Raw genomic sequence first — 257112 nt, forward strand, 5'->3', positions numbered from 1 at the left:
TTGAACCATATGAGTTCTCCATATTAATTCTGCTTTGGTAAGCACAGTTTTGGGGGATGAGCAGTCTGAAGAATCAAGTACTTCACTGAGTTTTGGTTGGCAGTAACACTGGCTTAAAAGTTAGAGAAAAAACATAGAAAATCTCGATAAATACTTTCATGGGAGACAAGTGGCATCATTCTTATTTTGTTAATTCCCCACTGGGGACTAGCAATCTTACTTACTATCTGTTGGTACCAGTATCAAAGTGTATTGTGTAACCTCATTCCTCCCTGATGCAGTTTGGTTTCGGCATTACGTTAATATAGTCTGCACTCACTATGAAGGAGCCTGTTTGTGTATAACATCATATTGTATATAAAGCCATGTAGTTACTGCCATCAACCTGACACGTACCCAACTCCACTTGTTGGCATCTCCAGCAAGGAAGATTTTGTGTGGGCAATTTTGTCCCTAGGCAGCAAATCAGGAGTTCATGTGTGATGTCGCCAGACCACTACAAGTTATTATAGCTACAAGCCTGTCTGGCCTATGATTAAAATTATGGAGTTCAACCAACGCTCCCACTGGGCTGCGTTGTTTCATTGCTTGGCTCCTTGCACTGCAGTGGCTAGCACGGATCCTCACCCTCCAAAGTCCCGTGCCCACAGCATCCTCCTGGGGAAGCCGCACTTAAGGGCGAAGCGATGCCCTGCACAAGCGCAGCCCGTCCCGCCTCGGCCCGCTCCCCTCAAGGCTGTCCCTTGCCAGAAGTTGAGGGGCGCAACGGGGAACCCGTGAGGCGAGGCGGCGAGGCCGTGAGGCGCCGTTAACGGCCGCGGCCCTCGCCCCCCCCGCGCCGCGGGAGCCGCTTAACGGCCGCCGCGAGCCCGTCGGCACGCGCACTCCCGGGCTCGCTACGGCGCTCGCTCCGCGGACCCCGCGCCTGCGGGTGGCGGCGCTGCAGCCCCCGAGCCTACAGCTCCCGGCATGCAGCGCGCGGCCGCGGCGCGCGCTCGCCGCGGGCCCTGAGGGCGAGGCGCGCCCGGCGGGGCGCGGGGCATGCTGGGCGTCGTTGTTCTCTGCCCGGTGTGGCTCGCGCTGGAGAGAAGCTCGGTGTTATGCCGCCAGCGGCTGCCTCCGCCGCTTCAGGATCCCTCCCCGCGTGATTTTCTTCTACGTTGCTCCTCGCGAAGGGGCAAACGAGCGAGGCGCTACAGGCGGAGCACATCGGGGTCCTGTCACCTACAAGCCTTCGTGTCCTTCCGCGCTTCCCGTGAGTTCCTGCGCGCCTCGCTGCGCCTTGGGGGTGGTTGGAGCCTCGGCGGCCGCCGTAGGCTGCTGCCTGTCAGCTGCCGCCGCCTTTGTGGAGCGGCGGAAGCGGCGAGAGGGGCGGTTGGGCGCGGAGCTGCGCCGCTCCCAGGTGGGCGCGGGTCCCGCGGCGGCGGCGGCGGCCCGCCCGGCACGGGGGCTGCGCTTCGTCTCGGCGTCGCCCCGGAGAGCGAGGGGCGCGGTGGGGCCGGGCCGGGGCGGGCCGCGTCCGGCGGGGGCGGCAGCCGGCGCGGCCAGGGGCGCCCCGCCGCGCCCCGCCGCCGGGTGGTGGCGTCCCGGGGCCGGCAGCCTCCCCCGCGGCAGTGCCCGCCGCGCGGCGCCCGGCGCGCCGGGACCTGCCGCTGTCCGCGGCTGCGGCGGGCGGCGCCGGGCGCGCGGCGCGCCCTGCAGCGGCCGGTTTGTGCCGCGCAGCTCCATTTTGCGCTGACAGCAGGCGCTCCTAGTGCTGCCTGGGAGCTGAACGGAAATACTCTCTTAAAATGCCGGCAGGAGATTCCTTTTCCCAGTGGTAGTGCCTAAATGTTCGCAGTCAAAGTGGGTGAAAAACATACCGATGCATAAATCGGGATAAATGTATGAATAATGTATAGTATGATGTGTGGGTAAGTGTATTGCTTTATATTGATTTTGCTTCATTTTCTGTGCTAGACAAACACTTGCAGGTGTTCTTAATTTTAATTTAGTGAACAGTGTATTACTAATGTTCAGTTTACATCATTGTTTGCAAGCTTAGTGTAGAAGCATTTGTAGATCCCTCAGCTGTTGCAGAACTGTAAGTTTTCAATGCTGGATATATTTGCCTTTGCTTAAAAGCAGAAAAAATAACTCAGCCCATTCACGCAGTTTTTCATACTCGTGTTTTAAATCTCTGTGAAGCTGTGAAATGGTGTTTTTTTGGTTTTGTTTATTGATGGCTTTTGTACCTGGAGTTAATAGGATTAATTAAATAGCAAAACAACTTTTTTTTTTTTTTTTTTTTGCTGTGAAAAGTCTACTGATACCTTAGCTGGCAGTATGCAAAAAGCTCTAAAAAGTGAGCATCCATATGTTTCATGCACTTCTTTGCCATGACATTCAAACCTACTTTGCTTTGCAATTTCTATTAATCATGCTAAATCTTTTATTAAAATCTCTCTTTTGAATCCTACAGCTGTTTGTGGCAGGATATATTAGCTTACTGCTAATTTATAGCATGCCAATATTTAAGGTACTAAAATGAAAAGTAGAGATAGATACTGCAAAAATATTCTCCTTGCATTTTTTTTATTTATCAGTTTTATAGTTGGCTCTGTAGCTGTACAGGATCTTATGGCAAGATCAGATAGTACCATCTTTGGTGCTTAATTTATTTCTTTCAAAATGGTTCTTTGAAACAGCTTCAGAAGTGCATTACGAATGGATGCTGTCACCATACCATAGTTCTCTTTGTTTTAAAACAACAATCTTTTCAATAGTTAGATTGTGTTAAGAGAGGGAAATGTGGAAATAAGAACGTGATTTTAATTACAATTTTAAGACCTTTCACTATTTCAGCTTTTGTAAGCTCGTTCAGATCCATTAATGGCTGCTTACTTAAAGAAAGTTTGCTATCCTTAAAAATATACAAATAACCACAGTATGGTTTCTGTGTCGATCAGTGTTTCAACCATGTCTGACAAAAGTGAACTGAAGGCGGAGTTGGAGCGCAAGAAGCAACGATTGGCTCAAATTAGGGAGGAGAAAAAAAGAAAGGAGGAAGAAAGGAAGAAAAAAGAGGTAAGAAATAATTTTATTCTTAAAATTTGACTGTTTCCATATGTAACTTGTCTAAAATTTAAAGGTAGGTTTACTTAAACATATTTGCTATATGTTATTTAAGGAGAGTCTTTTCAATGATCTGTTGCTGGTGCAAATGTAGCAGTTTCCTGTGAAGACCAAATGCTGCTGCTTTTCTTTAGAATTATTGATATAGTAAGTTAAATTAAAAAAAAAATCCTACACTTGTGTTAGTAGAAATCCAAACTTGATGCTTCTGTGCATGGGACATCATTAATCAAAGTATTGCACAAAAGCTGTGTTTAATAATTTCTGGTGATATTATTTAGAGAATACATTTCTAAAATGCGGTTCTCAGAATGCCTATGTGAATTCTCTAAGTGCTAGTGTTATATTGTGTACAGTGTATATAATGTAGATAGTGTAATATAACATGCTATATTTTTCTGTTCTTTGCCCTAATTTTTGAAATCTGAGCAGCACCCAGGACACACGCTACTTGTGTGTTAGACTGAGTTTGTTAACAGTCTTCTGCATTTTTTCTTGATTACATATGTCAGTGATGTCTCACCACTTCTCTGCTGAAAGCAGATTATATAACCTAAGTAAAACTTACCTGAATGTTTTGATCTGTTAGGCATTTTTTCTTGACACTTTTGTATTTTGATTATGATCTTGTAGAAGACTTGCATTAGTTTATGACCCAAGACTGGGCAGCTGCCAGCAACACGATGTAGACAGAAAGCAAATACCACAGAATACATTCTGATGATCTTATGAACAATATATTGTCTGTATTTGAGGTTCCACAATGTGATACAATGCCCGTCAGTTGGGAACTCTGAAGTTTGGTAGTGGCTTTTTCTTTAAAAGGAATTGTAGATTAGAAGTATAACATGCAGCCATGCAAAGAGTAATTGATCTTTAATCATTACATTGTGATAGAATAGGTTGATCTAGATTTTGCAGCTTCTTTTAAAGCCTTGTATTTATATAATTAAATTACATTTACAAAAACGTTCGCTTGCCAGTGACTGAGTTGTGGATACCTTAAACTATGAATCGTATTTCCAGAATTGAAATAAGGTGTGGAAAAACATGGAGAAGTGCTCATTATCTTTTTAAAGAGGATGGGAGTATGATTTTGTTCTTTTGTGTGAAATTTAGCAGACGATAAAACAGCTTAAAGAAAAATATTTAAATCCACTGTGAACTTTTGGACTTCAGTTGTTACAAAGGGTTTTTTTTTTTAGATTTTTTTGTGTTGGTTTTGTGAAACCTCTGAGCTTCAAAAGAAAGCGTTCTCACTAAGCAGCCTTTCGATGTTTTTGTTTTAAACAAAAATAACTAAAATGGCAATCATCACCCTTATATATTTTTATTCTTAGTTGCTGTGCAATTTAGCATGTACTATATCCAGCCTACCTATCATCCTAATAATTTTACATTGGTTGGCATTAGTGTAAGGGGAGAAAAGTGTTCTTATGAACACATACTCTTATGAAGAGTCAGTCGTTTTGATGAATGGGAAGATACTTTCAAATATTGTATGTGCCATTGTGTATTGAAGACACTACCAAAGCTTCCAAATTTGGTGATTCCTGATTGTTGTTTACTTGATCTACAGAAAGGATCATCAGAATTACTGGACTCAAAATTATCATCTGTATGATAATAGGTTTTAGTAGCACAGAAAACCTAGTGAGATCTCAGAAATGAAATTACATAGTTCTCAGTACCACTCAAATGTTGTAACTTCTTTATTTATTTTTAGACTGATCAGAAGAAAGAAGTTCTTCCTGTACAAGAAGAATCTGATCTTGAAAAGAAGAGAAGAGAAGCTGAAGCATTACTTCAGAGCATGGGGTTAACACCTGACTCTCCTATTGGTAAGAATATTAATATTAGTTTATGAAATAAACATTTTGCCCTTCATATTTTGTTATTAGGATTGTGATAGTTATATAAATATATTGAAAATTCCATGACTGCTTTATGGGTATGCTTGTCTGGTTTTGGTACTTTTTTTTCCTGCATGGTTGTCATTTGTTGTGATGTCCAGTGATGTGTCTCAGTAGTAATGTTTGTAAAAGATATATTTTGTACTTGATAGATTCATTACCATCTTTTAGTTGAAATATGTGAATATGGTGTATTGTTGTTTTTGGTTTTTTTTCTGTTTTCCCTGCATATTATTATTCTGTATTTCTTCTCTCTGTTTCATAAGGTCAAATCTAAATTTTGATGTTTTCATGTAGTGTTGGCTTGTTTCTGCCTATTTACTCCTTAATTCTTCTCATCTCAAATATCTGATGGACTTTGATGGAGTAATAGCAAGGCTAAGTATAAAACTTAACTCTCTAGGAAGATAATTCATGTCTATGCCATTCTTGGATGGATGTGCTGGTATGGTATATTGGTTGTTGCTCTTTGTCTTTGTCTCTCTGGAAGACAAAAGCAGAGAGGGCAGTATTGGACTCTGCTTCTTCTCCAGGTTTTAAATTCAAGAATTGGAAAAGTGAGCTTTTCAGATTTGATTTAATGATGATGCGAGTTTATTTCAACTGGGTTGGCAAATGTTTTTAAAAATCATTCATAATTGGGATGGTCTGTGTGTGACTACATCTTCATAATTGCTTTTGGACAGTCCTGAAGTGTTTAAAAATGAGCATGGAATACTATTCAAGCCATTCTGATTAGAGCAGCTGCAGCAGAAATTTCTAAATAGCTTGGACTGTTTTTTTCTGACAGTTGTAGAGATTGTGTTTGGGCTGTGTTAACACTAGAGTATATTGTAAGTAATCAGTTCTTATCTGCTAGAGATTTTATTTGATTTGGTTGAATGCTTTCTTTTATGAAGTCTTTCATGAACAAGCAGTTGACATGAGACTCTTACAGAAATACCTAAGATGTGTGTGTGTGTGTATATATATATTTTTATTTATTTATTTCAAATCTATGTGAGCAAATCTAAAAATCACATGATAGCTAGTCCTCAAAGGAAATCATCACATGAACTTAGAGTAGTAGTTGTGTGGTTTTAAAAAACAAAGGAAAGCAAAACACCCCGCTGAATTGTGGGCATGTGAGACCAGGGCACACTCCTGTCAGTGCTGTGTTTAATTCCATTGAGCCCCCCTTAACCACACCCAGCTGCATACGTAGATTCTCAGACTCCTCCTGTTCCCTTGCAACATACCCAGATGCCAAACTAAGTTAAAATTCCCTACCCCCTGCTTTGCAATGGTGTGCCTGAAGCACAAGCTCAGTCTGCTGACTAGGTACTGACAAAATACATACTAGTGCAGTGCCAAAGAAAGGTGGCTCTTACAGAAGATGGCAGTGTAATAGTATGAAGTATGGTATGAATAGTAGAAGTGTATAGTTTTGATGCTTTGCATATAAGACGGTATTAGTTAGTGAAACAAAATAACTTTTGAGAAGTTACTATAGTTTCATTCTCTGTTGAGGTAGGTAGACTGATACTTGGTCTTTTCGTAAGAGGTACGCATTAAATAGGTGCCATCTAACTAATGGGAAGAGTTCCTTGAAAACAGCTCCCTCCACAAGAGGGCAATGTAGCATCAAATACTAAGCCCCTTAACTATGACATAAATTGTAGTTCAGCTCTTGAAGCAGTGTATTTTTTGGTGTCCACAGTCTGCTCTCTCTTATTAACTGTGATCTTACTATTTTTTTTATTATTAGATTAACTTATTAACTTGCTAACTGAAGAGTGTGCAAATAGATAAAATGGTTATAGTTTAAGTATTTACTTTGAATAAAATATTGTAGAAAGTTTGAAGAGTTTTTGCTGAAGAAACTGTAGTAGTATTTGTCTTTGAATTTTTAGGTGATAGTAAACCTGATTCTGTTTGTGTCTATTCCTCTTTCACTTTATGGAGAGCTGAATGGAGTTTGAACGGCAGTTTTTTTTCTGAGAGGAAAAACTTGGATTTGTGTTCTGTGGGAAGAAATTTGAGAATTAGATTTTTTTTTTTTTTTTGCTTTTCTTATACAAGTCTGCAAAGATTGAATTCATTTGTGTAGGACTTCTGCATTTTAAAATTGCTGTAATTCTTGTGTGCATTACAGGAATGTCTTGCATTTGCATAATGTAATTCTTTTTTGGAGTTTTACAAAATTAAATTAGCCTTGGTTTCATTTATTAATTACTCTTGTAGTGATGATGCAATATAGTTTAGCTTGTTTTGATTGCCATGGTTATGTTTTAGACTCTGTCACAATATCACAGGGTCATGAAAGAGAGGTGGCAGCTACTTTAGAGGCCTTAAACCCTGGGAGGTTGTTATTTGCTTTCATTTCTTGCTAAATGATTAGAATGGGTAGGATGAAAGAGTAGTAGCATACCAAATATTTTTAGATCTGTTGTTTTGATGTCCTAATTCATTATCTATGTTTTGACCATGTAACTGTTATGTGTTTATTTCTAGTTTGAATTTTTTGGCCATGCTTATTTCTAGAGCTAAGTGGCTATTTAAAATGGTGACAAAATCTCACCTTGTTCAATTAAGGAATGAATGAGTGGACTGAATGTTTTCCATGTTACTGAAAATGAAGCATATAAGAAACTTTGAAACACATCTGATTCTTAAGCATAAATTTATATTACCATTTTTAAAGAGAACATTTGAAAGAAATATTGGAATAGTTTTGTGTTGTTCAAATGGCATGATATCACTCATTGTTAGGTATTGCTTCCAAACATCATGTTGCTTTTTAAACTGTATTTGCAGTCTTAATCTAAATGCTGGAAACTTCGTCTGACTTTCATATTGAAACTTTTTCTTAACTATACTAGTTTGTCTAATAAAAAGAAAAAAACAAAAACTCCAACACCTGACACTTTAGTGTGTTTGGGGTAGATAGGAAGATATGGGAATATTTATTTTTGACTGAAACGAAAGCAAAAATGTATGTACGTATGTTCCATGACAAGGCCACTCTTTTAGTCTACACTTTTGTGATTATGTTTTGAAACAGAATCATCGGCTAAATACTTTTAAGAAAACTGTTGTCGAACTACATTAGCAAATATTTCTTTTATTTTTAAGCAACATGATTTAGTGGAAATTATCTTTTGCAAAATGATGCCACCATTTGTTAGAAGTTCAGTTTTAAAAATATATTTTCAGATCACTTTCTCTTAAATGTCTTTCCTTCCATGTCTTTTTGTATGTCCCAGGTGCATAAATGCCAAACAATTGCATGAATGTCCAGCATGAAATGTTAACATTGTCTTTTCCCCTCTCTTTCTACTGTTCATTCTCATCCATGTATTTTTTTTGTTTGCCATCTTTTTTTTTTAATACTTCATGTTAAATTAATTTGGAAACATCCTAAGCTGTGCAACCTCTCCGAGTAGTAACAGCGGATACCTGTCTGTTTCACTATCTAGTCCCTCCTCCTACCTCTCCGTCTTCCAAATCTGTGAGTACGCCAAGTGAGGCTGGAAGCCAGGACTCTGGTGATGGTGCTGTTGGATCTAGGTATGTCACTTTCTTTGATGTATTCCCTTGTTTAACACTTGTATTTTGAGTAGTCTATAAGAAATCAAGGTTAATAACTTGAATATGAGATTGCAGTAATATTGAATCTGTAAACAGTGACAGTTTTATCCAAATGCTTTACCTTATAATTTGAAATACAGCTACATTTACTAATTCGAAATTGCTGACATGAATTCAGAGTTGTTTACACTTGCAAGTTTAAAGGAAAATGAATCTGAATGTCTTGTGGTAATATTATTTTAAGTTTGCATATGTAAAGACAGTAGAACAATTTGGAAAGTCAAACTTTTGGGCTCTTCCCAGCTTTTTAAAGGATGGTATATCATAAGCTATTTCCTTTTTCCAACTGTTCTAATAAAAGATATTATCTACAAGCCTTGCCTTACTTCTGAATTTTTCCTACTCAAAATAGTATTTCTCAAGTTACTTTACCTTGTAGCTATCCTATCCCCTGCCACAAAACTGTACCATTTATGATTTCCTTCATTTGGCCAAACCATGAGACCATGTTGATACAGCTGCGTTTTTTTTTCAGCTCCAGTATTTGCTACATTCCTTTGAGCAATTTTTCGTGTATGTGACAGTTTGAGAAATATAGCTTTAAAGACAATAAAAAATTTCTGTTAAACCAGGAATTCAAAGTGGAGATTTATGAGCGATAAGATGGGAAACAGTAGCTCCAAAGAGTTTCCACTGTTTGTCATATCCCATGCACAGTCTGTAAACAAGAACAGTATTTGCCTATTGATAAATTATATTTTCACAGCAAATAATTACTCATATACTTAGTTTACTGTATATATTTCATGGATGAGGTCTAGTTAAAGCAGAGATATCCTCAGTTACTTTTGTGCCTGTGTGAGTCATCATTTTGGAGAATGTTTATACCACTTCCACATATGTTTAAAAAAGACTAGATTAACGTTTGTATGCATGTGCAGGATGCATGCCTAACTACACAATCTTAATCTAAAAGATTTTAATGGTCTAAACAAAAGCTGTGAGTTGTTTTTCAAGTAGCAACTGCTAAGTTAAAACCAGGAGAATACAATGGTCAACAGATATGAACGCAAACTCTTTTTTGACAGTGTCTACGTGCTGTCTTGAGGATATACTTTCTTCATTATGAAGTTCACTTGTCATGTAACTGAAGAACCAATATCATTGTTCTTTAATTTAGTAAAAGCAAATTTTAAGTAGTAATCACAAATTCCAAATAACTTATTGAATTATCATTTGTTGTTTAAATTCACTCTCTAGAAGAAAAAGCATGAAATGTTTGATAAATAGAATTTTTCTTTTCGTATAGAACTTAAATTCAGTATGAGAATATGCGTAGGTTACATACCTGTCTAGTCAGACTCCACATTCATGTTGTGTACTGAATTTATCTCCACTATATGAGCATTCTGTGTTCTGAGAATGTATTTTCTATATATGTAGTTACATAATGCTGTTCTATGCATATTTGTTTTTTAGGAAGATTTGAGGAGGCTTATATTCTAAAACCCCATAGTTTCAGGCATTTGCGAAACTTAAAACTAAATGTAGGTCTTGACAACTTCTAAGACACAGAAGTGTAAAAAAATGATGCTGCCCTGGAAATACAGATCAGAGGTATAACTGTATAGATAGATTTAAGGCAATATAGCATTGCTGTTAGAGAGACTGTCCTTGTTTAGTCTCTGACCACTGGATAATGTCATTCCCCTTTGCCGGTAAACAGATGTCTATATCCTACTATATTAATAAAAATGTGTACAACATGCCTAATGTACACACCCACTTGAATCTGAAAAACTATGGAAGAAGTTGTACTATGTGATAATTCCCTAGCATTATACCTGGCAGTTCACAGATGACTTCTGTTTCAGTATGAGATATATTAGCAAGATCAAGTTATTCCAATATTCTTGATAGTCTTAAAACAAGCCCTTTTGTATCAGTGTATTATTTCAGTTCTTCGATGGTGTATGGCCAGTCTACAGTTCTCTGTGCTGGAACAGTGCTTTACAGAGATGATCTCCTTTGTTAATATAGTCCTTTTTGCTCTACGGTGCTGAATCTTCCCAGTAACTTTACTTATATAGTAATTAGTAAAACAGTGTTTAGACTTTCTTCCTACTGTTACCTCCATCTGACTTGATTTATTTTCAACAGTAAACAGGTTTTGTCTTCCATTTTGTTGCTGTTCTTTTGCATTCTTACTGTTCCTTCTCTCTTTTCCTCAGTTAAGAGTAAGAATTCAAGACTGAAGATTAATATAGTTGGTTTATATTTAGATTAGGTGGATGCTTCAAAGATTTAGTTTAAATGCCTGAAGTACTTAGAGATACGTAGAGCATTAGGAGTAAGACTGGATGCGTAGAAGTTCAAGCGTGTGTGGAAGAATCCATTCTGTTCTGTTCCCTGAAGCTTATAGATAAATAACAACAACTTAAGGCGTAATAAGTTTCTGCAAAACAAAAAGAATGGTATTTTATATTGTTGTGGTACACATATAACATATGAATTTCATTTCAGAATCTTGCCTTTATTTTAAAAGAAAATTTCAGAGAAAGATTAAATTGTTTTGGTGGATGCAGTAGACAGTGGTTTTGTAATTCTTAATTTAGCTATAATCAATTACTCTTCTGACACACTTTCTACAAGAACAAGATAACTCATGATACACCAGTACAAGTGTTTTTTTGGAATTGCCTATAAGCTTTTGAGATCAACCTTACCTTTAGGAATTCCGCACTTACTTTAAAAGAACATTAAAATGATAGTAGGAAAAATGTACCTTTTATTGACTTCTTATAGTAAAATATTACATTCTTTATTTTTCATTTTGTTTAAAAAAAACATTCTAAAAATACAATGACATGTGGAAGTATAAGACAAAAATATGTTCACTTGTTAATAGTTCCTATATGTCTGTTTTAAGCATAAAAAAACTGCTTTAAAACTCCACCTAAGTGTTATGGTAGGCAGTAACACTAAAGGAAACTTTGTGGTGAAGGCTGAGAATGAAGGGAAAGAAACAAGATTTAGGGCTAACTTCATATTTCTTTTGCTATAAAAAGTGATTTACAGTGGAAGCATTCTGTTGTTATTCTGATGAGATACCCACAGTACTTTGAAATGTGTTATTAATACAAAGTCCATATATCTAAGAGATTTATGTACCTTAAAGGGAATTGTCTCTAAATCAGATGACACTTACAAGCCCAAGGCAGTGCTTAACCCATAATTACTGCAGTGTCACATCTTGGAAACTCTAGCAGTTCTCTTTCCCAGTGGAAATGCATTTTTGCCTCTCTACCGAAAGGTTTGTGTTGACTCATTTCCTTTACCAATATGACGATTTCCTCCACATATTTAATGCTCTGGGCAAGACTGCATAGTATGAACAAATCTGTCTTCATATGACATGACCAGATCTGTATAGATTTAAAAAGGAGCTTGAAGTCTGTAATAGTTCCTGTCAGAAGTTAATATATTAATGTTAACATACATTAATATAAAAATATTTTCATTTGTCTCTCATAAAGGCTATGTTTGTTAGCAAATCTTTAACTTTCAATCTTTAAAATAATTTAATTCTTTTCTATGTTTGCTTTTTAACTTTTGTATTTGCTGCGCATATTATTGCACTGAATTTTTGGTGAATTTCCCTTAACTGACGCTACATTGCTTTGTTTTTTGTGAAGAATGAAATAACTGTAAGCTTACTATAACTCTAGCATTTCATAGTGTGTATGTGCTTCACTAATCTCTGGCCTTTTTTGCTAATGCTGCACTTGTGGTATCAGGACGCTGCATTGGGATACTGATCCATCAGTTCTTCAGCTTCACTCTGATTCCGATCTGGGGTATTGCATAGATTTATTATATTCCCTCTTTAATATATTTATGAATAATGAGTATTAGAGCTTATTTTTTAAGACTTCAAGTAATTGTTAAGAGAATATTCTAATGAATACAAATGAAGGTTCACATTGTCCCGAGAGTTGGTGCTGTTGGTTCATAATAGGAAATTTTGACCTTATTAGAAATAAGCACCTTTACATATATTTAATACCAAAACTCATTAGTTAATGTTTTTCTTTGAATCTTTCTTTTGGCAAGATAAGATTTTAAAATAATATATTTCACGTAAAAAGCTTAGAATAACTATCTATTTAAAATGGACAGAATGACTCCCATATTTTCATATAACATCCACATTAATATGTTAAGTATGCTTCTAAAAATATAGCTCATTATAAGTGCTTGATAAAACCTGCAACATGCTATGAGAGCTAGATCCAGCCCACCAAAATCTTAAAAAAAAAAAAAAAGAAAGAAAGAAAGAAAAAAGAAAGAAAAGAAAGAAAGGAAGAAAACGAGCTTCTTTTCTTTTTATATTGGGAGAGGTGTGGATAATGAGAAACTAAATTTCATATAGATAATTTGCTTTTAATTGTTGGATCATTGCTATATTGACTACAAAACATAATTACCTTTTAGAGGAAATCAGTGACTGAGGTGGGTCTGATTACATTGTGCATTGTAGTTAGGTGATACTGGCTGCATCTGCATTTGTAAGATCGTATTTCGTAAGCTAAAGTGAGAATGAAAGCACTGAGAGGTTTTTGGTATTCTGCAGTAGTGCATTATAGATAACTGACTTGTCAATGTGTGGACTTCAGATTCAAGACTCACAGTTCTGAGTTCTAAATAACATCTTAGAGATGGATCAAAAAATGGGCAGCACAGTTGAATGGATTAGGAAATGCTTTTTTATTCAGAATAATTAAGCCATTTTTTTTCAAGCTTTGAAATCCTAGAACCCTAACCTTGCAAATGTGACTCATGCAAGCAGGTCTCTTCCACTGAAAATAGGGTATTTCATATACATAGTTCACAGCAGTACCCTGGTCAATAGCAAAAGAGCAAAACTTTAAAATGCTGTCTTATATTTCAGATAGCTGTATATGTTTGCATATCTTTCTTCTTGTCTTAGATGTATAAATAGCTGCTGAATTTTAAATAAAATTAAGTGACTTCTTCAGGAGTTAGTTTCCATGGGATTTGACTAGGCTGTACTGTTTGATTTGATGACTTGGGTGTTGTTCTAGGCTGAATATGAAATAATTGGTAAAGTTAAATACTTTTTTTTTTCCTGATGTTTCTATTCATTTTATTTAGACGTGGGCCTGTTAAACTTGGAATGGCCAAAATTACACAAGTTGACTTTCCTCCTCGAGAAATTGTTACGTATACAAAGGAGACGCAAACACCTGTTATGACTCAACCAAAGGAAGGTGAATGATTAACTTATGACTTCTTTTATTCTTCTATTCTTTCTTCTATTATAATAATGATGACTGCATAAATTAAAACTAACACTGTGGTTTTGAAACTTAATAAGTTTGGTAAGTGAGATAATTGATATAAATTCTGTTATTAAGTTCATACAGGTTTTACTCAAGAATGTTATTGTCAATCTACATCTTGTTTAACATTTCTCTTATTACTGTACTTGTTTTTTCTCACCCCTAGTAAACATGCAGATTAGACATATTGAGTTGCTTAACGAGCTGAAAGCTCACAAATAAAAATGGGATACATTTTGCCTTCATGAGACCTAAGAAAATCCATACAACTTATTTTAAGGCTGTGTCCATAGGCAGTTGTGACAGTAAACAACAAAGTTGGCTAATGAAAAAATACCACTTTTTTAACAACTTCTATATTTATATAGAGAGTTTTAAAAGTAAGAACAGATTTCCTATTTAACCTGTGGAATTTCTCTTTTGGCAGTTGAGCATACGCATTGTTTAAGGCATGACTTGCTTGTTTTTGAAGAAAGATACCTTTCCAAAGAAAATACAGTTGGTTAATAAATTTGCTTTTCAGTGTCGAGGGACTTGAATTGCTAATGAAAATGTTAATCTTAGTCTAATTTGTGTATAATTTTACAACAAAATCTCTTAGTTATTCATTATGACTGCCCTTGAGCATGTGTGTCTTTGCTAGCAATTCTGGAACAGAATTCTAACCCGTGAATTTCTTGGTGTTCATGCAAGCAGATAAAAGCACATCTTAAAGCATGACAGTAATATACTGAACTTAAATATTAGGATGATATTTCCACAATTGTACAGTTTACCTGAAAATGTTTGTTGCAGAGTTGTTGTTCTAATCTGCATCAATATGCTGCTTTTGTTAAATGGCTAGAGTTGATGCTGAAGGCACTTTGGTAAGTTTAACTAGATGCAAATAATACTGTGAATGGATTTAGGTAGAGGTGAAAGAGAAGGGAGAACTAAGGTAATACATAGCAGCAGTACTTCTGTGTTGGAAAGCTTTTTTTTTTTCTCTTATCTCTGAATATCTAATAAAAGGAGTTGTTTTGTCTTCAGGATACTAACCAGATGCACTTTCAAACTTTGTTTCTCAGCAAGCCAGAGGATATACCTTTTCTCTATTTTTTTTTTTTTTTTACACAATTATGTACTGCATTTCAGATTAGATGTGCTTTTTTGCTTTTTAAAAACTGGAATACATGTTACTATATTTTAATGCATGTATTATATATTTGACCTACAGACTGTGATGCAAGCTTTCTTTTTTTTCCCCCTCCCTTCAGTGATTTCTCTTTGCAGCTCTTTAGCATTTTATCTTTGTTCTTGTGTGTTGACTACAATTTAAAGTGCTAGCCAGCGAGCTGTCATTTTGCTAGTTTGTCAAGCATCTCTGCCAATGTAAGTTGCCTCAGTCAGCAGAGATTTACATTTTCCTTCAAAAACTTGGCACCTCTGGAGAGGAGTATGCTTTATTATCTGAAGAATCTTGGCAGTGCTTTTTTTCTGAAGCGACAATGAAGTAACAAGCATTGCTGTTGGATGTTGTATAGCCTGTGCTGTCAATAACTTTTCTTCCACTGATCCTTAGGAGTTCTGTATAGTTAAGTGATTGTTTTGTGCGATTTCTTAAAATGTTTTGGCAAAAGAACAGCTTTTGCTTAAAAAAAACATACTTACTCTAGTAGATGCCAAAAGCAGAGAGTTTATGGGGTATTTTTTGAGGCATGCAGAGGCTGTTAACTGAGATGTTTCTCTCTAGTGAAGTGGTACTGCAAACTTGGAATAAGGCAAGTATAAATCAGTAGAAAGTAATAAAATTTACTGTCACTATTTTTTTAATATAAAAGTTATTCTAAATAGTTATATATAAATACAATTCTAAATATAGTCTAAATAGTAATGTAAATAGTTAGGTCTGTCACATTTTATGTTTTAGGTTGTATCAGTTCTTTTTGAAATTAATTAAGTTAATCTCTTAAGTTAGAAAATCCATTTGAAGTCTAGTTGTTTGAAGTTTAGTTTAAAACAGTTTCAGAGGCCATAGCTATTCCTGAATTACCTGTCTTTACAGGTTTTCATGTCTCATTTTCCACATGGATTTTCTTTTCTTTATTGTCCCCATATTAAAAAAAAAAAGAGGAAAACTTTTTTTCTGCTTACTTTATATGGTTAAATAATTTAAGAAATGGCATACTAATCTTTATATTGCATAAAAAAAAGCAGGTAAGACAGAACATGAAAGCATTTTAGCTGACAGTATTCTTTTAAAGTATACTGAAAAAGAAAATAAATTGTAAGGTGACGTGTCCCGTAGGACTTACTGCATGAGAATCCTAACTGCTGATAAAGTGTGGGCATCCTACGATCATGTGAAGGGATTTTTAGCTACTTAATTTCATTATTATTAAAAAAATTGGCCGTCATTTAGCAGAAAGGAGAAAACAAACATATTGGTCATAGGGAATAAAATGACCCGTAATTTCTACCATAAGAAATTCAGTAGCTTACCTGTGAGCTAACTGTAGTAACACACAATTCAAAATCCAAATAGGCTACTGAAACTGTTTTTCTTTTCCATTCTTTATTTTCTTTTTATCCCTGCATACCTACACATCTGGGGATTTTCTGCTTTTTTTTTCTCCTTGCCTTCTCCCTTTTCTTTCTGTAATCTCTCAGGGTTTTTTCTTCCCTCTTTCAGGTTCACCATGGAATCTGGAGACTTAGTACATAGTTTCTGTTCTTGGAGAGTTTTACTTATGCTGCCTGCTGTGAGTGGAAATTGGGATTGTATGGTCAGTTTTACACTCTGTGAATAGACTGTAGTTGAGACTTACTGTAGTGGAGTTGAAAAGATAGATTGTCTGTATCTCTGTGTTTACCAAGAAGGTGCTCTCAGTGCAGATACCATCTCCTGATCCATTCCACCTTAAAATAAGGTTATTTTCTGTCCGCTTGAGAGCCATCATTGTAAATTTTATGTATGTTTCACAAAAGTGACTTAAATTAATGCTTTTTCATAATTTCAGCATCAAGGATTTTTAAAGACCTGTCTTAAGATTGTCTAAATACATTCATACGTTTGCAATTTAATATAAGATATGAAATAGGACACAGGTTTAAAAAAAATCATGCTGTCTCAAAAATTGGAGTCACCAGATGAGAAATTTTGATCATGAGAGGAAAAACTTGAAGTTTTAAAAAATGTTAGGCAAAAGTGATTATTCTTAGTTGTCAGAATGCAGTTAAATAAATTGTATCTTAAGAGCATCTCTAATTTTATTTTACTTCATTGATTCCTCTTTCTTCTCACAATCTGAGTATAAACTCATTTCATTTTAATTAACCACCCTGTAAAGTAAAGGTAATCCTGCAAAGGACACTTGAGCTTGCAACCTGAATTTACACAAAAAAAAGACTTTATTTTTCAGTAGTTCATATACCTGCAAGTTGCAGCTCAGCTAGGTTAGATCCATAGAATCATAGAATCAGTAAGGTTGGAAGGGACCTCTGGAGATCATCTAGTCCAGCCTCCCTCAGCAGGGTCATCTAGAGAATGTTAGACAGGATTGCATCCAGGCGGGCCTTGAATACCTCCAGTGTTAACATTTTTTTTAATGTAAGTGAACTGCACAGAGCCTATCTTAATTATGCTAGTTTGAGATGTTAAAGCGCTATTGGAGCTGTGCTTTAGAAGCAGAGACAGTTTTATTAGATATGCTGCAGTCTTTCACACGTACTTGGCTTTGGCAGAATGTTCTCAAACCTGTGCAAGTCCAAATGAGGCGCACGTGCTCTGCAGCTTTGGGTCCGCTTGTTCTGTAAGCCCAGTTGTGCTAACTCCGATGGTGGAAAAAACACAGTCCTCTCTATTCCACCTCTATGCACCACAGTTATACTGTGACCTGATTTGGAAAACAAAGTCAAGATAAAACTAATCTTGTAGGAAGTAGAGTTAGAAAGTAGGGGAAAGTTTAATTTTAAACCAAAATATTTCCCTAAATGGCGTAGAAATCTTTTTGGCAATACAAATGCAATGACAGTTACGTAGCAGAGATTCACATCCTCAACTTAGTTAGCTTTTGAAGATTCCTCTTTTGGATTAAGTATAACAAGGAGTTAAATTTAAATACCGAGCACCCTTTACCTGAAGAGTTCTGATTTTAAGATGTGAAAGTCACTCATTGTAGGGGTTGACAGAAGGGCTGCATTCAGTTGTTTCGAAATCTAAACCAGGAAAACTCCATTTGCTTCTAACGAGAGAGAGTAGGTGGATTAAGTTTAGGTGATCATGTGTGTTGCACCAGCCTAGATAATATGAAATACGAGGCAACTCCCTTGCTTCATTGAAGACAAGAGGCTCCTCAGGTGCAACTGTTTTGAACCAGTGATTGTCTCCATTCGACCAGACAGTGACCAGTTTGTGTGCAGCCCTAGATGGCTTAGTTAAGAGTACTTCAGTGTTGGCACTTTTGGCCTCTTCTGCTGAGACAAATAAGTGCTATCGCAAGCATTATGACTTTTTCCACATCTCTTCCTCTTCTCCCATTGAAAGACACGTATCCAACTTACTAGATGGACTTGTCTTTCTCTTACACCAAGCCCAGCTCCTGATTTTGAAAAGTGACCCCACTGTGTTCCTGTAGACATTTAGCACGCTAACAGTTCTCACAACTTCCATTATTTTATTTAAGTACTAATATGTTGCTTTATTATGACCTCAAAGTATTAAAAAAAAACCCCTGCTTATCTTTGAGAGAGTGATACTTTTTATAGCATTGTTGAAGAATAAACTCAAGATCTCTCCTAGAAATCAGTTCCATTTTGTAATTAGAGATTGCGTCATCTTTAGAGCAATAAATATTTTGTTACAGGAAGTCATTTAGTGTATTCTGAATAATACAGAAGGTTAAGTTTACCCAAACTGAAGTTAACAAACATGTTTCACAGTACTTCTAGGAATATGTTCAAATCCAAAGTAGACTTAGAAAATAGATCTGTAACATTTATTTTATGGACTTCTCATATGATGATTGCAACCCAAGGCTGCCTCTTCCTCAGGGTCCTGCGGATACAAGTTAGTGACTGAGGATATAGATGGAGAGGCACAGTAAGAAATGGTTTCACTGGTGGAGGTCGTGCTGCTCTGCAAACTTCTTTCTTTGGCAGAAATGTGCATGTATATCTTACTGCAGTATTTCTTTTTTCTTTTTTTCTCCACATTTTTGGTCTTTTTTCCAAATTTTTCAATAATCTCACTCTTTAAATCCTATAGCAGCTGTATTTATTATGTAAATAGGAAATGGAATAACCTCATGAAATGCTTCATTGTTCTGAGGAATATAGCAGAGACAATACATGCACCTCTCCTCCTCCTCCTGTCATGTCATGTTTTGTTTGTTATTCTGTAATACAGCAATAATGACCAGCTTTTTGGTTTGGGGACCAAATACGTTTGTTTTGACTTGATAATGTTGTGCCATAGTCAGTGCCATTCTTCCTTATTTCATAACTGGTGAGCCTAAACGGCCCAGGCATCTACACAATTGCTACCACTTCAGTAATCTTTGCCACCATCGTGACACAAACATTGTGTATTTAGGCTGTTCTGTTCCCCTCAGTATTTTTGTTCTATGATCCTCTTCTCTGTTATCGAAATCTGTTTCCCATGAGGCCATATGCAACACTGTCTGCTTCGTTAATTGTCCAGTTTTGGACATGCTTTTTAGTTAGTGTGGTCAACTAGTCATTAGGGTTGTTATTTAGCCTCCCTTTTGCATGCTCTACCAGGCAGCAGTTTTTCAGAACTAGTTTCTGAAAATACATTTGAAATTGTGATCCCTTCATACTCTCATTTTTTCTCTAGTAGGCGGCAGTAGTGACAGTTTCAGCAGTGGAGAGATATAATTCAAGTGTGAACTCTGGAATTTGTCTTAATATTCTGCATGCTCCATGCTGACCACCACTGATGCAGAGTACTATAATATTAGTGCTAAATTCTTCTTATCTGCAGTTCTTGCTGTACTACTTTCTGTTAAACTATCTGATCTCTTCTGCTGTGATTTGCTAACGTATTTTTGAAATCTGTTTAGGAAGAAATTATAGTCACCAGTGCACCCAAAAAACACGCGTTATGAGTTCTTCATGAGGTTAATCCAAAGATAGACATATAGGTGAATACAGTTTTGTTCAAAGGCTATTGCAGTTAAGTCATTTCCTGAGTTGATGAAATAACTGTATCAGTGCTGCTGTACAATACAGTGCATACTCAGTCACAGCTAACTGCAGACATTAGCTCGACTCTTTGAGGGTAAAGTCTCCAAGACACAGAATGAAAATATTAAACATGTTTTGTCTTTTTAACTCTGATTTGTAGAGTATAACAACTTGTTGCAGAGAATTGAGCCTCTGCATGCTGCTAGAATTAATGTAGTGTTTTTATATAAAAACTAAATTTCTTCTTAAAATATGATAATGGAGCTTTATATTCATGTATTTTCCTGTGCATTCTTTAAATGTACAGTGAAATATAGATGGGAAAACTTGATCCGAAGACACATTGAACTTAACAAAAGCCACCCATTTCACAGATGATTTAACTTTGATTAATCTACTCTGCAGCAACAGATTACTTGGACAACTGGAACTTTACTCTATAGTGTTATTGCTAGGTGCAGCCTAATTTACAGCACTGCTTTTGTTTCCATCTCGCCAAAATACATCACAATTTTGATGTTAACTCAAAGTAACAATTCAATGGTTCATTAAACCTGTGTTTAGCATTCATTGACAAGAAATTTGTCACTTCTAAAGTAACTGCTATTTTTATGCAGTCTTTACTGCTCAGTTTATAACCTTAGATTCCCTGTTCCCCTGTCAGAAAAAAATATGGAGTTAACCACTTAGCATATTTAAATGAACATTCATCCATATGTTGATGTGACATAGTGCTGTTTCCCATCTTCATGGCCCTAAGGCTTTTCTAAGTCTTAGCAGCCTTTCTTCTAAATGAGCAATTGTATTTTGTATACTGACAGTTGAACTGGCATAAACATAGTAGGTAAAGTCAATAATGAATAAGGAGGAGGAGGAAGTGAGACTGTACCTCTGAGATTTCCAGATTCATATGGCTGACTCTAAATAAATGCAGCACACCACTACTTCATGGGGATTTTTGACTTTAGGTGTGAAACTTTCAGAAATAAAATGTTTGATCTTCCAGTGTTTGCTTGCTAGTATATTATTGCCAACTCCCTGCAAATACCAGCCCTTGAACTGTTATTAAATAAAATCAAGATAAATAAGAAGGGGAAGTAATTAAAATAAAAAATTTGGATCTCTATGCTGTCCCATGGCTTCTTGCTGTCTCTTTAGATTGTAAAGTTCTCTGAAAAAGCATCCTACTTATGAATAATGAAATCAGGAAATTGTGTATATTGTGACTTCTTGTTTTTCCTTCAGGTTCTTAATGAGAAAGTCAGTTTTGCCTATGACTTTTCTTACTTTAGAGAGAAGGTTTAGGATTTACGTAGGTACAGATAAATCACAGTGAGATGACATGTTCAATTTCATGTCTGATACTTCGAGGAAATCAAAATAAGTGCTGTAACCTGCATTTAAATGCAGTAATATCAGCTGCCTATGTGCAGTGAAAGTACTATGAAGGAATTTAGATCACTGTATATTATATGCCATTTATGTCTCAAACATCATAAAGCAGGAGCAATCAACTATATGATTTTTTTTGAATAAAATATGTAGATTAGAAGGTCACTTAGCATTAAAGGGTTGACCATCTGCATTTGACAAGAATTTGACTCCAGTCACTGAAAATGGTACTTAGCTGTGCGGGGTTGGGACTGAAATTTCTGATTTGGGACATTCAAAGCTAGGACAGTGTATCTGGGGTGACCCAAAACTAAACTCTTGTATTTGGGGCATCATTTACATCTGCACTGTTGATTGAGTGAGAGAGAGATGGCGCAAGAGGGGGATTTTTACCCAGGTGGCTGTAGCATGAATATATTGTCCTGTAATTTGTTGTTCTCAAAATCATGTCTGTTAACTCGTATTACATTTTTTTAATTAACCAATGTTCACAGCTATAGTGATTTGACATTAGGATTTCAGTTGCTTTAAAATGGCTACAAGTTGCACACTTTTCAGATTACTAGTCTGCTCTACATGTGAATCCATCTAAAAAGGAGCAGTGTCTTTCTGTTTCTCTGCGTGATTATTTTGCCCAAAAAAAGCTTTCATTTTTTTTTAAGGAGCACAAAAGCTGTAATTGGCATGCTTTGTAAGGAAGTGTCAATGTGCAAGAGAGTGGAGATCACTAAGAATTCTTTTACGCGTTCTTTCCCCTTTGCACCACCGCCTCCTCAGCAGGGTCACTGAGATCACTAGCTTTTCTTGAAATGGCCATTTTCACTGGCAGGTGCATTATACCCTGTATTTTCAGATTGTTTTTCCATTCTGAATGTTTGGCAGGTTGATTGCTCTGGCTGCATTGACGGAGAAAGGGCTGACAAATGCGGTTGGGCTGGCTGAAAAGACAGTGATTACTGTTTTCCTTTGTGGCTGATTGAGGCCCTTGAAAGGAAAGATTTTAACCTTCACCATTTGGTTCAAAAGTATGAGCATATATTGAAATCATTCATGCCATTTATCCTAGTTCTGTAAACTTGTCAGAACGTAAAAATCGCTCAATTTCAAGTAATGTGGGATTGGCATACGTCATTATCATTTTGATTAAGTTGGAGTTTGTATTATTGTGTGCATTATACAGTGTCATTTAAAGCTTGCTTTCCTGCAGGTACAGTTATATTTTTATTGCCTATACTATGGAGTTAGAAAGATTTTCAGACCTCTTTAAACCTATCACTATGTGTGTGGTTTGGCAGCTGGTATGGCCTACAAGCTGTATTTTGTTTGCAGGGTAAAGGCTTGTCTGTAGACCTCCTGGAGTGCTGGTAATTGCACAGGCTTGCCATCGGGGAAAGACATGATTGGAAGCAGTCAGGCAGAAAAATGTTGTGCCATCCCATTGCCACCTCGCAGCAGAGAGACAATCCTAGCAGTACCATCTGGTTGTTGCTGCCTAGTCAGCTGGCCTGGCTGCTGGGACCATGGCTTGGCAGCTGGTTCCCATCCCCTGACCACCCTCTTTTTGTGCGTGCCTGTGTGTGTGTGTGTGTGTGTGTGCAGATTTTTTTGTTGCTGTTGTTAGGTAACTTTGAACATGGGTTAGGGAGATGGCTGCAGCAAACAAGCCTAGTCCCTGTTGAATACTGTCTCATTACTTGTGATGAGGCACACAGCAGACTCCTGCTGCCATTCCCTTATAGACAGATGACATAGCTGTTTAACCAATAAAAATAGTCTTTTTCAGAAGTTTATTCTAGCAAGTGGATGAAGAAAAGCCAGGAAACGCGTATTCCACAACACTAAGCAATTTAAAGTTATTTTCTGGTTTACAGTATTCAAAGAGTAAAATGTAGAAATGCAAAATGTGCTGTAAACCTTGTCAGTATTCCTGAACATTAACATTCGATGTTATTCATTGCAATTAGGGAAAACACATTTGCTGTAAAGTTCTCTTTGCCAAACATGATACAGATAATGAGACTTGCATTTAGAATGACAGAAAAAAATGTAATTTCCCTGCTATTATCTTTAGCAAAATTTGCCTCAGAATAGCAACCTGAAAGCTAATGTAAGCCATCTTCATGCCATATGAAGACCCATTAGACTCTGATGGTTTCAGATCACAAGTAAGCAGCTGCTCTGTAGGCTATTTTAGACATTTGATTTTTTTTATTCTACAGTGTTAATGTGTCAGTATGTTACACAGAACATGCATCCACTGCATGTTCTTTTCTTTCTTTTCTTTCTTTTCTTTCTTTTTTTTTCCTTTTTTTTTGGTGGAATCATTCACTGCTTCTGAAAGATTTCCACTTCAGCTTTTTTAGTTTTTTATATGCTCTATTTCCATTTATAGAGCTACTTAATTTAGTGCAAAAACTAAATCCAGGTATAGGGTTCTGAAGATTGTTTAGTTCAAGATAATGTTATTCTTCCTGGGGACTACGTTTTAAAAACACAATCATTTTGAGTTAAATCATACCATTTTTTTATTAACTTACCTGAGATTCATATAAAATGTTACTGTTTCTCTTTAAAAACTTTGACAATCTGACAGTCTTGTTTCTCCTTAGATGAGGAAGATGAAGATGATGTGGTTGTACCAAAGCCATCAGTTGAACCTGAGGAAGAAAAAACATTAAAAAAAGAGGAGGAGGAGGAAGGTACAGTTCACTTCAGGACATTCTTACTGTGCGGTAAAGAAAGGCATCTAGCTATTTTTAATTAAATTCTTTTCATTAAATTGACGTGAATTTGACTTATATTTTAATACTCATTATGCAAATATAACATGTAAAATGTATGGATGTTACGAAACAAGTCTTCCAATGTAGTGGTAAGTACTCTGTTTTTCTTTCTCAAAAACAATTTGTGAAAATACGTATTCTAGAAAATCTATATGTAATTCTTTTCCAGCTGCCCCTCATGAACTTACAGAAGAGGAAAAACAACAAATTTTGCATTCTGAAGAATTTTTAAGTTTCTTCGACCATTCCACAAGGATAGTTGAAAGAGCCCTTTCTGAGCAGATTAACATTTTCTTTGACTACAGTGGAAGAGACTTAGAAGACAAAGAAGGGTAACATGGGAGCACTGAATACTGTACTGTGAACATGCAAAACTTGTAACTGGGAAGTGATCTAAGATTAATATTTTCTAATTAACTTTACAGAGAAATTCAAGCAGGAGCAAAACTGTCCTTAAATAGGCAGTTTTTTGATGAACGTTGGTCAAAGCATCGCGTTGTCAGTTGTTTGGACTGGTCATCTCAGGTAAACAACGCTTACACTACATAAAGCAGTCATCTTTGTAAATTCTTGTTCTTTGCAGGTGACTCTTCCATAGGTACTATTGATTGTTGAATGTGTTATGTAGAACAATTCTTACATTTGCCATAGCTTGTAAATGGAACTGTTAATCTTTTGAGAAAAGTAGCAAATCTCTTGTAATATTCAGAAAGTCTTCAGCATATTTGTTTCTGTTTATGGGTTACATTGTAGAAGTATTACCCTTAGAATGCCAAGTGCATGTTAAGTGTAATGGTGTTTACATTTTAAAACAAGTTATGATGACTGACAGAACAAGACGTTGGTGTGTGAGTTAGTGATGCTTTATGAGCTAAGCTTTGTAAAAGTTGTTATCTTACCTGACATTGTTTAGTTTCTCATTTGTAAGGATGATGGAAGTTTTCTTTTAAACCTATTTTGGTAACTTAAAGAAAAAGTATGGTAGGATTGTCTGGACCATTAGCTGATTGTCTTTCTTTGACTCTTTTTCACTTATTTTACAGTACCCAGAATTACTTGTAGCCTCTTACAACAACAATGAAGATGCGCCTCATGAGCCTGATGGGGTAGCCCTTGTCTGGAACATGAAGTACAAGAAAACTACCCCAGAGTATGTCTTTCACTGCCAGGTATGATATGTTTCTCGATCTCTGCAGGCTAAAGGTTTGATGAACTTGGATGAGTGCCTGTGTTATAGTTGTCAGCATAATGATTTCTTTGGGCTGGCATTCACTTTAACCACATGTATTTGCAAAACAGATGTTGATAGCTGAAGACTTCAATTTAGAAACATTCTTCTATTCCAGAGTTTCTGACATCATTTAATATTCATTATTGTTTGAAAATCCACTTTCTTATTTTGAATTATTTTTAAAAACAGAAACCCTCCTGTATAATGGTCAAAACCACAAAGAGGGTTTGTGTGTAAGGGGGCTGAGAGGAACTGTGTACTTACTGGAAGTTAGTTTACAGAATAAAATGAAGATGCCCTGAGGAGATGAAAGGAATATATGCTAGGAGAAATAAGTGTGTGTGTGTGTGTGTGTGCGCGCGCGCACACCCTTCTGTATATATCTCTCTCTATATATGTATGGGAGAAAAAAGGGAAACTTTATTTTATGAATACAAGCTAGAACTAAGACTGTTGTAGTTTCACAGCAAGGGTTTGTGAATCCTCGTGTAATTGGACAGTGAAATACCATATTGAATAAATCTAGGCAGAAAACTTAACTGGTCAGATTTTCTTTAGTTTTAAACAGCATTGCTGAATGATAGAGGGGTGGGTTTTTTGTCTTTTTTCCCTTTCAGTCAGCAGTGATGTCAGCTACATTTGCAAAATTTCATCCCAATCTGGTGGTTGGTGGCACGTACTCAGGCCAAATTGTGCTATGGGATAATCGCAGCAATAAGAGAACCCCAGTGCAGAGAACTCCACTTTCAGCTGCTGCTCACACGGTAGGGGGTGAAATATCTACAAGAACTGTTTTTCCTGTTGAGATGTATTTAACCTCTAGGAAACTCTGTCCAGTGCACTTGATTGATGATGCTTAAATGTTTACATCCATATTTTTCTAATGCTATCACTGAGAACCAATTTTTGAATGAGACAAGCATCAGTTTTGTAGGGGACTATTCTTCATAGTGTACTGTGATTGATCTTACATGCTTATGAAATGGTGATGTTTTATATTTTATAGTGTGTTAACTATACCAGTATTTGTTACTTGGAAATTCCTTTTTCTGAAAATATTTTATATTTCTTAGCACCCTGTGTACTGCGTAAATGTTGTTGGAACCCAGAATGCTCACAATCTGATTAGTATCTCGACTGACGGGAAGATATGCTCTTGGAGTCTGGACATGCTTTCCCAACCGCAGGTATAACTTTGAATATATGTAGTATCTATTCCAGATAAATATTTTGTAAAAGTTGATCTAAAAAGCATTAATAAACACTTTTACAAAACACAGAAGTATACTTACAGTGGCTTTATGAGCATTTGATAAAATATTTTTTCCTTCTGTGGAATTGTTAATTTTGTTAAAGTTGTGTTCACTACTAAAGGAAGAAAGAACTTTCTTACTCTTCCCCAGTTCTATACAAGTAAAACATGTAACACCTAGTCTGCAGAAATGTTAATATCAGCAAGTTATTTTTTAAAAAATTTGGACTATTGTCATTACAGGACAGTATGGAGCTTGTTCACAAACAGTCCAAGGCTGTGGCAGTTACATGCATGTCCTTCCCTGTTGGAGATGTCAACAACTTCGTTGTTGGAAGCGAGGAAGGCTCGGTGTATACTGCATGTCGCCATGGCAGGTGAATAAAAACCTTCATTTCTCTGAAGGGAATAAAAATAGTGAAAGTGTGAGTCCCTATATGCTTTACACTGCTAAATATATTTATAGTGCATGGTTAGTCCTCAGTCTTGAAGCAGTTGAAAATAATTGTATGTGAATTCCATTGCACACTTTTTCCTGAGTAAGAGCTTCATTTAAAGCAGAAAGAGTTAGAATATTGAATTGCTACTACGCTGTCTTCATTGGCTAGGAATTGTTTGCAGTGATGAGGGCAACCTTGGGTCACTTTAGTTTTATTCATTTGAATTGTAGCAGAACATTCCAAACTTTGTATCGGTTCTATAGCTAATTGTACAGTAACGTCACGCACAAATCTTAAATTGGCTAGCCTTTCTCCTGCTGTTCAATCTATTTCGAAATTGTCTGACTGTATCTTATCAATTGCTTTCTTAAATATAATTGAGAGTCCATGTTTCATCTCAAATACACATCAACCTTGCTGCACAGCTCTTTGGTTCCAAAATAGCCAAAATTGTATCACTTCTGTGTAACATCCTTCTCCTCTCTCCCCCCACCTTTTTTTTCCCCCTTCCTTTTCATTGCTCCTGATAGGAGACTATTGGGGATATATTGTTACTGTTTCATCTCTGAACTGTGTCTCAACAAGGTACATGTGACTTGTGTTTTAAAATTGAGGGAGTTTCCTGCTCATTTCTGAGGACTGGATTTTGTTCTTTGTATGAATTGAAGTTCTACCTATTACTTGAAGAGCTATGTAGTTAAACTTGTATGGACTGGTACCTGCTAAATGAGACTTTGCTCCCTGTGGTATATTTTGGCACTTAAGGATAACAGAAAAGAGATACTGAAGTTAAGGTCCACATTCAAACCTTGTCTTCCACGTGCCTGTTGTGATGAAACCTTTTGCAATGGCGTAGCACCTATACCAAGGAGCAAAATCTTGTGATTATATTTAAATAAACCAGTTGTATGATTTTTCTGAGAAATTAACCTTAATTGTATATTCTAAAACAGCAAAGCAGGAATCAGTGAGATGTTTGAAGGACACCAGGGACCAATCACAGGTATCCACTGCCATGCAGCAGTTGGACCTGTAGACTTCTCACATCTTTTTGTCACCTCTTCTTTTGACTGGACGGTAAAGCTTTGGACAACTAAGGTAACAAAAATAATTCAGTAGTTTTCTTCGTAGTTCTTGACACAAGATGGTGCTATAACGTAACTTCAGTTTACTGATGTGAACTTGCAGTTCTCTAGGTCCCTAGTACAAGCCTCATTGATCCACAGTGTTTGTTTTAGTCTCCTACGAAAAGGAGACAGATGATGAACAAAACTGTAGCTAACAACATAAAGACAGCTTTGCTTTCAGATCCATTCTGTTCATCCTTTTGCCCTTTGTTTTCAACTATTAAACTGTAAGCAAGTTTAAATTATGTTGTAAAATCAGTCAAATATCTTTCAGAGGTATTGAGCAATGCCAGCTACCTCATAATGTGCATAAAGCGAATGTTTTGCTTCGATTTTGTGAAGGACTAGGGGACAGCCACCAAAACTCGTGTCAATTAAGCTCCATGAAGGGGCTTGCTATTAAAATATGTATCATTCACGTTGCCAGTGTTGTCACTTATTCTGTCATCAGTGTGTGTTGCTGCCCTGAGGAATGCAAAGCAGAGGAAGTGCAATCTCCCAGTAATAGTGTGGAGCTCTGTCATTGACTTGGCGCTGGCTTGGTTTCTGAGACTTCTGATGTGTTACATTTGTAGTCTGTTATGATGTTGACTTCCCAACTATTGTTTTATAGTAGCAGGCAACAAAAAGGCTGTATGCTTAGAAAAGCATGTCTGATTGATATCCACTTTTTTTCAGAATAATAAGCCTCTGTACTCATTTGAAGACAACTCAGACTATGTTTATGATGTTATGTGGTCTCCAACTCACCCTGCCTTGTTTGCGTGTGTGGATGGGATGGGGAGACTTGACCTGTGGAACCTCAACAATGATACTGAGGTGAGGCAGAGTCAGGTTAACGGTCAAACGTGGTTGGAACAGTGTTTGCACAATTTGGAGAAGATGTTGAAGTTTTACCGTAGTATTTTGGTGGAGTTTTTTGGGGAGGGAGGTTTGTTTTAGAGTTCGGTTGTTTTTAATATTTTGTAGGTCCAGTAGGTTCTATTCCAGTAGAACAATAGATACTATTCTTTGATTAGTAATTTCATTTGCTTCTCATAATGAATATCAGTGGTAATTAAATTGTTGTCTTATCATGGAAAAATCCATATTGTGAAAGTGTTTTTAGACCTCTGCCAGTATGGCCTTGGCAGCCTGCAGCTTAACATTATGAACAAACCTGTTTCCCATGCACCACTGATGTTCTTATTTGCTATAGTAACTCTGTGACAAAATTGTAATTTATTTTTAAATTTAAAAGGTTTAAGGTTTGGGTTCTCTAGAGTGGGTATAAATTCACCCATAGTATAAAAAGCTTTTTCTAGTCTTAAACTGGTAGGTGAGAGGAGTCTCCAGTCTCTACTTCTTTATATATACATATCTGGACTGCATTTGACCCACCAAACGAGCTGATTTCATCCCTGCCCTCTGTGATCATCTTTCTTGATGACCCCAGGACTCCCCCTCCATCTTGACTGAACGCTATCTATCGCACACCCAAAAGGCGTGTGCCTTCCATCTCGTGACAGGAGCTTTCTGGGTAGAGGATGTCAGTATTTGGCTGAGGGACAGAGGACATGTTGCTTTGGTCATGACACCAAATGGTGATATGCTTTGGTGATGGCTCTTGGCCACTGAGAGCCTTTGTACGATCTACTTATCCTGCCTGAACTGAAATGATGGGCACTTCTTTCTGATATAATACTGAGGGACTAGGTGTGTTATGCAATCTATAGCCGTGAAATCCTCATGCAGTTTTAGCAATATGTTTTAAATGGAAATTTGTTTTAAATGGATGCAGGTACCAACTGCAAGCATTTCTGTGGAGGGCAATCCTGCTTTGAACCGTGTGAGATGGACACATTCTGGGAGAGAGATTGCTGTCGGTGATTCAGAGGGACAAATAGTTATATATGATGTGGGAGAGGTATGTATACCATATATTGTGCAAAGTACATGACAGAACACTTCAGTTTATTTGCCTTTTACTCTTATCTCGCAACATATTTTTAACTGTTTTCCCCCAAGGAATAAAGCTGTAGTTTCTTAAGGATGAATGTTAATTTCAAATTAATCTTTTCCTTTTGTTTCAATATCAAGGAATTTAGCCTAACTTTTTGGCATTCAGTATGGCAGTCATGTAGTCAAGAGATTTAAAAAAAAATAAAATAAAATATACAGTTGGTGAAATAAGATGAAACAATCAAAGATTTTTGTTTGTAGAGATTTTGTCATCTTTGTAACTGGCAGGAGAAATGTTGAAAAAAAATTTTTTTTGAAATGAAGCAGACTTGGCTTAGTTCCTGCTGGGAAGCTAGTGCTATTGTTAAAATGATAGTACGTGAAGAATTGGTTGGACAGGGACATTTCATTACTATTTCATTACCATTTGGAGACAATCTCTCGGATTAAAAGCGTACTAATAAGCTTGTGATAGTATTATTTCTGTGCTTAAATACAGGACTCTCTAATTCTGTCTCTTTATTAGTTAGAGCTTTTGACCTTTAGACTATATTTAAAAGGTATATTAAATAAAGCTAAGCTGTTTTATGAGAGCCTCTTCTGAGCATTACTTACAAATGTTGCTGCTCAAAATGATTTGAGTTTGTATTTTCAGGAGGCACAAATAACATTTTCTTTGTCAACAGCAAATTGCCGTTCCTCGCAGTGATGAGTGGACTCGATTTGGTCGAACGCTGGCAGAAATAAATGCCAACAGAGCTGATGCTGAAGAGGAAGCTGCAACCCGAATACCAGCGTAGATATTAAAAAAAATAGGTAGCAGTGGTAGATTTGAAAATGATTTGATGCAAGTCTTCAAAGTGTAAGCATGTGTCAGTTTAATAGCTTGAGGGAAGAATATATGGATTAAACTAAGGACTTTGGTAATGTATTAAGATCACTGAAAAAATGAAATCTTGCATTGTCACTTTTTAATATGTAAATTACAAGCACATTCTTGGATTTGTGTAACTTTTAATACAGTTGACTTTGACTTTGCAAGGAACTTATTTTGGTGAAACACTAACCTGGTGTAAATTTGCTGTTAGACTTCTGGAATTTCCACTTTATAACAGTGTATCTATTTCTGAAAAGTAGACAGTGTTTCTAAACTAAACTTTCTGTATTACACTGACTGACCTTCATTACATAGTTAATCTCTGAAGGGTCCTATAAATTGAACTATTCAAACCACCCATGGAAATGCATGCATATGTTCCAAGTAAGTTTCACTGTTTATATACAGATAAGCCTCAGACTTTGGTAGTGGGTAAAATATGTGAATAAAAACTTGTCTGTAGTTACAAACTTATTTGATAATTGGACCTGAATTAATGAAACACATATTTAATACTAAGTCTTTTTTTCTTTGAATTGGTGCATTAAAAGGTGAGACTGATTTATAAATAAATATTACATGAGCACATGTCAGCTGCCCTGACCCTTGATCTGTCTCCCTTCAGCAGTTTCAGAGTAGAAAGTTGCTGGGGGCTGCTGCTTTCATTCTACAAAGCAAATCACAGGGTTGATTTCCACCCCAACCTCCACTTCCTACCACAGCAATCAGTCAAAAGGAAAAAGGCTACTGTTATCAGATATTTCTTTTCCAATGCCTAAGAGCTAGATTTTGGCTTAACTGCTATTGTGATTATTTGCATTTTTGTAACTACAGACTTGCTACTATTCTTAAAAAAAAAAACAAAAAAACAAAAAAAAAACTATTGAAACTACATCTTGCAGGAGTTTGAAACAAGGGCTGAAATTCCTGGTACAGGTTGAATATTTTGAGTAAATTTGTTTTTAGGACATTCAGAAGCTTTCCATCAAACTTGAATGAAAAAAACACTTAAAGGCTTTTTAGTTGAAGCTAACTTTTTCTCACAATTTTAAATAAATATTCTGACTTATACTGATTATGCAGTAAACCAGTACTTAGGACTGACAACTTTAGGCCAAAAGTAATCATGTTTAGTTTCTCTTATTATCAGCTACAAATTGCTGAAAGAGACATTTTATTGGCTTAAAAGTAAGAAACAGGTTTATATTGTTACTTAACTGGCACCAGGGCCAGGAGTGTTTTTTGTGGTTCTTTATTTTCCTTTTTTGTTTCATTCCATTACTGCAGCCAGCATCTGTATGAATTACTTGTAGTAGCAGTTTTGTCTCCAGGAGGTTTGCTTTTCAGGGGGTTTGAAAGGAAATGTCTTCAGATTTCCATCCGTGTTGCCTTGTCAAAAGTACCTCTTCTCCTCTACTTTTTCAGTCCAAAGTCATGCTGTTCAGTATGACATTTGCCTTGTACGATTTCTTCAACCTTAGGACAGCAGCTGTCCGTTCAGTTGCGAAACATGTGAACTATATAAAGAGCAGGCACATCATGTGATGATTTCTACCCTTTAGGCACAGGAATCCTTAATGAACAGAACGTTCTGGTATCTTGCTGGAGTTTTTTTGAGACTTTCCCATTTCATAAGTAAGTCTTCCTTCAGATTTGCATTTTCAGAAATCTGTAGATAAGACTTTCTTTTTGGTGGGCATAAACATATAGGTCATATGTAAGATAAGACTATAGCTCAATTTTAGTATTTTTGTAATTTTCATGAAAACTACATATTTTGTATTGATTCTCCCTTGTCCTCCTATCTCACAAAATAGGTAGGCAGAGTTTTTTGTTTTTTTAAAACAAAAGTTGTAAAAATTGCATCTGCAAAGTTAAGACCAATACTGAAGCTGGATACTGTGAATAACCATCCCAGGGGCCATACTATCCAATTGCTGCTTTGGAGCTGTAAAAAATATAAATGTCATCTCCCATTGTAAAGTCTCTTAAGGCCTTGATCAAGTCAGTCAACAAGCTGTGACAAAGATTAAATGCCAGTGGGTACCTCGCATTTCTGTATCTCCTTAGAAGAGAGCAGAACAAAATACGCAGATATGGGAGTGAGTGTTCCTTGGAAGCCTGTATCTAGGCAAACTGTGTGAAACAGCTAATTTTTGTAACAGAACAAGAATGAGGACAAGAAGCCTTGTAATGGAGTTAAATGCACGTAACAGACTAGTGATCAAAGACCTGAGTTTAATGTAATGTAATCTCTCAGTCATTAAATACTGCACAGCAGCAAAAGATTCTTCATCTTACCCAGAGGCTATAGCTGAAGGAAGGCTTGGTTATGTTTATATTACTCAGTTTTTCAAAAACCTATATTTTCATAACTACCTAGAACTCCGATCTGCTGTCCTGAGCAGAAGAATAATCACCACAAAACAGTTTATACTGCTGAGGTACACTGAGCTTCAGGATGTTTGACACTGAAAGAAAGAAGTGTGTTAAACTAAAGATTGGAGATTATCATCCTTCAGTAAACAAGGATGGAAACTCACCTATCGCCTTTCTGGCTCTACAGATAGTATGAATTTCTCTTGCTGTAGGACTGTAGAAATCTAGACGTCTCAATTTCCTCTGACATACTGGATTTAAAAACTACATCCAATAAAGAGATAAAATGTCTGTTAAAACTTAAAATAAGCCTTTCTCTCCTCTTTCTACTTAGCATTAGATTATACCACTCAATTCAAATTTATGCTCTATCTAGGAATTCTCGTTTGCATCTGAGTTTTCCAGAATAACCTTGTCTCTCTATGGTAAAACAATCTAAAGAGAATGCTTTCAACTTTTCTTTCAGAAGGGAAAGCTTCTTGTAGTGCCCCATTTTCCTTATATGGATTCCTCTGCATTTGTTTCCAGATCGCTCAGTTCTTATGTATTTCAAGACCAAAACCAGGCAGGATTATAATTCCATTGGAGGTCATTTTACTACAGTTATAGAGGCAGAATGGTTTTCTGGATTATGCAGGAGACCAAATGCATCTCCAGGCAGATCCACCTCAACAGCAAGACTTGTCCGCTGTTTGATCACTCGATTTTCATATAATATTTACTAGTCCTCTTGATTTTAATACCTTTGCTGTAAAAAGCTGAGTGGAATGCATTCCTCCAAAGGCTACATAATGTAGGCTAGTCTTAACCTTTGATCTGTGATCCTTAATCTGCAAAAAGAAAATCATACGAGACAAGATTTCTATAAATACTAAGTAGTGAATTGACTTAAATGTTTTTAAATATTTTATTGTCACATGATTCTTAACAAAACACTTTCAAAACATTCTGTACATTTCAAACTATTTAGAACTGCAATACTCATTATATAAATGTATGTATATTGATGCCATGATGTCTCTGTACAGAGATGTACAATATGTACAGTTACATTAAAAGTAGGATGTGCAAGGCAAAGTCTAGGCTATAGATTCATGCCACTCATTGAAAACAAGGCATAGAACCAAAGCATCAGTTTCTTGTGTGCAAATGACTAGTTTATAAACAAATAAATGCATTTATATATACTTATTAGAAAGGAGTAATTTGATTTGCAAGCTCAGTTCAGCTAGGTTAACATACAGCTGACTGGAGAAATACAGTCCTACTCTTGTGATTTTTTTCCACTGCATCACTGTGTTAGACTGAAACATCCCTTCAGGATTCAGCTGCTAATTTTTTGTTGAAGTGGTGCAATCCCAGGAGACCGAAATTTTGGAAGATATAAACCAAATTTATTTTCTATACCAGCAAAAGTAGCTGTAGCAAGTCTGTATCCACCTATGTGCTCTGGGTTAATAGGAGGAAGTTCTGAAATTCGAGTTCTTGGTGTAGGTTCTGATCCAGAAGGTTTACTGTTTGAAGAAAGAAGAAAAACCTTGCTGTATTTACAGTGTTTTTAAGCCTTAAATACAAAATCTAGAGTAAGCCACTTAAAGTCAAGTTTAGTGATACTGCATATTCAGACGAAAGCTTTAAGTCAGTCAGTCGTTCATTTCTGTCATCAAGTAAGGTTGGTTAATAGCACTACTTAACAGGAAATTGAGGCCTAAATTGAAATTACACTTTTACTGTTGGCTTTGTAAATTATTTTACAGAACTATTCTTTTTCTAAGTTCCAGTAACACAGATGAGAGGGACAATATACCTTCCAACACTGGAAACACAAATTTTATGTAGTGTATTAAAATATGAAAGCAACTTCTAGTTCTTATTTTATAGAGGTAGCATGCAAGTAAGTTTCCTTTTCATTAATGATAGGAAGATGGGGGAAGTTGTTTTTTGCATAGTGTGATGTAATTTTAAATACCACTGCTCAGAGCCACCACGTTTAAATGGTCCCATGCATGGAAAAACCAAAGTTTTTGTACTTGAGAAGTTTTGTTAACTTAAAAAGCAAACATTTGACTTACAGTCCTCCAAAATCAACATAAAACCATCTCTGCAGAAGTTCATAGGTGACTAACGTAACGCCAAACTGGGGTGAAGATCTGAACACGCGAGCTGTTAAATATTACAAATCATGTCAACCACAGAAGATTCTCAGGAAAAGCTAAACATTTGCAACAAAATATTAAGCTACAGTTTTCAGTATGAGAACTTTTAAATATTGCTGTAATTTGAGTTCTTAGCAAAGCAAGCATTAATTCATAGATTTGGGGTCAGTCTTAATATTTAGAGTGCATTTCTCACCTCCAGCTCCCTTCCAAAAAGCAGAAGGGCCTTCTTCCCTAAGAATCTTTCCAAAACAGTCAATAACTCCACTGTATGTTGTTTGACCAGCGCGAGCTGCCACTTGCAGTCTTGTCTTGATGACATCAGCAGGGGTTACCAAAGAAGCAGCAGGCACACCTTTTAGAAGAAAAACACATTTAATTTGCACAAAGAATCTCGTAAAAGATTTTTTTTAAAAAAAAATTAACACTGAAAAATACAACTGCAAGCTTCAATCTTTTTTGTAAGAATTAGAGATCACTAAAACCAAAGTTCTTATGCTTGACACTAATATAAACTACTCTTAGCCTTTAAATTTAGAAGACATTCAAAAGGATTATACTATAGCTCTTGGCAAGTAAAATAATAAAAACTATTACCAGAATCATTCTTTCTACAGCTAGTGGTGTGTCATTAACAATAGTTTCAAATATGTAAAAGAGGCATTTTTAAACCCACGTATAAACTGTATATATAATAAAAATGAAATCCATGATAGAAGTGAGTGGTACAACTTTACTGTATTTTTTTAATATCCTACAAAATATTTTGAAAAATTTACAGATGATTGATTTTGGAACCTGAGAACCTGTTCTACAGAAATGTTTCTGTACTACTGTTTGTGCTGTTCCGTAGAACAGATGCTGCTTGCTTCAAAAGGCAAGGCATAAAAAAGACTGAGAAGACTGATGGTGTTTTGCAAGTTTGCTTAGTACCAATGGCCCGATACTAGACAACAGTGAGGAAAGAACACAGCTCCACTTCCTGGGCACTACTGTTGGCTTTCTATTCAAAGGACTGGGGAAAGTTTGCAGAAATGTACTCCACAGTATGTAACTGTGGGTGTCATTCAAGATATTTCTGAATACTCCCAGAGTTCAGCTATAAAAATTCCAATCTCTTAAAAAGAGAAACCATCTTCTGACATAGAATTTCAAAATTAATTTAGAACTTTGTTGAACTTTCAATTAACGTTGACTGAAAAGTTTAAAAAGCCAGTGATTTGCTTAGGTGATCATAAGCTCTTACAAGTGTTGCTGATCAATTCAGACGGTTTTAAAGCAGAACAGGAGCAATGTAGTTAAGCCTAAAAACCATACACTAACAGCAACCATATGCAGACAGATACGTGCATACTGTAGTCTTCCCTGCTGCGCATACATAACAGGAATAGATCATGCAATCAGGAATTTGAAATTTGCAGTTTAGAAAGGCAAATTTCTGTACAAAGTATAAAACTGGGCCTACAAGATACAGAGACATTTTTAATAGGGTTCCTCACATAATATTTGACTGAGAAACATTAATCAAACAAATTTTAAAGAGTTGTTTGCAGACCAAAAAAAGTCTTTACTATGAGAACCAAGTTAAACAGTAATATTTATATGTAGTTCCATGAGTGCAGTGAGCTAAATTCTCTCTCATTCCTAGCAGATTTGTATTACTGGAGACTAAACAGGGCTATAAAAATCTGTTAGTGGTTTCCCAGTTGGTTTCTCCCTTTCCCTCTGACACAAGGAAAGTATCCAACTGGCAAAGAGCAGGAGCAAACAAGCTCTGTTTTAGGTCCCAGATGAGATACTGCTTTTTACATACAGGGTGCTCATGATCCACAGATACACCGTGATTCCCTCCAACTGTAACTAGTAGCAAAAGGTCTGTTTAGCCCAGTGGTCTATCTAAACCACACAGAAGCCAGCACAGAATGGCTCAGGATTGAGAGGTTTCAGCTAACTATTTTTTAATCATAGTGTACTTACACTTAGCAGCCTATAATCTGGTTCTCTGCCTCCACATTTTTAAATATCCATCAGGACAATTCCTACCACTCACTGCTCAGTAAAAACAACTTTTTATCACAGCTATATATTATGTTAATACTAAGTATTTTTGAGAAGTCTTTAAAATCCTTTAAATTTCATAGCGTGGTATTTTAACCTCAGCTTCTTTGCAAGTGGATGCTCTATTTTTGAAATTACCTTTGAACTAAGTTTCTTCCCAGTTATTCAGGAACGCTAAACTAGATAAGTCATTTTCTTCTTAGCTCTTACTGTACCTCATTTTACGTTCGTCAAAGATTCAAATTAGCCTTTAAGTCAGAGAGTACAGTAACAAGTAAAACCCCATTGAGACAGATCAAATTCGACTACAAGTTGCTGATGTGCATTATGCTGTTTATCCACATTATGCAAATGTAATTAGCTTTCTTCAAAATTACATCGCCTCCCACTAAGGATAACAGTGATCAAATTTAGATTAAATCAGATACAATGGTACACTACCCTTCCTATATATGAGGCTACCAAATGAATATTAAATATTACTTACTAAAATAAAAAAAAATACTTCTAGAAAACATTCTGCAATATTACCTGCAATGGCACCAGCTGCAAGGAGATTAAGCCCTCCCACATGGCCATTTTCATCAGCAAGCATCAGTTTGCTATGAGCATAAACAGGAAAGTAGATTGCAGAAAAGGGAATGTCTCTGAGGAAACATGCTTTGGCACCCTGTCACACAGAAAAGAGATATAATACAAATAAATGATGTAAATAAGGTTAAAGCAAGCAGCCTAAGCCCACAGAGAGCCAACTCTCTTGATCTGTTGGGTAAACGACAGAAAAAAAAGTCTTACGAAAAAGATGTAGAGTTTAACTTTGAAAAAATAAAGCACATTAATATAATAGTTTATAGAATAAGGAAGATTCAAGGTTCATTTCTAAGTTTGTTAAACAACACCTGACATCAATTCTGAAACTAGTACCTAAGGTAAGTATTTTTTACACATGGCATGTCCACATACGTCTTGTAGAAAACAGCAAAGGGCAAAGGTCTGTCCTTAAGTCTTGGTGACAACAACCCACAGCCACAGAAGCAGCAAAACAGCAAGTCCTTGCATGTCATTTTTTCCATCAAGCCCAAAAGCATTTTGGAGATACCAGTTAGCCTGTAACACTTCATTCTGATTTCCACTGATCTTCATCGGATTGACTGAAGAAGCTGTACTGAAAGGCTAGCAACAAGAGGGAAACAGCTGCAAACTCAGGGTCTCTAAACAAGGGAAACATGGAGACAAAACCAGAGGCCTATGATAAAACTGTAAGTAGCAGCTCCTGGCCAAAACTTGGCATTAAAAAGTTCCTCAACAGAACTTCACATGTGATAAAATAAGTGGAAGTACTCTTAATAACACATATCTAATATTCTTCTAGTAATTCCAGGCATGAATCTGTAAAAAACTAAGTTGTTCTGTACAAAGCTCAGATAAGTGATTATGTGTCAAAAAGATCTCATCTGCATTCCCTGCGGACATACGTGTTACAAAAAAAGCACCCTTTACCCAAACTCCAAACAGTAGCCTCCACATAATGGACGCATCTGAGGCCCATCACACTTTCAAGTTACGTTAAGAGGAATAGATAGTAAATGTTATGAAACCTGTGTGAAGCTAAACAAGAAGACCTGGTAAAAGAGGTAGAAGACCTGTTTGGGGGGAAAAAAAAAAAAAAAAAAAAAAACTCCTTCCTTTGATGATTTTCAGTGAGTTATTTTATACTGTAAAATTAATTCTTACAGTTATTCAGAAACACTAATACAATTTTAAAAATCACAATTCTTAGTAAGCTCAGTTGTTTAATTACTGCACACAAAAATGATACTTTTGTCCCATGTACTAAAACATCCATAGTCTTCAGGAAATACAGTGGTTATGAATCCAATCTACAGAATTCGAAAGAAAAAAAAATAAGCTGCAGCTCTAGAGATAAATTTGCACACTTTTATATTATTGCAGACCTATGGACAAATCAGGTAAAACACTTTTGTAAGCGCACAGCTGATCTGACTACCGAATTTAACACATTATGCCTTGCACTGGCAAAAGGTAAGAAACAGTAAGAAATACTTTTCCTTCTTTAAGGAAGCTAATAGCTTCTGCTCCATTACATCTGATCTGTAATGATGGTAGTAAGTATACCTGCAGGGAAAGAATGTGTTGACTGGCATTCTGCTATAGTACTGTGCAGTGTGGGTTTTTTTTAGTGGAATTTGTTATTGACAAATCCCACCACTTAACTTCTTAAATATCAGAATCCTACTAAACTCCACTAGTGTTTCACTGCCGTCAAATTATTAAGACAAAGAGAATATCCTACTGCAAAGATAACAACAGAAATAACAGAGATTCAAAATAAATATAAGAAAAACACAAGGAAAGCTAAAGAAACTTTTCACAAAACCCCACCAAATTAAATGATCTGTGCTAGAAGCCAGCAGGTCTGCAATACAGGACTCCCTGTAGCTTGGTATAAAAGCCCAAAGGATAGAATAGGAAAGTGTTTTTATGTATCCCACTGCCATTAATATAAAAGTGGGTTTTGTTCAGTTTTCCACTGAGGGGTTGCCCTGCAGGAAGAGATTGTTTTCAAATTCAAAAGGTTTCTTTGTTTTTAAAGTAGTTTTCTTTCCAACAATTTTAAGTTTAGCATAAAACGAATTAACAGAGTTGTGACGAAGCCACTCAAAGCAAGAATACATACCTTATAAAGACCAAGAAGGCCTAAATCTTTCATAACAGAGAGGGCACTGACTCTAGGTCCTGTAGTAATTTCTCCTGCTACCTGCAACCGAATCTTTACAATCTCCAATGGATTAGTGAAGATGACCTGGGAAGCTCCTGCCTGCAAGCCCAAAGAAAAAAAATAAGTAAATTTTGTTACTAGAGCACATAGTGACAGGTTGGCTCTTGAAAAGTGCCTTTATTTCTCACTGCATTGGCTGATATTCTCATATAAAAATATGTGAGAGATATTTAATAAAGTCCTTGTCCCAAGGCATGGAAATTTAAAAGCCCCAAATGAGAATTCATGGTTTTGTATGAAATTCTGATCTGCATAAATGTTTACATTTACATATTTATATTCCACAGAGATGGATTAGCTCTGTTTGTCTCCTTTTCCTTGACATCACTTTCTAAAAATCATAAGGCTATGTAAAAATCCATCAGATATTACACTAAATATTAAACCAAAATAATCATTAGACTTGTATTACTAGAACATCAAATGCATATAAAAGAGACCTTATGTTTATTCAATAATAATTCATCACCAATGTGTAGACATGTTATTTGCATTTAGTGGTGATGTTGTTTGAAAGATAAATTTGCATTTAATGGTGTAATTTTAAATTACTAGAAAAGGTGTTTGGAGATTTGTAGAGCAGCCTTTAATCGTTCTAATTGGAAATAAAATATAAAATCTAAACAGGTAGAGCAGCATTTCAAAATATGATACTAGATACAAACAGGAGTCACATATTCCTGAACTGGCCATGACAAGTTTTACATACAGGAAATTTTCTGTTAGCAGAGTTGAAGGACTATCCTGCACACTTCTCCCTAGTAATAGTGTTGCAGAGCTGCTTCAGATTCTGTACTTTAATGAAAGACTTCCAAAGAATTACATTTCAGATTTGAGAGAGATTTAGACCGACAGTTTAGTTTCAGAAGCATGTAAAGCTATTAGAATGACATGTTTAGGTTTATCTTTGGTATGCCACAGGTATTACCATTCACATCTGGAAAAATGCATAGTTCATCACAAAAGAGCTAAATTTTACTTCATTTCCAAACTGCCCTTTTCCTCTCTTCCAAGACCATCTGTGTTCATTTAAAAATTAAAGCCATTTACTTAAAACCTGTGGCATATAGCCACTTGAATATAGCCAGCTTTAAATTAAAATGCATTTCACATTCTAAAAATCTCTGGACCTCTTCCTCTTAAACCTGACCTATGCCTCAGACCCATCAAATTTAGTGAAGGAAAAAGACACAGAACATCTGCAATTAAAGCTTTCTTCCACTTCTAAATTGCTCGGGAAATAAACTCTCTCTGTGATGGTGTGTAGATAGGTGTCCTCCGTACCATCTCCTGGCCAGCACACGTGGTTTTCTCTGCCAATTGATTTAGAGCTAATAAACACTAATCCTTTCTGTCATGTCTCAGCCTACAACACAGTCTTCATCTCTCCAAACAGAGGCAGAATAAACTGAGATTAGCCCTGAAGCATGCCTTGGAAGTTGGCAGCTTGAATTATTTTAGACTTTAGAAAAGAGCATTGCAAAGCTCTTGCAGAGAATGACGGAGCACTCAGGTAGTTTCTGCTGGATGGGGGATGTGAAGCATCAAATTTTCCCTGACCAAGCAGCAGATATTTCACTGAACCTTCGCTAAACATACTGCCATCCTTTTTTTTGCAAACCCTGTTTATTATTTCGCTTCCACTCAATATTGAAATTTAAAATCATCATTGCTATGATTTTAGTATTAAAGCAGCTTGACCCAAACAGTGGCAGATCAAACCCTGCTTTCAGTTAATTATCTATTTCTCTAAGGCTTTCTGCTCAAATAATCAATCTAGATAGTTAATCTGCCCTGTATTCCTTCACTTCTTTCTTCCTCTGAAAAAATCAAAGCCTAGATCTTGCAGACGTGTATTGCAACTGTCGGGAAGATCCCTGCAAGTCACAGACCAGCGAGCTGATCCCACCTGCTCTGCTCCTGGCGCTTAGAGCACTGCGTTTGCTCAGTCCCCTGACACCACCTGTGTCCAAAGGCATTCTTCAGACTCCGTTTGCTTTTCATCTCACCCATTTCTTTTCAGTTCATCCACACCCATGCATGCAAGATGAAATGACAGTCCTGCCAGGCAAAGTTTCAATCTAAATAAAACTTATACAACTCTCATCTGGTAAGTTCTGTTAAACAATAACAAATTTTTGTTCATATTGCATTAAATGCAAAAATCATTTCAAATTTTTATCATCTCCCTATGTAAGTTTTTTTAACAATTGTGGTAGAAATAATATTAAGCAGAATACTATTACTATACAATACAATGCATTATAAAAAGTAACTCTCAAATAACTTCAAATTTAGACACTAAAATAGAAATTCACTCCTTCTAGACAACTATTATGACATTAAATATGCATTTTTGTCTGCATATATGTGAAACTCATTTTTTAAATTTTTAATCTGTTATAAACTACCACATCCTGCAGAGCAGCCAAAATAACTCTTCATATTCGCCTAACACTCAGAGAAACAAAAATAGGCCAATTTGTAAACATTTATATTTTCTACCATGAATTCAATCGTCCTACAATTAACATTCTCCTCTCCTAGGTGCACAATTGCCTACCTTTCTGTTAAAACCAGCAACAGCTTTCTTCTGAAGCAGAAATTAACAGATATGACTTTAAACACAACATATGTTAATGATTTAATAATAATAATAATACATTCTAATGTATTTATACATGTAATAGCAAGTACTGTGTATTATTAATCTAGAATTATATATTACTACAATATTAATGTTTAAATATGACTTGATAAACAAGTTACTGAATAAAATAAACCATTGGGAAAATTCTAACATATGCTTATAAAAATCAACAGAAAAGCATTTGAAAAGCTCTAATTATATTAACATTTTGAACATTGAATAATCATGGTGTTGACAATCTTAACATGCAGATTTTTTAAAAAGGAGCTATAATTGTCAAGATACCCCATTAAATATGGCATATTAGCAATACATGCTTCTATCCAAATCTTGACTTTTCATACAGCAATGCTTGGAGTTGTGCAAACTCTTCTGCACAGAGGTAATGCAGCTACAGTTTGATTCACATGAAGAGCTGTGCTGAATTCGGTGGATCTGCTTGAACACAAGTGAGCTCCTTAAATATACCGCAAGTACAGGTAAGAGGAAGAAGGAAAGACCAAGTATTGACTTTTACACAGGACACGTAACACAAGAAAATGTACTTTTTCATTGTGTACTTTTTTAAATAAATGTGTGTTTGTTTGTTCTTACAATGGTCATTCTTAAAATGGCCACCTCTCTGATGAAGAATGTTTGAGGCAGAGGATGGAGGTGCTGCCTGGACTCCCCAGCGGCACAGGAGGTGCCCCAGAACAGGGTGCAGGACAGTGACACAAAGCAACACCAAATGAAAATGAAGCGGTGGTATGCAGGATTGCAATGCAAAGCTCCATGCTTCTGTGCAAATCATCTGTAATCATCATCATTCTTTTTCAAAATAACTTACCTCAGCTGTCAACTATGTATTTTAAATGCACATGCACGTGTATACACATGCTCGCATATATACTGCAGTCCTTCAAATTTCTTTTGGAGAAAGTGCACTAAATCTAGATTTTCTCCCCATAGAAACTTTCCTTCACTCATAAATTACAATGGACACTTTAAAAAAGGTTGACAAATTTGTTTCTGAATGGAGGTTATTCATACACATCACAAATACCAGTAATAAAAGCTTCTACTTAACCTTAATGTCATGTAAAATAACTCTGCAAGGAGCAAATAAAGGAACTAAATTTGACAGCAAAGGTTATAAGAGAAAAGATGTAGTTTCAGATCCTACAGCAAACACCTCATGACATGCCAAAGGCTGAAGGAAATACACAAATGACCCTGCAACATGAGACCTCTTGCCCTTTCCAATTCCACCCAAGAGGCATATGCTACAAAAGAGGAGAGGCCTGTTTCAAGCCCTTCCTTCCTTCCTTTTTGAAAACACCACATCCTGGACCAAAACTATCTCCCATAAGCAGCTAAAATGTTACTTAAAAGATGTTACTTAAGATGTTACTTAAAACAGTCCTTAACACATCAAAGAACTTGTACTTCTTTCCCAAGGCAAAGCTTTTATCGTTCACGCACTCACGCTAAGCACTATTACTAAACAGTAAGTTTGTCCCTAACTTTAAGTATTTCTGCAACAGAGGTTAAAATAAAGCAGCTGAAAGTTTAATTTTGCTTCTAATTTTATCTGTTTAAAGCATATGGAGAAAAGTAGAGTAAGTTCAAGATTTTGAAACAAAAGTAGTCTGCAGCTATAATTCTGTATTTTTCTGTCTCTCAAATAAAATGCATCTTCTTTAATTCTTTTTCAAAAAGAAATATTTAACGTGTTTATATTTGCCTGATAAACTATAATGAAATCTCATATACATATGCACATATATATAATGCATATATATACACACATACTATGTATAAATATATATGAAAATTATTTTTATAAATATCAAAATATTTATATTAGATATTAGATTTAATGATTCAATATAGAAAGGTTTTTAATATTCAGTGGTAAACTTGGACCGCTATGTGTATGTATATGCAAACACATACACACAGACTCATATCCCACCTATAATCATCAACAGATGCACTGCCTATACCTCCAAGGTTTCTCAGACCAAGTTTTTCCTCAAATCCTCTTCCTCCATACTGTAGAAATCAGAAACATCTTTCAGATGAAACTGGATTCATCCATTCAAAAAGCTAAGCATCCCATACATTTTCTTGTTGGGAGCAATCCATCTTTTCCTATGTAACTCATAGGAATTACAGCTTAAAATCACAGCATCTTTCTATCTATTGTAAAGATTCTTGTGAATCATTTACATATTATTAGATGGGTATATTTCAATACCTCTTCTCAAATGAGGAAGAAGTTACCCTATAGCACCTTGCTCTTCATGATGTAGTCACGTGCCTCATGCATTTAAGCTCCTCCAAGCAGTATGGTCTGTATCTGACAAGTTCGCTGCCTCCTCAGGTGTTGTCAGGTTACAGGAAAGCATTGCCAAAGCCTTGCTCCGTCTCCCCACAACTCAGAGCTAACAGTAGCTGAGAACTCCAAAGGCAGGAATGCAGGCTAATCACTCAATTACAATTCACTGTAATTCAATTAATTACAGTAATAGTAGGGGAAACAACGTTTTCTCTGAACTTACGTGTAAGTGTGAATAATGCTGTTGATCACTAACACACAGGCGTACTGTCAGGAGGGTAGGAAGATGGGGATATCAGCTTCATCCATCAGAGACAAGAGCCCTTTAATTGACAGATATGACCTCACAGAGTCAACTGAACTGCCCCACATAGCTCTCCACCAGATCTCAAATACAGCAACAAGTTGGGAGCAGCTGGGAATATTTGGGCTCTGACAGTGTGGACATTTACATCGCCCAGGGGGTAGCAGGTAGGTTTCAAGGAACACAGGACATGGGCTGACTGCAGGAGATCCCTGACTTGCAGTGAGGAAGGAAGGACAACAGACAGGCAACTGGCAGTGTAAATGGACCACTGCTTGGGTGGATGCCTTTGTTCACAATATAAGAATAAGAGATGTTGCTTCTAACTGGGAATGTGATCAGTATGGCCTATTAGTAGCACATTCTAAAATCTTACAGGAGTTGAGACAGAAATAACACTCTCTAGAAGTTCACTGAGAAGAATGGAAGAGAGTCTGAGAAACAAGATTTTGGAGAAATAGATCCAGTCTCTGAGTTGTTGTTTCTGGAAGCGGCACATGGTCCTTCTGAGGTGTTATACCACCCCTCTGCTGGATAGTACACCACTTCCTGCAAACACCGCAGAGCTCAGGATACTGAATAGCTCATGTAGGTTCTCTTGAATTCCTACTGCCTTAATTCAAAGGTTTCACCTGTCCTCAAGTGTGGACTGTAACACCATACATATAATTTGATGGGGCAGTGCCATCCAAAGAGGAGGAGAATTTGTTAGGTCTGTTGGAATACTTCCCAAGCTGCCTCTACTTCCTCACAAATGTGGGGGTTTTTTGTTTGTTTGTTTGGGATTTTTTTGGATTGAGGACAGTTGCATGCACAAGGCACTTTGTTACTGTTTGCAAGAGGGTGAGCCTTAAAAGGTCAGTAAGGCCTCTGCTGTAAACTGTACAAAACTGCCAAGAATACAGCTAGCTCATCCACTACAGTTCCATACCAGAAATGATGGAAAAGAGCATTATTCATACTAAGCAGGAGAAGTTTCAATGCGACACAGGCAACCAAGGGACAGAGGCAGTAAGTATATCTCTGAGAACTGCATATAGGTGTAATGCTGCTTCTTCTGGCGCTATGACAAGATGAAAAGAATGTTTTTAATTTAGCCTATTTATAGTGTACTATTAGCGAAACATTAACATGTCAAATAGGGAGAAAAAAAGCCACAAAAACAAGCACCCAAATCCAGATGCTGACATTAATTTTGGCTTAGATAAAAGTGAAACAGTCCCATAGTAACTTACCATTTTGTTCTAACTGAGAGAAAGGGGGAATGCAATCAAGGGGAGATAAAAAAGGAAGGTAGTATCCTTCAAAGAGAAAATCTTGCATGCATATAGAAACAGACTAAGCCTACTTGTGACAATTCTCTAGTTGTAACTGGTTATGTCTCATAATATTTTGTGGAAAAATTATATACAATGACCACCAGAAATAACAAGATTATGACAATTTTCAAGCAAGTCAACATAGACAAAAACTGTCAGAAAATAAGCTTCACAGTGACAACAATACAGAAAGGGATTTATGGAAGGTCATCAACACTATTCCAAAAACAGCCCAGCAAGTCCAATATGGTTATGCAGCTGCTATCCTGTTTTACTCCGAATAGAATCTACACAGAGAAAGGACAGAGCATGACAAGAAATACTAACATATTAACCAGCCGCTGCTTTAGTCAACCGATCCTTTCACGTTTTTTTAAATAAACTTTGTAGACTTGTTAATAAAGATTTTGTTATCTAGGAAGAAGTGAAATAGCTGAAACAAAACTCAGCAACAGTGCAGACAGAAAAGTCATCAATTGGTAAGATATTAGATGATATTAGAAGGCTACAAAGAAATGAAGAATTCCTGAAGCTGCTAAACTGTGGCCAACTCCTCTCCTAAAAATGGCGACATCCTCTAGAATTCTCCCAAATGGAATGAAACAAGTATTACCTTGAAACATGAGATGAGAACATGAGCTAAGAGAGTCAGCTAAAAGAAAGGGTTGCGTTTGGACAGACTATAAATCCGCTCAGCTTCACAGAAGCATCCACTTTTCTGAAAGCTTATCCAAAACTAAAATTTCCCTCCAGTTATCATGTTTACTATAGTAAGAAAATAAAAAGTTGTTTTGAAAAGGGGCTACCTACTAAGACGCGGAAGATCTTATTGAATATTATACATTTTTGTACAAAATAATATAAAATAATAAAACTAATTATCAGATGTTTGATTTAAATTTTAAATTTAATGACAGCACAGAAAAAACACTAACGAATTATAGTCATTTCTGTTATAAATAATCCATTATGTGCTTTCTGTCTTATTGAGCTTTCCAGAAAAAGGTTAATCTTTTGCTAGCTATACATCACAGCTGCTTTCTCACATTTCTCAGAAAATAAACTTTGTATACTGACAGGTGAAGACTCAAGCATGTACCAGGCTGCCAAATTCAATCAGGCAGAACTATAAGCAGCCTCCCTCCAGGGCTGCTTCTTTGAATTAAAAGTTTGCAGAGGTCAACAACCTTTCTGCCCCAGGTTTTGTTGTAAGCTGAGGAGGTTTTATACCAGCCTGTCAGCCTACTCAACTGGAAGTTATTAGTATCCTCTACTACAAAAGAAACCTAACTCAAGTCTTAGACATTTTATAGGGTTAACAACTGTTGGGGAATCCCACAAATGAAATCAGTCAATGTGCAAACACATTAAAAAATTCTATCAATATAAATTCAAATAGCTTAGAGATCTACTGAATTATAGCCCTCATTCTCAATAAGAACTCAAGCTTTTGTACCGTATTTACATATAGGATGTGGTTGGCATCTGCAGTAAAGTAGCTAAATTTTATACAAAGCAATTAAACAGAAATTTCACTTAGACTTTTAGCTGAAAGACAAGAGTACATTATTTAACTTTTCCACATTTTCATGAAGAAGTAATTTTTACATATAGCAAGTTAAAGAGCATATTTCTTTCCTTTTCAAAACCTTCAGCAAGGAATAGTTTCTAAAAAACATTCCAGCTTTTTGACAGGAGAGGGGGAAGAACTTCAAACATAATTTCTGTAATGTGTAAAAGACTATCTATATATTCCCACACTAACCATTAACACCATTCAAGCATAAATGTGGAAAGGGAAAAGAGGCACCCCCTCTTCAGTCATGCTGAAGCTCCTTTTGTGAATCCAACCACTGCTGATACTACAGGTTAGAAACTGTGCCAAAAAAAGTGAACTCAACTCAGATGTATACAAAGTTTTCTAAATATAGAAATAACTTTTTCAGCTCTTGTGAATTTGAACAAAACAGCAGCTTTGTTCACAGAGCACACACATTAACTGTTATTCCAACTGTACTGCATATGACTGAGAATCAATCTTTCCTAGGAACACAGTAGAGAACTGATACTTACACAACCTCCAGCAAGGATTTCTGCAGGCAGTGGAATGGAACCATCTCTCTTAGTAAACTTGTCTCTGACAAAATCATTAACCTAATAAAGATACAATACATTACAAAGTTTTTTGTTATTTTTCCTCCTTATTAACCTATATAAAGTATATTTGTAACCATATTTATTAGAGTATTTGTAAGTGGTCATCTTTCACACATTTTAGAAAATAAATCCTGTGTATGTTAACAAACAAAAGGATGCCAGAAAACAAAAAGAAAGATACGTACAGTTAGCTTAATAGCCTTTTCTGGAGCAACACCTATCAGCTGTGGTAACAAGCCTATAGAAACAAAGACATCATAAGGCAACATTATCTTCCTAATACAGGAACTAGTATTTATTAGAGTTCTACAGAAATGCCTTTCTGCACATGGGATATCCTTTGAAGTAGCTTGAAGTTATGCTTGTGAGGCTGCTAGAGCACTGTGTGTTAAATACATACCTATACACTTTTATAATAAGATTTTTGTTGAAATAGCAATGAAAAGGGTGACCAGAGCTGCCTTCCACAACCATGTCAAGACTGATACTGTTGCTATCCAGAAAAAAAAAGGAGTAATAAGGACTGAATATACACTTTGGATATGTCTATTCAGATATAAGGTGACTTGATTGGAGTTTTTCAGCCTCTTAATATATTTTTCCCATAATTCTTGCAATGAATTTTAATAGGAGAGTAATTCTAAGATATATAAAAATATCAAACAATTTTTATTATTGTAACACATTAAAAATAGTGACTTTTATTTTGAAAAGCATGTCTTACATGTCACAAAAGAATAATCTCTAAATGGTGGGATTCCTTCCCATTAAACACATAACTGAGTTACTTGACTACTTAACTGAGTTTGAAAACAGACTTAATTTCAAAAAAGATTAGAATTATAATACTCTGTCAAATATTTAAGCAAAATGACCTTTACACAAACAAGCACTGTTCTTTCCAGTCCTAGTTAAACAGAATATAGCTGTTTTCTTTTGTTAACTCACACGCTAATATTATTTCACTAAATAATAACATATTCCAGCATGTTCATTTATATGTTGTTACATAAGCAATTAAAATAGAGATATAGGAATCTAGAACTAGAGGAAAAAAATGGACTGAAGAAATATTCAGTATACATTCATTCGTTCTGTAAGTACAACACTACATTACTTCAACTATATAGATGTTCTTCCATGTTTATGAGACCAGTTTGGGGCATGCAGAAGGTGACCATGGTAAATTACCAAATTACTTTTATTTGATTCACTAACCTGAATCTTCTAGAGGTTACAGTCAACTAAGTATATAGCAGAATTTCACTTGTTCAGTACAACATGGTAACATGAACTTTTTAAAACTCTATTACTACTAAGTATATTTTATCCCACAAAGAGGAAGCATTACTGGATGGAATGATTTTGAAAAGGCTCTTGCCTCTGGAAAATAGGCTACTATCAGAATGAACTGCCATTTGACAAAAGCACATAAACCTTTCTAGGAACTAATAGGTTTAAGAGAAAAATCAGTAGATGGCAGTCTTAACTTCCTAACATACAAGATTATAGCAGCATCTATTATTTTAAAATATATTTTCTTCACAGTCATTTTGGCTCATTTTGGCAAATGCAAAGATTATAAAACTTAAAGACTTTAATTTTCATAGAAGTGTTAATTTCTTAATGTTATTCCATGGCCAAGGAATATGGGTTCGTTGAAGTGTTTGCCAATTAACTATCAAAAAACTGCATGCTAATTATATCCAATAATGTCACTAAAGCTGTTATAGTGCAGCTTTCCACTCTTCTTTAAGTGATAATAGTTAAAAATTCATAAAGGATGTTCAGAATTTCCCAAACTATTCAGTCTATATAATTTCTATATTACTTCCTTACAAGGAAGCTTAGAGTAAATGTACCTAAATAGACGGAGCACTGGTTAATATATGCAGTGTAGTGTTTTCTTCCAACACAGTTCTTTCTGTGCGGTTTACAGACTTACTATGCTGAGGAAAGGTAGTTATTAAATACAAAGAAAGGTTGACAATAACAAAAAGAAACGCTGCCCTCCCAGCCTGAATCTCTGATCTAGCTTGAAAAGAAAAATCAAGCTCTGCAGCACCTACACTTAAAAAACCCCAAACTACTAGACAAAACATGACCAGACAATCCCCCCCCACCTCTGCCTTTTATGCACTGCTAAACACACTGCATACACACACTGTGCAATCCAAAGAACTTGGAATTCTGCATGTTCTAGTAAGGGAGCTTAGAAAATACTTCATAATTAATTCAGGAATTGGATGCCAGAATCTAAGAGTGTCATGATCTTCTTGACCAAAAAATATTTTTCCTTAAAAAAATCTGAAGGACTTTTTCCATACGTATGCAAATCTGCTTTCATAACTGTGTGGTAAACAACTACATTGTACTGTTATATTAGAATACAATTAAAATAATCCAACAATGGCATATAAGAACCAACGTACAGATCCACAGTCAACTCCTTCCTTACAATGTAAACGTTTCTATACTCACAGTTTAATATACTTTTGGAGACAATCTAATTCTATGAGTCCAAGTCCTTAGTAATATGGTGACCATTAAGTGTAATATTTTCAAAAAAGCCACATGAACCTATTACACTAAACATTCTTAAAGACAATTATTAAAACATTTAAAAGTTTGCACTTTCTGACATTCTTTAAAACAAGTACATTTTTTCCTCAAATACAAAGCATTGTTTTTAACTCATCAGTGGAATCATCTTTGATTTCACAGTGTTAGAAAACAAAACTTAGAAAACAAGAATAAAAATCACAGATGATCAGTTCCAGAAGCTGCTATGCAAAATCATGTGGTTGGGGAAACAAAAGGAGAAAAGATCTCAATGATTAAGGTGTGAATCATGAATTCTGAAATGCAGTCATAAATGTAACTCAAGGAGTATATGTTTTTTGAAAAATACAGCAACAAAAAAGGAAATTGATTTATCAATGACATAACTCTCACAGGCTGCATGTATTTCACCAGCACTTTTACCAACATATTCCTCCCTCTATTCACTTGTATTGCAAAGTCTGGTGAGATTACTGAAAGCTCTTAGTCAGAATACACAGAACTTTAAGTGCAGGAAGCTCTCAGATATTATCCTTTTAAGTAAATTGATGCTAACCAATGTCTTCATGAGCAGAACACATTATAATGCAGAAAGAACAAGTTGTGACCATCACAGAAATGAATGACTTTGCTCCAATAAAGAAAAAGAAAATGTATGCAGGTTAACAAACATCTTACTGTTCCTTATGAAAATTGTGAGCTTCATCAAGTTATGTTAAAAGAGAATGAAAAAAAGAAAATTCGATTAAATAGCATTTTCAGAAGTGTGGCTAGCATGTAGCTATTATGTATGTCATCTTACTGATGTGATAAAAGCTCTTTCACACCATTAAGCTAAAACAAGAGCTAAGATAACTTTTTATTTAACTGATAAAATTGATAAAAAATTGCTTCAACTTTTTAACCTGTAGTATAGAGGAGTTCTTTTCTTTTTTTAAATTACTACTTTTGTAAGTTCCATTTTGTATCTTTTAAAGTAAAACAGAACAACATAATACAGTAATAGGCTGCAATTGCTTATTCACAGGATAAACTCGTAAGTCCCACTGCTTGCAGAAGTACAAGGCACAAAATTTTGCATCCTGTTTAACAGTCACATTTCAAAACGACTGTCTCATAGTTTTGTCCTCTCTTCAATAAACATTTTTTTCATTAAGATGGATCTTCATTCCTTAAAATCTAATCTGCTCCTGATGTTTGCCTTCAGTTTAAAGTCATAATCCTTGATTTGTGAGATAACAATCATGGCCACAACAGTCATATCACAGAATTTAGGACTTTAAACAATATAAGAAGCAGGGAACAAATCAGTAACAAAGCAAAAAAAGGTCTAGTTCATCCCAGCATTTTTTTTCCCAATGAATAACACTCAAGGGAAAATAATTATTCAGCTATGTGAAACAGAAGCAAAATTCTACATAGCATCAAGTTTCCTAGTTTTCCCATGAGAGACTAGCTTTTGAAGTACTAAAAAAAAAAAAAAAAAAAAAAAAAAAAAAAAAAAGAGGAAAGAAGAAGAAGAAAGAGAATTTCTGACTTATGTATTTTATATGTATTTTATTCACTACTTACCTCTGTAAAGACCAAAAAAGCCTTCAAAACGCAAAACCTTTTTAAAGCAGTCAAAGCTGTTTTTATACATCAACTCTCCTACAACTGCACCAGAGGAGCGTTGATTCTGCATACGAGTCTTCACCAGGTCTATGGGGTATACTGCAGTAGCACCAACAGCTATAAGAAAGCACTTGGACTATTAGTTCTGCAATATCTTTGATGGTCTACTATATAATTATTATTACGATTTTCTACAACATTTACTTAAGCACACCTTAGAATACATAAGATAAAATCTCTCATGGGTTGGAAGTAAGAAGTCTAGAAAAAAGTCTCAAGGAAAATGGATTAGTCTATTACATAAACTATGGTGAGTAGATCAAAGAAAACCAATCAGAAAAACAAACAATCAGAATTACCAGTAAGGAAATTTATTACTGCAGTGAGCAGAGTTTCAGAGGAAGGGGAGTGATACTAGAACAAAAGGGGTAAAGGAAGACAGGGAATGGAATCACCAAAAGTGATACCACCCAACAGTTCTTCACATGTATGAGTAAGAAATGCACCTCACATGATCACAAGTGGTCTAGCAAAGTACTGTTACACTAACCCAGGCTTGAAAACAAAACCCAGATATATCACTCACCTCCAGCAATTGAGCCCAAAGTGAACCTGTAAGCTGACTCAGCTACCTGGAGCCAGATAGGCCTGCCTAGCTCTCCAAAAGATTGCTGTGTGGGAAAAAGGAAAAAAAAAAATGCTTGGAAAACTGCATGGGGAAAATGATAGATGCCTATGAATTGGCTTTTTTAAAGTTACAGAAAAATCTGATAAAAATGGGTTGCTTTATGTTAAGGTAGAAAAATTGAAAAGAATGTATAAACTAACAGATGAAGCATATTTTTCAAATATACTTCTCATAAAATATTCTTCCTTCCACATTCCTTGTTTAACCAAAACAATCGTGTTCAAGATAAAACACACACACAAAAATCCAGATCAACTTTGCTGCTTTCCATTTTGTTGCCTTTAACTTGTAAGGCACAATAACCCCTTTTGAATCTCTTTTGGCTCTAACAAAATTTTATAGCTGAAGCGGATTCAGAAACTCACTGGTAGCCTCTGTCAACACACTGTATATTTTAAGATCACATACATATTAATATATAACATAAACGTGACATTTAATACCTTTAAAACAAGGAAAAATGTCAATTACCCCTGAAACTATTCTCCACAAAACCTTTGCAGAAGGCTGGTAATTTATGGGCCCAGTGATGACCTCACTCACTTCCATCACATATTCTAATAAATAAATACAAGCCTGGATGGAAAATGTTTACAGAGACTCATAATCATATTATTAATGAGGTTATTAGAAACAAGGTGACTGATAAAAAGATGCAAGTATTCACAAACTTGCATTGAAAAGTATGCAAAATGGGCCAAATTCTCCTCCAAACATAAATAAGGGGACTAGAGAACTTATATTGTACACAACAGCTTGTCTGTGGTTATATAAATGGCCAAGTATTAATTGCTAAAGTCCATATTGAAGTAGATACTAAAGCAGCTCTCCTAACCAGGAACACCTTTTTTTTCTTAAAAGCAACCTATATCATTAGCAGATGCAATCCTAACAGCACAGCTGGAATTTACACAGACCTCATAATGTTACAGAAAAGCTGTGCTCTGCTGCATATTACAAATATCCCACAAAGATTATTACAGCTAACTCACTAAGGCTACTTAAGTTATGTTAATTTTATTGAGGTTGTCAAAAGTGAAATATTCATAGTAACACAGCACGTACCTCAGCATAAGCTACTCTATTTGTATGAACATTATACTGGATATGCACAAACTGGCTACTACTGTACACTGTCACATAGTATGTACACAATCCAGGACAAAGACCTAAGAGAATAAGATGTGATCACTACTTCGAAATACACAAATTATATTTTTACACAGTTTTTCCACAGCATAAAAAGATTAGGACACAGCTACCATCCTTCTCTTCCACAAGACGTTTTCCTTCCACAGCAATACAGCTTACCAGACAAGAACAGAAAAATTCTCAGTAGAACCAAAATCGTAAACTGTGCATATGCAGCAGTTTCTCTAAAGAAGCATAGGTCAAATGAATTACCCTTATAAGCAAAGACAAACACTTAATTTTCCCACCATTTTCAAAACATTAGGTATTTCAGATTAAAAAAGAACATACACAATAAAAACAAGAGACAAAAATAAATTCCAAAACGCAAAGGTATCTCTCTTGATTCATATAAATAAAAGACATAGGTAATAATAATGCCCCAAAAGACTTAGAAGCAGAACTGATTCTTCACAAAAATTTTATCCTATTTTAGCACACCTGTTTCCTTTAGCTTTTTAAGTTATTCATTTTCTTCTAAGCTCCACAGAGTTCTCATTAGAATCAAAGCATTACATTCAGACGTAAATCTTAGTTAAGTACGTCACTGGATGTTAGAACTCAAATTCCTTGTGAAAGAAATGTCACTTTTATATTATTAAGTAAGTGTTCACAAAGTTTGCAGTTTACTTGCGTGTTCAGACAGATATGTAAATGAATATAATTAACGCTATAGCTTTCAAATCATGAATATTTATAAACAGAAAATTATTGCAGCTGTCATCTCCATGGTATACTCAGCTGCTAGGCTTTAAGAAAATCTTACACAATGAAAAAATTGACAATAAAGTAAGCATGGCTGAAAGCTAATTTCCATTTCTACTAAATCTACAAAGACAGTCTGAGTTTATGTTAAAATTTAGATTTTCCTTTAAGAAGGGATTTTAAAATTATACAAAAGTGTTTGCAGAGTTGTTTTCATTTTCCAGGGACAGCTGGACCTCACAGGAATGGTATTCTCTCAGTTACAATTGTATATCTTTCATTGCATCAATACAGTTAGTGTATTGTATTGTATTGCTTTGTAAACAATGCAAGTTTCACTTAGGATAAGCAAGGTCTAGCACAGGACTGTTCCTTATAAAACACAGGAAATGAAATTACTTTTCTTTCTGATGTGCATTTTTAACACAGAACATAGAATTGGCTGAGAGAAGAAAGTATTACTCTAAGAGTGTGAAGACTATATGGTCTAATTTAACGATGAGTGAAAAATTTTAAATGAGCTCACTTATAACAGTGTCAAGCTACAAAAGTAACCCTGAAATGTAAAACAAAACAAATCAGCGTTTTGTTTCCTAATGGTCTGCTTAGAAAGGTGAGAGAGAGCTCACCTAATTAAGACACTAATTAAAACCAAAGTTGGTGCTTAGGAATGCAATTAAGAAATGTTGTCAGAAATATTTCTCATTAATCTGGATAAACGCTGTATCTGCATTTCTGCACTAATCCATGCCATCCTTCTTATCTTCTGGAATCTTTAGAAAGACTGTTACCACCAAGTAGGTTTTGGATGTGTATTTCATTAGCTGAGCACTACCTGTCACTGCCATCACCAGAGTACAGAACCTCAATTTCACCTTCCCAGATGAAGACTTTGGGCATTGCCTAGTGAAGGGAGACTCTAGCTTGCAGTGGCTGACCAAGTTCCCACTGCCAGGTGTCTGTCCTGCCCCAACAAGCCAGGATGGCTAAGCCACTTGGGAATCAGTTGCTGAATGACTGCCATATGCCAGCTGCATGTTCATGCAAGTCATCACCAACTTCTGTTTGCCATAAACGCTGAACTACCAGATGTGGCAGTTTAGCAGTTGATTCATAAGAAGTTCAACTATCTTTGTACCCAAGGCAGTGGGGGCAGCTGGGAGCAGTAGCCAGCCTAAACTAGGCTATGCCCACTTGGGAATCAAAGCCCTTAGATGACCTGATAGAGACCCCGTAAGTTCCTGAAAAATATATATATAGAGAGAGAGAGAATTGGAATAACTTAGACATTATAAGAAAATGTGAACCTTCAGAAAGAAAAATTATACTTCTCTACCGAGTACACAGAGATATATTTAGAACTATCGACCATGGATAGGATATGCTCGTACAAGAGCTTAAGAATTAGGCATCCTACTTCTTCTCTTCATATATCATGGAGAAAGGGGATATGGAGACATCTTTGGAGCAAAAATCCCTGGTTTAGATGAACATTAGTTTTACTATACTTTCTCGTAAAGTTTACTTGAGAATGTACAGCTCTACGTGGAACTGCACTTTCTTATAAAGCTCTAACAGAGTAAAAATAGATAAAAGATTGTGCAACCATAACATTTAAGATCAGATCCTATATTTTTTTCCTTTGTTTTTCATAATATATACCAATGTGCAACTGGTCCATATATATTAATTATGCATCCGTGTAATTCACCTAGTAAATATGCCTTCCGTTCTGAATCTGCTATGTAATGGTTTCAAGCATTGTCTTGACTGCATTATCAGCTTTACATTATTAACACTTAAGTTAATCCCCCGTGAGTTACTCTAGTGACAGCAGTCATCTACAAAATGCTCCAGAAAAGACTATTTCCATAGAATACATCCAGAATAGAGTAGAACAGAATTATTTCTATTAGCAGCCTAGCGTAAGAGATTTCCCATTATGTTGCTACTGTCAATATCATCACTACTTGAGGTTGAACTTTAGATCAAGTTTAAGGTAAAACGTAAATTATAACTTAACTAGCATTAGACAGATCTGCTGGTAAAAGTAAAACTCTCAAATTATATGTTGAACTAAAAATACAGTGAAGATGCTTAAAACTTAGATTTATTTTTAATACAAACTTGCAAATTATACTGCTAAAAAGCGGGTAGTACAGCACTGGGTAACTGGGCTGGAAAGTCTAAACAGAAGCTGAATCTTTGTATAAAGTTTGGTCCTACAACTTTAGTTCCAATAGTTGTAAAAATAACTAAAGCGTGAAAACAAATCTGCATTCAAAAGTCTACTGGACAGCATGGGCTATTATGCTATATTATACATCTGTACATTTAATAAGAAAATTGTGATAAAGGCAAAGCTAGCAAATCTAAATATAAAGGTCTGGTGAAACAAAGGGTTAAAAATGTACTCCTGTATTTTCCATCCTCTAATTCTATTTTTTTATTAATCACAATAAAACTGAATTCTCTTGCTAATGTGTAGGTCACATAGGCAAGAAGCACAGTAAAATTAAATGATATTTTAGATAAACGGTTAAGTCAATCATTTCACCACATTTTTTTTCAAGAAAGAATGCATTTATAAGCCTTGTATTTAATATTTCTACTTTTACTACCTAAAATTAATTTTATTATTACGGGGTTAGCTTATTTAGCGAAGTGAAAGGCTTTTCATGAACAAACAAAAGTGCTGACAGTAAGAGAATCAAGTACTTATACATTCTTTTATGTGAGCATGCCATTCTTCAGTATGGCACCTAATATCCTAGTTAGAAACATACTCAGTACAGTGCTTTAATTCTATCCTTATTGCAACACATAAAACCTACATAGAATTCTGCTAGGATGCACATGCTATGATTCTGTTTGAAGTCTATTGTTTTACTTTTCATATGTAAGTACACAAAAGCATTCACTTAACTTCAGCAATTTTATTGTATATATCACTCCTACCTACCTGCCTCTGGAGTTCTGCCAAGTTGTAAGGTAATGCACCTTCAGCCAGTGGTGCTATTCTCTCAATATCTGCCAAAGTTAAGCGCCTTCATACAAGATCACAGAAAACAAATGACTGTTAGATAAAATATCAAGCATATTCAATAAAGTATTCCTGGCCATACCCTACAGAATACATCCTAAGTTAAAAAAAAAAATCTGTCATATTTAAAAGTATTTCTAAGAATTCTGCTGTACTGCAATAAAGAATCCTTAGAAGTATGCTGTCTTCTAGTTGTTCTCAAAATTGTTCTCAAATGAAGGCAAAGGGAGTTTGGATTATTCAGAAGGAAATTCTTGTTTAGCAGTAATAAATTACATAATTCACAAATGAAACAACTTTTAGGTATTTCCCACCCCCAGCCCAGCATTTCACATGCAAATGTCCACTCAGAATGTCATCAATATTTAAAGCTAATAATACCAATGTATTCTAGCCTTTTGGGACTACTGTAATGTATATTGCTGTTTTATATGCTATACTTACAGCTAATAAATATGCTTCATGTATAAAATTCACTGACAAAATACACACATATACCAAACTCAGTTTATATTAGATAAATTATTGTAATAAAACAGAATGCAAAACTTTTTTTTTAAAAAAGATAAAAATTAATGGCTTCCACACTTAAAACATCAATATAATGACTACAAAATGATAGAATTAATGATTATAAATTACCCAGTAACACTGTACAAATCTGCAAGTTGGTAGAGAATATCTATTTCCAGTGGTGTAACTTGTCCAAATCGAATTGCAGAATGGGTAAATTCCTCTGGATTTGAAAGGGAAAGAGAAATAAAGCAATTGGGTTTAATGCTTACACGTAATTTTAGTATCATAAAAATGAAATCTATCACCACAAAGCAAAATCCAGAAGGCAAAGGAAAAAGACGTATTTAGGAGAAAATCCTTCTTGGAACCAGCTCTTGAAACTTGAGCAAGTTTGATTCCACAACTCTCAATTACAGTAAGAAGTCATTATCAAAGTCAACAAAAATCCTTATATTAGCAAGATTAATAGAATCACACCCACAATTTGTGATTCTTGTTTCTGAAGTTCTGTAAAACAAATGGATCATTATTTACAGCTTTAAGGGCAACTGACTCATCTACAGCCATCATGTCTGTGTTTCTTTCTCCCCTAGTTCTCAGTGACTCCAAGCTTAGCTGTTCATCTAGGCAAACTACTGCCACGTTCCTGACATAAACAGCAAGCTACAGTAAAAAAGTTTGAACAGTGAATATGTAGTAGCTTTTTCACAACGTAACTCCAAGCAAGATCTATTTATGCATCCACACCAAAGAGGGCAAAAAAAAAAAAAAAAAAAAAAAAAAAAAAAAAAAAGTTAGGCAATATTAGGCAATATGTTAGCACAATTTGAAGGATCAGGACAGGCATTTTATGCTTTCCTTTAGGATTCCTTTAGAGGCAAAAGATATGCAGAGCATATAAACATAAACCAAAGAAGAAAAAGGAGGGGGGGGGGGGGAAGAAGGAACTCAGCATGCTTGGCATGCTTTTTACCCACACTCGGCCTTGGCTTGTCCCATCTATCCAGGTAATAAAATTTGTCATAAAATGGCTACAAAAGCAAATTGCTCATGCCTGTGGCCAGACTGAACTATGGCCACCTTTCATATGTACAGGAATTAACTATGTCCTATAAAAAGGCATAAATTTTATGTAAAACTAGTCATGTCAGTAAACTATAACAAGTTAGAAATTATTACTTTTCTTTGAAAAAAAATCATGGATAAAAGTAACTAGAGCTAAAACATCATGGAGATTACTGACAATCGGTTTTCAAACTTAACCCACTATCACATTCCTCAGCTACTATTTCTCTCCAAGTAACCATGAATCCTCTTCAAGGAGTGGTAAAATTCTGAATAAGACACTATTTTGTAGACATCCATTCAAACTAATAAGGACAACAAGGCTCCTGCCAGAATTCCAATTCTCCTCCTCAATGAGTTAACTAAAAATCACTACTAGCCTGTGAGGATGGAAATCACCCTTTAAACACTTCCATAATAGTGCTAGCCTTGCATATTACAGCTCCTGATTTGCCTTAACCCATAAGCAACATCAGATTACAAACTGGACAAAACTAAAAGAATCAGTAAAATGTAGGAAATATGCTTTACCTTTTGTAACTTCAACATCCTTCCTTGTACCTGCTATAGTACTGTATATCTTCCTAACAAGATCCATGTTATTCAACAAGGCATTGAAAGCATTGAAATAGGAGAAGCTGACCTGATGTGAAACAGTTCCACCAGCCACCTTAAAAAATTAAATGAATGAAGGTAAGTGCCTTAAGCCCTTCTACAACAGCTTATTACAAATTGCAGGAATATCCATTTGGGCAAATTATGAAAGAATTAAAGACATACCTCTAGTCTAGTAATTTTAAGCTATTTCCAAGCTATTTTTAATAGAAACTTGAGGGAAGGATTATTAGAAAGGATACTGTTTCCTTGAGGGTAAAAATTCAACTTTAGGAAACAATCAGGAAATCGTGTAATTTGGTTATATTTCAGTTTATCTAACACACACTAAATGTGCCACTGAGTCTTTTGATAATAGAGAAATGCATGTAAACACTACTTTAGATAAAGACACTGACTCACTCCATTGCATATAACAAGAAATATTTATTTCAAAGTCTAAAGTTAATAGTTGATGGAAATCTTAGACAAGATACCAGTTAGGCAAGGCAAGATCTGTAGGTAAAGTAATAACATAAAAGTTATAAAGTATATAGTATAAAATAGTATATAAAAAGTAAAAGTTTACAAAAGTATAAAGTAATAATTTTGTTATTACTTTACCTACAGATCTTGTCAGGCTATCACAGCTGTGACTATAGTACCTCTAAAATCTACATTCTGATTTTCTACACTCTCATTCCAAATAAAAATGAGTATAAGTGCATACACAAGAACAAAATTGTAACAAGTCTCCTCCTCCTGAGATTTGTCATATATCAAAATCTAAAAATCAGACACTTTTGACCAAATTAAGTCTTCTTTCTGTGCAAAGTATAGTTTTTGCCTTGCTTTAGTGCAAATTATGGCAGATAAACTTAGACTGCTTCCAGTGGTACTTCAAGCATGTAAAAAAGGCTGCCAAACTTTTCCACTACCGCAGCTAAGGAGTGCTGCCATGTTTCACCCTGCCCACTCTACTACAAAAGTGGTAACCTCTAGCGCAAAGGCAGTAATAAACAGGTGGAAGAAGACAAAGTGGGAGAGAAGTAGTAACAACTTTAAAAATTACAGCTTTTAAACACATTTGGTTTTAAGCCCTTAACTTAAGGTACTTTCTTCACACTTACTGGAACTAAGTTTTCTTCCACAAATGGAGTTAGCATATGTGAGCGAAGGGTAACCATGATGTCACTGAAGTCCAGCCCAGTAATCATACCACTTTTACTTTTATCCTTCAATGCAAAGGCTTGTCTTGCATGTTCTGACTGCAGCTCCTAGAAAGAAATATTCAGAAACAGCAGATTAGAGCCAAACTCTCTAACCTACTTTTCACAAAACTTCCACTAATTTCATATTCTTAAAGCATGCCTAAATATGTCTGTTGGAACACCAAAACACAACTGTAGTTTAAACAACCAAATAAGACAAGAAGGCTGCATTCTAATTCCATCCATAGATTCACTCCACTGTAAAAGAAAAGCCCCTATTCAACCGTAAGCAAATACTATCTTTCACAAACTGGTCTGAGAAATAAACTTAATATATCAGGATTCTATGTCCTGCCTATTATAATTAAATATATTGAACTGCTAGGGAAACTTCTGATATTAATCCTAAAGACCAAAAGTGATGCGGTTTCTTACACATCCAAATTAAACATTATTAGCACAATATAAATTCACTCATTAAAAGGCATATTTGAAAATAAACACAAAGACAGTGAAAATTATACAATACAGATGTAGATTGCCCCTAACAGATATCTCCTATAATGACAGAAATGGTCACTCATTTCATGCAATTCAAAACTCCTATGCAATCTGTAACAAAAATGTCATAAAAAGCACATTGCAGTAACCTAATCTCAGGATAATAATGATGCAACCATTATTAAATTCTATATCAAGAAAAGGTTGTTTCCTTCTATTCAAGCAAACAATAAGCACATTCAGCTGTCATCCAGACTTCTAGAAGCAGCTAAAATAATAGCCATGTTATCATCTTATATCACCTCTACACTAATTTCTGAAGTCTCACAGCCTCAGTGTTTTCTAGATCAAGATACAAAAAGCCTGCTCTGATCCAAGCCTTAAACCACATAGGACAACATTAGACTAAATAAACAAAATAATCAGATCTGAAAGGAAAGACAACAACATCCAACTCATGTACATATTGAAAATACCACCATCCATACCACCTTTCCATACTAAGGGTCTTCTTTGTTATATAATGAGCATTAGAGGTTACTGTATCGTAAGTAATAGCATCCTTGGAGCAGTAAACATAAAATCAAAAGATATTTATCACTTTGCTCTGAGTTAAAAGATGCTTCTCACTAGCAATCTGTTTTCTTCTGCACTAGAGTCACCAATTTGTGCCTGAGATGGCTTACAATAAGTAATGTCAGGACACATTTCTTCTGTGGAAGTAGCATCAAGATATACTGCGGCCTTAAAAGACTATATCAAATTCTAGTATCTCAGTTTACAATAAAGACTTCAGACCCTATCTAACTAGACATGTTTTTTTTCTAGAATCTGCTTTGTGTCTGCTTTATCCTGAACAATAATTACAGAGGATATCAAAGCATATCTACCACTCCTTATTCTTATGTCCAAAAATATTTTGTATCAAAGATTAGCTTTAGAAGTATATCATCTATTTTATCATCACGAGGTGATTGCACATTAATTTACCGAATACAGTGTAATTACCAACACAAGTTTGCAAATTTCTTTCTCTTGAATTATAATGTGTATTTCTCCTACTTTCTTCTTCCTTCATCCTTTATAACTGATGGCTTTTTTTACTTTCTTCCAGTGCAATGATCAATTGCATAATATGCTTAATATGTTTCATTTGTAGCTTTCTGGCTTAGTACAAAGTCTAGTTCTAGGACTGAGTTCCTTTAAAGCCTGATCCCTAGAGGGTGCTTCAGTAACATCTCAGAAAAGCAGGTGTGTCTCCTGCAAAGTTGGCTGCATTTAAGACAAGACTCCCCACACAAACGTAGTAGCATGCATGACAACTAGTGAGGAAAAAATAAATAAGTAGTAAGATAACCTTTATAGAACTAAAAGAAGTGTTAAACAATTTAATAAATTTCCATAGGAGGCTATACAACAAAACACAACTGGTTATATTAAGGATGTAATATTAAAGTGTAACCTCTGACTGAGGTTAGTTTTGCTATTAAAATTCCTATGAGAGAAGAAGCAGATCCTCAATCCAGTTTAATAACAATCAGTAAAAGGGTAAATTTCATAAATAGTATATTGAATCCTATAAAAGGATAGGATTAAAGTTAAAGCAAAATTAATACATACTGCTTAGAGAACCAGCATGGAGAAATAACAGTTCATCATAACTTTCAGGATTAGTAGATAATCAGTATCAGATAATGATTATCATTACTAGAAGAAGCTCAAAACTTGTAACAGCATCATATGTTGTTAGAGACAAAACTGAATTTCAATTGTACTTTGAAAGAAGGTTAGTAACTGACCTGAAGAAACTGAGTAAACTCTGAATAGTTAAGATGCTTTTTCCTGTTATGTCCAAAATGCAGTCGAATGAATTCACAGTCCCAGTTGAAGGGGATTTGAAGATGAATTATAGTTTGTTCAAATATTTCTTTGACATTTGCTGTGGAGGAGGGAAAAAATGAGAAGTGAGCTTTGCGGTATAATGATTCTACAAACGTTCCAGGCAGAACGCAAACAAATGAAGTTTTAAGCAGCTGTTTAAGTGTTTTAGTCTGTTAAAAATAATTGCCAACTGAATCTTTATTGACCTGTATAAAAATACATTTGCTACAGAATATGACACTTTCTGTATTGCTGCATGAAATCTTGGAGTGTTTTGTTTAGTTTTAATTAAGAAGCAATTTCCCTTGTGCATGACAAATAAGAGCTATTTTGCATTCTGTTACAAAAATCAGTAGTAGTTCTCTGTCTCTACCAGGGCTCAAATTAAGCCCCTTATCAAGAGCATGAATACCTGCATTACAATCTCATGCAATATTTGTCATACTAAGTATGGTTTGATTGAAACTTGATTATTACAATCACACTGTCTGAATATGTCTATTGAAGATAGGTATAAGAAATGCCATCTAAAACATATCATTAACTCAGTAGAAAGCACCTTATTAAAAGCTTTTGATAAGGCTCTAGCACAAAAATCAAATCCTATAGGACATAATTGGTAGTCTCAGTTATTAAAATGTTTTAAGATAGGTGAAGATAGAGATGCCCTCTTTCAAATGAACTCTGTATGTATACTGTGCAACTGAAATCTCAATGTCTAAAGCATTATCTGAAGTCAGTTAAAAGCCTCATCTGAAAAAAGAAGCATGTTTCATTCATATACAGCACTGCCACTCTGTAAAAGAAGCCCATTTTCGTGCAGGTTATCTGACCAAATATACAACATAATCTGGACATCTATCCATACTACATGAACACTTTTCAAAATCTACTTCCAAGTACCAGAACAGATTTTAATTTTTAATCAACTAATTTAGAACCTGCCAATGAAAAATAAAGTGTGGCACATACAGAAGAACTTTACTATCTTTCGGTATTCCCATCATGGACTGTTTATTTGAAGTAAATGTATTGATTTCTCTGTGTTAAAGGATTACTTGATTCATTCATCCTTTCAAAACTATAGCTAATCTAAGTTTTATAAGTTGCAGTGAGGAAAGGCTAGAAAATCTTTAGAAGAAATCAGTTTCTGATTTGGAACATACAAAGTGTGATTCCTTGGCTAGATCACTTGCTTCATAGAAGACTTGAGATTACATATCTAAAGGGCAGACTATGCTGATAAGTGATTTAACTGTAACTTAGCCCTTAAAGGTCAAATACAGACAAGAGTGAAACAACTGCAATTTAAATCATAGTTTCCAGCGCAAGGGAAGGCTAAAGGAGGTGTTCAAGTAAGTGGAAAGCTTAAAAAAAAACCTGAAGTGACTACTTGTCTGCTCTTATCTATTTACTGACATCAACACAGAAGGTGTCAATGTTGAGTGTTAAGAAAATGAAGAAGATAAATCACCAAACACATAGTGTTAAAAACTATTTTATTTCACCATAATTCCTTTGAAAGCTTTTTTTTGTAGTACACGTATTCATCATTGCTAGTGGTTAAGGAACGAAGAGAGGTAAATTTAACCCCTCTAAGGGGGGGGGGGGGGGGGGGATGTTACTGCAGTTTCTGACCAAGCTACACAGAGTCATTACACATACTACAAATACAAACAGATCAAGGCAGCCTATTGCTGAGCTCCTAAACTGGCACTAAATTGTAAATGGAACAGAAGACAGGCCTGCTTAATTGGATCTGTTTGGCTTGGCTTGGCTACTAATGAATACACATGGTGAAATTAGTGACTGCTTCCACACCTATAAAACTAACTTCTGTAAAGCACTGACTTCTTCTAATGAAAACTTAGGCAAGAACACTCTGAAACAGACAAGAAATTACAATTGTTTTCAGCTGTTTCCAGTGCTTACTTCAGAATGTTAAAGAAAAGGTTTAAAAAAGTATTTTTTCTTATATAAAATCATTTTTTCCAAATTAAGGTCTGCTCCAAAAGTGCTCAAATAGTCCAATCTTCCACTGATTTTTAATGAGACTTAAGCTACTGGCCTTTTCGTAACTCTCACTCAACCATTTCATTGTATATTACTTACAACTGAGAACTAGTTTCCCACACTATTTATTTTCCTTCTCACAGGAAGGATTTAGAACTACTCATCAACATGTCACAAATCAAAATATTTCAGCACATAAAAATAAAACTGGTACATGAATTAATAAACTTATATTCCATAATTTATAAGTTTATATTCAATATATATTGGTACTTGAATAGCACAATATATGGCTGAATAGGCTGAAAAGATCCTATCCAAATTAGCTGGTTGCTTCTCTGAAATTTCAGACATCTTAAACTCTTCTGTAAGATAATTAGGCAATCACTGACACAGGATTCTCAAACATCCCTAGATAAGCACTAAGAATTACTACTCCTACCCCAGAGTAGCAATACTTTCTTCACAGGATATCAAGAATACCATTTTTAATCCAATTTTGTTGGCTCTTTCCTTATATCAAAGGAAATAGCCGTCACCACAACCAACAACTCAGTGATGAGAAAAGCTACAAAAGGGACAATCACATTTCAGAGATCATACATAATGTGCTCATCACCTGCACTTTCACCACACTGAATTATGAGCAAATGTCTTATTTTTAATTTATTTTTTTCCACAGCACAAGCAAAGAACTCACAACACAGAAAATAGGCAACATTAAGATACAGATGCTCCTTTATCTTTTTTTCTTTTTTAATCTGAATCAAAAATGAGTAATGCTGCTAAATTAAGACAAACTTCAAGTAGTTCAAATTTCCAACAGAGTTATTCTGCAGGTGGCAAACAGTAAATTATTCTTAATCCCTTTCATTTTAGTATGACTTTTTACAGAATGCACACATTGTCCCTGTTGATATATATTACTCATTTACTAATGTCCTTTCTTACTCTTTGCTCACCTTTCTGTAGCGGAATTCTTTCCTACCGAACTGGTACTTTCTTTCCAGGCTTACAGCGGTTCATTTGCTTCTCTGATAGGCATACAAGTCAGCAGCCTGATGACAAACTCAACTTACCATCAGCCCCAGCAACAATAAGCTACTACTCTAGTGCGCTAGCACATAGCCTCCAAGGTGACACGCTTTCTCTCCAGATTGCTCCAGCATTTCCCCACCTAGTCATTTTAAACAAATTATAGCTGCCTGGATACATCATAGAGCTACCTGCAGGCATCTTACACATGACTCTGGATCAGCCTCCATCAAACTTTGTTAACCTATCAGGCTCAAAAAAATAATGCAAGAAAAACAAAGCTTTTAGGCAACACTGAATTTCAGAGAAGGAAGAAAAATATTTTAAGTTATAAACACTGAGATTTTTTTGTTGATTAGTTTGAGACAAAGACTGCAAGAGAACACCAACACATCCAAGCAGTGCTTTATCCTGGAGATCTGTGGTGCACAATGATAGCATTGCTATCAAATCTGTTTATTCAACAATGCTCAAAAAAAATTTTTTTTTAATAATATGCTTTATTTTGAAAATCTGTTGTCAAATTAAAATTGCCCATTAGTTCTAAGCAGCTATGGCAATGTCTGTCTACCCACACATGCTTTTCACTAGTCATGAAGGCCAATCAAGCCAAAAGATATGATTTGAAATAGAACAGAAATGAACACAGGGCTTGTCATGTTCTAGATCCAACTAATATCACTCCATCATCCTAACTGACATGAAAAATTTCATAGTAGAGCACAGATTTTAATTTAGTCTGCATATGTTAAGTATTGCTTGAACTTTTAGGAGCAACATGCCCAAGAATTACACTATCCTATTGCACACACAGAATGAAAAGAGAAAAGTATCTATTCTGAAACACCATTCTCCTGTATAACTTGCAAATCACATTTTGAATTAATTACATTTAACCAAAAATCAAAATGATTTATTTTTCCAATTATTTTTTTCCAATACATCAGTCAACGGTTCAGTGAAGAGCCAAAATGGTTTAACTGATCCTGGCATGAATTTCAGTACCTGAACTGTTAAAATTCTTGAGTTTTGACAGTTTAAGCTTTTAACTGAATCCACAGATCACAGATCCAATGTTAGAGTCTACACTTGTTGAAAAACAACCATTTTTGGTCCATGGTGGGAATGAGCTCAGTACCTCAGGTAAGCCTTGAGGCAGTCACTATCATTTATTTTGATTTATAATCTCCCAAAGAAACACAGTTGAAACCCCAGACAATTCCTGTGCCATTAGTCTCTTCGCAGAGTTTGCCATTTTCTCTCCCCTGTGATGGGATCTCAGTCATGCTTGTTAGACACACAAAAAAATAAAATGTTACAGTTTTAGGTACTAGCATAAGTATGCCAGAAGTTTGCTGTTTAAAAAGGTGGGTTTTTTATCTGTCTCTTCAGTCATCCAATAGTCCCATCTCCACACATTTGAGTCTTATATATCGAATGCATATTAATGTATTCTAGGCTATATATTTTTCACTACATCTGCTAACAGCAAATGTCATGTATTTTCACTTGCAAAACAAAAAGAAACATTGTTAAAAGCAAAAAGACTTTTAATATATGTTGCAACAGTATTATGTTAATAGTCATGCAGATGTAAATATTGCAATCATTACTTTGAGGTGAGAACAAAAAGCATGCAGGAAAAGTGAGAAAGACAATTTCTACTCTTATTTGAAAAGATTAAGATCATTTTTAGTGACAAATTAGTGATTATTAGGCCATAATAATGACTTGTCAATATCTGTAATTTTGAGTCCTGTTTCACCTGTTCTTTTCCCTTCTCTATTGCTGAACTATAGTTTTGAACCTAATACTATAGAGAACATTCAATGTCTTATGGTCTTAAGCTGATTTCTATTATTATAACAAGTAAGTAGGGCCTCACACCCTGTACTGTTCATCAGTGTTTAAAACTGTGACTTAAAACAGGAAAGAATCATACAACAGAAAGCAAACAAAAACAAACAACATGAGGACAAAAGAAAGACATAACATACCCTTTTGTTTCCTACATTATCTGCAGGTGTTAAATAAAAGAAATCTTGAAAACAGACAGCTAATAAATGGTTTTCAAGAAGCCAAGAAAACTAGTCATTCCAGTTTACTGCACACTTGACAAGAGTGTTGTGCTTTTCTTACATTCTCAGATCTGTAGCCATGTGATTATGAGATTTTACTGTTTATATTTTTAAAAGTTTCCAGAGTTTATAGTCACAAATAATATTTTATAAATCCCAAACTTTAAGATTAAAGCCAAATACTAGCATTTTCAATCCAATTGTTCGTTTGGAAATGGTGGAGGAGTAAGTAGGAGTGATCTGTGTTTCATGAACAACAATAATCAACAGCAAAGAACTATAATAACATAATTCAACTTTTCTTATTCTTCTCACTTGCCTTCTTCCAGTGTTCTCTTTATGTTCTGCCAAAGAGAAATCTGAACCTTCTCTCCCACAGTGAAAGTTGTTGGGAGTTAATTTTTTGTTTAATAAAACAGATGGACAAGGTTTCAGTATCACTGTACACTCAACTTCTGTAAGTATTTTATTATATTGATGTTTATTATTTTGTTTCACCAATATCATTGTAATTTTGATTATTTACTGCAGTCCAATCCTTGTCACCCTCAACCAGCGCCTTTACAGAGGCCATTATACTCTGCAAAATATTTGTAATGAGATTTTGAGCTGCAGCATTTCTAAGTCTTATGTTCAGATCCATAATATTTTTCAATTAGCTCCAAGATAATTTAAAAACTCCAAACACAGAAAAATCATGAACATGAAGGCAATAAAATTGTTTCAAAATCTTGTTATTTTAGCTGTGTCTATCCATATCAGCATGGGTATCTGATTAAAATCAGTCTTTGGAATTCTCCAGTGTATCAGAGAATGGCTTTCTCTGTGATGTCTCTACAAGAACAGCTGGAAAAAGCCTTGAAATTGTACATTCCAATTAAAAGTGACACTGTCTAGATAGTTGTATGGTTTGTCCAAGCTAAAAAATATAAAGAATTCTTTCATTTCCAGTTAGATACCTACTTCTTGAGAAAAGTGTCAGGAATAGTCACAGGTTTCACCTTTTCTCCACAAGGAAGATTCTCTGCTTCAGCATTGAAACAGAGCAAGTAACTTGAGAAGATTTAACATTCAGGTTTGCTTTAATCTGAGTTCAGAACAAAAGATCTTCAAAGAATATCAACTTAAAAAGTTTCCTTACTGTAACAGGATTAATTTTATGACCTGTTTCTAAATATTTCATTCATGTTACGGAGTTTGGTCAGTTACACTCCAAGATCAAACATGCAGAGTGGTTACCAGTCTTCTCTGTCTACAAACAGCAACACAGACCAAGAAAGAAAATTCTAGTAAAGAAAAATCTTAAAAAAAAAAAAAAAAAAAAAAAAAAAAAAAAAAAAAACAGTCTGAGCTGTATCTTTTTAATATGTTACAGTTAAAGCTGTACTGTTTGGGCTCATCAGCAACATATTTTCCATAAAATATTCATCTAGCATTTACGAAGACATTTGATCTGGAAAAGAAAAGCTCTCTTTCCTATTTCTCTGTAATTTAAAAAGTGATTTAAACTACACTTGTTACTTTTATCAATGTGTTATTAAAACAGTCATGTTCTTGCTTTTCATTCAGCAAGCTGACAATAAAGCACAGTTGAAACATGTAGACTATACTGAACAAATTGTGTAACCAGATTGCTCAGGCACAGTAGGTCCAACTCAATCTTATAGCAGTGGACATACTATACATACGTACTGCAGCATACTATCTGCACATTCACAGTAGTCATTCATTTAGGATTTCTGAAGGTCCAAAACTCCCCAAAAGTGTCCCAAAGCAGTAAGAAAATAGATGACACATTGAAGTAACAAAGAACAGCACTCAAAAGGCATCCCATTTCAACAATTCTAATTAATATATGATATTTGATAGGCAAAGACACTGACTACTGTACTATAGCAGACGTATTTCAACCAAATAGTTTCTAAAGAATCATAAACTATTTGCTCCTTTCCGTCTCAGCATGTAGGATGGAGACTTTTCTGTTATGTAACTTCTGTTATATAACAGTTCCCCCACTGGGGACTAGGAGGTTAAAATTATAGAGAAGAGTGGCAGATCAAGCGTAAAGACTGCAAGAAGGCAGAATGACCAAGTATGGTATACGTCTCTGTCAGTAAATAAATTCTAAAAAAGAGAAGGTGTGAACCTCACTGAAACAACTTGCATTCAGATACACAGCTAGGATTTATTTAAATAAATAAATAAATAAAAATGTAAAAAGTATACTTAACTTTCTCCAGGTAAGTGGAAAATCCGAGCAGATCGGGATGCTTTTGAAAATGCCATAGAGTCATATCCAAATGGTTTGAGGATATGGCCAGCTTGCACGCAGGATCATTTCTTATCATGGGACTAGAGCCAGCATAGCTTTCTTCCAGTGTTTTGTTTTGAGTTCAGCTTAAAACACCAGCAAAGCCAGTACTGGATTCAAATTATTGCCCTAAGAGACCCAGCCTGATTCTGTGTTTCACTCTTCAGCAACCCCAGTTCCTAATGCACAGCGCAGGAAAAAACTAAACAAATCCATCTCAACTCTGTCAAGACTTACCGGCTTGAGTTAGCTTTGGAATCAATACAATCATATTCATAGAGCATTGCTAAGAGCCAAAACATCTTAGAAGGCTCATGGTTGCTACTCAAACCAACAGGGTTTATCTGCAAATTGAATACATTATCCTCTGATGAAGTAGAGCTGACTTGTCTCATAGCAATTTTCACACTGCTTGGATAAACCTATTCTATTTCAGTACATTTCTAATAATTTATTAAGACTTTTAATACATATAACTAACTTATAATATGTATACAGTATGTATGTTAAATTTTATAATATAGCACTATTAACTTTCTCTATTTTAGTTCAAGAGGCAAATTAGATTTACTTAGCAGTAAAGCTGAGTAAACAGTAAAGTTAGCAGCTTTACATAGCAGAAACTAAAGACACTTAGCCTTTCCTTTCTTACAAATAGCCATTCGTAAAGATTCTTTAAAGAAAATCAGCACTGAAAGGATCATGCTTCACCTCAATGATTATTTTCCTCTAAAGACTTCGGCCTCTCCTAACTTCTTTACATACCTCTCTCCTATTTTCACACAAAACTAAACTCTGTGCCTTTCTGTTTACGTAGCGTAAAAATTAAAGAGTGCATGGCTCATCTACAAAATAGCCCCTATAGCCCACAAGATGGACATGAAAATGGCTGCAGAGTTATCAAATACTGAATGTGTCATATATCGTCACTCATATTTTTTCCCCTTAAGGTACAGGTATTAAATTATATAATATCCCCATCAACTAAAAATAAGCAGTCCATTTTACAAATAAGCAAAAAGAAAGCAAAAAAGCAGCAATAAAATGAGGGAAACTGTACCATAAAATATGTATTCATTTTGACATGTTACAAGATACTACTAAATATAGTAATAATTGCAATATAATTTAATTGTAAAAATGAGAAAGCCACGGTAAATTTCAGATTATCTAAACAGCTTCCCATTCAAGATCTATGAGCTTTATACAAAAACTAGTTTTTGCTATAAAACAATTTTCACAGAAAGATATGGGGCGAATTTGTGTAATTTTGTTTTACAGTTTCTCTTGTTATCATGTTCTTTTAACTTTTAAAAACAATGAACTGATCATAAAAATAACAATCCTCTGACTAGAAGATCTGTGTACAATCTGAAATTACCTTCTGTTCATTTACAGCACCAGCTATTTTAAGTTGTGTTTATATAAGCTACTAAGTGTATATCCCCATTCTTTGTGAGTTCATTAAATACAACATCATTAAGATAGACTGACTGAAATAGTTTGTCTGCTTCCTAATGACTGCATTTACTGACTTCATCCCTACATAAGTTCTAAGAGATTTTCTTTACAAAATGCTCTGTATGCAAATTGCTTAGTATTTGACCCTTCAGTTAATCATGTAATTTAACAGACATCATATTTCAGGTAGTTCTGTTTACATAAAAAGACCTTTGCATGTTTTGTTTAAACTTTTTTTCAAAAACAGTTGCAAAAAATTTAAGAAAAAACAAATAGTACAAAGAGTAAGTGGTTACAAATCCAAGCATAGTTTGCATTTTCTTTATTGAGAGCTTTATTCCTTTGGATAGAAATAACATTTAATTCTCATTCCATTTATTAAAATTCTTAGCATTGATTTATCTAATTTTCATTAACATACAAGGTTTTAAAAATAAAAGCTAGTCCTCCTTAAATTGCAACTTTAATAGTTATTTAGCAACATCACAAAGTGATAAAGTTTGCTTAAAGATTTTTGTCCAGTTACTAATTTATGTGATTAGGGGGAAAAAAAAATTAAAGGCCACAATTTCTTCCTTATATTTCAAATACAAAATCTAGTTGGAAGTTGCATTCATAACATTAACGTAAGTCTTGCTCCCCAAGAACAAGAACATCAAACTAGGAATTCTAAAGATTAGACCTTCTTCATTTCTACTTCCAGCTCTTACTAAATCTAATGACAATTCTCCAAATATGTGGGGTTGTGGAGAACCAGAATGTATTTTAAAAATCCTTCAACAACGAAGGAGCCCAAAGTCCACAACACAAAGAATTTTGCTTAGGATGACACTGAACAAATTAGTATTGTATCAGCTACTTCAGGAACGTGAAAAATTGTGATTCAGGAAGACAGAGTAAAATATTTTTCATTTCTGTGCATTTCTTAAGCTTGTATGTTACCTATCACTTGAAAGAAAAAACATGTTTTACTCATGCAAACTCTTTTAGGAGATTAGTACTTTACTGCACAGTTAGCATTTCTAATTGTGATGAACCATTCTTATAGCCTATACCATTACTATTACTTTCTTAAAGCGGTTTTCTTTAGATATTCTTACCAAATGTAACTTCTCCATTGCCACTCTTGTCAAACAACTGAAAAGCAACAATGAATATTGCATCTGGCGTACACAAAACTGATTCAAATGCCAAAAATTCTTGAAAGGAAATCAACCTACAAAGGAAAAATAAAGCAGTTACAACATTTTCAAAAATTATTTACAATATCAATGATGTTTTGTGCTTGATGATCTAGGAAACTTTATAATCCAGTTATTAAATAAAATTTCAGTATAAAAAATAGACTCTATAATAGAGATGTAAAGAGAGGTATTTGCTACTTTTGAAAGGTTACTTAACCTTTGTATGTCTCAGTTTTTTCATCGATAGAAGGACTGAATGCAACCATTTTTTCAGATCCTTCAACAACAAAATACAATCAATTTTCAGTGAATATCATCTATTTGTAGCCTGGTAATTATAAATTCAAGCAGACAGCATTTAAAAGTTAAGATATATATTTAAAAAAATCTACAAGTATGAAATTTAGAGGCCTGTCAGTATAATATTACTGATTTATATACAAATCTCTACTGAAAAAAGGCATTTTAATGTAAGAACTTACATATAAATATTTTGCCTTAAAACAACTTTTAACATTTGTAAAAAAAAAAAAAAAATCACAAGTATATTTTACTTTCTGTATGTGTGTATACTTTCTATGTATACACAATCACACATTATGTATTATATATTACACTTCAAAAATAATATGAACCATAAAGTTATGTATTTGAGAACTTGGATAAATAAATAAAAGAATGTTTGGACATTAAGACATGATTAAGGAATGTAAGGATTTGAGTGTTAAAGGCTGATCACAGGGGTATGTGCTGTTCATGTGAGACGGTCTCAACACAGACAAAAGCAGCTCAGGATGCATTAGCAGAGCTGTTTCCAGCAGAGATGAGGAAGCAGAAGTATCACCAGAAAGGGCTATAACAACATCCTTGGAATGTCACATACAAATCAAGGTCCTTGCGTTGAAAAAGATAAATTCAAACTAGAATGGATACAGAGTTTATTAGGTTCACAGAGAACTTTTCTAGGAACTGAGCTTATCCAGACTAGCAGAAATAATGTTAAGAGATCCTAATCTATATGCAAGAAAAGCTGCAGAAAGATAAACTTCAGGCTAGAAGAAGATAAAGGATAATGCCAGAGCAAGAACAAAATAGTACGTGGTGGCTATAAAGATATTTAGAGCAGGTATATACTGTGGCCTCTCCAGAACACCACAAGCAAAAGCCTAATGTTCTAACAGCAAAGCTTAAGTGGTTTATTAAAGCCCCTGTGTAATTTGATCCTTATAAAAACAGGAGACTTAACGTGATGACTTAGAAGATTCTATCCAGAACCAAGTTTCCTAGCTCTGTGTATAGAAATGAATGATGGGGTATCTATTTTAACATCAAGTAAATTATTATTGGGAATGAGAATTTTAATTAGATTTCTGAAACTAACAGTAAACTAAAAAAAATAATATTTCAATAGATGCTGTTAACACAGAATATCTCTGTAGATGGTAATTTTCTCAGAAAAAGTACATATTAATCTGAATTTATAAAATGCAGTTATTTAGTACTCTTCATAACAGAACATTAGCTCATAATGGTTATTTCACACATATATTGCTTACTGCTAAGGACCTACATAAAAATTTCTTTCTCTATAGGAAAAAGCATACCAAACCACATCATTCACTAATTCACCTAGTCTTTCTCTGTCAAAGTATATGCAAAGTATAATCAAGATATTTAATACAAGGTCTCATATTTTAACATTCTTAGTGAAGCTGAATCATAAGACATGATATATGCTTTATAAGAAAATAGAAAGAAGTAATGATTTTGCAGAAGTTAAGATATGGTAGATATGAAATTAAGATATTAATTTGTCACATTTTAGCCATAAAATCAAAGATGTAAGGATGGTTATCCAGATGCCAAGCCAATTTCATCCAAAAGATCATCTTAACAAATAAGGTTTTAGCATTACATTTAGCAACAGAACATTCTTTAAAATAATTGTAAATACTATCATTTCAAAATATACCTCACATACAAGTGTAAATCTGATATACAAAATAATTCATAATCAGGAAGCTTTATAACTGACAGAATCAGGAGACAATCCCTGTAGAATGCATAGGAAGAAGCCTGAACCTGAAAGAAGCAGTCTTCACAGCTCCCCCATTAACAGGGCCTATAGTAAAAAGAGACAAATACATTCAATTTCCTTTCCATATGCTCAACTTGCAGATTCGTAAGAGCAGGGATATCCCCCATGATCCTCTATTATCGGGCAGAGATAACAGGAACTAGATTAAATGTAACAACGAAGGGTTCCAATCAGTCAAGCCCATTGCATTAAGGAGTCTGCAATAATATCTAATCACTTACCTTTCATTTCACCTGTAACACTCCAACACTACTTACACTTTTCTCTTACTTCTTCCCCATTCTTACAGCTTATTTTGTGTGGTTTTGAAGAATAGGTTTATAGTACTACAACTCTTTGCAGTTTCTTTCCACAACACTGCTTTAAGAAATAATGTACAGCACTGTTGTGACACTGTTCTGTGAAACATCAGATCTTTCTTCAGGGCTTAGCTTAAGAATACACTTAATAGTGACCTCTGTTAAGTTTTGAAAGTTTGAAGGGAGGAAAAAGTCTTTGATTTTAAAACTTCAGTACCTACTAATCTCAAATTAGATTTGTGTAGTTGGTTAGCTGGTTTTGGCACACAAGTTTAAGTACTTTATTCAGTGAGGATATGTACCCTAATCCTAATTTTGAAAATAGTGCCTGAAGTCTGATGACATAGGAATGCTTTGAGTGTTTTACTCACAGCATCAGTCAAACTTCACTGTATTAAACAGATATCAGATAAAGCAATTCAGGCCAAATTCTAATTTAGACCTCATCATATTAATTTCTGAGAACATTTGCATCTGTAATAGTGAGGAAGTAACACTCTGAAAGTGAAAAATCGTCCGTTATAAGAACCACCTTATAGAACTTCATCAAAGCAACTTAGTCTTGTACTACAGTAATAGCAGAATGCAACAGTACTCTGCAAAAGTTACCTATTGAAGTACAGATATAAAAAGTAATAATAATAAAAAAACATGCCTACAGAGATCTAGCTCCCAAATACACTCTTTCTAAAGGTGCCAAACTAAAATCTACGTGAAGTCAACAAGAAATAACAAAGAAAAGTTGCCAAGAATACTTTGAGCATTTATTTGAAGGGTAAGTGAGCCTAATAGAAAATGCTGGAAGATACAAGAATTAAGTTTCGTAACAGAACCTGGATTTTCTCAGTGACTTGCTGTGGACTTTGGACTATCATTTAATTTACAAATGTCTGTATCAAAATGGAATAACGATGCCTCCTTGAGCTTAATAAAATAGCTTGGAAAGATGCAACATACTACTAGAATTTGATTGAAGACTACAGTAGTTATTCATGCTATAGATTAAACTCTGTATAAATAGTATAGTTATCAGAGTCCACGTTTTGATATATTGCAGCTCACTATAAATTCTAGGAAGAATAAGTTTCTAGATATAAATAAACCAAAGATGATTACCAAGGCATAATAAATTATTCATATGAAATACTGACTAGAGCTAAACATAGATTAAAACACTTCAGAAATTCTATTTCAGACAAGAATCAACGGGTATTCAGACAGACAAACATTCTGTAGTGCAGATCATACGGTAACAGTTGCCCATTAATTTCATTGTTCCCATACTGTAGCAGATAAAGTGCACTTACCCATAACTGATTACCTTGCTTTGAATATTACCCAGATCAAAAAACAAAACAATTTTATTCACAGAAAAAGCAACAAAAAAGTGATGCCTCAGTGTCAACTTCTGTTGAAAGTAATAAAACAGATTACTGATTTCTTATTAAGAAAGATTCTTTTATAAAACATTTCCTGAAGGAATGCACACTCTAAAACATAACTAACAGCTTTCAGAGAAATAAGATATTCAGTATGTTGGTCACTAGTCATTAATTAGACTGTTATTTCAGTAGATAAATATAGAATAGCACTTTCAATCTTTAACAATATAGTAAACTACAGCCACGTGTCACAAACAGCAAAACAGTTTCTTTAGAACTATCAAATTTATACATATGTGTATTACCATATTACCAAACATATTACCAAACTGCTGCAACTTTTTTTTTTTTTTTTTAGAGCCCTCATGTAACATTACAACAAACAGGAGATCCTGTTTTGCTATTTAATATAAAATGTATACGATGTATGTAATTTTATTTGTATAGTACAGATACTGTGCAAACTGCTCAGGATACTGTGCAAGTTAATAAAAATATTCTAAAACAGAACTATACAGGAAAACAAAAACATTCACATGATATCAGACAGCTGATTAAGACTCACAAAACCAAGGAAGTTAAGAAGCTTTTAATTTAAAATAAATTACATTTATCTATTTTAAACGTACCTTTACAAAACACCCGCTCCCCTCTGCATTCTTGACCTCTACTCTTATACATCTTGACCCTTCCACTTTACTTTAACAACATCCATGCTTCCTGTTACAATTTAAGACTGAAGCTAGAAGCCTACATACAGCAAAGAGAAAAGTGGGGAAAGCTTCTTCGAAGATGAATTAGTTAAAGGGTATAATCTCAGTAGAGTGAACATTTTGTACATTTGTTTCAGAGAGCCATATAAAAGCAAATAATATTGTTCATAATCAGTGCAGGAAAAACATTATTTGGTGTGACCTTATCTTGATTAGACAAACACTTTCTTCATTCATATCATCATTAGTACCTCTCTCTCTTAATACCCAGTGCTTTTTAAAAAGTTCTCAGTGGTTTGATTTGTATTGCATACTACAGGAGTAAGACAGCTTTTCCATATTTCCATGTTCAATTACAGGTACTGAAGATTCTACATAGTCTATAATCGTGGAACTTTTCCAGGGCAATCATTCTATGTTAGAATTATTTGCAGTTCAATCTACTTTACATTTATAATAATTGTCAATACTTCTTTGAAACAAATCTTAATTAAAAAAAAATACTTTAAACACTTCACTGTTATATATATTTTCCCAGCTTCCAAAAGTATAGTTTATTGTACTTGAGAAAAATCTCATTACTCAAATAAGCTTAAAGCATAATCAAATCAGCAATGTATTTTAGAAAATGAAATTATCAAAGACTCACTCAAAAACTCACTCATTTACCAACATATTACAGGCTTCTAACAGAAAGAAAATTCTCACCCATCCTTTGTTTGATCTGCTACTCCAGCCAACAGCTGTACTGTTTTAGGATTATAACGTGGATCTCTATACAGCCCTAGGTATTTTTGCACAAAATCTTCCGGGGTCATGTAACGCTCACCATCTTTCTCAACACTGGCATACTAGAGGAAAAAAACAAAACAACAACACATAAAAACAAAAATAAAGCCATTTAGATACTAATTATCAGTGATTACCAAAATAGTATCTTCACTGAAGATCACTGCAATTGTGGACAACTGTCTCCAAGTAACTGCTCTGAAATTAAAGGGTTTGGTTAACCTAATAGTGCTTCAATACTAGTTGCTTACCATCAATAATCAGGTTATTCCTGTAGAATAGGTATGTTCATATAATGACCAGTATCTTCTAACAAAAAGACAATTATGTATTTTCAGAAATTGTCAGTTATTTGCATAAATTTATAAAAATTACAGCCATGCTGTATCTTTCCAGTTGCAGCTACACTGTAAAAACCATGGTACACAAATAATATTTTCAAAAATCTAATTACAAGAGTGAGCAGGAACACTTACTCAAAAGATGTCTGCTACTAGAAACTGTGAGAAATTATTTGTTTTCTCTTTTTGTGAGGAATGATCTTTCAGATTTTTTTTGTTCTGAAACTAATGTTTTTGGCATTTCTTATTTAAGTAATTTAAGTAAAAAAAAATTCACGTACACAAAAAGATTTAGGTCAATTGAAATGTTTTGATTTGAGTTTCAGTTTTGATTTTTGAGTTTTATTAGCAACAAAATAAATTTTCACATCTAAGTCACAAACAGATTTTAGAAATACTAAGTAATTAATATTAATACAACCCATTAAAAATAAAATTATCAAGTACATCTTTATAACTTCTACACCAAGACAAATGTCTATGTAAGTATTCTAAATAATGACCTTTCTGTTTCAAAATGCTAAGCACTGGCTCTTAAAAAAAATCCTATCTGTAGGGCAAATTTAAATTGAAAATTAATATTTTAGCATAAACACCATACCCTCAACTATCCAGTTAGGCTGAACAATATCAGTCTTGAACAAGGACCAGGCAAGGCAGGAACAGAAAGCATCATCTCTTCCTTTTGCAAATCAAGCCGACTACCGAGCTATCAGAACAAGATGCCATTTCGCCATACCGGTAGACAACCAGTACCATCATCCCTCTTCCTATGTGCTTAGATACAGAAACAATTGATGACTTACTTTCTTGCTTTCTGTACTCACCATTGAATGTCAAATAGCATTCAATATTTGAAGTCATCATCATGTACAAAAATGAATATAAGGAAAATGTATTATGGAAGTTCACACCCTTCAGATCTTATTTCTAGATGGCAGTATAGTTGCAGAAAAACTTGTATTTATTTATTATATGACAATGACCTTCAAAATAAAATCTAAATTTTCTGATTGCAAAGTTAAACTATGTTTTCACTCTAAAATATAGCAAAAATGTCAAAAGATTTCCACTTCACCAAATTTCTGTGAGCCAACTCAGTCTGACAATTGAGTTTGTTTCTCAGCATTTTTGCTCTAGAAACCTGTAAGCAAGCTTATTTAATATTTTTAAAGTCCATCTCTTACGTTCACTGCCTACTATACAGGCTACTTGTACTCACAATGAATTAGATGCAAATCTTCAAACATTTATGTAGACCTGTGTTCCTTCTGAGAAAGGGAAGTTATAAAGCTTCATATTTGTTTCTTCTAAATTTTGTTTTGTAAAAAAAAATAGTGATTTTAGTTCATTCATAAAAATGTAATTTACCTTTTTAGGTTCTAATTGTTAAAAGGTGACAATACAAGAGTTCCCTGTGAAAAAAAAAGAAAAAAGAAAAGAAAAAAAATAGCAATGCCCCCTCCAGCCCAAGAGCCTATAGTGCAATATCTACATTAGTGAATTCAAACTGCAGTTAGTGGCTTTATCTGTAATTTGTAACTCTTCTACTGTATATTGTAGTATCTTGACAGCTTTATGGGAAAGAGTAACAAAATGTGCACTTATTTTGCCAGGGATCCACAGGAATTAGAACATTAATAATAACACCTAAATACAAGATTTCTTAAGATTTAAAACTTGAGATAAAGGGGGTCATTCACATGTCTCAGGCTTGTTTCAGTTATATGCAACCCAACAAATTCTATCAGGACACAGTTTCAGCATATAGGAGTTTGCCTTAGTACCAATGGGTGCTTAAGAAGCTTTTATCTTAGCCTCCAACATCTCTTTTGCCATACCAGCTTCTCGCATCTCATTGTCTTTCCCTCTTCCCTCTTACTGTTGTGCAGATGCAAGTTTACATTGTAAAACAGACTACCGAAGCAACTAAAAATTAAAATAGAAGATTTACACAAAAAGAGGAATACACAGCAGCAAGCAGGAATTCTTTAAGTCAGCACATGACAATATAATAAAACTGTGCCTTCAGGCATCACTGAATCAACTTGTAAAGATCCCCTTTTCAATCATATACACAAGTGACTAAGAAATGCATTATGAAGCACAGTCCTGCTGCAACATGTGCAATCTAAAGCAAGTTTTATAGGATCACAGGACATGCAGAATATTGAAAATATCCTAAAGAATAACAGAATTCAATTGCATGACAGTTGAGGATCTATCAAAGACAGTTAAAATCCAAATATCATCATCTTATTTCTTCAGACACCAACTTATCTGAGTTTATTACACATAGTGATTTGTTTTACAACAAAAACTTCAGAGGAGGAGTTTTGTTAATTTTTAAGACAAGAATAATTAACTGACAGATACCTTCAGCTCCATATGAGAAGGTCATGATATTTTGCCAGAAGTTGGCAACATGCCAATAATTACAGACTAACAAAGCAGCTAGACTCCTCTTACAAAATCTATCCTCGAATGACCTTTTCACCATGCAACGTAAATCAAGACTCTTTTAGCACAAAACAGCCAATTGTTAATTATACTTTAATTTGCGTATAAAATAGAACACATCTATTAAATCTATGTTTTCCTCAAACTCAAACCTTTTAAAATTCATCACATAACATGAACACACAAAACTATACTACATTTGCACCATACCAAATTAGGCATCATCAGGCTTCCAGATGATGCTTTCTTTGCAAATTTTCTTTAGTTTTCAGTTTAAAGGTATTTTCTATTCCAATGATTTTATCTGAGTAGAAGAGAAAAGTTCCAAAACAGAAAAGGACCTACAGGAATTCTTAATGCTTTTTCTTACTTAGTTCTACTAAGCTGCGAGCAAGAGACTCAGGACACTAAGTGAAAAATTGAAGTTTTCTTTATTAAAACTGGAAAATGTTTGTGTGTTTCTTTTTCCACCTTGCTGGATCAGGTTTCATCTACATTCAACAGACAGGAAATAATTCAGCTATACTTCCCCACAGTTGACTGTATCCTGCCTAAGAAAAAAGAATAGGGGCTCATTAAGAAATCTGATAATTGTTCTATGAAAGTCTTTATCCTTCAGTGAGTTTCTATTTCCTTCCCTTATGGTTGTCACCGGAGTCAGCGGTTAGCAAACTCTTGCTGTGACCACAACAAGTTTAGAATGCCTGCAGTTTTGACGATTAAAAGTGAAAGAACACCTGAGAACTTATTTGATGGTATGCACACATAAAACCTCAAGGACTACATTTCATAGTTACTGGATTACATAAAAATAACAGTACATCTTTTCATACCACTTAAATTTAAGATTTTTTTATGGTTTAAAATAAAAAACAATTACCGGAAACTTCAGAAATTTAAGAGAAGGGTAAATGCTAAGCATCAACTGAGATGCAAATTAAACTGGATAGACAGAGGAGTGGACATATCATATGAACAGAAAGAAGATGGATGATGAAGAGGTCCAGAGCTCACGTCTTCCCTTCTGTCTATTTCCAAGGAAGCCAAATTTAGGAAGGAATGTACGCCCTTTAGCTGAAGCACACAGAACAGGCTTGCACTCTCAGCAAGGAGTACAGCATATCTGACCCATGATGTATGCAACACTAACAATATTTCATAACAAGGCTCTCTACAACTTAGTCTTGGAAAGAGTAGGTTCTCTTTTCATTTTTAGAATTTTATAATGTTTGTAACTAAATTTATTTGCTACCTATCAAAGCAAGAACCTGATTTCAAACTTTACATGAATCAAATATAATCCAACGTTTGTGATGTTTTTCTATTGCAAATCTCAGATATTCAAAGGAAGACAGGAGAGCTTCTGTGTTTTTGATTCCTCAGAGCAAAAACCAATCCACATTATTTTGCATGTTTGTTTGAAAATAACAAGATGGACAAGAAGGAAATCAAAAGCTTTTTTTAAAAAAATAATAAATTGTTTGGGTTTTTTAGGTCAATATGCATGTTGTTATATAGACAACTTAAAAAATCAGTTGCTCAAGGTTCTTCCTCTCCACTTTTTCCTGTATGATCAAACCAAGGGTTTCAAATAATTTACTCTACTTCCAGAAGCAAAGATTTCTACTGCAATATACCTCTGAAGTCAAGAATCATACAAACTCCACATTTCCAAGCTGAGTAGAATATTTTGACATTACATTTCACTTTTTGTCATCAAACACGAAGGAGTGCAAGCGTCTTACAAAATAGTTGGAAAAGTGCTGTGTGACATTTCAGAATCACATTGATAGTAAATATTTTGCGTGTTTTAATGTTGCTTATTTGATTAAAAAAAAAAAAAAACTCTGTTGTATTCCTTATATAAAAGCTAAACACCACATCAACAATAAATGAATTTATGAAGGAGAGAATTTTGTTAGAAATTGAAAGCTAGACTTCCATGGTTTGATTCCAACATTCTAAGTTTCAGCATCCAAGAAATGTTAACAGAGTAATCTACACAAAAAAGAAGAAACTTATCTCTCTCAGGCAAACTTATCACTCTCTACTGATCACGTGTGGAAACTGTTAAATAATAAGTTAGGAACAAAAGTTACTTGTCAAAGATAGTGCAGTAATTTTCTCGTATACAGCATTAGCCTTAAATCTTAATTTCTTTCCTTTCCCACAGAGTAAAGCTTCTTGAATACACTGTGTAATATTCAAAGGGAAAGAAAAGCAGTATTTTAGTGGGTTTAGAAATATCAGTGGTCGAATTATGGACCTAAAAACATAGTTCCAGTTCTTATTCCATCAGCATGTTAAAATTTGTATTATCGAAATTTGAGGATTGATTGGCTTTTCCTTTTAGAATGTGTTTCACTATAGCTAAAGAAAGTAGAAAAACCTTCATGATGTTTCTATACATTAATTCTAACATCCTGCCAGAGATGATATTTGTATTACTTATATTATTAATCTCATCAACGTTAATTAAAGTTCTAAGAACATAGTCCATCTATTTATAAGAGGATCACATAAAAATCCCAGAGAGAAACTGTACAGCCATGTAAGAAGAATTTTTAGAACCTTGCAAAAGGTTATTTAAAAAATAACACTATAGTTATGGTTATAATTACTTGCTTCATAGCAAATTAGAAAATATTTCAGAAATGTATTTTAGATAATTTGGAAATGTTTAATAACAAGTTGTGTCCAGAACAGTTTCTCCTCCATGCCTGAAGGCCCTTTCATCATCCCATGCAACTGTGCTACAAAAAAAGTCTGTCAATCAAACAACGTAAGGCCTGTTTACCTGCAAAAAAATATTTCGCAGTTCAGCAGGATCGGCTCTCTTAGTTGATTGCACCTGTGAATAAAAGTAAGTTAATGCTTCACTAGCTGAGCTACTGATAGTTTAGAAAAAAATGCAATCTGCACTGATAAGAGTAATAAATATCAGTTCTCTTATCTAACCGATAAGGAAAATCTCAGACATCAAACCCTTTGCTTTTATTGCTCCACTCTAAAATAACACAAGCACCGACGACAGCTGTCAAACCGGCGGGACACGGCCAGCCGCCGAGCCGCGCGCTCGCAGCCCCGCAGTGACCGTTACCGCCCGCGCGCGCTGAGCAACGGCCGCCCCGCGCTCGCGGCCCCGCAGCGACCGTTACTGCCCGCGCGCGCCGAGCAACAGCCGCCCCGCGGCCCCCGCGCCTCAGAGGGCGGAGGCAGCGCAGGCTGCGCGGCCCCTTCCCGGGGCGCCCCGCCATCACCGCTCCCGCCCGCCCGCCCGCGACGCCTTCTCCTTGCCCCCGCGGGGCTCCCTCCCGCCGCCCGCCTCCCCTCGGCCAGCCGCGCGGCCCGGCGGAGCGGCCGCCCGCCTCCTCATGCGACAAGCGACGGAGGAGGAGAGTCACCTTGACCGCCATGCTGCACCCGGCGAGAAGGAGGCGGAGCCGCCCGGCGCTACCCACCCGCCGCGCCGCCGCACGACCGCCGCGCCGCGCTAATGAGCGCCCGGCCCGGCCCCGCCCGGCCCGCTCCCCGCGCACGGCTCCCCGCAGCCGCCGCGCTCCCCCCCCGCCCCCGAAACAGAGGTGACAGCGCCGCAGCTGCCGCCCCTCCGTGGGGCTGCTGGTTCTTGGTCCGCCTCACTGAGGTGCGCCAGCACAACGGTAGCCGTGCAAAACAAAAATTCCTACAAGGCTGCTGAAGCGCGTTCCGGGATGCAGCTATTCCTCTGAAGGTCAGGAAAGCGATACCTGTTCACTGCAAGCAATTAAACTTTACAAACCGATATTCTGGCAGCGTTGAGGCCGAAGGGGTGGTAGCCCCATATTTAAACAAAGAAACAGAGGCTCAAACTGTTCAGTTCTGGCCAGCCTCTGACAAACTCTCATCCCTTAAACAGTAGGCTCTCTTTGTTCCTCAGAATAAAAAACACGCAGGCTACATCCTCAGTAAAGGAGGCACTTATACTTTCTTTCAATCACAGTTGTGTTCAATCACAATAAATACTTGTAAAACCTGAATTAAAAAATAATGCACATTTTGTCATGCTATACTTTAAGAGCCCAGAAAGAGCTCTTCTGTTACATGTCACTGGAAAGCAGACAAATGACTACTTCTGAACCCCAAATAACACAGTAGGACATAAAACTACATTAAGTAGTAGTTGGACATTTCTAATGGTTGTTACAAAGTAATAGGATGCCTGTAAGTTTAAAACAATTTACTCTAGAAAGTAGAACTGATTTTTTATTTATTTATTTTTGCTACAGGTCAGCAAAAACTTTCTACAGGTAACTTGCAGTTCACATACTATACATACGCATATCTATGCATATACATCTACACTCCAGCTGACAACAAAAAATAATTCAGTTAAAAAACCAGGCTATTTGGATATTTAACTTGCAAACTGTCTTGCTCAGCAGGTTAACAGGTATGCTACTTGAAGAGTAACACTGTGTATCAGCACACAGTTCCTAAAATAAAATCATAGAAATTTTACGTTTTACCTCACTAGTGGCTGTAACAAGTAGTTCAGCATGTGGCTTTCCTTGTTACTAATGGTAAACCTGAATATATTTCTTTAGTTTAGTTAAAGTGTAATAGTGGCATTGAGCCATGTAGCCTATCCATGAAAAAAAAAAAAGAGAGAGAGATTTATCTACTACTTCCAAAGCTGGAATGGAAAATGTTATATATTTTAAAGTCAAAGGACTAATGTTAGCATTCTATTGAGTAAACTGGTGGGAGAGGAGATTTAATTCTACCCTTTTGTGAAGTACACTAAGCACTCGATCATCAAAGGTGATGACAGTCTGACACAGAGAATCAAAGTGACTGCTTGCCAGTTGTGGGTTAACTTACTGGTGTTCCAGGCCAAGCAGATAAGAGAATAATCTCCATATTGCTTAAATTAGAACTGGATGAACTAGGTGCTTTATCTGTACTGGCCCTTGACTATGCTGTGGGCAGATATACTGTGTAACCCCACACTTGCATCCTGTTGTAGTTCTGGGATTCTGTTTAAACGCTAACCTTCAGATAAAGCTTATTTAGCTCATACTGAAGTGGATTCCTGCTAGATTAAAGTACCGGTAAGCTTTAGAAAGGAGCCGAGTGTCCAGCAGCGGCAGCTGTCTCCTCACAGGCCGAGGGCAAGTCGCAGGTGTCGCCTCACAGGCCGGCTGGGCCCCTCTGCCTGGCGGCACCAGGGCCGTTTGCAGACAGGAGAGCGCCAGCCCCGGCCCCGCCGGACGGTGCCTCAAGCCCGGCCGGGGGCACGCGCACGGGGCCGGGGGCACGCGCACGGGGCCGGGGGCACGCGCACGGGGCCGGGGGCACGCGCACGGGGCCGGGGGCACGCGCACGGGGCCGGGCGCGCGACTACACAGACGAGCAGCAGCGCGGTTGAGCTTCTTAAGGGCTTCCGCGGGCGGAAGGAGTGGGGGGGGCGGTGCTGAGCATGCGCGCCCGCGTGCTGGGCGACTCTGACAGGTGCGCTGTTCGCCCCGCCCCGCCCCGCGCCATATTTCAGCGGCCGGAAGCGGAAGTGCTTGTGTGTGTTCTCATTTCCGGTGAGTGGGCGCGCGGGTTGATTCGTTCTGCCCGGGTGACTCGGCTGCCGGCTCCGCTCGGAAATGGCGGGTAAGTCCCGCGCCCGCGGCGGCTCCGGCTGGCCCGGCCCGGCCCGGCCCGGCCGGCCCTGATCCTGAGTCCCGCTGGGGCCTGCCCTGCTCGCGGAGGGGTGGCGGCTCGCCCGGGCCCTGGGGCTTCGCGGGCCGGTGCCGCCGCCAGCGAGCGGAGGCCCTAGGCGCCGGGCGGTAGCGCTGCGGCCCTTCCTGCGCGCTGCCGGCCGCTCGCAGCACCTCGGGCTCCTGGTGCCCGCACCTAGTGCGGAGTCGCAGGATCGCTCTTCTTCCTCTCTCTGGGAGGGTCGTTTTTATATCAAATTTGCTCTGAGTAGTCTGAAGCTGGAAGAAAAACTTCCTGTTAAGGCTCCTGGAATGAACTTTAGGAGATGTGCATGCGGAGGAAAGCTTGGCAACACTTGAAAAATACCTTAATAGGTGACAGGCGTCTCCTATGCTGGAAGGTACTTTGGAAAGCAGACCAGGTTTAACTTGTTACTTCTGTTCTGCTTTTAAAAAAGTGACAGCTAGATAACTATTAGTGGTATATACATGCTACAGTTTAAGAACCTCTGTCTGGGAAAGTGATTGCTAATATGCATTGCAATGCATTGAAATAAGATACCTAGTATTACCTAGAGAGACCTTTTTTTAAGGTTTTTTTTACTTTATTCTGCTTGATGATGTCAGAGAGACATTTCCTCAAATGTCAGTTTATGAAGTGGAAGTAGTTAATGCCCTTTTATTAAGGGTCTTGAAACATGTAACTTTTTTTTATATAACACTTTGAGCTTAGGGTTTTGCCTTTCCTGAGGGGCTCCCCAAAGGATGGGAAAATGAACAGCAATATGATACAACAAATACTGTTTAGCATAGTTTGAGATATACTAGTATATATGAATTCTGTTGAGAAAATACAAGGAAATGAGAAAGGAAGTTATTTTAATCCTATGCTTATTGACCAATGATCTGCTAGCAAGTTTTTTCCCTTAGCCTACTTACTTTTTTTTCCAAATATAGTATCTACCTGATTTTGCAAAACACTTCATTGTCAAAGAACAGATTTGACTGTGTCTTATTAACTAAAGCAAAAGCAGTGCAGCCTTAATGAGGAGGAAGGATGAAAAACTAGAATTTGCAGGAGAGGCAGAGGATCCCAGTGTAAAGTCTTAATGTTACAAAACCTTACTCTCTAAGTGGCTAGTGTCTGCTTTTAGACTTGCTTTTTTATTTTAAGAATGTTGTCTCCAATTACTTTCTTAGGCAGGGGTATTCCTTCCATGTTAGATGTTTGTAGTTTGTTTTTCTTCAAAACATTGAGTCCTTAGTCTATAGAAGAATTTCAGCTTCCTGTTCTGATGTAGGCAGAGAGGCAGCCCAGAAAAGTAAGATCTATGGACATGTCTGAGCACTTCTTAATTATATGATTTGTATATTCAGCTTGTGTTTCAGGAAAAAAATGTGTAAAAATGGTCTTCTCATAATTGCTTTTTATTTGTTCTGCTGGATGAGATGCAGAAATCTCTGTACAATGCCATTTGAAGTTTTCAGTAAATGGCTTGCTGCAAAGAATTTTTCAGCCAACTGAGAACTCTGTTTAGGAGAAATGCTGCTTTGAGGTTGTCAGGCACAGAAATTATGATGCCTTATTCCCCATTTGTAAAATAAGCATGTTTCCCTAAGTACCAGTGAAAAAATTGGCAGGTGGGATATAAACAGTACTGAGAATTTCTTGCTTATATTCTAGTGGCTGAACCAAATATGTGCTATTTCTTGTTTGACAATATGTATGTATATTCCAGTTTAGTTTGGTTCTGTTGCTGGGAATAGAAAAGGAAAACTTGCAACAATCAAGCATAGGCTGTGTGTGTTTGTTACCTTCATTTTTTTTATATTTTTTTGAATATTTATGCTTCCATAAGCTTAAAGTCATACTAACAGAAGATGACCTGTGAATTGTTTAGAATGATGTGGTTATTATGAAAAACAGATTTGTTTTGTGCTTCAAAAGGAAAGCAAAACTACTCACAAGAAGTAGGGATTCTTCCATGCAGATGTGCTTGTAAGTTTTCTGAGAGAACATGACATTTGACCACAGTTTCATGTAGATCCAAGTGTCACCAGGACATGATTACTTAACTTTTGCAAAGATGTAATGGTAGGTATAATGATGCTTGTCCAGTAGGACCCAAATCTTCTCTGAGCTTCTGGGCACTTCTGCTGTCCAGAGAAGCAATGAGAAATTGTAATTAGCATAAGCTGGATGTTTTTAAACACTCAAGTGAAAATGCATGTGTTCTTTTATAAAAACATAGGTTAGATTGAATTTTTAATTTTTAGTTTCAGCTTTGAAAGATGTTTTTACTGGTAACAACTTAATTTAAAATCTTTTGAATATAACTCATTCTGAGAAAAGGGAAGAATTGTGGTTGGTTTCCTAGTTCTTGTTTTTAGATCCAGAAAAGTTAGTGAGGTATATCTTAATATTTCACTTTGAGTACATATGTATGGAACAGATGGGTCAAAAAATCCATAGTATTTGTGGTGTTTTCATTGTCTCCTCTATTTTTGAGAATCTTCTAAATATGTTCCTTAAATAACAGCGGTACATAGTTTATGCACATCATTAAAACTTTCTTAAAATCTTTTTCTTCAGGGCTTACTGCTATGGAGAAGAAGCTGGCTGAATATAAGTGTAACACAAATGAAGCAATTCAACTAAAACTAGGTAACACTTTAAATACTGTGCATTTGATACTGGAATATATTAACACCTGCTTATACTTTCTTATACCTAAAATCCACTCAGGTTTTAATGTGTACTTATTAATGTAAATATTCAAATACAAGAATAGGATAATACAGTCTAATTTTTCTCAGATTAGTGCAGTTAAACTACAGCTATAGAAACTTAATCCTGTCTCTGCATAATAATGCCATTACCAGTTATTAGCAGGTTACTTGAGTGCACTGGAATTAGATCTTACCCTACTTTTTTTGAATTATTCAGTGTGTTTTTTCCCCCTCTTTAATCCTTCTAGTATGATACACATCTAAAGTATGTGTTGTTTTCATAATTAACTCTAGTGATAGAATTCATAGTTGAGGAAAAAATTAAAAAAAAAAAAGGAAAACTCTGAAAAGCATTGTTAGATTGTGTTTTCTGCACCCCTCGTCCCAACGTCTGACTTAGTTCAAAAATTGTTTCAAATCTGAATAGAAGGAAATGTATAATTCTAGGCTTTGGAGAAATCTGATTATTGCTCTCTAACTTGTTCACTGGAACATCCAGAACGCAAGCAGAATAACTGAACTCTGGTTGGATTCATTTATACTTGCAGCTTTATTACAGGCAGCAGTAATAATGTAATGGTAAGAGAAGAATAAGACATCTGTCTAAATCCTTCCAGCAGTTCAGCAGGTTTCTCTTCAAGCACTACAAATGACATCTTTTGTAAAAACTTTTATATACTACTTTTGTTGCTTCTATTCTTTTAAGCACTTTAAACTGTTTTTAAGCAGTTTTCAGAATCTTGTGCAAGTTCTATTGTCAACTAGAAGCCTAAAGTTCAGTTTGGGAGAACTGCTGTCAGGATTGTAAATACATTATGTAAGGATACTACTTATCACTTATTGAGAAAATAAAATTAATGAAACTTCTAAACACTTATTAGAACTGCCAGTAATGGTCTGTTCTCTAAATTTTAATTGAATTCTTAATATACACTTACCTTAGGCTCATGAGCAAAATTGTCATTTTAACCAAAATCTTGAAGTCTCTAAACTACTATAGTTGTGAAGTATTTTTTAGTTAAGAAACATTATTTCAAATCTAATTTATTTTTCTCCTTCACCTTTCTAAAACAAAAGCAAAGGATAGAAATAACAGGAGATAACCAAGTGAGTTCTGTAAACAAAACTGATGAGCAGTTGTGTTAGATTTCAAGGAGACTCTGCTAGTGGGTTTAACTAAGATACCAGTTACCTGATCTCAGCTGCTCTCTTCTTCCTTTCTTCTTTTGGGGGAACAGGAGGGAAGAGTAGATTTGTACCCTTTTTTAATGCTGCTACTACTACTACTCTGTAGCTTCTGGTCTTTTCTTTTTTAAATGTAATTTGCGTATAAAAGCAGATATCCTTTTCTGAGTACTCAATTGTTCCATGGTGATTCAGAATGGCACTTTTTTTGTTTTTTAACTCTGCTACAATGTTGCTCTCTGAATCAAACCAAAGAAGACAAAACCAATCATCCTCTTTTGCTTTTGAGGAGGCAAAACTATCTTGTTAGGAACCTCTCATTTGTACTTCTTTCTTTCTGAAAAATTGCTTTCTAATTATTACCATGGAAATCTTTTCTTCATCTGCACTTTATTAGAGTAAAGCAGCAATGAAATTGTTTCAGCAGTCAACATATGCTTACAAAAGAAAAAAAAAAAAACCCAAATCCAAAAACCCCATGAGCTTCAGTAGCAACACTAATTCTTACAACACTGCACACATTTAACTCATTCAAATGTGTTCCTGTTGTTTTGTGCTACCTGTGCCTTGTTCATGTGGCTGAACTGTCACTTCAAGGCCTAACCTAAGAATTATATTCCTTCCAATTTAACATAGATAAATTATTTTAATTGTAACTACACAGAGGGTGTTTAGGAATCTAGTATCTTGACTCAAATTTTTCCCACAAAACCTGCCTTAGTCTCTTAATTTCATCCCACAATCATGAATCTGTTTTATGATCAAAGAACATCTGTCACAATTACTTCGGAGCAATTGCCGTAACTTCATCATGAATAAAGTGCTTGCTCGGTAAGTTACTGAGTTTGAATAGGTGCCACAATAGTGAGTATTTTTATACCACCAGCAAAGATATTGTTTAATATTAAGCTTGGGGCAGAGTAGGAGAGCAAAGCCAGTAAAAAAAAAAAAAAAAAAAACCTACTAATTATTCTGACAATATTGGTACAAATACCAGTTTGATATTGGTGCAACTACTTTATTTGCATCTGCTCTGATTCTCTCCAACTTTAACATGAACATGAGTGCACATTCTTCTATTCATTACTTCATGAAATCCACCTACAGTGAAGTGTTCTCGCTTCACCTGCATGTAAGAGAATGACAGAATGAGTAGGCAGCGTTGTTCCCATGATTGGTTTGGCTAATGGTAGGAGTATGCAGCTGGGCAGTATCCACAGTGTTTAAGAGGGAGCGAAAGTCAGTAACATTCAAGATATATAACGTTGTATATATCTGCATTGATTTCTCCATTTTATGTGCTGTGCTTACTATGCTTACTGATTTGAGTTGAGGAAATGACATTTTGTGAAAATTACATGCATATTTTCATTTCTGTTGTATACCAGGCTAACATGCATTGAGTCATAATTGAAGGTTTTTGCTTCTGTTGTGGAAGAATGCATGGTATCTCTGGTTTAAACAAGCCCAAACTGATGTTTTACTTGTTCATGCTCACTTTTCCCTTCAGTTCGCTTTCCTGAGGATTTGGAGGATGAGAACACAACATTCAATCCAGAGTTTAGCCACCAAGTGTTTGGAGATGAGTAAGTTATGCCATAAGTATCCAGAGTCAAATTAATAGGTCTAGAAGGGGAATGTTGCTTCTTAATCATTAAAAATCAGAAAACATTGCTTTTCCAAGCTAATTTTAAATGACACAGCAATACGTCAGTTTCATGAATGTATAGGTTCAATAGTTGCCTTGGTGTCTAGCTTGTAGAATTTGGACCTTTAATCATTCTATACTACCTTAAAGAGATTAGCAGAGAGTAAAATGTCTCATTTTGCAATCAGAATCACGTGTTTTAAGTGGTTATTGTGTTCATAATTTGAAAGTCATTAGCAAGAATTAATGATTCTTGCTAAATTTCAGGAGTGATGTGTGTCAAAAATCAGTTATCTAGCAACTGTATATCAATTTATTTTTTACTATACTACAACATGAAAATTTTAGTTAATAGAACATACAAATAAAGTGTTAACTTAAATTCAGGCTTTCAGCTATTCTAGCTCATTGAATGTTATATTAAATTCAGAAGATTTTTTCCTCAAATATATATGCTTGTAATCAGGTAGATATGGAGAGGATATAGAAACTTAAAGTATTGATTCAGTTTTGTTCAAGTATATTGACTATCTTCAGTAGGTTAATGTTGAACAATCTTGCAACAGTTCATTTAAAACATGCACACGCACTGTTTCTTAATTTCTGACTTCTTTAAAAACAGTTCTAAGTGCTCAAAGTAGGATGAGCTACATATATTAATTGTAACAAAAATAGTTATGTCAATAAACATTTGTTACTGCAGCTATCATTGGGAATACATGTCTGGTAATGAGAGAACTCTCCAATCTGTCATTAAACTAATAAGCAAATTCTTGCTCTGAAAGTTATGTGTCCAAGTTTTAAATCAGAAACATGTTGCCACAAAAGAAGCTTCATGTAAAAAACAAACAAGTATTAAACAGTGCCTTAAAAATATGAAAATCCTGTTTCTCTGTAACTAAACATTTTCTGCTCTTCAGTTATCTTTGGAAAAAACTTCTTAAACTTACTTCACAACAATACAGTGTTTATATTCAGGCAAATCATACTTAAGTGTAAAGACTTACCTATTTGTGGCTCTTTTTTCCGTTTTTTGGCTTTGGTTAATTCAGATAACTATATAGGAACTGTCTACAAAAACAGACTTGTTACTATGACTGTTACCTACCTGTGTCTTGTGCAGTATAACTTGCAGCTGTGTAATCCAAAATACAGACTACTAAACTGCAAAGTAAGTTTTAATAAATACTTAATTTTAATGTTAATGAGTTTACGATATTGAGCATCATAAATGAAGTACTGGATATTTCAGGTCCTCATCTTTTAAGCATGTACATATGCTACCTTCCTGTTCAGAGACTTGTTCTATTCCTCTGCTAGAGGAGCAAAATAACTAGGAGAAATAGTGTAAGGCATAATCTGTCTATATAGTACACATACAGTTTGATTCCCTTTTCCTATTAGAAGGCATAGTATGCCTCACTGGGAAAGAGAATGTGAGCTTCAAAGCTTATTATTTGAAAGTTCTGTGATGTATTTTCCTGTTAAACTAGAGTTCTGATCACTTTTTTTTTCTCCTTTCTCAGTGAAGTTGCCTTTGGTTACAAGGGTCTGAAGATCCTCTTGTATTACATCGCTGGTAACCTGTCAACGCTTTTCCGCATCGAATATACATCTAAAGTTAATGAAAAGTTTGACTGTGTGGAGGTAAAGACAGAGCCAGACCTGTGCTTGAAACATTACTGGGAAGCTTTAAAGGCATATGGACAAGAATTCTATATATCTCATTGTTCCTTCTTTGACTGCAGGATGGTCAAAATTGTCAGTCAAACATGAGATTCTAATATCGAGGCTAGTTCCACAAAAAGGTCAGTCTAGCAAGTCTGTAGCTTCATATTAACTCAATCCAGGAGGAAGACAAGCAGTAGTGTTTTCTTATATTGAAGAAAGTCCAGTTTGAAAGAAAAGAGTGTGGGGGCAGAGTTGGAGGGGGAGGTATTTTGGTGTGGTTCCCTCCCCATCCACTCCCCCTCCACCCCAAGGTAGGATACTTTACTGTGTCTTTTCAAATAGCAAAAATGGAGAGCAAGATTATACAGAAGCAAGATTGGAGACTTCTGATAGTTTCTGGTTAGGTATCATGCGTGCTTTACATCTCACTCACAGGAACACAGAACACAATTAATGCAAAAAGTCCCCTTTTCTGTACAGCTCTTCCAAGCCTAGAGAGCACTTGTAGAAGAGCTTCTCTCCTCACTCCCAAATTCTGCCTATGTACTCTTGGAATATTTTTGTGAGGTAACCTCACAAAAGCTAAGGCAATCAGTCTTCCAGCTAGCTGAAGAAAGTTATTTGGAACTTACACACAGGACTGAAACATTAATATATTTTTAACAATGTTTATAAAACTGTTAATTTCTTGTAAAAGTACCAGTGCAATTATTGAGGAAAAGCTGAATATTTTTTGAAGTGGTCTGTACATTAGAAAAACTTACTGCCCTCAGTGTTTTACTTAGCTACAAGAAAGAAAAAGCTGAACTGATTTCCCTCCCTGTCTCTTCTCCTCTTGAGCTACTGATTTGGCTATTGATGAATCTTCATAATATTCTGTAGTGTAAAAATGGCTACACATTTACATTAACTTACTTAAATTACTCTGCCTGGTAAAAGCTATTCATTAGATAAAAAGTAAACACCTTTGATTTCAAGCTGTATTTAAATGAGCTCTGAGTTTGAAATTAGGATCTTTAAATATTTTCAAGGAAAGATGGATTTATTTCTAAAGAAAAAAACTTGGTCTGACTTTGTTAGATGAATTTGATAGATTTGCCCTTCCTTGTTCTTGAGTTGTTTTAGAATACGTTTAGTTCAACAAGCCAAGTGCCTGGACATGTCTGAGATACTTTTGAGGCTAGGGCAACATATCTCAAGTGAAAGGTCATGCTCTTCAGTCTTCATAAGGCTTTTAGAAGTAAGGAGAAAAGGAATACCTGCTTGCTAAGTAGTAACCATATTTAAAAAACAAACAAAACCACCTCCCAGTCCAGGCTTTCACCAACATAACTTCAAAATGGTGTTGCAAAGGGAATCCACACTGTAACACCTTTTTACTACCATTCTATCTATACTCCATTCAAATAACAAAGCTACTTCCCTTCTCTGGAGGTACAGAGAAGGCAAATAAGGTCCATTTTGTCTGAAGCACACTTAAACTTTTCTGATCGCTCAAAATCATTACTTCTGCCAAGCCCTGTGTTGCATCTACTCTTATTTGTCCTTGTCACAATCCCTTAAGCAATCAGGAATAATACAGTATCTGTTTGGGCTAGCCTTTTGTATATGTTTCCCTGAAATACTGACAGAGTTTGTCTGAATTGGAAGAATGTGGTAGTTTACTCTTTGCTTCCCTCAATATGATTATAAAAAAACTGACCCCAAATATGTTGCTTGTATGGATATATCTAAACCTCACTATGCAAAAATTACGGTAGTCATCAGTTTTGTTCTGCATTTGTATTTGCCATTAATTTAACCACCTTAAAATATGAACACTTCAGTTATCTCTTTGAATTTGCAGAGACTGAAACATTAGCTGTCATCACAGCAGGGTGGTAATTCAAATGCATATTGACATTTATGCTTCTAAGTTAACTGTTTAGTTGCTGACTTCAGCTTGTTCAGAGTAATAATATTAAAGATATGAACTATCCATGATGCACGACAAGTAATCTTTGTGCTGTGAATAGATGGTGTTTTGGAGGACAGCAATCTGCCTTTAAGTTAAATGCAAGTGGGAAAAATCTGTGAAGCTATTCACACTTTAGGAATTTGTATCTATTTCTCCACACAAGCTCATTCAACATCAGGTGCTTTTTTGATAGTAAGTTTGGTTCCAGTATTGCTAAAGCTGCTACAGTCTCTGCTAGAGACTGACAGAAATATTTGCCCAAATCCCATTAGCTTTTCTCCAAGATCCTCTCAAAAATGAGGTAAAAGATGAGATCTTAAATGTCAAGTGCCAGAATTCCAGGCATATTTATGGATCTTAATATGGTCTCCCTAAGGATGGCTCTAAACCACATTAGTGGGGAAGACTCCGCAAAGCAAGTATGATCAGGTCCCAAACAGATTTTTGCTCCTTGGCACCTCATTCACTGAACTAGAAAGGTCAGAATCTATCCCCTGGATGGAGCTGATCATTTGAAATATCTGAAGAGGCTGCTTTCTCCTAGCATAAATATGAATACCATTGACCTCTGAATTGTCACTGATTACAGATCTGTAGCTGTTAAAGTACCCTCCTTTTCATCTGGATTTCATGGAAGGAGGGGAAAAAATATTTCACTAACCTCTAAAATAGTCATTAGTATAAATATAGTATCTTGCTTTGCAACTGGTCTGATCTTCTTGCTTGAAGTACAAAAGTTAATGAAATGAAAGTGTAACTTTTATGTTAGACATACTTTTGTTAAGCAGTGCAACTTCAGATTGTTCTATTTCTCCTAACTAGGACTAATGTTCTAGTAATTATTATAGAGAACTTCTGCTTTCAAATTTCCAAAATTATTTTAAAAGCAGACACTTTGTATACCACATACATGCTGTTTCAAATATTGTAAATGCCTGCTAGTACAAGAATCATCTCTAAAATTATCCAGAGTCAAACATAATGTACAAAAAGACACTACTCATGTCCTACTACAAACCAAGCTAAGTTTACAAGTCCATACCATATTTCCCATCATCACCTCACATGTTTCTGTTTATGAAGGTAATACATTACAGGTAATACTTCTATTAACCATAAGCTTAACAAGTCTTGGCTTCATTCAGGTTCTTGCGCACTTTGTCATAACATGCTTTGTCTATGTTTGACCAGCAGTTAACTGGATTTTTTTTCTGAACAGAGTACTTTAGCACAGCTAAATACAGTACTGTATAGAAATACCTGTGTTGTTTTGACTACTAGAAACAGAATAGCTATTTCTTTGGCATTTCATAGGGGATAATTTATTTTCAGGATAATGGACAAGTGCAGTGAAGAAATGATTTGAGGATAGAGGATGAGAAACTATCTGCTGAAAAAATCTGATTTTTTTGGAAATTTCAGCAGTGTGTATTCTCTGGCTGCTTCATGCAAATAGTTGGTAAAGGCTTTCCCATAAAATTTAAATTTTATATGCTGCTTGGTCCAGAGCATACAGATAGAGATTGCCAAAGCCATGCCAATTGGTAAGAGGAGTGTCTTGCTTTGGTAAAAGAAACAAACCTCTCATTGATTAGAGAGAGGGGGAAAAGGGGAGGGCAGTAACTCCTTAGACTGTTACCATTTCAGAGACGTGTTTGGGAACTGCCTAGTATGTAATGAATATTTCCATTAAAAAGTACAAGTATTAATAAAACTAGTTGTATGCTAGTGATACTTCCAGATTTTTGTACTCCAGGAATCACTAACTTAAAACTAGATAACTTAACTTTAAGCTACCACTTAAACCGAAGATTCTGTAAGAAGTGAAGATCTTGATAACCCATAAAAATAATGAAAGGACCCAGCTTCTTTCATGGCTTGAATTGTGCCAGGCTCCATTTCAAGGGAAGGCTCTTTGGAAGATAGCGCAATAGATAATTCTTAGTGCTATGACTGTACAAAGTCTTTTTACCTGCTATCTGCTAAGTCTCTGATCTCATGATTTAATTCTGCTGTATGGAAAGCAAGATTTTCTTGTGGTGGCAGTCAGTAAGGGCTGCACCTTATATGCTTTCAACATGTGAAAGTTTGTTTTCCCTATCACTAGTAGATGAAGAAACTTGCATATATAAGAGGAGCAGTTTTAGATATACCTTGCATATAGTATTCTGTACTCTATAGATGTTTTTCCACATAGTTAGTATTGAGTTATTGCAAAGATTAGTTAAATTGATGCTTGGAAGTTCTGTTTTAATTCTAGATTATTTTTGTATATTTTTTTCAGATGCATAAAATTAAAATCACTACTGATTCTTAGCTGCAATTTCCTACAATTTTATCAGAAGTGCCGACTGAAGTGCATTATTTACAGAGATCTTGTATAGTTGAAGAAAATGATTCATTTTTCTGAAATGCTGTTGCATGTATTATTAGCATAATTCATTGATTCTGCAAAAACATTGCTGTTTTTTGCATAACTCAACATCAGCAAATGTAAAGAAAAAGTATGCAACCTATATTGCTTCAGAAAGAACAGAAAAGGTTCCAATAAATGCATCTTTGTTTTAAGAATTAAATGGATGTAAAGACTATGCATTTCAATTGGTTTCTAACACCAACTATTGTAGAGCTATATATTAACTGCTTAATAGCTCTCTCTACAGATATAAATATAAATGTTGGTAGTACCAAACCATTAAGAATAAAACTTGTTTGTGCTGGACTACATCCCTCTTTCTCTATACTAAAAATGTAACTGAATGATAAAGTGCTATTCATTTGCAGGTGCATTGCTTCTACTTAAGGGACTATGGTTGAAAGGACAGGAATTAGTAGCATGTTGTATTAGCCTTTTGTAGTGTATTTTGTTGTAAGAATCTTAATTTCCCTGTTTTGAATGCTAAGTAGCAAGGGTCTTGGTTTAGAACTAATACCCATCATGCATGTAAACGGTGTGAACGAGCTGCTTAGTAAGTTAACACAAAGTGTTCTTGTGTCAGTCCTTGTGGAAATAGATACAATACAAACATTACAGCTGAACTCACGGCAAACTCCATTAAGTAAAAACCTGGGTTCATTGTCTGGAGGAAAGTTTGAATTGAATGTAAGCTCATTTTGTTGAATGTAATGTCAGGCTTTTAGGGGTTGTATTGAGGAGTACGGTTTTGTTAAGTTGAGACCAATTCATTAAGTTTTATTGCCTGGTGAGAAGCAGTAATAAGTTATTGTGAAACTTCATCAAATATTCATGGTTAAAAAGAAGTAGTAAATGTATTCAATCAAGTGGTCTTTTTGGGGTCTGAAAAGGATTACGAAGTCTGCTCAGCTGATAGTCTCTAACTTTCACTTTGGTTATTTAAAAAGGGTAACTTTAATCTCTGGATTTAATTTTCCTGTCAGAATATTTCTTCCTTCCGCAGAATGGTAGATTATAGATCCAATTTGCAGATAATATCCCTAAATCATATTTTTATTATTTTATGTTGAACTTGTTTTCAAAGTGTTCTGTGTTTAAGATGCTGGATGTTGTCTTCCGAGCTTGTAATGTATTTTATGGGTGATCCTACAGGCAGGCATTTAAGCAGAGAGGTAAAAGGATGCAAGTGTGTGCTAGCTGTCACTCTGCTGTTTGGAGATGACTATTTTTAGTGTTTGTCCTGTTTTCTTCACTCCAATCCTGCATCTCCTCCTATCTCTTATTAGCGGCTTGTTTGGGAACCTGTGTTCTACGAGGTTATGTGTAGTGTAGTCTTGGAGACTTGCTGTATTAAAAAATCATAGTTTCTGTTTCTAATACACTTTCAGAAATAAATGCATTGCATTCAATAAACTGGCAGCGTTTATTGTGTGTAACTCAATTCAGAGTTTCTTTCCTTGTCTTGCCATTTCTGGTTTTCCTCCACGTAATATTTTTATTAGAATAGTTATCAGCTTTTTTTTGATTGGACAGTTGCCATAATCTCAAGGTAAAAATATTCAGGACTGTTCTCCGTTACCATTACTCACTAAACTGATGCTATAACTGTCAGGTTTTTGATGCTGTCAGTGGCTGGATTGTGACCTTTTTGGATCCTTTCAGTGCAGCTCCTTTATCTGCTGGAAGGGTCACTACTGAGCAACACGAAGACTCACCACTTTTTTCTTTAAAATTACGGATAGGCCATACCACCTGCTTTTGTATTTGTCTCTAATGGAATAATGGTGACTTTGTTGCTGCCTTTTTTATCTTCCATTGATCCTTTTCCCTCTTATATTCTCCAGGCAGATGATGTTGAAAGTAAAATTAGAGAAATCATTCCTCCTGGATTTTGCACCAACACAGATGACTTTGTGTCTCTGCTGGAGAAGGAGGTCAATTTCAAGCCCTTTGGAATGCTGCTACACACATATTCTGTCCATAATGAGGAAGCTGGTGAAGATATAACATACCAAATATATAAGGTATGTAAAAACAAGTGAAATTGCTCCTTTTGAGCAATGAAATTTGTTTTGCAGTGATGGACTTTCAATAATGTTCCAACTATAGCATATAATTACCATTATTTCATCAGTTTGCTTAATAAACTTTCTATATAGATTTTATATATATATATATATATATATATAAAAACTAGGTTCTGCGGATTCTTCTCTCAATGTCTGTGATAGGTTTCACCTGACTTCTGCTGGCTTTTTCCCTAGGCTGACATGACATGTCCAGGCTTTCAAGAATATCATGAAAGGCTTCAGACGTTCTTGATGTGGTTTATTGAAACGGCTAGCTTTATTGATATAGATGATGAAAGATGGAACTACTTTCTAGTGTAAGTACAGTTCTAAAGCAACAGTGGACCTTATTACCTCCACAAAGCCTGCATTTTAATTGTGGCTGGCCAATTATTGGAGCAGGATAATGATATTTTTCCCAGGAAAGAAAAACCATTGTTTATGAGGCTTGAGTTTTTCTCCATTATGCTTTGGGAAGCCTTGAGAATAGAGCTGAATTAAATGCTGTTGTCCGTTAGAGCCCTGAATGTAGGCTTAAACAGTGAAATGAGCTTTGCCTGTGTTTTCTTTTACTTGCCACCTATTCATCTTTATAATAGGCAAGTGCACTGAAGTGCTGTAAAGAGGCCTGATTTATCCAAGTTGCTGCACACCAATTAAGTGAATTGTACATTCAGAACATAGCAGGTGTACCCATTGGGCCCTCACAGAGTAGCTTGCTGACACTGAAAATTCAGTTGGAGAATGGAAAAGAAAATGGACACTGCATGGGAGCGCGACTGTAATTGACCTGCTTGGCTTTCTGTTTTATCTGCAGATTTGAGAAGTATAATAAGGATGGAGCTACACTCTTTGCGACCGTAGGCTACATGACAGTCTATAATTACTATGTGTACCCAGACAAAACCCGGCCACGTGTAAGGTAATTGGCAGTGTAACTCGTGCCTTGCCTTTTATTTCAGAAGAGGGAACTGCTGAAGTTCCCAATACTTGTTTATAATGGTGTTGATTTGTTTAAAAAAATCTCCATTATTAGCTGGCTGCGCACTGATTTATTTCATTGTTCCCTTCTTGAAGCAGGGGGAATCTCAACCAAGTTTTGAATATTTAGCAATTTTAAGACACTAAATCATGTTTCAACATGAATATTGTTCAATGTATTTTAATCCAAAATGAAGTAACACTTATTTTTTAAACACTTACATTATGATGTATGCACATGTGCGCATTTTAACTGAAATTAATTCCTTTGTAGCCAGATGCTGATTTTGCCACCATTCCAAGGAGAAGGCCATGGTGCTCAGCTTCTTGAAACAGTTCATAGATACTATATGTCTTCTCCTACAGTACTTGACATAACAGGTTTGTGCTAAATTCTTAACTCAGTCCACCTGTTTAATAAACAACTTACAGCATTCAGACTGTTAGCCTGCAAAATAACTTTTTGCATTCATTTTTCAGAATTTAATGGTCTTTTGAAGTTCAAGATTAATAGTACCCTGTTTTACAGAACTATATATAATGTAGTGCCTTAAATCCTTTACTTAGAACAGCACACCAGGAAAATTCAATTCCTAGCATGAACGGATTACCAGCTAATTAGCCATTTTATTGTGAGATGCGCAGCTGAGTTAGCGAAGAGATCAAGCTTTTTCAAACTCCTTGTTCAGCTGATTGCTGTTAAACATTCAAAATTGAAAAATAATCTAAAATAACATATTAATATTAGTATGCAAGCCAAAATTTGACAGCCAGTTTGAAAAAAATATACAGGATTTGTGCTCCAGGAGCATGTATGACTGACTGAAGATCCCTGTAATGTTATAGATTTGTATGTGAATACCTGAAAATAAAAATGCAGTGGAAGCAATGGCAGGTGGAACAGAAACACAGCAAGTTTTCCTAAATGCAAGACACACAAACAGCTACAAACATGACATCTCTCTGTGGTTTCAAGTCCACCACAGGAAGAAATGCAATTTAAGCACAGGAATTTATTATTTATTATTTGGTGCCACCTCAGCATCTCATCTTAGTGTTTAAAAAAAAAAAAAAAAAAGCCCCCAAAATCTAATTAAAATACAATGGAATATTTGCTTTCTTGATGCATCACCTCAGGATAACCTTATTATACAGAAACAGCCTCCTAAACTCTAATCCAGTTCGTATGAACCCAGAGAAGTGTAAGTTCCTTTCCTTTATATATTAGGAAATCTTGCTCATAGGTGGGTGGTTTTTGTCCCTCCTCCTTCACCACCCCAACCTCTGTTAATACTACAAAGCTGTACATGGATTTTATAATTAAAACTGAGGATAAACAAAGTTGTTCATGGTTCCCTGCATAAAATGCAGGGTTCTGTTCAACAACAGCAAATTTGCCCTCAAATAGGTTTTATGTTCTTTGAGATAAGCCAGAAGAAAGCTTCCTATCTTTAACATAGCATTCAAAAATGGAAGAAATTCAGATTTTTAAAAATACCTACTGCCCTTCTTAGGGGAAAGTAAGGTTGATATCATCAGGATATTTGGTTAAATAGCAAATAAAATTACAAAGAAATCTTTATATCTCTTATTTTCAGAAAGCTTCTTTAACTGCTTAGAAAGTACCAATGCTAAGAAAAAAATGAAAAACAAGTTTCTTCTGATTTTCACATTTATAATTAATATTGTTCATATTTCTTTTTAAACTCAAGATCCTGGTTACAGTTTGTCATCTAAGATAACACAAGTGAAATGTATGTTGGTAGTGCTTATTGTGGAGAAACTGCTCTAATCTTTTTCTTAACTAATTTGAGTGAAAAGGAATGGAATAAAGTACTCTTACTAAAGCTTCTCCAGTCTTTTTCAGACTGGGTGCTGTAAGACTTGTCACACAAGATTAGGCCACTCATCCTCAAAGCATTTTAACTGCTAATGGTCATAAGCAATCTCCAAAACAAAAAAATAAATAGCTGGTTGAAGAATGCTACGTATGCAGCAAAAACAACCCAGTCCTTCCTCTTGGTAATCTAGTAGCTTTTGATCATCCTTAAATTGCAAATGTCAACTATTTACTATAATCCTTGAAAAAAAAAGAAAAAAAAAGGATATAAACTGTTTAGCCATAAATTCCACATTGCTAGTCCATAGAAAATTGGGGTGAGTGGGGATTTTTTTGTAACAAAACTGTCTAAAACACTAAGTACCTTCAGAACACTGTAAGCACTTTCTTCTGTATGGTTCATAGGGAGAACAGTTGCATTTGTGACTGTCAATATTCACTGAAGCAAATACTTTTTACTCCTTATATCCATTGACTTTTTAAGCAATAGTTTTGATAGTTATGGTACTTTTAAGCAGGTTATAAGTAATTGGTGAAGTCTAGATCAGCTATTGTTTGCATCCTTTTGACCTTTAAACTTAAATCAATTTTGAATAAGCTTGCCCTTCAGGTCTTTGAATCTTTCCTTACCTTTCTTGCTTTCAAAGATTACAGTTAGTGGTCAGTAAATGGCTTTTGGCTAGCTTAGTTATATACCACAGGATAGTTTCATCAGTTTTTCTACACAATTAGTTTGTTTTCTAATAGTTCTACTGCTTTGTGTAGTATTTAGTCACACTGAAACTTCTGAAAACAAAGAAACAGAAATACTAAACACCTAGTCTTGTCTCATCTTCTGCCTTAAGTAGAGTTTTTACTGTATTTATACAAAAATTATTTTCTTTTGCATTTAATCCTTGTAGTGACAAGCAAAGTGAATTATAACATGAAGAAATACAGGCATTTGGGCCAGGATATGGCCAGGGTAAACTCCAGTCAGATTCCCTGCTGGTGATCAGGAGAACAGGATCCTGAAGTATAAAACAGCATGTACCTGCACTCCCTCCAGATGCAATCTTGCTGCATTCTCATCTTTTATTTGCAAAAAATGTGACTTACTGAATTAGCAGTCTCTATCTTTAAAACTGTTAGAGCTGTTCCCTGTAGTTATTCTAATATATTTTTATTTATGCAAAAGTAACATTAGACTTAATAGAAAAATGTTAATGTGCCTATTACTAGTGAAGGATTAAAGGACATGCAGCTATAGTTACTATTTCAGGTAGGCCCTCAAGCTCAGACTTGAGGGATACTAGTGGAATATTACACTGAGAAGCTAGTAAGGTTTCTGTTGTACCATGTTTTTTCAGCTGATAGAATAGCTTTGCTGGATACTCTTCTTGAAATGTTGAATATATGAAAGGCATGTGGTTTAGAAGAGATTTCTACAACTGACTTTTTAAAGTACAATTATCAGGTTATTCTCCTGTTGCCTTAGGAAGGCTGTAAAAGTTTACATCTTGCACCCCAAAAATTTGCTTTATAAATGATAGGCATAGTCTACAAAATTAACTGAACATTCAGGATTGCATAGGCCAATACAAAATTGTTCATGTTCTTAAACATCAGCTGTAGGTTCACCTGTCCTCAAACTGTTAAAATTCTGCTGAATTACAATATAGTCTTACTAGTATAGAAGCTAATAGCAACACAAAAGTGGATCTAGTTGCTCTTTTTCAAAAGTAAATATTTTACTTCTGTCCAACGTTTTAATTAGTGTGAAAGCCATCCTTTCATACTTTATATCAAAACAGCAGTCTACTACTAAACACTGACAGTGAGACTCTGGATTTAAAGCAAGTAAGTTAGGTAGTGGTTGATTAAGATCGAATTGGATTAACTTAGCTCTGTGTACTTGGTACATAAATTCTTTCTATTAAAGTATAAAATCTGGCTGGCTGAGCCTCTCTATTACATCTAACAGGGTAAACAATATGCAAGAAAAAGGGTTTACACATGAAACAATTATTTCTTTTCCCAAGAAGTTAAACTGGATCAGTTAAACATGTATACTATTGGTTATATCATGGAAATGTGATATAATGCTATATACAGTACTGCATATACAAAAGTGTTTGTCTTTCTGCAATCTCTTTCAATTTATGCTATCACACATCAAAAAAAATTGGCTAGCACTTCTCAAAAGTAAGCACAGTTGTTGACATACTGAGGAATGTTTTTATCTACTTTAGTTTTCCCTTTTTTCTAACTGTACATGAGAGAAGAGGAAACAATACTGATATTTACTGTATGCTTTTATATTTCTTCTAGCTGAGGATCCATCTGACAACTATATAAAGCTAAGAGACTTTGTTCTTGTAAAGCTCTGCCAAGATCTGCTTTGCTTTTCTCCAGAAAAGTTAATGCAAGGTTTCAGCCAAGAAATGGTGATGGAAGCACAACAAAAGCTGAAAATAAATAAGGTATTAAATCTGAATAGTTGAACCTGTTTTTATCAAGCTAGTATAAAAGTAATTTAGACATACAAGTGAAGACTTTGTAAATTACATACTCTGTCTTATTTCAACAGATCTTAGGATGCAGCTGGAAGTGAAATACCTAGCTCACAGTTTCAGATAAATGCCTTTTCTTTCCTACATCCTTTTCTGATATAATCAAATATGACTTTGATGTTCCTGGTGTAGGGGGAAAATAAACTGTACAACATAAGTGTTTGGAAATACAGAACACAAAGGCTCTAAACACTTGGAACACTAAACAATTAAATTAAACAATTAACCTCACTGGTAACTTCTCCAGTGAGCGATTAAACTTGAATATGGTGGTTGAAATGTAGAGGTGCTTAACTCGGAAATATATTTGAATGTAGTTTTGTGAAAACTTCAAATGAGACTTGCAGGGTAGGGGGAGAAGCAGAGGGAGAAGCCATATTCAAATATATTTATGATAACATTATCGCTTGTATAGGAAAAGCATGCCTGCAGCTCTTTTCCATGGCTAAGACCTTAAACTTGAATGGATAGTTAAATTCTTTTTTAAAATAGCACCTAAGTATGTGTTAACAAGTACAGCAAATGAACCATCCCATTTTTCATTCTTTTGTTGAAGCAAAAGAATATTTAGTCTTGAAGTGTTTTAATACAGATGCAATAGTAATACAGCAGTAACATGAGTATCTCTTTTTCCCTAGGCATCTGAAACTAGCAGAGCATGGTTCCAAAATCACTTCAATTTTCCTTTTACTGATTCTTTTATTCATGAACTTAAATGCTACTGTTCATATTTACAGCTTCTAGGGGGCCGTTTGAAGAGAACAGTAAGTATTTTGACTTATATACTGTGTATATTAACACAGTATTTCCTTCGCTAATTTTAATGGATTGTCTTCATGACAGTCCAGCTCCAACCCTCTGTCAGTTCTTTGAAGAACTTTTGAACTCTGGACTTTTTGCTGCTCCCTTAAACAGATATTGCTATCTTTGTACCAGTTGCAGGGATGCTTCAACAGACACTGACTGCACGGAATTGTCTACTCATCTAACTCATTGGCTAGGAGGATCCTTTTCAGTGCTTCTGACAGTCTTCTGACAAACTGAGCAACTCTTTTAATTTTTCCTCTTTCTGAATTGCTACAGCGCAAATTCTTAATACTCAGGCATGTTTTTTGTTCTTCTTTCTATTAGCAACACACAAGGCGAGTTTATGAAATTCTCCGATTGCGTGCAACAGATATGGGTGATGCAGAACAGTCCAGAAGCTATCGGTTGGATGTTAAAAGAAGATTGATTGGCCCCTATAAGGTGTATAAGCCTTAAGTATCATTTAATACTTATTTCAAGACTAATTATACTTGATTTTACTTTCATTTCCATAATTGTAGTTGATGCCAATTATGTTGTCAATCAACTGCTATTAGTTATGCAGTGTCTAAGTGACATGTACACAGATGCAGAGAACATTCATACATAGCTATGTTGAAGACTTTGTGTTTGGCTCCTGAATGTTACCTGCCCAGTTCCAGTAGGAAGTTACTGCTGAGCTTATGGTATCTAGCTGGTCACATTATGCCCAAATGAGCTTAAAGTCAATTCCTTGAAAATCTTAAGAAATGAGCTAGAAGGTTGGAGAAGAGGTAAATATTGCAGTATGCTTACACTGCAGACTGGCTACAGTTTAGATTACTTCTAGCAAATTAAAAACTGCTTAACAACTAGAATACCAATCTAGTTATAGCAGCACAGAACTCAGTGTAGTTGGAGTATAAAGGAAATCCAGCAGTAAAGTTGAAACAAGCTTTACGAACTTAAAAGGAACTGAAAAGTTGCTTTTCACTAAGTATGTTCCTCAGGATTCTCAATTCAACAAACTTGCTTTGTCTTGTCTAAACCTAAGATACTGGCAAAACAGATTATCCTCCAGTTGCTAAAGGCATCAGTCTCTGTATTAAGATTCAACAGACCACAAATTTGACCTAGGTTTATTACGGCAACTAGCATGTTACCTCATCTGTGCTGTTAAGTATTCACTGAGCATACCTAAGCCCTGTTGGCAAAGTTGCAAAGTGTAAGAAAGTGCCTTGATTGTAAAAGCCTTCCTAAAGCAACTGTTGTCCTGTTAACATGCAATGCCAAAGTTGTTTGCTCTCCAGCATCCCCTTGATTTTCATTTGTAGCTGTGTGAATACACTACCAATAAAGCAAAACTTTGAATGTAATTCAGGTTGGACTTAGGGGGCCTCTAGCAGAAATGATAACAGTATTGCATTAAATATGTAGCTGATACAGAGATAACACCATGTTCTGTTGAGTGTCAGGACCTTAATCAAAAGAATTTCTGTTCCCTTCCATTAGTGTCTTGTCTCCTTTGCTAGATTTCACTCTAATCCACTATTAATGAGGCCATGATTCATCAGCTAGGGGAACTGTTACATGGTTCTAATTCATTTGCTCTGCACTGAAGTTGTATTGGGAAGAGGGATTCAAAATTTCATAAGCAACTTCAATTTTAGTGCTGCTTACAATTGTTTCCATTTTAGTCTTTGTTCTTAATAAATTAATGCAGCTCTTGTATTGGTAGATAAGCAAGAGTGAGACAAGTTTAACTTTTCAGTGATAGATGTCTTCAAAAGAATCCTCAAAGCAACTAACACCTCTTCTTTGATATCGGTTGCAAGTTTCATGTTCTGAAATATGGTTATCTTCATGACTGCTTTTAGTGAACAGCTTATAGGTTCATTTTAAGCAATGTTTTCAGTAAATTTTAGTCATGCTTTTGTTTTCAAAAACCTACATCAGAACTGCAGTTAAACTAATCCTTAACATGTGGTCATCTGGGAGGGGGGGAAGAAGGCAACTTTGATAAAGAATCAGAAGTACTGCAACATTAATTCCAGTATCATCTAAATGTTACAACTGTTTCATAAAGCATTTGATACCTTCATTAGTGCTGTATAAATGCAGAATAACTCTAAATTGCCATTAACTCTCAAGTTAATTATATTTCATCTTACAGCTATTTCCTAGATAACGATAGCACAAGCAGCTTGAGTGCAGAAACCTGAAACCAAAAATCTTGTAATACATCTCTTCCCTTTGAAGTGTCCAGGTTAGCAAGGAGATTGTTGTTAAAAATACTGAACTCTCTCTTGCTTCCACTGTACCACTAGACTGGAGTGGCTGATAGAGCCAACTCTGTCCTTCACAAACTTTTTTTTTTCTAGGAAATAAAAGATTTGATATCTTAGTGAACAGAACATCACACTAAGGTAGTTCAGAAGGTGAACAGCTTGTGAATTTTTTATGGACTATTTTATGATAGCATCAAAATAGGGAAGACTGTGGGCTAAACAGTCCTTAGCTAAAAAAGGCTAAATAGTCCAAGTTTTGATTGTTCTACAGAAGCTATCTCTATACTTCAACAAAGAGGGAACTTCAGAGAGAAGAATGCTTTACACCACAATGTAAAAACTACTTATTGGAGAGTATCTGTATTCAAAGCAAACTCTGCTTTGAGAATTCTTTTTATTTTATCCTACAAAGCCAATGCAGAGCATTCAGTATATCAGCTAAATAAAAATATATTTGGGGAAAGAAACACCTTAAAATGTTTTTTATAATTAAGAAAGAAACACAGATAAACAGCATGTATGTGGCAAATAGCAAGGTGTTCTCCTGAAGTTTGTGCGTACAAGTATGTTTATGCTTGTGAGTTTTCTTATTAGTGCATTTCAGTGTTGTTATTGTTATCCCTGGTAACTTTTGAATCATCTGCAACAATTCTTGAAATATTTTCTATGTAGTGGAGGTTTAAAATTAACTTTTGATGGTCAACTATAGGAAATGAGTTGACTTAGACATAATGGAATACAAACTTGATTAATATCAGCATAGAGCTAATACATTCTGGACAATTTGCTAATACATTCTGGACAATTTTCTATAATCTAGTTTTTCATGCCATACATTTTTCTTGGTAATAGGAGTATCATTAGTCCTAATCTATTTGCTTAAAAAATCTTAATTTCTCGCTTTATTTTTTATTTCTGCCTAGTAATACAGAAACTGTGAGGCTTTAGCAGAAAAGACTTTATTATTCAACACTTACCGATTTTTTTTTAGGATTAGTAACACCTTAAAAAAACTAGATACTGAGATGGAATAAATTTTTTAATTAAATATTATACTCTTGATATACTGGTTGTGTTCAAACTACTGTTTGTTTAATTGCTTAGAAAAAGCAGAGAGAACTTGCCAAGATGAGAAGGTGTCTAAGACCAGAGGAGCTCACGAATCAGTTGAACCAAATAGACCTAAATATGCAGCATGAACAGTTAGAAGAGAGCTTCCAACAACTCGTTTCAGATTACCGAAGAGTCCTAGAACGACTTGCACAAGCATGAAGATTCTACCTTTTTTGTACAGAAAACTTGCAAATTTCTATACAGTGTTTTGAAGCACATCTTTAATTGCTACTTAATTGCAAAATCACATGTGACGTTTTAATCACATTAAGGTGACTTGTGTTTCTGTGCATTCTGAATATTTTCTATTTTTGTGTTGTAGATTTTAAAATGTTGTACTCTAGGTTTGAGGGCACTTATTGCTGAAATAAACAATGTAGATTCTCAAACACAGTAACGCTGTCATTGTTTTTAATTTTTTTACCCTTCTGTTTTACCTTAGGACTTAATAAGTATCTGAATGGCAAGCTAGTACATAAATCTAAGTGATAAATATCACAGCTCTAAATCTCTCCTAATGCAATCCTACTTGGGCTGCTGTACTGGATTTTCTTGTGTGTGCCTGCGGTCCAGTTTTAATGTGGTGAAAGTAGGCTACAATACTTCTTGTCTGGCTGGCGTGCTTTCTGAGCATGGGCTCTTTACCCTTACTTAGAAGTAGATCCTGCTGCATTTAGCTGTTGGGACCCTTTCTAATCAATCTTTTAAAGGGCTTTAAGCATATTTTTCAGATCCCAGAGTTTATAGGTTGATCACTTCAGGGAATTATAACTGAGGAAATGGCCAAGACTTTAAGGATGTCAAAAGTACCCTCTTTAGCATACAAAACATACAAATTTGTAAGGAAGCAAGTGCACACATCCAGTTCCTTGACTCTATTTTGCTGTTTGTCTTGAGCTTCAGATTAGTTGTCTTAAGAATCCTGTCTCTTTTCTCCCTCAAAGTGATCCATTGCACACTATCTTTTCTTGTAGTTCAAACTTTAAAGCTCATTGCCTTGCCCCATAGCCAGGACAGCTTCATTTGAACTAGGATCACTGAAAATGATTAACTGTTAACAGGCCTAATGGTTTCAGGTCCAGCTTTCATAACTGAGATCTGTAGACTGACAGGTCTCTGTAAACATCTGATTATGATGTGAGTAAGAACTGTAATGTTTTCTCAGTTTTTAAAACTTCCTTTTTTTTTTGCTTTTTCTAATAAATCCTTTTTAGAAATTTTCATTCTTCTGGCTGGGACCTACCTATGTAATACCATAGGTCTCACCTATTCATAATATCCAAATTTGACATTCATTAATACTTAGTTTGAAAAATTAATATTAATTCAAATAATTAATAATTCAAAAACAACCCCAGACCTCTCCTGACTGTTCTAGTAAACCTGAAGTAACAGGATTTTTTGTTAAACATGTTCTAAGTGCTAGTAATAACCCAGAAGAAGGAAAGCTGAGTTGAATTATGCCTTAGTTTGTTTTTCCTGCAGAGAGTGAGGATACTCCTTGTGCCTCTAGGGAAGTCTGCTAAAGAAGTTAAATGCTAACACTGCCAAATCTTTTGCCTTAGTGAGGCTAGAGCTGCTCATGAGATGCAAGAAGCTTGAGCCTGTTAAGAAACCGTAGGATTAACAAGAGAAAAAACAGCCTTGATTGGCTGTTTGATCATTTATAGTGATTGATGGTACTTTCCTTCTCTATAAATTATCCTTCTCACAGGAGGGAATGGAAAGTTCGAAGAGTCTGGCAATTCTGCTCCTTTCTTCTTTCTTGTACCAGATGTGGAAAGGGAAAGGAGATGTGGCTCTGCAGGTTACATGGATGCTCCAAAAGCGATGAGAAATAACATGAGACCTAGAACTTGATGTTAGATGTTGTAAAGTCTGTAATATTTAATTGATGTTGGAGAATGGATATGAAAGAAGCTACTAAGCCAAAAGGACAAAATCACTTTTCTGAGACAAATAATAAAACTTCCCTCACACATTGGTTAGGGTAGATTAATCCTTTCATAACCCTTTCCCCCCCCCCTTTCTATGTTGACAGTGCTGAAAGTTACATAAACTGTTGAGTCTAGTTCCCCTAGTGATTACTAGTGACCCCCTAGTTTCAGCATGGTTTCTTGTTTCAGTATTGTTTGGGTACCTCTGGAACATTCTAAACTGTCAGAATGTATCTATATGCAACAAAAATTATGACTTGGTTTACAGGAACTAACTTGCTACTAATTATGGGCACTAAGGCTGTGAATAAATAGTCCTGTAGAGATCTAGAAACTGAACTCTGCTATCTGCAGCAGATTACAACTTCTACAGTACAGCTGCCAGGAAAGACTATGTGAGTATTCCCTAATCCATTACAGTTAGTTAAATCAATTATCCGAAACCTCCTTCATCAGCAAATTAAACTAGCCCTTCTGACTTTGCCTGAAGTGGTCTAAGAGGTGTCTAGACTATCCCTCAGCAGAGTAAAAGAAACAGTAACTGTTTGTATAAAGGTGAGGTTTAAGAGCTGCAGAACAGTGATAGTTTAATTGACACTATTACTTGGACAGCATGTCTTAACAGTTTACTTTGCAGACTTTTGGGGCATGTTCTCTAGAACTAACATTTTAGATATTAAGCATTAATGGTAAAGTTGACTAAACACTCAGATTTTAGTGGATATTGCAAGATGCACTCTTACCTTTCTGACTTGGCAATCCAGATATTTCCCACAGTTTTCAGTGGTTTCGAACACAAATTTCACCTACAAATTAGCCACCGGATTCTTGTCTTTGAAGTGCACGAAGCAGCAACTCCAACTGTCCTACAAGTCATATTTATGAAATAAAAGGAAGTTTGATATTGTAAATTACCTCTCTTTATATAGCTCCTATTTATATTCCTGTATAGTTATAGTATAATTAGGAACAGGGACTTAATACTGTATTTAAATAAATACTTCTTGGTGTCCTGTAGAAAACAACACAGTTATCACTGATACTGTTTGAATTCCGTGCTGAGAAAGGAACTGTGAAATAATGCCAACTGTCTACATAAATCTGCAGTGAGGTACTATAGGGGGGATATCCAGTTTTGTGGATTTGTCAGCAGATGCAGGAACACCTAGACTTCATAGCTGTTTTTCATCTGTAGATTTTAGCAAATAGGACTGCAGGAATTGAACGGCTGAAGTTGAACATTATTACAGTCCTCTCCTGCTCTGGGCACAATATGGCACTACAATAATCCTGTTTATAAATGATTTTTGTTCAAATACATCATCTGTTATCCAAGGCTTCTTATCTTAAGCTGCTCTTGTGCTTTTTTTCGAGTTATTGCATACTAGAAGGAACTTAGAATAAACACTATAACAGGTTCATGTTATTTAATTTCCCGTTTTAATTTTTGCCCATTTTGACTAAATCCAGACTCCTTAGTCATTTCACTCAAAGATCAAGTTAAACTTTGCACCACCTATTGATACAGCATTTTAAAAGTCTGGTGCATTTGAAATACTGGTGAATTTTCAGCATATTCATTATTAAGATCTGAAAGTATATTTAAAGTTTTTCATTGTAGCTGCTTCAGGCTGATGCTCTATCCTTCCATCACTTAAAAACAGAGTCACAGCAATAGTTAATCCACTTTAAGAAAAATTAATGAAGTATCTTCAGAATTGTAAATCTAGAAAAAAGAAAAATTTTTTCTCGATAGAAAAAAATGTTATTTCTGTGCAAAGCTACTGTCAATCATTTCAGGGGCGGCAGAGGATACACCATTTTTCTAATGGTGATGCCTGAAAACATAGCTTGACTGTGAGATATCAGGTAGTAGGCAAAGCTGTAAGTTAGAAAAACAGTTTTTTCTTTGAACCAATAAATATATTAAATCCAAAATATCAATGTTTTATTTCAGTGATTTTTTATAAAAATGTTGAAAGAGGTGAGACTATCTATAATATAAAATGTAGTAAAAAGAATTAAATATTTTTTGGATAAACCAAATCCTCTGCTTACCTGAGAGGTTATAAGTTAATAGATCCATGTTTCCTCTGCAACGGTGGAGCACACTATAAATGCCTAAAACAGATCAAGAAAGGAATACTTATTAAAAACATTATAATTCAAATATTTAGAAGGAGAGGACATGAGAGAAGTTCGTTCTAACTGTATTGCCTGATAATCCAACAATGCTTCATCTTAGCAAAGTCAGAAGTCAATGCTTAATCCCCTACAGCCAACTAAATAGGCTCTGAGAAAGACATTTAACAATTATGCTGCTTTTGGGGCAACAATATGGAATTTTATGACACCAGTTATAAAAATAGATCAATTTGTTTCTTTGCAAAATATACTGGTTTTGAAACTCTCATTAAAACATTTTTTTAAATGTATCTTTGTATATTTGATTACAAAATATTCCTAGAGTAAAAAGCAATTCCTCTGCCTTTCTGCCAGACATATATACACAAGGTGATTGATGGAGCAACTGGGGCTTCAGAGCCCCACTCCACTTCTCCCAGGCCTGTATATCTACTACCCAACAAAATTCATTCTTTTTAATAGAAGAAAAAGCTGCACTGTGCATAGGCATAAAACACCCAAACATTCAAAGAGCAAAGATACAGAATGCTGTGAGCAAATCTAGCCTTCATGATTATCATCATTGGTGCATCGAAATACTATCCTAAGAGGTAAATCAAGCTCTGAAAAAATGCTTACATTTAGAAACCAAGACCAAACTCTTTCCCCTGATGTATTTTGAAACATAAATGTTACCTACTTCAGATACTAGGAAACAACAATTAGCTCAACAATAAATGATGTGAAGTCCAAAAAAATACCTACCGTTTCAAAACAGAGAAAGCAAGCTACCTAAAGTTACAGGATTTGAAGGATGCTTAAACCACTGTAATATTGGGAATAAAGGTCTATACAGTTGAAGCCGTATCTTGGGCAGCAAATGCCCGTGCCTCCTATGAAGAAACACACAAAGCTGCTATGTGGCTGTTTAGGCAATTCAAGACTGACCTATTGTCTCTCTCTGCAATATCAGCAGGAGAGTAAGCAGTCCACAATGTCTATACGAAGGATTTACGTCTGCTTACACAGATCATTTCTGCAATTCCTTTTTGTCTCTCACTGAGACTTTGTTGCTCTTTATGCTTATCCTTTGTCATATTGTGTGACTGTCAGACACTAGAAAGCTTGAAAATCTTGTGTTGTGTATTTTACCATTTTACCTTTTCTCCTAGTGTCAGTTCTGATCTGATTTTATCAGTATCAAACTGTTACAGATAGAAATACATGTTTTATTTTTACGCCTATCACCTAAGAGGTTGGAATCAAGGTTTTGGAATTGCAAAATACTACTTACTGCTTTGTGAAACATTGCTTGCTAGGATAATTTGGACTTGAAGTTGACAAAAAAAAAACAGCATGGAAAAATATTAAAATCTAGTATCTCATAAGCAAGTATGTGTTGCAGCTATTTCAGTCATCTCAAATAATGCAGCTAAAAATCAGGCGGGACAAGCTTTTTTTTCCCCCATGACATCAACATTTCCACTAATTTTTCACTGCTAGTTCATCTCCAATTATTAGAAAGATTTCAGTCAAACCATGAATTCTATCTATTAAAACATTTCATTTACGAAGCGGTATTAGCCACACAGGTGGCAGTAACTGGAATTGTGAGGCTAAAAAGTTCATGCAACCAGTAAAAATGGAAGACTATTACACAAAGCAATACAAATAGATGCAAACTCTGCTCAGGTACACCATCCATCATCATTCTGGTTTATATTTAAGGAGCAAAAACTGTAGGAATGGGCTTTCCTCCCTATCACTCAAATATTTGACAATATAAAAAGAAAAATAACACAAATCAGGGTCTCTACTCAAAACCACCCATTGAAGTAAGAATTCACTATGTTCTTTGTATCTTGCGCTGAAGCCTTTGGTAATAGTCATTGCAAGATATGGGACTACAGACTCTGTATCTGGACTTCTTTTTAGACCAAGAACGGAGCAAACAAGTGTATCATTTATCTAACAATTCCCAGATTTCTGTGTTCCAATATTTTTACTTCTCCAATTTAGAGAAGTAAATAGCGAAGAGGAATAAAAATTTCTGCCTTCAGTTCTTCAAAACTCATTTCACAGAGAAGACTCACACACGAATTGAACGACTCTAAGGTAATGACATAATAAAAATAACACCTTGGGAATATGTATTTCAGAATTCCCTCTTTGCCGTTGCAAAAAATCTGAGCAGAGCAGGAGCAGAACTGTATGCTATTTTTTCTAGAGTAGCACTAACTTCTTGCTTTGGTAAATAAAGAGTATGTACTGCTGTAAGTATTCCTCAAATAAGAGGTATATGCTCCTTTCAAGTTTGCCGCAGTGGAAATCCACTCTTTGAGTGGAAGAGATTGAACATAAATGAAATCTAGTTCAACTTGGAAAAGTTTGACATCTACTTTGTTGTTTCTATATGGTAGGATAAGGGAGGTGTTCCATATTCAATATTTGCTGTTTTTAATGCTATCTTTTTCCCAGTTTAGCCTTTCTCAAAACTGTACATATATAGTTTCATGGAAAAGGTAAAATCTTTCCCTGGAGTTAGTTTAACATGATAACAACTGTAAATATGTGATTTCACTTTCCTTATAGCTGTGATGTAACAATTTAATATAAGCTTTGTCTATTTTTATACATCCTGTATCACTGATTTAGGAATAACTTCCCATTGCTTGCTGCTCACTTTGAAAGTATAAATAATCAAATGCTTATCTCTATAGAGATCTGAGAACTTCACGTCATTAGAAGACATCGTCGTACCGGGACCTAAGCCTGCCTCATTGTAACTACGCACTCTCCTGTTTCTGCATATCTTCTCTGAGGACACATTTCAGCAAGACTAGCTGAGCCAATCTACCAAGTTGCTGCTGTTGACAAAAGCAGTCCCCACTCCCAGCTACATGCTCCTCTGCTTCCCTTGTGTTTCACTATTCAGTGAGCCAATTCAGCTCATTAAACTGGCAAAAAACTTATCTGGAAAAAAAAGGGCAAACTCCAGAACAGCTAGACAAGACAAACAAGCCTATGCCATAGACTGGCTTTAACCAGTTTATCATGTTGGACTGGCTTACTGAGACATCAGTTCCAGGACCACCAGCATAAGGGAGTGCACAGGACCATGAAGCCAGGAGCAGAAAAGGGGAAGATATGAATCACTGAATTTGTTTAGTTAGTAGGTAGGCAGTAACAAGTCACAATTAAGAATGCACTTCCATAGCATTTAAAGCCAATCTAAATCAAAGGGGCCACATCACAGGCCGCCAGCCACACATTAGTGTACTTTCCTAGGCACCAGCACTGGCATTCACTTGGTCTCACTGTGAAATGGTTTAGGAGAAAAACTAAATTAGGAGGAAAAAAACACTTTTTTTCATATAGAGCTAGTTTTCCACAAGTTCAGGACTCCAAACTATCTCACCACAGATCAGATGAACACCAGTGCTGCCATAAGGACACCTATTTCTGATTAGAGCAGGACTCAAGCAGCACAGTTGATCGGTATAAACTGCTATGGAACCAAATCACCATTTTTCGACAATCTTATGTACAAAAGTCTAAGTAACCTCAGAAGTATACAACTGCCATACTTAAAGTAAAAGCATGTGTGTATATTGTTCTACCTAAGATTTCTGTATTTATAAAGCATATCTCGTGTTACACAGTTACAAACTATTTTCAATCTTACATTTAAAAGCCTAGTTTTATGCTCTCCTTAGCATATCTTTAGCTTATATTAATATCCGCCTGCCCAATATCATTGGGGAAAATAAAATCGAGATGCTGCCTGACAATACAGAGTTAATCTAAGAAAGACAGAATGTGCAAGACTCTCCTTGAAGAATATAATACAAGGATGTGTTTCAAAGTACTTTCTCCAAAGCTGCCTTTCAACCTGAAGCTCGGGACAACCTGAGAGATCACTGGCCATCTTAAACATTTCAAAGGATTTGCTGGATATGAACAAAAGATATGCATAAGGGAAAAAAAATAACATATAATCTTTTGATAACTGAACTGGAACTTAGCAGAGTATGATTCTTTAGATTTCCTATGTTAAGATATGGTGGGTTTCCCCTTTTTGAAATAAGATTTGTTCTCATTATATTGGTATAAAGCCTCTAACAGATCTGGTATTTTTGTTTCTTAGTACAGGGAGAAAAGCCTCATCTAAGCACTAATTAAAGACCACTGAATAATGACTTTGTTGTTAGACGTTAAGATTCATCCAGAGATTGCAAGAATTGCAGAGAAGTTGTTTTCTTGTAACATAAAACAGTAGAAAAGTCCTCTGATCCCTTTGGCTCCTAATACGCAAAAGAAAATCAGTCCAGTCTAACCACTGACACATATCTACACGTATCTCTGCAATAACCTGACATTTAAGGGCAAGATAATTACAAAGGTGGTAGCAGAGTAATTTTAGTATTGTCTCCAGTTCTTGCATTTTCTTATGCCATCAGCTGGCTTTTTTTTTTTTTCAGGCTTAGTTATAATATAGAATTCTGGTCCTATAGCAATAGACAAAAGCCAAATGATCACTTACTTTCTCTGACAGTGGCCTCTGATTTCACTGACCAGGAGATACTTGTTGATTCACATATAAGGTTCCCACACAGCAGTTTCTCTCCTTCAGTGACAGGAAGAGATGATGGCAAAATATTCATCATCCATAGCTATTGCTTTGTGAAGTTCACTTTCTCTTTAGGCATGCACAGGCAGACCCGCTCCAAGAGATATGTAGTTACTTATACCAAACATCAATAATGTGTGATTGTTTTACACTGTGCAGCTTTTTCACAGAGTCAATGGTTGGGTATCTCTATTCCTAAAACCTCACAAAGATTACAAAAAAAAAAAAAAAAAATAGGATGAAACCAAGCTTGATGAAACTCGTCACCACACTATGCTTTAGAATTAGGAACAAGGTGAAGACACATCTCATTTCTGCTCTGCATATCAAATGCATACATACCTCTCACCAGCGAGTAGTGATGCTCACACTAGTGCCACTAGTGTCACTAGGCAGCTCTAGGAATGTCATTTCTTCCTTTATTTTTAGCTCTATTTTTCTTCTGATAGAATTCCTCCCCCCACTGAATAACTATGATGAAACATGTCAATTGGTGCAGAACGTGGCTCTAAGAAACAGATCCAGAGGCAGTACAAGATGTTGTATTGATCTTCACACTATCTGGTCTGGCTATATGATAGGCTGTCTTTTGAGCTGTGGCAGCTGATTAAATGATGCATTTTTGCTAGCAATGTCTATACAGGACCATTGAGAAGATGGTAGCACAATTTTTTGAGCAGAGGACTCCTGGAATCTGTTCCTTAAAGACCAAAATACACATAGTCTAACTTTTACGTTCATCTGTTTTTCAGGCTTCTTCCAGAGTAGGTGGGGGTAAATACCATCAGAGTTCCTACCTGCCTTGCAGTTTGAGCCTATTCTTGTTAGCTAAATTATAAAATTTGTAGATGCATAAAGACTAATAGTAGCTATAACAGTGAGATAAGTAAATCTGGACATAAACAGTCATTCTCTGTTCTCTTTTGAGAATTTTCTCACTAGTAACCAGAATGTGTGTACACATGTGCATGTGTGTGTAGAGAAAGGATACTTACATTACTTGTACATTTTGCTTTTTTTCCCTCTGCTCTTCAAACTACTACCCGAATACATTCCATTCATTCTTTCATCTGGTAATTTGATTCTTTTAGGTTTGGTATTTGCCTGTCAGTTGTTTGATTTGTGTTCTGTAGCAGCGTTTCTCAAACTCTGTATTATGCACTAGCCATAAGAACCTAACTTCCAAAACAACAGCAAAAACTATTAAAAAAATTACAAAGATAAGCCAAATGCAAGGAAGGAAACAAAATGATGAAAAATAAAAGAGATAAATGGGCTTCAGAAGTTTAATCTGACTTTTGTTTGCTTGCAAATGAAACTGAACACAGCAACAGTGCATAAGACTGTCTTTGGATTTTTTTAAGGTAAGATATTAGTATTAAAAAAAGGTTGGAAAGATGCTGCTCTCTAGAAGGGTTTTTTCTTCTAGGTCTTTGCATGAATCGTGGTTGTGTAGACAAAATGAACTGAACTAGAAAAGCACGTGAGCTTTAGGGCTGAAGTGTTATCTTTCAGATTCTGCATAGGCTTCTACACAAATACACACAAAAAACCCCTTATTTCACATACAGTAGTTGGTCTTTTTTCCTCACAAAAACGGTTTCACTCCAATGAAACAAAAAAGTATATGTAGGGGAGGAAAGGAGGAAAGGAGGAAAGGAATCTATGGGGTAGCTGCAGTATTTGCAGGATGACACGGTCACAACTCTTCCGAGACAACCACCTCACGCCAGGAGCGCCGCCTCACCGCCACCGCTCGCCGAAGGTCCATGAGAGCCCGCCGCTTTCGCCTCCGCCGCCCCGCCCCACGAGGCGAGCCTGCGCCGAGGCGGCAGCCGGCCCGGGCGCCGCGCACCCGGCGGGGGCCTCCCGCCGCGCCGCAGGCCGAGGCCGCCGCTCCGCGGGCCACCGCCTGCCGGCGGCGCCCGCCCGCCCGCGGGGCTGAAGGCTGCGGACCCGCTCCCGAGGGGCCGGCAGAGCCCGCGTGTGCCGCGCCGCTGCCCCCGGCGCGGCGGGCGGGAAGGGGGCGCTGCCGCCACAGCCGAGCTGCGCCGCTGACACGGGCCGCACCTGCCGCAGCCCCTCGGGCCGGGCCAAAACTCACCTGCCGGCTCCCGCCTCCGCCCGAGGCGGCGCGCGCGCAACGGCAACGGCCGCGGCAACGGCCGCGGCAACGGCCGCGCGCACGGCGCCGCCGCCCCCCCCCCCGCGCCCGCCGCCACGTGATCCCGCCCCACACAGCCAAGATGGCGGCGCCCAGGGCTGTCAGCGTGCTGCGGAGCCGCGGTGAGTGCGCGGGGCCCGCCCGAGCCGCGGGCCTTCTCCTGCCCTCCCGCCCCGGGGCGGGGGGGCTGCGCCGACGCTGCTGCGTCTGGGCTTGCTTTTACACTTAGGAGCAGAAGCTCCCCCACTGGCTGGGTCTGGTGGAGCCGCTGTAGCGCTCTAGCGCTAATAAAAAGTCTTAGAAAACAGCTAGTGGGAGAACTACTGGGGACGAGTTTCCACGCCTGCATGCGTGCGGAGAGCAAGTCTGCGGGGGCGTGGGTGAGAAAAGCCCTGTCCTTGCCCCTACCCTGGCCCTGCCCTCCTCCAGCGCGGGCGGAGCTTGCAGAGTTGCAAGGAACTTTGCTTGGCTCTTCAAAATAGGTAAGGCTGCAGGAAAGGGTCTGCACACAAAGTAAAACTTCCAACTGAGTGCTTCAGGAAAGCGTAAAACCAAAGGAGGTGTTTTTATTCTGCCACCTCCTCAGAATAACAGGTAGTGCTACAGTACAAATGGAGGCAAAGCCATCTCGTTATTTCCAGAGAGACACTGTATATGGGAAGAAAATCTTATGTTAGGATCCAGTTCTGCCACGTAATTACTTTCAAGCCTGCATTTGTATTAATGCTTGTTCACTTTCACTGTGCTAGAAATTTAGGAAGAGTTGGCTTTATTACCCAAGAAAGACAAGTCTGAGCAGGATAAGATAATGTGGTCTGAATAATGATGCAAAATTTGAAGTATATATGGTATGGATAAGCCATGAAAGTAATTTGCTGTAGTTCTGCTGCAATAATTTTAGCTGTTACGTGTTTGACAAATAAAGTAATCTGATATAATTTATATACTGACCTATACTTTGCAAACGCCGAAGCATGCAATCCTGTAACTTCTGACATGTTACCACTTCTGTGTACGTAACGGCTTTTCAGGACCTTGAAGTACAAGAGAAGCAGGGTCCTGAAAGCACCCTTTCTACCGTGTAACCTTTTGCAAGTGAATCAGTCTTATGTGGTTTTCCGACTTATTACTGCATAGGAACAATTGCACAAGATGCTCTACTTTGATGAAAAAAAGCATAACCTTATTGGTGTAGCATTATTATCTATGTTTCTTTCCTTCCTCTCAATATTGTATTGTCTCTTGTTAAATAAGATTGGAAGCTCTTTGGGGCATGCCATTCTTTGAGTGTTTCCTTTCAACTTCTGTTGTAAAACTGTCATTGTCTCATAGAATTAGAGGGGCTTTAATCAAAAATGTGTGTGAACAGAAAGAAATACTTTGCAATGATCTTGATGAAAGACTTGAAGCTGTGTTGCTGGATTTTGATTTGTTGGGTTTTTTTGTTTGTTGGGCTTTCTTTTAAAGCCTGTTAAATACTTATTGCAATAATAGAGCCTAGAGTGAACCCAGAATAACTTTAAATGAAACATTAAGCTGAATGCCCTATGCATTTAGCTAAAGCATAATGTTGCAATGCTTGCTATACAGCTGTGATGTATAACAGAAGTTCAGTCTCTTTTGTCATGTTAGCAGTCCTATCTTCTGCTGTACTATTATGTTTTATTCTGCCCAACAGTCTTGAAACAAGCTTGAAATTATAAAGGCCTCTTCTGTATAGTTAACCCTGAATTTTGCAGGGCAGAAGAGCCACATCATTTTTTTTCAGCAAATGAACGCTCGTATCCATAAAGACATTCCAGTTTGACTGGACTTTTGGGATCTGAACTTTTGCTGAACTCTTGGAAGAGCTACAATATTCAGCATTCAGATTCAGAGTCTCCTATTTGTTTTATTTCTAACAGCTGTCAAAACCTTCCCTCTTTCACACGTGCCAGTTGAAACTGAATCACATTTTTGGTATGTAGTAAAATACAGACAATCATTTTCTGTTTTGACTCTCAAATGAATTGAGATTTACTATGCAGCTTCATACTATTCTTGATTTTTTGCTTTGGCAGTTTCGCTTCTGCAGCTATTTCATTCTGGGTATTGTTTTGGTCATGTGTCCATGCCCACACCACTATGTCCAGCTCACTTCCCACCTAGTAACCTTAATTTATTGTCCAGTTAAATGACCCAAGCTGTTTAAAACTGTTAAGCCTTCCTACCTTCCTTTCAGACATCAGACCTTATTCAGTACCGCTAGTGGATGTGCTTTTCTAGAACTTGAAAAAGCACAATTGTCATAATTCAGACAAGGTTGATTAAACTAAATCCAATTTTCCTTGAAATTGACAGTTCTGTATAATTTAATTTACAAATACTAAAAGACAGAAGTAATTGAAATTAGATTTCTGTTCACCTAAGGGAATCTATTCTACCTAAATTGAATGAAAATTACTTTTTGATAGCCACTTTTGTGATATCTTTTCATATTTGTGATGTAATTATTTATAAATGATGAAAACAAAATGTTCAAATATTACAGAATTGTTTCTAGATAAAAGTATTTGAAAAGCTGAAATTGTGGAAGTTTGTATGGTGGTTTAATACTTCCTCCACATGTCAAAAGGGCTTGGGCTGTCCTAACAAATCTTTATTATGGCTGAAAAAGGAAAGAAGTTGAATGATTGTGCTTGCAAAAAGATAAAAAGGCAGTTAGTGCATTTTTAGTCAGCGTGCCAGGGAATTGGTTTGAATAGTCTCTGCCTTGCTAGCTGCAGAACTGCATTTTAAAACACTGTCAAACCAAGGGGAAAGTAAGCAATTTTGGAAGAGTATGAGTAGTTGCACAGGCCTTGTGAAATTTTGTACACTAAAACTTTGTTTCAGAGTGGCATTGCAGTGGGCTGACCTCTGGGTTGACTTGCTGCCCTTGCTTGAACAGTATTTTAGGTAGAGTTTTGCAGGTGATGCATAGGAGACCTGATTGCATTTCCTATTTTGTGAAGGAAAACTAAGAACCAGCCACAACACAGACGCATCAAATGGCATACTGACCTTTCACAGCTTGTATGTATAATTAATACGGCTTTTACGCTGTTTCATTGGCTTGTAAATTATCTAATTACATACTATGACGGTTTTCAGGTATTAAAATAATTGCGTCTGTGATATTTCATTAGTAATAAAATAGAAGACATCAGAAAACTGCATGTCTCCAAGTTCAGCTTAGATAGTTTAAGGCACAATAATCTTCCTTTGCAGATTGATTTACTCAAGCATGTAAATTATGTTAGAGAGAAGCCCCTAACTTGTTGCAATGAATTTTCAAGATTTTGTACAGTCTTGATGTATAATTGATGAGAAATAATTGAGGAGAAGATAGCCCTTGTAAAATGAGTCACTTGACTGCGATAAAAACCTGATATAACTGATATCCTGTGTTTCCTCTCTCACAGTGAATCAGCCTTCTGTAATAATCTGTGCTGCAAGTTATTGGCAAGACTTCTCAAGTTAAGTTACTGTAGGCTGAAGGTGTATGACGCCTCCCTTAACTGTGTCGCCTGTGGGCACAGGCTGCAGCCTCTGCTTGCGCGCTGCCTGGCGAGAGCCTTTCCTGGACTGGAGGGTCGCGCGCAGGCGTCCTGGGCGGGTGCGGAGGATCCTGAAACCGCTCTCAGGTAGAAGCGGTGGCTGTCTCCACCAGGCTGCTGGTAGCATCCAGCACCAGGGTATGTGGGATGCTGTGAGATATTTTTGTTCTGCAGATGTGGACCCTTTCAGAAATGTTTGCTTTCAAGATTTCTCTGCAAAATCTACTCTTTTCCCCTCTCTTAATAACACGAAGAGAATAAGCATAAACAGTATGTAAGCAATATATGTTATTAACTATTATACTATTATTCACTTCCCCCCTTTCCTCTTCCAAAGAAGAAAAGAACATATCCAGAGTTTGATTTTTTTTTTTTTGGTTGCATTATGGCTTCAGAGACTTGCATTCCCAGGTTTGTCGAGAAGTGCTGAGTCTCAATATAAATCTCTCTCTCTCTCTCTCTTTTTTTTTTCTTTTTTTTTTTTTTTTCTTTTTTTTTTTGCCAGGGGGTGTATTACAAGGCATTCTTGTTGGGGCCATACAGATCACAAGTTTGATTCAGAGGTCTTGTCAGTAATGCATGGCTGAGTATTGTCTATCCTTTGCCTTAGGGTAGGCAAAACTGAGTATTTCAAAGGAATGATAAACAGTTCTCCAACAGGCTAATTATAAAAGAATCATCGGACTATTTTGAAGCGTTGCAGAAGTTAGAAATGTTAGCTTGGACCCGACAGAGGGTGGAGTGGTAGAAGATGATGTAGACTCAAAGAACTGAAGAAGCACTGTGAAACAATTTGTTTTACATTCTTCAGATAGGGTGCATATATGTAATTTTACATAGTATTTTTCTTTATGATCAGCTTTGCCATTTGAGATGAAGAAACTAGTAGTCAGCTGATTTATTTTGAACTTTATGTTAGTATATGAAAATATACTATGGAGTCACAAGCTCAGAGGTGGTTAAATAAGTACTTACTTATTTAACCATCTCCACATCTCCATTTCCATGGCTTTTTGATTTCCATAAACACAGTCAAAATCTCAGTTTTAATTACACAGTTATTAATCCTTTGGAGTTTCTGCCACCGGCAAGGGGAGAGGATGTGTCTTCCCTCTCTAGGAATCCTTTTTGCAAGAGTTTCTTGTATCCTGTTGCCACCACTACCCACTTCTTCCATGCACAGGAACTGAGCATTGGTTACATGTCGCCTCATACCTATGCAAAATGCTACGGAGAATCTAACATCTTTCTGAATAATGGGAAGAATCAATACGGTAACTGAGGCGAGATGTTCTTTCCTTGTGTGCTTAGCTTCTTTTTCTTTATTTCTTTTATTCATTCCCAAATGTGTATGTTGGGGAGATTGGTTTTCTCCTAGTGTAGAAGGAAGTTGCACGTTCCAAACTATGTTTTATTTAATCTGCCTTCCAGACATTGTGCATGCTTGCTTGCACTCCTTCCTCTATTTCCAGTTTCCAGAATTGGTTGCAAACGTGTTGGCAACTTTGCTTTATGAATAAAAACTAGAACTTAGAGGGCCTACTGATCCTAATGAAAGTACGGGATACCAGTGTGAAAAAAAGGTACTGAACTGTATTTTAGGAACTTGTAATTTCCTTTGGCTTGTCAGGTGTTTTTTTTTCCTGACATGCTCACTTCTTTTGAAGTTTTAATACAGTATTTAAAATAGTTCATATTAGTTTTCATACATTACAGTAGATTTCCATGTTTAAAGCAATGTAAACTCTGTATTTAGCCTTAGTTTAAAGCTGATGCTTAACACTATCAATATTTAGCCAGTTTGTGCAATCTATCCAAGTGAGAATCTCTTCTTTTCACTGCTGAATGTTATTTGGAATTTACATTAAAAAATTCCACCAAACTTAAATGAGGCATTTGGATTAAAAGATGGAACATTAACAACTATCTAATGTAAGACTCCTGGCTCTTGAGTTATCCATATAAATTTTACTGCATCTCTTTACTAAGCAATATTTCTGATACACACAGTCAGTATTTTGTGTTTTGTCAAGCTCAAACTCTTGAAAATGATAATGATCTAATGAAAAGCAAAATTTTCAGTATTTTTCAGAGGAAGTGGAAGAGACTCAGAATAAGGGTTTTTTTGTTTTTTTGTTTTTTGTTTTTTTTTTTTCTGAAATCAATGTGAACGCCAGATAGTAGAGCTGCCATATACTACTGAACCAATCACTTTCCATTTTCCTGCTTTCTCCTTATGTGTTTTGAATTAGGAGTTACATTTATGTATTTTAAAAAAAAGAATAGCTTACTTTTCAGTAAGCATACTTTACCACAAATTTCAGCATATACAAGATTTTCCTAATGTTAAGACTGAATCATAAAAAGCTTTTTAGCACTATTAATGTCCAAATGATAAAAGTCTCTTTTCATCCATATCTTCATTACTGTTAAAAAAAAAAGAAAGAAAAAAGAAAACTTAGAGATTTGCAACTCAAAAAATTGCAAAAATGTTGTCATCATCTATGGTAAAGTTTAATACTTCAAAATAGCTTATATATTTTTATTTTTCTTAATGTAGCATGTACAAAATACAGTCTTTAAGGGACTTGTCTCAGAAGTTTCTGGTATTCCAGACTGATATGAAATATGCCCTGTAATTATGAAGGTTTTTTTGGCAGATGAGACCAAGTCATTGAAAACTTTTGTTACAGAGTTTTCAAGATCAAATGATGCTTGGCTGCACTATGCAGTATGTGAGCTAGGCAATTAGCTGGAAGCAAATGTTAATTCATATTTTCCATTAATTTGTAGGCAGACTCATGTCTCCAGAATTCAACATTAGCATTATCAGCTGCAAATCATGCACTGTTGAAGTTCAAACCATTTGATCGTAGGACACTTCTAACATTTTTCAAATGATCCTTGGGTAGTTTCATCCTTGTCTTGAAATCAGTCGGGCAGACAAGGAATAATTCCCATTTCAACAGTGCAGCAATGAGTGACGGGGGGGGGGGGAGAGAGGACGCGTTTTCCTGGCCTGAGGCGTGAGAGAAAAAATATTCCCCTTTCAATACGGTGTTCAGCTGTTCTCTTTTTCCAGCGGCGAGGTGACGCTTTTCTCCTGCCGGGGTGTGTCGGCGCTGGCGCTGGGTGAGTTCGCGGGGTGCCGTTGCCCTCGCTCGGCGCAGGCCGCCCCGGCGAGGCGGGAGGTCCGCCTCTTGCGTCTTGGGTGGACGGTCTCAGGCAGTGCCCTCTCTCGGGCAGCGCTCAGCCTGCGATAAGCGTGTCGGACAGATGCATTTTTGCATATCGGAAGGAAAATACCCAGAAGTTGTGTGAAAACCCCCATTAAACTGGGAGGCCCCATCAGAGGGACCCCGTTTGTCACTGCGTTCCCCAACTGTTTCACAGTGCTCTCCTGGACTCGGACGGGGGTGCCTGCGGGGTGGCAAGCGTTGCCAGCCTGCGGAGGTGGTCTTCCTGGTGTGGCAGTCCCTTACCTGGCTTCAGGTGTATAAGCAGAAGTTAAAAATAATACCATGTGATATAAAATGCAAAGCCTCAAATAGGAAGTCACAGCTGTGATCTGTGTTTCCGGGGCGCGGGTCAGTGCAGCCTTTGGGCGGCACAGAAGGCAAGCCGGTTCTGAACTTCCTGCTTTGCCCTTCATTAAAGGACCAGCTCTCCTCAGGCTCAAATCTGTACTCAAAACAAATGTAATGTCAATCAGCACACAAGTCTTAAGTGTCATTCTGCAAAACATTGAATGACTTCTCTAAGATCATGTAGTAAATAGAATCATAGGATGGTGAGGTTGGAAGGGACCTCTGGAGATCATCTAGTCCAACCCTCAGCGTAGCCCATATGGGGATTGAACCTGCAACCTGGGCATTAGCAGCCCCACGCTCTAACTAACTGAGCTAAACCTGCCCCAAATAAATGAAATAAAGGATACCACTTCGTGGTCTTGGGGATTAAAGAAAAGATACATACTCTTAAAATCTTCATTAGAAGATTACGCTGCCAAGCCTATCTGAAGGATCAAACTGCAAGTGAAGTTTCTGACTTCTTGGTTCTTGCATGTCCTTTTACTTAGAACATCGGTATTGGTGCTTAAAATTCTGGCATAGTATTTCTGAGGTCCTGTGATCTCTATGCTTGTTTACTGCAAGATACAGCATTTGAAGAGAAAAGATGGAGGACTGAATAATCAGGAAAGAAATTCTAGATCTCAAATTGTAAATTGTGTTATATTTTAGAGCATGTAGTTCTCTAACCAAAATCACAGGATTGGACGCCATATGAGCATATAATAAAGCAGTTCCTGTCTTGGGGGGCTTGCAGCCTGGAAAGCTAGGGCAGACAAAAGGGGATGAAAATGTTGTCTGTAGTTCATAGATGGAGAAACTGAGGGAATAATTTGTGGAGGGTCTCATAGAAGTGTGACATTGGCAGAACTAAATGTGGCCTGAGGCCTGCGTGAGTGCCCTCTTTCTAAACTACCAGAACCACATACCACTTAAAAAATGTGGACATAAATGAGACAGGTTTCTAGTTTTAGATAACGCACTCCTATTACTTAAGCTTTTGCAGTGAATTTCCCTAAATAGACTAAAAACTAGATTGAAGGCATATGCAGAAATTACATAACACTTATCTATAAAGTTCTAGAATTCTATATTATGTATTTTATTTAGTTCTGTGGGGAAAACTGAACTATTCTATTCACATTCATGTGATTCTGACACAGTTGCAGTTATTTCTTGCATAGTTTTGTACATATGGCCAAAGTTAGAGTTTAAGATCGAAGTTATAAAGACAAGAAAGATTTCTGTTTCAGTGGTGGAACTGCCCTAACATAGTGTCATGGTATTTTCATTTCTTACTCTGAAGAGAATTGGGTTTCTGCTGGAGTTAAATCAAAGGTGGCTTTCTTCTGGTTTCCAGTCTGTTTTGGTGCTAAAGCTGTAGAGGGGATCAAGGTCAAGAATTCTGAGCTGTTTTTCCTTTCCAGGGTATTCAGAAGTGCTAGACTTGATGTTCTGCTTTGACAATCATAAATGATGAGCAGATTTAAATAAAAGTTTAGGAATTTTATGTGAGCACCATGAAATGACAATTCTACCGTTGCACTGCAAACTATAGTTCAGATAGGGATTGTCCTCATATGTGGTGGGTAAAAGGCCTTTTCTGTGCTAAAAACATCTGTAGGACCCACAACTACAATGGTCTTCTCAACTGGCGGTTAGGATTCTATGGTTTTACTTCTTTTCTTCTGTTCTTCTTCCCTCTGCCCCAGTCCTAAACAAGCACATTCCCATAGCGCTTAGAAATTCAGATCTGGCGAAGAGACTTGCTGCCCCTTCTTCCCTATGGCAGTTTGGATGTGGCGATGTGCCAGTCCTGGGCACAGCAAGCACTGCAGAGCTTCTGAACATCACGCTGCCGTGCTGTCAGTCTGGCAGTTTTTATTAGCGTTAAAATTTATTTTGAAAAAATTCTGGCGCAGTGAAGCGGGAGGGGGAGTAGTTCACTCACCGTGCAATTGCTTGGGGTTGCTGGGTTGGCTTTGACATGGTGTCTGTCCAAGCTGTGTACGTTTGTAGCAGTAGTTTGTTTCCTAAGCATTTCCATTAAAATCAGCACTATTTGTTAAAATCAACTTGTTTGCGCTATCTAACTTTTATTTTACATATATGAGAAAGCAAGAGAAAGAGTACAAGGCGCTCTCTGTACTTTGTACAGTGTCTGGCTTACAGCTACTGCGTCCTGTAGAAAGAGGCTATTTGGCTAAAACCATGTTTTTAATTTCATTTTTTTAGTTTTTAGTTACACATATCTGGAGTCTCCCTGTTACCTGATGGCGCCTATATTTCATCAAGTTTAGACAAGCAGTCTACCTGGATTTAGGCCCAGCGGAGCTGCTGTAGCTGATGAACATGATCCCCGGCTCAGGAATCCACGACCTGCAGGACCTGAGGGATTCCCAGGGGAACTCAAAGAAAACTATCCAGGCATTGGCTCCTGCTTTTATTATTTTCTTTGTTGTTCCTACATAGTATCACCTTGTACTCATGGGTAATGTACCTCACCACTAGTAAAATCTGGGTTTAGTTTGTTGAAAATTAGAAGAAAAGATTCTTTTAAAATAGAATGAAAACAGAAGCCAGTAAGGATGTAGGCAGCAAAAGAAGTTACTTTGACATCTCCTGATTACTGCTCACAAATAAAGTGACATGTTATTAAACAATGTTGGAGCACTAGTGTTATTGTGCTGGTTTTTTTTAACTACATTATCATTTTTTTCCTTCCAGAGTTTAATAGGTACTGCACACTTTAATTTTGTTCTTATGTATTTCTTTAAATGTTTCATTCTTTTAGAAGAGCTATACTATGTAGACATATATAATTTTAGCTGCAGAATATCATCATCATCAGATTTTTTTATTTAGAAAATGCTTTTAGAATTGTTTTTTATGATTGCAGAGTGAGTACTAGCGTTCAATCTGATTAAATTTAAATTGCATTTCCTGTATGAATTATTTTCAGTTTACGTTTACATACCTTTATTTTTGTTAGGAGCTGTAGATCTATCCTATTTTTAAAGGAGAAATGTCAGGTTGGCAGTCAGATGCAAGCTCATGTCTATCTCACTTAAACAATCAAATGATTGTCTTAAAATTCTCTTAGAGAAGGGGAATGTGTAATTCCTGCCTAATGATCAAGAACTATTTTATCATGTTATTTTGAGTTGTATCCTGGCTGTTTTTTTCTTTTGTAAATTGAAGAAATTAAAATAGAGGAAGAGTAATTAAAAGTCGTGTTGACTGGATTTGCAGTCAGAACATATTAATTACTATTCTAGCTATATAGGGTTTTGCCATTGTTCATATAGGTTTTCCTGCTTGTATTCATCTCATTAACATGTTACGCCATTGCGTTTAGAGCAAGAGTTTTCACTGCTGTCTTGAGAAATCTGTGTGGTAAAATTGGCCTCCAACTATTTTGCTTTTCTGTTACAGTAACAGTTTGTCTGATTTACTTCTTTTTCTTAAAGCCAGCTGTTTACCCTGGGATGAACTACAGTGACTTGAGAACTTGTGAAGCTGTGGCATAATAAATGTGAAAAATGGGCAGATAAAGGACTCTCACACTTACTTATTTAAATCAAATGATTAAGAAACATCTGGAATAAAGAAGTCTTTGCTAAAAATTTAATGGTTCTGTTCCTTTGGGTAAGAGAATAGGAAGTCTGCTGTACAACAGTGCTTGTATTGTACTGCTGTTCAGCTCTTCCAGGCTTCTTGTCTGCTCCAGGTTTGATGTTCCTGGTATTTTGAGGTCAGGAAAAAAAAAATTACTGTACTGTTACTTCTTTCAGGTAGAAAAAGATCTGATATGAAAAAAAAACAATGTGATATAATCCCATTAACAATGTTTTTCCAGACACCAGTAAGGGAAGGAGTTACTGTTTTTACTGGACAAAGTTCATTCAAAATTTTTGATTGGCAAATGCTTGAAAAATTAAACTGCAATTGTTTTCTTATATTGTGGAAGTCCTCAGAAGCTGCAGAGTTTAGGATTCGGTTGTCTTAACTTCTCAAGTTCTGGTGCCCAGGAGAATGTGCCGTTTTGGGAAGGAGGGGAGACGAGCAGGGGCAAAGCACCGTGAGCTTTATCCGCTCGAGGTTTGGTGGTGAATGTGTTTGAGAATCTCTGTCTTGAGTCTCCTCTTGGCGTCTCGTGGACTTTGTACCTCCTCAGGTCTTTATGCTGATGGTCCTGGTGCAGACGGAAGGTCTTGGGGAACTTGTATGCACGTCTCTTTTTGATTACCTTGCTAATCTGCTGGGGGTCTCTGCTCGAAGAGAGCTGTCCTCCCAGCGCTGTGAGGGTGGATGGAGGGTCTGATCTGAACATGCAGGACTATGTTCAGACACTTAGGTGTAAGACTAAGGAGCTGGGAGATTTTTGAGACTTTTGAGGCTGGTGGTGGTGCACAGCCTTGGATAAGCTATTGAAACTTCTGTCTTTTTCTCCACCTACAATACAGATATTTATCTATCTCACAGGTGCATTGGTTGAGATTAATGAGTTGTTTGTAAAGCACTTTGAAGATGAAAAGCACTATAAAAATGCTAAGTATTATTATGTATGAGCTCTTGAGTGCATAATGGCTGTTTGCCTGCCAGTATTTAGAGCAATTTGTAACACGCTAAGTATGAAAGGCACCATATGAAATCAAGCTCTGGTTTCCGTTTAAGAAAAGTCACTCATAGTTTGTGTTCAGCGGTTCAAGTCGTACCATTTGTCTTCTGTGTTATCTAGGGCAAAAACATAGGCTATAAAAGGTTTTAAAAATGGAACAGTTTTAAACCCCTTAAAAATAGGTTATTGTATAATATGGATGTCTTCTCACTCAATTCTCCCTCTTACCCTGTGTGCATGGTCTTGGTTTTTGTTTGCAGATACTCAGGTCTTCCCTCTCTTTTTACATTTTCCAAAACCTTCTTTAGTGCCTTATTAGGCTTCTGTCTTGACTGCTGTGACTTTTTTGCCCCTGCCCTGTCCATGGCTGTTGGCCCTCGTCCCTGACACTCCGTCCTTTACGTCAGCTCTGCTCAGCGGTGCTTGTCACCCTGGGACCAGACCTTTCCGTGCACAGACCTTAAAGCTTTATGAGCTTTTTGATATTACTAATCGTTGTCCAGTGGTGCTGTGGCCTTCTGTGTAGGGCTGAAACATATTGATAATAGACTTGCTTTTTTAAAATAAATCTTTCACAAATTCTTTAGATATGGCTTACAAATTCCTAGATTTTCCTCAGATTATAAATTGAAATTGTTTTGAAGTTGTCTTGTTTATTATGTATTGACATGATAGTCTGTCCAGCTTGGATAATAAAATACCTCTCTTGGCCTCATCTTGACTTCCCACATCAAATTAGAGATCTGCAAGAAACAAATGGCCCATCTTAAAAAGACTCACACTTGTGCGTAATTATGTGAGTACGGTCCCCTTCGCTTTGCAAGATGTCTCGTGTTACCAGAATAGTGCATGTCTTTTAAGTACTTGCAGGGTTAAAATGTGAGAGAGAGGGCATGAAAATTAGTATTCTGCTGTGTGCAGTCTTACAGGTTTTTGGACATAATTCAAGCAGGAAAATACAGTAAGTGGCTGTGTTTATTATGATGAGAAGTGTCAGAATGGTTTATTTTGTTTTAGTTCTTGCCTTAGCTCAATATGTTCTAAAACGATATAAGAGAAAACATTTAAGGCAATGTGCACAAACTTAGCTGTTCCTTAGCAAAGGGTTTTATCCATATGGTATCTACTTGCAAGAAAATCCTGCACAGGATAAAATTGAAATTCACTTCAAATTCCTTTAAGATGGTTCATATTACATGGAAAACAATCAGGAAGTGTTTTATGACGTAGAGACAACGTATGGAAAGCTCGTTTGTTTATTTTGTCGAATACCCGATTTCCTGAGGAGCTCTCCATTTAGAGCCGTTGTCTTTTTCCAGACCCGTGGTTGTTTTTCCCACTGCTTTTTGATTTCTGAAAGCAGAAAATGTTGGAAACCAAGTGTTCAATAAACTGCTATGCTATATGGAAATTCTAGAAAAGGGTAATAAAGAGCTCTTTAGAGCTCATCGGAGGTCTTCTGGCAGACTTGGTCTATAGCACAGTGCCCAGGAAAAACTTTCAGGGATGTTTTTGAAAGTGTGATACTGTGCTCTTTCCAGTTTAAACGAGAAATAACCAGCCACTTTACCAGCTGTGTAAAGTCTCTAGCTTTCACATTTTAAAGATGTTTATTTTCTCATATTTATACTTAAAACACCTGTTTGAAGTGATGTTTAGATTTTAGACCAAGTTCAGTTTGAACCATGAAGGACTATTGCAGTAATGAACATGATCTCAATCTGTACATTAATGCTTTTGGCATATCAGATGTTCCCTGAAGGAATGTGTTACGCTTCTCGGATTGTCTGTTTCATACTTAGGTGTATATAAACTTAAACTAGCTTCCACATCATGTATTTTTTAGAATTTTGAAATTCAGCATTCATGGCATAGCATTGAAAGAAAATAGCAAATAAAGGGTTTGTTTCCCACATGAATCCAGCTGTTCAGTCCTACATTTTTTGATAGACATGGGTGAAGTTGGGGATGGAAAAGCAACAGTAAGCACCTAAACTCCTTCCACGAGTCATGAAAATTAGATGCTTTTTATAATAGATGATGCAGCCACTCCAGATCTGCATGTGTGCTGCTTGGCTTCATAGTTCTGGAATGTGCCTTTAAACTCACTAGGCTTGTTGAGCTGAGCTCCTTTTGGACTAGAAAAAATGGAAGGTCATCTTGCAAAGACCTACTGTTTCGACACCGAGGGGAGGTGTTGCCCACATTGATTTCTGTAGGTCTAATAATGCAGTTTACTACTGCATCATGGATGAAACAGTCAGTGGTGACAGTGTTTAAATTCATCATTAACATCATGTGTTTTCTGAATTAACATCTGTGAGGTGGCTAGGCAGGTCTCATCTGTCAGAGCTGTTTCTGGTTATTCTGAATATTAATGTTCTTCTCACAGCTTATGATGGAGGCTTCAAGGAAAAAGATGTTCTGTGTTTTTAAAAGAAAAAAATAAAGGTAGTGGGACTTGTCTAGGTTTTAAAACTTTGTTAATGCTCACGCAGCCTGTGCTGGTTCAGAAGAAGCTCAAGGCCTGCAAAGAGTTCTTCTGAAGATTAAAAAAAAAAAAAAAGCTTTAATCACTTCCTTAAAAAGATGAAGTTTTTCCACCAAGGGTTGTTTTGCTAGTGTAACTCTGTCCCAGCTGCTTTGTTAATAGTATAGTTACACTACCTAGGAGTTTTCCTGCCACATGTGTGGCTTTACCAATAGCTTGTATTTCATTTATTTCCCCAGTGCCTCTGCTGAGCATCGCACAATGCTATATGTGCTTGTGTCTTGCATGATACAGAGATGGCTATGTAGTCTTTTCTTCCAGTTTTGTTAAGGTTATGTACACCAGAGCATTTTAACTTAGAAATAAAAATGCTTTTTATGTATTAATTTGGATTGGAAGTCTTTGCAAAATTGTTCTTTTTATGCAGTTAATGTCTTACAGATCTTGTCTGTTCTGTCAGTTCTGCCTCTGGAGCTCTTTCTGCCTAACCATAACTTCTTTCTGCTCCAGATAAAGAAATAAATCAGCAAGTGAGTGTTTTAGCAGAAACTTTTCCTCAACTGCGAACAGCTGACTCCTGGCAGTTAGAGAAACTGTAAAATCCAGCTGTGGGCCCAGATTGCTGCCCACTTCCATCTGACTGCATCTGTGGGCAATGTTGGAAATCTGTATATTGAAATGATAGACCTGTACCAAAAGAAAAAAAAATAAGAGAGTTAAGGTGGATATATGACAAATCTTACTAAAGATCTAAAAGTCCTGAGCTGAATTTGCAAAGTCATAGTTGGGATATCCCCACTGAAGATTTCCCAGGGATTGCTGCCCTGCCTTGCAGACAAGGTAGCACAGCCTGCTCGGAAGGAACGCTTGCCATATTTGTTAGCTGGCAAGTTAGACTATTTACATCTCACGCAAAGCAAAACATCTGTTGCGTCTCATAGATTTGCTATCTCTGCTGGAAGCAGCAGCACAAATCTTTTTCAGTTTAGAAAAAAAGACTTGGAGACCTAATCTGGTGAGAAGACACTTTGCTTGCTTGGTCTATTTTAGAAAATCAGATGATGGAGTAGTACGATAAAATGCACAAAATGACTTTGAATAGACTGATGACCATAGTTTAGAACCTAAGTACACTATTTTTTTAAAAAATGTATTTTATATGTAGCTGTGATGGGCCTTGTCCATGAAGATTTATATCCATCCTTAAAGCATCTTATGCAGTGAGGAAGTTCTGTGTGGATCAGCAATATCCTTAAAGTATTCATCAGGAGAAGTGACTGGGAGGTCAAGATTTTGAAGATAAAAGGCACTGACTAAAGTGCAATTGGACTGCATGATCTGCTTTCTAGTGACTAACCAGATGCTGTTGCTTGTGATTTATTGTCTTGGTTTCAGCAAGACAGGTCCTACATGCAGTTACCCCAGGAAATCTTTCGTAGCAGTTGCTGTGGTGATGATCGTGGTCTTGGGTAATGGAGAAGCCCCCAAGTCCTTCTCACGGAGGGCTCCCAGCTGGTTCTTGGTGTCAGGACTGAAATGTGTGCAACAGGGAGCCACGGTGCTGTAGCCAATCTCAAAGATGCGCCTGGGGAATCCATTAATGTTGCATGTCAGGAGTCTTAACCCATCCTGCTGTGCAGGATCGCATGAGCCAGGACCCAGGGAAACAAGCATGTCGGATACCAACGTGCTGGAGGTTGGCACACCAGTGAAACGCTGATCTGTCCTTCGCGTGCCTACAAGCAGAGACGGGACCTGAAGTTTTCACGGTGATGATGATTACTGTTTGCGTTGCTAGAGATCAGCCAGCGAGGCAGTGCCCCGCGTGCCCCAGCCGCCTCTGCAGAGGCGCGACGCCGCTGGGTTGAAGATGCTGGTGAAGCCCTTGTCCAGGGGCTGTCCGTGAGTGCTGCAAGTGAAACCAAGCCTTGTGAGAGCTGAATAGTTGGAAACGTTGTCTCTTGCCGTTTGTAGGTTAGTTTAAGAAGTTAAAGTTTGCTTCCTACTTGTTTGCATCCATTAATTGGAAGAGAAGACGCAGCGCGGGCTGTCCACGAAGGCCGGTGGCCGGGGCCCAAGCCGTGCTGGTTTGCATATCTCAGGAGGAGTCTGGGACTGTGCACACAGGTGGCAGCACATCAGCATTGCTTTTCCTTCCTAAAGCTTGGCTTCCCCACCGAAAGAGCCCCCGAGGAACCAGCGAAGCAGCCCGGGGCCCCCGCCGGGCAGGGCGGCCGCCCCGCGCCTGCGCCCGCCGCCCCGCTGCGGGCCGAAGGGCCAGCGCGCAAACGCGACTTCCGCGGGTGGTTTTCCGGGCCTCTGCCTGTGCGCGAGCGCGGCCGTCTGGAGGATGAATGTGAATAGGAAAATACTGCTGACCCATTTAAATCGCGTTAGCCGCCATCCGCTGCTCATCTGCATAATGAAATACCGGCGAGCGGTGCAGCCGAACTATCAGCAAACTGCAAAAGCAGTATTTTGCTCATTTAGACTATGAAGTAAAACCTAGGACCTTAGCAGCAATCGTGGCATTACGTTTTAAGCCGTGCAAGTGGTAATCGTCAGCAAAAAAGAACGCTGAGTTGGAAAGGCTGTTAGCACTTCAGCTGTAAGAGTTAATTTGAGTCATCTTTTTTTATATTTTTTGCTAGTGCGTAGCTTCTGAAAGTCCATACGCAAAGCACTTAATAAGGGATTGAGTTCAGGAGTGTTTGTTTTGTATCATTATCTAATTTCAGTCAGTAAAGACATGTTAGCAATATTAATTTGCAGGATTTAAATGTATTGACATTTTATACTACAAGGAGCAAACTGTAATCTTTACTTGAATAAAATCAAATCTTAAAGGCAAATTATTAGTAATTGAGAAACTAAATCATTTTAAACATTTATTTGAGTATCAAAGTAAAAACTGAAGCCTTTAAAGATATAAATTTCATCAACTAGAAACATCACTTTCAGCATGTTGAACTAGATACAAATTTTAAAATAGTGAATTTAGGCTGTCAGGTTTCTATGGTTACCTACCTTTCCAGCAGTTTTGTGAGATGTGTAAATAGGCCTGTGAGTCACTTGTAATTATTTGTTTTTTGGTTGTTATAGTTGTAATTCTGTGTTCAGTTTGAATCTCATATAGTTCCCACCGCATGCTTTGGTTTATATATATTTTAATGTGTATGAGTGACAGTGATTGAGCATTTCTTACGGAGTGCTTGTTTTTTTTGTCGTAAGTGATGTATGTTGGTTCTTCTGAAAATGCAAACAGGTTTTTCCTGCGTCCCTGTTTGATAAACAGGGACTTTCATGATAAGAAAGAGATCTTTGTAAAAGTTAAGCAAGAAGATAAGCGAAAGATACTTAAAAAAAAAAAAAAAAAAAAAAAAAAAAAAAAAAAAAGCCTCCCAACTATTATACCATATTCCTCCAAATTAGATCTGTAATCCAGTCATTATAATTCATTCAGTGACCCAAATGTCACACGTTTATAAGTAAGCATCCACGTTTATGCATTAATAACACAGTCTAATGACTGGCAGGTATAAAAATAAAAATAAGTTATCTGCAGCAAGCTCTTGATTGGAACAGCTTCCTCGTGCAGAGCATCTTCTTGAAAAAAGTCAAAGCTTGTTTCCACAACCACCACCAGCACAGTTTAGCAGAAACATCTGTAAACTCTTGCATCTCTCTGCTCGTGTATTTGGAAGTCCAGTTTATAGGTGGAATGGCCCAACCTTCCTCCAGCAAAGGACACTTGCGTGTTTTCTCAGTAAAAAGCTCATCGTCCTAATATGTAACTTGTGTTTTCCTGTGCTTGTAGCCGCTTTTTATAAAACAAGATCTTACGAGTAATTAATACAATTTGGGACAAGGCAAGAAACTTTGCTGCTCGCTGTCATTTTTTTTCCAAATGAGTAGCAATGTGTAAGTATTTCATTAAAATGTTCATTCCAGGATTGCTAACAATATATACTTTTTTCATTTTGAGATAAGCCTGGCTTGTCATTCGGGAATCTTCTTGTATCCTTAAAGTTGTGGCTGCAGGTGTACGGAAAAGAATTATTGCAATGGGTCATATATTTGGGGGGGAAAGGGGGAAAGACTGCTGATATCAATTCCCTTCCTGTATCTCAAGTTACAGAGAAAATACTGATACAATGTTTAAAGCATTCCTAATTTTTCCCTGTAAAGATTACTCTTATTTTAGCAACCTTGCTCATAGCTTTAGCTTCTGAAGGGTTTCTGCGTAAAGCATTTTTGTGGTGATTCAGACATGCTTTTTTCCATTTAAGATGGAAATTTAAGATGTTAAAGTAGGATTTATTTTTAACACACTGCCAGTAACATTTAATACTGTAGCAGGCATGTATGCAGGACATAAACATGCCAGCTGAAAAACAGTTGTTTCATAGGGCACCTGAAAGGATTTTATCCCAGTAGGATTCAATGAATGTTAAAGCTGTGGGTGGGTGCATATTAACAACAAGATTTTGCTGTGTGTGTATGTGTATAAGGACTATTTGAATTGCTTATTATTTTAATCTGAAACAACTGGATTTTTTTTTAAGTGAGTAACTTGTTCCAACAATAGTTACTTCCCCACAACATCAAAATAATGAATATAATGACTGATCTTTCAAGCTAAAGTAATCACTCTGATGTTTTTAAAAACCTTAAGATAGGTGCAACGTGTTTGAAAGGTGTATTTAAACGTGCAAACCTGAACAAATATGTGTTTCTCCTAATTTATTCTACCTAAGATGAATTAACCTACTCAATATATGAATGTAGTAACATAAGAAGAGTGGGGGTTTTGCCAGTCATAGCAGTTGAAATTTGCCAGATGCTGTGATTTGGAGCCTAAATTCCCCTGATAGTAACGGTGTGTGAAACTCTTAGTATTGCTTTGTCCAGGTTTTGTATCTGACTCGTTTCATTTTGCTGCGATACTGCTTTAGGCAGCACTTTACTTACGTTTTGTGTTTGTATTACTTTATTGAAGAGAGGAAATTTAGTAGAAATAACGCTAGGGTTGACTACATTATTTTCTTGGAGCATAATCAGAATGCATAACCTTAAATCTTCCAGTCATCTCAAAAAGCAAAGAGCAAGTATTTTGCAAAGAGCCTTATGAGTATGTTGCAGGAAGGGTAAATGCCCTGTTTTCAAAGTTAAGTATGTATAGCCTAGTCACATTTTATGCAATAGAAAATTAATTTCCTTTGGTATGTACATTAATGTAATTTAGATAGAGTTAGATTGTATTCAGTATTGTTTAAATTCTGAAATATAATGGCAAAGTGCTGCTTAATGATACTCAGTCTATGCATTTGTTTTTTATACTGGCTTGGTGGGATTTTCTGTACATATATATGTATATGCACATATATATTTTCTGTACATATGTATATGCACACAGCTGCTGAGGGAATCAGATGAAGGATTTTTTTTAAGGATATGAAATTAAATTTTCCTTTTCTCTTTGTTTGTTAAAGTTGCACTGTCAAATGCTGCTGATAAAAGGTGGCACCAAGCCAACTTCCTGCAGGAGCTATGGGGAGGGTCACGGCTTGTCGTGACCTGGGCACTATTACTTGAATGTTGTTATTATTGGGATGAAGTACCCTTAGGCTGTCATCCTTCCTGTACATAGGAGAGCTGCTGATTCTCTGTGGTTCCCCAGTTTACCAACTTGCAGAACAGCTATTTTGTTGGCCCTAAGTTTGATTGAATAATGTATTAGAAGACCTGCATTATTGCAGAAAACAGTGATTCATCGTTTGAGTGTGCAGGTCTGCAGTAAGTAATAATAAGCACAGCCAGGCACAAATGTACTTCTAAATAGTTTACAAATTTGCACCCTATTAAAATATTTGCTTACATTAGCATACAGCAAGCAAATTGCTTGCTTTTGTTCTCCATGAAGAAAGTGCAAAATTTTAATTAGCAGGGAGCATAACTGGTCCTGAGGGCCAAATTCAGCTTTCTTCGTGTTGCTGAAGAATCCCAGTGGTGTCAGCAGAGGGGCTGGTTCGGCTCTGCTAGAGCTGGTGACGTTTGGCCGTTGACTTTCGTGGTTATTGGACTTAGCTTTGTTGGCCCTCTTCATGAGGGTAATGAGAACAGGAATTCCTATTAATACTTTTTTAAGTAAATAGATGACTTTTGTCATTATTTTCAATTTCAATGATTAAATAAAATAATGCCAATTTGAATATAATGTTTGTAATATCCTGGTCTTTATTAGGGTTTATCAGGGTACAATCATAAGCACGTTGTTGCAGAGATTTTCACCAATGTGCTGCTGTTGTAACTGAAGTCACATCTATACCAATGAATATTTCATTTCCCCAATCATGAGGTTAAGACCAGAGTGTTTTTACCCTTTCATTTCTGTTTTCTCCTTCCCAGTACCATCGTGACAGCTGTGGCTGTGTCCTGTTTACAAATTGCTTCTAGTCACATTTTCAGTAGTCCTTGTGGGTCTTGCTTTTCCCTAATATGGGCAATTAGGAGGAAATATTTCTCACGAGCATGGGTTTACTCTTCTCTCTGTAATGACATAGTCCTGTAATGCAGGAAACAGGGCTGCGTGGTGTCCGTGTCCCCAGTTTCCTGATGTGGGAAAGAAGTGTGGAAAGCATCTGGAGAGGAGGAGAGCCCCTTTACCAGCTTGTTTCCTGTAAGCGAAATTGGAAGACCTTGTCTGTGCAAATAGATTTCAAAATAGAGTCTGCCCTTTGACTGTCTCCATAATTACACAGCGCTCTCTGTATTTTATTTGGCTGCCAGAGCAGTTAACCCCTGGAAGTAAGGGGCTGGTGATGGCGTGACCAGCACGGGTACGCAGACATGACCATGTGAATACACTCTTGTTTAGAGAAGCCTGTCGTTAAGGCCTCGTTACAATATACTTTTACCAAATTTAGAAATTATTACATGTTGGGTTATGTTGATTAAGATATGTTATATCCTTAATGTACAGAAAATGCAGAGGTGATAGTTGCTAAAAAAAAAAAAAAAAGGGGGGGGAATAAAAGAAAAAGAAAAAAGTTTTTGGGGGCTTTGATGTAACCAACATCTGTCAATAGAATGAATTTGCTTTTGTTTAATTGCAAGGGCTCTTGTCCTGCTACTTTGCCCAATCAGTTTCAACTTCTGCCCCAGGCATTTCCCTATGTTGTTCTTTTTTTTTTTTAGCAAATGCACAGGTTATTGCTTGTGAAATGTGAGCTGCTCCACCATTACACAGCTTACCCAGAGTTGGAAAGAAGCTTTAATATTTCCCATTCTATTTTTAAAGTTTACATGTACCTTTGCAACACGGGCATTACAAAGTCAGTGTTTTGTTAAACAGTTACAATTACAACTAAAGCTCTATCAAACCACAACCATTATTTCAGATTGACAAATGGGAACATTTGGTAATTAACAGTAACAAGCTGTATGTTTTTACTTAGTTGAGCTAGTTGGATTGCATATATTATTACCGGTGGCGATTTTTGATACCTCACTTTAAACCGTATTGCTCTGAAGTTTCAAAAAATGAAAGTTTGCACAAGCAGCAAAATTATTTAATAACTTTAAACGACCTGACAAGCCAAATTAAAGATCTTGAGTATTTTACTCAAATGTGTGTATACTAAAAAAAAAAACACTGTCAGTTTTTTGTTCAGTTAAGAAGCCATTTAAATCACATATTTAGAAGTGGGCTATTTGAACACTGCTTTTGAGGTTGCTAATTGTTCATATATGAATATGAATGAATATCGAGAACAAGTTGATTTTACCTCTAAATCAGTTGAATGTTACTTCTGGCAATCCTAAATAATTTCATTGTTACGCTTCTGTAGATACTATGAGTGACTAAATTATTTTAAAATATGATGACTTTATTTCTTGACTCTTTTAACCTGTAGCCTTGTATTTATTGTAAGTTAGAACGATAATGAAGTTTATCCTTTGGTAATACTTTGCTAATTGATTGGTAATTTGAAGCCTTTCATAAATAAATACCAAAAGTTGAATTGCTAACAATCACAGTTGATGAATCATGTGCATGAACAGTTTTTTTGCATTGCTACTCCATACCTCATTGGAAAAGTAGCTGATAGATTTCTGTAACTGTTAAAGTAGGAAGCGTTAGGGAAGCGCTTGTGTGAGAGTTCATTTCCAGCATCTCCCTTTAAAAATACTTCTTGACCAGGGGAAAATCACATTTAAATTACTAAAATCAATTTAATTAAGGGTCATTAATAGAGATACACATAAAAAAATTCCCGACTCAGTAAGTGAAATGGGAGCTTTTCATTATATAGTGTAGCATGCATGAACAGATAACAATTAAAATAGACCTAGAGTAAAAGGCTAATAAATATAGGGCACATTGTGCTGCAAAATCAGTCACTTAAAATGCTCCCACCCATCATCATACTTGAATTCTGTGTTCAGCCCCTTTGGCTGATTCGATTAAAGAAAAGAAAATGTAATTTCCATAAAAGATAAATTAATCTGGTAATTCACAAAAGCTCGTAGTGCATATTTATATTATTAATACAAATTAAGTATAGAAGCTATGCTGAGGAATCCAGCAGCTCCAGCAACACATGCGCACGCACACATTGCGCAGTGTGGAGTCAGGGCAGCAGTTGTCTGCAGTTTTTTGTGCTCAGGACATAGTAGGTGCTGATGTGACTTCTGAAACACTGATAATAATTCTCAATATTGCAGCTGATAATAAATATTCTGGTATTGATGGCAAATGACAGCTTTATTGCTGGGGGAGAAAAGAAACCTGTAAATGGTCAACTTTGCGTCCTCCCTGTGATGCTCTGGGCATTACAGCGCTGCCGGTTTCAGCCTCGGAGCTCTCCCTGACGGATGTCGTATCCACTGGAAGAGACATAAACCCTGCATTTATGAAATATTTTACAGCAGTTAATAAACACATTTAGGGGCCAGGAAGCTTCATATAAAAGATGTGCCTGAGGTCCAGCATTGCAGAAATAGATAGGACTCTGACAAAAGCGTGGGGAGGTGTAAGGGATGGGGAGGAGGGAGGATCTGGCCAAGACTTGCAGCATACAGCCAGTTGTTCCTGTCTCTGGTGATTGATGATGTTGCTATATCAAATTAGCTGTGAATATGAGAGCTTAAAAATAAAAGAAGATATGGAGACATTAAGAAGGCTTTCTTAAGGAAGGAAGTGTGTGCATGGAGCCCAGATTTCCATTATAAAACAATAACTTCATTATATTTTAATGCTATTTTATTTTTGCTTTGAAGGAGGATGTTTTCTCTTGCAATTTTTTATATCCCAAATGAAGGGTTAGTTATCCTATGTTTATAATTCTCACGAATTATTTTAGGAGTCATACTATACTATGGTGATGTTTGTTTGGTTGTCGCGTTTCACCTGTTCAAGTAGTAGATCCTTTTTGTGTGTGTCGGGTTTATAATGAGTAGTTAGCAGGATAACAACAGACTACAGTACCTCATTATCACATTATCTTGTGACAACACTTGCGCTGTATCTTTTGGGGGAATAGAGGTAAAAAAAATGTTTCAAATAACCCAGTATCCCTTCTGAGCAGGAGAGGGTTGACAGACATGCACCCAGGAGTGTGAACTGATTTACCGCGGGCAGGAGCGCTCGGAGCTCTGTGGTCGGAGCGTTGACTTGTGCACTTGCTAGATTTTTTGTTCCAATTTGGACGAGAAGTTTTCCTTGCATAGGAGACCCAAGGAAAATAATTGATGATTAAATGATAATTAACACAGGAGCGCACGGGCCAGCGGCTCGGAGCCGGGCAGCTCCCCCACCACGGAGATTCCTGCTTCCCGCTCCGAGGGTGGCCGCTGCCGTTCCCGTGCCCACCTCATCCCGAGAGCCGGGCCTCCCTCTCCAGCTCTTCGCTTGTAAACGGTTTGAACCGGCAGTAGAAACCTGCCTGCGGTAAGCAAAGCTCTGTGCGACCTTTCAGGTGCCACCCAAGTTCAGGTACGGCTATTAACTTCGGCGCCGCTCAGCCAGCGGAGAGATGAGCACGAAGGCTTCGGAGGCAAACCTCATTCTACAGCTTCGTTCCTCCTGCATTTCAGTGCTCCGAAAAAAGATGCAGAGCTCAAATCTCCTGCGTATCCTGGAGAGCTGTAAGAGGGCTGCCTCTGAAGCCAGGCGCACACACGCAAGGATATTTTCTGCATCTGGACGCAATGAATACATCCAAAAGAACGGAAGGGCCAATAAAATAAAAGCCTACGAGATATGGAAGAAAGAATTTTCCTAAAATAAAATAATTTGTATAGAGATTTTTATTTGTGTCAGTGAAAAGCATGCAGTAGGCAAATTTCTTATTTTCTATGATTTAAAAACGTTTACTTAGCTCTACTTAAATCAAAACAGTTTCTTTTAACTAAAGAATAATTATTTATATTGGTTATTTGCCACGAAAGATTGCTCTTGTATTTGAATACCTATGATATTTTTCAAAAGCAGCATAACTGTTACATGAAATTTGTTCCATTGTATTTCAAAACAAACCTCTATTTAGATTATAGAATTTTTAAGTAATGAAAGTGTTCACTATCTTTAATTATTGTTTAATTGAGCAGCATAAATAATCCTTATGAACATGGTATATCTCTCTGTTTTGGTGGTGATGTTGTTTCGTGTGATGCATTATTTTGTTTCTATTGCTTTTTTGACATACATACCTGAATGCCCTTTTTTCCTACAAAAGGTACCATTGCACAGCAGCTACGTTTTGGTAGTAAATAATCCAATAAACTATGTTATTCCAAGTTTCCGTGGGAATTAAATGGAAATATAATTTAAATATTCCACATCTATTACAAATATGAATCCTTTCACTTGCCTTTGGGCAAGATTAAAAATGTTTCTTGAAATTTGTTATGTTCCCTGATAGGCGGGAGGTTATAATGAATTGAACCCCATTCTTTGTGTCCTACTGCAGGAGACCAGAGCTGAATTAACTTGACTCTGCTCAAATGTGTGACCAATTCTGCAGATACGTAGAAGAAAATGTTATCCAAAATATCAATGCCAAATCATTTTTTCTCTCATAGTATCTGGCGATTTTCCCTTATTTACTGTTTCTTCCGCCCTTGAACCATACGACTTATAGCCAGATTGCTACAAATGGGGCCCGGGTAGAGCATCAACTCTTGTTGTGAGATTTGGGGAATTTACCCACAAAACTTTTAATGTATTGAACAGAAATAGGTCGAAATAGGTCTATAAAGTTTATCAAGCTTTGTAATAGGTCTATAAAGCTTTGGGAGTTTTTTATTCTCGTTGCTTCTCAGTGTTAATATTCGCTTTAGTGGTGAGATTTATATAACTTCTTGAGCTTCCCTGGGCATTCTATGGCTTGTTTTACACGATGCCTTTCTTTCTGTGTATTTCCCAGTTTGTAATGTGCTAGTAAAAGTCTTTTAACCATTTTTAACCTATCTATTAACAGGTTCTGCAAGTGGCTGCCACAGGATTTTTCCTTCACCATGCAGACTTACCTACTTGCACAGAGAGGCAAGCAACCAGCAGAGAAGACGCTTCTTTTCTCAGGGACAAAGAAACGCTGCTTACAGTATAGTTTGGCCAGCTACAGTTTCTCCAGCTCACCCAGTTCCTAAGGTACTGCCATTTCTATTACCTGATCCGTTTTCCAGTCAATAGGGAGGTTGCCTGCCCGAGTGGTGCCATATGCTCCTTGTCCAGCGGCTGGGAGCCTGGCTCGCTGTCCTGAGATGGGGTTGGTATTTGGACGTTGCTTGGTTTGGTGTTTGAAATAGGAGCGCTGGCGAGAGAGGTGTTTAGCTCCTACCACGTTTAAACAGAGTGATGTTTCTAGCCATTGGGGCATTGAAAACTGGGGCTTGTTAAGTTGCAGTACTATAAATACAGAATATTATAATCCTCTGTCAGCACTTCACACTTTGTGTCCAGGTTCTCCTTTTGGACAAGTATAGACAGCTCTAGCAAAAGTTATCAGGAGTCATTCATGATCATCTGAGTCCTTTTCTGCATAAATCTTTAGCAAGTTAATTCTGAAATGTTTATAGCTTGCCAAAGGTTTTGTTGATTGGTTACGTCTGATTCAGGTTGAGAATCTATAATACCCGCTGGCAGCTCCCCTGAACCCCCAGCACACGTTCTAAACCAACCTTTACTGGCCCTAAGTTACAGCTTTCCTCTGGCAATGTATATTTTTATTTATATTTACTTTTGAGCCAAATAAGTCCTTTTCTGGATGATTTTATCAGGTGTTCTGTTTTCCATTTTTTGCTTTAATTACAGGTTAACTGTTTAGTGTCTCTCCTTTAGCTAGAAAATCCCCTAAATATCTTTTTTAAATAGGGCTTTTCAGGATGTATATTAGTACTTATTTTTTATTTTACTTTTCATGGTATTATAGATTTCTTATGCAAAATATAGAGTATCTTCATGGACCAGAAATACTAAGAAGTTGTTAAGTAGGAGAGCAGAGAAGGATGTTGGATGTAAGACTCTTTCACCTAAGGAACCGGAAGCATGAAGTGCAAGGCAATCATAGGATTAAGTCCGTTACCCGTTTTTAAAGGTTTTAAAATTTTAAAACTTACAAACTTATCTTTCTATATTTAGATGCTTCTTTGGGGATAAAGATGAAGAAATAAATTGTCATACTGAAAAGTAATCTTCACAGATTACAATCCTCAGACTGTCTGAAATCAGTCATATTTTCAGCTCTGAAACCTTGAGGACCAGGATATTATTTTATACAGAGTATGGCAGAAATAGTATTAAAATTAAATGACTTTTTTCAAGATTTTGGTGTGAAACTGTGCACATAGACATTTGTATGTCTACTGCTTTGCACTTCTGCTTCAGCAGCTCTTACAAGTCAGCAGGGTCAGATCTCAGCAGTTGCTAGATAAGTACCCTCCAAGGAAGAATGAGGATGCTGCAGTTTATGGAGTTGGCAACCCAGTAAATATGTGTTTTGTTTTATTTTATTTTATTTTTGCAGCGGGATCCTGTTTGGGTTGCTGTGCCATTATTCTGAATGAAATTAAATTCTGGTGATGTGAGTTCACCAAAAATACGATTACACTTTTTTATGTTAGTAGAAGTGATGAAATACCAGCAGGAGTAACAATAGTCTTCCTATCTAATGACCCTCCGGAGTTAATTGGTTACACCACTGCTCGTCGTCACTCCTACAGTGCGCCGTTGTATGGGCTTGTTGTGTCCAGCCTAAGTGGCCACTTTGTTCTGCCCAGCCAACTCGCTCCTGTCGCCTGTGAAGTTGGTGGCAAAAGTCTCCCAGTGGTCAATGGAGCCACGAGGATGGCTGCAGTGACTCTTCCCTGTGGCTAGCGAAAGAGCCCAGAATCCTTGCAAAGAACCTTTCTGTTGGACACTTAGCATTCAGTTATTGCAGATTAATAAATAAATAAATAAATAAATAAAACAGGAATGGAATTTTACCTATTTTTGAAGACTGAGAACTTTTTATAGGGGAAAAAAAAGTTTATCACACTTCCCTTGGCACAGTAAATTGGGAAACTCTTGCGTGGTATTGCAAGTGGGCAAATATAGTTGCAGCATGTGAACTAGGTTAGTAAGTAAACATTCTGAGTTAAAGTAAGTTAAATCCTGAGATTCGTAATCAAAAAACAATTGCATGGAAACTAATAGGAGTTTTGTCTGATCAAAAAACTGTTTCATCAGTTTTAATTCTGAGCCTAATTCTATATGTTTGTTCTTCCAGCTAAAGTGTTCAGATAACTTTTGTACAAAATTTGCCAATCTTTGCAGAAGAAAATGAGGAGTTGTTAAGTCTTGCTCTCAGAGTTTTAAAGCTTAAAACTATTTGTGCTGAAAGTCTGCCGCAGTATCTGGGATTTCAGTCCTGGAAGGTTAACAGACTCTGTAAGTCAGTAGTAACAGGCAATGTTAAGTTCAAAAGGGCAGTGGAAGAAATACTGAGGCAGCCTTGAGGGTTTGCCCTGATGGCTTAGGAAGGTCGACAGCAGGACAGAAAGGGCAAGCTGCCATGAAGCAGGAGGCAGTATCTGAGAAAATGATCCCATTGTCATGCTCCGTTTTCTGATCTTCATTTTCAATCCTTTTTCTCCAAGCACATAAAGAAGCCAGACTATGTGACGACAGGCATTGTACCAGACTGGGGAGACGACATAGAAATTAAGAATGAAGATCAGATTCAAGGGCTTCGTCAAGCTTGTCAGTTGGCCCGTCGTATCCTGCTTCTGGCTGGAAAGGGCTTGAAGGTAACAATTACATAAGTCCCAAACGCAGCTTGGATGTCTCTTATGCTTTCAGTAGTTTGTGGGGGGGAGGTCCTGTTTTTTGGGGGTTTTTTGTTTGTTTGGTTTTTTTAACTTTCCTTTAATGTGCACCCAACTTTCTTTTAAGTTAGATATGAAAACAGAGGTATTTAATGACTTTTGTTTCGGTCCATAAGAAGCTTGTTTAATCATGTCTGTATTTTAGACCCATGAAATACTTAATTCCAGTTGGTTGCTGGTTCAGGTGCAATCTCTCTCCATCTATAGTCTCTCTCTCTGTTTGAATTGTGCCAAATCCCATGAGTTTCTTTTAAGGCCCATGACACATGTTTTCATGGTAGATCTTCCTCAAGCTTTCTGCTTTTCAGTTCTGTGTGTCTGTAAATCCAAAGGGCTGAGCTGCTTCTTCCCTTGCCGTCCATCCTGCTGCTCCTGCCGGTGTCTCACGTGGTCTGGCACACAGCAAGGTTGAGAATCGCTGTTGAAAAAAACAGCTGCCAAATTCCGTACAATTTTTCAGAGTGCACTGACAAGAAAGCCTCATGGTTTCCAATAACTCCTCTGCAGTATGCTTTTAGGGGTGCCTCCCAAGTAAAAAGGTACTGGGAGGAGCCTGCTATGTGTTTTTGCGGATGAGGGAATGCTTTTTTTTTAGCCTTGCCCTGATATTTTGTGTAATAGCATACTGAATAGGGTAAAATGGGTTGAATAGCTATGAGATGCAGAGATAGATGGGAACTGTGGGTCGACGCCATTGCCTTAAAAGGGGAAAAATTATTGGTTTGCTCTGCTTTTTTCCTTCAGTTATCATCTCCCAGAGGTTTAAATCTGGAATTGGGGTGGCCAGTGGCAAAACTGCCTGAGGCTTTAATCTTACAAATGTTCATGAATGTGTGACTTTTTCACATGTAATTAATTCCCAGTGCACTAAAACCTACTTACTCATGTAAAGCTAAGGACGCATACTTGTAGGATCAGGGACGTTGAAGGAGCAGGGCCTGGACCCAGAGCACGTGTGGATGTTGCACGAGAGCAGTTTTCCCTATCACTCTTTGTTGTTATCATGCATATGTATGCAGCAGAGGATAGACTATGGTGTTCGTAGCATGGGCCAAATGAAACATCAGAGCTGCTACGTGCACATAGCTAAAGCTTTAGAGAAGGAGCTAGTCTTAGGTAAGAAGTACACGAGCAGAAACATGAGCCTGCAGGCAGGAGAGGCAGCAGGCGCTTGCGCTTGCCTCGCTGAGTCCACTGCCCAGAGCTCGTTTTCAGAAACGTGGTGAGCTGCCTTGTACGCTCATGAATATTTGGCCAGCGCAGCTCTGGCAGGCTCTCCCAAAGCCTTCTCTCGTCAACAGGGAGCATCTTCTAATTTCCAACCTAAACCTGCGTCTGTTCAGTTTATACCCGTTTGTTCTTGTGCCAACACTGCTCTTCAATTTGAACAGCTTCCTGCCTTTCCTTGAGGCTGTCCACTCCTCGCACCCTAAACGGTGTCAGCCTAAACGGTCCAAGCCCTTCCAGCCTGTTCCCCTAGGGCGAGCTCGGCGTTCTTGTTTCAGCCCAGGAGCCCCGTGCCGGCACCGGTCCCCGTTGCCGCCTGAACGGGGCTTGCCCGCAGCGCTCCAAAGGGCGCTCGCCTGTGCCGTGCGCGGCGGCAGTAATGACCGCCGGCGCAGCAGCGGTGGTGTTTTAATGCGCGGAAGCAGAGGCACTATGCTTGGGGAGCGTGTTTCTAATGTCACCGTTTGCTACTGACTGGACAAAAATACAGTACAGTATGTGATCGCATTTGCTAAGCTTGGGGAAGAGAAGGGTGGGGAGTAAAACAGCACGTTTCGCAACATGGGAATATTTAGTTAGATACCAGCAGACTGCCCTGTCCCAGGTGAGGGGTGAGGTGCGCAGGCGGTGCCTCCCCAGCAGTGCCCGGCTGGCGAAAGCTCCATTAGAAGTGAAGCAGGTGCCACTAAAAGCAGAACTTTTCAGGGAATGCCGGACTCCCCTGGAGACTCCCCTGGAGCTGTGATTCCCCGGGCTCGACGGCTGCTGCTGGTGGCCGGTGTCCGGCCGGCCGAACAAGGTGCTGACGGAGCAGGCAGGCCTGGGTTTATCCTCAGCGCGGGAGACAAACGCACTCGGTTTTGCACCCTGTGCATGACCACTGAACGTTTCAGTGTGTGGTTAAGCATGCCTTCTGCACCACAGCCTGCCCGTATTCCGGGTGTGACTAAAATGTCCTCAAAAATCATGGCCACTGTAGTGTGTGTGTGTATGAAGTTATGATTTTCAAAGGTTCAGAACTCATTCAGATCAAAACCAATTTGCACAGGAACCCTCAAAGGCACTTCTCCTCAATGAGGGAGGTTTCTCTACCAAATTTCAAATGTCAGCTCTAACCGTATCAGAGAGGGAGCTGATCCAAAAGAAAAGCTAGCAGAATGTTATTTTAGCATGTGCATTTTCCACTCCACTGATGATCAAAAAATAGTTGAATGATTTATATGATTTCTTTGTATAAAATCAAGAGAAAAAGACAAATCTAGCAAATGTCAGGCATAAAAATTAACATTTCTAAAAATTAGAGATAAGAGTGTATAAATACACTGTGGTAGTCCAGGCTATGACAACTTTAAGTAAAATACCTTCAAGATATGAACCCAAATATTTAAACCTGTTATAAAATACTTTTAAAAATACTTAAGAGAGCAATTTCATGAACTGCACGAATGCATAATGATATGTGTACTGGGCAGTTATAAAAATTAAGATCCTTTCTTTTACAAATAAAAAGGAAAAGTAATGCTGTGTTTTTAAAGACTGGAAGCATTAAAACCAGGCATTTTGATAGCAGCTAGTGAAACCAGATGCCATAGAAAATTGGTATCTTTGAGAAAGCAAACGTGGAAAAAAGAACGGGAACTAAGTAGATAGTATTTTAGGTTTTCTAGAAATCTTTGAGTGCTCTTTTTTTTTTTTTTTTTACTGCATACTTGATTTAAAACCTTTTTCTCTTTAAAAAATAGTCCAGTATATCAATAAAGTATATTAGGCAGTTTAGTGTTTTGTATCAAAGCAGTATATTTGAAATATGCAAGATTTCATTGAAACGCGTGGCCATAATAACATTTGGTAATAGGAGAAACTGTTGTGGCTTTTCTAACAGAATTTTATATTTGATATTTCAGGTTGGCATGACAACTGAAGAAATAGATTCCATTGTTCATCATGAAATAATCAGACAGAATGCCTATCCTTCCCCTTTGGGCTATGGAGGTTTCCCAAAATCTGTCTGTACTTCTGTAAACAACGTGGTATGTCATGGTATTCCTGACAGGTATTTCCCTAATAATACACATTTTACTGCCAGAAACTAAAATATTAAGCTGAAATTAATAAATTACTGATTAATATTGAACATATTTCAGCTTACCTAAATGCAATAGGTAAACCTATATTGTAGACGGATGTCATCTTACAATATAGTGCTAATAGATGTTATAGGAATGTATATAAATTAGAAGGATAAAAATATTATCCTGTTTGTCCGGATACTTAAAAAAAAAAAAAAAACATAGCATAATGCCTTTGGAGTTTAGTGTCTGAAAAAAACAACAGTACAGTGAAGGCTTCTGATTTTTTTTTTTTTTCCTCCAGCACAACAAATACAGGCTAAGGAATAAATATATTAGAATTTATGTGTCTTTTTATTATTTGAATACATTCAGCTATTCACAAAGTAAAATATGAACCCTACTGAGAGAAAAAGAATAAATATATTATTAGATTTTCAGGTGTTGATATGTTTTTCTGCTAGTTGTTTCTCATTATTTTATATTCAGCTACACTTGTTCTCTAAGTATTGAGAGCTGAACATTAAAAATGGTTATTCTGTTTGCCTCTGCCTTCTTCCGTCACAAAACATCTACCCCCTGATTTTTCACGTATGTGTCATTAGGTGTTTATTCTTACATTCCCTTTGTTGGGAACTGTCTGTCACCATTATTTTTTTTTCTGTTTATGTTTCAGTCGACCTCTTCAGGATGGAGATATTATCAACATTGATGTCACGGTGAGTAATTCATATAAAAAATAGTCTTTGATCAACTTTAGAATCACTAGTAGCAACAGGAAGAACAGTAGATTGAAAATGTGGAGCGTGCAGATGGATGTGCTGTTTACTTCTAAGCCAAGGCACAAGCAGCTGGTTTCCTTTTTTGTTTTTAAGTATGTGTTTATTCCAGCTAGACCCAGGCCTGACTTGAATTTAGGACTGGAATCAGATGCACTGAGATCAATGTTGGCCTAAGTGAAATGTCAACCCAATCCTGCTATGTGTCATGTTTCTGAGAAGGTGTAATTGTTATTGATCCACTGTGTAGTTAATGCAGAGCACCACAGTACTGGGCAGCAGCTGAAGATAGATATGTATGAGATGAGCTAACATGAAGAAAGCCAGCATTTTTCCTTCACTCTGCCAAGATTGATCTTCCTCTTCCTGCTGATTTTGAGTGGGGCCTGTCATTATCTTACTCTGTCATTAGAGGCTACATTGGCCTGTGTATGTCAGTCTATTTGGACAGCAACTCTTTTGCGAGCAGTGTTCCCTACATTTATTAAAATCCCTGAAGGTAGTGTTGTGTTCCATTTCTGGTGTAAAAACCCTGAACCCTTTACACAGAAGCAGAAATAGTGTGATATAACAGGCGCTTAATATTTCCACGGAGGGGTCAGTTACAGTCATTTAAGCAAAGACTGGCTGAATTTTCTTAAGAAAATCTGGAAGCTGGAAGACTAATTCTGATTTCATTTGGAAAACAAAAATTAATCGTGCCTTGCAGAAGCTTTTTTCTTTGTACAGCGAATGTGTTTGTTTTCCCAGAGTGCTAGCCATTTATTTCTAACACGAACACAGATGTCTTTTGAATTCTATCATTAGTTCGCGGTAATATGTGACATGCAAGAGAGCAGCATTTCGTAAGAACAAGATTTTTAATGATTAAAGGACCTCTTGATAACTTGATACTGTTTTCCATGGGCCAATTTTCATACTGACAGAAGTGAAGAAATCTCCAGTGGACCCTGCCTCTCACCATGGAATTCAAGCTTTTTTAAATACTTTTTTGCATTAAAATCAGGGTCAGCGACGTTCTCCCTGTGGCACACTCGTGTGTGAGCCAGCACTATTTTTTTAACTTGTTTTACTAAATTCTTGCCCATCTCTATACTTTTTAAATGTAGACTTCTGTCTTGTCTGGTTTACACGGTGTGATCTAGCATTTTTTAAGTATGTTTTGACCAAAATGTTTGCACTGGTGAACTGGTATGGCTTTACTCATTTTACTAGACTAAATCAATTTGCAGCAGCTAAGGGTTTAACATCCGATTTCTTTGCATCTCGTTAAAGTTCATTTGAGTTTTTTGTTTTAGCTGTCATGATAATAATGACTCCCTAGACGAAAACATTGTTTAGATTCACATCACAGGTATTTTCCATGATAAACTTAACCAACATCTTTTACATTAATATGACATGTGTATCTTACCCACTCTGCTTTACAGTTTCTGAATAAATGTTAGTGGTCTTTTTTTAAAATATATTCTGAGTTGTTTTCTTATTAACCTCATAGAGTAAAATAAATCTTCAGTGCCCATAAACTTGAAGCTTCCTGAGAGAGTAGGAATTGCTGATTATCTTTGTTAAGATTTTTCAGCATTGAAAAGCAAACTGTGTTGTCTTTTATAATTGTTCAGTTCCAAAGTATCTAATGAAAAAATATTTCTTTGCAGTGTTGCTAGTTGATCTCTTGGTTCATTTTTAATGATGAAAAATTGGGACATTTCACAGATGGACAGAATAAAAATCAAAGGAAATATTCTGCAACAAATTGTTCATAATTTTGTACAAGTTCTATAAAATGATTGAATAATATTCTAGTTATTAAGTGTAAACACTTCAAACTACAAATTATTTGAAGAAAAAATCTGTTTTTGCACAATTAATATTGTAGAATTTCATAGATGAAATAGGTATTTCATTGGCTTGAATCATGTAGCCTTTAAAATGTATTTAAGCATAGAAACAAAAGCATTATGCATCACTGAATCCAGAGCATAGCACAATTTCCAGTCTGTTATTTCTGGGTAACATTTCATACAAGTTGAATTTTTCATTGACTTTTAAGGAATTAGTGTGTTACAGTTGCTGTGACATTAATATGATACTAGTTTGACATTAAAAAACTACAGCTATAGTAAAAATATGTGGTTGCAGTAGATTTACTGGGCTGCAGTAACTCTAATTATTTTTAAGTTCTACTGTGTTTTGAATCTGTATTCATTTTTCTGGGATGATAATGTTGGTTTGGTGGGTTTGGTTTCTGTGTGTGTGTGAGGTTTTTTTTGTTTTGTTTTGTTTTTTACAGTTTTACATTTGTTAGAGCTAGAAGTGAAGTAGATCAGTTCATATATGAACTAGCTGGAGCAAAAACTGCCCAAGACGCATGAAATTATAGCAGGCTTTAGCAGCGCTCTTAGCTGGCAGAGCAAGGCGTAGGACGGGGGAGCGTGGCTGCTCTCCGCTGGGCCTTTATTGACATCCAGCTTTCTCTGAATCTCTATCTGAACACAAACCTTATGTTGAATAAACTGTCTGTAGCCATTTTTTTTAGTTTGGAATTAACCAAAAAGGTATGATTCTTTCTTCCCCACAAGTGGCAAAAGTTCAGTGCCTTGAGCTTCGTGACTTACTAGCACTGGCGAGATAGGTGCCTGCTGTTTGAGGAAAAAACTGTAGAAGATCAAAATTGTGCATCGTTATAGTCTGTCTTTACACGGGGAAATTTGGCTTGGTCTTACAAGTACATGAGTGGCCGCAGTACTGCAGAGCTGCAAAACCCACTTTAAAGCAGCATTGCGAAACTCCACAGTTCAGAGCAAGGGCTTTCTGCACCCGAGAAAGGCTTTTGGGAGAGCTGGAGTTTAAAACCTATGAAATCATCAAAAAAAAGCCAAACAAACAAACACAAAAACCTAATTAATTAATTCAGCTAGGTGCTGTATTTTCAGTGCGTGAACCTTCACAGCGTTATAGCAATATTTTATTCTCTTTTAAAATTCACCTTTGGAAATCAAAATCCGTTGTTAATGCAGCATTATTGTTTAGGAGGAGGGCGGAGGTGGGAGGCGCGCGACGGCGGGTTCGCGCCGGGCGCTGCGGCCGGGGGCCACGCGCCCCGGCCGGCCCCGGGCTCGCCGCCTGCGCCGGGACGGGGACGGGGCCCTCGGCCGCCCCCGGCCCCGCTGCCGCCCCAGGCTTCGCCTCCCTTCCTCGCCGTTAGTCCCCAGCGCCGGCGCACCTCGCCGCCCTCTCCCACCCTTTTTCTTCTAGTAGTTGGTACCGCAGAGGGCATTTCCTATGTACTCCCTAATCTCTCGCGTTTCCCGTCTCGTTCTAGCAAATCTGACTTCCCTGCAACCTGTCCGCTACGATACATAGCTCATTCCTCGAAGGAACGGGTTTAATTACGGAGCAGCTCCGTTTCTGAATGCAAACCAAGAAAATGTCTTTACATTTCTGCATACATTTAGGTGTATTACAATGGCTACCATGGTGACACTTCGGAAACCTTTCTGGTGGGCAATGTGGATAGATCGGGGCAAAAGTTAGTGGAGGTTGCCAGGAAATGCCGAGACGAAGCAATTGCAGCCTGCGGGCCGGGGGCTGCCTTCGCGGTGATTGGGAACACAATCAGGTAAGCCCGACAGTGACAACTAAAGGGAGGGCTGGCAAGTGGCACAAAGGTTATTGGTGGTTTGGTATAAAGCTGATGACATGTTTTATGATTCAAAACCATCATTTCAGTCTGATATCAGTATGTGAACTGCCAAGCTGTAATGTTGTTCTTTGGGTAAGAGAGATTCTTTTCTTTTTTTTTTTTTTTTTTTTTTTTTTAAGTGGATTACGCTAGGGTCAGGAAAGATAACTGCGGAAAGAGTCAGATATTCATAAGGCAGATTTAAATTAACAGATGTAATTTGCGGTGACCCTTTGTTTATTTTTTATTTTTGTGTGAAGCTGCGCCACATCTGTCTGACAGTGTAAGACAACTCGAAACCATTGTTTCATCACTTAGCAATAACTGATGTTACAAAGGAATTGGCCAACGTAAATAAGTCTTTGTTTTTAAAAGAAAGTACAAAAATATTTAACTCAAGAGCATCTTATCTTACAAAGAGCAGTGCATATACTGAAGTCATCGGGGAAAAGAGAGCTCTCGTTAAGACGTATTTTGCAGTTGTTCTACCCTTTGCGTAAATGCAGTCGTGACTCTTCTCGTGATTTTGAATAAAAATACGGCTTAATTTCTTGAAGGTACCTATAGACTGTTTTTAAATACTTGTAAAAAAAAAAACAGTAGACACGTATCATATACATTTCATTAAGCAATACTTCACTGGACTGTTAATAGACCCAGCATACTATTGAATACCTTCTGATTACTTAAAAGCTGCAAGGCTCAGTCACCTTGAAAGGATGCTGCCTTTTCTTCATTGTAAATCTTCAAATACTTTAAGGAGAAAAGAGAATGGCAAAATATCAGTTAGATGTATTTATAGCTTTAAAAATATTGTAACAGAGCCTGAATCAAACTTTAGTAAAACCTCTTAGGGTTATATCTGAGAAGCTTTTATTGAAGACTTTGTATAAAATTGTGTTTTTGACAGTTTTAAATTATAGGCTAACTAGCCTGGAGAAAAAGGATAGTGTCTTTCTGTTCTTTCATAGGAAATGTTGAATCAGACCCCTACTGGGAAAAGAAATTTAATGCATATCTCACTATCTTACTGTCCATGAATATAATAGAAGCGAATTCAAAATGTAGTTTTATTTTTGCAAATGGGATGAGTCGATAGATGCACCTCATATTTTTGAACACCTAGGGTTCAACAAATTTACTGGTGGTGCTCTTGCATTTTAACAAAATTTATTCTCGAGTAGAAGGGGGCACAGAACACTGGATTCTTATTCAAGCATTCGAGCGAGCTCTGCATTCATGGCTGTGTCTAAAGGGCATGTCAGCCTTTGATTCTCTCTGAGAGGTAATTATCCTTTTCCTGTCACGGAACAACAAATGATAGCTAACTACAGAGGCACATTTGCAGTAGTCACATTCATCAACTGCAGAAAAAAAATTCAATTTAATTGTGCAACACAGCTGCACATAGGCTTTTTGAGCATTTCTGTTGTTCTCCCTGTCTTGCTATTCCTCCCTCCAGATCTATTTTTTAAACTTTTTTTCTGGGTTTTTTTCCCCCCTTTTTGTCTCTTCTTCCATTTTTACTCTCTGTACTTTCTTGTTAAAGTAATTTTCCTTTGTGGCTCTCATTCTTTTTTCCCCATTGAAGGCTATGAATGTAGAAAATTATCACAATTACTCATATAATTGAGCCTCTTTGTAGCAAGTGCAACTCCAGTAGCCTTTCTCCATCATGAAAATGGTTTCATTATAGGGTTTTTCATATTCTCTGACACCATCTACACAGAGGAACAGGCGTGCAGATGAGATGTACTAGGAACAGGGTAGATCAGTAAGGTCACAGTAGGAATAATTAGCTCTGCTATGGAAAGAGCATCTAGGCCTTTTACTGCTACATAAATGTACTGTCCATGGCTTTTAGTCACAAAAAAACTTACTAACAAATGGAGCTCCCGCCTACTACTTTGAAAAAAAGATTTGTATCAACACTACAATTTTCCATCATTAAGACTAATAACACAGAGCCTAGTATACATCAAGGGGAATAAAAAGAAAAATCTCACATTCAAGTGGCGGCTGGGTGCTGACCTTTGTTCCCTTTTTTTGTGTTCAACTTAACTCTTTACAAAAAAGAGCCACACGCCACACCAACAGGCAGGTGAACTCCAGCTAGCGCTAGCAAAGCATGGCACTCGGTCGGAAAATCTGATAAATCTCCATGCAGGATAATGCATTTCATTACAGATTCACTACATTAATTCTAGCTGTATTAAAAAAAAAAAAAAAAAAAAAAAAAGGCGGGGGGGAGAAAAGAATGCAAAGTGACATTGGATTTTTGCTATGTTGTTATGAAGGTCAGTTTACTTGCAAAGTGTAAATATATATTCAGCGCCCCCTTTGAAAAGCGGATTAATCAGGACTAGTAGATGTTGAGAACTGCACGTGAAAGACCAGGTCATTAACTTTATTTTCCCAGGTTTTATCACGTAGACTATTTAAATGTGCTCACTTGTTTAGAACTGCTTTACCGCTGCCTCTGCTGAAAGATTGCCTTGGTTAGCGCGGGGTGTCTGCTTAGTCGTCCTGCTGTCTTTGCAGGCGTATATGCACACGTACATACATGTGCACGTACGTCAAAATTTTAAGTTTCAGGAGAGTTAGAGAACATAAATACCCGAGAAAAAGCACCTGTAAGCTGGAAACGTTTCAGCCCATCCGAACGGGAATGTTTCTGGAAATCTTTCACCAGTGTTTTCTGTAAAGATGCTCAAGTGGTTTACATAAGCAGTCTCACATTTGTCCCAAATAATCAGAATTTTTGCTTTTCTAGAACAGCTTTGGCTCTAGTTATACCGCAGAGGCAAGTTTGCACTTGGTGTTCTCACGTATTCTGTGTCCTGGAAGCCTGGTGGCTAAAGCTGAGTGTTCAGGGCACAGTGGAGCCTTCTTACCATCAGCTAAATGTTGCAAATAAAAAAAATGTATGGATTCATGAGTTAGTTTGCTTAGAAATCTTTGAATCTTTCCTAACCCATTCTTAGTAAAGACGATGGTAAAACTGTCGGTCAGCTCCAACAGGAACAGAATTGGACCCCATAGTCTATTTTCTTCTGCTGTTTATGGCATTCCTTTTTCATAGAAAAAAAAAGTCTAATTTTAAATTACTTTTTTAGACAGCAAGTTTAGATATGTTAAAGTGTTCTGAGTGTACAGAGCTAAAAAAATGTGGTATCATTAAATAAATCAATTTCCAGCTGCTAGGAAAAAAATGTACCGATGAAAGTATTAATAAATAGTTTAAAATGTTTAACTCGTAAGTATATGTTTTGATATTAATTTAGAACAATATAAAGCAGATTTTAAAAAATCTGTTTCTATCAGATTATGCACATTTAAACAATAAGTGGCTCAGGCAAAATAAGTCATTTTAATGTCATCTGTGATAGATTTTCCTTGACAGCTACTGTAAATTACAATTACACTGCTTCTCTCTGCACTTGAAAGTAAGCATTGCAATAAATTATCTTTTATTTCAATCCATCATGTCTGCTTTCAGAAACAGAGAACCTCAAATAAAAGTTCAGCACTATTGTAAGAAAAATACAGTAATTTGTGTTCCAGTTTGAAACTAAAATGTACCTTTCTTTCAAAAAACAATTGTTGGCTTTCTAAAATATTACTAATTATACCTCAACACTTACTGTCATTATAGGGAATCCCTGAACTTGTGCATTCCCTCAGTCTGAGGTTGCTATTTAAGAGAAGAATACTCTGGTGTTTTCCCGGTAGAACTGGTAATTTCTCGGGTTAGGTAATGCGGTGGTATTCAGGGTAAATATCTCTGCTCCGAGCGCGTCTGGTCCGGGCTCGCGCTGCGCTCACGCGCTGGACAAGAGCAGGTGCCGGTGCCCGACCGCCTTGCTGACCGTCTCTCTAAGAAGAGCGGGGCGCCTCGTGCGGGCGCCGTCCCCCTCGGCCTGTCCCCGGCGTTTCGTCCGCCCCCTCGGGCGAGCCAGGCCCGCGGCCCCGCGCGGCGCCCTGCGCTTCGGGCCCGTCTCGTCCGCGGGCGAGAAGGTGGAGCGGAGGGGAGGGAGGCGGCGGCCCGCCTCTCGCTTCGCGGGCTGAGTCCTGGGCCGCCGCTGCCTGGACGAGAAGGCGTTTGGGTCAAAAAAAAAATTTTTTTAAACACACATTTAAAAACAATAAAGGGGTGGGGCATGCAGGTTTTTTCCCAAATGTTGAGTCAAGAGTGGCGTTTGCCCAGGGTGCTCGCGCTCGCCGGGGCCGCGGGCGGCCCGCGGGAAGCCGTCCCGCCAGCTCTTCAGCCCCTTGGCGGCGGGGACTCGCCCCCTTTGCCCGCGGATCCTTTTTTATTTTTTTCTATTTTTATTTTTTGGGAAATTTGGGAATTTCGTTATAACTTGGCATGGATGAAACAGAGCTCATGAGGATTTTTAGGATACTCTAAGGCTAATGGTTGTGCTTCGAAATTCACCACCAGGTGAATGTGCAGATATTAAAGCCAGATTGAATGTGACTGGGTTTCATACCTGCAGCTTATTTTCTCCACAGATTTTCTGCGTGTCCTTTCAGGTTCATTGGTCCCGTTACGTTTCACGGACAGGATGCCCGAGCTCCGCGTGCAGCGGGAGGGGGAGCGATGGGGCCTGTCAGTGCGGATGTCAAAGCCGTGTCAGCTCCAGGCTCCCCTGTTTTGATCGCAGACAGTAACCACTGAGGTGCTGATGCCAACACGGTTGCTTTCAAGCTGTTCAGCAAGGAAGCGGCAGGATTCGGCACTGAGCTGCACAAGAGCCGCTCCCCTCGCTGGATGAGGCAGGAGCCCTGGTTTAACGTCGCTCTCCTGTGCCCCCGCGCTCCTGCCACTGGTGCCTGGAGAGCAGCTGCTGCCGCTGCTGCTCTCGCTCACTCGCGGAGCCGGAGCTTCCCGCGCCCGGAGCACCGGCTTCCCGAGGGAAGCCGGCGCTGGTGCGCCAAAGAGAAAGCTGTCTGTCTTGTCACGGTGGAAGACTTTTTTTTGGGGAAAAAAATCCTATAATAAAATAGCACACCTCAAAAAATGCCCGCCCTCTCCCTGGTGAGGAGTCATACGCTGCATGTATGACTTCTCCCATCTCTCTTGAGAGGGTCGTCTGGAAAGCAGTTCACCGTAGGGGAAGCAGTGTTGGTGTTGTTCTCCGCTCGGTCACTGGAGGTGGCCCGTTTTGTCGTGTGTACTTTTCTGAGTGACCTGGCTTCCTAGCTCCTCACTGTTTTCAGTGCGTCTTCCTTGGTCTTCAGCATCCTAACAGCCAGCAGGTGGGCTCTTTGGCTGAAGAGGGATGCCTTGCTATGGAAAGGCTTTTGCATCTCTGGTAGGACTGTTCAGTGCGTAAACTTGCACGATACTTTTCCATGTAAGTGGTGTGGAAGATAAAACGCTGTACCATGAATGCAACCAAATGTAGCCCAACTTCTAGCCCTGTTAGTAACCCTCTTGGCCAGTAATTAGGAGTTTGGGGACAGATAAAATTGGAATTTCCATTCTTCTCCAGAGTTAATAAAAGAAATATGATGGGTCTTTGCACTAGGGCAGTGGGTTGGTAAAAGCTAATATCCAAATCCTGTTAAAACAGGCTCTTAAGGTCTGAACACTGTAGCACTATTAACCGTTGACCTGGCTGGGCTCCGCAGTTCCCGGTTCCCGGTGGCGGAGCACCATGTGCTTCAATTGCGGTGGCATTAATTCTTGAGTGTGACACACAGGTACTGGAGCAAGCACTGCGGGGTCGGTAAAGCCCTGCGTGCAAAGGGATTACTATGTATAGCAATCTAAGGCCACTTTGGACCTGAATAAGAGCCTCCCCATGGGGGTTAACGTGCTTTAATTTCTCCAAGAGGAGCTTACGCCTTTATTTGAGTTTCTTAACTTTCCTGCTCATCTTCCTGAAGCCAAACTCTGAGGAAAGCACTTGTGAAGGTGGAAGTGCACCCAGACCTGAAGTGCTGGAGTGCCTACCTTCATTCGAGACACACAAATGAAGCTTTTAGTGTCGCGGGGGAAACCTTGCCAGGCCGAGCTCCTGTTCGCTTGTGGGAAGCGGGTGGGTGGGGGGTGGGCTGGGGCTGCTCCCTTGCAAATGCAGCTCCAGCCCCAGGTGCCCCCAGCTCTCCTTGGTTGCTGGGCTGGCCGCCCCCCGGCAGGGCTGCCGCGCTGCCAGCAGCGCCGAGCCGTGAGACGGGGCCCTGGGGAGCCGCTGAGGGCTCCCTCGCAGCCGGGCGGGAAAAGGCCCTAGAGCTGGGGTCTGGTTGCGGTACTGCGGCGAGGGCTTCTCTGGAAATACGCCGTTAACCAGCACGGGCGGCTTGCCTGGAGCTGCCACCAGTTTTGGTGTTGGACGTTGTCGGGATGTCGCAAGTGAAGCAGTATGGATCTCAAGGCGCTCCTGCCCCCTGCCCTGCGCCCAGCCTCAGCACGGCTCTGCGCTTGGCGCAGCTGCTGGGCTGGCGCCTCGGCCGCGCTTTGCGGCGACTTGGCCGTCCTGCGTTCAAAAGTGATTGTGGCATGTTCGTGCCTGAAGGTTGCCCTCCAAAAGGGAGAGAGATGAGCTGCTGCCCCCTTGCCCAGCCTACAGGGCTGCCTGCTTCTGCAGGCAGGTGTGTTAACTCTGAAACCTAACAAAGGCTGGAGCCAGGGCTGGGGCCAGCTTGGGGGAGCGTGGTGGACAAGGGGGTTCCCTCACAGTATCTCTTTGCCCCTACAGCTCCATAGCGCGGCAGGGCGGCTTTCACGTCTGCCCCAGCTTTGTTGGCCACGGCATAGGATCGTACTTCCATGGGCACCCCGAGGTGTGGCACCACGGTAAGCTCGGCCCTGCACAAAGCCTGCACGGGCGGCACCCAGGGCTCCCAGCAAGGCAGCACCCGCTCAGCTGCTGCTGGCATGGAAATAAATCCTGGGCGTGGGCTGGGGGGTTAAGAGAGCTCCTGTGTGCACACACACACACACACACGTGCACACGGGCACTCACACATGCACACACAGGCATGCACACACGCGTGCATGCACACACGCATGCACACACACGGATACATGCACAAAGCACAGGTGCACACGCACACACCTGGCGGCTCGCCCGCACGTGGGCTCTCGCAGCCGGGCTGAGCCGGGCTCTACGCCGGGCCGGGCCGGGCCGGGCTCTGCGCCGGGCCGCGCCGGGCCGCGCCGGGCTGTCCGCGGCGCCGCTCGCCGGGAGGCCTCTGCGCGCTGCGCAGCGCCGGCCCGGCCGCGGGGCGCCCGCCTGGCCGCGCAGCACCCGGCCCGGCCCGGCCCGGCACGGCACGGCACGGCACGGCACGGCACGGCGTCCCGCGGCCGCTCGCGGGCTGCCGCCGGCGCCGGGAAATACCGCGGTTCCCGTCAGATACGTATATATATGTGTGTATATATGTGTGTATATATATACGTTTGCTAATACCCTGCGAGGCGACTCGGGAGCGAGCCGGAGCGCAGAGCCGCTGCCCCGCAAGTGGCGCCGTGATCGGGGTCGCTTCGCCTTGCTATACCTGCGATTGCTTTGGGCGGCTTTTTCCTGGTCCTAACGGGGGGTTGCCAGGCATGGTGCCAGCGGGCCAAAAAGGGGGGTTAAACCGAAGTGCTGGTTATATTTACAAAAAAAAAAAAAAAAAAAAAAAAATCAACAACCGCAAAAGCGTTTTTATTTTCTTTTGTAGCCAATGACAGTGATTTGTTAATGGAAGAGGGAATGGCGTTCACAATAGGTCAGTAACTGTCTTGTAATACGTTTTTCTTTAAGAAAACACACAGAGCAACCCAGATCCGTACAGTTTCTTTATTTCAATATAGAAATTTCCATCCAGATACGAGGATGCCGGCTACGCGAACCCACTTAGGAAGCAGATTAAAACATTGTGTTAAACTGCGATAAGGAAATAATTGGTTAAGATAGCTGCCAAGTGATAAGATTTCTAAAAGGAAATATCCTCAACAAATCTTACTAAGTGCCAGCCTGGACGCATGTGGCGGTAGGGCCGAGCCGCCGCCCGGCCGCGGCTGTGCGGGAGCGGCGGAGCCGATTCCGCCAGGCAAGAGCCGCCCGAGCACCGAGCTGCGGCCGCTGCGGTGGCATCCGCTTCCTGGCAGAGCTGCTCTCGGTTTTGGTGGATTACCTCGGGCACAACCAGTGAGAATCTCTCCCTGAGAAGACTAAATACCAATCATGGAAAGCTTATGGGGGGGGGGGGGAGGGAGAGCCCTCTTCCTCACTGCGTGTCTAAATGGCGCAGCAATTAGAGGGAAATAAGAAAATTGTTGTTTTGCTGATTTAATGAACATTTTAAAACTGTTTAAAAATTTCAAATATTTTAAACTATCTGCTCTTTGGAAGTGTGGTTGGTGCTTTGGTTATTATCCACGGGGTCTTAATTAAAGCTTGATCAAAATTCCCTGCTTTTACAAAAAGCAAATGGGCAACTTTCTACCTTAATAGTTCGTCTTCCTCTTCAGTTCGCATCTTAGTTGCCAGACAGTTGCCCAGCGCGGAGGGAGCTGCAGAGAGGCAGCTACCTGCCGGGATCCCCCTGCCCCCCCCCCCCCCTCCGCCTTTTCTCTCTTGCTTCCCAGTCCGGACAAGACTGCGACTAAGTTTATGTTTTTAATGTTACAGAGCCAATAATAATGGAAGGATCCCCCGAATTTAAGATTCTGGAGGATAAGTGGACTGCGATTTCTGTAGACAATAAAAGGTGCCTGCTTTTACTTTTTAATCTTTTACAAGCCGCGGGACTGACACCTGACAGCCGGGAAAATGGGTGAGTTTTGCGGGCGTTGCTGGCCACCTTTGCCCCCCCCCCAATAACTGCCCGATATGCATTTCAGATCAGCGCAGTTTGAACATACCATTGCAATCACCTCCGAGGGAGCAGAGATCCTCTCCAAAGTGGAGGAAGAAGCCTGAGGACGGAGCAAGTTGCGGGGGCGCTCGCTGGGCTGGCCGGGCTCCCCGGGGCAGAGATGAGAGTCCCCTCGTGTCCCCGGCCTGGGGGCTGCCGCGGTAGAGCAGCTTGCGGGCTCAGCCCCTCTCCCTGTGTTACCTGGCGAGTATTTAATAAAAGCCTGATGGCTTGTTTGTGACCCTGGAAGCTGCGAGGCGCTGCCTGCAGCGCACGGACTGCGGGTCGGTGCGGCGAGGGGCAGAGGGACGGGCTGCTCGCCGCAGTCCCGTGCGGGACGGGCACGTACCGGCTGCGCTGCCTCCGTGCAGCCTGGCGACGGGCGGACAGGGAGTATTTTGCTTTTATAGCTGAGCTATGGAGTCATTTTTTCTTCACTGCGAGTAGCACGATGCTATTTCCCAGGCTGTAACTTCTACCAGGATGGGGGGGGGGGAGTTGAGGGAAAAAAAAAAAGCAAACAAGAAGTTTCCCAAGTGCGGCGGCAGGCAGGCAGGGCAGCGCCTCGTCCCCTCGCAGCCCGTCCCAGCGGCTCTTCCCACGTTGCGTGCTGGGGGTGGGGTGGTGGGCAGAGAGCCGCAAGTCGGTGACACGCGTGCACCCCTGCCCAGACCCGGGGACGAGGCCTGTCCCGGAGCTGCCTCGGAGAGGAAGGCTGAGATCTGCGGCGGCTCGTGGCTGCCCGGCCCGCCGCAGCGGAGGTGTTCCGCACCGGCCCCGCACCGTGGGGCAGCCGCGGGGATAGGCACGGGGCCGCAAGTGCCAGCGACCCCCGCCCCCTCGGGGGCCAGGCCTGCACCTGGGAAACCGCGGGCTGCGGAGCCCGTGGCTCGGTCTGGGCAAACTAATCGGGTTTCCTGCAGCTCCGCTGTGCTGCTGTTAGCTTGCACTCGAGTACGTCGAACTGTCAGCTCTAATACTTTCCAACATCACCCTTTGAAAAAGCAGGAACCTCCCTAGAACATTTCTAATATTGCCGGGCTGCCTTTCAGCTCATTCGTCGCTGAGATTAGTTTGGAAGGCTTTAAAACCTGTAAAAATAAACGATGCATCAAACAAGTTTACAAATACATGGAGGTTAAATAGCGTGTTACTGGCCCTGGGAGGGTTCGGGACACCTATCACTGGCTTGGGAAAATATATTCCGTTCCCTTAAACCGACGGCTGGGCCGTAGGGGCGGCGGGCTGCGCGGCCGCGGTGCGCCTCCGCGGGTGCACAGCAGCCGCGCCGGGGCGGCTTCGCGCACTGCGTGTGCCGGGGTCACAAGGAGGAGCCGCGGCCCGGCCGCGCAGGGGCCCGCGGGGGCGGCCGGGGGCAGCGAGAGGCGGCGAGGCCGAGGGACGGGGCCGGGACCGCGGCCGGCGCCGCCAAGCTGCTCCCGGCGCCGTCGGGGCGCCGTCGGCGCCGTCGGCCGCGGGCAGGGGCTGCGGTGCGCGGCCGCGGAGGCCGGCTCCGCGTTAGGAAGCGCTGAAGAGAGCGGGGCGCCCCGCAGCCCGCCGCGAAAGGGGCTGCGAGCGCCGGGCTGAGCAGCCCTGGCTGCTCCGCGCTCGCTCCGCGCTCGCCCCCGTAGCTCTCTCGGGCGGCCTGGAGGATGTGACCGGCCGCTGCGCTACCAAGCTGCTTGCGGCGCGGCTTCTGGCCCACGCGCGTAATCCCAGCTATAAAGTAAACTAAAAAATGCTGCCCGTGCGCGGGGACAAGTCCCGCGCAGGGGATGCCAGCAGCAAGCCCCGAAAGGCCGATGCCCCCCGGGCTGCCCGCCGCCCCGCGCCCGCGGCGCCCCGCCGCGGCTGCTCACTTACATGGCCCGGGGCAGAGCTGCTCGCCGGATCCGCGCGGCGGAGCGCGCCGCCGCCGCCCCTTCCCGCACCCGTGCGCGGCTACCTTACGAAAATGAACTCTACGCATCGCGAGCAAAACAGCCAAACAAACAAAAAAAGTGCAAGAGGCGTTAGGAAATGGGCAATTAAACCCCACAGTGCCGCTAAGGGAAAAGAAAAAAAAATATAAAAGGAGCAGGAGGGCTCGGTGTTGTCATCTTTGCACCACTCATTAGCTGGTTGCTTCAAGCCCGGACAAGTTAAATGTCTGTTGGAGGCGGGAAGGGATCTGCCGGCGGCGGGGAAGCGCGGCGGCGCGGGCAGCCCGCAGCCGGGCGAGGAGAAAGAAGTCTGCGCTGATGTCTCTAACGGCATCAGCAATGCGATTTGTTTGAGCGTTCGTTTTTATTGGTGTTCTCCCTTTGCCAAAATGTGCTTGATTACATAGATTTAGTGCCGTGATAACTGCGCACCCTAGACAGCCTAGGTGTAACCGGGAAAGTTCAGCCCAGGCCAGATCAAATCCCAGGCTGTTTAATGCTGAAAGGCTGCATGTTGCTATTAGTGTTAAATATATGGCTAATTATGCGTATGAAAATTAAACATCAGTGTTATGCTAATGGGGCCGCCTTCAGCTGTGGATCAGAGCACTTGAGACTAGCATTTAATCAAATGAATCAGTAACTAATACATCTGCACGTGTGAACTTTCACAAGATCATTTTCCTGTTACAGTCACAGCGCTGAATTATGAAAGAAACAATTATCAACACTTTCTAATTATCTAACAAAGTAATTTGGGATTCATCGTAGGCTTTCTGGGGAGGATCTCCCGAGTCCCACCTCATTTACCACTCACGCACGCGGAAGTTTTCCTTTTAAGCTCAGATGCGCCGTTTGGCCCATTCGGGGTGATTTTTGTTTTGTTGTCTTTTTTTCTTTTTAAGAACAGTAAGAGCAGTAATGGAGCCGGCGCGTGTCGGAGGCGAGGGGGCGGTGGGAGCCGCGCCGGCAGAGGCGGCGGGTCTGCGGGCCGCAGCGCAGAGGCCCCGCGGTGCGCGGAAGCTGCGCAGGGAGCGCGGCGCGCAGTCGGGCCGCGGTGGGCCGCCCCGGCAGCCGCCCGGGCCGGGCCGGGATCGCCCTGGGCGAGCCGGGGCGGCAGAGCTCGGCTGCGCCCCCCCTCCGCGCCGCCTGCCTCGGCGAGGGAGGCGGCGGGGACGGGAGGGGGGAGGCGCGATGCCTCCTGCCGCCTCGCCGTGCGCCGGCTCGTCGCCCTCCGTCCCTGGCAGCGGGAGCGAGGAAAGGCGCAGCGGGAGCGGGCGGCCGGGGCTGGGAGCGGGGTGCGCGGGGGGCCGCGACGCACGGCTCCGCGCCGCCGCCGCGCCGCCGTCCGCCGTCGGGGCGGGCGGGCGGGCGCCGGGAGCGGCCGGGAGCGGCCGGGAGCCGCCGGGGCGGGCGGGAGCCGGGAGCGGCCGGGAGCGGCCGGGAGCCGTCGGGGCGGGCGGGAGCGGGCGGGAGCCGTCGGGAGCGGCCGGGAGCCGTCGGGGCGTGCGGGAGCCGGGAGCCGCCGGGAGCGGCCGGGAGACGCCGGGAGCGGCCAGGGCGGGCGCCGCCGGTCGCGGGGACGCGCCGCGCTCCGAGCCCAGCTCTCCGCGCTCACCGGGGTCCAGGCGAGCCCCGAGCGCCTTGGACCAATCCAAAGCGATTATGCAAGACGGCGGACCAATCAGCTCCGCCAGCTCATGAATATTCATAGGCTTGGCTGAGTCAAAGCTTTTAGGCGAGTTTGTGTAGATCTACAGCATCATGCTTAGACTTTTCAAAGAGACAAACTCCATTTTCTTATGAATGGAAAGTGAAAAACCCTGTTCCGCTTAAATTGGGTCCTTTCCTGTCCTGAGAAACACAACAGACCCCAAAAAGGCAAGCTGAAGAGAGAACACACACACAGACCAAGCGACAAGAAATGACCATGACTACCATGCCAGAGAGTCTAAATAGCCCCGTCTCAGGGAAGGCTGTCTTTATGGAGTTTGGGCCACCCAGCCAGCAAATGTCTCCTTCTCCCATGTCCCACGGACACTATTCCATGCACTGTTTACACTCAGCGGGCCACTCTCAGCCTGACAGCTCGTACAGCACAGCTTCGTCCTTCTCCCGACCGCTGGGCTACCCCTATGTGAACTCGGTCAGCAGCCACTCGACTAACCCCTACATCAGTTCAGTGCAGTCCTACCCCAACAGCTCCAGCCTGACTCAGACCCGGTTAGAGGAGACAGGTAGGTGCACTCGGCTTTGGGAGGGGTGGGGGAGGGGAGGGAAGGGAAGGGAAGGCAGGGAGGGAGGGAGGATGCTTGTATCAAAAAAAAATCTGTCTGGGGGGCAAAAATTAAATTAAATTGCAAAAATATTAGTCAGGAGAGGCTGAGGATCACAGGGGATCAATACACAGAGCACACAATGCCCGGCTGGAAAAGAAATCAACCCAGATGTGCACGTATTAGTCTTCGTAATTATTTATTGCGTAGCGCTATAAACAATGTATGCAATTAAGGGTAATTAAAGCTAAACTGCAGCCTGCAAAAATAGCAAACTTTCTCTGGGAAGAAGCCTGGGCTGCCATAATCGCCCGGAGCCTTTGTTAGCGTTTCTCGAGCTTCACTTTTCTTCCTTCTCGTTATTGTTACTGTTGATGTTGCTGCTGTTATTATTACTATTGCTGCTGCTATTACTGTTACTGCTATTATTATTACTGCTGCTATTGTTATTATTTATTGTGCATCGTTTGTGGTTGTAGGGGCCGAATCGGAGAAAAGCACTGTGGTAGAAGGAGGGGAAGTTCGCTTTAATGGGAAAGGGAAAAAAATCCGCAAACCCAGGACTATTTATTCCAGTTTGCAGCTGCAGGCTTTGAACAGGAGGTTCCAGCAAACTCAGTACCTGGCTCTCCCCGAAAGAGCCGAGCTCGCAGCCTCTCTGGGACTCACCCAGACCCAGGTACAGCTCCGACTGCCCCGTCCCTCGCCTTTCCCCCTTCCGTCTCCCTCCGCGCACTGCGTTTCCCCGGGGCCGCAGCCGCGGGAGAAGCCGCCGCCGCGGGGCCACGCATGTCGGTGCCCCGCCGGCGGGAAGCGGGCCCGGCCGGGGCCGGGATGGCCGGGATGCGGGGCCGAGGGGAAGGCCGCGGGGAGGAGGAGGAAGAAGAGGAGGAGGAGGATGAGCGGCCGGGGCGCGGCGGGGGCGCGGGCTCGGCGCGGCCGCGCCGCCGTGACGGGCCCGGGGGGGCGGCGGCGCTGAGCGGGGCCGGTCCCGTCGTTGCAGGTGAAGATCTGGTTCCAGAACAAGCGCTCCAAATTCAAGAAGCTGATGAAGCAGGGGGGGGCGGCCCTGGAGAGCAGCGCCCTGAGCAACGGCAGGGCGCTCTCCGGCAGCTCGCCGCCGGTGCCCCCCGTGTGGAACACCTCCTCCGCCTCCGGTAAGGCCTCCTCGGGCACCCCGGGCACCTACATCCCCAGCTACACGTCGTGGTACCCTTCGGCCCACCAAGAAGCTATGCAGCAGCCTCAGCTGATGTGATTATAAACCGGTTTTCCCCTACTGCAAGCACCACAGGTCGCGAAAATAATTAAAATTATTTTAAACACAAAATTAAATAAAAGGAAAGGGGGGAAAAGAAAGAAAAAAGAGGGGAGAAGAGAGAGGAAAAAAAAAAACACCTAAGCAAACACACAGGAGGTCTCTTGCCCACGGAGCCATCGAGCCGCCGCGCTGCAGCGCGGTGCGGGTAGCACAGATGTGACGCGGGCCGGTTCCCACCGCCGACAGCTGACGGGGCGGCCCGGGGCCGCGCAACAGCCTGCGAGCAGGGCGGGCGCCCGACCGCGGCTTTGTGGGGCAATCAGAGAAACACGTCCGGGGGGGGGGGACCCTCGCCTCTGTCCTGTCTGTCTGTCTGCGTCTGTTGAAATGTAGGTCATTTATTTACTCCCCCGATCTGACGGTCTCTTCAATGACAAGGGGGAAGCAGTCTGTACAATTTCTAGAGGTTTTTTTCCTCTACGTTTTCTGTAACTTTCACTATTCATCTGTACATTTTTTTTTGTTGTTGTTAAAAGGGGAAGAAAGGGATTTTATTTATTGACTTTAGTTACCACTAGGAAGGAGTACCGGGAAGAAAAGGACGATCCGACGTGCTACGGGCACTGCTCGGACCCACGGTTTCCTTAAAACAAAACCACACGCGATGCCCTACCCCGCCACCCCCAAAATCACCACGAGAGTGGGAAGCGATTTTTAGCTTTTACAATAACTTTTCTACTTCGCGGGTGTGGAAAGGTTTGGTCCGAACGATTTGCGTTTTTCACGTATTTAACAAAGGGAATAAATGCACATTGTTTGCTGCTGAAGTGGCATCGCAGCAGCTGTCGGGCGCTTTGCTGCGGTGAAGCGAGGCAGGCGGAGGAGGTTTGCCCCCGAGGCCCGCGGGGACGGCGCTGCGCGGCCGCGCTGCCGTGCGCGGCGCCCCGCGCAGCCCGGCGAGGCTTCCCGCGGAAAGGCAGCCTGAAGGCGAAATGCACAAACCGAAGTGCAGGAGCTACTCGCTGTACATATTTTATTCTTAATTATTATTATTATTATTATTATTATTGTTCTGTAAACATGTTGCACAAATTTAGCTTTTTTTCCCCCGTTCTGTTTCGTGTGGCTGTAAAACATGATGCTTTGTGTACTGAGATCTTGACATTTTACTTGTGAAACTCGGAAGATGTGATAACCTGAGCTCAGCTGTGTTTAGTGTTCTATATGTCAAAGTTTAGTTTTATATTGAGAATGTTAACTTATTGCTTTGTATCTGGGGAAGGAAAGGAAAAAATCACACAAATCTTTGTACATAAGTTATAAAGTTTCTTTGAGACAGTAAAATTATGGTTTGGCAAAAGAGACGCGCGTGCTCTCTGTCTCGCAGCGCAGCCACCCCAGGCTCCAGGCCGGCCCGGCGGAGCCGCGCAGGGCCGCGCAAGGGCCGCGCGCACAGCCGGGCCGCCCGTTTGCGCCCCACTGCGCGGCAGCGCCTCGCTCCGCGTCGGGAGGCGAGGAAGGAGGAGGCGGAAAAGCGGCGCTCGGCGAAAGCCCGCATGCTGCTCGGCCGGGCGCGCAGGAGCGGGGGGGCGCGCAGCAGGCGCGCAGCGGGGCGGGCGGCGCCTGCCCGGGGGGGAGCAGGGGCCGCCGAGGCCCGGGACATCAGCTACCGCCGCCGGGCAGGGCTGCGCGGCGCCCCGGGGGGTGGGGGGAGGCAGCTCCCGGGCCGTCGGGGGAGCCGGGGGGCGCCGGACAGGGCCGGCGCGGCCGCGGGGGGCACAGCCCGGCGCGCCCACAGCCCGGCCGAGCGGGACGGGGCGCCCGGCGGCTCCCGCGCCCGGCCGAGCGCCGCCGCCGCCGCCGCGCCGGGGCTCCGCGCCGCCGCCGCGCCGGGGCTCCGCGCCGCCGCCGGGACGGGGCGCGCCGGCTCCCGCGGCCGGTGCCCCCGCAGCCGCAGCGCGGGCCCGGCCACCCTGCGCGGCTCCCGTTCCCCGCGTATCCCCGCAGCGCGGGCAGCGGGAGGCGCCGCCGCTCCGCAGCGCCCAGGAGGCGCGCAGCCCCCGCGCCCGCGGCCGGGGCGCAGACCGCCTTGGCCGGCCCGCAGCGGTGTGGTCAAGCAGTCCGGAGCGCTCTAAGGTATATTCGCTGCTGCTAATTCAATAACGTCTTGCTAACAGTTCAAATAGAGAAATTATTAGTTTTCTCCCAACGAGGCGGTCTCGAGTTAGCGTCTATTATAATTGTACATTCGAAAATGTTAATCTCAATACAGGCCTAATTAATTCTGCCTTGTTGCTGACAAGTAGTTCATCAAATATCCGATTCGAAGATTTTCATAATGAGGATATTAATTAAACTATGAATAATCCTAAGGTGCTTATATTGAAACAATACCTCATTACAATGATTAAGTTCTGATTTCGAATATTATACCTTTAACAATTGTCGCCCCGCAAACACAACCTTATGGATGAGTCTGTAAATGGCAAAATGTAATTTTGGGATATATTTTTTTCCTTGTTGGAAAAAAAGAGTGCCCCTCATTTTCAAACACTTCTGAAATAGGTTACACACAGCTTAATGATGATCAAAATGACTCTTTTCTGCAAAAAAAGACCCCAAAGTGCGCGTACAGCTGCAAACCCAAGAGGGTCAGCATCATTTCAGTGTATTCTCTTCTTGATTACAAGCCGAGCCCATCAAACACAACATAATTACAGTAATTTCAGGTTTATTTATTCTAATGCAGTTTCCCCATCTCTCTGGTAATTATGAGCAATTTTTTCGCCCAGGGAATCTTTTTGCATTAACAAAAGAGATAACGCACTGAAAGCCAAATTTGCTGTGCATTGAGAAAAGCGAAGAAAAAAAATAAAATAGGTGCGAGCTGCCATCTCTGCAATTCTCCTATATTGGAGCTCTGCAAATTGCTTGCAGGTGTATGGAGCAGAGCTGTCAATAGGAAGGGGCTTCCAAATTAGCAAATGCACAATGTTGAAGTAATGAAGACAGACTTAGCAAAATTGCCAAACAACAGATACCTCTTTAATATCTTCCACCCCAAAAGAAAAAAAAAAATCCCTTTGGAGTGTCCCTGCGAACCCCCTTGAACGGCTGGGGATGTTGTACATGTGTCAATCTAATTGCAGAGCACAGAACAGCCCCCGAAACTAGGAAAAAAAAAACAAATATAAGCCCAAGACGGTTCGCATTCGATATTTGCTCCCTTCGTCAGATAGAGGGGAAAAAAATAAATCCGCGTTGTGGTCCACCTCGGCTCTCCCTGCCGCCTCCCGCCAGCCCTGCTCCTGCCACCGCCGCAACTTTCACGACAGAGAAAAAGTCTGATTTTTTTCCCCCCGCTTAGGTGCCCTGTCCTCCCGCCTCCCCAGCTGCCCGTGCAGGAATCCGGGAATAATATTCACGTTTGCAATAAACCGACAAACAAGCACTCCGAAAACAGCGCCGCAAACGCCTGCCCCGAAAGAGCACGGCGACGGTCACGGGCGCGACGGCGGCGCCGGCAGCCCCCGGCCCCGCCGCCGCCGCCAGCAGCACCTGCCCCGCGCTCCGGGCGCCGGCCGCGCCCGTCGGGGCAGCCCGGCTCTGCCCCGCGCCGCCCGCCTCGCCTCGCCTCGGCTCGGCTCGGCTCGGCTCGGCTCCGTACGGCACGGCACGGCACGGCTTGGCGCGGCTCGGCATGGCTGGGCTCGGCGACGCCCGCAGCCGCCCGTCCTGCGCCCCCGCGCCCGTCCCGCCGCCGCTGACGGGACGTTTTTGGGGGAGCCGCAGCGGCTCCTCCGCCCGCCCGCGCCCGAGCAGGGGCATCCGTCGGCATCGCGCATCCACCGACCCCTCGGAAAAAGGAAGCTGTGTCGCCACCCTTACCTTCCGCCTCAATCTCTGTTAATCTGGACCCAGTTCTTTGCTTTACAACAAAACCAAAGCACCGAATGCGGCTTTTTGCTAGGAAAGTTACAGGAGCGAGAGAGTGAGAGAGACAGAGAGAGGGTCGGGGAGGGAAGGAAAAAAAATAAAAAAGCAAAAAAAAAAAAAAAAAAAAAAAAAAAAAGCGCCAAGCACAATAATAATATCCTGAGAGTGCAAATGTGGATTGAGATCCCCCAGAGATGTACATGCCTCTGAGCGCAGGAGCCTTTTTGCAGCTCTGCTCTTGCAGAATATGACTGAAATTTTCTGCTATATAGCCTCTGTCTTTATAGCTGATGAAAAAAATTGCAGATTATTAGCATAAATGTTTACTCTTCATTACGCTGATGACATTGTGCACTCGAGATCTTGGTAATCTTTGGGAAAATTATGAGTAATTTTTAAAAATTTTAAAGCAGCAGCAGTTACCATGCAATTCAGGCTAATTCTGCGTAGGCTCCGAACGGATATAATTATCGAGGAGTCAAGATGTTATGCTAAAAACTATGCATTGATATTCCCATTTATTATGTACATACAACTTTGACAATGTTGATGCTTGAAATAGCAGGAAATTGTCTTGCGCAAAAATTACAGTCCATATTAGGACATGTGAAATTGCGAAGAATTATATAGTAATTGCAGGCTTTCAGATGGGAGAGCCAGAATGCTCAAACTAGTGCAAATGTGGATAAAATTACAGATCAGAGCAAAAATTAGGGAAAAAAGGGGTCTGGGATTTTTCAAGTTGGCTATAGGATTCCGGAAGTGTCTAATGCCACATGATTGCTACAGCTTTAGGGGAGACATTCATGCCTCAAATAACTCCTTTTGCCAGAGCCGCTTTAATTGAATTCTCGTGCTTTCTCTTTTCACCGGGGCAAATGAGTAAATTGCCTACCCACGGCACAGGCCCGGCCAGCCCCGCCCGTGCGCCGAGGGGGCGCCCGGCGCCCCTCGCCCGGCGGGGCCCCCCGCGCCCAGCCCGGGGCCGATCGCGGCCGTCAATTCCCCCGGGCGCCCCCTCGAGCCGACCGCCCCCCCCCCCCCGCCCCGGCCGGCGCAGAGCCGCCCCGACGGGCGGACTCGGCCGGGGTCCCGCACGGCGGCGCGGCGCGGCGCGGGGCAGGGGCGCCGCTCGCCCCCGCGGTGCCCGGCGCGGCGGGGCTGGGCCGCGGCGGTGCCTCCCGGGGCTCTCTTGCAGCCGGCCGGGGCGCCCGGAGCGTTTGTGCCACACCGGGGCTGTCCCGGCCGGCTGCAAGAGACAAAAAATATGAGCAAATCCCCCACCACCACCCCCGCCATGTACGTATGGATAGAGCTATACGGGGCTCCGCACGTATGTGGAGCGCGCCCGGCTTCCCTCGACGGGAGCGCCGGGCAGGACGAGCCGCCGCAGCCCGCCGAAGCGGGGGGGCTCCGCGGGTCGGGGGTGTTTGCAGCGGCAACTGCCCCCCTCCCCGGGTGCGGAGCTGTCTGCGGCTCCCGGGCAGCAAAGCCGCAGGAAAAGGAAAGCGGGGGGGGGGGGGGGGAGGGGCAGAGAGAGGTCCGTGCGGGAGCTCTCCCGGGCAGCCCCGGGAGCTGAGCCGGGCCCCTCACAGCTGCCGCCCCGACGGCGGGGGCGCCCAGGCTGGCGCCGCGCTGCTGGGAGAGCGGGAAGGCGGAGTGCCGGGACAGCGGCTGGGACGGGCGCGGGTGAACGACGGGCAGAGCCTGGACACCCGGCGGGGGGGACGTGCGGCCCCCGGCCCGGCCCCAGCCCGTGCCCACGGGTCCAGCTTGCGGCTCGGTCCAGAGGCGTAGCGCAGCTTTTTCCCGATCCCTGCCCAGCGCGAGTTGGCCGCGGGTGGGGGCACCGCCGCGTCCCGCCCCACGCGCGTCCCGCGGAGGGGGCGCGGCGGCCCGGCTTTCTCTCCCCCGCTGCTCCTTTGCAGCCGCCTCTCTCGCTCGTCCTTTTTCCCTTTCGTGCCTCCCTCCCCCTTCCGCCCCCTCTCCCCCTTTCCCCCCGCCCCGCCGCGGTTCTCCAAGGCTCCCAGCAGCGGCGCGGCCCGTCGGCGGGCCGGCCCAGCCCAGCCCCGCGGCCGCCCCGCCGGGGCCGGCTGCTCCTCTGGCCGCAGCCCGCCGGGCTAGAGCCGCGGCGCCTCCTTGGCCCTCCCGTCCCTCCTTGCAGCCTTGAGCCGCCCGGGGCTCAGCCGGGAAGGGAGCTCCACCCGAGCCGAGGGACGCGTCCCGGGCGGCTGCAGCCCCCCTGCACCGCGCGCAGATGGGGGCGCCGGCGGCGCCGGCCCGGGGAAGGGGGCAGCTCCCCGGGCGGGCCGCGCCGCGCCGTGCCGTGCCGCGGGGGCCGGGAGCGGCGCTGAGCCGGCGGGAGCCAGTCCCGGGCTAAATGTCGCTGGCGCCAGCAGCGGGGGGGGGGGGGGGGGGGGGGGGGCGGCTCGGGGCTGCGCTCGGTGATTCACGGCCTCGCCGAGACTGGCAGAGGCGAGATTTTGCTGCAGACGGGAAAGGCGCGGGGGGGCAGGGGGAGCTCGCCGCCTCGCCGCAGCAGCTGCCGGGGAGGGGGGAAGGGGCAGCCCCCCACCCCCTCGGTGAGCTGACACCCCAAAGCCCCTATCCCCAAAGAAACTCAGCGCGGGCACCATGGAAACAATAATTTATTTAAATAATCTCTGCTTATTGTAAAAGAAACATTAAAGAGTGTTTAAGTTTTCCATAATAAATAACCCCAAATACCCTTTGTTTTGTTTTTGTTTTGTTTCACGGGTCCAAACCTCAAAGTGTGCAGGGGCAGGATCAGTAGCTCCGTTGGGCCGGCGGCCGCGGAGGGGGGCGGAGGGGGCTGCGCCGAGGCTCTGCGCCCGCCCCCAGGAGGCCCCGTCGGGCCGCAAAACGCCCCCGGGAGCAGCCGGGAGACAGCGGCGCCGCGGCCGCCCGCCGCCACCGCTCCCTCCCGCAGGGCGCTTTCGCACACGGCTGCAAAAGATAACTTAAACACGGGAGGTTCTTGTTTTTAATCTACATATAAAAATTACTTTATCTTTGTTATCATTTTATTTTTTTTTCAATCCCCAGCATCAAAATGAGGTCATCCGCAAAGGCACCTATCAACTTTAAAAAAATAAAAAATAAAATTAACCGAAGTTCCGCACCGGTGATTTGACGAGAAAGACGAGGAAAGGGGGGAGGAGGCGCCGCGGGCCTCGCTCGGCCGGAGCGCCCGGCGGCGGCGGGGGGCGCGGAGCGGCGCGGAGCTCGGCGCCGGCAGCGAGGCTTCACCGAGGCACCAGTGCTGCTCGCGGGCGGGCGGGCGGGCGCGCTGCCCGCGGCTCAAGTCTCTGCGGCGCCTAGAAGAGGCCGCCGCCGCCGTGGTGCGGGGGCTGCGGCGGGAGCGGCGCCGCCGCCGGCGGGTACCACGAGTAGTTACCGAGGAAGGCGGCGGCGGCGGCGGGGCTGGGGCTGGCGGTGCCCGCGCCGCCCGCCGTGCGCGGGTGCGGGGCGAAGTCCCAGGCGGGAGGCGAGGCGGGGGGCGGCGAGGCGCTGCGGCGTGGCGGCGGCGGCTCCGCGGGCATCTCGCCGCTCTTCCACATCTTCTTGAACTTGGACCGGCGGTTCTGGAACCAGATCTTCACCTGCCGCGGGCACCGCCGTCAGGCCACCCAGCCCCGTCGGGGCCGCAGCGGCTCCCGGCCCGCCGCCCCCCTCGCGCGGGCGGCCCCGCCGGGGCGGGCCGCGCCCGGAGCCCTACCTGTGTCTGGGTGAGGCCGAGGGACGCGGCCAGCTCCGCTCTCTCGGGCAGGGCGAGGTACTGGGTTTTCTGGAAGCGCCGCTGCAGCGCGGCCAGCTGGAAGCTGGAGTAGATGGTCCGAGGCTTCCGCACTTTCTTCGGCTTCCCGTTCACTATGCGGATCTCCGGCTCGCAGTCTTCCTTCTCTGCTGCGGCAGAAACCGCGGCCGCGGTGAGGAGAGGCGCCGCGGCAGCGCCGCCCGCCCCGTCGGGGCTGCCGCCGGCCGCCACCGCCCTCCCGCCGCGCGCGCCCCCCGGCGCCGCCACGTACCGGAGTCGTTGTGGGCCGGGGAGGCCCTGGAGCCGTAGGGCCCGTAGGAGCCGTACGCGCCCGCGTAGCCCAGGTCGTAGCCGGCCTTGGCGGAGTAGGGGGCGGTGCCGCCGCCGCCGCCCGCGCCCGCGTAGGGGTAGGAGCCCACGGAGCCGTAGGGCGGCGCGGCGGCCGCGCCGTGCTGCTGGTTGGTGTAGTAGCTGCTGTCGGTGGCGGTGGACACGGGCAGCGTCGGGGACTCCTGCGGCTTGTGCAGGCCGCCGTGCGGCTGGTAGGTGCCGGCGGAGATGTGCGCGGCGTGCATGTCCGGCGCCAGGCTCTCCAACACCCCGGTCATGCCGCCGGCGCAGCCCCGCGGCCGCCCCCGCGGGCCGCGCCGCGCCGCGCCGCCGCGCTCAGGGCCGCGCCGGCGCCGCCATGCTCGCTCCGCGCCCGCGCAGCCGGGCAGCGCGCCGCGCTCCGCCGCCAGCGGCACGGGGCTCTGCGCCGCCGCGCGCGCCACGCGCGCCTTTAACACCGGTCACGTGGCCGCGGCGCACGTCACCTAGCAACAGCCAATGGGGCGCCGCGGCCCGCTGCCGGCCCGCGGCGCGGCGCGGAGGGGCGCGGAGGGGCGCGGAGCGGAGGGGCGCGCGGCGGCCGCCCCGTCGCGGCGGGGCCGGGCCGGGCCGGGCCGGGCCGGGCTGGGCGCGCCGCCGGGGCCGGCTGCGGGCGCCGCCGCGGGCCTCCCTCGCGGCCGCCCTGCCCTGCGCCCGCGGCCGCCCCGTCGGGCACGCGGCACCCGCGGCGGCGCCCGCCTTGCGCCGGGGGGGCCTCGCCGTCGGGCCGGCGCCGCGCTGCCCTCCGCCGCCCTCTGGCGGGGCAGCGCGGCGGCGCCCGCGGCCCACGGGCGGGCGGGCGGGCGGGCGGGGGCGTGGGCGCCCGTGGTTTTCCTGACGGCGGCGGAGCGCCAGAAAATCAACTTTCCTCTCCTCTCCTCTCCTCTCCTCTCCTCTCCTCTCCTCTCCTCTCCTCTCTTCTCTTTTTTCTTCTCCTTAGAAATGCAAACGCATCCCAGCAGCGGCGGAGCAGCGCAGCACAGCACAGGGTGTCTGCCGTGTCCGCGCTTCGTGTCCGTGCTTCGTGCCGCCTCTTGCTCAGACGGGATTAGGGTTTCCTTCAGAAATGCTGATTTATAAATCCCGCGCTCTAGCATTACCGCCGTCCCACGTTGCGCCTTTTTAGGACTCTTCCTGCCGGTCGGTGGAGAGGGCCTGCGGTGTGAAGCAGCCCCAGCGGGACGGGAGCGGGAGGCTGCGCTCCGGAGCAGCAGCGGGAGCAGGGGTCGGGGCAGTCAGCCGCTCCTCGTTAGCCCAGGTCTCGAAGCATGCACGGTAGTTAAAAAAGAAAAAAATCTACAAAGGCAAAATGTCAGCTTGTATCAGCCCCCCTGAGGAGTCAATGCAAGGGACTTCTCTCAGAATGTCCTCGTCTTCTATGTGGCAAAACTCCGTTTTCTGGAAGTTTTGCTTTTTGGAAGAATTCTACTTTTTTGCTGCTGCTTCGGGAGTAGCGCAGGCTGTGGGGGTGGGTCCGTGGCAAGGCCCCGGGAGCAGTGGGGTGAGAGCCCGGGCTGCTTCGGGCGGCGGGTGCGCCTTGCGGAGGCCGGTGCTCGGCTGCCCGCGGGACCCTGCCGCCGCGCTCCCCGTTGCAGAGCCGCGGTGCTCGGGAGCCGCGCGCCCGGCTGCCCTGGCCAGCGCGGCACTCGCCGCCCGCGCCGCCGGGGCCGTTGGCCTTTGCTGCCGTTGACTTTTCGGGCCTAGCAGCATCCACATGCTGTTGGAAGTGTGGACATATTTTGTTTATCAGATGTGCTAAACACACTGTGTACAGGCGCAGGAAAGTGCCGTTGGTCTTTAAAATCAGCATCTCTCCAGCTGATCAGTTTGCAGTCATTAAAAACCACATTTTTCTTTTTTTCCCCTGCGGGCCAGCTGTAGATGACTCATAGAAAAGGCTGCAGTATCTCCTGCATGGTATGTTTCGTTTTATTTCTATTATTTCTGTGGACTATTCGACTGTTCTACTATTTCCCTGACCAGTGCTTTGCACTGCAGCGGCATGCTCCCTGGTGTGGGTTTGTTTTCAAGACGTGGGGTAGCGCTGAGCGTCTGTCTTCGTAGCAGCCGGGACGCTTAGATCACGTGCTGCGCGGAGCCGCGCGGCGGGTGCTTGCGCTGTGCCTGCGAGGGCTGGCGTTGCCCGCTGGGGCGGTGCTACCCGCTGAATCTTTCTTCTCTGAGGGATTAAGCCTATCAGCTTTAATAACTTGCGGGAGTCTTTTCAGTAGCCGTCCGGAAGCTTCCTGTCCGCTGTGCTTAGTTTCGGAATCCAGTGTTACACTGAAAACTGTCTGGTGTCTGCCCCGTCTGTGCATCAGATTACGTCGTTCCAAAAATCGCGGAGCTCCTGTGGGAAGACGATGCCCCCTTGCCTGGCTCCCCCCGGTTTCCTTTCTTCCCCTCGTGCTGTAAATAGCTTATACAAGCACTAGGGGAGACCTGGGCTCGGTAAAATCCATGCAGAGTTGTTTGTTAAGCTGTTTTGGCCTCGGATTATCTTTCTCATTGAAAATTCACTGGCAGCTCAGCACCTCTCTTCAGCAGAAACCTTTGCAGGCTGGAGAAGAATCGATGAATTTGATAGTGGATTTGCCCACTGTTTTTTCCCACAGGTGTTTCTCACTGGTTCCCGTGTACTACGTTGAGGAGATTCATGCGGAGCAACGCCCCGCAAAGCTGCGCAGCCCGGCGCCGGGGCGGCACGGTGCAGTATCGGTGCGCGCTTGGGTCCCGGTATTGCTGCCAACGGGGAGAAAAAGCAGCAGCTGCTCCGCGTGCAGAGCGGGAGGCTGCGGGGCAGCGGCCCTCCGCGCGTGGCACACGGCTGTCTGAGGACGAAGCAGCGTGCGTCTGCGCACTCCCTCTCACCTCCCTTACGGTGGCAAAATCCCACATAAAGCTGAATAGGGCTCTTCTGGCTGCTCCGACCACCTCTCGTATTTCCCGTTGTTTTATTTTTTTTAAACAACTGTACCCTTTTCTTACCTAGAAAGCTGCTTTCTATAGGTTAAGTGCGGCAGGGATATTTTTGCTCTGCCCTGAGGAGCTCTCCGCAGCCTCCGCGGCAGACTCGGGCAGCCAGGGCAGCGGGAGCCTCGGGCAGAGCCCAGCCGTGCCGGGGGGTCGAGCGCAGCCCGGCGTGGGGAGGGCCCTGCGCAGCGCGCCGCAGGCACGGAGCGGTGGGGGCGCAGCACAGGCCGGCTGATCGCCGTGCGTTGGAGCTGGCAGAACAGCCAGGGGATAGTCCTTGGAAGTACAGTGTCATACGGGAATGTTATCAGTCCCGAGCTCTGCAACCGGCGCTGTGGGTGCATGCACAGGATGTGACAGGTGGGTCTGGGTCCACCCTACAGTGGGTTTGAGCAAACTCAGGTTCAACCCACAGGTAAAAACTGTGTCTAAATTTTGTGTGTATATGAATACTTTGATGGCAAAAGTCTTTAGTGAGAGCATACGTGGAAAATGCCCTCTCAAGATGCATTATTATGTATGTTTTAGTGTTGCTGAAGTTGACGAGCATGAGAGAAGATGAGGGGCGTGTTTTGTAAGAGTAGATTTGAGCTGTATCGATCATTTGTGTCATTTTGAGCTCTCATTGGGCACGGGTACTAGATCTTTACCTCCACTTTAACATCTGCACAACCTTCACCTGTGCAATTTCCACGCAGTTTTTAAGCAGACTGTTCAACACACAGAATAATCTAAACTGCCTTGATTTAATAATCAGTTTAAGGTTGATTGTTTTGAAGGTTCGACTTAGTGGACAATGGAATTTGGTGGACAAATGCTGTGTCACCTCCATCTGTTTGGATGAGCTTTGATCTCCAGAGCAGTGAACCACCTGTGTGGAGCACAGTCTCCCCTGCAGTCTGTTGCCAGATTGGATGCCTCTCCTGACTTGCAAAGAGCAAGGTCTAGTCCTGCTGGAAGGCACGAACGTCTTGCACGGAAAGCTGGAATGGTTGCTTCTCTTTAAGGAAGACACACGCAGGAACAGTCTCCTGAGTGGGTCAGACAGCTGCAACATGCTTTGAACACGTTCTAGATGGCTGCGTATCCATCTGGAATGACACACTGAATTAACCCAAATTCTGGGCTGTGCAGACAGTAGAGCTTCTTCACAGGAGCACTTGGGGATTGGCACTGGCCATCCTTTGGCTCCATAGGCAGTGTAAATAGAGCTGCTAAATAGCTTGAAGATCTAAATTAAAAAAAAAAATCTTTTCCTGTACTGAGAAAATACACACATACAAACCACAAAGGTACCTGCAGTTCATTTGCTTTTTATTTTTTAAAGGTGGTCAAGTCAACATGATCATAAGCAAATAAGTCAAGGTGATCTTGGCTTGCAGAGCCACAGCTGTTCAATGAACTGGCTGAGAAATCCTTTCCTTGAGCTGCCCAGCTGACATCCAACCTGTAAGTACAAAAATAGTGGGAGTTCCTGCGGCGAATGCTCCATGCGGAGCGTGGCCTCATAGCCTGCACACACTTCTGTCTTCAAATCGTTCCCCTTTAGGAGGGAAGGGGGGGAAAGGAACTGCGTTCAGATTCACAAGTGTTACTGCCCACTAATTTTCCTGAGGTTGCTTAGCTTACAAGACTGCTAGGTGCTTTACACATGCATTTCATCCCATGGTATTTTTCCTTTTGGCAGAATGCCTAGCTCTGAGAATTACATGCCTTTTATTCACACTGCTATAAATCTCAATAAGTGAAATTAGAATGTCTCTCTTGACTTGTATGCATGGTTGTCATAGTTAGTGTTGCAATCTTGACCAGCCCAATCTTGGAAAATGTTCTTCCCCCCCCCACACTTGCAAACTACATAACCCAGAGTAAGACAGGTAACAGAAAGGCACTGGATGCCAAGGTGGAGCAAAGTAACTGTTAATAACAGGTTACATAAAGTGGTAGATGGGAGGTTAGCTAAGCAAATTCGATTACCTTTAGGCTCTTACATTATTAAGTGACTTTGCATTTAATTTGTGAAAGGGATTGAACAAATGAATTAAAATAATACGGGGAATACTGAAGTGTAAATAATCTAAGTGGCCGCAGGATGTCCCCACTGTTCCGTGGAAGTGCGCCTGGTGGGACGCTTGTCCTGTAGCGCAAAGCTCAGCACGGGGTAGTCGGGGTCCCTTGTCCGTTCCAAGCTTCGCGTTCACTTTCGTATTCCCAATGCTTGTCGACTGCCAGGGTGACTGATCAGCACCTGGTCTGGTAGAGGGAGGAGAGAAAAAAGGGAATACTTCGGTTGGCTGGGCTTGTTTTGCGCATGAATTTTCTTCTATAACTTCCCAAGATTGGGAACGGAAGGGACTTCATTTTTTGAGGCAACAGTGACTTGTTCTGTGTGAACATGATTTGGTCACTCAAATCAGAGTGAGAATTTATTCAGAAAGGTAAATTCCTCTTGACTTACATAAAGGCTGTTACAGTTCATTTGCAGAAAGTGAAGAAAGTGAAGGGGCTTGTCTGGATGAGGCAGGTAGAATAGAATAAACTAAAGTGTGACAGTAAAAGTAATGTTTTGGGGCTGTTAGAGTAACCTAGTGTGGAAGTGGTTTATTTTAAGCAGAGAGAAGGTGTTCTGCAAAATAAGTGTGTCCATGCAGGAAGCTGGTGCACAGAATAGCTGCCACGGTAGAACATACATCCTGGCTGCCGAATCACAGATGTGTCCCAGAACTCTGCATGAACCGTATGTGATGGACCAGACGGTAGCTGACCCTGTATGGGGATATGCACAGGAAAGAGCAGAGAGCAGAAAAGGGTCGAGCGAAACAGTACCGAGCGCCGTGTCGGGACTGGGACTGCACGCGGAGAGGAGTCCCGAGGGGGCAGGACCAGTCTGCCGCTCTGTTACGTGTAGGGAGCGGCATCTCTGTTTGCCTTAGGAATTCTTTATAGCTGGTAAAGTGTCAGCACCAGTGCTACGTATCCAGTGCTCAGCACCTCTGAAAGCCATGTTTGAGATGAGGAACGAGGTGTTGTGCCTGTAAATCCATGCAGTGAGGCTTTGTGCGCTTGGTGCAACCAGAGACGTTTTATGTGCGTGTGACCGTTCCACCTTCTGGGAAATCGCAAAGAGGAAGCTCTTCCCCCCAGAGTGACTCCTTGATCTGACTCTCCCGTCTGCAGTACAGGAGCTCTGCATTGTACTTTCGTATCCCTGGCACACTTGCCTTTTCGTACTGGATTGAAATCTCCTCTCTGTAGGAGCACAGTACCTGCAGGATTCTACAGTATTCTTCTGGGTTTTTATCTTGCAGCTCCTATGGGTGGCATTTCTGCCCTATTTTAAATAGCTCTGGAGACCGGGCTTCTAAATAACGACAATAATTATGCTTTGGACGACAAAGGCTTTGACCCAGAGGTATTTTCTTGGGAGTGGATGAATGTGAATTTACTTTCATTATAGGCAGTACTCAAGAAATAAGCTCACTGTGCAGCACTGAGTGAATGTATAAATTGCATCTATTCTTGCCCTGGAGGACAGACTGCCCAGTTCTGTATAAGTGTATATGGTTTACTGAAAGGGCGTGGAGGGAGGTGAATGTTTCCTCTTTTCCTACATCTCCTGGGTATTTTGTGTGGGGACATACACTCTCTTTAGTGTCTATGGTTTCCCTGACCAGTGTGAAAGGATTTTTGTAAGCAGGACACATGCTATCATCCACATGAGTATATGCAAGACTCCCAGTGGATCAGGTTCATACTGAATTTTACTGCTATTACCACTGCCTGCTCAGTCAGCGGGGCCGTCAGCATCAGAGGTAGCTTTGCGTGAAATGCTAAGCTTTGATGGAGCTGGTAGTGGGGCTTGCTACATTCAAAACGATGGGGCCTTGTGTATGTGCATGTAAAGACAGCAGATCTTGCCTCCGACCTGGCTTCTCAACTCTTAGGTTATCTTAAGTGAAGTAATTTAATGATGAGAGCTGATTGCTAAGTATTTAAGCCCTTTATAGTGCTTTTAGAACAGAAAAGCTGGAGTTCTCGTACAGAATGCACAATTTACCTGCTAACTGGGGAGGTGGTGCATGAGGAACTGGGCTATGGAGTTCAGAGTGGTCAGGTTTTGTAAGGAACCTGCAGTGCTGTTATTCAAGCATTTTGTTGCACGAATTAGTACTGCAAGAGTAATTGCACTGCTAAGTGCATTGCAGCAAAGGAAAAGGCTGGCTTGCAAGCAGGAAATTTTTGTGCTCTAATTGAAGAACTGTGAACAGTTGCTCTTGAACAACATGAGGCAGCACCTATCTGAGGAATAACCGCTCTTCTGACATGAGCTATGCTTGCTTCATAATGCTTTTATGTCTCCATGGTTGCTGCCTTCCTTTTTTTCTTCCTACGTACTTACTTCCCGCTGGAATGGGGGATAATAAGTGCTATTTTTCAGCAAAGAAGCGAGCTGCCCAGACTCCTCGATTCCTTGGGGGAATGAGTAGTTCAGGCGATGGTATTCCTGCCTAGGTGGGTCCAGGTCAGTTACTGTGCCCAATTCCTTACATATGGCCAAGTAACTGGTTAAGAGAAGGCAGACGACAGCTCAGTACCGAGAAGACACATGGCGCGGGGCCACCTCTCTGCAGCACATTGTCGCTGGCGTGGCACGTTGCGCTCCCGTGCGCGTTGGCGTGGTGCGGAGGCGGCCGGGGGTGCGCGGGCTGGAGCATGGCAGTGCCCAGCTTGCTGCGGGAGCAGCGACTCGCAGGGTCCTGCCTGTCTGCAAGATGAAAATACGTTCTCGTGGATACCCGGCTTGCATGGCCTAGTTAAGTTTCTTAGAGCTCTGCAGAAACTTAATAATAACCTTGCGCTGCAATTAGCAGTTCTTTAAAGAAATAGTTAGCTTCAAGAAACGTATTACCATTGCTGATTTCCTTAAGGAACCGATAGCAGAAGGTAAGTAAATAAGTTGCTGTGTCAGCTTCTGCTCTGTTTGCCTGATGTGCTGTCCAGCACATATTTAAGCATATTCTAGGGGTCAAACAAATTGGACCTTCCTGTTCTGGGTGACACATCTGACAATGAGATTCCTTGTTGCCTGTCAGCCATTTCCTTACTGTTTTTGACAGCAAAAACCCTTGACAGATCTCACGTGCTGTCCTTAACCCAAGTCCAGTGTTTGTTAGCATTTAACCAGGAATCAGTGATGAATCATGTCTTAAAATTCTGCTAATCTTAAATTCACTCTGCTGTTCTTTGTTGTACTGTTAGTTTTTTTCCTGGAAAGGTAGGGCACACATTTTCAGTTAAAAGGCTTCATTTAGACCTGGGTCTTGAACTGGCTTCAATGCAATTTTGTGAAAGTTTCTTGTTCACTAGCTTTCATGAGTGATCACACTCCTGCCTGGTTAGCTGCAGGCACAAGATACTTCTGAAACACGTGGTCTCTTGGTGTGTCTGCAGATGGTCAACATTGTACCTCACAGCTTTTGTGGGAGATGTTCCTTGGGTTAGGTGAACTGGCAAAGAGAAGGTAGTTTAGGAGCGGAAGGTCTTCAGAGGCAGAGTTACAACTTTTCATGTGTGGAAAACCTCACACTTCCCTTGCACATCACAGGAGATGTTAAGGAAGCACTTGAGCAGTTCATTCTAAATACAGATGTGTAACATGTTACTTAATTGCACCGTCATATATAATAATACTTGGTTCATCCACTTACACAAATGTGAGGTTTGCATTGACAGTTTCAACACAAATTTTTGGAAACTGAGCCTTTTCCCCTGGTGTTTGAGGGGGAAAAGAAAGCTGTATACACATGGAAGCAGGCAGCAAAATCTCTTTTGCAGTAACTGTGGTTATACTCTTGCATCCATGCTCCCCCTCATTGTGCACTATTGAAAATGGATGCTTGAACCTGGTGTCAGTGTAAACCACACCAGGCTTCATGAAAAGCCCGAGAAAGAGAAAAACTCTTCCTAAAGTAAAAAGAGTAAAACAGTTGTTATTGGGTAATACCTGAAAAGTTCGGAAGCTGCAGGGGGAACGGAGTGAGCCGTACACTACCGTAACTCCTTCGGGAGCTGGCCTGAAGTTAGTATTTGGCCTTAATCTGCCCATTGTATTTGTGAGTCTTCACTGAAGAGAAACATCCTTGTCTAATTGACTATTTCTATTAATTTATCTTGTCTTATGGGGAGAAGAGCAGTGCCAGAGCTTTCTCTTGGGTGAAACTGAAACTTCAAAAACACGTTAGCAAGTGGCTGGCGTGTTCCCACTTTGTCACTGGAGCACGGCAGCTTGTCTTGCACAAATGCCACTAAGGCGACAGGCTGATTAGCAGGTATGCACTTTCTAACTGCGTCCACTTGGCTGCACTGTAGATTTGTAAATGTTACCTTACAAAAAATCTCCTCCTGGTTCCTGTTTCTTAGATTAGTACTTAACCCAAGTTTGAAAAACTTTTTCTTTTCTTGTGACCTTGCGGAATTGTGGCCTCATATTTTTTCTTTCTTTCTTTCTTTCTTTTTTTCTTTTAAATGAGAACAAGACTCTGGAAAATCATCCTGAACACAGCCTAAATGTCTGCGGGTTACGTGCTTGGCCAGATTTCCGTAGCTGCTCTTGTACAACACGTTGCATGTAGGAATTCAGAAGTTAATCGGTTTTGTTGATCTGTGCCTCATGTTCAGCGCAGTTTTGTGGCGAGAAGGCAGCTCTGGAACAGAGCAGGGGCCGCGGGCAGCCAGGCCGGCGCGTCCCCTCGGGGCTGCCCCTGCGGCGGCGTCCTGCGAGGTGTCCCAGTCTCACGTAACCTCCTCCGGGACAGTGGGCAGTTCAAAGCAAGAGCAGTGCGCCGTCACGGGCTCTCGGATGGTCTCTACTGACGGCTTCCCAGACAGAGATCTCAGCGCCCACCCGAGCTGAAAACGGTCTTGGTTTGATAGGTGCTCACAGTTCTTGTTTTGTATCTCTCGCCTTGACTACGGTAAATCGTGAACTGTATTTTGGTGGAATCCCTTCTCAGGCTACCTCAGCAGAGGAGTCATTTTTTACATTGCTTCAGTCAAATATTATCTCTTACTATTGCATATTGCTCCATCAAGAACAGTATTCACTTTAAAGAGCAAGCAGAGAGGAGGGGCAGTGTTTAGTAATGCATGGCGTTGATGAACAGCGCTACTTGGCAGCCTGACCGCCCAGCTTATAAAAAAGGCTTTGGCTTTCACATCAGTGAGATCTTTGTATTGCTGCCAGCACGCTTTCCACAACACTGCTTCATGGTTGTGTAAAACTTCTGAGAGGGGAAGACTTACAGAAATAACAGGCTCCACCATTGTGCAACAAGATTATACGCTGCTTATCATAGATGAAGTGCTAAGTGCTGGCTCAGTCATCAAAGAGATTGAGATGGTGTGTGTGAGGGGATGGCTGTGTGTTTAACTTCTTCCTTGTGTTCGTTGGTGTAACGTTGTTTTAGCTGTTGAGCCTTACTACTTTCACCAATACTTGCTGTATTTAGCTGCTGCCAATTTTGACTAAGCACCAGTCGCAACAACCACCAGAAACTTTCTAAGCCTGTTCTTAGCTAGCTGGGCCCCATCTGCCAGACTCCTTACAAGAAGCCATAGCTTTCTCACCTGGTGATTCCAGCTGTCTAGAGCTACAGATTTCCTAGCTCTCTACCTACCAAATGTGCTTGGTCATGATTCGAGAGTGACAGATTTTGCAAATATTTTCATCCACAAATGTTCCTTTTACAACATTAAATGGCTTCTTCTGTGTGATACAGAGGTTTAATGTGCTGGATTTTTTGTCCCTCCTCCCCCCCTCACTTTTTCATGTTTTACTTCAAATACATCCTGGTTGTTGCAGTAGGATCTAAGACTTCAGAGTACATGTCTATATTTCTCAGCAAAACAGTGGCTTGACTTAAAGCCAACGTAAAAATAAGTAATGACTTCAGCTCTAAAAACTTAAACATTGCTTTCTCCAAAACAGTTTTTATGTCTGGAAAAACAGGGTTAGGAGTATATTTTACAAAAATGATGGGGAGCATTCAGGAAACTTGCAGGTGTAGTCATTCAACCACTGGTGCTACCCTGAGAACAACCAGAAGCTCTGACAGCTTTATCTTCTGTCCCACAGTTCTCGCTATCAAGGAACATTAACGCCTTTTATATTAGGCAGAGAACATTAACACCTTTACAGAAGCTATGCTGTGGAAAACTGTAAGTTGGAATTTCCTTTGCGGTTTAAAAATAGATAGCAGTAGCATGTGTATTTAGTTATGTGCTGTAGGAGCACATAAGCACGGTACATGACAATCTTTTCTGTGTTTTTTTTTCTTTTTTTGCTTAGCAGTTCAGACTTCGTTAGCTCTTTGTTGCTGATATGCAGCATTCACACTGGCAAACAGCGCTCAGCAGCTGACAAGCCTGGAGGGTACTGAGGTGCTGGTAGCGTCAGACAAACCCTGTTACTGTTGTCTGAAATGCCAGTTTCCCAGTGCTTTTCAAAAGGCTACTGCACACCTCAGACTAGGTCCCTGTAAGACTGCAAAAGAGCAGAGAGTGGGAAGCAATAAAAATCTGGGGTCCTAATTTTTGCAGTTTAAGAAAATAAGGGGAATCTGGAGATGTGCTGCAAAAATGCGGAAGGAGAGTTGCAAAGAAATAAAGATACTTAAAACAGTAGCAAGCATAGTAAGGCTCTCCTCCAGGGGCATGGGCTTTGCTGACTTTTAGACCTCTCCCTATTAGGTCATCAGTGCCTGGCTCCAACCTTTGCTCTTTTTGCAATTCTGGAAACTCTCTTCATTTTTTTCCAACACAAGGCCAAAATTGTCCGATGAGAATGAAGTCATTGTACTAAACCTCCCACATATGGATGCAGCACCGAAAACTCAGAGAAGTAGCTGGTGTTGCAAGAACGCAGCAGTCTGCTTTGTTCAATGTACATTCATCAAAACAGCCTTTATTGAGTGAATAAGGCCTGTTTGTGGTTGCTTGTTTAAACTGAGCTTTTTTTGCAGGACATACATCTCAAGACAAGATTTGGGATGGATAAGCTAAGATCCCTTGTGACACATAAGACAGAGAGGAGGGGGCTGTTGTCAGTCATAGCTGTTGGAGAACAAAGCTCGTGGGAACAGCAACATGAGACGATGAAACCTCAGGGCCAACTGAGCTGAACTGCCCTCCCAGCGTGATGAAATCTGGGCACCTTTGTGGTAACTCCCAATAACACCAGGGTCAATGTTTTCTGCATGAGGGATTAATGAGAGATTTTAATAACTCTGAAATTACTCTTATCTTAGGAGAAGTGTGTCCTCTGGGTCAGGCCAGGAGATGCTGGATGTATTGCCTAAGAAGAGTTCCCGTTTCATTTTTAGGAAATATTTTCTCTTTCCTGTGGTATTTGGGTGAGTTATGTAGTAGCATCTTTAGTAGTTTCTTGCAATTGCCATGCATGAGTAACTTCCCTGTTGACATTTATGGGTCTAGATTCTTAGATATTTAGGAGTATAAAGAACAGAATGCAAATAACATGGTTTACCCAGTGTCTTGGGCGTTGTCCTGGGCCAGCTGAGAGCTCCAGCCTCTTTCCCTAGGCTGTGGAAGAAAAGGACTTGGTAATACATCTATCCTCTGGTTATCCAAGGTTGCTCGTGTATGTATTTGCTAACATGTCTTTCCTACTTCTACACAAATGCCTGATTTTTCTTAGCTTTGCTTTCATTGCCTCCCACCACTGAAGGATCCAGACTATGGGTCTAGTAAGCTAGCAGTTCCCAGAAGGGGCAGCTTTCAAACTGCTCAGGGTCAATTCTTGTTTGTTACAGCAGCAGTTATGGGGATTTTTTGGCTAGTAGCTAGTGGTGTTTGCTCCTGCTGACAAACACCAACATCCCATTGGTGTTGCTGCATTACCAGTTCTGTGTCCCTGGTGAGAACCGTTAGATGCAGCTTGTGCCCATTACTGTGTTAGATGCAGCATCCTCACTCCCTGGCGTGCACTGTGCTCTGAAAAGAGAGTTGCTGACCATCTTCTCCCTCCTCCTGCTCTTCCTCCTGGTGTAGTGTAGATGGGACCCCGCGTTTTGCCCAGAGAACACTGCAGGGAAGAGCGGTTGAAGCACTGCGTCATGGAAATACCGGCTGCGTGTGTTGTACTGCCAGGGTGTGAGAGCACGCAGGGGCTGATGCTGGTACGGATTCGTTCAAGCTCAATCTTGCCTTCCAGGCTCAAGCACTGGCGGGCTCCGTCTTGTCCCACATACCAGAGTCTGGACACTCCTGGGGCTCCGGGGCAGAGTCCTAGGATGCCTGAACTGTAAAACAGAGATGCAACTGCACAGCCAAATACCAAAATCTTTTGAAGATCTCATAACAGAGGCTGGAAGAGCTTTGTCCTGACATCTGTTTCAGCCAGGTCAGTTCAGTAATCGTACATGATTTTTCCCTCATTTTTTTAATGATAAAAAATGAAGGGGACCATTAGATCATCTGCCTGGTCACTACCTGACACTTAGCTCAGTTAACAACTTCCTAAGCAAACAAAGTTGACAAAATACATCATAAACTATTAATGGAAGGAATCTTATAGTTGGTCTATGTGTTAATCACAACAGGAAAGCTGAAGAGCTGTAATCAGAGCACACTGTCTAAAATGCTACTATTTAACAGAATAACAGAAAAGCAGAAAAACATACTTGTTTTCTTTGAGAGCACTGCCAAAGATTTCTCTACATGGAAATGATGAAATTATTAAAAAGGGAGTATGACAGCACGGCCAGGCTGCGGGGGAGCTGCAGGGACGTACCCGCTGGAGACAGTGTTTCTCTCCCTTCGCATTTTTCCTCTGCGCGGTGACACAGAGGCACGTCCCCACTTTCTGCGCCTGGCGGGGTGCTGCGGAAGTCACGGTGCTGTGCCTCGCGTGACGAGGGGCAGCCCTGACTTCACAGCCCTGAAGTTGTCTCCATCCTTTGAATCAGTAATGAGCCAACGCGTTCCTGCCCGGGGAGGGGAGGGGAACGGCAGGCAGACCCAGCCACGGCCCGGCTGCTGGAGCCCAGACGCTCTGCAGTGACTGGGGTTCGTGGTTAATAACCCCCTGTCACCGGGGAGAGGCAGCTTCGGTTGGCCCAGCTGCTCCTCCCGTCCTGTGAGCCTGCCGAGAGAGCTTTAATAATTCCCTAACGGAAGGGACTGGGTGAGGAGGTTGGATAACCCAGCTATACTGCGCTCCTCTCCGGGGCGGCTTGTCCGCGCGTGCCCACACCCCAGCCTCACGGCCGCTTTAGCCTGGCACCGCGGCTGAAAGTCGTGGTCCCGCCAGCCCCGGTGGCTCCTCTTGCTGCTATGCTGACCCTTGGCTTGCTGCCGTAACTTTGTGATGGACTGCGCGTAGCGTTGTGGCTTGAGGTGATAGTGAAATGGCAGCGTAGGTGCCCCTGAGCGCTGCCCCTCCGCGGGGTGCCGGCACGCGGGGCATCGCCCTGCGTAAGCCTTGAGGTGTGTCCGGCGAGCAGGGGGAAGCAGCTGCGCCGCCTGCGCCGAACGGCTTCAGCTGTGAGAAGAGTGTTGCAAAACGTTTGAGGAGGAGGCAAGGAAGAAGTGGAATTGGCCTTTTTTCCCCACCGCTTTTCACTATGACTTGAGAAGACAAATTGCTGCAGATTTCAGCCGTAAGGGTTTTCTTGAAGATCTGAGTGCTCAGCTGAGTTCCTCTCTTCATGCACTTTGCCCTAGTGGTTCTGGAGCAACCGAGCTGAGCATGGATTTTTCTTTCGATAAGGAAAATGCACACTCTTTCTAAAGAGGGAAGACTTTTTAACATCTAGAAACAAAGCAGAATATTAGGATTTTTCTGTAACTGCGCTGCTGTAGTTCTTGCATCTCTGATACTTCTGTCCTCCCTAGGGTTTCTTTCAGCAGCATGCAGGAGAGAAGTATTTAATAGCAAGGAGACTGTGGTGGACTCAGGAAGACCTACGAACCTATGAATAGCTATGTAAAACTTTAAGCAATCTCTTTCTCTTCCCGTTTTTTGTTCTTTTTACAAGTGATGGCAGACACTGCCTTGCTGGACTTCTGTTTCAGTCGCATGTGGTATGGTCCACGGTAGCAGAAGACACAGGAGCCATTATACTGAAGGTGTAAATTAGCTTGTACTCAGGACTGTTGCCAGATCAGGGGTGATGCGTGAAGCATACCAAATAACAGAGCTGGGCATGCCGTGGTGATAATCAGTTGGGAGAGAGGCTGCCACCTTTTTGCTCCAGCAGCCTAGGAGTTGGCATGGAGAGGAAATATCCCATCCCGGAGCTATTCACCCAGAGGAGAAGAAAGGGCCATACATTAGCATTTAGTGTCTCCAGCTGCCAAAACATCTCACTTGGGCTGTGTGTGTGACCACACAGCCGTATAGTCCTGACAGCAGGTTTCTAGCTTATGAAGAGGCTGGGGGAGAGCAGGAAAACGCTGGCTGAGCCATCAGCGTGCTCTCAAACCACAGGAGCATGTGAAGGGAAGGAGGTGGCCAGCAAGTGAGAACCTCCGGTGAACTGATGAAGTGGTCCACCGTCTGCAGAACACCACGTGGGGCGTGTTTGAAGTTAAAACAAGTGACAGAATTCTGGTTCAGATTTTAGTTTTCAGCCCACTGCGAAGATTAAAGGAAGGGTGAGATGTGCAGGTTGGGCATGCATCAAATGTAGGAAGGAAAATAGCTCTAGGTGAGCAATGTGTCCACTGTGTCTCAGAACAACCTGCGAGCCGTTGCCACAGAAATACACCACCTCCAGACATACGAGACCAGCAGACAGCTGAACAAAGCTAAATCACCTTGTTTAGAGTTTTTTCCTGTGATCTGTCATTGTACTGGAACAGAAATTGAGAAACAGAAGCAGCATAATGGTTGGAAACACTGTAGTACAGGAGCAGCAACTAAAATAAGACTCATATAATTTCTGTTTTGTCCATGGCAGATGAAATTCAAACATTTCCAGGAGGGCTTTATTTTGTATATTTTGAAGATATAATAAATAAAACCTGTGGCAGAAATGCTTGCCTCTCTTTTTAGGAATTTATTAAAAAATAATTCTCCTGTCCTGACACCTAGGAATCAAAGACAGACTGTGGCCCCATCGTGCTTGGTGTGGACAGACATAGTGAAGCAGAATCAGTAAAAAGTTATTGATGAACACAGTTACTTTAATAGATTTGCAAAGCTGCATTGCTCATGTAGGTATTTTCTTCTGATGAAAGAGTTCATCATGTTTCATATTAAATAGCCACTAAATGTATTTTGTTTTCAAAGGCTGCTCGGTGCCTCTTGTTTTGGTGTAGCCTGGTCTCATTTAGAATCCATGTCCGTGGATGTCTGTAGCAATAAGCTGCCCTTACAATCCTGGAGTGTACATTATCAGATTATTATCCTTAGAGTTGTTATGTGGATTTTTAGGTATGCTTTAATCTCTTGCTGCCTCCTTCCTGGAAGATTGATTTTTAAGTAGCAAAGCTGATTAGTCTTTTTTTTTAATTATTATTATGTGAAGGGGAGGACTGTGTGCGCTTTTCTCTTAACCAGTGTTCGCCTAAGCTGTGGGTTTGCTGTCATGATTTAAAATAAGGCCTTTGTGATAGTGACTTGTTCTACAACTTTCAGCTGTGACTCTGTTGCTAATTCTTCAGTTAATCATTAAGAGAACAGTATTGCTGGCCAGTGACAAAGCAAAGTTGGAGACCAAAAGGAAGTTACTGCATCAGCTTAAGGTGGAAACTGAGGTGTGAATGATAGCAATAGAGCGCGCTGGCTATGCAGGATTTGGCTTTCTTGTCTCTTTGTCCTTCATGTTTCTTCTTTTTTTTTGTTGTTTTTTTTTCCTCAGAGGCAGGATATTGTAACTACTGAGTGGACAGAGAGGAAGAAAGTAGTTTGGAAAGAGCAAAAGAAATACTTCCTTAATCTCTATGGTGTGAACTCAATCAGACCTATGTTTTATATCTACCAGTTTATTATACTTACCTGTGCTTACTTAAAGATGAAGATGTTTCTAACCCAAGCACATTGTTCTGACCTGCAGTGTTACAGTAATTGTATTTCCTGAGATAAACATTCTGAATTGCAACTGAAAGACCTTTGATTTCTATTGAATTTAAACAGCTCTCTTTTTCTGTTTTGGGGCTTTTTGTTTGCTTTTTTAGAGCTATGAAGTGCATACACTGTAGCTACGTTTGGTAGTGATAGCATAGGATTCCTCCCACAGAACCACAGTCAATAGCGGAAGAAATCTCCCTCGTACGAGAAGGCTGAGTTTGCGGCTAAGGCCATGCTGTGATTCGGGGAGATGAACCATGATTGTCTGTTTTGCAGCCTAGTTGGGCAGTTATCTGGTATGATCTCAGCCAAGCCGCTTCCTGCCTTTTCCTGCAGTCTCCAGTAGCTGAGTGCGGTGAATGCTTCCTTTCCCCTGTGCTTGACTGTTCTGTGTGTTTGGACTGGACATGCTCCAGGCTGATACCAGCCCGGTATCGCTGTGTGCCGTAGCGCAACGGATAGTGCTTGCTGTAATGGGCAGGTCAGTGTAATTTTGGTAGGGACACTGATGGCTTTCAGAAGCAGCCTGCTTGATGCATCAGATGGACTATCTGCAGCCACCTGCACCTGCTTCCATATAGAAATTGGAAAATCTGAGGAGCATCTAGAAATAGAGGCATTAACAACTCGAAGCTGAAAGGAAAAAGTGCTGAAAGGAAGACTGAGCATTGATATAGGAATGTCCATGAGATGAAAAGACTAACGTGTGTGCTTTCTCCAACCATGGCCAGTGATAGACCTCAGGGAAGGGATATAAAAATAACCCACGGACACTACAGAGTGCCCCTTCTACTTTCTTCTCCAGCCTGGAGCACCCAGCCAGCATCTGAAAGGGATCCCTGGGCTGGATGGTACACATGGATTGTTCTGTTTTAATAGCCAGTGATGGACTTGCTCTCCAAGAACATGTCTAATCTCTTTTTGAAACCATTTATACTGTCGATACAGGATAGCTTAGAGGCTCAGAAGATCACAAGCTTTTATATTATTTATGTGAAAAAGTATTTTTGTTTGGCTGAAGTTTGCCACCTGATCAGAGTTAGGAATACTGGGTGAAACTGAGTTGTGTGAGAGACCAGACAGTCATGTCCTACACACCTTCTCTTTCATAGACTTCTACCATGTCCCTTGGTCATCTTTGGAAAGAAAGAGGCAAATTTTACTCCTGGTACTACAGGCAGTGATGGCTAGGACTGAGGAAACACAGCCCTCAGCTCTTGGGATATTAGAAATTAGCTTTCTGTACACAGTATAGCAGCAGTAGCAACTGCTGGAGGACACCAGTGATTTGATGTCACTCCAGGACGTCCTCTTGTTGCAAGGGACAGCTGATACACGGTTGTAATTGGGCAGCTGTTAGTTGGTGAGCATACACGTTACTGGGGATAATACAGTATCCTATGTGTAGGACATATCCTATGTTAGTGATGCCTTATATTTTCACAGCAAAAAAATCAGTTATTGCTGCATTAAGAGCTTATTCATTAATAAAACTCACAGAAACAAAATATTCCATCAGGTAGCCACTCTTATGAGAACAGACGTGTTTACATATACTTTGGACTATATTTACAAAAATGTTTCAGGTACAGAGAGATCTGCTTTTACTCCTGAGAGAAGGAACAGCAGACTTAGCTTTGATGCTGCAAACTTGCAGTAACAGTTCTAGAGGAACACTCTTATTAATTAAGAAATTTGGTTTTCATTTGAGGTTAAGTGAAACTTGCATTTGGACTTCTTTTGTGGTCCACAGAAGTAAGTGATGGTGGCCATATTCCAAAGGAAAGTACGGGTTGTCTTATTGCCCTGTATTTTTATTCAAAATGGAAGGAGATGGTTCTGAAGAAATGGAAGCTGGAGCTTACAGAAAGTTTATAGGAAAAGATCGTAGTAACTGCCTCAGTGCTTTCCTGTTGATGCATGAATGTCGCAAACCTCTCTATGCTGAATGAAATATTCCTTTGTGCTCTTATCAAGAGAAAGGGTGAGAAATGACGTTCTGCAAATATCCACCTTCTGGAGGCTGCTTTGAGCGCAGCGGGGCAGTTTGCCTCGCCGGGCTGCACCGTCTGTTTGGGGACAGTGGGACGAGCCGGGGAGCTGGTGCCGCTCTGCGCTCGCCAACCTTGCGAGCTCTGCCTCGCATCTCGCGGGATGAAGGAGCCTGTCCTTAATTTGTCTTTGAAGCTATTCGTTAGTAAGCACCAGAGGCCTCTTCAGCTTTGGGGAGTGGAAAATCTTTTGACTAGCTCTAGAGAGGAGAGAGACCATCGCCGCTGTCTCCTGGCCTGGTGACTCCAAGTGGGAGTAGCGGGAAGGAGGAGATGGCTCATTGCAGAAATCAGGTGCCTGTAGCATAACACAATCTAGCATTGATGTGGAGCTTTAAAACTAAGCCTATGGGAAGGAAAACAGTGTTATCACATTCAAAATAGCTATTGTACTGTGTCTGCCTAGCTTCATCAGCAAAATTAAGAAGTCCTTTCCTTAATCTGCTTTGTTTCTGATTTACACTTTGGCCACATTTGAACTTCTCTTTGGTTTTTATTTAGTTTCTGAGTCAGACTTCTTCTTTTTCTTTTTAACACCTTCTGCGAGTGGCTGCCTCGCTGTACTTGCCAGCTCTCCTCTTCTGCATGAGCCCTCCTTGCCCCGCGTTTCATAGCACCGTTGCCCAACGGCGCGGTGGCCAGTTGCAGGCTCTGCTGCAGCAGGTGCAGCCCGTGAAGCAATAGCCTCCTGCAGCACCTACCCAAGCACAGCTGATTGCTGGCTGCTGTGATTACACCTCCAAATCCTGCTGTGCCATGGGGGCAGTTCATGGGGAGGTTGCCTGGGATGTATGTTCTGCATTAACTTCCTTTTATGGTTATTAGGCCTTTTGTGGGTTTGAGTTGCTGCTCTGTGACACTGTGGATAAAATCCATACTTCTCCTTCATGTTTCTAGCTGTGGCACATTTGGGAAGTCTGCAACTGCCGCCTCTATACCTCAACTTCAGTCTTTGGGTCAGGACTCCGCATTGGCTCTTAGCTGGGCATCCAGGTTAGAAGAACAGTGAAAACTGAGGAGCTGCTATGCTGGGTGAGTGTGGTAGAAATTTAGGATTATTTGCATATGCACTGAAATACAATGAGAGCCTGTTGTTTTTACTAAAGATAATAAAGTTCTGTTTTCTGTATTTGTGTCATCTGAAATCTGGAAAATAGACAGAAGGTCTTGAGAGCTTTACTCTTCCCTACTGGTTAGCATAGCCAATATATTTTAATATTTTATATGACTACTTTACATCACAGTTACTTGACAATATGGATGTTAAGAGAGGGAATAATGTATGAAAATGCTGAGTGCCCTCTTTGGCTGTGAACATTCACAAATTTAGAAGTGCTTGATACAGGGCTTTGAGTCTTCACTTTAGTGGTATCATGTATGGATAATATTTTAAAATGCATTTCCTTTACTTCTGTGTAGCCAGGAAGTAGTGCTGTCCTATTTGAATGAATTCTATAAAAAGAGTTTATCCAGAAAAAGTCACCAGTATGCCTTTGGAGGCTAATGAAAAAATGTCCATAGCAGTGCTTGGCTGGGGCTGTGACCTTGAGGAAAGGCTGGGGCCACTGAGCCAGCGTGGCTAGGTGTATTGACCAAGCAGCCGGTTTGCAGAGAAACTGCTTGTCTATGACAAGAAGTGTCACAACACAGCACTATATTAGACCAGGAGGAGTTAAAACTGCTGAGCTCATTTGAAACTTTCCCTTTGTTCTCTTTTTTATTTTTGGCTTTTTTAAAAATATAAAAATGTAATACTGACTGCATGTTGAAAATGCTTACTTTACTCATGGCATAAGAACTCCTTTCCTGTGCTGCGTGTGCACTTGAGTATGCTCCAGAGTCCAGGAGTGATTCACGTGCCCTTCGTAAGAGGCACCTGACTCACACAGATCACGATGAATCAGCTTCCTCGGCCTGGCGGATACTGTGCTGCAGAAGAAATGCTCTTTGGGCATGGCACACCTTGCACGCACACGTTCCTCCTTGTTCTCGTTGTGTTCTTCCCAGCAATTACTAGTATCGCAAAACCGTGTCTAAATTGCCCTGCTGTTAATGCAAATCAGCATCTCAGAAAATCACTATCTTGCTGCTAGTTCAATTTACTGTATGACGAGGAGATGTTGGCTTGATTTTATGGAGTCATAAGGTGTTTTATTCTTTCCGTTGTTGTAAATTACTACTAGCCGCCTCAGTGACGCTTTTGTCCTTTGGCTCTGCAAAGAGATTTGCAAGCAGCAGAGTCCTGCAGTCTAAATGCAGCTCTCTGAAGTGTCACATCTAGCTTCAATATAGCAAGATGCAGTGGAAATGATGAAACAGGAGAGTTTAGCTTAGGAAAAGTTACCTGTATTTTGGAATGCTTCTTATGTTAAGAGTCAGGTCAGCTTAATCTTATTTTAATAAACAGTACAGAAGTACTATATGCAATGTATATACTTAAATATTAATTATAGACAGAGCTGCTTATATTGTTTGAAATTGAGGTTGTCTGACACTTCTTTGTAAAAGATCGCTTTTTAGTTGCTTATATCTTTGCCTAACTCTAATCCGTTGGAGTGGTATTTTCTGTGTTTGTTTCCATGCACAAGGATGAAACCTCTGTCTAGAATTTTAGGAAAATTGTTTTACTGAGGAAGTCTCATACTGGTTCCATGTAATGGAATTTAGGATTTGTTTCTGATTTTTTTTTAAGTGTTAGGAAATTACACTTGAAGTTATATTAAAAGAACGTATGTTAAATGCAGAGTGAAGCATGAAGTGTAGGAAATATTAGGATTAAATTTTCCTGTACACCTGGGGTTCAGTAGTTTGGGAGGAGCGATTACAAGAGGTGTCAGATGCAATATTGCTTCAGAGGATAAAAATAAATGCTGAATGTTCATATACTAAATGAAAGAGGAATGCTAGAGAAAAAATAATGTTTCAATAGTGTAATTAGAGACTTATAGCCTAAAGAGTATGCCAAAAGAGGCAGGTGAGGTTGTACATGTGACTTCTCTGTGGATGTTTCCTAACTGCAGCCTAATAATCTTTTTAAATGAATGATTTTATTAGACATAATAAACCTAAATGAGCAAAGTTTATTATTCTCTGATCTGACTATTGGGGTTCTGCAGAAATGTGAATAAGAAACAACTTTCATTGTCGCTGTGCTGTGCAATGCAATTAGTCCTTGCTGGTATATAAATCTGAAGCAATTACCTAAATGTAGTAAAATATTATCTATTTCTCTCTTTGTTTTTATGCATAGAGAAGCTTTTTAGTGTTGTTATAGTAATGGCTAATTGCCAGTAAGCTGTCCCCTACTGAATTTCATGTTACACTTTCAGGGTGGAAGCAGCTGTTGTGTATTCCACAGTTGTTCTTAGAAAGAAAAATAACGGAGGCTGATTCAGAATGAAAACCCTGCGTTTATGTGGACGCGCAAGCTGGAGTGATCTGCTGACGCAGAGATGGGAAGCCGTAGGTGGGTTACATGCGTTGATCGAGCGTACGGTGACAACGCAGAACCCCCGGACGCGGGACCCGCACCGCGAGTGGTTCAGAAGATGACGGTATCTTTGCAACGCCTCCTCGGGCGCTGGCGGCGGCGGGACGGAGCCGCGGCCACGCGGGACCCGCGCGCGGGGCTGTGCCGGGTCGGGCCGAGCGGGGAAGCCCGCTTTCTGTCAGCTTTGGGCACCTTAAAGCTTGGGGCTGAAGCATCCTTTGCTTCGCTCCGCAGCCAGCGTGAACGCACGCTCTGTCTGCCGTGCTCCCTGAAATCAGGCATCCCACCGCGTTGCTCCCCTGTAGATAAATAACTTCCTTGCTGGTCGCGGTAGCGGTCAGACGGCCTCCTGTACTTCAAAGGCGCTGCTTGTGACGGGCTGCTGGCTTCCCAGCCGAAGCCGTACCTGCCAGGGTGGCCGTCCTGCTACGCCCGCCGCAGTCAGTGCGGTGGGGCAGCAGCGCTCGCCCCGCTCCCACCCGAGGGTGAAGCAGTTCAGCATAAATTTTTATTTTATATTCCAGAGGCGCCTGGCGGGTGGCGTAACTCGGAGGGAAACGGCTGAGGTGTTTCTGAGCGTCAGACGCCTCCTGTAAGTTGATAAAATTCCCCTTGACGGCTCGCTGCAGCTCTGGCTCCTCTTTCCCGGCCTGGCTCTGGGGCGGGCCTGGCGAGGGCAGCAGCTGCGGGCGGCAGCGGCGGCTCCTGCCCGGCCTTTCGGGACCCCTCTGCCCCGCTCGCCGCGGCGGGCGGCGTTTCGGCTCGTAACGCGGGCCCGCCGGCCACGCGTTGTCTGGGGGCGCCCGGTGGCGTCCTCGCGCCGGGGCAGCTGGGCGCTGGCTGAGCGCTCGGCGAGTCTCCTGAACGTGACCACACGCTTTCACCGCCCCCCCCCCCCCCAAAAAAAAAAAAAACAAAAAACCCATCTCTGCAAATTTAATTTACTTTGGGAAGCAGCCAAGCTGCGGCAGAGAGGAAGGAACGGGCGCGCTCCCTCGCGGCACCGCTCGCCGAGGGGCTGCGCGGGCCCCTCGCGCGCTGAGGCCCGCGGGCGAAGCCGGGCGCGGGCGCTGCTCCCTCCTCCCGCAGCGACCCTCCCGCCTGCGGCTCCTTCCAGCCCCGGGGCTCTCCCGGCCCCGGGCGCAGGGATCGTAACCTGCCCCGCTGGCCCATAGCCCTGATCTGCCTTGCTGTCTTCTCTCTCCCGTCTGTCGAGATACGGGGACCAGGCTGCGTGCAGCACTCAAGGTCTGCACAAATTACGGGTTTATTCGGTAGCGTAATGTTTAGTTTTCCTCTCTGTCTGTTCTTAATAACACAGCAGACTTTCGACTGCGGCCAGGCACTGAGCTGATGTTTTCATGAAACTACCGTAGCGCCTTGCTTTTGAGATGTGACGGTTAGGAGCACTTCCTCCTGAGTGAGAGAACATGGTCTCCTCTGCAGTGGCAATATTAGTCATAGCTGTTTTGATGGGAGTTTGGACCTTGTAATTTCAAAGCAACCATTTGGATGTGCTGTGGTTTATTTTAAGTGACTTGCTTATAGTAGTCTTAATACCGTATAAATCTGCCATTGCTACGACGTCTCAGGTGTATCTCCGTACTGACCTGTTTATAAAACTGCACTTTTTATTGCAATTGTCCAAATTGTTACAGACAATCTAGCAATTGCATTTGGTTATGCTATATTTGAATAACAAAAGAAGCTGCTGTTACATACCCCAGGGGATACTTCAGGAGCCCTGTTGTTCACTCTTACCATCCGCTCTAGAGAATCATCCGTATTCATACAATCTGGGAACTTTATGCTTGACTGCACTTGCTAGAAACATAAAAATGTATTTTCTGTTACGGAAGCGCCCACTGCATGGCAGACATGAAGCTGCCATTGTGTTTTCTGTAGGATTATTTGAAGAGTTTAAACTCCAGGATGATTATTTTTATCAATATACATTAACCGAACTGTTGATGGATAGGGGCTAGAAACTTCCCATGTTGGCAAGCTGTGCTCAGCCTATCCTATGTCATCTCGCAGAGCATTTGGTACTGGAAACACTGGCGCTTTCCCCGAAACACTCGGTGACGGGCCCCGTGGCCCTTCCTGCGTCACCGCTGCCCAGTGCACGTGTTGCTGCAGCGGCCGAGAGCTGTAGCCGAGTTGGTGCTAGATGTGGCAATGTAGCAGATATGCGGTTAGATGGAGAACTTGTGCATGGAACAGCAGTACCATGATTAATTCCTCCCTTTGCCTATTATCAACGCATATACCTCAATAAATTTGAGGTCTGTTATGACACTTTTATTAATTGTGTATTTTAGTGTGTGTTTCCATGACCCAGTTGCTATTTGCCCATCAAGTCTGGTTGAAGTGGAAACACAAATAGCTGCTGATCTGTGGGAGGAAGGTTTCAAGCTGGGGGAAAAGTGAGGTGGCAGGATTTGGTAAGGGTGGGTGGCATTTCTGAGAGAGTAATGAGGGCCAAAAGTGCACAAGTGGGAATACTGAAAATTAGCTAGAGGTGTGTGGTGAACCCTGGTGGCATATGTGCAGCCTAGTTTACAACACGGGAGAAACGTGCCCTTGTTCTGGATGTCTGTCGACTCCTTCTGCCCACCTTTAGTCCTCTGCAGCTCTTGACTCTATCTGCTCCAGAATTTAACAGAGAATGAGATATTTCAAATACATTTAAGTTCCTACAAGTTTTGTGGCAGTTGGCAGCTGGGTAAAAGAGAACAACCCAATTAGTGCTCCCCACAGGGAAAAGCCACCTGCATCCTGGCTCCCAGCGCCTTCCACCAGGCATCGGCCAGCTGGCCGGTGAGCCTGGGCGTATCGTGTCGGCTGGTCGTTCAGTGTGTGCATAGCTGTGAAAACATCATGGCCCATATGTCACTTGTCTGGCTCAACCGAGTACCAAGAGTGCTACGGGGATAAACTAGTTAGGAGATCTAGGGCTTGTCTAGCGTAGCGTTTCTAGAGGCTCGTGGAACAGTGTTTTAGTGGTAACTAAAACGTGCTCTTTTACCTGCTTGTGAACAAACGTGCACTTCCAAAGTTTCTACAAGTGTAATTTTAAGGATCTTGCAGTCAAGTCTGGTGTGGTGGTATAGGAGAGGCTGCTAGAAAGCACTGCCAGGGCCCCTGTCCCCGCTCCAAAGAGAAGGAGCAGTGACCCTGTCCTAGTTGCAGTGATACATGCATAAAAGGATACGTTTATCCAGCCATGAAGTCATATAGAAGATCCCAAAGTGTCTCCATCTTGGTGGAGACTTTGCTAAAAGAAAGATGGAGAAAATGCAGCTAATGTTACTGTTAGCTTGTCTTTTTTTTTGATTTTGGTTGAGAATGTATTTTCTTTAAATGTCATTAGTGGATTCTTCTCTTAAAATCTCATTTTTGTAACTTTGAAAGCAAAATTAATTCACATCCGTGGGAGTATCACATTTGAGGAAGAAAAGATGAGACACTTGTACTGGAAAATTTAACATCTAAGTTACTTTCTGAATTCTACTGTTTCCGTTTCTTTTAGCTGTCAGGTTGCTTGATCAAACGTTCAGGTTTCTTTTTAGTCCAAAACTAGTGTTTTCTGGAATACATAGTAATGTGAATTATAAGGAGATAGGATGTGACTGTGGTTTAGAAAATGGCACTTGTACTATCTCTCATTTAGGTGAGGCTTAATGGAAACGGTATTAAAAACCTCTAGCGTCTGAGACACTGTGCCCTGTGGGTAAATGTGAACTTGTTGAATATTCATCTTTTTACTCCGGAACTTAAAAGTTGGGAGGACTTATTTGATGCGTTTTTGGTATCCATTTTATGCTGCTTTTAGAAATGATGATTTTGCTCTCTTTTCAGTTTTGCCTCCATTTTAACCACTTCACAGCTCTCTAGCTACGTAACGTGTTCCCTGCGATAGGAAACCTGGCAAAACGTACTAAAAGTGCGTGTGGGCTCTGCCCTGCTTCGTCAGGCCGTGTTCAGCCGCTCGAGCACGACGCGCACCTCGCCCGGGTGCAGCCGGCCATGCCAACGCGCCGGTCCCCGATGCTGGGGCAGCGCGCATCCCGCTGCCGGGGGGCTGCCGCTGCCGGGGGGCTGCCGGCAGTGGAAACGGTGAAAGCGATGTCAGTTTTTCTCAGCGGTGCTGGGAGATTATTACTGAGCCCCTGGGGAATAGCTGTACATACGCACGTGGCATCTTTCTCTCTAATATCTTTAAAACTGGGGCGGTTACAGGCTAGAGACTGCTCTGACTTGCAGATTTAATCTTGGTGGTTCATTCACGTATACAATATGTATTGTATTAAATATGCATTTAATTGATTTTGTGATAATCTGTATTATTTTGGAAGTTGAAAGGCAGATAAGATCTCTATTTTAATCGCATACGTATATGCGTGGTGAGGTCTAAATGTACTGATGTTTGACATATTTGACCTGGGTGAAAGGTAGCTCAGCCCCAGGCATGTGCTGCACAGCTATGTATGCCAAACTACAAAGGTTTCTAAAATAAAAATTACCAATTTACCGCAGAAGGTTGGAGCCAGTAGGATATATTGGTTAATGGTGGGGGTCCAAATGTCTTCCAGTGTAAATTCTTTATCTTTGACACCTATAGCACTGCTTCACTATCTGTAAACATGGCTGTATTTTTCTCAGTCAGATGTCAGAGCACCTGAAAAATGCCACATGATGGAAAACAAAAGTCTGGATTTGCAAGTGTTGTAGCTGGACAAGCTTCTCCATTATTTCTTTGGGAAAAACAGCATGTAGCAAAACAAAGAATTGTTTGTTTAGCAGAATCTTTACAGCGCAATTTTCAGATTGGTTTAGCAAAGAGATGAAATCAATGAAAATTGATGGACCGCACTAGCGTAAGAGCGAACAGAAAATGTCCTCCCATTATTCAGTGATGAGCTGCTCTGTGCTTACATCCCCCACGAGGGACTGTCTTTACCTTCCCTTTAGACAGATGAACAAAAGGCGGAAGGTCTGTCTAGCATGCAGGCATCTGCTCCATGTTCCATGCTCCATGTTTTGGAGCTTCTCTTGGTGGAAACTGCTGGGGTTAATGCCAAACCAAGGTACTGAGGTGCTGAAGATATTCTGGGGGGTGGGGGGAGAAAGAGAAGGGAAAGAGGGTTAAGACTTAACCACAAGAAACCATAACCTCAATTTTAAGACAATGTAGTTCTTTTTGTTTTTTTTCCTAAACAGTGGAGAAGATGACTTCATGTTATTACTCATGCTCACATTTGGTTAACTTGATGTTGCGCACTCAAATACCCTTAGTCTCATTTAATAACGTATTCTCTTATATTTTCTGTTTTAATCTTTTTGAGGGCTTTACAGTGGTGTTTTTGATCTGCCACCGTAAATCTTGTTAGTAGATTTCTGATTTGCTAAGTCACACTCCTCCTATATGATCTTATGCTACTTAATAGGTTTTAAAACCCTTGGAATATAGAGCTACAGTAATGAGTAGAGGTAAAATGATGTAAATAAGGCCGTTCTGGATAGCAGCAGCATCTAAGCAAGAAGCCTTAGTAGTGAGGGACGTGGAAAGGATTTGGCACCGGCAAGGCAGCAGGAGCAAGGAAGGCATCAGAAAAGCCACGTGTGGCTGGCAAATGCGCTTGCTGCTAATGAAGAGATATTAAAGTTGGGGCTGTGCTCGGGAATACTGCTCCCTTTGGCCCGTCTTCCTGTCTTGACTTTCAAGTCTGCCTTTTATAAAATAGTGCATTTCTTAGGGCATAGTAGGGAGTGAAGTAGAAATATAAAGATATTAAAGTCTGACAGCCAAGCAGAGCCTAACAAGATAACTTGTAATGCAGCAATTAAAATCTGGATTATCTTCATAGAATTGTGTAATTAATAGTGTAACTGGTTCTTGCATCACTGTCATATGACCTTATTAGCAGGATTACAGGCCTAATTTTGATTTTGTATTAGAAAGAGCAGGAAGAAATGCTTTATCAACCTCCACTAGCTCGCTGTGTTAAAACTGGTAAGGAAGAAGAGTACAGGTCCAGGATTTCTCGGCCTCCCTGTGCGGGGAGGCAGAGCTCTGTGAGCTGGTGCTCTGTGAGCTGATGTGCTGGGTTACGCTTCAGTGAAATTCTTGTGTAGGTGAGTTCCTCAGTTTTGTCTCTGGTCCAAATTTGAAAATTAGTATTTCTTAAAGCATGATGTTAATATTTTTAACAACACTGATGACAAGATAGAGGGACGTTATATGGGCTGAGATGCTATTTTCCCTGTATACTGGAAAGATAAATGCTTCTGAACCTTGGAGAGACTCTACTTAATGCAGAGCAACTCTGGAAGAGCTAGCTATAAAGAAAAGAAATAAATTATAGGAAGCCTTAAAAAAAAAAAAAAAAATGACCCCCTAACAACAACTTCCCTCCTTTAAAAAACAAACCAACCTCCCCAAAAACAACAACACACCTTAAACCTCTATTTAAAAAGTATTTTGCAAATTGAGTTTTAGTTTAGTTTTTTTCAACCCTTCTTGATCTAGAAGGAATATATCTTAGTTAGATATCACAATTTACAATATTGGCAGTACTTCTTTAAATTTTATTAGCAATATTTTATCTTCTAAGAGAATGTGATTTTTAGGTGAACCTCAGGAATGAAACTCAAGCACTTAATTGGGACTGTGTGCGAGGGAGAATGTACACGCTAAGGTTACCTGGAGGTCTGCAGCTGTAATTAGCATTGGCCAAAACAGTCTTTTCATTTAATCAGCCCCCTGAGAAATGATGTTCCAAGGCTAAAGGATTACTGTTTTTCAAGAAAGATGTCAATAAGGAATGAAAAATGCTTGCAGTTTTACAGTCTGTCCTGTCTCTGCCATGCTTCCAATCCGATAGAGTTGGATCCTCTGAGTATGAAAAAGAAAGCATGTTCAATATGCATTCCTAATTTTTTTTTAAAAAATTAATAGTTGGAAATAGAAGACATTTAAGTATCTCTTAAATACCTTTAAGACTTGATTACATTCTAGTGTTTTTCTTTTCTTTTAAACTAAGACCTAAAGTAAAGTAAGTGCTGGTATTGCAGAGTACCAGTGCTAGGTGCAGAATGTGATGTAGTGGCAGCTGAGATAACTTGGGGTGCTGAATTCACAGCTGTGTAAATCTAGGGAGAGGCCAAGCTGTGGCAACTGATGCTCTTGACAAAGGCTTGTTGGGTCTCAGATTTGGTTTTCATTTCATGGGTGTTCAGATTTTCTTAGTATAAGAAGTCTCTGAAAAGCTGTTCTCTAGACACTTTTCTAGCAGTGAGAGAAGGGATTAAAGGGTTGGTTGGTTGACTTGAGGTCAGGATACTTAGGCTTGAAAATATATACTGTGGCAGTTGTGTCATCTGGCGCAACCCTAGGGTAGAAATAGTTAGAATAATGTCAGTCACTTTTTGCACTGAATACAGGACAATAGGATGAAAAATGTTTTACGCCTGCTGTGTCAAAACAGAAAAAAATCTTGGCCCTCCTTTATGTGGTTGTATCCACAGCCCCTGTGCAGATGGGATCTCTGACTGGCTTTGCTGAGGGACTGAAACCTTTGAAGTGGCTGCGAGATCATTTTGTGGCATGGCTCGGTTTGCACAAAATGGACAAATCTAAACATCATCTCTCTGGTGTGGTGTTGGATGTGTTTTTTCTTTTTCGCCTCTTTTTTTCCACGTGTTGGATTAATGGGTATGACAGCTATGTGAAAGTGAAAACCGCCGCGTAGACAGGGCACATTAACACCGTGTGCTGGGGAAGTGGCTTTGGACCGCGAGAGCAGCGGAGCGGTCGTTAACCCTGCCATGCCCCCGCAGCGTCCCCGAGCCCCCCGGCAGTGGGCTGGTGCCCAGGCCACCCCGGCGCGCGCAGGTTTGGGTCCTGCGCCGCCCTCTCTTGCCACTCATCGGAAACCTGCCTACGCTCTGGTCGTTGTCGTCATCTCTCCTTTCACACCCGCTCCCTCCGCCTGCAGCGCCTCAAAGCTGGCCGCTTGGAGAGCGGCACTCGCTCGGGAGCGGGGCTCGCTGGTGGGCCTCCACGCGGAACTGAACGCGGCGGCTGAACGGGGATGCTGCTCGGAGGGGCCCGTTCAGGAAGGCGCTGGTCCTGCACGTCTGCTTATCTGCAGCGCGGGGAAAAATGTGGTTCCTTGCACTCTCACCCCTGAGCGTTTATATATAGGCCAGGCTCGACCTGCCTCTATCTGACTTGGATAGCGCCTCGGTGATTCTCAAGTTACTTTCCGCTAGCCCCATCTGATTTTTAAATCAGCTGCAAGATTCAGGATGTGATAGGGAAAGATCTTAAACGTTCACAATGAGCTCAGCTTTCCAGCTTTCGGCAAGCTAGAAATACGTGTTCCAGACAAAGCGTGGAAATCCTACCAATCGTCAGAGAATGCCCCGTTCCGTTTCTCAGGAAGCGCGCTCTGGCTCACGCATCCCTCCCGGTACCGAGCCCCCGGCGGCCTGGCCGGCCCGCTTGACAGCGATCGCCTTGGCGACGCCTCTTCCCCCCGCTGGGAAAGCGGCGGGCGGCTTGTGCCGGTGCCGCCTTGGTGCCCCGTGCAGCACGGGCCCCTGGTCGTCCTGCCTCGCAGCACCTTCCCTGCCCTCCTGCTGCAGCTTTCGGGAGGGTGGACTGAATAGAGTAAAACAAGGATTTACGTTGCTGAAACTTGTTCCAAATCGAGTCCTGATGACAAACTAAAATGCAATACAAAAGCAAAATGTTTTGATTAGCAGCTTCCTGCTGTTATATCCTTCTGTTTGAAGCCAGCGTACACACACACACGCATGCTCTTCCTTTAAATCTCAGATGGGAATAAGGCTATGATGCCAATTAAGGGCATAATGCTGGAACTACCAAAACCAAAAAGGATGTAGCTAAGTGGGAGCAAAACAGAAGTTGTCTGGTTTATTTTCTTAGTTTCTCTAGTAGCCTGGTTTTCAGAGGTATTGAGCACCCCAAGCTGTATGGAAGTCAAAGGAGCTGTACGTACTTGGTATTTCTGAAAAACAGGTATTAATTTTTCTGTTGAGTTTTCCAACTCATAATACTGTTGTCCTGCCTATGTTGTGGGAACGCCAGCTGCTGTGGGCATCTTGCAGGGAGGCTGACAAATCCCAATTCGTTCCAGGATGATAGGGCCGAGGTTTCGTAAGGAGTGCTGTGAAGGTGATGTACAGCTCTGTCCCTCTTCTGCTACGAGGCAGTAGCAGGATGCGCCGTTCTTAGTGCTGGCTTGCCGTACTTTGATTGACACCAGACGCTCTCTTAACTTAGATTTGAGACTGTTTTTATTGCTTTGCAGTTGAATTCGAGGACTTACTATAGTAATATAAACAAGCAAAACCACAAGAAAGTTGCTCTTGCAACTTGGGAAAATGCTATTGTGCATTGCAGACCTTGATGTTCCTCACGCTTAAATGAGTAAAGGACTGTAGCAGAGCACAGATTGGTATTTCTGGATCTACTGGAGATGCTTCTTGTGGAGAGAAAATGGGAACCTTTGTTAGCATAGACCTATACTGTTTACGCAGGTGATCTCCATTATTGTGATGAAAAAAGTTAGTATTGTTAGAAAAAATACTACTTTAAATTATTAGGAAGCACACATCTGTTAGAGAAGCAAAGCGAATATTAACATTTCTTTCATTGTTCACCGAAATTCCACGTTCAGTGGTGATGTGTCAAATACAAGTGTAGGGGATCTGCTATTTCACAAGAGCTATCTACAGTATATCCCAATGACAGTGAAGGCAAATTAGTCTGCTGCATGTCAGTCAATATTTGCAATTTTTAGAGTTTGCTTGATGGACACTTACATAAATAGTGGTTCATTGTCCCTTAAGTGGATGTCATCTCCTGAGAGATGTAATCCCCTAAAGGGGAAAAAAAACAATCATAGCAAACCTATCATCAGTCCATATACTAAGGGACATTCGTTTTCTTTCTGTTTCACTGTAAGTACCTACTCCGTGTGCCTGATGCTGATTTTCTTTTTTTCCCTTTCTGTAATGTATGATATTGCAATTGCCTAGCTGAGCTATTTCTTCCCAGTGGAATTTGGGATGCCACATTTCACACATCAAATCCTTCACAAAGAAAGAAAAGCAGACACAAACATGTATAGAATAGTTTGCCAATATGTAATTGTTAAAGGAAGTTAGCGGTTCTTTCTTCCCCTTCCCCTGTGAAATACAAAATGAGAACCAAATTTAAAAATCAAGACTGTACATTAAAATACTAAACACTCCAGTGAGGATCCTTGGGAAAAGTCAAGGACCTGCATGGACTTGAACTTAAAAATACAGCGCACAACTCACTCTCAGCTTGAAAGGGCCACTACTGTTTTCAGCTCATCCTTAGCAGCTTCCCTGATTTCTTGTGTCTTAGCAAACCCTTTTGCAGTGCAGACGGGAGCCATCTGTGCTCCTTCTCTTCTGCACCCCAAGCATCTGTAAATCACCCAGGCCGTTCAGTACTGAAATCTGCTTACGTAGCACAGTAATAGGTGATATATTTTGTATGTGAGCATTTATTTAGGAAAGAACAATGTTTGGTTAACAGAGTCTCATCACTGTGCACGTCAGCGACTTTATCTCCTCTCTGCTTTGCTAGATTACTGATAGGTTTAGCCGCATGCTTGTCACCCATTGCGTTTCCTCTAAAATAAGCAATGGCTTCGCTGAGAAAAGCCTGAAAGCTCCTTTGAAAACTTATCCAAATAAATGCCTGCTTCTGAAATAGTTTTGCAAGACAAGCAAGTTTTGATTCTGATTCTTGTCATCTTCGTTTTAAAATAGCTGTGTTGGGAAAGCTCTCAAAGGACCTTCTATCTGTGCAGCTTTTACTTATGGAAGAGTGGAGCTGGTCCTCCTGCAGGAAGAATGTATTTCTAATGTCAGAAACGAAGAAATAAGCAAATTAAAAAGGAAAAGGTTCATCCTGTCTGTGCTTACTAAACAAAAGAATTAAAAGGCGAAAGATGGGCAGGATGAGAGAGACCAGGGACTGATTTGCAGTTTGACTTTGGTTTGTAACTGTTTTTCTGGCTCATTACTAGGCAGTCCTCTTCCCAGAGTCCAGGAAGAACAGGAGGGAAAATTTGGGGTCACAGATGTTTACAGAAACGGTATTAACTCCAACCAGCAGCCGGCCAGTCACCTTCAACGCCCAAGAAAGGGGCTGATCTCCTGGTAGCAAGAAAACTGGAGACGGAAGAGCTAATACAGCAGTGGGATGTTTTATTAAAAATTTCCTGCAGCTGTCCTTTTCTTTCCTATCATGACTGGCTCAAGCTTTAGGAGAGTCACTGTGTCCTGATGAGACTGCCCATCTGCGACACTGGTGGGAGCCGGGGCCGAGGGGGGTTGCGTCTGCGCTCGCCGGCTGCGGGAGCCCCGCGGGGCCGGGTTCTCGCGCTCCCTCTGCGAGGGGAGCCCGTGCCTGACCCGCTGCGCAGCTGCGATAAACCCCTGGGTCGTTTCTCGCTTGTCCTGCCCCCTCACCATCCCCGTTTTCCAAAGACACCCGAGAATTCTGCAACACTTAATGAATGAGCACTCCTTCATCCAAAAAAAAAAAAAAAATTGAATTATGCTGGTAGTGCTGATTTCGCTGTGGGTACTGTGTGTGTGCAAGATTATTGTTGTTTAAAGCTGCTCAGGAAACAATTATTAAGCACAACTTAAAACACAGCAGAGCATGTTTGTAGCTTGATTATATACAGAAACCTCTGGAGCCTGGTTGAAAGTGGCAGAATAAATAGACAGAAAAGAGGCTGGGTTGCTAAAGAACTGTACTGCTGCTTGGAAAGAAGGTGGCTTGCAGGTCAGTACCGCAGTGTGCGCTCAGCGTCTGCAGGGCTCTGCCTGCTCAGCTCTGTGGCACCATGGGTACAAGATTAGTATAAAACTGCTTTATAAACACAGTAGTAATTTATTTTTTCCTCTTCTTATTACTGTTCCATTGAACTCCATATTAACAGTGGGGCACTCATGTTGCAGCATTGGCGCATGACTTAACCTAGGTTATGCTTGCTGAGTTGTGGCCCTAGCTGATGCGTAGAGATTTTTTTATTAATAAAAGGAATAGTAATTAATAAATGCCTTTTATTAATAAATGAACTCCAAGATTATATTCCTGCACTTCAGCAATGCCATTTTATTTTTATTCTCTCTGCCCTCCCCTTGTAGTGTAAAAGGAGGTGCCAATGGCAGAAGTAATTTTAGGCCATACCTTATTTCTTATGTTGCTTGGATGTCAATAATATTTCTCTGTGATGCAGCCTCTGGGGTTGTCGTATCCCTTATCCCCACCCGGTGGCCTGCAGGAATGCGTTGGATAATGACATGCTGCAGTGCGCTGTGCATGGAGAGCTAATGAGCTGCCTTGTTCTTTACCATCCATATACGTTCCATACGCGCCCTTCACATGCAGAAGCAAAGGCTTTTCGCTGACATTATATCAATCTAAAAAGAAGTGAATTTCTGATGGAAGTATAGGTGCTAGCATGCTAACCGTAATGCTTTCATGACTAAATGAAATGCCAACCATTCATGATTTCCAAACTCGGCATCAGACTGCCCTTCAGGGAAAAGGACATTTTGAACATAATGAAGGAAATTACCCATGAGAATTGAGATGCCCTCTAAAGGGCATCATAAAGATGCTGTGACCTGTTAGAAAGAATAAGGATGCAATGCAAGCTCAGATACAGTTTTATGAGCCTTTCACAGGCAGTGAGCCTCCCTGTGAATGCTGAGGATGCACTTCTGCAAGATTAATGTAAACTGTATTAAAAATACTCAGGCAGTGTAATTTTAATAATTTTTTCTTGTCCTATGCATTACAATAATTTTCACAGTGCTATTTAGAAGGCTAGTATTTTCAGACTTCAATGGGGAAAATGTGCATTTTGACTCTTAACTTCATACGCTAACGTTGTATCAGCAGCAGATCCGCTGTTAAAGCTGAGCGTTGCTCTGTGCGCAAGCGTGCTGTTCCAAGAGCTATCAAATCCACCAACTTGCTCAAGTCGTTTTCTCTGCTGGACAGACTCTTACTGTAGGTTCATCGCTGATCACCCTGCAGTAGTATATGAAGTGAAGTGGCTAATACCTGCCATGTGCTGTTTTGCTGTTTTCTTGCTGGAAAAGACGTGCGTATTGTGGACTGTTTTATTTGGGATTTTTTTTAGCTGTGTGTATGTGCTGGCGTGTGTATGTTGCTATACACTGGTGCAGGAGTGGGCAAGGTCAAAGACACGGTGTGGTGCAACGTTTCACACTCCCGATGATGCGCCGGTAATGTCTTCTGTCCAGCTCAGCCTGTTGCACCTCGTTTCTTCTGCCAGGAAAGCAAAACTCTCTGGGCAGTTCTTGAGCTCTGTAGCAATGCAGAGTAATAGTAGTGCGTAACGTGAGGTTACTTGGATAATTTTCTGAGCGTTATCTCTTCTATAACCTTAAAGAAAAATTTGAGCAGCATAAAACTTCCCTAATTCTTCTTTCTTTGTCTGTGAGGCACAGCAGCTCTGCTTCCCTCCAGATTTATACAAATGTTGCAGACTTACTCATTTGCAGTAGTTAATATTCTAGTTGCCCCGGCCTTCCCCAGTGTGTGGTGGAGTGGAAATGAAGGCTGGAGTAAGGGTGCAGGGAGAGAAGAGGTGCTGGTTGTGTCTGCGGCAACTGCCAGGAAAAATTGTAGTGTTTCCTCTCGCCCCCTGGACGCTCCATCTCCTCCTGCTCTGCTGTTGCACTGGCACACGCAGTCTCCTTGTACCAGAGAGTAACTGAAGTGCAATGTTAGTAATACGAGTAGTAGCAGTGCTGGGACATGAGGGTGGGAGATGGGTAAGGGAAAAAGAGACTGAAGCACTTTCTGCATCCTGGTAGATGTGTGCCCTGAAACTGAGCTTCCAAATATGCCCTGTAGGTATGAGCCGTACCGTTTTCAGTCTCCAGGAGAGTGTGTCCTATGTCTGTCTGTATTATCAAGGTCATCTTAAAATATTGCTCTTAAAGCACTAGCATTGAATTTAAGATGATCCAGAACTTACCTGCAGTGTATGATATCTATCTCAGCTGCATTGCAGCAACGTTAGTGTAGATTAAATAGAAGCAGATAAAAGGCAAGTTAATGCAGTCATATTTGCAGAACAGTAGAGGTGAGAGTAATCAGAGAAAAGCAAACTGCTGGGCCACTTTGCTGGAGGACTCCTGGCACCCAGCTCTCTACTTGAGCTGGTCATAGCAGTTTTCCAGGTTCTTCAGAGCAGGAGTTGGAAGTATGCCCAAGAAAGGTGCCTCACGATTGTGTTAATTTTTATTTACAGCTTGACTGACAGCTCAGAATCAAAGAGTAGAGCGAGTTCTTGGATACATCGCTGACATGTTACACACCTCTTTAAAGTCCCCTCAGTGGGAGGTGGGCTGCCCAGCAGGTTAGTGCCTTGCTGAGGCTGGAGGGTGAATCCACAGCAGTAATCCAGGAGCTGGCTGCCCTGTTACAACCACATGATCGCACCAGACTGCCGTACGGATGCCTGAGCTGCATAAATAGCTATATATCCCCTTGTCTTACAAATCTGCTAAGTGGGTCAACCTGGTGTCTCTCTCTTCCTGGCTTTCTTCCTTCCAACTTTCACTCTGCTGTGCCTTTGCAGCCCATAATGAGATTGTATCATAATACCGGTATTGCAGAAGGAAAAGATAAGAAAAGTGAAATGACTTCTCCGTGTTCATGGAATAAGTAGGGCAGGAAACAGAAACCGGGCTCCTTGATTTTTAGCCTGTTCAGGAGGTCCAGCGCAATCACCGCCTGACTGCTGCTCTCTGCCTCTTTCCATTTCCTTCCCAAACCTGTGAATTAAGTTTCAGGACGTGCCTGCCTCCTTCGGCACTCTGTAAGCTCACTGTTTTCCTATAGGAGCTGAAGGGGTTTGAGATTCCTAGATGTCTTGTAGCTAACTGCCCTTTTTCCTTGTTTAGCTACAATTTAAGTACCAGTTAAACTGAGTCAGAAGTGTCGCTTCCCATAACTGCTTCTGACCAGCCTCAGCTGCTTTCTTGCACAGACTAATAGATAGAGGTACTTGAGACCAAAGCCTACTGATGCAATTTCCTTTTTCAGTGGACTTTGTTCCCACTCTAACATGTTTATCTCCTGAACAGCAGTATCTGAGAAGCCATGATTCTGGTTTAAGACTAAAGACGCTTCAGACAGATCGCTTCAATAACATCTTACTGCACAGGTTACCAGACACGTATTTAGCCAGCGTGCAATGTTCCCAGATTCTCTGTGCAAAGAGAAACTCAGCGTGGGCAGAAATGACAGGAGAGAAAAGGAACTTAGCTCTCCCCGTGGGCTGCAGATTGCTTCCTGGTTATCTGTGTTGTGGAGAGGTTATTTGAAGGTGACAAACGGTACCTTTTCTTTATTTCCAGAATGTCTGTGAAATTAATTGCAGAAATTCTGCCAAGATAGATGTTGCCTAGACTCACTGAATTCAGACCTTAAATCCGCATGCAAGCTTGTCCCACAGGACTGGGAATTTTGAATGTGGGACGCTCGACTCACCTCTGCGCCGAGTGAAGTGCGAGAGCGCAGAGCAGTCGGGAAAGCTGGCAGCCCGGAGCGCGGCTCTTCCAGCCGGCAGCTCGCTGCTCTGAGCGCAGTACGAACCCAAGGGGTTAACGCACCAAAGTGGCCTCGCAGTTCAATGTCTTCCTCCCATGCCCATCTGCTACTTCTCTTGTCCTTCTTACTGTTTGTGTTTTGAGAGCAGGAAGAGCAGGCTGAATGAAGTCTGTTTTGTGGCTAGTTAGTCAACCGAGACCACTTTTGCTGTTGTCCTACAGCTTTACGTCTTCCAACAGCAAGATTCATCGATGCATCTTGAGAGATGATTTCTGAGAACTGCTTTACAGGCAGCTTTTGCATGTCATTTAAAAGATTTCCCTGCCAAACATAACTGACATTCATAGTTTGGGAAATAAAGTTGTATAACCGAAGGGGTTTTTCTGTTTTACAATGTAAATACGGTCAGGTTTAAGGAAAACAGCTCTTACATCTGTGTGTGTTTTTGTTTTTATATCCAATGCTGAAGTTCTGAAGTTTAGTAGAAGCAGTATAAATAAGGTTTTCAGGTAATGTACTTAAGCCCAGTGTTTATTGCTGTGATTTAGTGCTCTATCATGTGTGACTGTATCACTTACTCATTTACTTTCATTGCCAGATGTGAATTCTTATCATAGCCATTGCGTCTTCTACCCACTGCAATTAGCTCAGCTAAAGTAAAGATAAAGTTTCCAGAATCAACCATATTCTGTTTCATGATTGTTCAAAAGAAAAATCAGAGTCTCTTTCATTGCATGTTTGGGGCAATGGCAGGTCAAATTACTAATCTGTTAGCTCTTTGTCTGCCATGGTATGTGCAGTTAGTCATGAAATATTCATGCAATTCAGAAAAAAGCTAGGGGAAAAAAAAGGCACCTTCTGAAATGAAACCACAGTATCATAAGGTCAATGAGCTTGCAGCTCCTAGATCCAAGTGCAGGTCAAGCCTTTCATCCTAGAAACTTTGCACAAGAATTATTTACTTTGAGCTGACAGGTTTGTTAAATGATTACTTAAGTCAGTAGTGTGCATTTTCTTTATTCACTGGAAGATTTTTATAAATCACTTTTTTCCCCAGGAAGATTACGTTTTACAGTACATGGTTCTCTATATGTAAGCCTTTCACAGAAGTCCTAATCCGGCTTCAAATTAAATCGATTGGCAACTCATGTTGACTTCAGTAAACCAGCATAGAGCCCTCAGGAATGTCTTCCTGCATTTGAAGTAAGTCCGTTCAGCAATAGAAAGCACATTCAATGGCACATAGTTTTAAAGATTAATGGGATTAAAAGAATATAAAGTTGCCTATGTGCATAAATACAAAATTAGATATATTCTGTGGTTCCTACTCCATTTCCTCATCCAGCCCTGGAGAATGAACAAATTCACAACAAAAGATGAGATAATCTACACTTTTAAATATAAAAAAAAATAAGAAATAAGAAAATAACACATGCTAAATCAAATACAATGTTAAAATAATTTTGGAATGTCTTCTGCGTACTGGTGACATACACGTTTTTGTGCTTCCTCATCAATGTGAGAATTGTGTAAAGGAAGGTTTCATTCTGGGAGGGTTTTCTTCCTCTTTAACTATACACCTGTATTAGCAGGGTCAGAGGAATCCACCTAGTAATCTAGAGAGTAATCTAGGTGACAAGTTTGTCTCTTATTTCCAGAGGAAATTAATTTCACAGATTGATGCTTTTAAGATACACCTTCTTCTGTGATGTCAGTTGAATGAAGTGTTATCTATCGTCTTCATTTCAGTGCCTCGTTTGGTCTTGATTAGCCTGGTTCAAGGTCTGGGAGACTTTGCAGATAGTACCCGAGACCCTGACTATGGGCTGGGGTGCTGTGCTCTGAGGGTACGACTGCAGTATTTTGCAGCAGTTGCAAGCTTCCAAACACCTCTGGATTTTGCAGACAGTCCAAGATAGGAAAGACTTTCTGATTTAGCCAAGAGAGTCAGACTAAGCAGAAGCGCTGAACTGAGGATACATGAAACTGGAGTCACAGGGATGGTGCCTGGAAATGACTTCTGGTCCAGCCTCCTACCTGAAGCAGGATGACTGCCCCTAGGCCAGCTCTAGTTTTGTTTGGCTGCATCCTGAAAACTTCCAGGGTTGGAGATTGCAGCCTGCGGGGTAACTTGTTTCAGCATTAACCCATTCCAGGTTCCCCAGCGTAACCTCCCGCTGAAGATTTTCTTTTTTCCCCCGAATATCCTGCCCGACTCTCCCAAGCCTCAACTTGCAGCTGTTGCCTCATGTTTCACCCTTTGCTCTGAAGAGAAGAGTTTGGCCCCATCACCTGCATGACTGCCCTTGAGGCAGGTGCAAGCTGCAGTTGGAGCCACCTGCGGCCTCTACTGAAGCCCAGGCTAAATGCATTAGAAGTGACAAAATATTTCATAAGCAAATCTTGTAGTAGGGTAAATATATACCCTGTGGCACATGCTACTGGAAGATGCAATGGCAACGGGCATGTATTTGAGCTCTTATAAATGGGCATTTGTTTCTGGATGAAAGGACATTCTCCGTTTCTGTTCATCTGCACCTCACCGTGGCTGTTGAAGCTGATGAATCATGGTAGAATAGCAGCACGATCCATAACACATGAAATTTCCACTGGCTGCAGGCCAGTGTTTTGCTTGAACAATTTAATGCTCCACCCTGTAGCAGGATACCCTGCCCAGCGGCAGGTCAGGAAGTGATACACAGATTTGTTTTTTTGAATAAGAGCCTTCACTGGCATGAAAAAAAAGTATCTGAATCCAACTATGTTTGTGCATCCTCCAGCAGATCTGACATATTCCTGTAAGCTGTTCCTTTTTTGCTAATTGTTATTTGCAATCCGTTGGCCTAACACGCTACCAGTAGAGATGGAGGAATCGTGGGGAAATGAAGTTAGGGCTGGATCCAGCCTCAGGATATTAATTCTGAAGAGCCACGCAGAGTTGCACATCTTCACGTTACCGACCTGCAGCGCTGTCAGCGTGCTGTTTATGCCAAAGTACGTTAGCTCAGTAATGTTTCGGAGACTCTGGCTAACAAAAGATTTGCTACCTGATTTATATCAAATCACCAGACCTGAAGGAATTTTTTATTCTACTGTAACTCCTAAATACAATGAATATTAAAATATTTTGAAGTACTGCACTTATCTCAAGTCACTATGCTGTATTAAAATGCCAAAGAGAATTAAACCCATCTGCAATACGTGGTTCTCCTAGAAAACTGCCACCGTTTGAAGAAACTCTCTCTGGGATGTGTAAACATGCTGTCTTGGTAAGAGGGGCACTGTCCGTTTCTTCTGCCGCCCCGGCCAGGAAGCCTCGCGGTGAAGCGTTCGCCCTTTTGTGATCCAGAAGTTAGGATTCTTAATGGGAAATGCTCTTATTGCCAGGACGTGGGAAAAAAATACGCAATGCACTTTGAAAAAGTGATTTTGCGTGCAGTTACACAAGAAGGATTTCCTTCAAGAAAAGGCGGGTTTAGGAGGCTGCAGAAGATCCTGGTTTGCGTCCCCGTAGGCTGACTTCGACAGCGCTGCCTGCGGTAATTGCCACAAAGGCGCAGAAGCCCCAGGCTGCGTATGCCGGGGATCTGTGCGCGAGTTCTCCCGTTTCTAAGCTGAATCTGGTCCTTGGTGAAGTGTCTGTAAGGCATCGCTGAACCTGCAGTTGAGGAGAGGAGCACGGGTGGTGGTTGGTCAGTGCTAGTCTGTCACGGTTCTTGGGGTCTGCGGTTGCGACCTGGGCGTGCGGGTCCACGGCCATCCACGTGACGCTGGTTTTCTTTGGAAAGTGCACTGACTTACGTGCGGGTAGAAAATTTGACGCGTTCTGTGTTTTTCTTTCGTTATCTAAGATAATTTTTCTTTGCATGTCTGATTTTTAAGGGAGAAATATAATAAAATATTAAGCTTGGGAATGTAATGGTTCATGCATCTCTCTCTCTCTCTATAGGTAGATAGATTTTTTTTTTCAAAATTCTGTGTTTGACTTTACAGATTATTCAGAATCTATTTAATAATCTGTTGTGTGTTGTTCCAAAAGTCTGGAATAAAATCAGAGATCTGGGTTCTTTTCCCACCATTTCTACTGAACTGCAGATTTCTGACATTGCTGAGATCTTTTTAATTTCTCCCCCTCTAAAGTAAGAATAACGATACTGATTTCCTTGGCATGGTGGTTTGAGGATAACAAATGGAAAGAACTGTTAATTGATGGGTTTTGATCTTCATATTTTGACTTTCAAATGATTTTTACTTGTCACTAAATTAACATCTTCTATTTCTAAATTATAAAACTTTCTTTTCTGAGAATCATTTTCACTGGCAGTTCCCCCGCAGACATTTTTTTTTTTTTTTTTTTTTAATCACAGATTGTGAAGAATATTTTATTTCCTTTTTAGTTTTTTGTTTTGTATTTTTTTTTAACATGCCCCTGGTGGGTGCCAGTCAGTGTATGTTTTTCTGTACTCGTGTCTTTATTTAAGGAATAACGCTGGGGAGAGCAGCTGTGGTGAGTGGTTCTGGCGACTGACTGACTAGCTGAGCACTGATGTCTACAGGAGGAGTTGAGCCCATTTTTGTAAATTTGAAAATGAAAGAAAATTATAAGAGTGGGGATTTTTGTTTAGTAGTTGAGACAGCTTTTGTCTCTGCGGTGTTAGAAAATGAATTTCCTGCATAGGAGCAATTAGATTTCTTGAATTATCCTCTCATCCTGTTCAGTTCAACGTTATACTTGTCGCTTCTGTAACGAGCTTTCTCGCTGCAGCCGGGAGTGTGGCAGGCTCCAGGGCCGGGCCGTGCCCGCCGTAGGAGACGGGTCGGCTCCCGGGAGCCGCTGGAGCCGGGCGCTGGCGCGGGCGGGCTCCGTCCCGGAGCAGCTCGGAGCCGCGCGCCGCGGCCACGCGGGCTCCCTGGGCAGCCGGCGCGGGGAGCGGAAACCCCGCGAGCAGGAACGGAGACGTCTTGGAGGACGTTTCCCTGCTGTAGGCCGTATCTAACGCGAACGAAGAATGCTGATGCTGCTTGGAAGACTACGCAGAGCAAGCCGGTTCAATTTTACCTGTAGACAGAAGCAACCCAAATTTAGAGCCGTTAATAACTTGTAGCTGGGTATACAAAGTGAGAGCAAAATGATCCCCAGATCTATTCTCCAGACTTTAGAAGTTTCCTACACAGCTATAAGAGCAGCTCGTGGTCGTTTTCCAGTGTAGCTGCTTCACAGAAAACCACACGAGAAGTGAAGATGAAGTTAAGGATGTGCCCTGTGCAAATTAAGTTATAACACCTTCAGCAAGGTTTGCACGTCCCAGGAGAGCAAAATGTCACCGCTGGAAACAGATGCGCCTGGAGGTGTGTGCGCTTACGGGCACTTGTAAGTGGGCCCGTCTTTAGCTGGACCCGTTGATGCCTCTGCGGCGGTGGAGGCTTTGCGGCTCGGAGCGAGACCCAGGCGTCCGTGGAGGAGCGCGGCGCGCGCGGCCGCGGAGGGGAAGGGCTGTCCCGCGGCGGCAGCCCCCCGGGCGGCGGGCACCGCCGTGACGCCCTCCTCGGCCGGCCAGGCGTTTCGAGGTGAAATCGCTGCCTCGTTCGTGGCTCCCGGGCTTGTACGAGTAAACGCTTCCGTTCCACCTACTTGTCCGCAGCAAAATCACTTCATTTTAGGCTTTTAAAATAAACGTGTTCTGGAATGAGAGCTTACTTAAATAATGAGGACCCGTGTTGCTCAGCTGCTAAGTAAAGATCAAGCTCCGTTTGGCTGCAAAACACTCTTCAGACACTGCTTAGCAAAACATACATTAATTTTTTTTAAGGGCATCTGGTGTTTCTGGACACAGTGTTTCCTGCAAGCTCTGAGGGCCAGCTTTTCACTACAGTGTTTTTATTGTCTTTCAAGGCTTGCTAAGCTGCCTTCTTGCTGTGATTTGTGTCAGCGATGGAAACCAGCGGATGGGAACGAGATATAATCAATCAGTTTTTCCAGCATCCCAAGTCTAGCAGTTGCCTGTCTTAACTTATTCCCATCATATATTTCTGAAGGAGTAAGTCCCCACAAGGGACTCTTTCTAAGCAGGTGTTGCCTTTTCAATTTTATCCTTGTTAACTATTAATCCCTTTTCACTGTTGTTTTTGTGGATAACAATAGGGTACATGTTTTTCCCCCTCAAACTTTTGTTATATGTATGGCCAAGGCAGAAAAAAGGACACTTTTGGATTTTTTTTTTAATATGTTGTATGCTCTGTTCTAACTTATTATAAACAAACAACAATCTCTTAAATTCTTCTCCTTGCACATAAGGGGCAATGAAAAAAACAAAGATTGAAATCACTTATTCTGTAGGTTGGAACTTAGTGATAGATCCTTGCTAGCAGAAGCAGATTCCTTTCAGTGGTAAGACTGTAGTCTCTTCCCTTTGCTCTTTTTAAAAAAATTTAGAAAGCAATGGTGAATGAGTGGTATATGAATTAAAATATATGCTGGTAAATAACCTTTAGCAAATTGCATTTAATTTTTTTTCTATGTGCTTGTGAAAATTAGACTCTAGCTCAAGATATGTCCTGATTTATTTTAGATGTTTATTCCATTTAGTTTAGGAAAGTATAGAAGTCTTAAAGATTAAAGATGCAGTAAAAACAAACCCATGAAAAAAATGGAAAGGATTACTAGCACCTTTACTAGCCTTCACATACCCTTTCTTTCTTATGTGTAGTTCCACTTTTATCCTTGAAACTTGCTGAAGTCCAAAAGTTTTGTTTTTCTCCCCCTCCCCCCCCCATTTGAATAGGTGAATAATGCCTGCAAAATCTTCTCTTGTTTACTGAAGTATTTTTTCCCCAGGAGTATTCACAGAGTCAGGATCAGCAAAGTGCCAGGACTTTTATCAAGGCCAAAGCCTGCACCCAGCCATCCCCTTCTGATAAAGGGCTTCGTGGAGGCTCGGGTTTCCTCTTTCCTGCCCCATGACTCACTGCTCCGCTGACTCCCCTTCCAGCAAGGCCATCCCCAGGCTTCATCGTTCGGTGTTGGACTCTGCCTCCTCCTCTCTTCTCCAGCAGCTTTTGGCTTGCTTTGGGTATGGGTTTCCAGTTTGTCTCTCTACAACTTTCTACAACGCATGTGTTCTGTCACTCGAGATCTCGTTCAGAGCTGGAGATACGTTTTAGTGTCCACATGAACACCAGCGAGCTGGCATTTTTTTTTATCACTGAAGCTGGAAAGTGAGCCAAGTGGGAAGCTGGCAACACATTTTCTCGTCTTTCCCTGTTTTCTCCTCCCTAATTGCAGGAGGAAAGACTGGGTAGAGAGAGGCAAGCAAAACCTGAAAATGATTGCCCGATCCTCTAGGGAACATAGCTGCTTTGTCATCGGCTTTACTGAAATATGTCGTTAATCAATATTGTAGAGAAAAGGGTCCGATTTCATTAACTGGTGGCCCGCGGCGATCTTTGCACTGCTCTGAGGAATGCTGCTAGTAAATACGCAACGCCGCGCGGCTGCCTGCTTTGCTTTCCTTGCGCTTTCCTTGTGCGTGCGCCTTGGCAAGGCGGTTCGTCCCCTGGCCTCCGCGCTTAGGGAAGGAGGTGCCGTACTGAAGAAGTTGGTAGCTTTCAAACAAACTCAGCAAAAACGTTATGGAAGAAAACATAACTGTACAGGGCAGTACTGGCACGGTCTAGTGCATGTTTACCAGCTAGGTATTTTGCTTGTGTTCTGCAATGAACGCTTTCATTTCCGCAGCCTGCTGATGCTCCAGGGCCAGGAGTTACCCTTGAGACAACCTGCTGTTTTTAACATGCACAGAAAAGCAAGTTGACTGACAGCTGCGTAGCTGAGTTCTCCTAACACAGGATGTAGGAGATTGTATTTTGGTCAAAAGTGTGCATCTGGTGAAAATGCCCTCTGTCAGGCCTGGCTCTTCTGCCTGCCGGGCCTCTCTCAGGACTGCGTCAGTGTAAATGAGCATTAAATGCCTACGGTGTGCCCTGCTAGAGTGCTGTGAAACAGCTCTTGATACAATAAGGATCAGGTGCATAATTATTGCTTTTTATTAGACACAAAAAATGCTGCTAGTTACAAGAAACCAATGTCCTGATTCCTTGAAGTCTGTGGTAAAATCTTGCTTGACTTTTAGAGGGATTAAGATGTTGCCTCTTGTTTGATAATATCCCCAAGGAAAGCCAGGGCTTGACTGTACCTCTTTCCCTCTTCTCATATTAAGATCTGGCACATGTGATGGAAAATCAACCCTCAACTCAAACTCTTTCCCTGTTTGTAGCAACATATCTTCCTTGAAACAAAGCTCTGGTCTGGGTTTGACAGTGCTGCAAGAGCCAGCCTCTGCAGCTGTGAATTTTTGCTAATGGTACGTGCCAACATGCAGAACAGGATAGAAAAAACAGTATAATAACATGACAGGATGGATGTTCTGTGCAACACCCTTCATTTCAACTGGTTCAGCAGAAACGTGGGCTTTCGCTTTCCCTACTGTTGTGCTCACACATCCATTCTTTTCGCTGCTTTAAACAAACTCAGATAGTTTTGTATGTCTCTCTGCAAACAGCTGTGTTTGGCTTCTTGCTGTTTGCACTGCGGCTATTTCAGGACCTCGCCGTACTTCTGAAGGATTTACTTGCTTCCTTCGTCTCTGCTCCCCGGCAGAGTGACGCCTCCAGGTTTCAGCTGCAGTTTCAGCTTTGCGCTTTCGCCAGTGCCGCTCTCCCTGCCGGTTAACGTGCATGGATTGCTGGTGCAGTTCGGAGATGCAGAACGAGCGTTTAAAACCAACTTTTATTTTTGCTGTTCTGATTTGCACAAATGTGAAGCCGAGTTGCCTGATTACTTTTGTGGAAAAGGTTGGGGGCCAAGTGCTTGAGCTGAATGTCGCTGAGGTCAGTCGAGAGAGGAGAGATCGAGGCTGCTTGGAGAGGGGAAGACGGAGAAGCGGAAACAACTGCTGCCCTGATGCAGCTTGCTCCCCGGGCCGGCTCCGCGCGCCCGCACGGAGGGGTGGGAGAGCCTCGCGGCTCCGAGCGGCGCAGAGCTGCGGCCGCCCGCGGAGCCCCCGTACGTCGACTGAAGTCCTGTTCTGTGCCTGTTCGCTCGCGTACAGGACGGGGGGGTTTCTGCCGCGTTTCACACGCGCGACGGCTCGCCTGCTCCCGGTCTTTGCGTGATGAAGCTGCTGCCGCGATGCCGCGTTACCTGCGGCAGGCAGAGCGCTGCCCGCAGCTGGCCGCGCTCCGGGCGTCGCGTGCCGCCCCGCTCGGGTCTCCGGGCTGCCGCCCCGCCGGGACGCGGCTGCGGCTCTCCCGCACCGATTTCCAGGAGCGCCGCTGCTCCCGCAGGAAGCTCCGCGGAGCCGCCGCTGGCAGCCCAGGCCGGGCTGGCAGCGTGCCTCGCTCCCCTGAACCCCAGGAGTCGCAGGTTGGGGTTATCTGGCAAACAGATTTTTTCCAGAAACTATGCCGAATGGTGGCTTCGTGATACAAATAGGGAAAAAATCCCTCCAGGAGGTTGCTGGAAAGTTCTTCCAAAATGTTCCATGTCGCAAAGGAGTTTTATTGCCCGCTCCGGGGCTGTCCCGCACCTCTGGGCTCCGGGAGGCAATTTCTGTTCCTCGCTTTGGCTCCACGTTTAGGTGTAATGTGCTGACGTGAAGGGCGGGTTTCTGCCTTGCAGAGCTCGGGTGGTGTGTTGGGGCATAGCGGCAGCAAGGGCAGCCTTTGGCTACCAAAAGCTAAAACGTACTTAGAAGATTGCTTGGCTTTGCTCGCGTGTTATGTGCTACAATAGCTTTTTCCATGAGTGTAACCTGAAGGGGCTTTCGTACATCACGCCAGCTCCTGTTTTGATTTGCGAGGAATAGAAACATCAGCATGCCTTCTAATTTCCTCTGCTCTTCCTTTTTTTTTTTCTTTCTTTTTTTTTTTAACATGATTAGCTTGCTAAGCAGTAAAGGACAGCCAAGGTCATTAGCAACAGCTCCATTCTTTGTCTTGATGTGATAGTTACCCGCTTTTCCTTCAAACTTCTTAAAAATCCAGTTTGTTTTTTAACTTTAGCGGCTATAAAAACACGTTCAAATTTGCGTTTTTCTTTCTGGTATTGGCCCTGCGCTGCTCTGGAGCACGTAGAGGCTCGGGGGGCCCTGACTTCTGTACAAGACCGTGTTCTCTCCTGTCCGATGTGTGATGTTGTGCCTTGTGCTCAGAGAGGAAAACCTGAGGCAAGTTTTTAAGGCGCTCAGAGGGATGGAAGTGACTGGCTCTAACTCTCCCTCAGCCCTGCTGAACAAGGTGAATGAATAATTAGCTAATGCCAGTATATGAGAAACACGTGGGAAAGGCATGACCCGGGTGAGAACGCCCGTGTGTCTCGACCCTCTCTCCTGTCAAAGAGAACTGAGACTGATCTGTAATTCCCGTGCAGGTGAGCACCGCTGTGCGCAGGGCACAGCTCCGTGTTGGCTGCATCACAGGAGCAAAGAGGATTTTTTTTTCCCCACCTGCTCTCTCTCCTCTGCCCCTGCAACTGCATCCTGCTTTTGGAGGGAAAGATTTTGTTTCTAAGCAATTTTTTTCTTTCTGCATATACCTTTTTATTGCTTTTTTCTTTCACAGGTAAAAAAGTACCTGAAAGATTAGAGGAAAAGGTGCCAGTTAGGGCCTGTCAAATACCTCTTCCATTCTGTCAGATGTTTTATGAACTGAGCTGTCTATGTGACTGAATTAATTTTTGTTATAAACACAGCAGTTGTGTTTACCTGGGAAATAGTGTGGTTGAAAATGACTCATGTATACTTTACAGAACTATTCCACAGTAAACATTTATTCTGCACAAAAAATAAATCCTCAAGGCTATGTTTTTCAACCTCACTTCGATGTCTGGCTAGAATTTCAGACAGAGTGTCTATTTCCAAACCAAAACACAGCCCTTTGAGGCTGCTACATTTTTAGAATACTTCTGTCTTGATAACAACAGCCTTGTAATCAAGTGTCTGGACTCTTTGGCATGGTCTGTTCTCTGTAAGGTAGAAATTAACACCTCAAAGTCAATTTACTTTTCTCTTCTTTCAAGGCAGATAATGGTTAAAACAATATCAACGTTTCTGAGGAAAAAATCCATTTTGATGTACTTCAGTTGAGGATTTTCATGGCATTGTATCCTGTGGGATGGAATGACATAATATACACCTTTCCGTATTTGTTTGCAGTATTCTCACTGTGTAGCATTGCCTGGGTGCTGCAAGTAGAAGGGTTACAGAACTTAGATGCAAGTACACTATGTAACTCATCAGAAAAATACGTAAAAAAAATATAAACTAGTCTAAATTGAAAGACTTATTTTTATAAACTGATGCCTAGCAGTGTTACGGTTGTCACAAGTAAGGTCTTATTCCAAGTTATGAAAGCATATACTGTCTTGCTGAAATATAAATTTCAGCATATACTGAAAACTACTGTGATTGTTGTTAATTTGCTGCTCTTATCGATGCATAACATTGATTTACAGAGGTCATTTTGTATGCATAGGAACAAAAGCTGGATTCTTAATAACTATTGGTTTGCCTTCCCCCCCGCCCCCATGGCAAATATACCGCAAATTTACTGTGCTATTTTACTGATGGACAAAAGTAAATGTTTTCCTGGGAAATATATCTTTTCCTGTCCTTGTAGCTGCTGCCCTTTCCTTAATCTCTTTTGACAAATTAAGGTAACACTCGAGGTTCATTAGACAAGTTATTTATTCTACAAAGCACGAGAGTCGGAACCACGCGAGGCGGCGCCGAACGTCGCTGGCACCTCTCGCCTTGAACAAGGTCAAGGCGTTTCTGCAGGAGCTCCGACATGATGTTTAAGACTTTTTCGAAAACAGAGATGGGAACCTCCCTAGAAATAGCAATGCAAGTGAGGAAGAGGCAAACTGGGAAAAATAGAAGTAGGCGTCCATGCATACATACGGCCAGCTGCTGGTTAAACAAAGGTAACTGATGGTGAGTTTTAAGAAGAGCTCATGTAGAAGTAATATGCTGCTGGCGTTTCAGGCCTGAGTGCAGAAACAGTGATGCTGTGATAGAAATCTGATGGTCCTTTCACTATATTTCCTTTAGTCTTTTAAAGTTTCCCCCATCTGGCAAAGGCCGGGAGGAAGAGTGCCGCAGCGCGAGAGCAGCCGCGGCAGCGGAGGGACGGCGCCGCGCTGCGCGGGGAGGGGGCCGTCGTCTGAGCGAGCCGCGACCTCCGCAGAGCTGCCCCGGCGCCAGGGCAGCCCTGCCTTCTGCAGGTCTGATCGTCGAGACGCCAGCGAATGTCCTGCACGAAAACGGGTAGGAGGGATTGATCGTTCCTAGTACGTGCTGTGTGCTGCAACTGCTCACGCGAGCTTCTCGGGCGCAAAGCGGGCGCTGTTTGGGTGCTCCTTGATATTGCAGTTAGTTTCCCCCCACCCCGAATCACCTAGGAAGACATGTCTGAGGTTTTTCTCCTTGCAGTCACGTATCTTTTTTAGTAGAACAATTTTCATTCTTTGACATTTTCCATCAGAAAATAAATACTTTAATGGAGCCATATGGATAAAAATATTTTTTGGACTCCTTACATGTTCTCTTCCAACAGATGTAAGAGGAAACATTCTCTTTTTTTTTTTTCCTTTGGAGATTTGCTGAATGCAGATATCAGGCAGATATATGATAATGAGTTTCAGTAGTCCAACTCCAACACTGTTGATGCTTTGGTACAATTAAGTCAGGCCTAATCTTAAAATAGGCCTAAATCCTGAATAAATACAGCATTAGGGTTGCAATCAGTAATTCCTGCTTTTTGAAAACAGTAATTGAATGCACAAATATTAAAGGCAAACCACATGAGGGCCCAGTACATCGGATTTCTAATCTGCTTAACAGGATCATTTTATATGGATAAATTCAATTAAAAAGATAAATACACTTAGTTTTCTCAGTGGAGGAGCCGTACATACTTTGTATTCACTCTAACCCATAGGATGTAATTTTAAACACTGTGGCAGTGATTTGAATTTCTTTTAAGCCTCTCAAAGATTAATTTATTGCATTAATAAGGGCTCTGAAAGATCTGACAAATTTTGCCGTACCAGTTTGACTTCTCTCTCTCTAGGTGTCTGCCTTCTCTTTCTTCCTCTTCTCTGGCAGGGCAGATGGGAACGTGCGCTTCTGCCTCGTTTCTCCCCTCCGCAGGCGGCCGTGAGAGCTTTTGCAGCCGACGAAGGGCTGGAGACGTGAGGCTGGTAGTGCCTTAAAGTGGAGCTGCCACTGGTTTCTCTATCTGTCAATGTCCAGAACCTCTTGGGGAATATTTGCTTATATTGCACATATCTCTTGTAAATGCACTCTGGTTGGATCTGAGCAAAGGGGATAGGAAGATCTCAAAAACCTTTTGATTCCCTTGCGCGAAATCAGGGTAGACTCTTGGTTATCTGTCTGATCTGTGCTCACACTCTGCCCTAAACCAGAAGCTAGGTTGCAGTTTCCGTATGATTACCCATTTGGCTATAACCTAACAGAGCAGGCTGTGCTGTTAAATCACCAAGACTACAAATACTAATGCACAGAGGAACTGTTTAACACGATGGTATTACTAGGCTATAGCTTTTTCTGGACTCCTTATTAGGAGTCAGTCAAATGGTATTATACTGCTAGAGGCAGAAGCTGGATCACTTAGTGAAATTTTATAATCAGGTTGTAACTTATTCCAAAACCAGCACGTGTACTTTTTTTTTCTTTTTTTTTTTTTACATTATTTTTTGTCACCGTTGAAAATACTGATTATGGATTGTGATGGACTAACATGAAGGGTTTCAGATCAAAAAAATCATACAGTTCAGTTTCATTCCTTTGATACTATGCAGAACTTTATATTTTGGTAACTTGGATCCAGAAAAGTTTGCTGTAAATCTCAGCTTTAATTTTGTGCATGGTTTATAAAGGTCATTGTGCCCAAGGCTCCTTATTTTCCACTTCATCAGCTGCCACTTCCAGGGCCCAGCTGCGTTTCAGCAGCCACCCCTCAGCGCGATGTGATGCACCCAGTGAATGTGCCCAGTGCGGTCTGAGAGAAGCCCTGATCTTTTTACGGCTAAGGACAATGATTCGAGTGTTTGAAATTATCTGAATGCTCTGCATATCAATTCAGCATTGTTGTAATGCCTGAGTCTTTCTAAATGCGAAATTAGTAGATTTAGGACCCAGAGGTCCCCTGGAGTGTCCCCATAGATAGACTGTAGGTCTCAATAGCATGAGACAACCTAATTTCCATAGCCATTGAAGGCAGTGAATGCGCAGTAGGCACTGGATCACTAATGCTCAATTCCAAGGAATCCATTCCCTAAGTGCCTGCCTTCACCGGCATGTGCAGTTTTTATCTGGTTAGTCACGAATTTGCTTTATAACCATTGTGACAATATTGCTATTAACAGGATCTGCAAAGCTGTGAAAAATATGTCAGCAATTGTAAAATGTATTTATGCAGATGTCTAGTTCTTGCCTCTTTTTTTTTTTTTTTTTCCTTTTAATGTTGAAACTGGCAAAAAAGAAAAACTTGCTGATTCTGGTTTGGATTGTCATGCATATGACTCCTACATTGCTCTTACCCCCACCTCCCCTTACGGGATGGTTCGAGTCACACTGGAGGAGCTCAGATATTAACTGTATGGAGATTTTTCTGACGATAGTAGTAGCTACAACACTATCTTCAGGCATGAGTTAACTGAGATCCAGTTTTAAGCTGGGGGATAGGCCTCCTTCCGAAAGGCTACTCGGGTTCAGTAAGAGGACTGCAATTCAGTATATTTGCCCTCCAGAAATGTTGCTATGTTCTGTATTTATGGTCTAGATTACTCACTTGTTTAACTGGATGTAGCAACCATCTTGCTTTCTTACTTTAATTGATGTAGAAGTGCATATTTTTGTCTTTTATTAAAAAAAAAGAAAAGTTTCGACCCTCCTGGAAAGGCTCTGCATGGGGGGTCCGAGCCTGTCTGTCCGCTTCCCGGTGGCAGCACGCCCCGGGCTTTGCTCCCGCCGCAGCGCGAGCTCACGTGGCAGCGCGAGGCGGAGGGATGTAGCTTATGTCGAGGGGTTCCCAAAACGGCGCAGGCCTGAGCTGGAGCGTGGTTGTGCGGGGGCTGGGTGTTCCCCAGTACCCCGAGGGCAGCTGGCTCGGGAGAGGCCGATGGAGGCTGTTTCCATATGAGCTAACTTGATATTTAGGCTGCAATTTAGGACCATAAGTTGTGCCCAGAAGCTAAATGAATTGGGATCGTTACACTTCTGCCAGTTCCAGCCTCAACTACTTTTTATGGCAAAGCCGAAAGAATTTTAAAAGATGGCTTGTACCAATTCTAAAGGAATTGACAAAGCAGATGTTTTTCTTAGATCTTTTAAACATGATTTTAATTTTTAAAAGCTGCATCCTAGTAACTTAATCTGCTTTTTCAAATAGTGAAAGATACTTTTTTGGTGGTGATTTTTAAAATGATAATCAGATTTATTAGTAAGATTTGAACTTCTAGCATTAATCCTCATTTTAGTGAGGACAAAACCTTCAAATTCTCCTTGATTTGGATGCCAAATGAGATTTGGGCTTTTCTAAGAATATATTCCGCAGATACAGTAACATTAGAGAGAGAATATGTCCTCAAAATATACAAATACTCAAAGATTTAGACAGGTATACAGGAGGTTTTATGAAGTTCTTAAGTGTCTGGGCACTTTTAGCTTTGATTTTAAATTTACATTGCTATCAAGGGTAATTAAGTGCTTTGCTTGTTTAAGTGCCCCCCAAAATCTCCAAAGAACGTATCTGTCTACTGAGGCACGTAAGGATCTTTGAAAATACCGTTTGTCCCGTGGACCCATCTTCACGAGGGAACGGCGCGTTCGCTGATTTTATGTTTAACAATGAGTCTCCTTGAAGTGATTTTAAATATAGCTTCACAGGTTGCGGAAATAGTACTAGAAATAGTTTTGTTCCATTACAGAAAGTTTCGTACCACAACTACTTAATTTTTCACATCTGTGTGATAAAAATGTCAATCCTCCAATCTAGGTCTTATCTTGAAATGGTTAAGAAAAAAAATCGGGACATTAGAGAGGATTTCTGTATATTTTCGCTGAGCCGTGGTCCGGCCCTTAGTGCCGGGAGGGTTTCAAAGGCAGGCAGTGAGATAGGAACGCGTTGCTCGTGGTGGCGGGGGGCCAGGGCCGGGGCTGCCGCGGGCTCTGCGGAGCGAGGTGGGCGCCCCCGGCGCGGCTGCCGCCCCGGGCGAAGCCGTCGCTGTCTGATGGCAGTTCAGTGGCGCGTTATGAAATGAAAGGTCTGTTCGGCTGCAGTCTCCGCTTTCGCCGCGTGTTAACCGCAGGGTGAGTAAGTGAACGTTTCTCTGTGTGTAATCGGTTACGCTGCCGTAGCCACAAGCTCGTTCTCAGTGTCAGCGTGCTGGTGGCACCCTCGCCTCTGTAATGATGCTATATGTGGCCGCCACAAGAAATGCTGTCTGTGTTCTGGTCCCAAAACACCAGCCAACAGCTCCAGGTGCCTGCTGGAAGATCTCAAGTTGTAGGATTTGTGGTTACTTTTTGTGTTAGTAAAGCTGTGAGTCAGAATCCAAACTCTGCCGGGATTTTTGCACGCCTGCAAGGGCCAGTGGCTGCCTGTGGTCAGAGGCCATGGCTCCACTGTTTTTTTTCAGTATGAGGGATGGGTACAGCTGGATGAGCGTCTAGCACCGTGAGAGACCACGGAGAGTGAGCAGAGGAATAAAGAGCAGAGTGCTTCCAGTGAGAGCTCAGGCCCGTGCAGGAGCTGCGGCAGAGCGCTCTGTGCTGTATCGGGAGCTCAGCAGGTACCTGCTGCTGCTCCACGTCATTTCTATTGCATTTTCCTCAGGGTGTTCCCGGGAGCTCTGAGGGCCGTGTCGGCTTTGCCTGACAACAGTGTGTAAGATGGGTGAATGTGCAGTGAAGAAGAGCAGTGGGTGCAAAGTAGGGGCAGGGCTGCTGTCAGGGTGGGCAGCCTCCCTGCCCGCTCGGCGCGGGAGCCAGCTTTGCGAGAGGTGCTGCTGGGAGGCTAGGAAAACTTCTGATGTTTCCCGTCATGTTCTTGATCTCTACGCAAGACAGCTTGTCTGCTAACACGTTGCTCCTGGAGACCAGCGATTTATGGGAAGAGCAAAACTAGCTTGCTTCTCCCAGAGGGCTTTTTTGAATGTCCCCGTTATGTCACCTCTCGATACTGTGGTGGTGTTCCTGGGAGACAGCTCCTGCCAGTGACATTTCTGTCCTTGCAGCCTAAGCCACTGCTTCAAGAAGCTATTGCAGCTCCTTATGGAAGGGCCCACCCATGTATCCTGCTAAATGCAGGCTGGGCAGGAGGGAGGGACTTCCTAGTTAAAATGGGAATTTGGAAATTCAAGGCAGGTCTCCTGCTGCTGTCCAGGGCAGCACTGGCTGCCAAAAGCAGATCAGTGTCAAGGGTGGATGAGAGGATGGAGAAGACTGACTTTTTAACATCTTTGCATCTTTGTTTGGGAAGGAGGGGGGAACAAATGCTAGCAACCAGTTCAGGCAGCTTTCTGAGTAAATGACAAAGCGTTTTGGTATGCAGGAAACAACTGCTTCCCCTTTACACTTTTTGGGCACTTGAAAGGAAACTAAGCAACCCCAAACCTTCTGTAAACAACAGGGAAACGATTACAAAGACTGACTATTCTCCTCTTGAAACTTTTAAAGTGTTTATCTTGTATCAAGTGCGGTAATGGTTCTGCTACATCCCGCTGATACCGTGGTGTGTGGCTTGAAACAGCTTACCTTACGCGGCAGTGTGCTGTAGTGAAGTTCTGTAAAACTCATCTCTGCTAACCGGACGTTCACTGTATGTGTAATCTTCCATGCAATTCTGTCCTAAAAATACCTAAGGAGACTTCAAAATAATGGAGACTGCTTACTGCAGAGATTTGAAACCATACCTGTGCCGCAGAACGTGGGGAAGCATCCGCAGTTTTTCAAATTCTGCTTTTGCTTTACAAACTGTAGGACCCTTTTCCCTAAATTAGGCTGAGAGATTTGGTTTTTTTTTTGTGTCGGTTTACAAGGAGGCCAAGACCCATGAAGCAGCCCCTCGTTTAGTATGTACCGAGCATGGAGTTTGTGGCTACACACTGATTCTTGCTGCTGGGCTGCCATGTCCCTGTGAACGCTTACCGATTTTGCAGATGGTCCACGCAAACTCAGGGGGGAGTGCTGATGCCTTTGTAAATCAGCAGATCAGTGACTTGCCCTGTACTGCAGAAAGGGGATGAGCAAATATGGAATATGGCATTGCATTTATTTAGTAGGACCGGGTGATGGGCAGAGGTTGATGTTTGTGCCTTATTCCTGGGGGAACTAGGAGTACGACAGACAAAACATGGTGCAAATGAGGTTAAGAGATGCTGCTGTGTAAGTGCAGGTTGCTACCTGGGTTGCAAGATGGTTTCACCAGCAACAAAATGCACTTTGCTAAATCCTCAGGCCATACGCTGTCTTGCTGTGCTTATAACACAGTGGTTGCTGGAACCAGGATTTGGATGGATGAATCCAAAATCGATAAATGCAGAGGCTGAGTTTGGGCTTTTAAAATAGTCCAAGCAGAAGAGTTCAGTTTTGTGCCTCCATTTATCCGTAGCCGACGGTCGGAGCAGCCAGCTGGCGCTTGCCGGGGCGGCCGCGGAGGCGCAGCTCCGGCCCAGGGGGGCGGCCTGCTCGCCTTTGCCACCTGTTGGCGCAGCAGCTGCCGGAGGCCCAGCCGGAGCCCCGAATCCCCGTGGGATTCTCCGCGGCGCGTTCCCGGCTCGCGGAGGTGGCAGGGGGCAGGACGGCAGTGCGGTCTCCACAGAGCGCGGACCCCCCGTCGTGTCCTTCCCGCAAGCAGGGCTTCCAGCCCCTTGGCACCTGGAAGAGGGAGATCCAAAGGCATAAAGCCCTCTTCTCCCTTACCCCGTTCTTTGGGACAGGAACGGGGTGGTGGGGGGCAGGGGAGGAACCGAGAAACCTTGGCTCGTATTTGGCTTTGATTTCGTGGCTCAGAGTCCTGCCTGCCTGGCTGTCCTTGCTGCTTCCCTCTCCTCTTCTTCCTCGCCCTGGTTGTTTTGTAGCTGGTGACGTTGTCCTGTGGTCCGGGGATATTTGCAGCAATGCCAGCGTGGCCCCGCTCGGCCTCCGGATCAGGCTGGTCCGGCGCCCAGAGCAGAGTCCAACAGCAGCTGCAGGCCTGTCCCTACCACCTGGAGAGACCCCGGGCCCAGATAAGGAGGAAGCCTGCAAGTGCCGAAGTGAAAGAAAGCAGATGCAGCAACAGCAGAGGTGGAAGGGCCGGAGATGCCCTGTGGGAAGGGGGCTGCTGTGGGCGCGTGGTGCCGCAGAAGGGAGCGGGTCCCGTTCCCGCTGTGCCGGCGGGAGGCCAGGCTCAGGCTGGCAGCTCTGCTTTTCCAGAGGGCAGGTGTGATGTGAGAGGCATGGACCTATTGAGGCCGTGCATAGAAGGAGTGAAAACACCCCAACACCCTGTCATTGCCTTACTTTGCTATGAGAAAGGGCAGTGTGGGAACTTCCCGCTGTCTGGGACGAGGGGGTGATGGCTGGGAGTGGATGTTGACTAGGAGGAAGGGAGAGGAGAGGAGCTGGCTGTGCCTTATCTCCCCGCTCGCTTCCCTGCTGAGTGCCAGCTTGTGTCATAACTTCGTTTTTCATCCATCCTGCTTAATTTATTTCATGAGCTTTCTTAGTCAAGCCTGGAGAGCCTTCCCTTCTCAAGCATATTTATGCAGAAACAGTCTGAGACAGTCTATACTTGTTTTTCATAGACTCATGATGTATTGGTGGTTTTTGTTTATCTTATAGCTGTGATTTTCAGAGTTTAAGACTCTATTAGAATCTAAGAACCAACAGAACAAAGATCAACTCCACTGTACTCAAATTAACTTTCAGAGGGGATAAGATGTATAAAGTAAACAATTCCTTGACTGAGCGACATCTAAGATTTTCCAAGAAATCCCTCTGCCATGACCAGGGACTTGCCACTCCTGATATATTTGAGATTAAAATGCAGAATAAAATAAAACCCATTATCCCAGGCTTTATCTGTGTGTCCTGAGGAGAATTTTTAAAAAGCCTTTTCACACTACTGCTCGAGCTATTTGGTAACAAAGTCCCTGTGTGTTGTCCTCAGCATGGCACAGTCCCCATTTTTAGACCCCCACTTTGAGCCATATTTCTTGTGGATTCCTTACCCATTGGGCAGGTCAGAGATTATATTGTCCTCTTCAGCCTCAGGGCGTTGTCTGCTTCGCTCTTGCAGGAAAGAAATGACAAAACTAAAAAAACCATAAGAAATCTGAAAAATACGTTCTGCTGAAGACCATAAAAAGGGCTTTGGGGCTGGGATCATGGGTAGCTCCGTGTATGTGTTACTGAGATCCAAGGACACTGACAGACTCCAATAAATAATTCCAGTTTACTCTTCCTTACTTTTCTAGCACAGAATGGGTAAGTTCTCAAACAATACTGTAGCATAGCAACTTCTCATTCACACTGAAAATTACAGGAAAAGTAGCTTGAAAATTGTACCATAATGGATTTCTTTTCAAAGTAAACTGTAGAGCTCTCCTTTTCAAACTGTACTTCAGTGAAATTTCCTTTGGGTTTGCTGTTCCCTAGATTTCATTCAGCAAGTTTCCTTTTAAATTAGATCACTGAAATGCCATATCCATCATAGAGTACTGCACATTCTCCACATATTTTCATTCAAAACCTGCCACTATTCTATAAAGCAGATGGGATGATCTCATGATATTAATGAAACAAATCTTTCTGTTAATTCTTTTCATGGTTTAAATGATGTGGCTCAGAAATGAGATACATTGTGACAGTTCCTTTGCTCTGCTCTGCATGAGAAATTCAAAGCTTACAAAAGTGCCTGAAAGCTAACTGAATAGGACAGAAATATTGTAGAACCAGAACTATGTATATCACCCTGGAACTGGGTCTCTGGTTTCATCCTTCGTGTAAAATTGTCCAAGGTTAAATATAAGATGAAAGCAATACTAGGCTGTAAGCAAAGATGGTCTAACTTGCTAGGTACCTACAACTACCTCCCCCCCAAAAAACGAATTATCAGAACAGTGAGAAGGAAGGGAAGGCAAGATACAAAAGGGAAAGATACCATCTCAGAAAGAACAAGCCTCTGGATGGAAAATTGTCTGCATTTCTAGTCCTCCCGTAAGCAAAGCTCTGGTATGTGAAATACAATGGAAATGAGTCTGTTGCTGCTTTCCAGAAGACAAAGTGGTATTTGTTCCTCTTTTGAGTAAGTTGTATTTCTGTGGTTTATTATAGGGCACATTGTTTCAGGAAGGGAAAATCTTCCTCTGTGTGTTGTGGCCTCCTCTGCTAGAAGAAGGCTCAAGTGGAGGGAGGCTCCTGTGGTGTCACCAAGCAGGTGAACCGGAAGCTTCTGCCTGCTGCTCCTCTTGGCTGAAATGTCCCAGGGTTTGGTGCACGTTATGGAGCAATGCTACAGAGGACTTGAATTTGCCCCCAGAGGAGCTAGGCTAGATGCTAGGTACAACCGCTATAGTGCCCTTTTGTTTCTGGCTCGCCAGCCCTGCTGAGCGAGGCTGTAAGAGAGTGCTGAGGCTGGTGGGAGCGCTGTGCTAGCACGTGCGCTGCCTTGGCTTCTTGATCTAACTTAGATATCCCAGCACAGTCCTGCGCTGGGCTGCAAAGACACGCTTGTGCATGTAAATGTCCAGCATGTACGTGTGTTTCAAGTGGAGGTTGACCCAGTACGACTAACATTATCATAGATTAGCACCAGACTAACTAAAGTGCCAACTAAAATCAGTTTAAAATCATGTTTTGATTATTTCAGTATGTTTGCATTTTTAAGATGTTGCTAGGGTTCGTTTAAACAATGAGTATAACCAACTGAGATCATATTTAAATCAGATTTAGTCCTAATTCATAGCAGGTAAGTTAGTGTGCCACTTTATACTTTGCAATTCCGTTTTATGATGCTTGAAAACTTTGTCCTAATTTCTTCCATGCAGAATTTGTTTTAGTCTTTGTTCCTAGCTGCAGGTGAAATAATGCCACTTAGAGTAAGAGCAAGACTAAGAAAAGGTTCTTATTTTACATGAGAATTCAGGATGTTCACAATATTTCTGTGTGCTTAGGGCAGAAGGGTTCAAAAACAGGCCAAGATCATTTACTTTTCACAGTAGAAGTTTATCATGTAATGCATGGCTTTGACTCACAAGTGAAAGACAGATAACTTGTAAAAGCTCTTCAAATGCATTGGTGTGACTTTCAAATGGAATAGTGGAGTACTAAAGGAGGACAGTCATTCAGACACTATTATACAAGTATCAGCTGAAGAACAAAAATGCAAATATACCATACTACTTATGTAAATCTACAGTTCATTAGAAAATAGAAGTCAATAAGGTCAAATTAAGGTGACTGATAAGTCAGGTTTTGATCAAAGAGTTATTCTGTAATGGAGAAGTATAGGCAACTGTGAATCCTAAAATATTGTGTCATTGCTACCAGATTAATATTTGAGGAGTTTCCCTGTAATGCCTTTGTGGAATGATAGTCATTATGATACATTTTTACACTACATTTTCAGAGGTGTAATTATCTAGAGGTGCAATAGGGCAGTGGAGAACCAGTGTCTTTTTCATCCTTAGCTTATAAATATATAAAGTTTGTGCTTCTGTTTTGGAAATAAGCCAGTATAACTCAAATGTCAAAGGCCCAGTGCTCTGGTTTGATCACAGGAGGTCATTCTGAGTCTCCTGTGTGTCTAAAGAGTAACTATAGATATTAAGAAGGTAAGGATAAACATGCATATGTGAGTGGGGGAAAAAATAGTAGCAGCAAAAGAAAAGTAATGGCAAAAACTGAAGTCCAAGTTGAAAAATCATTAAAGTCTTCTGGTTTTGGACTAGTCATTGTGTGCTCAGGCTGGCTTGTCATGGTTTCAGAGCGGTGGTTACACCTCAAGAATCGCAAAAGGTGATAACTGCATGCCAGTGCTATGCTGGGTGGGGTGCCCACGTGTGGGGCCACTGTGTACCCACTCTGCACGTTTTTGCACCAGACGGTTGTGTTTCAGGAAAGTAAGGGAAGAAGGAAGGGAGCTGCAACCACATGTTTTCTGTGTTGGCTAAGTATGACTTAAAAGATGGGATGGAAGCTAGGCCAGAGCGGAGATTGTGTCCGTGCTGTTCGTTGTGCAGCACGGCAGACTGCTGCTCTGAAATGGGCGTTTGGGGATGTGTCATCCAAAAGCCAATTGTCGGGCATCCACAGGCCTTATTTCAGAGCTCTGCAGACCTCATTCTGACCATGTTTGTTCTAAATAGAAAGTGAGTAAATTCCTATATTTAGTAGCTGAGTAGGACCTCTGTTTTTCATGTATCTATTCATATGCTTAATTATATTCCAGTGATTACTTCCTTTAGAATTGTTGGAAGTACTCATGTTAATAAAGTTAGCATATGTGCATCTGCAGAAGTAGAGCTTAAATATCTTTAAATTATTCATTCTTCCCAACTGTTTTCTCAGTATTCAAACTAAATAACATGGGTGAGTAGAAGAAAAAAGCAGTTAGGAAATTAAGTTTTTTTAATAAGAGTGACACCAGTTACTGCTTTATAGAGGAGAGGACAGAGAGAGAGGGAAGTTTAGCTGTTGAACTAAAAACCTGTTGCCACAGTGCTGACATTGCTAGATCTGTTATTTCCAAATGCACTTTTATATATATATAAACAGATACATACCTTGTAACAGATTTTGGAAAAACAACCTGATTGTAGCTTCCAGGTACAGAAAACAGATTTTTTTTTTTTAAGATGTTCAAGAGCTGCAGTTCTCTTGAAAAGGAATCGTCTTTGCAGCAATTGGTGCAAAAAAGAATGTTTTTAAAGTACTCTATTCCCTCTGTCATAGCTCATTTTATCATTCCTTAGAAATGATATAAGTATTTTCTCTGTTTAAGTTTGAAAAAGAAACACTTCTACTTAGTGGAAACATCTTCAGTTTTTTTACATCTTAAAAACTACATTTCTGAGCTACACATTTTAAAATTAAGTTATTCTTACACCTTTAAACAATGAACTTCCATTCTGCATAATGTGTTTTTGAGTGCTGTGAAGCTTAGGAGGGTCATATGTGCAGTGTGTGGAAAAACACTAAGATACAAGTAAACGGAATTGTGCTTCTTAAAGTACAGATTCATTCTATTGGATACTGTTACGGGTTATCATGAAATGCTATGTTGTATATTACTCTTTGGAATATATATTAAATCTTCAATGGTTAAATACATTTTTATTGTTGTTGTCATGGGGGAAATATTGGCCTAGTTTTAGAGAAGAGAAAAAGCATAGAGCCCTAACTGTTTCTGTAGAAGTTATAACAAACCTGTACTAAGAACCCCCGCCAACTGCAGTGACAGGGGTTGATTCACTGGAGGGTTATTGCTCAACCCGGAGTCTGCAGTCATCTGCACAGTTCGTAAGCATGATAATATGGAACTGCCAGGAATTTTGTAGCTGTGAACGTACATTCGTATAAATAACACCTGAGGTTATGCGTGTCTAATGAAGGCATGCAGAGACAAGGCATACAAATATTTAGGTGTTGGCTTGCTGTAGTCATGCAGCTTTTTTAACAGGAAAGACATGTCTTTTCATAAAGTATTTAAAAGCACTTTTCTTCTGATGTATTTAGAATACAAAAATAATCAAGTAAATGCACAGGGGTAGTTCAAGAGCTAATAATGTAATAGGAGATGTGGAGACTGTGGAGCAGAACAATTAAAAAAAAAAACAAAAAACAAAAACTCCCCAACTCTATGGATAATTCTAAAAACAGGAGTTGCTTGAAAAATGAGTCCCTTTTACTGATGTCACGACTGGAAGATGATCAGGGACCCAAGTAAATTAAAGGGATTTTCCTAGGATAAGGATTCTTGATTTCTAAGAGGATTTCATGCTGCCAGTTGAACTCTAACTATGAGGCAGCAGTCTGCTTTCAAAGGGCAGATGCACTTTGGTGTTATCTGTACTAGGGAGACATACAGCCTGGCTGGTAATTTTGGAATCAGGGAAGTAAGAAGATATTTATAACCTTCTGAAGGGTAAAGATGGCTTCTGGGTTCATGATACTTCTACATTTTCTGAGGTCACATCATGATAAGATTTGGAATGAGGAACAGATAAGAGCCTGCTGTTAGGCTCCAGTCTGGCAAATGCACATGTTCTGACAGCACATAAGTGCATAATTATGAGTACGTAAGTAAAGATTTTGTATGTGTTCATCCTATTTGTTCAGGGCATCATCAGTTGGCTAAGTTGACTAAGTATTTTCTTAATAGTAAGTTTTACCAGGATTTATTCTTCTTTAGATTTGAAGAAACACATGTGTGACATTTCTGAACTTCTGAAAAATGGAGTTTTAACTCTGTTTGGTACTAGAGGACTAGAGGATTGCAAATTTGAGGAAAATTTTGAAATATGGTGATTGGAAGAGTTATAGCAGCTAAAAAAAACTGTAAGAGCTGTAATAAGAACAGTATTAGTGGCTACATGGAAAGTGAAGAGTTTGCAAAGGTAAATCATGCTGGTTGGAATTCTTTCAAGCAGACAACAAGCAGGTAGGTAAAAAGTCAGTTGTCACAGTTTCCTTGGATTTTCACATTACTCCAAGGCCTTAAGTCTTTAAAAGTAGTACGCAATAAAAGACATGTTCCTCTTGTAGATTAAGAGCCAGCTAAAAAAAGAATGCAAATGGAGAAAGATCTTTCACACAGGGAGAGATCTCCAAAGGGATCAGTCCTGGAACAGATGCTGTTCACCGTATTTTAAAAGACCTAAGAAGGGACGTGAGTATTAAGGAGACAGTGTTCACTGACTTTATAAAATCATTTGCAGGTCAAAACTGAAGCTGACTTTAAAGAAAGATCTTGTAATATAAATGACTGGGAAATAAAACAGCAGGCCTAAGATCAGTACAGTACAAAATAATATACATGAAAAATTACACTAACATACAAAACAGGCTCTGAATGAATTTGTTCCATTCAGCATATTGGTCTTACTGTTGGTGGTTCTCTGTCATCTCAGTGTTTAGTAGCAGTCAAAAAGGAAATTAGAGAGTTAGGAATTAGGAATGTATTAGCATATGAGACAGAACACAATTACACTACACTGCTATAAACCCATATCTTTGCTACATCTTGAATATTGTGTATTGTCCAATAATTTTGTCTCAAAAAGGATATAGTAAAATGGTAAAAGAATGCCAGAAGTGATTAGAAACAATGATTTTTGTTTGAGATGCTAATTAGATAAGGATTCATCTATGGGAAAAGAGGTGACTGAAGTGGGAAAAGTCATGAATAATATTGAGGAGATGACTAAGGACTGTTCATTCACTGATATTCATATAACAGCGGGCACACAGTGAAGTTATTGGGCAGAAGAATTTGAAGCAAAAAATCCTTTTTCAAACACTGCATAATTTAATTGCATAACTTATTTCCACATATGCTATGAGGGCCAATAATATAAATTAGAAATTAAATAATATAAATTAGAACCTGTCAGTAAATACAGTGGTCTGTTTACACCCATGGATGTTTACACCCTAATCTGCAGGTTACCAGCAGCAAGCAGTAGAAGAAGGAGCGCTGTTACTCTTTCAAGTGCCCACTAGTGAGAAAGATTAGACAGGATATTGAGCTAACTGAACTTTTGTCTGAGTCAGTGTATAAGATTAAAATTATGATGTATTCAAAATCAGAGACAAGAATTAGGCTAGGCAGAATATAAGCATATACCATGGGAGCCTTTGTGCAGGATGTATCGTTCTTGCAAAATTGGACAGCTGTTTAGGTTTCAAAATGTTCTAAAACAGAGATTAACACTGGAAATCACAGTCAACAGGAGAAGAACCAAGCTAAAAAAAATTATCACATACTCAACTAAGTGCTAAATACAACTGCACAAAAAACTGGAAACAAGAACTGATAAAGCAATCACTTTCTGAAAGAAAAGGCTGAGGAAACAAATGGGTTGCAGTGGGTGAAACTCTGCCAAGGTCCTGCCGAGACCTCCTTCAATATTGCTCTATTAAGAAAGGTGAATACTTGTCCCATTAATGAATTACAGCTCTAACTTCAAACTTTATAGGTTACAGTATTTGGAGAAAGCCAGCAGTCCACTAGTGGGTCTCTAAAACATCTCAGTGCCTCCTTCCACTGCTGCCAAAGAAGCTGTATTGCTGTTGGTGAGACCTTCCCCGCTATGGCTACCTCTTGAACGCCTCCATGCTGGGAAAATCCCTTCAGAGGGTGATTTGTGGTAAAGGTAATGCAGCCTCTGTCTTTTCAGAGTTGATCAAAAAACCTTCTCTTAATCTCTTCTCAGGCCAAGCCCCCTCCTTCTCAGTGGATCTTGATTTCTGGAATAAATACAAGAGAATGGCACAGCAGAGATTAACATCCTACCTCTCTTTTGTGTGGAGGATATCTGTGGGCATATGTTCTGGTCTTGATTTACTAATCAGAGGAAAAATCATGCTGCAGCTTTGTTGAAACTTGTCTTGCAAGATAGTAAAAGCCTGCTGTTGACTTACTAGTAATAACGAAAAAAGAAAGATAGATCTGAGATAGGTATTAACCTCAAGCTAAACAGAGTGAAACGCTCCTTGTACTGAGAACTGAAAGCTTGGTGTTTCATGATGCCAGAATAATAAAGCAGCTTGGCACTTAAAATTTTTTTTTTCCCTGACTTAGGGTTGCCTGTGAATTGAAGATTTACAGATACTGTTATCTATTCATTTACCTATTCATGAGACTGTTTTTTTTCCCCTTAGTAAAGTGCCATTGTAAAAAGATCTTTTCCTAAGACTATTAGAAATGATTAAGAACTGAAATGCCTTTTCAAAGGAGTCTTGGCCCTGATCAGCAAAGGAAAGTCTTACTAGAGATATTTACTTCCATTGAATGTATTCATTGTTTTGTGTCCTGCTGATAAAACTCTTAGCTTATGCTGGTCTGATTAAAATAATGTTTCCAGCTTTCAGGTGCTTCTGTTCCATTACTGCAATGTTACTATATTACTAATTACTATTGCAAATAGTTCTCCTGCAACGATCCCATAATGTAATGAACATGGCCCACTCCAGTTGTGTTTTGGAGCTTTGGTGCTGTGAGTCACTATGTTTGGACTTTTGCTTTGTAACATTTGAAAAGACTTCTTTTGTAAGAACCCTGTAATGAGCACTACAGTGTGGGCCCAAGCAAGGTCAAGGTGTACAAATTGTGCAAGAATCGATGTTATTCAGCTGGTCCAGAAGAGATGAAGAAGTATTGGATAATGTACAATGTCAGAAAAGGGGACAAGAACTGCTGACAGCTTTGTCAGAGCTCCCTTTTTTTCTGGAGAACTTAGCTCCATACTGTATGGGGCCTACTAACAACCTGCGGCTAACAGTATATTCCTATACTGTTTGGGAAAAGCTTTGACCAACAGAGTGAGAAAAAGTTTCTGAAGGATGCACAGAGGGCAGGTATTTGGCAGAGTGGAGATATTTAACATACCTTAATGACCTAGCTTGAAGTACTGGAATGCAGGCTCACTGGGGCAGCTCTAAAGCTATGTATATTGCCATGGTCAGACTGTTTTTAGGTACCCAAGTTACTTCAATATGTTGTGTGATGTTATCCGCAGAAGGTGAAAGAACTCAGGTACTTTACAAATCACATGTGTGTTAAAGTAACTCTCCAAATGGACTGTGACATGCCGCTGCCTTTTTCCTTTGTATCTCCAATACCAAGAGATTTCATGCAGACAGGGAACAGGACACTGTAGTTTAAAGTCGCAAATCATTTTAGAAGCATGTACATTAAGCAATAATCACAAAATAACAGAATGAATGCACAAGCTATGCAGTATTCCCTGTCATAAACATTAGCAAAAACTACAGTTCAAATTGAAGAGCAAATCACAAATATCTTCTATTACAATGAAAACAAAATTGGAATATGCACCCAAGAGTACTAAACATGTAAAACAAATTCATGGAGAAAAATGAGATCTGCGGTTAAGCAATGTGGCACTATTAAGACTGCATAATGCTGTAGGACTGTCTTTTCAAATGCCACTTCAACTTTTATTGTCTACAGTAATACTTTTTTGTGTACATAATGTTTTTATATTCCTACTTCAAATCACAATATTCTGGCTTCTAGATATGCCTAGTCCATTACCTACGTTTCTAGGGAAGCCTTCTTATTTGACTTTATTAATTTCTCTGCTTTGTTCATACTTGTGATTCTGCATGCAGGCTGTGGTTAATGGTTACACACATCTGCAAAGTAACTGCCTCCTGCAATGGCTTTGTTTTTGACACCAAACAGATTGAGTGATGCAAACTTTCCCTGTAAGACTGATAGCCTGACTCTTCTCTCTCAAAGCAGCTGTCATTTTGGCATCCTGATGCTGAAATAAACTTGGCGCAGAGCCTCAGGAACACAGGATCTCAGAAGGCTTGCAGTCACCGCTGACAGGCACAGACTTGTGCCATTACCTGATCCCACTGCTCGGCGATTGCCCTACCATGTGCAGCTGGTCAGCAAGGACTTGTGACATCTGTTATTTGTTGTTTATTGTCTGCAGAACATGCATGTGCTCAGATTTCTTTTCTAGCTGCTGCGCACCTGGCCGATCTGGTAGTTGTAGTTCCACATTACGGACAAATTGATTCCTTCTCTTCTGGTCAAGTCAGCCCTGTGTGACAGTGAAGAGCTTGCAAACTAACTCATCAAAGGTTGAAATGGAACAGAGAGAACTGCTAAGTTCTTTAAATATTGTGTGAAAATGATGAAATGGAACAGGAGGATTTTGACACCGAACTCTTATTTTCTGATATTCACTTGTAACCCACAATGTTCTGCAAAAATTCCCATAGACAGGGAGTCAGAGTGTCAGGATGGATATTGTTACAGTGGTTACCTACAGCAAAGCATAATTTCTACTAACAGAGCCTGTTACTCAAAGGCTAGGACTTATCAGCCAAATGTGCGTATGTTCAGGTATCGCAGCTTAGCAGCTGATGGCTATACAAAAGAGAACAGGGCCTTTATAACTGGGCAGAGGAGAATTCACACCAGACCTGACTCTGGATCCTGCTGCAGCTTTCCTCTGTGATACTGAGGCACTCTCCTATCCTTAGGTAGACTACCAATCTTTTCCACTAAAAATGGAGATTAGAATACTTCCATAGCTCACAGAGTAAGAATGAAAATGCTTTTTGTTCTGCATGGAAGTACATCATTACTCTAAAATAACTGCGTTGTATTCAGTTAATGTGAAGATCAAATCTACAGTAAAAAGGGTCAGTATACATTTATTTGTACTGAAGTAGCAAATAAGAATCATGGCCTCTAACTGCCAATTAGGTTGCATAGACCTTGTTCCTTGGAGATGCTGGTTGACTTTAGGAGGAGTTGGGCAATAGGAACGGATGTGTGTATTTCACAGAATGATTTCATGATCAGAAATTCACAGAAGTGGACCTGCTTGTATGTTGGAACACAGATACTATTTGTTAGGTATGTTTTTTTTTAAAAAAAAATCCAACCCCAAAGTAAAGAAAGTGATGTATTTGTGGTATGTGAGATTACTACTCTTAATACTACTCTTACTGTAGTATACTCATACTGTAGAAAATTACAGGAAAGGTATAGCCCTAGTGAAAACTGAGAGAACCTATCCCTGACTGTACATCATCTTACCTGGCTAAGCTTTAAGCTTTTTGTGTTCCCAGACGTATGGAAGGAATTCTGGTAGGTTTTAGGTGTTCTCCTTGAGATTGCTGGAGTTAGATAAATGTAAATAAGCAAGACAGAGAACTCCCACTACACCTATGCAGAGATTGTTATTTTCAAATGAGGAAAACATATGTAGATAATGTGTACTTTAGGAAAGTTCCTCTTATCATATTATAAAATATGTCTGGGTTTGTTTAAATGTGAATACCATAGGAAAATGTAGAAATGACTTTTTAAACTCTCAATTTTTTTTTCCTGAACTAATTCGCAGGGAATGACCAAGCAAACAATCTTCTGAAAAAAAGCAGTGTATAGAAATTTAGAAATATTCTAAATTGCCATAAATCTTTTACCAACTTATGATGTTATTGGAGTAATTGTTTAAAACTCTAAATCTAGATTGCCTAGAAGTTACTAGGCATTTTGCCCTTTCCTAGGAGGGCCACTAGAAGTGTGGAAGTATAGACAGATGGGGGGGAAAAGGAGTGAGAAAACTGGATACATAATGTTTTATATGGAAGCTTGCATTAGAAACCCTTTCAGTACAATAGGAACATTTGCACTTTCATAATTAATGACCTTTCCTTCCTAGCCCCTAATTGTATTCGTTCGAGACAAATGAACAAAAGAGCAAAAGACTTGAAGTCAGTGAAGCTAACACAGCAACTTCCATGAAACCTTTTGCCAAACTGATTAGATTTGCAGTTTACTCACTAAGCCTGCCTGGTCATGGAAGAATCATGCAATGAATCTTTTCATGGAATAAAACTGGAATTACAGAGGAACTTTTTTTTCTATGAATACTTCCTTAGTGCTTGTTTAAACATAGAATTGTTCCTGATTAACTCCATGTATGAGTAGTCGTCTTCTGGAATAAAAGTATCTTCTTCCTGTTAAGCTTAAGATAGTAGCTTAATAATTAAACAGAAGCAGTTATTTGGAAAATACTGAATGTGCAGATATCCTCAGTCTGTTTCCTTTGGTGGATGTAAATGTTTAGTGGTTGGGTACAGAACATATATTTTTTAAAATTTGTTCTTGGATAACAGATACTCTTAATTTATTAAACCAAATGAGAAAGTTAAAGTATCTGATAATTTTAGCATATAAACTAGTAATACATGTAGATTGGAATGCAGGTAAAAGAATCCTTTGCTGCTGTAGAATAACTTATGAAGCCGCAGAAACTAAAGGTTGCATTGCTCAGCAGGGGCTTTGGAACAACTACAATGTGTCCTAGCCCTTCGCGTAACTGCTATTCATAATTAGGCAAAGAAGAGAGAGAGGGAGCACACGCAAGCCAACGACCTGATTTTTTTTTTTTTTTTTCCACTCAGACAGTAGCCCAAATCTTAACAGGACTGGGCTTTCACAGGCTTTATTTAGGGTCTTTTTACAGCCTTTGCATAGTTAAAATTGCCATCACTGTGAGTGATAACATTAGCAAAAACTGAGACCGAACAAAAGACTGGATTTGTTCGTCATGTATTAATTAACCCCCCCCCAAAGATTAATAAAACTAGATGCTGTTTGGAAAAGATATTTTTAAATGATCATTCAAAGGAAGTAAAAAGGATGACTGTGATACTCGGTGCTAGTTTGCCCAGTTTGTTCTCCAGAAATCAGGATGTCGATCTAAAAAGAAAAATGAATACATGTGTTTGGTTTATGTTTACTTAAAACAACAACAAAAAAACACCTATGGCCTCCATTAGCAAAGAAAAAGTAGAGAAAGCATCTTGCTAAGGCTGCTAAATCTACACCTTAACTAGACAAGCAGCCTTTGCTGGCTTTGCCTCCAGTGCTCTGAAAGCCATGTTTGAACATGTCTTGAACACTCTCCTGCTCAATCAGCAGCAGACATGGTTTGCTTAGCACATGTGAATGAAGTGGCTATAGTGCCAATGTTGTAAAATTGTTACAGACAATGAATATCAAGAAAACTAAATCTATTTAAAAACAATCACATTTCTGATCAGGATCCCAAACTAATAGATTTGGCAGGATCCCCCCTCCCCTCCATGGTTCTTGTTGATCCTTGGCAACCTCTGCAAATTCCTTCTCCCTGACTGGGCTTTACCACCTTTGTGGCAGCCGAACAGCCAGCTGACCACCCTCCCAGCTGGGTGTGATCCACAGCCCGATGGGGAGCAGGTGCAATGAGTGTGCTAGTGACCAAGCAGCAAGGGGAATTGAGGGTACCAGCTGTGCCATGCTGTTACGGTAAACTAGACAGTGACCTGCAGACCAGATTCCTCAACTATCTGTACTCCTTGATCTTGGACTTTGCAGACTCTGCCCTAAGACCAAGTCCTGTGTGTCCAGCACCTAGTGCAGCTCCTAGAGGTAAGTGGAATCAAGTTTGTACTGAGCTGTGCTTTGGGTGATGGCCAAAGTCTCTTTAGCCAGAGTTTGTGTAAGCTAGGAGAGCAAAAGTGTTTTGTCCTGAACAATGATTACTTCTGGCTCCTGATGCAATTCAAATATGTCCATTGAAGATTCATCTTGCTTCCTAATTTCCTGGAGAGAGTCTCCAGGGAGAACCTATGAATATTTTGCTTGCAAGCATTACCTACCTGAGAAATATCTTTATTTAATCTCTTTTGCTAGCCTATGCCATGTTACCCAATACAAGTAACCTCTGTTGACTGTAGATTTCTAGGTTTCCTTTACAGAGAGGGGTATAGTCCTGTAGCCTTGGCAGTAAGAAAACTGACACCAAGCATCAGGAAGGCATTTTGCCTGTGAAGGCAGGGCCAGATGGAGCAATGGTTGGCTCCTTTGGCCCAGATATGCTATAAGGCACACATATAGATAGATGTTGAAGGAGAGCTGAGTAGATTAATTGCCTGAAAGTGTGCCTCTGGTACTGGAAGCCAGGTTTTATGTGTGGCACAGTGTGGTAGATCAGGACGACATAGATGGTATAGACAGATCTGTGGCACATTCCTAGAAGTCTCACTAGCAATGATGCAAGAGACTGTGGGATACGTATATTGCTGAGAGCGCCCCAAAATGGGTTTTCTCACGAAAGGCACCTGTGATGCGTATAAGGTTGTTTAAGCTTAGGCTGCCCTTATTGGGGGTATCTTATACAGCTGTACATATAGCTGGTGAATTAGAATATGTATGCATATGTTTAAAGTGACTGCAGTTTTATGCCTCTTTAAATTTTGAAGGAACATCCTTAATTTTCTCTACAGCAATCCAAAGTATTGATGTTTAGTTTCCATTTGTTACCAGTATTTCTCTCACCTCTGCATAGCTATGCTCAGAAAAAGTGCCTGCTCCACATGTTTACAAGGATGTTCACTCTCCAATCTGCAGTAGTTATTCTAAAACTACTTAAGGTATGTTCCTGACAACTTGAGTGGGAAAGTATTCTTGTATTAAAAAAGATATAAAGAAACTGGTATTCTGGAAAACTGGGAACTGGTACAAAACAATTTCATGTTTGGATAGAAATTCTTCTGTCATTCCAGATTTTTGTGTGTGTAGTATTTTACATACTGTATATACACCTGTTAAAACCATGACACAAAATGTTAGAAGTCCAGACATGTAGTCTTTAAAGATTTCAAATCATAAATATGATGTAAAATTCTAAAGAATTTATCTACAGAGGCAAAATGTTTTTGCTTTGTAAACCAGTAAAGAATGAGAGAATGATGTCTATAGTTTTATACATTCAAGGGGGGAAAACCCCCCCAGCAATATCTTAATTTGTAACCAGAGTTAATCTGGTTAAAACAACAGAGCAACAGGTACAAAAGTTGAATCTTAGAACTTTCTTTTTGAAAAGATAGTAAAGAAAGAGAGATGAGACAATCTTCATTTTATTTACAAATGATATAAATAAGACTAGAGTCAGTTCTGTATAATTCAGAATACCAACTGTGTAAATAGTTATATTTTAACACTTTAGTTCAGAACGAAACACTTTGCTTATTCATTATCAAGCACATTGCCTCTTCTACTGCTGTTTGCTAGTCATGACATCACTACTAAAACAGAACCAAGAACAGCAGTAAAGGAAATTCTAGCAAAAATAGCCCAATAACCTGGATGCAAGACAGACTAATAGTTCAACTGTTTATTGTAGTTCATGAGATGCATCCGTTCAGAAAAAATAAATAATTTGGAGAACAAGTGCCTCTAAACATGGTATGTGTATTGCATTCGGAAGAAACCATTCAGAAGGTTGATCCAGGTTAATAATGCTTAAAAGTAGTTTATGGTTCTGAACTGAAACAAACTTAGTGGCTTTAGAACTTGCACAGTGAGCCAAACTTTTTTGACCTATATCAAATTTTCATCTGGAATTACATCAATTGTAAGATTTTTTTTTTTTTTTTAATGAAACGTGAAGGGTATGTTTACTTATTTTGGCTTTTTGGAACCATTTGATGTGCTGCATTAAAGCTGCACAGCTGAGTATCCACAAGTTGTGCATTTCTTGCATAACATGCTTTGTTCATATAAATGATAAAAGTTCAGAAAGGCAAAGCATTGTTCCTTGTCTTCCTTTTCGAGAAAGGCTAAAATGTCTTGCCAAGCTCTGGCTTTTCCATCTCATCTCTTCTGTTTTTCAGATTTTTTTTTTCCCTTGGTAATTAACTACACAGTTGTCTGGAGGAGGAAAGCATTACTGGCACTAAAGCTTGCTCAATATGCAGACACAGCAGGCAAACACCTTGTAGCCCTTTGGCAGAGTACCAACATACCATTAATAAGCAAACAGCTTGAAAACTCAGCTGTAGCAAAACATTTGATATAGAAAAGAGACTTAGCTTTGATCTGGCTAATACTTTTCTTAGAATCGCCACAGTATTATGTATAGTACAGTGGTCAAATTTAATTGGTCACAGCACCTATTCTTTGCCCCCCTTTATACAGGGATGGTACAAGAGAGGAACTCCTGAAGTGTGTGTTAGTCATAGATAACCCACAGCATGTTTTTTTTTGGAAGAAGAGCAAAGGAAGGAAATTGGGATTTTTTTCAAACTTTTTTTTCCTCCTCTCATCTAGAGCGAATTAAAATAGTACAAAATGACAAGAGACTATCCAAGGTAACTCTAAGCTGTTTGTGTGCAATTTTGCTCCACCCTGTGTATAATCTATTTTTGTTGTTCCTGCTGTGGTCACTTGAGACAGATTTTAATATAACTATGTTTTCGAATGCTCGTTTCTGCATCTGGAGATGAGAAAACTGTCTCACTCCTCAGCAACTTCTGTGATAACAACAAACAGGTAAAACATGCCCAGGCAATGCTGGCTGGAGAGAGGGACAGGAAGAAATCACATGAACCTAATGTGCCAATATCATTCAGATGGCTCTGGATACCGCTTGGAAGTATTTCTGTGACTCCTTACAAAAGTTATAGGGTACAAGTATTGCTTTAAGTAACTATAGTTACTGTAAGAGTATTATAAGCATGCAAGTTTAAATGGTTCTGAAAGGCAAACTAAGACTTTGGTACAGTCCTGGACACTATTTAAAAAGACTTGCTTTCACGTCTTTGCTAATGACTGCACAGCACACAGACTGTAGTGAGCCTACTCTCCTGTAATTAGCCCGGAACCCTTCCCCCTCCCGAGCCCCGTAGCGAAATCGTAGGGCAGCGTTTGCGCCAGCGCAGTTTTCTGCCGTGGCAGCGGCTGTAATGTGATTAAACACTGGATTAAAACTTTGAAAAAGCTGGGCACAAAGAGCAAGCAGGGAAAGCTTCCTTTAGGAATAAATGTCTGGGAGCCTAATTTAACAAAATGTTTTGTTTTCACATTAAATGCACGTTTCTGGTGCATTTTCTCTATTCTTGTGATCAAGGGTGCTTTAGTTGAGCTGAAGACTTGCCTATGCTGGGAGTTATCCTAGAATAATTACTCTGGAGAAAGTAATCTGGATCAACTCCACAGAAGCATAGTATTGTTCCAGAATAAATTATTGGGAATATTAACGTGCGAGCGGTCTGTCTCAACTGCTCTTTTCTCTCTTTTTGCTGAAATTTGTTTTCTGTGAAGAGAGGTTTTTCTGTCCCCATCTTTAATATCAATAGAAAAGAAAAAAGGTATTGTCACACTGCTTAACATTTGTAAGGTTTAAAAACCTTACGTTCACTTTCCTAATGCAGACAGCTGTAACAAGACTTAATTATAAATGGACAGAAGTCTCTATTGGATGGATAAAATCGTTAAGGTGTGTTTAAAAATATCCTTACAGAGTGAGAGCATGAGATATAAAAGCCATATATTTGTTTTAAAACACAGTGAAAGGTTTAAAAAA

The 257112-nt window shown here is 40.7% G+C and overlaps 6 protein-coding genes and 1 long non-coding RNA gene across 14 annotated transcripts; 4 read left to right on the forward strand and 3 right to left on the reverse strand.

Annotated features, from left to right (window-relative positions):
* The first annotated feature begins 1047 nt into the window (after nt 1-1047).
* Nucleotides 1048-34766, forward strand: DYNC1I2 (dynein cytoplasmic 1 intermediate chain 2). Of its 3 annotated transcripts, none has more exons than XM_062578504.1 (16): nt 1048-1255; nt 2949-3066; nt 4841-4955; nt 8486-8576; nt 13773-13888; nt 24148-24237; nt 24491-24653; nt 24747-24846; nt 25365-25490; nt 26170-26316; nt 26626-26739; nt 27048-27181; nt 28198-28342; nt 29050-29190; nt 30152-30277; nt 30999-34766. In XM_062578504.1, the coding sequence occupies exons 2-16, from the start codon at nt 2959-2961 to the stop codon at nt 31110-31112; spliced, it is 1830 nt and encodes a 609-aa protein (XP_062434488.1). In that variant the 5' UTR covers nt 1048-1255; nt 2949-2958; the 3' UTR covers nt 31113-34766. The 3 variants fall into 3 exon arrangements, with proteins under 3 accessions (XP_062434488.1, XP_062434487.1, XP_062434486.1); XM_062578503.1 differs by lacking the exon at nt 1048-1255 and adding an exon at nt 1311-1402; XM_062578502.1 differs by lacking the exon at nt 1048-1255 and adding an exon at nt 1727-1913.
* On the reverse strand, nt 34462-88293 carry SLC25A12 (solute carrier family 25 member 12). Of its 3 annotated transcripts, none has more exons than XM_062578499.1 (18): nt 88162-88293; nt 85868-85921; nt 80189-80331; nt 74905-75020; nt 64825-64964; nt 62444-62590; nt 61251-61389; nt 59781-59874; nt 59058-59142; nt 54098-54182; nt 53470-53628; nt 49521-49573; nt 49252-49332; nt 40481-40621; nt 38314-38452; nt 35921-36079; nt 35641-35731; nt 34462-35082 (listed from the first exon to the last, which is right to left on the reverse strand). In XM_062578499.1, the coding sequence occupies exons 3-18, from the start codon at nt 80296-80298 to the stop codon at nt 34893-34895; spliced, it is 1929 nt and encodes a 642-aa protein (XP_062434483.1). In that variant the 5' UTR covers nt 80299-80331; nt 85868-85921; nt 88162-88293; the 3' UTR covers nt 34462-34892. The 3 variants fall into 3 exon arrangements, with proteins under 3 accessions (XP_062434483.1, XP_062434482.1, XP_062434484.1); XM_062578498.1 differs by lacking the exon at nt 88162-88293 and adding an exon at nt 86475-86517; XM_062578500.1 differs by lacking the exons at nt 80189-80331; nt 85868-85921; nt 88162-88293 and adding an exon at nt 76961-76977.
* Nucleotides 88294-88421: 128 nt separating this feature from the next.
* LOC134141917 (uncharacterized) lies at nt 88422-122866 on the reverse strand. Of its 4 annotated transcripts, XR_009958750.1 has the most exons (5): nt 122792-122866; nt 115992-116054; nt 114677-114799; nt 90727-90917; nt 88422-89039 (listed from the first exon to the last, which is right to left on the reverse strand). It is a non-coding gene; the product is annotated as an uncharacterized LOC134141917 (long non-coding RNA). The 4 variants fall into 4 exon arrangements; XR_009958749.1 differs by lacking the exon at nt 88422-89039 and having other exon boundaries at nt 90564-90914; XR_009958748.1 differs by lacking the exon at nt 88422-89039 and having other exon boundaries at nt 90564-90917.
* HAT1 (histone acetyltransferase 1) lies at nt 88633-112381 on the forward strand. Its single transcript, XM_062578505.1, has 11 exons — nt 88633-88713; nt 91354-91425; nt 94186-94261; nt 95850-95970; nt 102212-102391; nt 102632-102753; nt 103254-103358; nt 103692-103798; nt 107568-107719; nt 108941-109057; nt 111988-112381. The coding sequence occupies exons 1-11, from the start codon at nt 88707-88709 to the stop codon at nt 112153-112155; spliced, it is 1227 nt and encodes a 408-aa protein (XP_062434489.1). The 5' UTR covers nt 88633-88706; the 3' UTR covers nt 112156-112381.
* Nucleotides 122867-122928: 62 nt separating the features above from the next.
* On the forward strand, nt 122929-168337 carry METAP1D (methionyl aminopeptidase type 1D, mitochondrial). The gene is made up of 10 exons (XM_062578793.1): nt 122929-122973; nt 148594-148763; nt 151253-151402; nt 154612-154760; nt 155453-155495; nt 159014-159177; nt 165948-166045; nt 166918-166965; nt 167871-167949; nt 168083-168337. Exons 1-10 carry the CDS (start codon nt 122934-122936, stop codon nt 168159-168161), a joined length of 1020 nt encoding a protein of 339 aa, XP_062434777.1. The 5' UTR covers nt 122929-122933; the 3' UTR covers nt 168162-168337.
* Nucleotides 168338-171841: 3504 nt separating this feature from the next.
* Nucleotides 171842-173552, forward strand: DLX1 (distal-less homeobox 1). Its single transcript, XM_062578997.1, has 3 exons — nt 171842-172255; nt 172774-172973; nt 173298-173552. Exons 1-3 carry the CDS (start codon nt 171943-171945, stop codon nt 173550-173552), a joined length of 768 nt encoding a protein of 255 aa, XP_062434981.1. The 5' UTR covers nt 171842-171942.
* A 7277-nt stretch (nt 173553-180829) lies between these two features.
* On the reverse strand, nt 180830-181877 carry DLX2 (distal-less homeobox 2). The gene is made up of 3 exons (XM_062579058.1): nt 181541-181877; nt 181231-181418; nt 180830-181114 (listed from the first exon to the last, which is right to left on the reverse strand). Exons 1-3 carry the CDS (start codon nt 181875-181877, stop codon nt 180830-180832), a joined length of 810 nt encoding a protein of 269 aa, XP_062435042.1.
* Nucleotides 181878-257112: the final 75235 nt, after the last annotated feature.

The sequence above is a fragment of the Rhea pennata genome, chromosome 6, assembly GCF_028389875.1.
Source record: "Rhea pennata isolate bPtePen1 chromosome 6, bPtePen1.pri, whole genome shotgun sequence".
Taxonomy (NCBI): Eukaryota; Metazoa; Chordata; class Aves; order Rheiformes; family Rheidae; genus Rhea; species Rhea pennata.

Coding starts and splice junctions, on each gene's coding strand:
- METAP1D (XM_062578793.1), top strand. CDS start 122,934: ATGGCGGCGCCCAGGGCTGTCAGCGTGCTGCGGAGCCGCG. Junction 159,178..165,947: donor GTGATTGGGAACACAATCAG/GTAAGCCCGACA, acceptor TTGCCCCTACAG/CTCCATAGCGCGGCAGGGCG. Junction 166,046..166,917: donor CCCCGAGGTGTGGCACCACG/GTAAGCTCGGCC, acceptor TTTCTTTTGTAG/CCAATGACAGTGATTTGTTA.
- HAT1 (XM_062578505.1), top strand. Junction 102,754..103,253: donor AGATGGAACTACTTTCTAGT/GTAAGTACAGTT, acceptor TTTTATCTGCAG/ATTTGAGAAGTATAATAAGG. Junction 103,799..107,567: donor TACAGTACTTGACATAACAG/GTTTGTGCTAAA, acceptor TATTTCTTCTAG/CTGAGGATCCATCTGACAAC.
- DLX2 (XM_062579058.1), bottom strand. CDS start 181,877: ATGACCGGGGTGTTGGAGAGCCTGGCGCCGGACATGCACGCCGCGCAC. Junction 181,419..181,540: donor CCCGGCCCACAACGACTCCG/GTACGTGGCGGC, acceptor TTTCTGCCGCAG/CAGAGAAGGAAGACTGCGAG. Junction 181,115..181,230: donor TCGGCCTCACCCAGACACAG/GTAGGGCTCCGG, acceptor TGCCCGCGGCAG/GTGAAGATCTGGTTCCAGAA.
- DLX1 (XM_062578997.1), top strand. CDS start 171,943: ATGACCATGACTACCATGCCAGAGAGTCTAAATAGCCCCGTCTCAGGG. Junction 172,256..172,773: donor GACCCGGTTAGAGGAGACAG/GTAGGTGCACTC, acceptor TTGTGGTTGTAG/GGGCCGAATCGGAGAAAAGC. Junction 172,974..173,297: donor TGGGACTCACCCAGACCCAG/GTACAGCTCCGA, acceptor CCGTCGTTGCAG/GTGAAGATCTGGTTCCAGAA.
- DYNC1I2 (XM_062578502.1), top strand. CDS start 1,894: ATGTATAGTATGATGTGTGG. Junction 26,740..27,047: donor ACATGCTTTCCCAACCGCAG/GTATAACTTTGA, acceptor TTGTCATTACAG/GACAGTATGGAGCTTGTTCA. Junction 29,191..30,151: donor ACCTCAACAATGATACTGAG/GTGAGGCAGAGT, acceptor AAATGGATGCAG/GTACCAACTGCAAGCATTTC.
- SLC25A12 (XM_062578498.1), bottom strand. Junction 49,574..53,469: donor CTTTTTTGGTCTTTACAGAG/GTAAGTAGTGAA, acceptor TTGTTTCTATAG/GCTTGTTACCACAGCTGATA. Junction 40,622..49,251: donor AAATCCTTGCTGGAGGTTGT/GTAAGTATCAGT, acceptor TTGGGCTTGCAG/GCAGGAGCTTCCCAGGTCAT.